The sequence below is a fragment of the Gobius niger genome (assembly GCF_951799975.1).
Source record: "Gobius niger genome assembly, chromosome: 19".
Classification (NCBI taxonomy): domain Eukaryota; kingdom Metazoa; phylum Chordata; class Actinopteri; order Gobiiformes; family Gobiidae; genus Gobius; species Gobius niger.
This window is the reverse complement of record NC_136870.1, coordinates 15276964-15494156: the sequence shown is the minus strand read 5'-3', so window position 1 is coordinate 15494156 and position 217193 is coordinate 15276964. Positions and strand designations below refer to the sequence as shown.

Genomic DNA, 217193 nt, shown 5'->3' with positions numbered 1-217193 from the left:
TGCCAAAGTAAGCCAATGCTTAAATAAGAGGTGAAAGGTATAAGCCGAAACAAAACAGGCATCAGGGTGCGCCTGGTTTGTGGTTACAAAACCCAGTTGAAACCATGGTTTGACCTGGTGAAAGTACTGCACCTTTTGACATTCATTCTAAATAGATTGTCTAGTTAAGTTCTCACTTCATAGGAATAATTTTGCCTCTCTGTTTTAATTATATTTATGCCTTGCAGTTTGCAACAACAACAAAAAACTTGCCACAAAAAAAAGGTCACATTGTTTTGTCGGGACTGTGTTAATGAACACACATGGGATTGTAGCCATGGACTAATTTGTATTTGTCCCTCACTCGTACTCACAATCACACTGTAGCTATTGCCTGCATTTAGAAGAAACCCATTTCCTCCGCAGACACGGGCCGAACATGCAAACTCCACACAGAAACGTCCGTCTCTGGCCATCGTTCGAACCCGGGACCTTCTAGCTGTGAAGCGCCACAGTTTACCATCTTTAGCTTTGATCACAGCACGCATTCACTGTGGCACTGGCATTGCATTTTGTACTGTCAAAAGATCTAATATTGCATACACTTTTCACCAAGATCTTGTATTGATGATGGGAAAGTGTGACCACTGTGCAAAGCCTCTTCAGCACATCCCAATGATTCTCAAAGGAGTTAAGATCTGGACTCTGTCTCAAGCTCTCTGAAACACTCATTTATAATGTGAGCCCCATGAATCCTGGCATCATCATCTTTGAACATGCCCGTGCCACCAGGGAAAAAGAAATCCATGGATGGAATAACCTGGTCATTCAGGATGTTCAGGTCGTCAGCTGATCTCATTGGGCATTGAGTGTTGCTGAACCTGGTTGTTGAAGTCAGGTGGTGACTTTTTTGTATAGGTATAGTGCATCGCTCTCGCTACATGAGCTACAGAGGTGACGGGCGGAAACATGGCTGCCGCTCTGCACCAACCTGCACACACCATAGCGCATTAGTCTCCACTAGCACCAACCATCCAATTTTATTATATCATAAAAAATTATATAATAGAGAGAATTAAAATAATAATAAATAGCAAATTACTGTATGCCACATAATGTTCCAACATCTCTCCACTGTAGAACAAATGAAAAACTTTTGACTCTAGATGCACTGAACTTGCCCTCGTGAATAACCTTGGTCTGACCTGCTGTAAACAAAACATTAGAAACCAGACCACAGCCCATTTCAGAGACTGGCACGGCCCTGAGAACAGAGAGGAGGCATGTTTCTGGTGGGAACTGTGTGCTGTTTGGCGACCGAAGCCCAGGTGTTGACAGACCTGGATCAGGCTGTGGTTTAAACCGAGCGAGCACCGTCTGTGCCCTCTGCCGAGATGTTTGTATTTGTGGTTAATGCACTTCAGAGTGAAACTGGCACTGCACTTTTAACCTGTCAACGAACCTCTGCAGGATGGGCCCAAACTCAGCCTAGGTTGACCTGTTGATTTAATCTGTCACTGGTTTGTGTAGCTCACAAGACAAGACTCATGATAAACTTAATGCTAATAAATCAATCAATGTTACAACACTTACACTCACTTTGCATGAGGAAAATGCAAAGTGAGTGTTTACTTACGTGTGTAAATCAACAGGATGCACAACCTATGGTGCAACAGTTGCAACAAGATTGATGACATGCAAATAAAATAAGAATAAAATATAGGATTTTAAATAAAAGGTAAAATAATATCATAAACAAAAGCTGCTCTCGTGCAAGAAGCATCTTCATTTATTAATGATATCATGAGAAGAGCCTGTTGATAGAAGAACTCATATTATTTTCATAATCTACCTGGATGAAGAATTTATCCATTAAAGGGATATTTCAGGATTTTTGACATAGGGCCTCATTATCCAGAGTGTTACTGATTTCTGGAGATATTTTTTTTGTAATTGATGCAGTTCTTGTATTTGAAGAGTTACGTGGTGCTAGGCTAGTGCTAGGCTAGCACATTTCTATGGTATCAGCTAGCCTGCATTAAAAACAGTCTGACCCGCTCCACAGTGCACCTGAGGCAAATCACTTATAACGCCAGACTAACCATATAAATGTCTGTCTCAATCGAATACTTTAAACCATTTTGCATTTAAAATACCTTATATTTAAGCAGCATCAGCTTCGTGGTTGTAAGCTACGGAGCGGCGGAGTGATCTGCGAGAAAATAGTCCCTCAAAATGCGATCATTCATGTGATGCAACGACAGTTACAGTATATTCCAAAAATGATTCTATCGACATTTATATGGTTAGTCTGGTGTTATAAGTGATTTGCCTCAGGTGCACTGTGGAGTGAGTCAGACTGTTTTTAATGCAGGCGAGTAATGTCTTTTATAATGTATTTTATGTCTTACAAAAAAATATCTCAAGAGATCAGCAACACTCTGGATAACGAGGAAATGAGGCCCTATGTCAAAAATCCTGAAATATACCTTTAAGACGAGACACGGCAGGTGAATTTAGGAAACTTTTTAAATTCAGAGATACTTAAACATCAGGAAATCAGTTTAGACAGGTTCCATGAGAATGTGATTGCTGCATGGTCACTGATCACTATAGGGTGGATTTGTATGTCTCTAATATTGGGTAAGATGGAATTGCTCATAAGAAAGTAATCTATGCGGGAGAAGGATTTATGTACTGGTGAGTAAAATGTGTATTGCCTAGCAGTGGGGTTATGAGTGCGCCAGCCATCGCCAAGACCATACTCGCTCATTAACTGGTTTATTGTTGCGGCTGATTGACTGGGGCGGTTGTTTTTTGGGATTATACTTTTATCTAGGGATAGATTTAGAACAGTATTAAAATCTCCTCCTATGATTATTGGAGAGTTATAACTTGGTGAAAAGGGTTCGAAAGAAGGCTGGGTCATCATTGTTGGGTCCATAGATATTGCATATTGTTATGGGGTTGTTATCTATGAATATATTGATAATAATAAATCGACCTTTATCAGGGTCCGAAATTGTGGAATTGTGGATAAAGGAAATGTTCTTATGTATCAATATTGAGGTGCCATCTGTCTGGTATTGTAGAAAGAAGAAAATGTGTGGTTATAATGTTTGAATTTAATGTTGTTTCCATTAGATTCAGAAAGGTGTGTTTCTTGAAGGAGGCATATATCTACATTATTTTTTTGAGATGAAGTCTAAAACCTTTGCTTGTTTTGCTAATGAGCCAAGGCCACGGATGTTCCAGGATAGAAATTTTAACTCAGTCATATGGTGGAGTTAGGACATTACAATAAGCATAAGTAATATGAGCAGAAGTTGGTGTGTAGGTGTGAGTGTGTGTCTGGACATGAGTGTACGTGAAGTGTGAGGTGTAAACAATAACGGGTTGCCACGCAGGCATGGCAGGAGCAGTAGCTGACGAACATACCAAGAACAAACACATAGACATTTTCATGTCAGTGTCTTCTTGATCAAGTGAGATGTGCATTTTATTTTTTATTTTTACAATACTGGAAATGTTGTGTGGGGAATCTTGAGTAGAGAGGGGGTTGCATTTATGGTGAATATTCAGAGAAATACCAAAATGGGAGGAAGTTATTACCTTTTAATACATTTCTATTTATTTATTTATTTTACATTTTTGTATTGGTGGAGAGGCTCTATGTTAGCACATAGACAGTTAATACAGCCATGGGGTCACATCTTTGTCTCTGTATAATCTTTCTATTTAAAATGTTCCATATTTTTGGGTAAAATATTTTTTTAAATTTGGATTGTTGGTTTTATTTAATTAACATATTCGTTACAAAGACTTTTTTAGAGGGGATTTTGGATATCTAGAAAAGGAGCTGTTCAATAATCTGATAAAAATTGATATTTCAAAACTCGATAAATCAGTCCTTGGATTTGTATATCAAAAAATCCATCAGAAAAAGAACAGCAACTCTTAAATATTGTACAGTCCCAGGCTGGACAGTTTGAAGTCTGTCGGTGCTTCTTATGTGGAAATAATGTCGAACCAATGTGAGAGAAATGTATGTTGGAAGAAGAAGAGGAAACATTGAATTATTGCAATAATTAAAGATGTTATTGTGAAGATCGAATATGTTGAGAGACCAATCTGTCTTCCATTAATTCATCTTTTATTTTCTTATTCTGATGGATGAAACAGTGAGCCAAGCGCTGTCGACCAGTGTAGAAGCCGAATGGATCGCAGACGTCTCATGAAAGCAACAATTGATTGTTTGATGATACTGAATCACACTCATCTGGGTCGTCGTCAGTCACGTTTTCAGCCACAGGTTTCAAGACCACTGTATATTCAAATCTACAACACTGCTCTGCACAAAATATGTTGAAACTTTAGCTTTGATCATTTGAACATCACAAGGAGACAACCAGTTCTTCACTTCAGAATCGATATTTGAAACGCAGAATCTTCACATATTCACATCACATTCTACTCCCTGTCCTGTGTGCTTGTGTATCATAGGAACGCGCTGACCACTCTCTCTGTACTTCCTGTCCCAAAAAAATGTCTTTCAGCAGCGATCGCCAAAGCAACGTTTCCTGTCTCCAATCACTCAGGTGCAGACTGAAAACATGAGCAAGGCATCCTGCTTTTCGAAAAACAAGACCGACCTCACACACTGCACACATCTATCAATCCCTATCTTTTATTTCATTCTATTTATTTATTTATCTTCAGGTCTCACTACTTTGCGATTCCAATCTTATCACCGCAGCCCTACGATGAATGAGGAAATCCCTAAAGAGCTCTCCCGACGGGGCAGGAAACGGGACAGCGCCGCAGTGACACAGACACACTTCCATCTACAAACACACATACACTCACACACACCCAATTAGCAGATATGAATCACTGCGGGTGGATGTCCTGGGCTGGAACAGGAATGCCAACGTAAGTGTTTTTTTCCCTCTCAATTATGTCTGTACTAGTCTTTTTCCTTTTTTTTTTTCCTTTTTGTTTTTTCGTCCTGTCAAATTAAAGGCACATTGCATTTCATTTTGGATTCCGCTACAAAACATGCGGCTACTGATCAGCCTTGCATTTATTTTTTATTTTTTGCAGTGATTAATCATAGAAGGGATTTGGACATAAACTTAACCTACTGAAATATCATATTTGGCTGCCTTTAGGCAACATCTCCATGGAGACAAGCTGGAGACGTCCGCGCTCCCTATAAAGTCAGGTCTTAAAGAAGAACTAAGAAACGTGTTTAAAATAATAAATCATTTTTGTAGTCCCTCTGGGCGTAATACAAGTGTTAATGGGATGATTGGGAGGTCTTTCATCGCCCCCTGGTGTCTCTGGCCAGAAAACAACAAATGCAACTTCGCTGCCTCTGGGTCGGAGCCACCAATACACACTAATGGAATCACAAAGACGGGCAAAGCTAATTGGGGGCTAGCACCACTTAAACAGTATTTACAGCCAAGTTTGAGTGGGAAAAAAATTATCTCCATTGTGTAATTGGGTGTACAATATCCCTCTTTGTCTTTTCTGTCAGCGTAGTATTTACTCTCACGGACAATTAATGAGTAAAAAAACGTAACATGCTACGACACCTGCAGTGGGGCATGAGTTACTTAGTTCTGCTTTAAGAAAAGTTTGTTTGGTCATTTTTTAGGTGTTTTTCAACCACAGAAATGTCATGAATGTAATGAAACAGATTTTATTCTATTTATTAGGTGAAAAGTTACACAGTGTGGCTTTAAATTAAGAACAGTCGATTCTCTAATGTTGCAACACATTTTTTTTTTAAGTTTTCTCAGGGACACACTTTGTTTTTTGTCTCCTCTATATGAAATTATAAAACATGACTGTAATGTTTCTGTATTTAACAAGTCAATGCTACACAAGGGAGCATCAAAGGTCTGTGCCAAATGTCTAAAACTAAACCAAAAACTTAAATCTAGTGCAATACGATGGCAATTTTAATCTGATCATTTTCAGCTTTCAAATGGCTAGTCCTATTGATTTTTTTTTATGTAAGACTGACCCATATGAGAAATAAAAGTAGAATTGTTCTTGCAGCTTTGCATCAGTGTGAATGACACTATAATATGAGCCATAAATCCGTGTTCTGACCGCTGCCGTCTGCCTGACCAGAGGAAATCAGTGGGACGGGCTTTTCCCCCAAACCCATGCAGTCCCTCGTGTGTGAGCGCTCAGTCCTCCAAGCGTCATGGCACCGTCCCGGGACAGCGGTGCACCTCCGTCCGCCCCGCGCCTCCTCTACCTGCTCGCCACGCTGCTCCTCACTGGTACGACCTTCATATTTCAGTCACATTTCATCACAGATTAGACTTGTGGAATTTCCTGTTGTTACAGACGCTGCGGGTCAGAAACCGTCTGGTGGTTTTCTTGGTTTGAGTCAATAAGAAAAGCAAAGACGCTCAGACGATTGTGGGAGTTTGTTTTGTCAAATTCGGAGGATGTGAGTTCAGATAGTTATTTGGTTTGCATTCGCAGGTGTCGCAAAGTCCCAGACGAACTTCACAGAGCATTTGTTCAACCTGACGGGCCTGGCTAATCACACTGTGGCCAATGGTAAGTTTGTATATATTTATTTGCAGTACATATTTTAGAGAAAAGTAAAATCAATGACACATACCCAGAGCTCATTCAGTCTATAACATTAAATAAACTGGAATGATTTATTTAAGTCAAAGTAATAGAGGGTCCTATTGCAGGTACTGCCATAAATGTGACTTTGTTGGCCGATGAACTAAGTAAAATCGAAGAGGACCACAATGCGACGGTTGTTACGGAGGACGAGGGTGAGTTTTCCTCCGGGACATGCCGCTCTTATCACTTGACTTCCTCTGTTTTCCGAGCGTGATGGTATGCTCAGAAAACACAATGGTATGGGACAGTCACCTCGGAGCGTGTTTTGCAGAGGAGTTCCAGGACTGGGAGAATGAGCTGCAGTCGGGGAAGTGCCACGAGCAGCTGCTGAGCGAACTGAGCCACGATTACTGCGGCCTCGAGTTTTACGTGGCGATGATGAATGTGAATCAAGAGAAGTGGTGCAGCATGGAGGAAGTCATCAGGTAACAGACCCGAGAGCATTTCAACCTCTGAACCCACACTTTAACCAAGTGCATTTTCTCCGGTTCAGCTAAAAACTAATCTAAACAGATTTTCTACGGAGCCCCTAAAGTTCCTTAAAGGGAGGGGAAAAAAATATTGTATGCGAAAAAAGAAAAAGAAAAAAGAGCCGACAACCATTTTTTTTTCATCCTTTTAGGGAACTTTAGGGCCTCCGTATTTTCCTCCCCCAATTGCAGCATTGTCCTCATGCTTGACTTTCTTTTACACTGCTGTTTTATTACGATTTTTCGTCGCTTTTTTGTCTCTTATTCATCGCCTTTGTATCAAGTCAAAATAGGGACCCCCTAAAGTTCAAAAGAGAAATAAAGTTATTGTTTTCTCTTTTTTGAGCATGCAACTTTTTTTTTTTTCTTCCGTTAGGGAGCTTTAGGGGCTCCGTATTTTCCTCCCCCATGTTGCAGCATTGTCGTCACTTTTTCTTTTAACTTTGTTTGACTTTCTTTTTACACTGTTGTTTAAATGCGATTTCCTGTCTTTTTTCTGTCACGTTTTTGTCAATTTCCTTCTTTCACTTTTTGTTGCGTTTTCATCATACGTTTTCATCGTTTTTTCTGCGCTTTTTCGTCACTTTTCTGTTACTCTTTTGCAGTGTTGGGGTAACGTATTACAAAAGTAAAGACTTACAAAAATGTATTACACTTTTTCAGTTACAAGGATTATAATGTTTATTACTAACACAAAATACTGGAATATATTAGTCATTATGTAATAATGTATGAAAGAAAAAATGTCAACTCCCCCCAAATAAAATGCAGCACCAAATCGGAGGTTGGTGTATAAGATTTAGAGGCTGTAGTTAAAGGGATATTTCAGGATTTTTGACATAGGGTCTCATTTCCTAGTTATCCAGAGTGTAGTTGATTTCTGGAGATCTTTTTTTTTGTAATTCATGCAGTTCTTATATTTGAAGAGTTTCGTGGCGCTAGGCTAGTGCAAGGCTAGTGCATGTCTATGGTATCAGCTAGCTTGCATTAAAAACAGTCTTACGCACTCCACAGTGCACCTGAGGCAAATCACTTATAACACCAGACTAATTATATAAATGTCTGTGTAGAATTTTGACCATTTTGCATGTAAAAGAAGTTATGTTTGAGCAGCATCAGCTTGGTGGTTGTATGATGATGCAAGGTCAGTTATATTCCAAAAATTATTCTATCGACACAGACATTTATATGGTTAGTATAAGTGATTTGCCTCAGGTGCACTGTGGAGCGGGTCAGTTTTTAATGCAGGCTAGCTGATACCATAGACATGCACTGGCCTAGCGCCACTTTACTCTTCAAATATAAGAATTGCATGAATTACAGAAAAAAATCCTGAAATATTTATGTATATTTATAATGTTTATATTTTGCGAAAAGTAACTCAAAAGTAGTGTAACTCAGATACACTTTTGAAACAGTCATATGGAACACAAACATATTACATTTTTAAAGCAGTAACTACTAATATAGAAGATATTAAAAATGTTAAGTAACTTGGGTAACGCCAAACTGGAAATAATATGCTCGGTTCAGGTGTTGGGTAAGATAATGGGGCCAATTCTATTAAAGATATAAGTTGCCAAATACATTGTCGTGTTTCTCCTGTTTCCAGACCGTACAATGAGATGACCCTGTGCCTGGAGAGGTCGTCGAACGCAGTCGGATGTTTCTATCCAAACCCCATCGTTCAGGACCTGTTCTTGCAGATCCACGCTCACTTCTTCCAGACCTGCTCCAGGGACGAGCCGGACTTCACGGACCCTCCTCTGGCCCTGGTCCTGACCCTGACCCTGCTCCCGGTCTCCCTCATCCCGGCGCTCGTCTACATGGCTCTGCGGAAGAACCAAACTTACAAGTGACACCAAACAACGTTACTCTGTGTATTTGTTTTAGAGTTGTCACTTTACGGAATGAGGTAAGGGCTTTACCTCCAGTTTGGCTTTACCCAAATCTAGCTTCTCAACTGGAGTTTACAGCCTATTGGCCAGTGTAACGGCTCAATTAAAAGCTCAGACCTACAAAACTGATCTGAACTGATCTTTTTTCTTGCATTGTGGACATTTTGTCACTTTTTTCACATTCTTTGCATCTAATTTTTGGTTTTTGTCACATTTTTGTTGCTTTTTTGTACTTTTGACTCAAGTGTTTGTAAAGCAGATTTCTTCATACGCATACTGTACACATTTGTAAATAAATATATTCTAACATCTAATAAATATGTCACGACTTCATATTATGCGCTGCTCTTGCGTCCTCATTTCAAAGGTGTGAACTTTCTCGGAGGCGGTGGGAGTCAGAGGTTTCAAAAGTGTTGCAAAAGCCACACTTTCACAATAGGCTTATCTGCAGACTGTGCCTGTGATAAGAGCAGCTCATTTGCACAGAATCCTCCTCGCTGCCCACTGTGGGTATGTCCGCATGCACTCACAGTGAGTGAGACAGTGACCATGTTATCGGTGTAGATTGGAGGTAAGAGGCAGGAGATTGCGGCTTTTATAGTTAATGTGACTATTTCCTCTTCACATATACTGAATTAGGGCCATTGTGTCAGAACAGGGCTTATTATTGTTTTAGGGAAGCTTTTGTTTTTTTCTCACCATTAGCTTGTTTTCTTTCTCTCACAGCCGCAAGTACTGGATTGAAGGATTTTGAATGTGTTTTATTAAATAAAGAATGCATGTCAAAATTATATTTAAAAAAAAAACTTGGCCTGTGGGAAATGAAGATTCTTGATGAGTCTTTACAAATAATTTCACAAAGCAATATGTCCGTACCACAGCAAAGCAAATGTTTATCACACGGTGTGGAGTTGATTTATGGAACGACCTGCATCAGGAAATAAAGAGCAGCACTTCATTAGAGCAATTGAAACTTAGGTTCAAGAAGCACATACTGCATCGATACGCTGAAAATGAGAGCTCATCGATATTCAAGATCAAAGAGAGAGAGAGAGAAAAAAAGGGGGAAAAGATTAAATTAAATTCTTGTTTTTGTTCTCTGAAGGGCTATGCACACTAATGATATAACTTATAAACTTATGGGTATGTATACAATGTGTGCTTATATACACTATATATTTAAAATACTGTCATCAAATACATTTGGATTTATGGACATGGACTGACAGGAGTAATGGTTTTGTGGAAGCACTTAGTTGACATGCTTTTGATTGGAAGGGAGTAGGCGTGTACAAACTCCTTTCTTCTGCCTACTCCTTTTGAGCATCAAACCTGTTATTTGTTTTATTCTGTCATGTTTTCTGCTGAATACTCAGCTGCTCAAATAGAAAAAGATGAATTGAATGAATTTCAGCAATTAAAATAGGAGCTAGATGTTGTAATGCAATAGTAAGGCAATGATTGTAGCTGTATTAGCTAGTGGTAATAGTATAAAATAGCAAAGAAGTAATTCAAACAATATTACAATATACAACATTACAATAAGCCGTAATTAAGGAAACTGCTGTAAAGTGATTTATATTTTGTATCATTCAAGATCAAAGTATCATGATAAAAGTTGAATATTTCACCTCATGAGTGTTTGTTGAGAAGCTCATAGGCTTTTATCATCAGTCACTATTGTTGCAGGAGATAAGTCCAGATCAACCAGGGCCTGTCATTAACATTTAGTGCAAAACAATGGAGCTGGGGAGGCTATAAAGGACCCGCAGAGCCACTACTCAAAACAGTCCTTCACTTCCTCGAGATTTAACTGGACAGTTTGATCTACGCTATTGATTCTTTTTGAGGTATCGCCTTCCAAGCACAAGGTGAGTTATGCACGAGATAAACTGATTGTACACAGAGACGTGCACGGTTCACACACAGTCTATATTCCTTTTTGACGAATGCTGGTACTTTCTCAGTCCGTCAAGCTGTGGTTTGCTTATGCATAACAGGAAACCTCAGGCACACTTCACCTAAAGATGTATCTGTCCTTGATGCTCTCGTGTGGCCTACTAAATGTCGGATTTGCATGCGAGTGGCTTTTTGTTGTCTCGATCTGAAACTGTGATATCAATCTATATATATATATATATATATATATAATCTGAATCTTTGGCCTTTCCGTGAAATCTGTTTAGAAGAAAATGTTTGGCAAGCGGTGGTTTCGGTGGAGCAGGGGTCCCAGAGCAGCAGCCATCCCAATGACTGACAAGCAAGAGCAAAGTGAGTATTTTTTATATCAAATTTTCAAGAGGAAAGGTCCGACATCAAAGCCTCCACTACTTTCCTCTCCTCATATTTCATTTTTTTTTTTATGTAGCCTCAGAGTGCCTGCCTGCCCCCAAACCCCTGCTCTGTCGACACGTGTGTCCCATGATGCTCCTCTCTGCCCTGTGCCTGCTGCTTCTTGTGACATGCATCGCTCTCTCAGTCATGAGTAAGTCCACGTTCACAGTTCCGTACACATCCATCTTTGCGCTCCAGTGCCCTTCATGAATATCCTATGTAACATTTAGCGTGACTTAAATGTGCACATGCTCACTGTTGCATACCGTTACATCAATCAGTTTCTTTAGGTCAGTGAAACTTAAATAAAACAATGTGGGATTTCCATGACTTCCTGTTTCGCAATGTTTATGGCCTGTTAAAACCGTGGTTCCCAAATGATGAGTCAGGGGCAAAAAGTGGGTCAAAGGTTATAGTTTCAAAACAATAGAAATCTGAAATCCACCTTATGTGTTTTTTATTACATGGCACAAAGTTCATAGTGTGTGGGTCTGTATTAAAGTATATCAAAATAAAGCCTGCTTCTATGCCTGTCTAGTCATATCCTTCAACCCATGTTCATAATAACTGTAAACATTTTTAGGTGCAGAAAGGTCCGGCAGCAGGTCAGAAAGGAACCACCTCCTCTTTGACCACCAGAACATCACCGAAAACTACATCACAGTGACGTCCATCAACACTGAGTTACAAAGAGAGAATCATATCCTAAAAGACCACAATGCTGCGCTGGAGAAGGAGGCCAAACTTCTCAACAGGACCCTCGACAAGTTTAAGTCCCGGGACCTTGCTATAACAGAGGAACACACTAAATTAATGGCGGAGATTGACAACATGACCAAAACGAATGCACAACTTACAGAAGAATACGGTAAAGTTACTCAGCGAAGTGTTGAACAGGAAGAAACCTTAGTGAATATGTCCCGGATCATAGCAGATCTGTCGGCTTTCAACAATGAGCTACAAGTGGGAAAACAAAAGGTGGAGGAGGCGAATAAGCTTTTACGGGATGACTGTAGTAAATATCAAGAGCAGTCAATGAAAGAGACAGTCGGTGTTCAAAAGGTGGTGAAAGAGCTGAGAGAGGAAACCCAAAATATGAGTTCTTTATTAGAAAAGGGAAAGACAGACTTAGAACAAAAGAAAGAGGAACTAAAGGAAATGGCGGTTCAATTACAGTCAGTGGAAGAGGCCTATCGCTCGCTGGATGACCACTGCCCCGTGGTTAACCAGAACACACAAGGTATGGATCTCAGTTGGTGAATAGAAATCATTTGCATATTAAGTATTGATTGTATTTTTTCTGTCATAGAGCGTGTGTGTAAGGAGTGTGCTGAAGGATGGACACTGTTCCAAGGGAAGTGCTACTCCTTCTCCTCCCTGACTCTCTCATGGAGCTCGAGCCGGTCCTGGTGTCAGACTCACAGGGCTGATCTGGTCATCATCAACACTAAAGAAGAACAGGTATCATTTGAGTTTCGGCTTGCTGTGTCTGCAAACGCACACCTTTTCTATGTAATGGCAGTGTATGTGGATTTCACGGTGTTAAATTGCAACCTGCGGACTCACCACCAGAGGGCGCCAAAGAGCAAACTTGCGTCCTGCTCGATCGCATGAACGCCGATCTACTCATACCGATGCAGTTCACTACTAAACCACTGTCCCTGCTGGCTTTAAGTTTTGTCTCAGGCCCCACAAGCCAGAGCTGCCCCTCGTTACGTCAATGCACGCAGGGCACTTCCAACAAATAACGATGCAAGTAAAATCAATACGTTCACTGCAAAAAAAAACATCTTATTGCACTTAAAATTAAATAATACATTTACTTGAAATAAGAGGGCTATTCATATTTTAAAAGTGCACGACGCAACTCTTCACGAAAAAGAAAAAAAAGTGACTGATATGATGCTTCAGGATCAATTTTATTTCAGGTTTGTTAGGATTTCTGGTAGGTTTCAGAATGGAATGTATATGGAACCATCATTTTATCCTGAAGCAATACCATACTTAAGTAAAGGCGCTACGCTAACCCCCCAAGCATCCACTGGGTCACTGAAAAATCAAATATGTATTAATATCAACTTTTTGTTTTACCTTTAAGTGCAAGAAAACATTTTACACTGGCAGATTTAGTGTTTAAGGTGAAATATCTGTAATTTAAGTAAGTTTAACTCATGAAGGTACTTTTTTTTTTTTCAGTGTTCTTTGAATTCTTTGTGTATTCCTATTGTTTTCCCCCAGAGTTTTATTCATGAGACCAGTCACACAGTTGACCGGACCAACACTCGCCTGTGGATTGGCATGTCTGATATCGAGCAGGAGGCAGTGTGGCGCTGGGTCGACGGACGGCAAGTAACTACAAGTTCACAGTAAGTCTGAAAATATGACCTATATAACATAATCAGCAGCATTATAGTTTCCCTTTCTAATGCAACATGTAACACCAGAATACGTTTGACTGAACTTCCATAGATATTGGCTGGACAGACCCGGGGTGGGGACTGAACCGGACAACTGGAGGTCAGAGGACCCTGAGGGGGAGGACTGTGGGCACATAGACACCAGTGAGGAGGCGCTGCACTCCTGGATGGACGGATCCTGCAAGATTTTGTACAGATGGATTTGTGAAAAGAATGTATAGATTATAGAAAACATTACCGAATGTATCATAGTATAATCTGTGCGCTGTGTGTGTATTATAACTGTTTTGTTTTAAATCAGATCTTCTTTTTGATGTTTGTGTAGGCTATTTATTTGGTAAATATTTATTTGATCATTTGATCATTTAGGGTCATAATAGCAACTAACCCCTGAGAATATACAGTCAGAAAACATACCTGTGTTTGTGTTATTATTTGTTTTAGAATTGTACCAAAACAAAAACTCACTTTTGTCATTGTTTATCTATTTGCTCCAGTGTGGCATTACCCAAATCTAAAAGCTTCTTGAAATAAGTGTCAAAGTATAGATGAAAACGCAAAAAAAAAATGTGACAAATGAGCCACAAAAACATGCCAGAAACGCAACAATGACAAAATAAAAAGTGAGATAAACATGATGAAAAAATCAAGAAAAAGTGAAAAAAAAAGCCACATAAAAGTGACAAAAACACCAAAAACATATATAAAAGGCAACATAATAGAAGAAAACACAACCCTTAGCTTTCAAATGAGGCGTAATGCCTCATTTGAAAGGCAAATGTTCTCCAGTCGAGAAGCTTTTAGATTTGGGTAATGCTGAACTACTTGGGTAAGGCGTGGGTTCAGAGGTTCATACCTGGCGCTGAATAAGTACACAGATAATATTCAAAATAAAATAAAATCTTTATTTATTTATCTGTCTTGCAGTGCAATACACAGTAAAGGATAAAGCATGCATAGTCTTTAAATGTAAAAACTACTCTTGCTTTGGTTTTCTCTTTCTAAATATTCCGCAGCATAGAAACTTTACAGTTTTCACAAAGACTGCAGTCAACAATAAAACCAGTCCCGTTAAAAAGCAAAAGACGTCTATAGGGTAATAAGAATACCACGGCATTTTGTAAGACTCCGTGCGTAGATGAGCGGCCCCCTTGTTCCGCATCACAAACTCTATCCAGAAGAGGGCAGTGTCGAGCGGATGCATGAGCTGATCCCGATGAAGGCCGGACAATCTTTTCATGTTGTTTCTGTAAACAGTTTCATTGACAACTTTCCTAACAGCGTCTAGAAAACTCTCTGTCGTGATGTGCGTCACGTCCAAAACTATAGCGGCGCCTCGGACTTCCAGTCTCAAAACGTTTTCCGGCTGGTCGAACAGCAGAGGGACACCTATTACCGGGACGCCGTGATAAATAGACTCATAGATTCCATTGGTCCCGCCGTGGGATACAAACGCTTTGATTTTTGGGTGCCCCAGGAGGTCGTTCTGCGGCAGCCATTTTAACAGGAGTGTATTGTTGCCTAAATTGTCGGGCGTTTCACCCGCGTGCCTCCAAATGACCTTTTGGGGAAGCTGAGAAAAAGCGGCAGCGATTTTGGAAGTGATCTCTTTGGGTAAACCTTTAACCAGGGTGCCTAAAGACATCAAGATGAATCCATGATCTCCAGAACTTTGAACAAAATCTTCAAGTTCAGACGGCAAAGGGGAAGACGGCTTGCATTGAAAGCCACCAATGTAGACGATATTGGGCATGGTCGGCCTTGGGAATTCAAACACAAAATCCACTCGCATTAACCAGATATCTGCTGCTTGCAACATGTGATAGAAATTGACACTAGACCCAAAGTACTTCTCAACCAATCGGTCGTATACAGGACACACTACAAACTTATCGATGAACGTGTTTAGGCCGTAGTGCAGTGTGTTTTGAATTCTTTGCAAAAATGTCATCTTGTCCGAAAGCGCCATTCCAGAAGTTGGCACGTATGATGTTGGAGATGGGGCCACGACGAAGTGCCCTTCTCCACTGGTGATCCAGCGCACGTTGAAAACAGTGGGAAGGCCAAGTTCATGAGCTACAAGCACCCCAACAGGAAGTCCAGGGTCTATCAGAACCACGTCATACTGCGTGTCCCGAAGTTTTTGCATCAGAGTCTTATCTTCGAGCATTTGCACCCCTACCATGGACGCCTGCTGGTGTATTTTGGACAAGGCACCCAGTATTTCCCAATAGAAAGACACAAACGCCATCGGTGAACCCCCTTCCTTCTTGATCGCCAACATCTTAACGAGAAAAGTCACAAAGAAGTCCTCTTGCTCTAAGCTGATTGCCTCTGGTAAAGTGATCGTGAGCGAGGTGTAATGTGGCGCACTCTCCTTGATGTACCAGGAGGTGGCAGTGCGCACCACGGTGACCTCGTGACCTCTGGCGTGGAGACCTTGGATTATGAGGTTCATGTTGACCCAGTGGCTGCCGTCTACCGGAAAAACCAAGACCTTCCCCGACTGGACCGTGGTCAGGAGGGAGACGGAGGCCAGCAGGAGGAGGCAGGAGACAGCTGGAGCCACTTCCATTGAGTCACTGTGGAAAACATAACAAATATTATGAGAAACTTTATCTTAAAATGATGTACTTTCCTCCACCTACAAGCTCCAGCAATGTCCTGATGTGTAGAATGAGCCCAGGCCTATTCACCACAACTACCTCTAAAATCCTGTCACTCAAAAAGTTGTCAATTCGGTCCAAAGTGCCGTCATGCATGAGCTTAATATAGAACCTGCAGTTACATGTAAGACCTGAGGTGGCAGTAGCGAGTATAAAATGACCACTGGACGCAAGGGGGGTTGAGTGTCTTGCCCAAGGACACAACAACAGTGTACACCTGCAGGAGCCGGGATTCGAACCCCCAATCGTCCGATCATGAGACGACCCGCTCTACAATCTGCACCTCTGTCTCGCATCCTTGATATAAATGCATATTAAAATATTATTCTGTTACCTATTAACCCCCCGCCTGAACCGAGCACATTTTCTCCAGTTTGGCTTCACCCAAATCTTAAAGCTTCTTGAAAAAAGCGTCAAAATAACGAGGATGAAAACGCAAAAACATAAATGTGACAAAAATGTCACGAAAACACGACAGAAGAGCAACGATAAAAGCCACAAAAGAGACAAAAAAGAGTGCCAATAACACAACAAAAAAATGAGAAAAGAGTGATAAGAGCAACAAAAACACGACAAAAGTGCTTCAAATATGTGGCAAAAAGTTAGGATCAGTTTTGTAGGCCTTGGCTTTCAAATGAGACATTACACTGTTGCTCCCCAGTTGTAAAGCGAAATTAGATTTGGGTAAAGCTGAACTGGGGTAAATGGGGGGAGAGGTTAATTAAGGTTCATCCCACAAGAACTACAGTTTTGAGGATTTAAAATGCATTCCTTTCAACTACTAACTCACTAGTTAGTGTAATGCATGTACGATAAACTCCATATTTCTATCCTTGACCTCTTATCTGTTTTGGACCACGTTTGTGGATGAAACCTCATTATTTCTCAACTCTTCTGTAAGAAGAGACAGAGTCATAAAGATTAATCAGTGTTAAGCTGATAGTAAGTGGTTTATCCTACTGTAGCCGGTTGTCATGTAACTTTGGTCGAAACTTGGAAAACAATACTGCTACACGACAATGAATGCTGCTACCACATTTAATTGTTTGCACATTTCCTGTCTATTCTGCACACCCTTAGTGTTCTGAGACCTGAATGTAACAAGTTAATTTCTCCATTGTGAGATCAATAAAGGCAAAATTATCTGATCTCACTAAAGACTACAATGCTAGAAATGTTCCTGCAGAAGGTCAAATCCAAACTCTGCTTTTCTGCCACAAATATTTATGTTTACGGTCTGCTCTCTGGTTACACAGCTTTTATGCAGACCCTTTGAGGAGACAATCCCACATCACTCACATTTACATATGAAAACCAGTTTATGTGATATGCATATGTGGGTTGCATTGCCTGTTTAGGTGTTGTAAGTGGTGTGCGTTGGATACTAACAGGATAAAGCCCAGGTAGCATGAGGAAAAACTAAAAGAAAAAAACAAAACAAAAAACCGCAATCCCATTGGAATGCATTACTGGAATGCCAGTCTGAAAAAAAGAACCAAAACATCCTATGCCCGGACAAGAAAACATTAGCATTCAAACAAAACGTGCATAAAACCTGCATGCATTCACTCACCTTTGTATCCCTTATATTGAGGCAGAATCCGCGCTTTCGTTCCTCGTGAAAATAAACCCCACCGCCTGGCCCGTAATAGGATCCAAACTCCACATATGCCAGCAGTTACATAAGAATGGAAAGGGAGAGGAAAAGAGGGGGCTATCCCAATGGATCTCAAGCCAACCATTCTTTGAAAGTCCGCCCTCTCTCCCAGTGTTGTAAACTTCTGGCACCTGGAACACAACACGAGTAAAAAAAAAACCTAGAAAGAAGTGTTTGAGGTTTGAGCACAGGAGTAACGGGGGTGGAGCGTATTAGATTCCATTCACCAAAACTTTAACTCTTTAACTCTCTGTAACTCGGGAGCCATCAGAGTACCTACATTAAAGAATAACTACATGAAAACTACATCTAGTCACAGGGATAGTTATTGAGGTGGAGGATATATTGTGTCAAAAAGTCAATATTGCGAAAAAAGAGAAAAGAAAATGAAACCTGCAAAACCACTGGGTGTAAAACGGGCATGAAGTGATCTATGTTTGTAACTCTGAGTAAGTCAATTTCCTGTGTGAAAAACACTTTAACCCGAGCCTCTGAATAAAACTATACCAGTAACAATGATACTAGTGCTGCTCTCTGGGGGTTTTCCCTGACAGTAACTATTATTTGCTTTCCTCAACTTCTCCTAAGCTGCCCATTATGATTCAGTTTACTCCTGCTTCCACTGAGAAAGGAAAGCGATTCTTAAAACGTCTTAGTCAAGCAGATAAGTGGCGCTTCGCACAATGTGTCACAGTAACAGGAAGTATTTATTCAGCTGACTGAGAGACTTGTTTCACTTCTACACAGCCCTGCAAACCAACACCATGGCTCACCTCTTATGCCTTTTCATCATCATTTTTGCCTCTGATTTGAGTTTTTGTGCGTGTGACGTTGGTGATTTCACCCCTTGCCTGCAGTTCTTCTACAGATCTTGGCCGTCCAAAGGTCTGAGCGGGACTCCGATCTGCCAGAGGTACAACAACCAGTATCGCTTTGCCTCGCTGTACAGCCGCCCGAGGAGGTCTCCCTGGTTCTCCGCCTATGTTTACGGTGTGCCATCAGGGAAGAGACCTGCGGCGTCCTGGAAGTATGAGCCACAGGCAAGTATTAGCACAATATAGAGAGTAATAATACAGCACACTATGGCTTTGTAAATGGTGCTATGGACTGTACAAGAAAGAGTCATCACATTCTGCTCTTTGAAGATACTTATAGCACATGAAGGATCATATTTTCATACACTAGAGTCGACATAAAGGAACAGCGTGGAGCATTCCAGGTCATGTCACAAGAGAAACTAAAGCTTGAACAGCTGTGAAACAAACAGGCCATACCTGACAAGCATGCTCCTAATGATCAGCTAGACACCAACAATGATGTGTTTGAAGCGGGTTGTCAAAATGAAGTGTTTAGAAGAGGACATGTGTTTAAATCTAATGTTCGGCAAAGTAAAGCGGCCACATATCCAAAGAAAAGAGGTGGTGATCTCCCGGCCATTCGCAGCATCATCAGAGATAACTTTACTCATCTCTCCACGAGGAAATGAATACTGTTATAACAAGTGTCAATGAGACGCCTGATGTCCAGCCCTCATGCCCTTCCAAAAATGTAATACAACCATATTCATCTTTTACAGTGGAAAGGGGGTGACACTTTATAAGGCTGCTCTTCAACTTGCTTGTTTTGGAACAAATGTTTTGTGTTTATTGTATACCACTGTGTGCATGTCTCTCTACATTGGTGCATGAATGAGAGTGTGAATGGGTGACTGGTTCAGTGAAGGTAGAAAAGCGCTGTATAAGTTGAGACCATTTACCATTCATTTTTATGTTCGAACAAAATACTAAATAGTCCCAAGCAGAAGTCCCTGTACTGGCTTCCTCAGAGAATAGAAAACAGTTCTCCTTGTGTGCAAGTTTCTACATCATGTGAACTTTAATGAGAACCTCAGGGAGTGGCCTCCTGCTGGCTCCTAGAGTAAGGACTAAGCACGGTGGCTTTTCAGTTTTATGCAGTGGGAACAGCAGAGTCATGGGAAGATATTTTAGTTAGGGGGTGATGAAGAACGCTTTTTTTTGTGCATATTTCCTATTCATTAATATTGCCTGCAGTTCGCAAACTATCCACCAGGGGGTGCTGCAGCGCCCTGAGCACTCCGGGTTCCCGAGGCCTTGGGGAACAGGCTTAAAAGCACATGTTCATCTTTTACTTTTTATTTTAGTTTTTAGTATTTATTTATGCATGCCCTTATAGTGTTATAGTTTTAAAGTTTTCATATTTTCTTATTTTTTTGTATCTAAATTCTGTGTTATATGTTTTATGTTGCACGTGCACCGAGAAAAAATCCTAGTTTGTGAACCTGTTCTCAAACAATGGCAATTAATTGTGATTCTGCTTTATGCATCGTTGCCCTGTCGTCTGCGTGGGATTAGAGAAGACGATGTATTACACACTCATGCAACATCACCCCAGTATTTTATATTCTTTTTTTTTGTTTTAATCACCACATATTCTTGCCTCTTCCCTGGACCCCCTCTGCCCACAGCTGGCTGACCCCGAAGCCAACGGCAACATGGCGCTGTTCCCTCCGGACCCCTTAGACCCAACCGTGGTGGAGAGCCAAGCTGTGGAGCCAGACTACATCAACTCCTCGTACACCCGGGGGCACCTCAACCCAAGTCTGCACCACCAGCTCCACGAAGACCGCATTTCCACTTTCACCCTCACCAACGTGGTGCCCCAAAAGTTCGGCTCCAACGACGGGCCCTGGGAAACCCTGGAACAAAGCGTGAATAAAACATTAGCCGCCTATTGCGTTGGAAAGGCCTACATCGTGACAGGGATCATACCATACAAGCAAGATGAGCACTGGATCAAAAACAAGCGCGTTGCAGTGCCAGAATACCTGTGGTCCGCCTACTGCTGTCCGCAATTCAACAGCAGTCTACCACAGCATCTGCGAGGCGCCTTTCCCACGTACGCTGCTATTGGTCGAAATGATGCCAACAGCACAGAGGAGATTGTGCCCATAAACAAGTCGGCGAAGAAGCAGTTTTTGGGATACGATGTGAGGCAGATGACGCTCGAGACCCTGGAGATGTATTTAAAGCAGAGATTCAACACGGTGGTCAGTGTCTTCTATGAGAAGTGCATGGACAGTAAATAGTTTGCTACAGTGACACAAATATATAATATTCAGCTTCACCAAAACACTGAGACTTAAAGGTGCATTATGCAACTTTTTATGTGGAAAAGAAAGTTGATTTTTGTTTGTAATTGAACTTGTAGTGACAGAGTCGGCGTGTGAGTGGTCAGCATGGCGCCTTTACAGTCCATCACTGTGGTCTCTACAAAGCTACAGGATCAACTGTTTGGTAGGTTTTCTGGTGAGAGGGTCTGCAGCAGCGAAAACCTTCCAAACAACTGATCCTGGAGTGTCCTACAGATCACTGTGATAGAAATTAAAGGCGTCATGCTGACCACTCATACAGCGGTTTTGTCATTAGAAGGTGAAATGCGCACAAACATCCACTTTTTTTTCACACATAAAAAGTTGCATAACGCATCTTTAATGTGAATACAGTACATAAGAGCTAAAATAGTGGCACAGCTACAGTTAATTACAAACATGATGTACCAATAATGTAATGCACTCTCTACTTGTTTTTTTTAAAACACTAAGTATGAGACTGATTTTTGTCGCAGATGAACATAATCTGTATTTTTTGATTCAATAATAATCTGGAGACACAAATGATGTCATGTTTATGAATTATGTTTATCTAAATAAGTGTCAATTTATGTCAAATCAGTGATTTGACATAAACGAAGCGACGCAAAAAGATATATACTAAGATATACATACTAAGTGTCAAATATAGGTGTTAGTGAAAATAATATATAGTATTTCTAGAAGGCTCTATAAATTGATTGATTCTTTATCGCAGGTTAACTATTTCTGTGTTTTTGATACAATAATAAACCCCCATGTGTTTCAACAGAAAAGCTAAAGCTGCACCTTAGGCATCACTCCACCAGAGGGCGCCACAGTCTGGACATTAATGACAGAAAAAAACATGTATATCGATATACTGAGGGCGTGGTATAATGTTTTTATTCACACAGGATAGTGTGCAATGTCACATTTATCACAAAGGAAAGCACCGGGTTATTGAAGATATGCTCATTTCCACCTGTGGTCCCTGGACTGTTGATGTTGCAGTCTTTATATTGGACAGATTTCAAGTGTAGATGGGCACATGACCATGTATTTGTACTTTATACGTTAAACAATGTTCATCATTCACATACATCTAACCAGTGTAACAAGTCGCTTGATTGAATTTGGCCTCAATAGAGAGCATAACAATAGTCTAATCAGCTGAATATAAAAGCCAGAATAATTTTCAATGTATAAATTCAATGTGGACCGAAATGCTGAATTTGTTCAAATAAACTATTTTTGCAAGTGAGGCAAATTGTCATAATATTTATGAGACGGAGACATACAATTATGTGTTTCTACATTTTGGAATGCTGAGTTCTACTCAGAAGTAAGTGACTCAAGTTATTTTAAACAACACATTATGTATTACTGCTAATACTTCACATTCCATTGGACACTATTGCACTGCTATCATTAGGTTTATCTGAATAAAATATTGGCAACATTGTGTTAAAAATAAATAAATAAATAAATAAAAGACATGATTAAGCCATACCTTGCTCTACAAGTCAGACCGGACGACATGCCTTGACTCAACAGTAAGTAACTACACCTTGGGAGTTTCTTTAAAACATTTATTTCATTTGTACAATTTATCGACGTTACTATACCAGATGTGCATTGGACACAAACCATGCGTGATTAAAACCATGCTTACAAACAAACAGCCTTTAGCGCCATTGCTGGCCTGTTGGTGGAGAGAACAGTTTATCCCAAATCTCCACCTTCATTATGGCCCTGCCCAGAGGACACATAGTGGCTTTAACATCCACGTTGTTCCCCTCATATGTGATGCCACTGCCGTGGGCCTCTTCCCTCACAAAACCTGTTTGCTCCTTTGAATAGTACATATCTTTGAACAAAGCCTCATCACACTCCTTATTTTTCATTTGGACCCCCACACCAACCCAGTTCTTGTACAAGTTGTAGTCGTACGGGACAGAGAACATGATGGTTACTTTCTCGATGAAGTCGTTATGGCCCCTCTCGAAAAGATCATAGGTCAGGACGCCCACTGCTCCGGAGGATCTGCCGCTGTCTTTGGTGAAGTTACACACCGCAACTTGGCCAGGGCGCACGGTTGGTTGGGGTGGTATATGAGTCCCTCCATGGTCCAAGAAAACCCTACAAATACATTCAGCTTTCAATACTACAAAATGCATTCAACCCTTTCTATGTAGGGTACTTACTTAGGGTTGATCAGGCAGTATGAAGATGTGAGGTTGCTGATCTCAATGGTTACATTTCTTCGGCTTGTTTGGTTAGCTGCCACAGCCTCAGCCATTATGTTACCTGAAAGCCCCAAAGAAAACAATGACAGAAACAAACAGGAAAAATGATAATTACATGAATGTATGCGTGCACCTTACCTGTCCTGATAGGTGACTACTCGACTGGAGTGAAGACTGAGTTGCACTGCAGTTGAAGTTTGCATGTCTCGTTGGGGAATGCATGATACCCACAAGTCCCACCCAAAAACATGTCTCCACCTCCAACGCTCGATTACTCACCGTCTAAAAACGTTTTGTTCCATCCCTCAGTAACTAATGTCAACAAAGCTTGGAGATATCCATCAATACACCGTGTCTGACAGGTTTCCCAGCTCTTCGTGTCTCATGTCTCATTCCTTAGTGTCGCCACACCTTTCATTTGGGTGCATGTCAAGTCTTAACTTCACTCCAGTCACACAGCACAAAATGTGCTTTTGTCAAATACATTGTCCTCTTTTGCAAGCCACAGTAATCTTAAAGCTGGGGTACCTGATCTTTCCTGCACAACTTCTGACATTTTTCCTTAACTCGTTTCTAGCGCTCACAATTCCTGCTGCATGTCTCTTATTGTTCAAGGAGATTGTTTATACGCACGTTTCAAGCCGGTGTACAGCTTTGACCGCCCCCCCAAAAATAAATTTCACTAATTTAGCTTCTACTTTTATCTTCTATCGCTCAATAAAAATTAGGTGAAGACCAGGCAACAAGATCTGGTTTATGCTGTGTTTACAACTTACTCTGTGGTGGTAAAAACATATTTACTTACTACAACAACAGAAAATGAGGACCCCACCTTTAACTGACTGCTTTAATTATATAGGCTAAAATAAAAAACATGCCAGACACAAAATGATTCTTTTGTTTTTTGTTTTATTGATTTATTTGTAGAGCACCCACACACATAAAGGAAACAAATACACTGTGTGCAAGCTGAATGCATGATTTGACAATCAGGTGCAGCACCCAACCCTCAACGGCCCATCTTATCGTAGATCTCGAGTTTAACGATGGCCCTGCCCTCGCTGGACATGCACCCCCGAACATCCAGATTAAGGGGATTGGAGGTAAACATCACGCCAGACCCGTCTGACTCATGACGGTGAAAGCAGCTGAAATCCTTACTGTTGTACATTTCTTTGTATAACTTCTCATCGCAGGCCTTGCTTGGCTCGAAGATGCCAACACCCAACCAGTTTTTGTAGAAGTTATAGTCAAAAGGCACGGAGAACATAACGGCCATGATGCCAATAGACTTGCGTTGTGCCATGTGGAAGAGCTCGTAGGTGAACACACCGACTGAGCCTGATGCCGTGTTGTCATCTTTGGTGAAGGAGCACACCTCTGTGTGCATGGAGCGCACCGTGGGCTGCGGAGGGCTGTGGCTGAATCCACTTTCCACGAAGACTCTAAGAAGAAAAAAAAACAAATCATGTCAGAAATGTTATACATTTTCCACAAAGCAGCACCGTGGTCTTATAGCTTCAAATAGTGACTTACTTGGGATTTACAAGGCAGTAGTTGGCGCTCATATTGCCGATCTCCACTGTGCAGTTGCGGTTGGTGGTGAGATGGGCAGAGTGGGATTCTGCAGACTCAGGCATGGTGGCGGATCAAACTATTGAACAGTAATTGAACAGTAATAAGCAATATAGCACAAAAAGAAATGAGATCGTTGCCATTCATTGTAATTGCATCTATTTTAAAGTACATGCAGACTATAATTCCATACAGAAACCAACAAACATAACAAACGGTAAATGGAAAATGCCGAATACCGGGTAATAAAAAAGAGGAGCACTTACCTTGGTTCAGGTGAGGCACAAGGAGGCAGAGAGTCTACTGAAAACAAATCTGACTTTGGTAAAGAGACTTGCTCAAAGACACGCCTTTCAGCTGCGCAGCCGGACACACCTCTATGTGGGAGTGCAAGGACAGATGAATGGTTCGTATGTGCAACAGTAACAGACAACTATCGACATTTAAAGCAGCATTGCCAAAGAAATCATATTTGCACCAGGTAACACAATTAACACAAGGATCATTGACCTATTAAGTACCCCGAGGCTACAAGACTAACATCAAATCTGGACTAATGATATCTAAACTGTAGGTAAACCATGCCTAAAACCGAAAAACACCTAACTTAGTTTCATTACTAAACCATAAATGACATTAAATCAAAACTTTACTAAGCAGAAAGTTAATGGATTGGACTGAACATGTGCCCTTTGCTGGTGAGTAGTTTTGCGGGTTCCTGTGATGTACTTGGAGCTTACAGCCGCACCCTTTAAAAAACGGCAGGAGTGAGTCAGAGGTGCCCAGACTTCCCAAACCGGGTCAACCAAAAAAACAAGTGTAAACAATTTAATCATAGTTTACACAGTTTTTTATGGAATGCATTAATAGCTGTTTTGCAATTGTCTGCAGCATTAAAACTGACACTGAGTTTGCTGAGTGTAGGCAGGGTTATGTGGGCTACTATATCCTATACATTTTATAACATTGACTGCTTAAAACAAACTTGCTCTGCATTTAGGTTGACAGTGTAAAAATAAGCGCTTCATGTCAGAAAGGAATCCCTGCTGTGCAAAGATATATAGTTGTTCTAAAAAGCACCACTAGAGGGCATTGTGGCTTTCTTAAATTAGGCCTGGCCCGACAACTTGTTACTCCTATTTAAACGAACTTGTGGTATTGATTTGGATAATAAGCCATGATGCGTTTACTGACCTTGAAATCCACTGGTTGCAGTTTATCATTGGATCGTGGTCTCCAGTTCCGGTCAAAGAAGAGGTTGCATTTGTGAAATTCTTGTTCATTTTTTCGTTTACGTCTCAGAGAATGTAACAATTCTGTTTAACTGTTTGCTGCTTGGGAAAAAGTAAATCCTCTGTCAAGTAAGTCCTCTCGACGCTCAGGTGATGCTGCGTGACAGTGACCGTCAGCCACGGCCCACGTGGGTGTTGTAACAATTTTGGCCTCGAGGCAAGTAGAGCTAATTTTGTTCCCACCATGTTTCAGTCGAGATGTGTCCATTGGTTATGTATTATGAATTTTAAAAAAAATTATGATGAAATAGCCTACTCGTAATCTATAGATCTGTGGCCCACATACATCCATGGATTATAATATATTGCTATATATATTTTTTAAAATACATCCATGGTTGGTATTGACGATCCTAATTCACTACTAATTAAAGAGGGGGTATTATGCTTTTTTCAATCACATAGCACCAGTCTATAGCACACTACAATGATGACGAAACTTTCTGTTTGTCTGTAAATGCAGGAAATTAAAAAAAAATTAAAAATAACTGCCTTGCATAAAATTGCTCTCTCAAAATGGTTGTAGTGAATGTCTTGAAATAGGCCTCTGTCTCTTTAAGAACCTCTGACCCTTTCTGACACGCCCCCTCCACACGCTGTCTGTGGCATCAGTGGGGAGGGGGTTCTGCTGAGGGGCAGTGGTTGGTTACTCGGCTGGTGACGAAAGCTCGGAGGCGTCTCCAGGAGGTGGGGGCGTTCCTAGGAGGACTCAGGCAAACCTATCCCTAAAATGGCCGCCATCAGAGTTTTTACAGATTACTCAAAAATACGTGAATGTGCCAAGGCAACACTTCAGGCATGTTTTTAATGAGGGAATGACATAATAACATGATGTAAAGCTTGAAAAAGTCGATTTTGCATAACACCCCCCCTTTAAGATACCAGGAATATCAGTCATTTGAATTTTTTTCCCTTATTATCTCAGATTTACAATGTTTTCATTGCTGCATATTGAGATCATCATCATTAAAGTGCAATGCAACTGTTGTCATGGTAGGAGGTGGTGTGAAGAAAAAAACCCAAACTGCAGGACTGCAACAAAACTGGTGATGTTTAATGGACGAAAACCAAAACGGAGTGAGTACCAGGGGAGCAACTGGAGGGACACAAGGCGGACCAGGAGAAACCGGGAGGGCCAGGAGGGTGTGACGTTATGGTGGAAGTCCAGGAGGGTTCACGAACAGCAGAGACAAGTCAGGCGGGTCTGGGGGGCGAGTAGCGGCTGAGAAGTGCTCAGGTATGGGGCAGGGCTCGGCGGTGGGTGAGATGACCCCAGTGTAAGGCAGGAACGTGAGGCAGCTGAGAGAACCCTGTGTGATGAGAGATAACAGGAAGGGCCCACCCAGGACGGAGAATGATGTCCCGCAGTGGCCTTGGGACATGAACCAGAGGAGCCCACCCCGGACGGAGGTTTGGTCTGATGGTGTTCCCAGAACAGAAGGAGCCCACCCTGGACGGAGAAAGGGTCCAGCGGTGGCTCCGGAACAGAAGGGGCCCACCTCGGACGGAAGTCGGGGTCTGGCAGTGGCTCAGGTCGGGAAGGAGGGGACAGCGACCCCGGACGGAGGTAAATGTCCAGCGGTGGTTCCGGGACAGAGCAGGAACAGGGGTCAGGGTCCTCAGCTGATAGGCAGTCCGCTGGGTCTTTGCAGTGGTCGCGTCATTCTGTCATGGTAGGAGGTGGTGTGAAGAAAATAAAAACCCAAAATGCAGGACTGCAACAAAACTGGTGATGTTTAATGGACGAAAACCATAATAACAAAATCCAGAGATAACCAAAAACCAGGGCTGACGAAGACAATGACGCGACAAAGGACGAGGGAAACACAGGGGTATAAATACAAGAGGAAACGGGGCACGGGTGAAACACATCAGGGCGGGGCAGGCAGGCAACGAGGGAAGTAAAGCAAAATCACAAGGACAGAACACATGTCAAAATAAAACACACTAGACCAAAGACAAAAGATACAAAAACAGGGGAACAAGACAAATCATGACAACTGTAACAGGGTACAAACATTTTAAGTTGCAATGCGCCTTTTACACCCCTCCGGGCCTGCCCAGTGAAGCAGCAGAACTTCATGAATTGTGCTGGAGGTCATTGTCAGTTGCTGTAGAGCTCACACAAGAAGATTTTTACTTAAAAAGTATTTTGATAAAAGTCCTGGTCCAAAAGGATTTTGTAGCAGTGATTATTTATCATAAGTGTCAAAAGGCCCAAACTGTGGTGCCTCATAAAAGACACGACCTCTCTCACAAGTCCTGGGATCAATCTTCAATACTTTACGCTTATGTATTGGTTTATTTGGTCGGGACAGTAGATATTAATGAACATACATGGATACATGCATGTAAACACGCCACGCTGGATTGTAGGCTTTAGGATAATTTCCATTGTTTGTCCCACTGTCAAGCGCAGTCTCATTCATCCTGGGCTATTGTACATGTTTTTAGTGGTAGGGGAAACCGGAGCACCCGGAGGAAACCTGACAGACACGGGGAGAACATGCAAACAGAAATGTCCCGAGGTCTAGGTACAAAACATGGGAAAGGGAACAAAAACTAGGGCTGGGGTTGAAGGCTCCGTGTGGCGGATTGTCCCCGATCTGGTTTTGGCCTTGGGGCTGGGGTGGATGTTGGGGGGCGGCCCGGGTCCTCCAGGTGACAGGGGGTGGGGGAGGAGGATGGATGGACGGACGGACGGACGGGTGGAGGGGTGGGGGTTGAGGCTCGGAGTGTTAATGTAATGAAGACATATGATCACACATGATCATACCCCTTTCATTTAGTTCTGTTTTATTTATCCATCCAATCACGTAACCCTCCCTCCCCATATGTATCCTATTTGTCTCTTCTACTGTATTCTGTGTCCTTCTCACTTGTGTAAATATGCACTTTCACCTGTGTATTACCTATTACTTAATAAAAAATATATAAATAAAAAAAATAAACCTGGAACCTGGGAGATTAACAGCAATGTACAAAAAGCTACAATTCCACCCATTCCTCTTATATGTTAAATAATAAAATAATAAAAAAAATAATATAGAACAACTTGTCATATTTTATGTCAATATTTATTGTAGAAGTTGCGAATGAAGCATATTTCTGTTTTTAAGGCTTGCCAATATTTGGAACTGAAGGTTACGGCTGGATTGACCAACTGACAGGCGCCTGGACGGTTTCCAGTTTCTGCCCAGGTACAACATAAGCAAAAAATCTACACTCCCTGACCTTGATTTCTTGCAATGAATGCATTTTCTATTATTATAAAATTATTCACACTGGGGCTGACATCACTATCAAATCAAAATGTTAATGGTCACAACTAGCAAACTGTATAAGGATTTGTTATGTCTAAAACCTGCTAACTCTATACATCATGGTTTGAAATGCATGGGAATTTTGTATTTCTGAAGCAGTTCAATTTCTCTATATCTTCTGTCAAATGCTGATCATTCCTAAGTAATTGAAAATCCATGCTGTGAAATGAATCTATATTTTAAAACATAAATAACAAATATAATTGCAATGTGCCTGCATTTGAAATTGCTTTTTCGATACTTGCACAAATGAATCATCCACTGAAGTTTTTATCGTAAGTTGGTGAGGCTGCATTTGTTGCATCTGCCCACACTGTGTACATTTCACATCTGATTTCTTCTTTCTGTTTCCTCTGGCTGCTCACATGTGTCAGTGGAAATGCCCTCCTTAGCCCTGACTCACTGGGTGCATCTCTCTCCTCTCGCTCCTTCCCTTTTTTCAACACTCCAGCTGTCTTACTCTCACCCTCCTCTCTCAAACTGCTTCTCTCTCTTCGCGATCACTTGGTCCCTCACTCTGGTCCCTCTGTGATTCTTCTCCCCAGTCGCTCACTCACTCCCACCAGCTCCACGGGTGAACATCCTCCTCCTTTGCTCAGCGCGCCCTGTGGTGCTTTTGCCCCGGTGGTCGAGTGCCGCTCTCCCCGCAGTCACCATTTCTGCCCCGGAGAGCTCCAGGCTGGCAGCGCAGCCCCTTCCCCGGCTGAGCATCGGGCGGAAGACCCTGGTGGCAGCTGCTGTGGGGGTCATGCTGGTCCTGGTTTTGGTGGTGCTCATCCCGGTGCTGGTCAGCTCGGTGGGCGCGGGCGGGTCGGACGACAGCGCCAGCCGCTACGAGATGCTCGGGACCTGCCGAATGGTGTGTGACCCGTACCCCACCGGCACCACGGGGATGGGGGTCCAGTCGGGCACGGAGTCGGTAACCTCAGGCCTCCAGGTGGATCACAATGAAGATTTGGGCGACCACAGCATTGGCCCGCCGTTGCCGACCTACAGCGCTCACGGCTCGCTGGGGAGACCGGGGAAACCGGGCAAGCCTGGACCCCCGGGACCCCCTGGAGAGCCTGGTCCCCCTGGACCCCGAGGACCCCCTGGTGACAACATGGACATGGTGAGAACGGGGATACTCGGACTGGGAGGGAAAGGGGTGAGCACCACTACGTACAACACAACTCCTCGCGTGGCTTTTTACGCTGGACTAAGAAACCCCCAAGAAGGCTACGACATCCTGCGCTTCGATGATGTGGTGACTAACATCGGGGGCAACTTCGAAGGGGCGACCGGCAAGTTCACCTGTAAGATCCCGGGCACCTACTTTTTCATCTACAACGTCCTGATGAGAGGAGGCGATGGCACTAGTATGTGGGCTGACCTGATAAAGAACGGCCTGGTGCGTATGCTAAACTCTTCAAAACTCTACCGAATTGACAAAAAGAAATCAAACACAAGCAGGGGGTCAAAAGCTGCTGATTACAAACGCACTCGACTGGCAACATTACGCTCTAAGTTAAGCTGAACCCATGGGGGCAACAGAAGGCTGAGCAGATATTGAGTAGTGAAGCATTCATGCGTGTAGCGATGTTAGGACTGTCTCGGGCTGGTTGTTGCAAGACCGCACACGACAATGCACAGTGGCAGGCTGGCAGATTGCGTATCTGCGCGGAGTACACGTCCGCTGATGTCCACGTCGAAAGTGAGTGGAAGGAGTGCAGCGCTATCTCCGCTCTGCACACTTCAAAACAGCGCCCCCAGGTAGAGGCTAGTTCAAAGCTGGCGCCCTTTGAAAATACAACAAACTTCTGCATTATCGCACCGCCTGTCAGCTTCAGACACTTCGATATGGAATTATGATATTGGCTATTTCCATGGATAATTTCGGTAATGTCTTTAAGCCCCCGGGCGATGCCACTGATCAAACACACCATGTAAAAGTTGACCGACTAGGTATTTATCAGCAAGCACCTGCAAACACGCCGCACAGGGATGGCCCACAATATTGGTGTATGCTAATTTTGTGAAACACATTATTCATCCCTTTTGACATGCCATATAACACAGAAATATGTTCAGATAGTGTCCAAAATCGTGACTAAAATCAAATCTCCATCAAATCTCCATTATGTTCATTATTTTTGAATAAGAATAATTAAGAAGAAATTAAGAATAACTAGTTAATTAAAAAAAACATTTATACAGCATGTTTTAACAACTGTTCCAAAAGTCGTGCTCATTTAACTTCACTTGCCTCTATTAAAACTTAATTGCATTAAAACAGTACCATGAAATAGCAATAAACGTATAAATAGATAGATAGAATGAAAACCTATTTAAAAAAAAAGAAAAGACAACAGAGGAATAAAACAGAAATCCCCAGGTCAACTTAGGACCCTTTGTAAATAATAGGTAATATGAAGAAAAAAAGAATCCCCCATTCAGTCACAAAATATATACTATTCTTGTGCGTTGATGATTTACTTATTACACTGTCTTCGTGAAAAAATCCAGCGCGTGGATCTCTACTTTAGCTGACCACTCACAATCCAATTAATTGTTGCAGCCCGAGTAGGTAACACTAGCTGGCAGACGGGACCAACTCTATTTTGACATTATACACAATTATTAGAATTGCTGGTCTGTGTGCGCTGATTAAACGGCTCACTGCTGCTGAGAAAGAAAAATGCTGGATGATATTCCTCGGCGCAAGTTTTCGGCTGCAGTGCGTTTCTGTCCATCATCGCGCTGTCATTCACGCCTAACCTTTCCCCACTTAGACCCCGCAGCTCTTGGCACACGCTTGAGTCCTGATTACACGTCACTCCCGCTATTCCCAACATCCTCCCAGGTCAAAAACATTGGCTTCCACACACAGGCTTGTGCGATTCGCCGTGGAAAATATGAAATAAATAGGGGAGGGAGAAAAAAAAAAAAAAGAAGGTGTTTCTCAGAGGAAGAGATGTTGTGCGCGCTTGCCAGTTCTCCTCAGAGGCTATACCTTCATGTGGGCTGACCCTGCAGGTTGAGTCATAGGGGTTTGTAGGCTGCGGAGGAAAAACAAGAGATTCTCAAGGCGAGGAACAGTTTGGCCACTGTCATATTGCCGTAATAACAGTGTCTTTAATGGTTTTCGTTGAGGGCCTGGAAATGGCAGTGCAACATGATAAAGCACAATGGAAAAAAAGATATTGGTTGATTAAATGGATTATACTTGACTTGACTAAATTACATAATATTTCTCAAACTAAAATAATCACCTGACTAAATGTGGACCAAAAGTAAATAGTGTTTTAGTCAAAAGACGAACACCGAATAAAGAATTGCAGTCAGAATGAACGTCATGCATACATTGCTGAATCTGTGTTTACATACTGCATATGTGTGCGTGTGCGTGTCACTTTCCAGGTCAGAGCCAGCGCCATCGCCCAAGACCAGGACCAGAGTTATGATTACGCCAGCAACAGTGTCATCCTTCATCTGGACGCGGGCGATGAGGTCTTCATCAAACTGGACGGGGGTAAAGCTCACGGGGGCAACAGCAACAAATACAGCACCTTCTCAGGGTTCATCCTTTATGCTGACTGAGCTGTGGGGGGCGGAGTCCCAAAAGGCGGACTACGTTTTCTGACTGTGTTGCTTAAAAGGTCCTATATTATGCTTCTTAAATTATGTATATGTGAAAATGATTTAGCCCTGAGTTCTGAAGGTACAAAAGGCTCCTCCTCTGCTGGAACAGAGGGGAGTGAAGTCCAGTAAAGCGGTGTAGACTTTGAAAACATGCACGAGCACCACCTCATGACATCAGGTGGGGGCAAGCGTTTATAGAGTTTTGGAGGAGACAAAAAAAGGTTAAAAGTTGAAAGAAAGCATAATATGAGCCCTGTAAAAAACACTCATCTTTAAGCTGAAGAATCTGTGGTTGTAGGTAACACACACCTCATTCTTTTTTGTAATGCGGGGTGCCTCTGTGCCGTTAATTTGATGGACATAAGCCAAGTTGCAAGTGACAGTGACTGCTATGCGTCATGCTGGGGGTGTCGTCGCAAATCTGACCGTGTCAAAGCTTTGCCGCCATTTCAAACCGAAGTCTGCGAAAATCACCACCAATTGTGGCCACCGCGTCTGTCTGTACATGTGCTGTATAGTCGAGATTATGCTATTTGTATATATGAATGGTATACATTGTTGGCCTTGAAGTGTGAATATTTTTTACCATGAAGTTACAATGACTTTGTTTTTAAATCCCCTAAAGGCCGCGTTTTAGTGGGTGTGGTCAGCCATGTCACCGGCGACGTCACGCCATCAAATCGCAACAGTATCGTAAGTCGTAGACTTGCCGTATACTAAATGATGCAGACTTTATCTTACCAATTCAGAACTCTAAGAGATAGAGACTTTCCAATTTTAGTTTTGGAATCTACATATGTTTCTTCTTCCAACAAGCAAACTATCATCTACCCAGGGCACCACGGGCCGATAACAACTTCAGGTCCAACCCCTCCAAGTCTACCAAATCCCCAGCAACATCGCGGCATAAAATCTAAACCAAAAGTGATAGAGACTGGACAGCGCTCGGTCCACAATAATCCACCAACAGTGTGGGGCCACCCCATGTAAAGTTTGTACCCCAAAGACCCAGTGTATCACATGCGAACAGAAACTTTGAAACCGTGAGTGATTGAGACTTACTGTATTTTGTAGAAATTAGGACAGGGAGCTTCTGGAATCCAGCAAAAAATGGTGCTCATGGAAGTCAATGGGATGTGGAGAGAAAGATCAGGTCCAGGCACTCATATTTGCAAAAGCAAAAGTTACCGTATTTTGTGTTGGAATCTAGTCATTTCAAGCTTTCAAATAATCCTAACCTGATATTCCCAGGTCTTACGAAAGGCAGGTGATTTTTGTTTATAGTTATAGTTAGAACCTTGATTATCCATCTCCGTATCACTAAAAGGATGTATGAGAGTGTCTTTGAGGGTGTGCATGGGGGACGACGGATGAAAATTAGCCTAAGGCTACAATCCGGTGTGGCTTGTTCATTAACTTGCACTGTCCCTACCAAATAAACCATAAAAAAAAAAAAAACATGTTTCTAATGTCTAATATATATATATTCTAATATAAAATATCAACTGTCCTGAAAACAAAGATGTACAGCACTTGATGGAGCATTATGAGGGGATGCTTTATAAGCACTAAAAATATTACATAGATAGTCAGATAGATACGTATGTAACATAAACAACAACAAATAGCCACTAAATTATGAGCAATCTAAAAGTTTTTTTTAATTAGATGCACACAGGAACTCACTGGCCATATGTCCATTCTGCAAGTGCACAGAAGGGCCCCTGGCTTGAGGGCCACCAGTCTGGTCTCTCAATTTTCTCCTTAGACACACATAAGGCCAGTGGGCGCTGCCGCAGGGCCCTGCAGTTGTATAGCAAAGCAGCAGAAAGAAAGTAGCTCTGACTACTCTGAAGTCATCTGTTGATCCAATGGGGGTGTGGAGACAGTGTGGAAAGCAGGCGGTCAGAACAGAGAGATGGGAGACTCTGCGAAAGGCAGATGGTCAGAGGTGCTGTGAGGGTCTTGGGGCCCTTGAACAAGTGGCAAAGCAGGCAGTTAGCGGCACCATTGGGCACGTTGAACACGTTGGCGACCTCAAGCAACAGGCAATGTGGAGCAGAGGTGCTGGTGCAGGCAGGTGTGAGAGCAAGAGAAACACCCAACGAGACGACGGCACGGCTTATTTATGTAACATTTATCCATTAATGGATGACAAGGGAAAGAAGAAAAGAGGGCAGGAAAAAAGAGAGAAAAAAGGCTGAAAACCTGATGAGTGAGGCCATGAAGTGTAAAAAGTTAACCACCACTGACACCACAGCTAGGGCACAAGAAGATGGAGTTGTTAGTCCAGGTTCAGCTTCTGACTCTGCACAGGGACCGTCTGAAGAATTTGTGTAGAGAGCAAGCTGTGAATAACAGTGTAGGGAGCACATACAGCAGCTTGATAAAAATAAATGAAAGGGATGTTGGTTTAAAAACAATTTAATCATTTCTCTGCTTATTTAACAGCTCTGTTGTTGTTGTTTTTGTTAATAGGTCACACAGCAATTTTGTAATAAAAGCTATGGTAAATTAATGTTAAAATCGGTTACGCAAATTTGGGCCGGGCTGGTCAGAGTGCAGGGATGTTTTTAGTCCTAGTCCGCTCCTGGATGCACAGTGCACAGAGGTAATAATTCACACTTTGCGGTAAACTGAAGATGAAATCAAATTTTATTTCACAACTAGAAAATAAATCAGGTATTAGGGCCAAAAGCATTACACCAATGATCAGTATTCTATAGATGATAAAAAAACACTGCCCTCACTAGTGTACAATCATGCTGTGTGTGAACTGTCTGCTTAAACCTACTAAAGAGTCCAAATTCATGGGAAAATTCTCACAGTTTCATGGTCAACAGTGTATTGTGTCCAATAATACTTTTGTTTAAACATAAAAGGTATTGTCCAGTGTGAGAGTTGGTGTATAAATTGTACATTACTCATATTGCCTGTCTAAATAAGAACATGTAATGTGCTAACTCACTTTAATTTTTAGCCATGCATGCCACTTCTGGTCAAATGTACTGTCTGTCTGGAGCCCAAATGAAAAATACAACTTGTAAAACAACTTGGTAATTTGATTGTTCTGCGTGTTAATTATAGACGTTTTTTCTTTTCTATGCTCAAGGGAAGTTGTTACGCACCAAAAGAAGCAGGCCCACACCGCTGTGAGAGGCAATCAGCTCTCGCTGAGGTAGAGGCAAATACCAGCTGTGTTAAATGCCAAATGAAGCGTGATAATTGCGTAGCACAATCAAAGAGAGGACATGCTTTCCCCTTTAATAGCCACGCAGGGAAGAAAAGTGAAAAGGTGGCTGTTAGGATGTTTCACAGTCAACCTTAAGATCAATGTTGGAATATAATCTGGAGCAAATTATCCTCCGCTGCGTGTCTCAGACCAGTGTCACGGACCAGAAGTAGCTTGGGGCCATGAAGCGTAAGAAGTAATACATTTTTCTTAAGAGCTTGATATTTGAAAATTCTTTGGACAGACTTGCCATTTGACATTTCCCACCAAGTCCCTTTAGCTGTCTGCTCCGGAAAAGCAAAGTTAGACTCTCAAATGTTGGGGACTTTTGTGATGAAACTGCGGGATCAGTTGATTTACATTGAAAGCGACAAGAGTCGGGGTGTTCATCAAAATGTGGCTTTCAGCGTTTGGTGAGTATTCTGCCCTGCAGTGGCCATACAGATGTAATGGAGATGCAGTACTGAAGACATAACACACTGCATTTAGACGAAAACTGAACAAAAAGAAGGGACAAAATGATGTATCTGAAATCTAATGTGAGCAAATGAGTCCAAATCCATCAACACTGGGGTTCCCACGGTTTTTATGCCACAGCCCCCGATGCTACCATTACCAATACACCTCTGGAAAAATGACATATTATAGAGATAAGATTAAGCAAAAAAAAAAAAAAAGTAATATGGATTTGCATTGTTTACTTTGTTATTTGAGCTAAATTCACAAATCCATGCCGTTTTCATCTAATAAGTATATCAAAATCACTATCAGTGTTTTGAGTTTTTTTAAATCATCTTGGGACCCCCAGCTCAGTGCTGGGGGTCATCGCGACCCCCCCGGGGCCCGCGATGTTACGTCACAAAAGCAAACAAACTGTCTGTGTGTAACTCTCCATGACCCACTTTTGTCTATTTCCCCCAACACTTGTGAACCACGGCTCTTGTACTTTAATCCGCCCATCACAAGTAACGCCATGGCACAAAATGAGTCTCTTCCTTTGCAGTTAACTGAATGTCACCACCTTTTAAACTCTTCTGAAATCTACTCCGAGCCCAATTAACATTTACCTTCAAATATCAGCTGATTACTAAAGCGAAGTCCCACATTTCTCTCAGCGACTCGCGTGCTAAACATGTTGATGTGCTTCCCCCCCAGAACCCCCTGTGGCCCATAAACTTAAGCTTGTCTTTAAGATGGCCCACTTCCTCCGGATACAATTAAGTCCAGTGCTTCGTGGCTGGGCAGAGGTCAGCAGAGCCAGAGGGGCAGCCGGGCACCATGTAACGCAGCCTGCCTGGATGAATGTTAAGAGAGTTCTCATGTCACCACGTCAAAAAAAACAAGATTTATATGGAAATGGCCATAACTGAACATCTGTGGGCACAACTGCAGGTATTTCAGCAACCCCAATGCACAAAAAGTATACAGAGCGCAATCACTTACAAACCATATTCATCTATAAATCATTACTAGAACTGAGCTGAACAACATATTGCATTGTGTGATTCTATTTTTGTATACATTTCATGCCGTGTGGCCCCAACTTATTCAGAATTAGTGACGACTGAATTTGTAATAGATGAGAATAAAAACAAGCCTGCATTGTCTCTTGGCAGCGTGCGTCTTTTCTCAGAAATGGTGATCTCTCTTTGCTGTTGTTGCGTAAGCCGCGCTCCAACCTCCCCTCAAGACGTTTGTTTGGGTCTGATGGTGACCTCGCTGCACAACCTTCCCCAACGGGACGCTGCGCAGACGGATTATTTAACGTGCCACCGAGCACCACGGACAGCACCAGCTCAAAAATGTGCAGACAGATAGATCTGATGAGCCGGAAAGTAATTCTGTTTTGTAAAAGCAAGAGGAACATTTTTACCATTCATAATGCATTGGATATAAGACTGTTTTTAGATGATGATACTTGATAATATGATGCCAATGGCCTGTCTGACTACAAATCACTCATTCAAAGATATCCATACTTAGGCAAGGTGGGTGAAAAGTGAGAACAAAAGCAGAACACACTGGTCAGAGAGATGGAATTGATCTGCCAACCTTCACTCTACCGCCTGAGCCAGATATATAACTTCACCTCTATTGTATTAAAGTTAGCAAATTCAATAAAATGTTAACTATGCTTTTTAATTGAACATGCTTAAAGTAAAAAAAAAAAAACCTTCATCACTGCTTTCTATAAATGCATTTTCATTTATTTTATATATATTGAATTAAAGAAAAAAAGAAAGAAAAAATCTATTATATTTTTTGAATTTGCAGCGGGCCAATTAAAGGGAATATATGAAGTTTAAAAATGTCCTATAATGTGTAGAATGAGCCCAGACCTGTTCACCCCAACTGCCTCTAAAATCCTGCACTGTCACACAAAAAGGTGTTACTTCAGGTCTAATGTGCTTAATACAAGCTTAATACAGAGACTGCAGTTACGCGTAAGACCTGAGGTGGCAGTAGTGAGTAGAAAATGACCAACCTGCATCTAGTCTCTTTACAGTAAAAAAAAAAAAAAAAAAAAAAACCTTCATCCGAGCTTTCTATAAACGGATTTTCAGTTATTTTATATATATTCTAAAAAATAAATACAAAAAAAATAAAAATAAAAGCAAATATATTTTTTGAATTCGCATGGGGCAATTAAAAGTGGGCTACCGGCCGCAGTTGGCCCGCGGGCCGTAGTTTGGACACCCCTGGTTTAGACACAGTTTCCCCCCTCCTCTCACCCCATTTTACACTTCTTTTTAAATTCTTCTGTTTTAGGTTTATAGTTCCGAGATAAGCATTCCCATGTAAGCAGCTTTTGCATAATAATCCGCATCACTTGCTCTACTTTGGGGATCTTTCCACATTCTTGTTTTTGCGTATCCCTTTGCATGAGACGCGGGGATTTGCAAAGAATAAGTTGTTTTAATTTGTGTAATCTCCACTCCAGTCATACGTAACTCAGGGAAATATTCTTGATTCACCCGCTCCCGCACGCCCACTCACTATCAGCACAAGGGGATGCTTTGGCCTGACATTTGCAGGGGCCAATTGTTGAGGCGTGAGAGCTTATCAGTCGTCTGCAGAGCGCGTCTATGTGTCTTTTTGCATACGTCTGGGTCAGGCGTGCACGTGAGGTCCTCCTTTTTGAGTCTTTGAGCGGGAGGGACAAGCTTCTCACGTCTCAACCTCCTGAGGTGACGTTAATGAGCGGGTGGTGTTGTTTCTCACCGGGGGGGGGGTCCAAATTAGAGATAGATGCTTTCACTGTCAAGCTAAATTGCCCCTTCACGCTCCCGTACACTTCCGCCCACTAAAACCGCCACCTGCCTACACTTAAATGCACAAATGTTCGCATCATTGTAATCTACTCCTGCTTCAACAATAGGCAGCACAGATTTGATGATGCTTAAAACGAACATCTCAAGGCGCCACATCTGTGTTAAAATAAACTGGTTTTATGTACTGTACAGCAGCCCGGCCTATTCTGGAGTTGAAGAAAAAGTTGTGACAACAAAACCTCCATCTGACAACATTTTGTCAAGGAAGCCTATAGTAAATAATAAAACTAGTTAACACTTGTATTGCTCAGAGCGCTGCAGTGTAGCTATTGTCACTTCAAACTCTGGTAAGCTGCTCCTGTAGCCACAGCTGCCCTGGTGATAGATTCACAGAAACAAAGCTGCCAATCAACCTTGGCTCCTCCGACCACCACCAATGACCCACTGAACACCACACTCAGACACAGGCGGTGGGTGAAGTGTCTTGCCCAAGGACACAACAGTGTGCACCAGCAGAAGCCGGGATTAAAACCACCAGCCTTCCGATGTGTCTTACATCAACTGGGTCTGAACTAAAGATATGCCTCTAATTCTGCGCCACCGGCAGTAACCATTAATCCACAGATTACAGTTAGACAGCAAGGTTTAGGTACACTTTGTTGATCCCCGTATAGGGAAATTCTGTAGGAGCAGTGGGCAGCTTCACTAGGCCGGCGCCTGGGGACCCATCTCCAAGTTAATGGTCAGAATCACCTGGCTGAAGGAGTCACTTATTGTACATGTTTTAGTGGTAGGGGAAACTGAAGTACCCAGAGGAAAGCCATGCAGACACAGGGAGAACATGCAAATTCCACACAGAAAGGGACCCGTCCGGCCCATGGATCAAAGCCGGGACCAGCTGTGAAGCACGAGAGCTAACTGCTGTGCCATCGAGCTGCCCACTAGTTTTCTATTGTTGAAAAGATCTTTAATTTTGTCATTAAAAGTTTTGGACTGAACAATTTGCATCTCATCTTTCTTTTGTTCAACTGTAATGATATATAATAATAAATCATATTTCTTGATTATAATGAATCTAACAGGAATAACATGATTTTTCCCTTTACAAAGTCTTGATTGCAGATGAACAGGTTTAGAGTTTCCTTCTGTAGCACAGAGAATGACCAAAAACAAAATAATTCCTGGATTCATAAAGTTTTCACGAAACAAGACAGTTAAGTCTGGAGCATTAATGGCCTTATTAAACATGTACAGCCTGATGGAATCTGCACTGCAAAAAAGCCCTTTCTTAAAATAAGAAAATTGATCTTGTTTTGGGGTAAAAAAGTCTTATTTTAAGTGAAATTATCTGCCAGTGCAGTAAGACATTTGCACTTATTAAGATTTTCTTAAAACAAGAAAAAAAATCAAAATCTTGAAAATCTTGTTTTAAGCCTTATACACTAGTTTCAAGTATTTATTTTAAAGACATTTTATCTTATTTTGAGCAAATCTATTCTTGATTTAAGTAAATATTGCTTGGTAGGATTTAGGCAGAGACCAAAATATGCTCATTTCTAGTGCACCACAGATCTCAAAATAATCTCATAATTCTAACATAGCTAGAGATTCTAGATTTATGCAAGCCTTGCTTTGAGGATCAACAATACATTTTACAAAAGGAGATTGCTGTGAAATAGCTTATTTTATTAATTATAAAACATTAACAATGTTTCTTAATACGGTTTTCTAACCAACAAAGTTTAAGATGAGTTTGAATGATTAGCAAATAATTGGAAAATGCATAGCTCTCTTTAACAATATTCCTTATAACAAAAGAGTGAAAGAATGCTCTTGCCAAAACAAAAAATTGCAATAACCAAATACATTCCAGAACGTCCTTGTAAAGGTGAGTGTCCTACCCAACAAAAGCTGCAAACTCTGCCATGGACTCTTTCATTAACTCAACCCCTGATAAACAGTTGGGTCTAACTTAGCTCCAGCTCAGACTCACAATAGTGATAACAAACACTTGATTGCACTTACGATAGCCAGGACATTGACCTTTGTGAGGCGCTATCTTCACTGATTGTCTAACGGAAAATGCTCTGATTGGTCTCCAGCTTTATTGACTGTTCTGACAGAACCATCACCAGACAAGTGCTTCTGATTCTGCTGTATTTGGCTACACCAGCGTCACCTGTTTTATCCCAGCTCCCAGAGTTGTGTCCTTGTGCGAGACATTTCACCCTCCTTGCCTGTGTAAAAGTATAATGTGAGTGGAAAGGTTATTTGCACAGACTGGCAGCCAAATCAGTCAGTCAGCCCCATGGCAGCTATGGCTACACAGGAACTTGCCACTCCTCCTTTGCAACACAAACACAGGACTCATTCATGTACAGTGAATGGAAATTGCAATGTGAGGTTTGGGTGTCTTGAAAGGAGCAAGTGCAAGTTAATAATGTATTATTAGTAATAATTTACTTTACTGCCTTCACACATTATATTATCAATACATTTGGAAGGAGACAATTCAAGACTTACTGAATGTACTTATTTTTTGCTTTGTAGTTTATTTGACTGATTTACATTTTTAATTGAAAAAACTCATTATTTATGGATCTAATGCAATAACCAGGTGGGCTGTTTATTTTATGGATATGTGGCCTTTACACCACCTTTGCTCTGCCTGATCCTGTCAGACCTCTGAAGCTAAGCAGGGAAGGGTCTGGGTGAATTCCAGGGTGAATGTAGTGTGTGAGTGAGCGGTTGGTGGTGATCGGAGGGGCCGATGGCGCAGACTGTTAGCCTTGCTTCCGTCAGTCTACCCCAGGGCAGCTGTGGCTACAATAGCAGCTAGCCATATGGAGTGAATGAGTAATGCACGAAATTGTAAAGCAACTTTGACCGTCTGGAAAAGCGCTATATAAGACTAATGCATTATTATAATTATATGTCAACCAGATTATGCATAAATAAACCTACATAGCTACTTGCCTACAATAAAAGTCTTTTTATCCACATTTCTATGTGCTCATGAAATTATACAGCTATGGGCTAAAAAGTCATTCTAAAGTCATTGAAACGTCATAACTTCTCTATACGGGAAGGCTGACAGGCAGAAAATGCACATGATGCATGGCCTGTCGCATTGTAAATGTGGTGACTGTGCGGTTCAGGCTTAACATGGGCAAAAACATCCACATTTTCCTTGCAGCTTTACAGCGTGCCATATATGCCCTGTAGGTTTACTCTGAATATGATGATATCATCATATCATAGTGAAGGGCAGGGGGCAAAACAGCTTTATGGGAGATTCACAGTTAAACAACACAAAGCAGAAATAAATCACCAACATCCCACCCAGCTTTTTGTTTTATTTTTAATAACTTTTGAAAACTTTCATAAGAAAATTATTTGACCTAAGTTTATGTGTGCCGACGATATTAAACTTTGTACCAGTTTTTGTTTCATCTGCATGAGCTCAGGAACGAGACAATAGCCAGGACACCTCCACTTTGAACTATCGGCTCTTTAGAACGTTGTGATGTCACGTGATCACGATCTATTGAGGGGGCGCTGATCTGGGGTCTGTCCAGCGTGACTCAGTGGCCGTGGCCCGTTTCCCTCTTGCCCTCTGAGTGAGCGGGGGCTAACGCGCTGGGACAGGTTGAGTCACGAGGCCCGGGACGCTGCAGTGGCGTGTTGCCTTGTCTGTTCACCTCAGCGATGGGACGGCCGTGGATGAGCGCTGACACGAGCCGCAGAGGAAGAGCAGCAGCGCGTCGGCCTCTTCTGCGGCAGCATTGATGGTGAGGGGGTGACAAAGTTCAAAAGCACGACACGCATTTAGGCATGGGACGCCGGTGTCTGCTGGTGTTTGTCAGAGCCTTTGGAGGATGGGCCTACGCACTTTCTGCCTTGTCGACATCAACAGGTGCTTCCCAGTCCACATCCACAGTATATTCTCAATCTTATCTAAACTGACTTACTGATTTACTCTAAGTGTGCCTTATTATAGAAGCGTTACAGGAGACTAAAACACATAGACAGCCAAAAAACAAAACTCTTCTCTGTAAACTAAACCTGAGTGCAGAAACAGAATGGGCATTCATAAGGAACATGAAAAAAGTTAGTCTCTGTTTTCCACCCTCTTAGTTTATAACTGAGCTGGTGACAGACATGGCACTTCTAATCATTCTCGCATGTACATAGCTGAGGTGATGCGGGTCTAAATGCAGCTGCAAATCCAGACAGCACATTGTTCTTTTAAAGGATAAGTGTGATTGTGGTGGATAAGGCGGCTGTCGAGAACTGGCACTTCGTAGGGTGTTGCTCCCAGCTCCGAAACGTCCAATCCAATAAGGTCTCCGGGTCAGAGTTCATAAGAAAAGAATAAGTGTGATTGCGCCTGTGCGTCACTGGCTTAATTATTCCCAATTCGATTGACTTGGATACATTTTTTCCACATGAATTGTTAGCTTGTGTTGAAGTGCTCCTGATGACAAATCTATAAACAATCATGATCATTGTGTAAGACTGAGACACACACAAGTCTCTGGAATCTCTCTGCCCTGATACAGCCTAGCTGTCTTTACAATCTCATATACAGACCACTTGTAATTTACGAAGACCTTTATAGTACTAAACCACCGCGTGTGATTTGCATAATTGGTAATTTACTGAAAAGCAACAGCTGAAAAGTTTTACACAATCCTTATTGAATACAAAGCGGCTCTACAACCCCCTGAGGAGGTATGCTCAGTGTTGCAAGAAAATATTTGCCCTGAAAGAACCATTTTAACTCCAAATGGTTTGAAAAAAATGGTCAGACTTTTAATAACTGCGAGGGAGAAATGGAAGAAACACAAAGCGCTGGTAAGATGGGAGGTGTGCGGTTATTTTTTAAAAACCTTTGCTGCAATGGAATACGCCCGGATGACTGAGAGCATATGCAACTTACCGATATAATGTTATTTATGTTGTGTCATGTCGTTCTGAGCTGTTTTATGTTCCCTGGTGACGGCAGGCGGCAGGAAGATGATGAAAACCCACTCAGACAGGAGATTCCAAAATGTCCACACATACTGCTGTGCCCCGGGACATCTCTCTGAACGTGATGGCGAGATTATGGACGTCCTCGCCCCCCCGCCTCCCTAAAATTATTTGCCTGGCTCCTGTTGAGAGGACGCGCACAACACAACAACAAGGTTACACTCTTATGAAAGTGCAACAAGACCAGCTCAAGACGTTAACCTTTTACACTTGACACTTTGAGAATTAAGCCCAATTTATATTCACCACCGAGACTTCGCCACCCCTCTGCGCCCGGGGGGGTTCACACTTGCCGGTACAGATATAGTCCTGCCTTCCACGGTCTGCATCTGGCCTCTGTCTGTCTGAGAAAAGAAACTGAGAAAAGGCGCGCTTGGAAATCGCAGCAGAACAGCTGGCTGCTCAGGAAAGCATGCTACCCCCTGGATCACAGCGAAGCCAGCTTTAAAAGAGGCTAACTAAGAATAGACCTGCCATATCTGAATCACCGTCTATGGGGGTGTGAGAATCAAATCTGCAATATTACATGTTTTATTTCATTTCAACTGATCGGACTCTGTGGAAAGTTGTCTGAAGTTTCATCTGAATCTGAACAAACCTCGTGTTTTACCATCACCATGTAGTCAATGTCAAGTAGCAACATCTCCATGACGATGAGCTTGCAATGTCCTGCTCCCTGTAAAGGTACACCGGTATGAAGGAAGGCGAGCCTGCTCACAATAAAGACGCATTTAGCGAAGCAGTAATTCAACCTGGATGGACTCAAACAGACAAAAGCAACGAGGAGGAAGATTCATTTATGATCATTATTATGTTTTGGGCGATCAGACCCCAGCAGTCGACATCGATATATGAATTAAAGTCAGTATGGATGAGCAGGCTGGAGTTAAGGATGTCTTCCCCCAGAGCCTGGACACTGGTGGTGGCATGGAGACCCGTGAAGGATGCAGCAGGAAGAAGAGGGTGGATAGAAGAGGGGGTGAAGGAGTGGAGGTGGGTCACAGCACAGTTGGGAAGTGAACAAACCATGATTGCTGGAGGCTTAAAAGCAGGACCGAGGGCGATGATTGGTTGCATCGGAGGCGCGGCTGAGGTGGAGGTGTGGCCCTCACAGAAGCGATCATTGGCTGGAGGTCGGTGATGCTGAAAATAGTCTCCTAGGTTGAATTAACGCCTAGGCTTCATAACACCTGTAAATAAATAACTCTTTGTATTGTTAGGACAGGACAAAACAAGTATTTCCATCATTTGAGGACGATGTAGAACACAAGTCCTAAACCTTATTGCAAGATTGGACTGGTGCTTTGGCAGGGGTCTATCGGCCATTTGTTTCACAACTTCTTCCTTTGCTCCCAGAAATTGTCTCGGCAAAACTGTTGTATGAGCAGCCTTCTGATTTACAAACAAAAGCTTGGACCAATGATATCCAGTTACTCTTGTTATCCCCTATGTACTGGGGACGTATAGGAGCAACTCATTGTCTCACTGATGGTCATGTATGATGCATGTGTCAGATTGACGGGGCACTGGTTGGCCGACTCCTGCCCACTGCCATCCAGTCACTCTGCATTAATTCCGCAGTGATTTGATGCACAGCTCGGACCAGGGGAACGTGTAGGAGCCAGGAGAGTCACACCAAGGGCCAGAGGGGGCTCGGTGTCAGGGTGATGTCACCACAAGATCCATCTGACCTCAGGTGGACAGGAGCAAGGAAAGAGCAACTAAACAGAAACAGTGAATATTGTGATCAGATGTTCTTCCTGTGTAGAACTAGTTTAAGTTTTTGATTATTTTCTTGTAGTGGGATAAAGTTTGTTCATCTTTTAAAGAACTGGGATGTGAGAAATGGGTTTGGACCACAACTCACAACAAACAATTCATTGCCTTTAAAATTGCGGCTGTATAAATGACATTATTTTTAGGCACCATTTTTTTGTTTGGGTTAGGGTGATGAAAGGGGCGCATATTTTGTCCTCAGGTGTGGTCAAACTTTTTCCTAACTTTCTAAACGCATTCTACCACACCAGCTCTTATACCCATACAAATCTGTAAAGAACACCTATATATATAATATATATATGCAATCTTAGTCACATTTAAAGAAAGAGCCAATAAAAATAGAGTTAGAGTTCCATTTATCTTTTTAGAATCTGCAGCTAGACTTAAAAGTTACAGGTGTTTGTGCAGAGAAATTTACAACTTTGATTTTCAAAGTTAGATAATATAGTGAGAACATTGCTTTGTTGAAAATCACTTCATAAAACTTCCAGCAAAATCCATATTTTAACCGTTAAAAAACAGATTGTCAAAAACATTCATCTTCATTATACAGTCATCAACACAATCTTGACATTTCTGCCAAACTATTCCTTTTTTTGCTGCAATTAAGATTCCTCTCACTACGAACAGCTATTTCGCTCAATTTAACGTGTTGTGAGTGGGACCGCTCTGGCATTTGGTGATTCGGAGGTTATCTTATTAATTAAAATTGGAACAGAAGCTTACAGGTGCAAAAGAGACTTCTAGACTACTAAAACTGAAAAAAGGTACAGCATTTTCTAATAATTAGAGCATATATATCAAAATTATACAAGTTCATTCATAATGTTTCAATATGACCAGAGTGAATGGTCGGATTGACCAAATGTTACTGGCGCATGTAAAAAAAGGCATTTTTTTTAAACTCTTGACAAAAAGTAACTAGAAACAAAGGTGATGCCTGTACAGAATATGAAAAAGCTAGATACTACTTCTGTTTGTGAAAAATTGCACGTAAACCCCTTCACGCTAAACCATATGTACTTGTCAGTGCAAGTAAATGAAAACATACTGTATGTAAGTCCGTGTTAACGCCGCTGAGCTGTAGCGGTGCGTCGGCACTAATCTCACAGTAAATTGTAGCCAGTGCCTCAAAACCTTCGTCTCTTCCAAGCCCATAGGTTATGTTCATGACATTGAGTTCAATGTCATAACTTCAGATGGAGGCAAAAGCCTACTGTATGTAGCTCTATGGGAGACTTGATGAAAATGTGTTCAAATGTATTGGAACATACTGTGTTGAAAATGTTTTGTTAAAATTAAAATAACATCATTATTGTGATATCAAGATAATTACCACAAATAAAAACAATTATTATCATGTTTAACAGCCCTATACCTTAACATTGTGATTGAGTCTACAAAACTTAAGAAAGAGAGGGAACGCAAACCAAAAGTTACATCAGAGGTGAAGATGTGGAGAAAAATCTTTAAAATTATACATTTTCTTTTCTTAAAAATGATCTAAAGAAGGCTCTGCTAAAACAGTATCATTAATCGATATAACTTTGGTGTACTGATATAACTAATGTACTCTTAACTGATGTCAATCATGCCTGTGTGCCTGAATAATGCCACCACTTCTTAAAACTAAACTGAAAACAGAGACATTCTTGCTTGGCAGGGAGGGAGTTGAACTTTTTGCTAGTTTTTGTTTCGTGTGGATAGGCCCAGTAATTACAGAGATATTAACTGTAAATCAGGTCAAAACATAAACATTTTGATAATTAAAAGGCAAATTCTCCTATGGAATTGTAGCATGTCCTCCACTTGATTTGTTTTAGAATGTTCTGATGTGATGTTAACACAACCCCTTACACTTATTTCATGTTTGAACATAGAAAAACATAGCCCTATTGAGTGTTAGGACAACAGTATCTTGGTCGCATACAGCAGTATCCCCCCGAGGCTGGCAGTGGCGGCAATGGCAATGACCCTCACTAAAAGAAAGTCCATGGAGTCTTCCAGTTTGGTGTGCAGCTTAAGGACCTGCCTGTGGGTGTCCTCGCGGCTGCCAGAGTTCTCGATAACGTGGTTGGCCAGGCCGCGCTTCTCGTTGAGCGGCATCTGTGCAGCCACGCGCTGCTCCGCCTGCTCCTGGGTCAGGCCGTCCCGCTGCATGAGGCGCTGCAGCTGAGTGGCAGGGTCACTGAAAAGGAACCAACATTGGGGGGTTATTTATGGTGCCGCCAGAGAGGCTTGTTAAAAAATCCACAGGCACAGAGCCGGGCTAACAAGGGAAAGAGAGGGAAAGCTGGAGAAATGTATCCAATAACTGAAAAGTGATAGCTTAATGGGCAGTTTCTGTCAAATAACAACAAAAAACTTTGGTATTTATCATTTTAAATTCAGACACCTGTAAACAAACAGTGCTGAAATGATGGCAGGATGGTGGGAAAATGAGGCTCTCACCCACCAATAAACTACTACAGTGTGGTTGAGGAACTGCGTCAGGCGTCTGGTCTCAAAAAGAAGGGGCACATCCAGCACAACGTAGCGGTACCCTTAGGAGGGGAAGCACAGCGAAACAGAGTTAATTAGAGGCAATGCTTTTGTAGACAAAAATGTAACACAAATAACTATTTACTTTGCAGGAACAAGCAATTTGTATAGTCACTAAAATACAAAGTGACTTCTATGTGGCGGATATCAGAACTGTTGCTGTGTAATGAGCAAGTTACAGTTGTTTCCACACCATATCTGATATTTCAGTTATCTTTTGATTTGGCTTGACAGCATTTCAAATCCTTTGGGACAAATTGCCTCACACTTACTGCACCCACAGCGTGCTTTAATGAAGTGCGCACAGACGACTCCTCACTCACCTCGAAGGAAATAGAAGACTATCTGTTTAAGCATGGCTTTATGGATCTCTGGATGTGTGATGGAGTTGAGCAGCTTCCTCTTTTCCTCACTGCTGAAAATGAGTTGGCCCAGCTTCTGCCTGTCAATCTCTCCATTCTCTAGCAGCACTTCTGACCCAAAATGGTACACTATACGGTGGTAGGCTGGGGTACTTGGTTCCACAACTGTGAAAAAGGGATCTTTGATCATAATATTCAAATATTTAAATCTTGACATTCATATATCTACGCACAACAATAAAGGATATCAGAGTAATCATGTAAACGTTGTGTACAAACAAAAACAACATATCTTTCTACATAATTATTCACCTAGTTTCATGACCTTTTCATCTTGACATTAGAAAAACATTGCCCGCCAGTCAACAGAGAAAGCTGTGATTCATGTCCTCTCTCTCCGAGGGTCTGTCTTAACAAACCTCCTAAAGGCTCAACCTCTTTATGTCCATTACAAATGCTCCAGTAACAAGGCATTAGTCTATGAGCTACTCTCTCATAATAGTTGAGTAATGACAGAAAATAGGGAATTTTAGGTCAAGTATTTGACTGTTGTCAGACATTTTAGAAAACAAATTCTTTATTGGGACTGCACTAATATTACAAAGACTACATTGAACATAATACTTCATGTATGCACCTCACCTTTTCTAGCTACAACATCAGCATCTATAATAGGACAGCCGAGCTCACGTAGCATTGAAGACACAGTGCTCTTCCCGGAGGCAATGCCTCCTGTCAGCCCCACGAGGAACATCCTGAGGTAAATAAAACCAATTAGCATTCTAAACATTGTGATACTACATGCACTGTGTGCAGCCTATTAAGACCCCGGGTAAATACATTCAACAAACAGTGTAATTGATTTATTAATTAATAGTAAGTTGATGTCATTATATGAATTCTCAACTCAACAATAACTCTATATCTAGTATTATGGCAAAAGCTATGACAAGGTCTGTTACTGTTGGTGCACACTGCAATGTACACACCGTGAACTTGTGAGAATGATTGATGGTTATTTAATAAATAAAAACACACACAAAAACATCGTATACTTGTTGCTCGAGTAAACAAGGCGCCCCCTGCTGCATAAATCCTCAACTGCTTGTACGGCCAGAGCCAGAAGTGACAAACAACCGGTCGTGGACAAAAATAAAAGTAGTTGAGGCCATTTTTGGCCTCACACATGAAAGCAATTCTAAAAACTAAGATATAAACATAAACAAAACTTATATCCCCAATATTCAAAATATCACTTTAGATTAATTTCTAATGTTGGAGGGGTAATTTACATCAATTTTATTTAATGTTGCTTTTACCTTAGAAATGCAATGTGCTCTTCAAATACTTGACTTCAGGTTTCCCAGCTGACTTGAGCCGTCAGGGCTAAAACAGTAAACACAAGTGCTGCTAACAAGCTAAAGCTAACATAAGTGAAATTCAGGTCACAACAACATCAACAACTCGTCCAAACACTACTACTGCCATAACTGTTTAACTAGTTTAGCTGCAGAGTCACCAAACCTTCTGTTACACACGATATATTACATTTAACTCACTAACTTCAGCATTCATTCGACTGACAGCTAGCTACTTAGCTTCATAGCTTGACAGGTGTAACGCTGAATTCTGTCCGACTCATTAAATAGACCACAATAGTTCCAATGAAAAGTAACTATACACAATTGTTTATTTCATAAAATAAACAAATTGAGCAATTGTTTTATGAAATAAAAAACAACTTATACATATACTTATAATATATACAATTCCATTAATTACAGATTTATATCATAACAATTGATTGTCCTTATAACCTACACAACATAACAAAGCAACTTAACATTGAATGTGCACCCTCTGCTTATAATTTAGTTGCAGAGTCTGTTGAAGGACTGGAAGAATTGTGATGATGTTTTGAACGTTTCCCTTTAAAGACCATTTCATCCCCATTCTCCCCCTCTTCCCGTTCCAGTCTGCCCCTTTTCACAAAATGATTTATCCTTGACTCCAAGCTCTGACAACACGGCCGCTCCAATAAAGGCTTATAATTTTTCTGCCGTGAGCCTTCAAGCAGCAAGCAGTGGTTTGTTGGCTCAGCGCCTGGGGAACGATAAAACGACATGCACATTACTTGTAAACAAAACAAAAATAAAACAAAATAGTAGAAATAATACTGGTTAATGTCATGAAGCTCTCTACCTTTTGTTTCCAAATCCTGGAGCATCCCTGAGAGGACACTGGCTCTGACTGCACTCTGTGTCCAGTGTTGCTGTAGCACATTGAAGGTGTAGTTTACTTCCTCTTTCTCTTGTGTCCAACTCAAACCTTCAAAATGACAATCGAACAGGACAAGAGGGTAGTCCACTGCCATGCTGTAAAAGACAGTCAATCTTAACAAAAAAATATTTTTGACAATAAATAAATTTGCCTGTATAAGTGTGAAACTCTTACTTGTACTGGGGTTTTCGTGGGTTTTTTGTAACATCCATAAGTTGATCAATAATGTCAGGGTCTTCAAGTTTCTGCCCAATTAGAAGAAGCACTGCCATCATGCATCGCACCTGCCCAGAAAGAAATCATAAAGCCCAATACATTTTATCTATAGATTATGTAAACATTATAATTACAGACAATTCAACTTCAGTCGTGAATTTGACAAGGTTACTCAAATTGCAAAATCAATCTTGATTTACCTGGTGATAGAGAAAGGCAAGTCCTTTGATCTCAAATATAAAAAGCTTGTAGGGGTCTGTGCTGTTGGCTGACAGTGATTGTACAGGTCTCACTGATGCCGACAGGATGGTCCTCTCAAACTGGAGCACACCATTGCCAACATCCATTTTGCACAGGTTACGGAAGTCATGTGTCCCTTCATATCTGTAAGAAAAATCCAAAACAATCCATTGTATAACAGTATTGGACCCAATTTGAATGCCTTTTGAAATGATTCACACCTTTTTGCAGCTTCAGCCATGAGATCCACATCCAAACCTCCTCTGGGGAAATAGTAACGGTATGTTCTGGACTGACAGTCAAAGCGTGCACTGAAACCCTCTGCAGCAGGAGCCCAGTCCAAAACCCGAATATCGAGAGGCAGAACTCTGTTCAGCATTTTCACATATGGAAGCTCTTGGTCGTCAGCTTTATTCTTGACAGCTGCATCCACATTTTCAGGAAGTATGACTCCGAGTCCTCCACAAAATTGGTTTGAGCGCAAGTCGATGCTGATGACCTATGAGAAGAGTAATAACATACATTATCACAAATGATCGAAGGTTCTCTGAAAAGAAAAGACATACTAAAAGTAACCAAACAATATTCAAACTCTGGATGAACAGACCTGAGAAAAGGCACTGACTCCTTTATCAGTGCGCCCACAGCGGTGGTAGCTGGAACTCTGTCTGTCCTGGATCAGTCTTGTTTTGAGAAGAGATTCGAAAAGTCTGGCCTCCACCGTGTTGTCTGTATTGTCCTGAACCGCAAACCCCTGGTAGTCCCATCCTAGGTACGCCAGCCTCAGAGCTACATGGCGTTTGGGGTGGACTGAAAAGTCAAAGGGACGTTTCTTGCCTTCTTTCTTCTCCTGTTTATTACTAGACTTCTTCGCTTCATCTTTAGCATCACTCATGTTCTTTGGTAAACCTGTATAACCCGCCAGCAAACTCGTACAACTTACGACACCTAACAGTCCAACAAACACGGTGTGTTTAAAGGGTCCGAAATTAAAATATTACCCCAATTATAAGAGATTTGCAGATATTTCTCAAGTTGTCGTCTGCGGATCATACCAGTCACACACGCTGCGGTTTCACGTTGATGCGGGGTCGAAATAATCGACGGAACCGTTTCCGGTACGGAATTGTGGGAAATGTAGTTTTTAATAGTCATCCGATACAAAATCCAGCATTGACAAAGGTTAGCTAGTGAGGCTCCAAACGACTTTATTGTAATGGTGGACAAAATCAGCATGGTACTGCACCTCAGTGAGTATTTTTTTTTCTTTTTTCACATTTTTATTGAAGGTAGCAAACAGTATGACAGGCACTTTTTCTGAATAGGTACTATAGCCTACTCATCAGTTTGAAGCTGTGGTATTTTATCTTTTTTTATGTCAATGAAGAAGGAAAATCCTGTAATTATGCCAAGAACCTGCCACAAGAGGAGAAAAAGGTATACTTACTATCATAGTATGAAACAAAGTGAGGAGAAAACATAGCCAGGATGATCACCTGTGTAAGACCAAAAGCAATGCACACTGCAGCAACCCACAGCATATTTGTATAGAGATACTGCTTTATGGCAGACAGGCAGCCCTGGAGAGAGACAGATACATCAATATATCAATTAAATAATGAACATCTTCACCACACACCGGGAAGCACAGTATGTCATAGTTTCTCCATCACACACTGGGCCAGTGACTTTCCACAATTTATTGTTAATTCTGTTTTTTACTTTTTCCTGAATGATGTTTGTTGCAAAATCTTTCTTCTCACTGTCATTGTTCAGCTCTTTTGCTTTTGTGTTCATTGTGCTGTCAATCTGCAAGAGTAAAATTGCATTATGAATAAGTAGTATTTTTTACTTAGTTAATCACTGAGTGTCAGAAATGCCTCACCTTGTTGCTTAGTACATAAAAAGAAATGCCAGTAAAAATCTCCAATAGAATGACGATAATGAGGACAGAAATGAACTGGAATAGGAATAGAGTTAATTCAGTGATTCAATAGTGTTGAAGCAAACTACCAATTCTTTCAGCTTTATTGTGAAGTTGTTGCTTATATAAATGAAAAAAAAAAATGTGCAGAAAGTATATCTTCTTCGTCAGATTGGGAGCACACACTACAGTTGCAGAAACATCATTATCAGTGCTGCATAGTCACAGTATTATTGCTACTTACACAAGCCACCATTTTGAAGTCGTTGGTGCAAGCAGCCAAGAAGCCCAAGAATGAGAGCAAAACTACGATGACCCCCAATGACAACAGGACGATGGAGAGTGAATCCAATGCCCACGAAAAGGCCAGTGTGTGCGTGTACATCGCATACTGTGCTCCTAACATGATGAGTCCAGCACCAGACACCTGTGGAGATACAAAAAGAGAAAATATATCCCCATAGTTAATCTGACAGAACCATTTTCAATAAAACTCATTCAGAACTTACCAAAAACAGTCCATTGAAGAAAACGAAACAACACTTAGTGGTGCAAAAGTTGCACATGTTCAGAATAGTGTGTTCAAAATCCTGTGGTCAAACTGAGGGAGAGAGCTGTACGTACTTTGGAAAAACAGTTGAGCCAGCCTTTCTGATATGAAAATGAGAAACAAATCGGTCAGGAGCAAGTACTGTCATGAAAAGTGAAACATAGCCTGATAATATTGATATGATAGCCTTTACTTACATGTGGTACAGTCAGACAGTTACAGCAAGAAGAGCATTGAATTTATGTTTGGGCTAATACAAGCTTAACCAACATTAACCCTGGACTTATCAAGAATCCTAAGCCTTGACTTTGTAAATCATCTCCAAAAGGCTTCTGAACTCTCCTTTTATAGCAGTACATTTCTTTCTTTCTCCTCCACAGTGACTGGTAGCTCTTGCTCTGGGCTCCTGCTCCCATCCTTTCTGAGTGTCTAACATCTGGTTGGGGAACAGCTGTGCGGTCCAACCCCTACAGGCCACAGCATGGACCAGCGGGTTTGCCACAACTGACAGCCTTTGTATTGGGACTTCCACATTTTGAGGTTTGTCAGTGGCCGGGCCAGCGCGCTTCAGGCAGTCGGCTTGGTCTTTTGAGTTGCATGCTTTAGAAGAACAGAGCAGATTCCACAATAGAGTCAATTGGCTTTATTCAAAATTGTACATAGAAAAATCATAGAAATGTGCGTTTTTGATGAGCTTTACCAAACGCCCTCTGCTCACTCTACCCATTAACTAATACCCTTTCTGCAACCCGCCACAAGAGGGCCCCGTTCCTGTTGTATCACCACATCCTGCCTCTTCTTGGATGGGAACAGCACACAAAGCAGTTAATTTGTCCAACTTATTGGCTCCTTTTCAAAACAGGAAGTCACAGCATTTAGCATCATTGGCACTGTGGACTGAAAACATTGCCCTTCCTTTGCATTTTTGACCCTTTTCCTGTTTTGAATTCCTGGAGATTTGAAGATTTGAAGCATATGATAAGCATAATTGCCTGGAAAAGAGGCATGGTCTGTTGCGAGCGCAGTTCCCATGTCCCATTTGAAACACCCATATAAGGCCTAATTGAAAGCACAGATATTTCAAAGGTTAGCATGTTCTGCATTACTTCACCTAATATGGCCTTGTCTTAGGAATGTACCCAAAGCTAAACTCCCCATCATTCATTCCAGTTCGCACACAATATCACAATTTGATTAATTAAATTGACGTTGTAATTCTTAAGTAACTCCTCGTTGCTACAAACTTCACAAATGTTTGTAAATGCCTGTAGTGTTAGTTTCTAAGTCTGTCCAGTGTTAAGCTCTGACCAGAGACCAGAGACCAGACACGTCCTCACCCTCCATCAATCAACGCACTCTAAGCTCGGTGGGACATGTTTGTGTCAGACATATGGTACTACTTTGAACATACCAGGAGACTGTTCCCACTAAAAGAAATGTGTCCATTAGGAATCACATCAGAACAAAGCGGGCTGTTATGCAAACACTGTTACAGCGATACAGACTTGGACACTGCACAACAATATTAAGAAGGAGACAGTGGGCTTTACAAGTCTCATTTCGCTAATGTGTTCACTCAGTTGCTCCCTTTCACGTTGCTTGCATAATGCATACTGTAAAACAGACTTGGCAGAGACAAAATAGTTCAAACAATATTATGTGATGTAAGAAAAAAAGACAATTAAAGCCTTTTAGAGCTTTGGTTTTTCTTTGGCACCCACCTTCAATCTCATAAGCTGCGATCCAAATGAAAGTTATAATTTAATTCATGAGGAAAGTACTTGTTAAAGTAAAAATAATTAAAAAAAACATTTACTGGTGCCACACATCATTTCAAACATAAAAAAAACCACTGCTTTAGGTTATGATTTTATAACAGTGTTGCTTTTGCAATTAAGACTCCTAATAATATGGGGGCGACAGTGGCGCAGATGGTAGAGCGGGTCGTCTCATGATCGGAAGGTCAGGGGTTCGAATCCCACCTCCTGAAAGTGCACACTTTCGTTGTGTCCTTGGGCAAGACACTTCACCCACATTGCCCCCGGTGTCTGCGTACATTGGTGTATGAATGAGAGTATGAATGGGTGAGTGTATCCTTGCTGTAAAGCGCTTTGAGTGCCTAATGTAGGAGGAAAAGCGCTATATAAGTTGAGACCATTTACCATTTACCATTAAATATGGCCCTAACATGAATATTCGAATGAACCAAAGATAGTCACAGTTATTCAGACCAAGAGTGCTGCAAATGTGAACAGACAATTCTGGCATCTCTCTCTTTGAATATTCATAGGTCTCACATTTATTAGAAACAAGTTTACTCAAAACACAATTCCTGTCCCGGTTACACTTGCAACAGTTAGTAGCTGTGGTCACATGACCCGCTCCTCTCTGAAATCCCACCCCCAGAGGTCTACCTTGAATGATTTCCAACATGTTGTGGCTCACTGGCTGATAGGCGGAAAGCTGCTCTACAGGCTCGTCCTGATTCCTCCTCTGTCTGACAATAGCTGCGGGCTGCTTTGTGTTTACAGGGAGGGAATAACATGCTCACTTGAAGCACGGAGTTGGCAACAACCATTTTATCAAGGTAAATGCACTTTTTTATCCTTATTTGGACTATTTCCCCTTCAGACTAGTTTATTACAGTGGATTTCAGACTGTGGTGTGTGTACTACTGGGGGTACATGGCCTTCTTCAGATGGAAGTCGTCTGTAAAGTCTGTGCAGGTCAAGTCTTATATTTGACACAGTTTGGACTACGTTTAAAACTCATCTGAATTAGCCCTAATTTAGTCATGGGAGCTGGTTGTGTTTATGCTTGATTGTTTTGTCTGTTATTTCTTACTTATACTTTACAGTTTTACGTTACAGTTTCAGAATCAATGGTCTATTGCTGTGGTTCTCAAACTGTGGTACATGTACCACTGGTTGTACTTGGATGTCTCCTGATGCTATGCAGGGAAATTACTCATTTTTTATGAGTAATTACAATTTTATTATGGTGTTTTGCAGGCTCTATCAGGTTTACACACCAGGTTTTTGTGTGTCAAAAGCTGTTTTGGACATTTTTGTCAGAATTCAGTGTTAGCCTAGCCCTGGTGGTATTGGGAAGCCACATATGTTACAAGATGTAGCTGTGAAAGAGAATCACTGGCGTGTTGTATTCCCGCTCCTCAGTGATTTGCCTCTCCCACTCAATTCCTAAGATCTTTAACCTTTCATTTCTCCACTGCATTTCTCAATAGCGCTCTGTCATATGTTCTCTTGCGTTCTATTCATAGCTTTTGTCATAGCTGTTTCTGGTTATTTGAAAAGGGCCCGGTTCATACCAAAAGATGAGTTAACACTTTACATATTTCGTCTGTGAACTGATGTCTGTGGTTGCAATCTCATCACTAAAGGATGGACAAAGGAGCCAAGGAGATGTTTGTCTCCACTTTCCGGCTGGCGCTGAAACCCAAAGTGGGATTTTTCAGTTCCGATAAAGCCAAAGAGAACGGAGTGGAGACGGAAAAGAAGAACGGGAAGAATGGATCTGCAACAGGTAATAGTTTCTGAATCGAACTGCTATTACACTTTCAAGTAGAAGTACCCACAAAAGTACTTTTGTATATGCTATATATAAAAAATAATGAACTTGTCTCACTGGCAACTCTAATTCAGTCCCTAAGGATCACTATGTTGGAACAGTTGACAGTTTCTCCACTACCTGTGCTTACATAATATATCAAAAGAACGATGTGTATTCTAACTTCAACACATGCCTCACCCCACTTTCACCCTTGGGAACAATGTACAGCAAAGTCTACGGTCCACTGTGTACCAGCTTCATAGTGATTACTCCAGTGGGTGCAGGTTCTTTTTTCTTTTGAGTTTTTGTCACTTTTTTGCTTTGTCCTTTGAGGCTTATTATTTGTCCCTTTTTTTTTGTTTTTTTACATTTTTTGCCACTGTTCTTGTAGAGTTTTTGTCACTTTTCTGCTGCACTTTTATCATTCAAACAAACAACTTTTTTGTTGCTCTTTCATCCTTGTTGTCTTCTCGTTTTTGTTGCTATTTTGATGTTTTGTTCGAGAAGCGGGGAGGGAGGGCCTGGCACACCCATCCCCCCGAATATATGCAGATCTCTCAATCACACACTGAAAATTTTACCCCACCGTCTATGCACACGCACCCTCAAAAGTTTCTCTCTCTGGGCCTCCGGACCTTCGTTTTGTCCTGGTTAAGCTGGAGAAAGATTTGCTAAAATGCTAAAATGCAGTAAAAAAGTGCATCCATTGGCCTGGTGTCATCAGGAGACATGGAGATGTACAACTGTGTATCATCAGTGTAACTATGAAGGTTGACTCCATGTCTCTTGATGACATCACCAAGGGGGAGCATATACAGGTTAAAAAGCATTGGGCCTAAAATCGAACCCTGGTGCACACCACATGTAAATTTATGAACCCTAGAGGAGCAAGTATCCACATGAATGTCCTGTCTGTGAGGTAGGATGTAAACCACAAATGGTTTACATCCTAATCGAAACATTTTTACTATCAGAATAAAATAACATGGATGAGCACTTCTGAAACCACTGTATGCTAAAACCTGTGTTGTTTCAGCAGCATGTTTGATAGACCCTTAAAATTCCAATGAACCTGCCGTGACTGAAGCGACAGTGCCCTGAGGCTTTCCCACTCCACTCTCATGGTCACACAGAATTGCATTCCAGTGTCCACTGGTGACCATTTACTTCCCACTGTGTGTTTTAGATGAACATTCCAACACTGGGAAGCACATGGTGGGAAAACTCAACACAGAGTTCAATAGTCCCCATGGAAAGTCTGCATTTAGCTGCGCAACATCTGCAGTTTAGTGTAGCGTGGAAATAACAGGAGGTAATTGTGCGAAAAGACTTGAAAGACTGAGATCAGGTTATAAAAAAGATGAAAGCGAATTAACGCATATTGGATCATGTGTTTCAAAAACTGGAAATATTGATAATTGCCTTGTCAAGATGTAAGTCTCAATGTTTTTAGTCTGAACTAATGAATACAGTAGTGTGGGGAAGCAGAAACTGTCACTTTTAACCTCTTAAACCCCACCTGAACTGAGCACATTTTCTCCAGTTTGGCATTACCCAAATGTAAAAGCTTTTTGAATAAAGTGTCAAAATAGCAACAAAAACAAGGATGAAAACGCAAACATAAATATGACTAAAAAGTGACGACAAAGCAACAAAAGAGCATCAAAAACATGCCGGAGAAGCAACAATAACACATTAAAAAAGCGACGAAAACGTGACAAAAGAGAGAAAAAACGCAATGAAAAACAAAAAAAACAAAAACCAAAAAAACATAAAATTAAAGTGACAAAAACCCGACAACAAAAATACTTAAAAAATGCGACAACAATCAGTTTTGTAGGTCTTAGCTTTCAAATGTGGCATTACACTGGCATAGAGGCTGTAAGCTTTTAGATTCAGGTAATGCCGAACTGGTGAACATGTGCTTGTTAAGGCAGGGGGTAAGAGGTCAAAGTACTTTGTAACAATTTTGAGGGTACATACACCATTCATTTTCTTTAGTAAACAAATTGATTTATTAGTTATTAGTAGTGTGTCACACTCCTCTCTCAGGTTTCAACATGGCTTCATTCTTTGTGCAAATTGTTTTCAGGCCCAGAAGCAAAATAACTAATAACTCTGTGACATACTTGGCTTGTTCAAAATGTTCCAAGTTTCTATCATCCAAGATTTTGACGAAAACAAGATTAGTCTTATTCACCGACAAATATCTACTGAGAATGATTTACGAATAATGACCTATGTTTCATGTGATGTATCTCGTATGCTCGTAAATACTGGAAATAAAAAGGCTTATCTGTTGATATTAATCTGTTGTCCACATGCCAAACTGTCTGCAGCTCTCAAAGCGGAGGCCCCTGAGTTCAAAGAGCCGTTGGACGACTGTATCGTGTGTGAAGGGACTGATGCCACTTTTCAGGGGGTTATCTCGGGAAGTGCGCCGCTGACTGTTTCCTGGACACACAATGGTGAGTAATTCAGCAGTTTCAGTCAAAAGTACAGCATACAATAAACAGCAAGAGAAACGAGAGGTCAAGACTTATTTTGAACTGCAAACTCAAATTTCTAAACCGGGCTTTGCTCAGTTACCCAGTGCTTGAGTATTATTTTCACCCAAATCCTCTGACTTCAGCATTTGGACTTTTTACTTGTACTTAAAATAAATAAATTAAATGCAACGTTACTCCTACTTGAGTCAATATGTTGAGTACTTTACTCACCACTGTCCACCAGAGCCATCTAATTCAGCTATTTCTGCATCTCTTGGCAGCTTTTATACAACTCTTTCACTCCATTGCAGTGGCTCTATTGTTTTGTCCAAAGCTGTACTGTTGAAACAAGGAAAGCGTAGAACATATTTGCAAATGTTTTAAGTGGAAGATAACATCAAGTGTTTCCTTGTAGGTAAAAAGGTTATGCCACGCAAGACTTCCTTCCACAATGGGGTTGCCACTCTGTCTTTGGTCAACTGTTGTTTTGCGGATGCTGGTTCATACACGTGTACAGTAGAAAACACAGCCGGGACACAGACCAGCAGCGCAGCCCTTTACGTCACAGGTAAATCCTTAGACGTGATCGAGGTTATAATGTTCTGAGATTTGGTTATCTGGTGTGTGTGCTCTAACCATTGTTTGTAACAAAATAGCATTGAGGGAAGTCCAAGCAGGAAGGAACCAAGAGGTGAAGAGTCAGGTCATTTGTAAAATGGACGCTCCCAAAAATAGTCAAAAAACAACAGAAGAAAAACAACAGACACAGGAACGACCTAAAGGTAAGTTTTGTCATGTGAAATTACAAGGCAACTGTATTTGTACCGTGCATTTCACACAATGCGCCTGACAAAAGACACTGAGGAAGTAGATTCATTCAAAGTAAAAAAAAATGCAGGGCTGATTCTGTAATTTGTTTATTACATAAAAATGGGTGGGTGGTATAAGTATATATATATGTTTGCAGTATCTATAGCATAAAAATGAACAAATCAAACACAGGCCAAAATATTTACCATTGTTATGTAAAGCTTTAACCTGTTACCATCCGCCTAAACCTAAACCTAAACCTAAATGTGGCCATACCGCCTATGCTCTGCCCAATCCCATCAGACCTTGGAAGCTAAGCAGGGAAGGGCCTGGTCGGTACTTGGATGGGAGACCGTTTGGGAACACCAGGAAGCCTAGCGAATGTAATGTGTGAGTGAGTGAGTGAGTGGTGGTGGTCGGAGGGGCCGATGGCGCAGACTGGTTGCCTCTCTTCCGTCAGTCTACCCCAGGGCAGCTGTGGCTACAATAGTAGCTTACCACCACCGAGTATGGAGTGAACGAATAGTGCAATGTAAAGCGTCTTTGAGTGTCCAGAAAAGCGCTATATAAAGCTGATGCATTATTATTATTATTATTATTAAACCGAATGCGTTCTCTCCTCTTTGCCTATAGACAAGAGTAATGCCTTATTTGAAAGCTAAGACCTCACTTTGTTGCGTTTTTGCCACTTTTTTGTTTAGTTTTTGTCACTATTTTAATCGCTGTTTGTTGCTCTTTGGTTCCTTTTTTGTTGCGTTTACATCTTTGTTTTCTTCTCGTTTTTTGTCACTGTTTTGTCGCTTTTTCCGAGAAGCGCCAAACTGGAGAGAATATGATCTGTTCAGGCGGGTGTTAAGATGTTAAAGGTAAATAAATGGGTGTTCTGCTAAGAAACCTTAAAGGAATTTACAGTATTTTTCACATTCCTAAAGTTGCCTAAACAAACAAATAGTTGTTTAAAGCTAAATTGTTTGTTTTGGCTCTCAAGATGATTTTCCCATAAGAAAGCTGGCGTTGGGTTGTTATTAAAACCAGTTTGGAAATGAACATAAGGCGACACTCGCTGCATCAATCCCACCACCTGTCCCCAGTTAAGTCCTGATTAGTGCTAGGAGGGCCTCAAATACTTGAATGAGGACTGACATGTTCACATATAAAACTTCTGCTAGTTTCTTTATGCTCAGCCACCTAAATTCAGCCGTTTTCCAAACCACTATCTTCTGCAATTGTTCTGAATATATGTTATGCTTTCTCACAAAATGTACTACAATTTAATGAGATGCAGATTGTCTTTACCTTCGACCAAACATGGCTGCTTGATTGTGATTGGCCGGAAATCTCTTAAACCTACTCCTTGCAGTAGTTCATGTGTAAGCCCCGCCCACTTCTGCAGGTGCTCAAACAAAAGAGGTGATTTTTTAGGGAACAACTGATTCCTCTTTATTTGCGACTAGTATGTTTTTTTAATCCTATGTTGTAGGTCCTCCTGTTGAGTTTGTGAACCCGCCTGAGAAAGTGGAGGTGCGCATTGGTGGAAAAGCTCGGCTACACTGCACATTTCAGAGCGCCTCTGTCCCTGTGGCCTGCTGCTGGATCTACAACAGAGAGAAGGTAACACTGCAGCTCAGGGGAAGCATTATTAACTTGGTCATACATTAAGTGATCATGAAAGCCAAGGTAAAAGTTATATGTGGCATAGACATTTGTGACACTTTTTTATGTTTTCTCTTTGCAGGTGGTGTTGGGGGGTAAGAGGATCTCTTTCAGAAGCACTGATTCACAAAGCAGCGTGGAGATCGATCAGGTCTGTCCAGAAGACCAAGGCTGCTACACCATAGTTGTACGAAATCGACGGGGTTTTGCGCATCACACTGTAGCACTCAGTGTCATAGGTAAGAGCTTATGTCTAGTTGATACTAAAAGAGTGTTTCTCAAACTTGGAGCCATTTTGATTACATTTTAGGCTGTGACTACTGGTTTGTCCTGATTTGGTTTGGATCTCAACTGGAGGGTCACGGCACCATTTTCAGTGGGTTGCGGGCTTTTGCCAAACCCTATTGATCCTTTTTTTTTTTTTAAAGATAATTTTTAAGAGGGAAATTCATGATCAATGGTTAACCCCTTAACCCCACCTTCACCAAGTCTCTCTGATCTTCGTATCAGCTTTACCAAAATCTAAAAGGGAACAGCCTCATTTGAAAGCTAAGGCCTCCAAGACATTTTTTTCATTGCTTTTCTTTGTCACTTTTACATACATTTTTGTTGCGTTTTACTAACTTTTTCTGTTGCTCTTTCGTGCTGTTTTTGTCACATTTTGGTCATTTTTTTCATCACTTTTTTGTTCATCTTCATCCTCACTTTTCTCTCATTTTTGCCGCCATTTTGGCACTTTTTCCAAGTTGCTTTTAGATTTGGGTAAAGCCAAACTGGAGAAAATGCAGACTGCAAATGATTTACATTAACATTTATATATTTTGGTCATGATACGTAGAAGCAACATTAGTTGAGAAACACTGCTTTATATCATGGTAATGTTCTCAAGCTGTCATCTGTACTGGATTTATTTGTGCTTAGATTCAGTATAAATTTGATGCTTTGCTCTTAGATCGTCCGGACCCTCCTGCCTCCCATCCCGTTGTATCGAAATTAACCAGCGATTCTTTGGTGCTGTGCTGGACCGGCCCGAGCTACGACGGGGGCACGGCCGTGTTGGGTTACATAGTGGAAGTCCGAGAGGAGAAGTCTGAAAGCTGGACAAAGGTGACGAAAGACTGTAAAAACACGTGCTATAAAGTCCGATCAGGTTTGGAGCCGAAGGGACAGTATCGCTTCCGAGTCCGAGTATTTAACTGTATAGGGGTCAGCGAACCGAGCCAGCAGTCGCTCTGCATCACCATGGCAACTCAGAGTAAGTATCACATAAAGACATGAATCTGATTTCTGAAAATGCTAATTACTTTATTTTATGCAGAAAAGAAAGAAGACCCACCCAAATATGTTGATGTTGTCGTTGACACAAAAAACAAAGTGAAGGACCACTACGATGTGCACGAGAAGCTAGGAGTGTAAGCATATTTCAGTATTTGCAACTATACCTTTCAGGTGGCTAAATGCTTTATTTGATGGCCTGTTAGTAATCTTTATATAATAGTTGTTCTTGTTTATGTGCATGTTCAAATAACTGCACTACACCTTTCCTCACACATATCAGTGTTTTTCCCATGATAAACAGATCATTGCAGAATAGGAACGCACAAGAGCTGCAGCTTTGAGATGCTCTGACGTGATCGTTTGGTTAATGGTCTCAATTTATATATAGTGCTTCCACCTCCAATTGCCACTAAAAGCATTTAGAGGGATGTTTACTGGCTCATATCATTACTGCTACTCTCTATTGATTTTCTGACCTAACCATTTCGCCCCAAAGTCAGTGTTGAGTCACTGCAGTTCAAGCCCTTGTTGATTTTATTCACATTTAGTTCATTCCAACTATTCATGTTTAGAACTTAAGTCATGGGTTTGTCATATTGTAGACCCAGGTAAATATATTTCAGGATTTTGAAATGGGGCCTTATTTCTTAGTAATCCAGGAAGCTGATGCAGCTCAAATGGAAGTTATTTTAAATGCAAAATGGCTATATTATAAGTGATTTGCCTCAGGAGCACTGTGCTTAGGTCAGACATTTTTTTTAGCAGGCTACTAGTTACCATAGACATGCACTAGCCTAGCACTAGCAATCTCCAAAAATCAACAACACTCTGGATAACTAGGAAATGAGGCCCTATGTCAAAAATCCTGAAATATCCCTTTAAGTTTTAACCTTTAGTGAAGGTCTGGATTAGATACGGTCTTACTCTGGAAGCCATGTTTTTTTCTTCTCATGGGCCTAAGTCAAACTTCAAGTTTCTTTTTGCAGTGGCAAGTTCGGCCAAGTGTTCAGGATGACCCACAAAGAGACGGGTGACATTTGTGCTGGGAAGTTTTACCGTGCCAGATCTTCGAAAGACAAAGCGGCCGCCCTGAAGGAGATTGATCTAATGAACTGTCTCCACCACCCGAAACTCGCTCAGTGTCTTGGCGCTTATGACACCCACTCTGAGATTGTTATGGTCATGGAATAGTATGTCATTTTTTAATATATATATTTAAAGTCACACTGCGGAACATTCCTGGTTCCGGGTGAAATGTTACACAGTGTGGCTTTAATAAAGTCTCTACCTTTTTAAAATGTCTTTTTATTAATGAGCTTTGCCTCCAGTATTGCAGGTGGGGAACTGTTCGCTCGTATTGTTGATGACAACTTTGAGCACACGGAGCCGACCAGCGCTCGCTACATGCAGCAGATTTTAGAAGGAATGCAGTACGTCCATAAGCAAAATATTGTTCATTTGGATCTCAAGCCAGAAAACATTGTCTGTGTGGACACAACCGGCACAAGTATTAAGATAATTGACTTCGGGTTGGCCAGCAAACTAGGTATGTTATTTATGCTGATAAATTATTATATTATAACAATCACTTACAAGAGAAAAGCATAAATGTGTGGTGTAATTTAAGTGTAGTTTTATGAGCACCAAAATACTGTTTTATCTATTGTAGTCTATGCTATTCATTTTAAGCTGATGCAATTTCTTTCCAATTATCTTTATCTGTATGAGCTCTATAATTGAAATATTCTCTTACCAAATATACTGCAAATGCCTCCTTTTAAAGATACTATCCATCTTTTCTAAAATTAGCAACGGTTATGCAATGATGTTTAACTCCTGTAATGACATCAGCTCATTAGATGCAACAGAAAGCTTGAGGTCTGAAAACCTGCAGCACTGCTTTCTCCTAGCCTGGGTGGTCTATTTACAGTTGTAGTTTAGACAAATACAAACAGTAACAGCCCAATCTAAATATCCGACAGCATCTTGAGTTCTTGTTTTGTTTTGTAGATGATAAACCTCTTATGGTGATGCATGGGACGCCAGAGTTTGTGGCACCAGAAGTGATCGGCTTCGAGCCGGTCAGTTTGGAGACGGACATGTGGAGTATTGGAGTCATATGCTACATTCTGTAAGTCAACCCATCGATGACAGAAGCGAGAAAACGTCAGTTTTTCAGATTATGAGCCCTTTTTAAATGGAAAACATGTTTCTTCTACTCTTGGCGGCCCCTGCTGGTTGCTTCTTGGTAGTATCACAAAACCGATGCATGTCGATAAATTAGAAATCGGGGGAAAAATCGGTTTGAAGTCCCATTCTATGAAATGGTTATTGCAATTTTAAATTAGCTTATTTTCATTATATTTACAACAATGTTTTAAGCTTCTAAAGAATATGCTTTGCTACTTATTGTAAATGGGAAAACAAAGAATTTTCACTGTTATGAATGTAGGATCTATATATGAATTTAATGGAAATTGACTCTAACTTGTACTTTAACCTGTGTATAAATCAAAACAAGCTTATCTCCCATGTTGGTATTTTCTAATTAACCTCCAGCCTGTTTTAATTTGTTTGTTTTCATCATTTGTTAATTTTTAGGCTCAGTGGAGAGTCTCCCTTCCAGGGCAACAACGATGCTGAGACTTTAGCTTTTGTGACTGCGGCGAAATACGAGTTCGATGAGGAAAGTTTTGAGGACATCTCTGACGAAGCAAAGGATTTTATTTCTTCATTGCTTAAGAAAGACCAAAAGTGGGTATGAATGCTAATTAGAGCTACTGTCGCAGAAAATGTAAAACTGTGTGATATATCATGACTCTGCAGCTCCAGATTGTCGTGCACTGAGGCGTTGGCCCACCCCTGGATGGCTTCTTTCACCCCCCTTTTGCGAAGACCTACCAAATCTCTAAACAAGACCAAAATGCGGCGCTTCTTGGCCAAACGCAAATGGCGGGTTAGTCGATTTTTGCTTTTTAAAATTCATCACTGTTCCTTATGACATTTCAGGGGACCATTGTTGTATTGGGTCCCGAAGCCTTGTAGTTGGTGAGCGCGGTTCGTCATCCTCTTGAATGTGACCTTTTTAAACTTGCAGAAAGCTGGCAAGGCTGTCCTGGCCCTCAAGCGCATGGCTAACCTCTCCAACAGGCCGGACTCCCCTGGCAGCTCTTCAGAGGGTAAGACCGATAAGGCCGTTCACATACACAATGGCATCCTGTCCCTTGGGGCATGGGCTGCGTACGGCGGGTGACTCAGTTTCAGATTGTCACTTCAAGTTTAGCCCCTTTGTGATCAGGTCTTTGCTTCTTCTTCTCCTCCTCCACGTGCTTCTCATATAGAGCCAGGCTGGAGCCAAGAGGCAGAGGAGGCCATCCAGTCTTTGGATAAGCAGCTTCAGTGTGAACCGCGTTTCCACCAGGCGCTCAGAGACGCCACGCTGCCCAAGGGAGCCACTGCGCAAATGACATGCCTCGTCAATGGTAAAAAAATGGCTTCCCAACTTGATCACTTTTGAATAGGAAGCCCCAAAAAACTGTGTAAAAAAAAAGTGGAATTATTGGCAGTATAAATCTTAAAGTGATAGTCTGGAAGTCTAAATGTTTTATAAATGGTATAAAAAATGCAAGATCGACCACCTGGCCTTGCATTTTGATGTTTAGTAAATAATAATAATATATTACTTTTTGTAAAGTCCCTCCTTCCCGGATCTCAAAAACTAATCGGAGTCTAGTATCCTCCCACGTTGACCAATGAGACAAGCTTTTCCTGTGAACCAGCCTATCCGGTCCAATCAGGAGGGGAGGGGAGGGGTTTGATCAAAGAAAGGCTTTCTGGTTAAAGAGGGGTGGAATTTGATTGTTTACTTTTCAATTTCACTCTCTCTCTCCTCACTTTGCAAACTTGCAGACTATCACTTTAATTCACTCCCTTGGATGTGCTGTAATGGTGTGTACAAGTGGTGTGTGTGTTGTTAGGAGGCAGGAGTGTTTATATAAGGTTTGATTCAAAGTAGTAAGCTATCCATTTTAATAATTATATTCAATGCCTTACATTTGCCTTTTGGATCCATAACCAAATGAGACACTTTAGCCACAGTTTGTAAGATGTTTTTTGTTTTCTGTGTTGCAGGTTATCCAGGGCTGCAGGTTAAATGGCTTCAGAATGAAAAGGAAGTCCCAGAGTCGTCACGAGTGACAAAGGAAATAAATGAGGACGGCGTTTGCTCTTTGGTGCTCACAGACGTGAAACCCTCTGATTCTGGGGTGTATGTCTGCAGAGCCAGCAACAAGTTAGGAGAGGCGATGTGTTCAGCTAAACTGAACGTGACACACTAATGTAGACGACCAAAAAGTGTGAGTTCAAATGGAATTTGAAGGTTTTTTTGATATATTGATGTGTGGTGTCAAAATTAAAACTATGAATGTACAGTTAATGGACAATTGTTATGCGCTGATGGTCAGCAACATTTACAAGATTTGTATTATCAGATATTGCACTAAGATATTACAACAACATAAAGCACAGAAATAAAGTCATTTGTATAATTTTTTGATGTTGGATTGAGTGTAAAAGCACCACAGTTTATCCCAACTTTTATTATTAAACCTCTACTTTATAAAGGCATTTGATAGATACATCTGAAATTAACATTTTTATATCTCCACATAGAATTTTACATATTGGAAGAACGTAATATAACACAAACCTCAAAGTACCTAAACAGAATAGTAATTTCCACATCAACATTAGTATAAAAGGTTAATTCCATTTCATCAATTGAACAAAAACTTCAAACTAAATGTTAGGGTTGTCCCAACACTTTCATTACTTGCTCTCCCTAAAGACTTATTCCCAAGTAAAATTATTAAATATGTCCCTGCACCATTTCACTTTATTTTGGTTAATTTTTGATACATGTTAATCATCTACCTTGGACCTTGAAAATTTGCAGCATTTATGATTCAGTTTCAAAACCATAAAAGTGAATTCATAAGATAAAATCCTAACTATATTAAACGGTAGCCATGTGAGTTTGCTGTAGGACCAGGCAGATGACCAGATATTGCCTAGAAGAAGCATATTTTTTTTCCCCTGCAAATGGCACAGAGGCAGTTATAACTTGAAGGCAGCATTTCCTTGTGTTTTGAGTCTTTGGGATCGGCATGTCCTCCAGAGCGCAGAGTACCCTGACCCACACAGGCCTCTACTGTCCCGCTTCTCTTTGCTGGATTCTTTTCTGGAGTAAATTCCATGCTTTTAAAACCTTCAGGACAAGCAATGCATAGTTATTGAAAGATCATATTTTTTTCTTTTTACTTGGTGGTATAGATGTGTTTCAAACCTGTTTTTGGGTCACCTCCGGTTCCCACAGTGTAGTCAAAGCCACATTGGCGTACTGCACCTGCTTGTAGTTGGACCACTGGCTGTGCAACCTCCTCAGGGCGTCCTCTGTGCTCACCCCATCACGCTCAGTTATCCGTGACACTGCCTGGAAATAGAATACAACTGGCCTTCAGCGTATGCCTCCCTCTTGTGGTCGACTAACTACATTACACTTTTGACTGAGCTCATTGTGGGATGGGCACAATGCACAAATTATTCAACACCGTTCAAAAGCAATGGACATCTATCTATATATATATATCTATATATCTATATACCTCCTCTTCAGGGATCACCGTAACCCAGACTTCATGGACCATATCGTTCCAGCCAGCCTCCAACAGCACTGCAGCATCCAGCACACAGACTTGTTTACCTGCGACAAAAGTAGGATTAGAAAATGTTTCAATAAACATGAACGTTTCAGACACAATCAAGTGTACACAATTAACACAGTACCTTCTTCTCTAGCTTGTTGAATTCTGTTTTTAACTATCAAGGCAATCTCTGGCCACACGATATCGGTGAGGGCTTTTAACCGTACCTATGAAGAACAGAAAAAAAGATAATGTGCCTCAAGGTTTAATTTATTAAAAAGCATGTAAAATGAGATATAAATTTGATATAAAATACCTGGTTTCCAAATACTTTCTTTCCTAATTCACGTCTGTTGATTGTTTTATCCTCATTAAGTATATCTACAAAAGAAAAAAAACATGATTACTGTTAAATTCCATTTAAAGAACAAAAGAATTAACACTTATCTTTATTCATGATTTGATACATAAATACATACATACATAATACTAAAAATCCATTTATGACACATATACACACATATAAATATATATATATATATATATATATATATTTTTGAATCATTTTAAGGTAAACAAGGTAGGTGTTAATAATGGTCATATTTTTGACATGTTTGTGATGGGGCATTTTCCCAAGTGAAACTAAAATATTGTGTTTAAAAGGTGCAGTTCAAAAATGTCATCTGTCAAAACAGACGCAAGTCGCCTTTGATCAAAGAGTGAATGGAGCCACATGAGAAGGTATACAGCACATTTGAAGTGCCACATCACAGTGAGAAGATGGACTGCGTTCATCATATGTTATAAATCACTGTCTTTGCAGATATAACATGTCGCTCCTATGCTCGTTTGTCGTTGAGCCAATCAAAACTGTAAAAGCCATATGTCATTCCATCATCTTTCATCAGTCTTCAAAGCCATGACCTTTACTGCCATCAATATGCCAATCAATACAGTGTTTTAAATAGTAAAACTATACATAATACTTCTAAGGCTTGAATATCACGTCCAGACTGATAGCACAAGCTACCTTTTCCTTCTGTGAATGTGTTTCCTCACCTGACCCAAACTCCTCCAGCACTTTGTGGTAGGCCGCTGTTCCAGGCAGGTACACCTCGTGGCCCAGTTTGTCACAGTCGATCTTGACAGCACCCAGCTTCTCCAGCCGTTTGGCTATGGAGCTCTTTCCGCTGCCACTGCCGCCCGTGAGGCCAATCACATATGGGAGAAGGGGGAGATCAGGCGCATCCTAAAGCAAGGCCAAAAACAAAATTGTTTCTTTTTCTCGGAAGTCCCAACTTCTATATATATATATATATCCAAATTCATGACTAATAATATTAAATATAATAGGTATTTATATTGCAGTTAATAACAGGATGATGATAATGTTTCTGCATGAGCCTTCATCAGATCATCTTAGAAACACAGTGTGTGTGTGTGTGTGTGTGTGTGTGTGTGTGTGTGTTTGTGTGTGTTCTAAGTGTTCTAATTGAGTGTGAGATGCTGTTTTTTTGAGATTTTCCTCAACATCTGCACCTCTGAGAGTACTTCTGGTGTGCGTTGCTTCTATTTTTTCATCTATATTGCAGTTAACACCAAGGTCCTTCATCAGCAGTATAAGCAGTATCTGTTTGATATTATCTTTGTCGCTCATAAACATTTGTCACTCGAATTGTTATTACAATATCTAATAGTGATGCATTTTGCTTATTGCGATATGATAATGTTCAGGGTTACAGACTTGTTCTTCTATTTTGTCACCTTAAAAAACAAACAATCTGTTTTCGTGACATACTTTGGGTGGGGTGAGGAGAGTCCCAAGCAAACGTGTGCGCAGACTGGACGAGCTGATTTTCTCCTCTTCAATTTCTGAGTGGTGTGCATCTTTAAGCAGCTGGATCTCATGAAGAACAAGAGCCGGAAGACCCTAAGAAAACAACAACAAAAAAACATCATGTCACATTAGCCGACAAACTCATAGTGAATTGTTGACACTTTTGGTATAATAGTCATAACATACATATTAAATTCTGCACAGAGAAATATGCTGACTTACATTCTCGATGCGTTTCTTGTTGACAGCCTCGCCTCCTCTCCGGGTCTCCTCACTGACTACAATGCACTCCAGCAGAGGGTCTTCCACTGACACTCCAAGAGGGTCATTGAGAGGCACGATCTCCACCTCCAAAGAGGGTTTCACGTCGCGGAGAAACTCCTGCAGTTTTTCGACCCGCACAGAATAGGGCTCGATCAGCTCCTTCAGCACTTTTCCTGACAATAAAGGGACAGTGTTTGGAAAGGGCTAAAAATGATGAATAATAAAAGCAGATGTCCCTTCTGTAGTGGCTGTATTTTGGCATATTTGTCACTTGTTTTGAATATTTTTTAAATATAAGGCCAAGATAAACAGAATGAATACAAAATGTAGGTCTAGACAAAATTATTCAAATTAATGATGGATGATGCCTGGTGAAAAAACTGCCTTCCTTTTCTCCAAAATCCTATGGACATTTCATTGAAACTGTTTTGCACCTCAGAGGCTTGTCAATCTGACCTCCACATGCGTCTTGTACTCTCACAACCTCGTCCTAATTGTATCCTTTAACTATTATTATTTTTTGCCATATTCTAAATAATGGAGCTGGCTCCAAAATCCCAGTCGAATTGCTAGCATGAATGAGATGGAAGCCACGCGCCCTCAGTTCATTCTTAATTTTACAGTCTATGGTTGTAACTGTCAAGGATAGACTCCACCTAATTTGCATAGTAGGACAACTGTTATTGAAAGTAGCTCTCCCGCCATGTAAAAGTAGCTTAAAGGGATATTTCAGGATTTTTGACAAAGGGCCTCATTTCCTAGTTATCCAGAGTGTTGTTGATTTCTGGGGATATATTTTTTATTTATTCATGTCCTTATATTTGAATCGTTTAGTGGTGCTAGGCTAGAGCGTATCTGTGGTAGTAGCCGGCATTAAAAACTTCTTCTAAATCATGGGGTCGTCCTCCAAACGTTGCCATATCTGATTTGTTGAAAGCTAGGATTTGTGAATCCCACATGTAGTAATGCCGCCGCAGGTAAACAAACTAGTGTAGATCCAGTAACCGAGCAGATCACTCCGCCGCTGCGTAGCTTACAATCAGGAAGCTGATACTGCTCAAATATAAGTGGTTATATTTCAAAAAATATTCACTCAACACAGACATTTATATCGGTAGTCTGGTGTTATATGTGATTTGCCTCAGGTGCACTGCTTGGGTTAGACTGTTTTTAATGCAGGCTACTAGTTACCATAGACATGCACTAGCCCAGCACTAGCCTAGCACTAGCCTAGCACCACTAAACTCTTAAAAAGGACTGCCTGAATAAAAAAAAAAAAAAGAAGAAATCTCCAGAAATCAAAAACACTCTGGATACATAGAAAATGAGGCCCTATGTCAAAAATCCTGAAATATCCCTTTAAGACCCGTGTAAAGAAACTCAGACAAATATGCAAAAATATAAGTAATCCAACAGAGGCCAAAAACTTTTTCGAGAAACTACATTTTGGTTTTTGATACTCACTTTTTAGCATTGCCTGGTCACACACACCAATAATGAATCTCCGATTAGCCAAAAGGCATGATATGTTGAGCAGAGTCCTGTGGGCGCCATGAAGCCGGTCAAAGGTCCCGCCAACAACCACATCATTGTACGTTTTCATCGCCTCCACTGTCTCCTCAGGTTCCTCCCGATCGACCTTTTCTTGTTCCAGATTCACTAACTGCGGGTGAAGCAACACCGACGACAGAGAGGGGCTGCACACATAACAGCGACCAGTGTACTTTTGTAGACATTGAGTAACTTGATGTGTTTGGCTTGTATCCAACACCGGAAAGTCTGTCAGTACAACCTCTGGGGAGTGCGAGAGGGGCTGAGGCGTGGGGAAGGGACAATTTGGGAGAGCGGCCGACTGAGCGTGCACATTTGTGAGCAAAACACGTACGTCTAGGTGGCCGCATATGTCTGCCGCATTGTTATACAGGCGGGTAATGAGTTTAGACAGATCCACCACGGGGGGAATGTATACCGGGCGAGCCTGACACTCCTTGCCCAAATTGAGTCCTGGGTGAAGGTGGACGTAAAGGGTGCGTTCGACGAGCTGCGCGGCGGAGCTGAGGACGGGGGCGATACGCAGCGGGAGGGTGTGCAGGGGAGAGGTCAGCACCAGGATACCAGTGCTGAACATGGACATCTTCCAGGCTTTTTATTCCCACACACAAACAGCTGGAGGGCACTGTAGGATAAAAGCAGAGGGTGCATTAGACAAGTCACAACTAGGTCAGGACGTATGTGATGTTCAAAGAGGACAAGTAAACACTAGTTTGTAGAACAGAATCATTGACTGGAGTTAACACATGTTGTAATAACTCATTTATTACACTATGACAATGCAAGGCTATACCACATGGGCGTTTATATTGGGCTATAATACATTGCTGAAGGTATTTGAGAGGAAATAACTTTGTCTTTCTTGATTTACATTACTATTTTTACCTCACCTTCAGAGGTCTATGCCAGGCTGAGGCTACAGTAAACTATGATGAGGCAAAAAACAATGACAGCGGTTTTGAGGTGCGTGTTTTGTGCCTTGGAAAAGCAAAAAACCAAAACAAACAACTGTATTCGCCAATCACTATAAAACAGATGAGATCATTCAAACAAATAAGTGCAAATTGCAAAACGATCTTGGGTTTTTAACATTCCCTGCTATCTCTATACGGTGGTTATCGTTAAAAAGCAAAACCATCCAGTGAACCTCAGTTAAAAAGCAACGAAGGTAATGAATAACATGTTTTAGGTGGTGTCGGCCTTCACACCATAGTAATTCACCAGTAAATAACTCCATGTAGCAGTTTTGCTAGGTTGCCCCAGCTTACCTGTGCTGGTCGGCTGTTTTGCATGCCAAAACGACACAAGACAGTAGCTGTTGTTGTTCACATGGCTCCAAAGGGCATTGTCTCTCAAAACATGACACGCAAAGGAGAAACGAGCATTAAACAAGTCCCACAGAAATGCCAAAGATTCGCTAGAAGTCACTCATAGGGACAGCAGGGTGGCGAGTCACGTGGTATTTGACGTAGACTTTGATTGGTTGAGACAATCGCTTTGGTACATGGGAAATGTAGTTTTTTTGTTTAAGATCAGCGACATAAAAAATTATTTATAAAATATCCACACAGCAAACCAGCACCTCAATATGTTAATGTTATAAATCTACACATTAAAGCTATGAAGCCTCATTAATACCAGTAATAGCTTCTTTGTGTTCTTCATAGACTAAATGTGAGCCAAAAACAAAAACGAGTCATACTTTTTTTTATTTTGCTTTACATTTGAGGGCAACAACTTGCTTTTACAAAAATAATAAAAAGAAACACAATACTTTTCTTACTGTAGAAATTGTTGCATGAGGACACCCAAGAGTTTGCTGGGCAGAGGCATTGCATACGTTTTAGCAGAAAAAGATGACATGGAAGTTGAGTATAAATGTAAATTCAAGTACACATAATAATCACAATAAAGTTATATTTAAGCTTTGTGGCAATTCTTGGAAATTACGACTCTTGCTGGCATTGTACTTGTAGAAAGAAGAGTTAAAGTGATCGCACTGGACCAGTTTTATTCAAACTCTAGGGAAAAATAACATCATGTATTTAAGACATGATTGACAGTGTGATGCTAAGAACTCAAGTTGATGTGCAAATATTGCAGTATCAGGAATGGTAGCGTCATGATATATTTAAGGAAATGGAATGACTCTAATGGTCCTTGTGATCATTTTAACTCCATATTGTTTTGTTCATAAAGCCTTTTGAAACGCGTTAATTGACTTTCTTGTCGCTGGTGCTCTCACTGGCAGCTGTGTCGTAATGGCACTTCTCCACACATCGCCTTGGAAACCAGCCTCTTATCCGATCTCCAGCTAAACATTAAAGGGTTAAAAAGTTGAAACAATAATTTCATTTGAAGAGGAAACAAAACTAACGTATAACTAGGCCTCTACCTTTTATTTGCTCCTCACTCAAAACTTTGTCACCATACATCCACCACCTGTAAAAACAAATCAGATTTTTTAAACCTGTTAATCATTATGAATAAAATAACGTCTGTACTTTGTGCCACGGGTAGCCAAGATGGTGTCCCCTTTTCTGAGAGGGATCCTGGGCTCTTCAGTGCAGGGGGTTCTGAAAAAGGTTTGAAGACCTTTGCTGACAGGACAGCAAGCACCATTATAGTCCTCCACTGCTTGGTACTGAACCTGCTAATAGTGGCATAAAACATATCTGGTTACACAATATTCTAAATAAAAATAAAACACATTTTCTGTGGTGTGTTTAAGACGCTTACACTCCTCACTCTCTTGTCAGCTTTCTGCTTCAACTGTTCAATCTGTAAAAGCATGTTGTTATTGATGGTGGTGCAGCCAAGCAAAACTGAGCTCAATGCAAATAATAAGTAAACATAATAGACTTACCGTTAAGGTGTACTGGTGACATTTTGCATGCACTGGCCAGACGAGGCCGTCACCCTTGGGCATCCCTGTCCAAGTGAAAACTTGCTTGACATTGAGCCAACGGGTGCCAAGATCATAAGGGAAGATGAAGTCCTCCCCAGTTTGGTAGTGCTGTATTCTCTCTTTGGCCTTAAAAAAATAAATAAATAAATAAGTTATTATTGAAGTGTTGTTGATCATTTAGGGACAATATACAGACACTAGATTATAGCTAAGGGTGCGAATCGATGCATTTACAAACCTTTTCCTCAATCCAAGACTCTATTGAGGTCTTGTTTCGAATTATTACTTTCATCTGTTGAAAAAACAAGATACAATTGAAACATGCTAAATAAATAGAATTCCACTTAGTAGGATGAATGCATTTTTAAAATCCTTACTTGTATGACGAAAAGCATGCCCACAGCAATAGTTGTGCCCAGTGCCAAGCCTAAGGCAAATAGTGTTGCCGCAAAAAAAGGTATACTGAAAGGTATGAGGGGCTGGACTTGGTTCACAACACTCATATCAATCTTTACAGTGCTCCAGCCAAAAGAAATCTGTGGTTAGGAGATGTTAAATTCATATTACAATCTCATCAGACAAAGTCTAGAAAACTAAGACAACATCAAGGAATCTTACCCTTTCATAAAGTTGGGTGTACATGGTCATAATAAAGATGAAGGCAGCATGTGAACAACCCAGTGGAGCTAACAGTAGAAAGCTAGTGAAGTAGGCATGGTTTGAATGACCACAACAGTTATTGATCCAAGGACAGTGGTGATCCATCTTCATCACACACCTTGCCATTTCCCCAAATATTAGTAGAAAAGTTAATATACAAAAAAAACATTAAAATGACATATAGGCAAATGAAAAGTGCAAAACATTATTCTACCTGTTGCACTTGCGGCAATGATGGGATCTTGGTGCCTTGAAACCCTGGCACACACGGCAGTACTGCAAATATTGAGTTTCCTCTACATTCTCCTGTCATAAAAGATGCTCATTTTAGTTGATTAGTAAAGGTTTTGGTGCAGTGTTTTTTTGTTGTTGTTTTTTTTACCGGCTGCCAACCAAGCGGGATGTAGCCTGGGCCAACAAACATGGCATTGAAGTAGTTGTACAGGATAAGCACCGTCCAGTTGATGAGCATAATGAAGTTAATGCTACCTCCTGTAGTGTCCAGTGGCCAGTACCAGATAATGGAGTCAAGCATGGCCATGGTAGAACATATAGCAATGACAGATAGAGCTATAATTGGTCCCCAGTGACATAGCCTCCGAACCTCATGGAGGTTCTCAAATGTTATGATGGCTGACAGGAAGTTCATTTTGACAAACCAAAAGACAGGGCCTTTGTGTTCATGAAATGTATAGACTAGACTTGTTTCTTTCTTCTCTGCTATCTTGAAATGATTTCAGTGCAGGCAATGTACATGATTTTCCTGGTTTCCTGCTTATCCAGTAAGCAGACTGGTCTTGAGTAACTTGGCATTTCTCTCTCCCATTGTTGTTTAATCTGACAAACTGCAGCATTCTTTGCCTGTTTCAGGCACTTCCTTGTCGCATGTTGATATTCATCATCTAAAAGAAGAACAAAAGAAAAACAAACTGTCATAATTCAAAAAATCAATACAATATTCTCTGCTGTGGGTTGATATGCCTACACATTGTATACCAAGTGCTCTGAGACTACTGACCGCAGTAATTAGCTGCTGTTGACAAGAGATAATTGGCGTAAACAAAGCAGCAACAGTGTTCAAAACTGCAAAAAGGTTAATCCCGTAGAACACATATAGTTACGGGAATAACTGGTCAAAGACACTCTATATAATAATACATATGTCTGTTTTATTTATCGCTTTGATTAACGTGACAATCTCTCCTGAGCTAGCTGCTAGCCCCGCAAGGTTGACTATCGCTGTATCGTCTCTGATCTGATTGAATTTAAAGCGCCATGCAGGCCATTCAAAGCAGGGACATCGATACATGTTAAAATGCAAAGTATCGTTTTCATTTGTTTGCGAGCAATCTACATAACTGTCACTTTAAATCACAAACCTGACTGCTTCCTTGGTTTTTTCTTTCCTTGTACTACTTCTTCTTCAGTGGGGATAGGAACCTTTTTTCCCCACCATGTCACTGTGTCAAATGCCTGTTCATGAGTGTTTCTGCTACGATTAACGCTTAAATCATTACCATGATGAAGCAATTATAAAAATGAAAGCTGTATTGATATAATACTAAATCATATATATGTTCAAGTTTACTGTTTTGTTTTTTTAGAGTAAGGGGGGAAGTAATTTTACCTGTTCGTTGTTTCTCATCGACCCCATTTCACCGTGACTCAAGGAAGACAGCTGATCATTCGAGCCGTGTTGTTTTTATTCTGGGCTAACTCCTGTTTTAAACTTCTTTGTCAAAATGTCTTCAGACTTCGAAACCTACGAGCAGGACTTTGGAACTATCACAGCAGATTTAACAAACAAGATCGGCAGAATTCCCAAACTCAGCGGAGGTAAGACAAATCAAACGTGTTAGCAAGGATGGCTAGCACACAGTTAGCCGCTCAGCTGATGCTTACAGCTAACGGGAGCAGACCAGTGCACAGTGTGGGGAATTGAATTCATGGGTTATGGGCCTCTTTGTATTCCTACATAGTACATTTTTGAAAAAAAAAAAAAAGAACATACCCCACTACTAACATGTCACGCCCTATAAAATAGTACTTCCCTGGTTTTGTTTTGGAAAAGAAGTAGGCTGCTATTATATAATTCTCTTCCCAAGCCAATTAAGACACATGCAGGGGAAAAGTTGTCTTGTGTGAAAGTCTATGAGCGCGTTATGAATGTTTGCCCTCATCTCAGGGTTTGCATTCGTCTTTCAACACCATGTTTTCAGCTGTCATGGATGTCTCATGCTGCATTAGGACCTATTATCTAAATACTTAAAGTGACCTCGCTTGCATCACTATTATAGCCTCAAATCATGCTGAGATAGCCTGCTAAGGTCATATGCAGTAAATACATATTAAAGTCCACAACGAATGCATACTTTAACGGAAAGTAGCATGCAAAATAAGTCTGAATGTATTACAATAACATTATTCATTAATTTAGTGTAACATTTGAGAAAGGCAGGTAAATATCACATGATCATAACATCAGATTTAAAGATCTTTTACATGATGGGATAAAGACTGGCAAAATGAAGATACACATTTTCTCATTAATTTCTCATCCATAACAGACCTTGTCAATTTCCCTTAATATATAAGGGGTTTATTACATGTTTTTTATTCTATTCTATTAAATTATCTATTCATTAACTTTTTTGTGTAAATGGAATTCAGTGCTTGTGCAAAAAGTCACATTTTCCACAGAGTTTAACGAGGTGACAGCGAATGATTGTTTTCTGTAAGGTCAGAGTTTGATCACAGCTCCGGCCAGTGCATATTGATGTCAGATCAAATGTCTTCTCTGAGTCTTACATTTGTTTGTTTGTGCAATGGCTGCTGAATGTGCCATACGCCTCCTATTCATCTCATTGTAGCACCATATAAAGGGCTTTTGTCATAATAATAATGCATTGGATAATTTGGTTTTATATTGCGCTTGTCTGGACACTCAAAGACTCTTTATTCATTCACTCCATACTCCATACTAGCTCCATACTCAGTGGTGATAAGCTACTATTGTAGCCACAGCTGCCCACATCAGCCCCTCCGAACACCACCAACCACTCACTCACACACTGCATTCACTCACTACATTCACCCAGACTTTCTGGTGTTCACAAACGGTCTCCCATCGATGTACCAACCATGTCTATTGTGTTTACTTTCTTATGTTCCTGTCAGTCAGTCCTTGACTACGTTTCATTCATGTAGCATTCAAGCAGTTCCACATCTTGAGTTCAAGGAGTATTTGTAAAAAAAACAAAAAAAAAACATTCCATTCCTTTGTTCCAGCACTGTATACAATTCATTTAGATCAATCATAATAAAAGAAACTTTTAGTGCACTTTGTTGCACCACGTAAACTATGCTTTCAAAAGCAGTTCACAAATGTACTGCTGCTTTATTACGATTGTCTTAGTAGTAGTGTCTTAGTATGCTGTACAGAAAGGCCACACACTTGCAGAGTGTCATGTATACTTTGTCAAACCTCAACTGCAAGTGCAACAACGCATTGGTCCAGGCTTTTTTCATGCACTTAATTCCATCCATCCATCCATCCATCCATCCATCCATCCATCCATCCATCCATCCATCCATCCATCCATCCATCCATCCATCCATCCATCCATCCATCCATCCATCCATCCATCCATCCATCCATCCATCCATCCATCCATCCATCCATCCATCCATCCATCCATCCATTTTCTTCCACTTTTCCGTTTCCGGGTCGTGGGGGCAACTGTTGGAGATGCCCAAATCACATTGCACCAGCCCCTTATGGCTCCTCCTGCAGGTGGTGGGTCCACAGAGGGACGGCCTCATGGTTCTGACCGGGCCTGTTGGTCTTTCATAAGGAGCTTCTGAACCGCTCTTTGTCTGACCCGTCACCTAGGACCTGTTTGCCATGGGAGACCCTACCAGGGGCACGAAGCCCCCGACAACAGAACTCCCAGGATCATTCAGGTGCTCAAACCCCTCCACCACATTAAGGTGGCGGTTTCCGGAGGGGAGGCACTTAATTTCAGTGTAGTTTTATTAACAGATGATGGAAATCAGGTACAAATGCCATTTACTGTCACAAAAATGTAATTAGTAATGAGATTACAAGTATATTCATATATATATTCATCTCAGCATTTCAGTCCTTACAACACACCGGGTACATAAACATATTACATGTTCTCAGACGTGTGCTGCAAACTTTCTATTCACTACAGTTTTAAACAAAAGTGAGAGTGACACAACTTTAAAGCAAAGACACTGTAACTCACTGCTTTAAATAACAAGTCTGTTGTAATTCGGAGTCCAACTTTAACTTATTCCTGCTCCTCTTTTGAACTCCTGCTTGTCCTAATGAGTTTCAATGGGTAATGTTGAAGAGCAGCCACAGGGTTTTAAGGCGCACACCGGCGCGTTAGTCATTCTGCACGGGCCTCACACTCGCGGCAACTGAGCGGAGCTGACACCTCCCTCTCCCTTTGAGGCTGCGGCGAGGTGTCTCACCGCCCCTCAACGCCAACCAACAAAGGCCTCGTAGACGCCAATAACTACCAGACTTCAAATGTCGGCTTGTCGCACGTGCAGAATGTGTAAATATATCTTCAAATGTGTCCTCTCGTGTTGTTTTTTTGTTTTTTTCCCTTCCCAACACCCCCTTCCAACTCACTCCACTGTTGCGGGGGAGTCAGGTTGTTGTCACGAAGCGCTGTTCCCTCCATCGGCTGATCAATATGTCGTTGTGACTTTTCCCTTCTTTCTTTTTTTTTTTTCTTTCAGAGGAGAAGACGCAGCTGGTTCTAAATGTCGACAAACAGCTTGAAGAAGTCAGAGAGTTGGTGCGTCTTTGATCAGTAATTTTTTTTTCATTTCCTAAATAATGAATCTGTGGGAAAACTAAGGAGAAGGAGGGGACCTTTTTTCTCCCCCCCCCCCCCACCCAATGACGCCAGACAACAAGCACCTGTATTCTTCCGACATGACACGCGCTTCCAAGGCTCCCCTCCTCTCCTGATTACTACCCGCTAATTCGCTTTTAAGTGACACCCCTGTGACATATTTCAAGCCATTATCTCGAGGTGGGAGTCGAGAAGCGGTTTTACAAAATGAGCCAAGTCACCTGGCTGAGACAAATTGTTGTTGCAGTTGTCTTGTTCTGTCAGCGTGATTAGGTTTCCTACAAATCTTCTGCTGAGAGACCTGTCAAGCCACAGATCAAATGTACCAACGCTTCATCCAGTGTGGCATAGTTAGGGCCTATGCATGGAGCAATATATATAGGGATATGTTATTGGGGATGTGTTGGGTTCTGTTGCTCTGATTGACACGTACAAAAAGGGATTCCCACGAGTTTGTCAGCTCCTATCTTTAGCATGCCTCTTTGACAACAGTCTGATCATTAAAGTAGCGTTTCTTACATGCGGTTTTTGAGTTGTGTTTTTTTTTTTTTTGCGAATGACTGTGTTTGTAGCTGGAGCAGATGGACCTCGAAGTGCGGGAGATCCCGGTCCAGAGCAGAGCCATGTTCAACAGTCGGCTGAAGAGCTACAAGCAGGAGATGGACAAACTGGAGAAAGACTTCGTAAGTAGAATCAGCACCACGGACAGGGGAAGAACGGTGCACATGGACACGCGTCATTATGCGAGTGCAAAGTCTTCCAAATACAGAAGAGATGGTTCATGTCATGCAAATGTTAAAGCATACCTCATACCTAGTTTTGAGTGTTCAGTTTCACTTCGGTCGTCTCTTCTTCTACTGCCGAAGCGCTCAAATCTGTATGTTTTCGATTTGTTGCGCCATTAGACTTGCCCTTCTCAATTATTAACATCTTAACCCCTTAACACTGAGTGCATTTTCTCTCAGCTTTACCCACATCTACAGGCCAGAGTAACGCCTCATCTGAAAGCTAAGACCTACGATACTAAACAAAACAAATCTTTTTTCCTCACATTGTTGCAGCGTTGTCGTCCCTTTTTGCGTTTTTTTTGTGCTATTTTTCGTCACTTTTTCATCACATTTGCGTCGCTTTTTGGATTCTTTTTTGTTGCTCTTTTGTCACTTTTTTTGTCGGGTTTTTGGGACTTTTTCATCCTCGTTTTTGTCACGTTTTTTGTTGCTATTTTGACACTTTTTTCCAAGAAGCTTTTAGATTTGGGTAAAGCCAAAATGGGAGAAAATGTTCTCTGTTCAGGTGGGAGTTAAGAGGTTATAGTCCATAAACCATCACCAAACTCAAACTGCTTTCATTTTGGCACCCCTCGATATTTGCCATGTGCTAAACAATGGTGGCTATGGTTATTGTCCAATCCATGCACAAATATCAATTGAAATCATGTGAAATCTTAATACTGAGGTGTCCAAAAGCAGGTTTATAAGCCATAATTAAGCATGACATGCCTCTAATGGGGGTCTGTTTGGGCCTATACACGTTACAAGCTAACCTCACTCATCTTCAGCTAATCCAGGAGTCCATTGTTCTTCCACTGTTTATTATTGTATTGTATTGTATATTATTGTAGTAATTTACATGTTGCACAAATCATATTATTGATATTCAAAATTACAAGAGCTCCCATAATGCCCCCTCTAATGTTCTAAGTAGTCAACACTAATGTACTGTTTACCTGTATAAACTCCGTCCTAGACCAGAGCTGAGGTGATCCCACAGAGCTGCATCCTGGGTTGGGTCGATCTGTGTGTTGCTGTTTTGTTGTCGAGGAGTTTGGCCTTGTTTAGTAATTCATAAATCTGTCTTTTCCGCACTCGATCGAAGCTTAATGAGGATCCTGGTCTTTCGGGTCACATTCTTTGCCCTCAGTGCACTTAACTTTTCCTCTAAGTTATTTCAAGTAATAACTTGTTTCATCAACATTGTATAAGTTCTTTGTAGTTTTTCTTCCAATTTTAAGCTGAAAAACCCTATTTATTGCAGTTTTATGCAGTTTTTCTATAGTTTTAGGCTCCTATTGCTGTTTTCCTCCCAACGTCAACTCAAACCCAGTGTGTGTGTTGCCCTTGAGTCTCACAAAGAAAAATAAATCTATAACATAGCAACAATACTGAGACTGTGAGATATGATAGACAAACTGCAATTTTTGTTTTTCCAAAATATTTTTTCGAAAATTATACATGCTGTTCATGCACCTCCTTTCCCTGGAATATTCATGTAATGAGTGAAATTAACAGGCTTTTTAGCTATTGGTGCTGCTTAAGAAATGCTATAAAACATGATGATCTGCTGACTGAGATCACATGGGGCTCTTGGAGTCAAAACAGTTTGAGTTCTTCACCACTGGAACTTAATTAGTTCACAATAAGCCTTTCCCCCCTGCTTTTCTCTTCTTAAATTATTCATCCAGCAGAGTTTGTAATTGAGGTATTATTTAAATTGTCTGTCTGAAATTACTGAGTGGAAATACTGAGCCATTTTTTGGCCCTCTTTGTATCCATTTTGATCGCACTAGAGCCTTCTCTAAATGTTCTTACTTATAACAGTCTTCTCTATCAATATTGGCCGGTGTGAATGAATGCCTGTAGTTATCTGTAGACTTCATAAAGTGCAGTCCTATCTCTGCCTCTGCGGCCGTCAGTGAGACTGGAGCGTCTCCAGCCTGTGCTCGATGTGTGTGGCGTGGTCAGATCACAGGTGCATTTAAACCCTCAGCAGCCACTTGACACAGGAACACGGAGTTTAACCGCTCTCCCGTAAATCTGATGCAAGTGTTCAGAAGGCCAGCACTGCAGCCCCTCAGATGTGCCTCAGATGTGCCAAACGCTTTAGCCTCTCGCCTCCCGCTGGCCCAGGGAGGACATGACACTCTGGAAAGAAAAAAAAAAAACTCCTTTCTTTTTAATGTAAAAGGCCCGGGCTTTGTTGTGCTTTTGGCGGATATCAAGGCTCCGCTTCCACTCCCTCTATACCAACCCAGCCCCCCCGCTTCCTTACCCCCTACCGGCCTCCCACGGGTGTCTCCAGCCTTAACCTGCTTTCTTCACCCTCAGTTTGAAGTCTGCTACCACCGGTGTGCCAGCTCCAGACCTTATTCTTGTGCCTTTACAGGCTATGTCCAATATCCAGCCAGTTCTTCCTGACAGCACGCCTGCCTTTTGTTAAGACAGGGGTATTCACTGGATCTGAAACATAATATTTGTCATAATCAAGGCCATACATTTTTTGTAGCGGGTATACATTTACTGCTACACCCCTTTTGTTAACGTAAACTTTAATCTAGTTTTCTAATTCTGTAAGTGTGGATGTTGTGGGTAACAAGTATGAAAGACATAAAATGGCTTTAACTGGACCCTCCTCCATTCATTTAGCCTCAGAATTCAAAGGAACAATTATTATTCAATCGAAGCAAAGGATGTTAAGCGATTAAGGCCCGTCTGTCAAATTAGAAATCGTGCTTGATCAAACCATCAAACCAAATTTTCTGTTTTAATGATCGCAATTAGCAATTAGCAAATCGCAAAATAAAATGTTCTCAATAGGGTCTTATCGTGTATAAAACCTGCTCACACTGTACTTTACTTCAGCCCTCTTCAAACTACAATACTGATCAGAAAATCACAATTAGATATGCCTCCATAATTGTTCATTGGAAGTTTTATGTGCACGACGCCCAATAGGGAAAAAGATCTCTCCACATTTTCACTTTGCTGGAGTGACTCAAGTCTGGTTATTAACCCCATGATACGGTTGTTATGATTGGTCTGTAATATGAAAATCCTGTATTGGTGCCCTGCGTAACTTTGTTTTTGACAGCTGGACTACGGGGGGTCCAAAAGGTAAGCGGCCCGAGACAAGTGAGCCTGTAAAACGGGGACACCAGCGGGTATGTAAGAAGTGAAGGAAAAAAATTAAGAAGGACACTGAAAATCCGATTTGATGGTTCTGCCTTCAAGTCGGTGGCAGCAGAACGGCGCGGCTCTTAGCGCGGGCTTTGATCAGGAAAAAGAAGTTGTCTAACGCGGGCTTAATCTAATGAAATCTATCGGGTAAACAGAGGCAACCGTCTTCAAAGGGGCCCGGTTTGGTGCGTCCCAGTGGGGAAGGTGGGGGGCCACAGGCGTCTGTTGTGTCTTACAAAACACAATACGTTTGGCTGATGTGGCTCTGGAGCGGGAGCTGTCTGATGGCTCTCACATGGGGCCCCGGCTAAGTGTCAGCAAAAATCTGTCACAAAATATCATCGTCCTAGAAATTTAAATTTGATTTTGTTTTTTTTGTCAGAAACCTCCTCCGTTGTTGAGTGCATTTTGAATATCAAAGCCTTTCTAAATATGTCCCGTTTTAAAGTGTGTTCTTGTTTGGGCTGGAAATTATTTAGTTTGTAGAAAATATTTATTGGAAATGTAATGTGTTTTGAAACTTTAATTCATATCGGTGTAACGTTGTTGAAGTAAGTATCGAATGCAATTGCTGTGTCACGGTGCCTCCAGCAGATGGCGGTGTTGGTCTAATAATTTGCCTCTTGTTCACAGGACGATCTCTTCTGTGTTGGTCGATTAAAACCTTTACCTTAAAAATAACTATTGTTGAAAACTTTTTAATTTAATCTTCATTATGCCCTGTTTGTTTGCCTCCATTTAATCTAAGATCCTGAAAACGGGCTTTCCTTCTATATCTACAGGACGGTTTGCTGTTCTTTGTGAAAGTGCACTTGTGATCTCTCATTGCTTTGGGTCCAAGGATGTGATACTTAAACACACTGGTCAGACTTTATAAATGCTTTGGACCATCATGTTGCAGATGTAATTAATCCGAGATCACTTCTTATTCCCCGTCGCTACAATGTGTCAATTTCAGTTATAAAAAAAATGTCATTGAAATGGAGCAAAAGACCAACCTTAGCTCAATGTCGTAAACACAATGTTGAATCTGCTGAAAAAGGGCCGAGCAATTACTCAGTTTGCACAACCTTTTTAGAAACTATACAATGTCCCACATAAACGATCTCATTTGAGTTCATTCTGTAACAGTCCCAGGCCTAATGTACTGATCCTCATTGTCCCGCGTTCGGTCATCTTCAAGTGTGTGCCTGGACGCCTCCTAAAGGGACATAATTAATGTGCTTTCCAAAGGCAACCTTGAAATATCGAGGAGCTTGTTTGGACCGTGCTCCTCAATGAAAGCGCCACGAAGAAGGTGCATCACAAGCTTTTGATGCCCTTCTGGATGAAATGGGGTTAGCGTGGAGATAGGAATTCACGCGAAAATGGTTGAATGAGATGCTCTTATTCTTATTAATATGTGGATGCGCCCCCGAGAGGTCAAGGTGGAGTTGCAGTTTTAATATACCCGCCGTAATGACTTTAAGAACCGACGGCGTAAGATTTGCAAAGGATCATTGTGATTCAAAAGATCATTTTCAAATTTCAAATGGCGACACGAGCGTAATTACGAGGCCCATTTACTGTGACAGACAAATCCAAGGTTGTTCCCGAGGACTCTCCCAACTTTCAACTCCCGAAAAGTCGCTAAAACTTTCATAACCGTTTAGCACAAAATTGCGCGTCCAAATGGCGCTCTTGTAATCCACATTCAAAGTTTGCGCGGCCCTTGTCCTTCTTACCGCGTCGGACATGACAGGCGCGGCGTAAGTCATGTGTTAGACACTTCCAATCGCCTTTTGTCGCCTTGGTCTGCGCTTGTTCGTGCTAAACCGCGGCGCTCTGAAGCCCCGTCGCCTCTTTTTACGGCCCGCCGCTTAACAAACCATCAATGACACTAAAGTCTAATCACTCATAACTAGTCATGAAAGGACGGCTCATTTGACAGGGATTTTCCCCCCTTACATTTCCTTCCTTCCGCTCAGATTGGAGATGTAAACAAGCAAACCCCGCGCCGGCGAAGCCTTCTTTCATTCGGAAGTCGTCGAGCGCGGTATAGTGGGCTTTTTGTGGATTCCAGGATTTGGCTTTGTTTGTTTTCTTTTCTCCTCAAAATGGGATTAATTGGTGGATTAAGATTTTGAGCAAACTTTTTTTTCTTCTTCTTTTTTTTGTAGTTAGCATAAAGACAATGTCATAAGAACGTGAGGCAGTGCGACTAATCGGAATGTAATCGAAATCGCAAACCTCGACTTTGAGATCTCAATCGTCGTCATGAGGCTCGAGGAGGACAATGGACCTTTCTTTTGCGTGTGAAATGTTAAATGTTGTTTTTTTACATTCGGGTTTGGTGCTCTATTAGAAGGTTTCTCTTGTCTATGTTTAGGAATCATGATAATAAAAGATGCGTTCATTTTGTTTTAAGAGTTTTTGCCTGTAAGCTTTATGGGATATGGGACAACTTGTCAGAGCTGAGATTTGGACCTCCATCTCTGTAGCAGCCTTAAAGGAGCTATACCTGATTTTTTTTTTCTAGTAATGGAATGAAATTTGTTTTGTCTTCCTTAGCATATTAAACTCGTAAACTCAGACATTTGTGGGGAAAACACTGTAGATCTAGGTGTAAAGCATTTGTATTAATTTCATGAGCTTGCAGGATAGCTTTTGAGCATTTTTGTATAAGTGACCCTGAAAAGTGACCCTGCAAGTTGTGAAATGTGCCGATAAACATGTCCCTGTGAAGAACTGGGATGCTACAAATATGTTAGGAAGATTGGGGATGAGTTTTTACCTCAGCCAACATTTTAGTGACTTCCTCTTTCATTGTTTGAAAAAAACAGGTATAGGGCCTTTAACATAATAATTTGTTTTTAATATAGAGTAGGATAGAACAGAAGATGTACAGAAGAAAGAAGATGTACTATGTACTATCCGAGATCTAACAGAATTAAGGGCAAATAAACGTAAATTAAGCAACAGTTTCCGAAACCAAGCAAGTCTATAATTTGTATTGAGTTCATCTTTTTTGATCATGTTTCGTTATTATTTCTAGAAACAAGCTTTAGTTTATGTGACATGGATTGTACAATGTGATACAGCCAGTGGTTAAGAGAGAATTTATCTGTTCAGTAAGGCGACCGATTAATCGATTAAAGAAATGGAAGAGAAAGTGCATCCCGACTCGATATTGATCAATATGTTGTTGTTTTTTTTGCGATGTCACCCAGCCCTATGAGAACAGGGGAATAAAAGTTCCAGCCACACAACCTCACAATGGCCTTGTATCATTAGAAGCAGTTTCTGGACAAAAAAAAAAAACCTCCACCTTCTAACATCTTTGCTAAGTTTGTGTTTGACGCCGGAGTGGCACAAGTCCACAGGCTGTAATTTGTACGCGGATCACTCTCGTCTTTATGTGAACACTTGTCTGTGCGGACGGGCCCCATCTGCATTACGCCCGGAGCGCTGGTTTTGTTTTTGGCAGTGTGCAAATTCCGTCCGCGTTATCCTTCCTCGTGGCTTCCTGCGCCGCTTATCCCCAACGCCCCCGTCCCGAACACCCCTGCGCAGCGTGGCCCGCCGCGCGCGCCCACTGACAGTGATCAGGATAGCTTTCAGACGGGCCCTCCCAGGTCCCTCTGTCCTCGGGGCTTGTGTGATTGAGTGACTGGAGCGAGCGCGGGCCAAACATAATAAGGAGGAAAATCTAAAAGACACAGAGCAATGATATGATAACACTCCCCTCACCCCCCCCCCCCGCCCACCCTCCACCCTCCCCTCACGTCTTGTGTTCCCCGTCCTGTCCTACCTCCAGTTTGCAGCCTGTCCCGCGCACTGGGGTAAACCACAAGTGACATGTGACACCCACTCCCCAGTGATGTGCTGACAAGCCGCTACTAGAATAGGTGACAATGTTGTTCTTTTTTGCCAGTCTGGCTTAAGTATGGCGCAGGGATTCATGAAGTATTTATGAAATATATTATGAATCATTGGCTCTGTGTTTTCCCCTGGTTTTAATAAGAAAAAGAAGCCGCAGCAGTGAGGGAGAAGTCTTTCTCGTGGCATCCTTAACCAGTGGTTTCCTCTCTCCTTGTGTTTGCTCATGTTTTAACCCTGATGCTCGCACCCTTCACACAATTAAACAGACTTCCTCGCTCTCGTCCTAAGTGTTCGTAATGAGCCAGCAAGCACCAAAAGGCAAAGTGTGTTTTGCTCTCAGCGACTGACAATTTTGCCTTTTCTCTGGTGTTTTTGAAGCCTGCAGAGTATTCTGCTGCGGCCTTGATCAGAATTACATTGTGGAAGATGAATTAGTTTTTTTCAATTATCCCAGAGGTTGGCCACCATTAGAGCATCAGCCTACTCCTGCAGTGAGACTAAAGTCTTTAGTTTTGTTCCTCTCATCGCCGTAGAGCTCCTGTTTGTTCTGCCTTGGCAACAACAATCCCAGCTTTGTGCTTTTTGTTTGGAAGTCAGTTTCACACAACATTTACTGCTTTAAGTGCTGTTGTGAACCAGACAAAACACACAATTTAAAACACTCGTTTTATTGCTTTTTCTATTTTATCTTCATAAGAAATGTTAACAAGTCTTCATGACCCTCAGTTGGGCATTTCTCATCTTTCTAGACTAATGTTATGAATTCCAGTACAAACCGAAGGAGCCCAGGAAACTGCCAAGTGCAGTGGGAAGTTCAGGAGGGCACATGTTGGAAGGGCTTTTGGATGGGGCCTTTCTGGCCTCATCAGCATGTGAATATGTTCAGGCCAGTGAAATAACAAAGTATACATAAATATATAGAGATAATGATCTGGCTAAGTCCCTATGTGTGCGGCTGTATTCTTATGCTAATTCAGCACCATTCAGCTGCAACAATGGTCACATTAGAAGAAAAGGCGACGCACTGAGGATGGTGTGCTCTGAGCGTGTCCACTGACGGACATGCTCACACGCTCAGCAGGCCCGATTCCTCTGCCTTTGTGTCTAGGATTTTTTATTACACTTTTCAATTTTAGATAACACTCCAAGAATAGACATCAAACACACGTGAATCATAAATGCAGGTCAGGAGTGGAGCTCTTTCCGAGGCACAGAAAGGGTTTCAAGTGAAGCTATTTCTTTCTTTAAACAGTGATGCTAGACAGATAGCACAGGAGCTCTTCTCAGCAGAGGGTTCACTGAACCATATGTAGGTAGCCACAGGCTAATAGGCCGCTTGGTCCCTGGCTTACCAGGTATCCCGCACCGCACTACTGCTCACCCTCCCTCAGCCTTCCCACCTCCACTCGGGAAAAATCCTCCTCCACTTCCCTCTAATCTCACCTTTTTCTGTGGTGCTGACCCGAGGAGGCCCACTTTATTCCCCACTGCACGCCAGGAGCCAGCGTTGTGATCGGGCCCAGGCTGCTGCCTCCCTGTCGGCTCGGATCTATTGATTTACTGTGGAACCGGCGCTGTCTGCACCGCGGCCCCTCAAATACAACCTCCTTTCCCCACTTTCCTTTGCTGTCATCCCCTGTCCCCTCCTACTCACCAGGGCCTGGAGCTGCTCTCTCCAGCAGCAGAGGAGATGGAGGGGCAGGTTGTGGGAGGGAGACACGGCCTTTGATTTTTCATTACAAGAGCCTTCATATTTTAATATGGGGTTTAATGGTTCCGCGTGCCTTAAAGAAACAACCACAGAGATGTGAACGTGCAGCTTCTAAAAGTCTCTCTTCAATCAGGGCCTTGTTCCAGCGGCTGCTGTTTGGTTTCGCCTCTCCTCTCTTCTCAGTCTCGAGGCCCCTCACCATTTCGTTAGGTTTATTGACGGATCTGTTTGGTACTTCGCAGTATAAATGACTTTGACAGGTAAATAGTCCGCCCAAACTTAAAAGCCCTCCTCTATCTTGATACAAAAAACCTGGTATTTTCCCCAGATCAAAAACAGTCGAAGTTATCGCGCTCCTCCGTCAGCCCCTCTCCGTCCGTTCTCAGCGATCGTTTTGAAGCCTGCTCTTGTACACCGTGTGGCAGCCTCATTTATTACCCTGCCCCAGTGATCACTTGCCTTTATGTTTTTTCCACAACCGCTTCGATCCCCCCGGTTCTATTTCCTGACACTACAACAAAACACAATACAATGGCGTGCGTGTGTGCGAAAGCCACCAAAGCACTAACCTGTGAGCTAATGAGAGGCCCCATGCTGTTATCTGAGGCTGAGGCTCCTTTAGCGCCGCTGCTCTTCTATTAGGCAGACAGAACACACACCGGGTTATGGCGCTCGCTCGTGTCCTCTGAAGGAATGCTCCCTCCGACGTTGTAGATACAGTAAGTCGCGCTCTCCCATTGTATGACGCCAAAAACACTCGAGTGACACCCTTCTGTGACACGCTCCAGCTTTGTCTTTTCTGATGATATCTAACGCGTTAAAAGTAAGGAGTAATTGAACACCTCTGACGATTTGTTGAAACAATACTGTGTTTTTCTTTTTTTTCTCCCCTGGCTGTGCGTCTGTGTGTGTGTGTGGAAACCCCCCGCCGAGCCCCGAGATGCATTATTGAGGGCGCTGTTGTGATACTTGCGCCGGCCTAAAGGTCTCGGCTTCCTTTCAACGCTGTGCCGCCCCTGGTCCACCTCTGCCCCGCGCACGAGAGAGGGGGGGCCCGGGGTCCACGCCACACCTGGGAAAAAATCACAGCAGGTGGAGGAAGCCAAGGAAGAGCTAACCTTTGAGTTAAACGACAGTTGTTGAAGACGTGCTGGAAGATTTGATTGCAGTTTGTTCAAGCTGTAGAGTCTACAGGTTTCTCAGAAGTTTCTCAGATCTCGGTTTATTCTTTGTAGGCCATTCATTTGCAACATATATTCAGCACTTTTATTATTTGTGCTCATTATACCTGTACTATAATGGGAAAAGTATAATTGCAATTGCACTGACAAGGATTGCTATTTCAATTAGATTAGCACGTTTTATTTACTATCCAGATCATGCATTTTAAACACATCCGTCAGCCGCCCATGATTACAAAATTTGATGATTGATATAACTAGGCTGGAAAATATGGGGATAAACCACATTACTGACGTGACACTTAATGAATCACAATTTGCTCCGATGAAATTGTATTACAATTAGGGCTGAACAATATGGACAAAATTTCATATCTCGATATTCATGCCAGATATCTCGATATCGATATGAGAAGATATAACTATGGGTTAGGTGAAAACTAAGCATTTTTCAGAAAAATATAATCATGATACAAAAGAGTGCAGTTTTATTGATGAAAATCTATATTGTTAATATCTTTGATCTAATATCTTTTTCGATTTTAATATTTTGAATGTTCATATCTCGATATCAATACGATGACGATATATCTTTCAGTCCTAATTACAGTATTACAAAAATAGTATTAAAAACAAGGAAAAATGTAAATAGATGTACTGAAGATATAGTAATTTTCGTGGCAGGCCTATCCAGAATATTGATGGGACGATAATGAAATTTGAAATAATTGCGATTAACGATATTATCACGATATATGGTTTAAAAGATCTCTGAAACTGCAGAAACGATGGGGATTGGGCCATTATTAAATATTCCTCTTCATTGCCTGCTGTCATGTTGAGTGAGACATAAAGTAAGTATTTAAAGGCACACTGTGTAACATTTTGGACTATACTGTTGTCATCAATACAAAACATGTGACTCCACAAAGAAAATGCTGTTTCTGCAGCGGGTTATCAAAGAAAGGATTTGGATGAGGAACTAACCTACTGAAATCTTAAATACTGCTGACTTTAGTCACATCTCCATGGAGACATACCCACTCCCTGTAAAGTTACTGGCACGGGTTGTCTGATGGATTTAGCGATTATCTTCTAGCACGATAATCACGATAATCAAAAAATGTGGCGATCGATTAATTGCCGCATTTTTTATTGCGATTATTATGGTTTATCGTCCCATCTCTAATCCAGAAGCATTAACGTTCGCGAAAAGTGAAATATGAACTTCTAAACTACTACAAACAATCCCATCCTTTTTGGAAGAGTTAGAAGAGGTCTTTAGTTCTTACAGAAGACCGACCCGGTGGAGAGGGCATTATAATTGCTGCTTTTGTGACTGTAAATCGCAAGTTTTCCGATTTTTCAATTGCAGTTAAAACAAACTGCCAACCTGTAATGATTAGTCAGTGATTGTAATAGTGTTTTTGTTTCTGCGAAAAGGCACAAATTGTTTCTGTAGCTAATAATCCTATGCCCTGCCTAGAATAACACAATCCAACACCATTGACTTCCTCAATAGTGCATTATGACTTGTGTAGCAGTGGGTGTAAGGAGGTTCCAGCACCGTTTTGGCCCAAGTATAAATAGTTTAAGCTGTTTACATACGACACTTGGGCACTTATTGCGGATCCGTATATGAGAACAATGTTTGGACATGAGTGTTATTAGGTCTATATTTGGAGACGTCGTCGGTGGTTGTTGCTGGCAGTGGAAAGGCAGTATTGTAAAGGCACATTGGTAATTACTGCTGGTGCCGCTGCCTCCAGTGGTGTGCTCAGGAGGAACAAGGCAGCGCTTCGGAAAGAGGAGACTTCAGGGCCCTCATTACACTCTGCCCCTGGGTATTTTTACGCCTTTTATTCCCCCGTCTAATGAACTGTTTACATTTTTCAGCTTTCCAGGCGCCACAATTATTCGTCCTCCGTGTCACTCGTCGCACCGGGCAAAAAGCGAGGAGGGGAGTTTAAATGGCACTGAAATGTGGACGCAATTGTAATGATTAGAAATGGATTTTTTTCTTTTTTTTTTTTTTTTATAGCTGTTTGTAAATCGTCAACAGCTTCTAAACCAATATTTGATTTGTCAGCGGGGAGTTTATTTGGACATTATTCCCAGAAGCCCCTGCACTTGAAAGACTTGCACCAAAAAGATTCCTATATTTCTTATAATTAAATAAATATCATTTCCTTCTCAGAGGATTATGCTGAGCTCATTAGCATATCTGATATGAATTGTTATGCATGCATACGTAATTACATTTTGACGGCTCTTCTTGTGTGTGTCTGCGCGCCATGTCAGCGGAGGCAAAAAAAAAAAAAAAGCGTGTGTTTGTGACAGGACGCCCGCACCTCTATTGACGCATTTGACGGGACACGCCGACTTTTAAAAGGAGGGCCACTTTGCATAAAGTTAAGATGTACCTTTGTACTTTTTCTTGTGTGCTTCCGGGAATAGAAGCCAATTCTCACCCAAGATTAAAACAGTGACAAAAGACAGACCTCAAAAGGATTAAAAAAAGACTTTTCTCTCTGTGTGAGCAATAAGGTATCTTTGGAAGTGCTCCTTCGTTTTTAGATTAGGAGCTGATTAGTGGAGTCAGTTTTAAGATGCAGTGCTCTTGTATGGTTTCTTTACAGATCTTCTAATTATGTGTAGGATTACAGTATAGAACAGAAGTGCCTGGCTGCACTCCTGACCTCAACACTAATCCATGTGTCGCTGACAGTATTCCACCAAACTTTATTATCAAAAACCTGTCACTTTGTCACCAGTCAATACAGCTGCTGTGGCACATCAAGTGGGAAGGTACTAATGATTACCAAAGCTGTTGTTTTCCAGTGGGAACTACAGTAAGTACAGCAGCACTTCATTTCAATCACTCCCTTACTCCCCCCCCTCCATTTCCCCTTAAAACAGGAAGTGCATCTGCGACAAACAGCTATTTAGAACAAACCACGAGCTGCACGAAACAGTTTAAAGTCACGCTCCCATCACCGTCTCCGCTCCTTGCCTCAATTACTGCCACCGACGTTCCCCCAAGTCGCACCTCAGTCTTTAGGATGAAACCCACTTAAATGGGATCTGTGGGTGTTCTCCAGCAACAGGGATGCGCCTGGTGTACAAGTTTACTGCCGTCGCCTCATTTGACTGTACATGTGTCTGGGAGAAAAGACGAGAACATAATCATGTCATAATGCTCTCAACACATTGAGAATAACTTATGCCTTTTTTTTATTTTTTACATCAAGTAATGCCATTTTATTGAATGTTTGCTATTATTGTTTAGCTGTCGCAATGCAATACATTAAATTGACATTATGAAAACAATTTATCATGAAAATTGTAGATAACACAAGTTTTCCCATTGAAATGTAATGATACCAGAACATATTAAATAGCAAAAACTTAAGGCAAAACCACAAAACATGCAATGGACAACTTGATATTGTAGTTGACTTGTTTTAATCCCAACAAACGTAGCAAAAAAAAAATATTTTGTCTCACTTTCTTGTTGTAGCATATGGAAGTTCTACTTGAAACCTTGGTTACCATGCAAAATGTAAATTGTAAAAATGTAAATTTTACAATTTCTCTGCTGGTCTTAAACTTTTGATCGAGACTGTATCATTACTGGGGTAACAAAAATATTGTTCTGTTTCAAAGTCCATGTGCATGCAAAAACATGCAAAGGACAACTTAATATTGTAGTTTTAGAAATGTAAAATGTAAAATCATAAGATAATGTAGCCTTTATTGATCTCACAATGGAGAAATTTACATTCAGCTCTTAGTAACACTCAGGGTGTGCAAAAGGGCAGAAAATGTGAGAAAAATAAACAAAAAACAATGAAATAGTAAAATAGTGGTATCTTATATACAACGACTACCAAGGACTTTGTGGGGACAAAAGTATACATAGTAAATAATGAAGTAAACAGACTATAACAAAAAATGTTAGTCAGTATTAGCAGTGCAGGTCATCATGTAAAGATCAGAAAACTATAAAGACTCGTTTTAATCCCAACAAACGTCTTCATGAGGTCATGAGGTCACACATTTTTTAAACAGTTTTTTTAATTGTTTTTTTTAATTCATTTTGAGTTAAGTTAGTTGAATAAATAAATGAGTGGTAAAATCCCAAAATGGGGTAAACGGTGAAGAATTTCGAAACATTCCAGAAACTATCAACAGTGAAGAAAGCTCGTATTGTCTAAGAAAGTGTGTTTTACAACAGTGATGTTTTTTTTCCCCCAGCTCTTCTGTGTGGCTTCATAGCGAGCGCCCCGCGGACCGCTCCAGTCCCCGCGGTCGAGTATTGTTGTGCCCAGTCTTTATCTAACGCGGTTGGTGTGGCCCCGGTCAATCAGCCTCTCTCAGTCTCGTCTGTAATTACTCCAGAGATCCTCTTCGTTCTCCACAATAACGCCCCAAATCACATCAGCCATCTCGTCCCACCGGCATGCCTCACACATTTACCTGCACGTACAACAAAAAAAAAAAAAAAAACCCGCCTCGCGATTGGCTCCTGCGTTTATTCCAGTCAAGATTTCACAGACTCTTTTCGGTCTGCGAGCATCAAGCCCCTGACTTCAAACTTGCTGATAATAGAAAGATTGTACTTGAGGGAAGCACCAGCAGGTAATTGGTGTTTGCTTTCACTTTATTATTTGGAGTGGAGGACTACACAAATATAGAAATTTTCCCCCGATTGTGAGAAATGATATTTTCATTGCGCTTGCCGGTAGGTGGGTGTAGGTCTTTGATTTGAGCCCACCTTCGAAAGCCCCCTGTCAAGGCAAGGGAGGAGAAAGTGTAGCGCGGCTTAGTAAACAGTTTTTTTTCCCTTTTTTTTTTGTGCGCTAGCGGTGATGTGTGCTTTAGTTTAGAGGGCTTGCCAAGAGCCTGTTTTTCTGTGGGGCTGGGGCATCTGTAAACAAGGCGTACGATTCAGTTCAACCCTCCCAACAATCGGAGGTGGCAAAGTCTTGGAAGTCTTTTTGGACATGGCACTCCCTGTTATTTGAGCGCATGTGTGTATATGTGTGTGTGTGTGTGTCGCAAGCAAGGCAACCCGAATCCGATGGGCCGCCACTGGTTGATGAATAATTCCTTGTCTCGGGTCCCTAGCATCGGCGCTATCACACAACGGGCTGCCACTGCTCCGGGATGACAGCTAGCGACAGGCCCCCTAGAAAAAATTTAGCCCTGACAAGTGATACTTCCTCATAATACATCTCCTCTCCTATACCCGGGCGCCCCTTTTCTCTTCCTCGCCCCTGTCCCACACACTGCCGCTTCCACCACCACCACCACCACCACCGCCGCCTAGGATCAACCGTTTTATCCCTCCACTTGTATTTGTTTAAGTGGGCCAGGAGGGTTGCCACTTCTCCTCCTCTTTCCCCTCGGCACGAGTGCGCACTAGGTGTAGTGTCTGCGGGATCACCTCTCCCTGGATAGCAAAGGCATGGCACCCGAAAACCGAGAAGAAGAAGAAGAAGAAGAAGTCGTAGTGCTTATATTGTCTGACTTGTGTATAACCAGACTAGCTGCTGGAGCGCATGACTTCCAAGTTTGTCACCGAGTTCCATTAGGGGGCTCCCGTGCTTAAGAAATGTCGACTGTGTCTTTTTTTTTTGGTGTCAGCTCTATAGTATAAACCATATTCCCCCACTTGCTTTTTCCTCTCCTTTTTGCTCATTTTTGTGTCTCTTTCTCTCTCTTTTTTTCTTCTCTCCCCATTGCAGAAAAGGTCACGCATCGCCTATAGTGACGAAGTGCGCAACGAGCTCCTCGGGGAAGACGCAGGCTCCTCTGAGAATCAGGTAAGACTGCTAATCAAGGGGAAAGCCAATGTGGGTGGCTGACCAGACCCGAACGCCCCCACCCCACCCTCCTCCTCCTCCCACGCCCCTGACTGAAACCCACAGTCTCACCGTCCCCAAAATAAAATAAAAAAAAGGCCCGAAAACCTGCCGCATTGTCACCAAGTCATGCAGAAGCAACACTGTTTAATGCAAAGCTCACTTCAGCACCGGCTTCTCCGTCCAAACCCCCCCCCCCCCCCCCCTAAAAAAAAAGAAAGAGAAAACACATTGTGAGATTTTTTTGAGCCGCACGCACACAAGGCGACACAATGGCACAGTCGGGCCGGGCGCGGGGCTACCCCCTGACACCGCGCTCCCGCCGCCCGCTCTGATCCCACCCGTCCCGGGCCGAGCAACACAGGCGCGGAGCTAAATCTGGTTCGCCTGGTTTTTTCTTTTACACTCCGAGGGTGGCACACGGCACAATGCAGGCCACTCAAAACGAATAAGCCGCGCGTTAACGATGAATGACAACGACGGCACCCGGAATATTGTTCGGGGTAATTAGATCACTCCACTAAAATACTTTTTAATTTCATAAAGCTTATTGGGAAAATGCTCCGAGTGATGCGCACAAAAGAGTCACTCAAGTCAGACCTCATAAAACATACATGTTGAGGGAATATATTTTGACGTTTTAATTGTTTAAAGTGTGCTACGTGTAGTTTGGATGATAAGAATATGAAACAACAAAACAAATGTGTGGCTACAACCGGTGCTGCTCCTGCCGTCTCTACCTTTCAACTAATTATATATTGTCTTTAAAACGGCCCGTCAGCCTGTGGAGGTTGTAGGGGAAGAGCGTCTCAAAGCCTCCACAAATAAAATAAATACTTAGCATTTGTAAAGAAAGAAAAAAACTAAGCGTATTCCGAGACTTATCTTAGCACATTTGGACCCAACGCGTTTTGTTGATGTTGATGATTTGAAGCCGAGCTAAATAAAGTTGTCAGGTTTTCTCCCTTTTAAAAAAAAAAAAAAAGAAAAAAACCCAAACATTACCATTTCAATGCTGACCCTTGCGCCGCGCATTCTTGGAAACATATGTATCGCGGGCCAAAGATGCGCGGCGGATTTGCATATTCCCCACAAATTAACGAGACACAAAAGTGACGGTGACGTTTTATTTTTTTTATTTTTTTTTCCTTTTCACAACAGCGAGAGGAAGACGGTCTGTCAGAAATGTCACGGCCGCGACGCTGACGGCTTCCATCAAACGTCTCCAGAAAAGAGCCCTCGCTCCCAGTTTAAAATGTACTGCACTTTCATTAAATATTAATGCAGTGTTTTTAAAGGAACACGCGACACAGCTTCATCTTCGAAGTTAATTGTTCAAAGGGAAAGTTATCAAACAGAACTGTGTTTTCCTATATTCTATATATATATAAATAAAAATGTTAGGTTGCCATTTTACATATAGAAATGGCTGCAATTTTGTCAGTGTAGGCCCAGACTTTGAAAAACAATTATAAGCTGCTTAATATTTGGAATAATTATTTACAATCAATTATTCACAAACATTACATTTTACACCACGATTATTTATTTCTAAACCAATGTTAAGATAATTGATAATTGTCTAAAATGTAAATAAATATTTAAATAAATAAATTAAGTGCAAAATACAGCACATTATAATTAACAATAACTTTAACAATTAGTTCATAAAATAAATGGAGCAATAAAATATCAAGCGTGATAAACTGAGTTCGAATTTTTGTGAATGAAATCCCTTTTACAGCACAGTCTATTTAATTGTACGCCTATAACAATCAATAGGTGATTATTGATTTGATCTGTAATATTTGTATCATTATGTATTTTTTAAAGTGCTGTGCCTTTCCCTCAGGTGCTTCATATTCGTGTTAATTTCCCCTCCGGTGCTCACAAACCCTCGCGGCCGTCTTGCTGTGAGTGGAGTACCTGCAACTTCACTTTTTTATTTTTTTTTATTTTATTGTTATCTAACGAGACGGCGGAGGCGATAGGAGCGGCGCCGGTAGGGGGGGGGGTTAAGGCGGTCAATTTAATTCCTGACGATCTGAAAGGGGTCAGGATCATTTCATATAGGCCCGGCCGCGCCGATCATTACCAGTCACAAATCGGCTGGTTACATGGCAAGGATTTCCAGTTAAGTAAATAGGGGAGCGTCATAAGTTCTGAAAATGCGGTGTTGGCCCCGCGATAATGGCTAAAGGACGATTTAATGGAGTCGGGCATTTATTCGTTATCTGTATGCGGACAGAGACTGAATTGGCTCTATCACTATTTTTTTTTTTTTTTTTTTTATAATGTGCTGGTCTACCGTTGCACATTCCCCCCCCTCCCCTCCTTTCTGTTTCCTCGACATGCAACACACGCACAAGATGCCACACACAAAGCGGCAAAAATGCACTATTTCTTTATTTCTTTCTTTTTTTTTTTTATAATTTATTTTTGAGCACACCAACACTTTTACGGAATAGTTTCGATTTCAGTCACAGCGGCAGAAGGCTTGGCCACGAGAGATTGCGCCGGTTTGAGCCAGCACCGACCAGATTTCGCAGCCTACAAAGGAAGCAGATTACCACTTGTATCGAATTCCGTATTGGATAAAAAAAAAAAAAAAAAAAAATCTTTTGTTTGGGGGGGGGGGGGGGGAAAGAAAAAAAAAAGCTGATTATCATAACAGGAGGAAAAAAAAAATGCTGCAGTGCAATTCTGAATACTGGCATGAGAAAAACACAAGGAGCCCATACCCGAGTAATTATAACGTTTAGTTCGGTCCCCATTCGTGTCTCTCTTGAGGTAAGGGAGCCTAAAGTGGACAAACTAAAGACCAGATGCTCAGGAAAAATGAAGCCGGGACAGCCCGTCATATAGTTTTAACAAATCCACTCTGGATCAGTGGGGCAGCACAAATGAGGACCAACATGTTTTGTTTGGTGACCATTGACTGATGCAGCGTTGGGGTCCCAGTGTCCTCGGCTCGAGCCCCCCAGTAAATCACATCCACCGCAGCGTCGCTTTAAACTTTGGCCTCTTCATTAAAGGCGCCTTAGTGGGGCAGTTGTTGCTTAAGTTGGTAAAGTTTCCACTGCTAAGTGCATCTTGTTAGTGCCAACATTTTCAAGGGTAAAGGCTCTTTAAAAGAAATGTGCAACTGTATTTGTTTGTGCTACACATATTGGAAGTGTTTTGCTCCAGAGAAATAATGTTCTATTGTTAGAGAAGAGCTGGTGTTACAGCTGAGAATCGTTCAGTGGGACATACATTCTTTTGAGTTTTTGAGGGTTTTTTTAATAACATAAAGCCAATACATTCTCCTTTGTCAATTACACTTCCTTTGTGACTTCCTTATGCAATCCTCTTCACTTTAAACACATATCTGTATCTCTAATATAGGCTCTAATTGTAAAGAAATCCATTATTTATACACTATTTCATTATTATTCTGAATATGAAGCTGGGACAATGTGTCTGGCATTACTGCTTAAAGAGCTGAGGTAAATATTGTTTTACAAAGGTCCACCCTTTCCCTGTCAAACGTATTGCATTGCATTGTCCTCCCTCGTCCCCCAGCCCGCACTTAAGAGGAGACCGCTGAAATAACCTTTCTAATTGTTGTAGTCATAATTAATGGCGAATGGGATTACGGGCCTCTTAAACTCGCCGCTTCATTATCGCAGATGCGCGCTTTTTCCAGGGCCAGGGAATAGAAATGGCATTCTTTATTTACCTCCACTGAACATATGAATTCCCTTTCATCAAACATGTATAGCCGATGCTAAGATTCATTTTTCATGCTCTGTGGCTGTCCCAGTAATAAGCCATGCTATATAGTATGTATAGCAGCGGCCTGACGTAACTCCTCATAATGTACCTTTATGGGGAGAGCCTAAGTATTGACTGTATCTGACTTTTGTAAACAGCAGAAGCAGCTCCGCGTTGATCGCAGCTCCTAAGGGCATGTGTTCTCGCCTGCTTTCCCGCCATATCTACAAAAACGGCTTGGAACATAGTGTAATAACGTGCCATGTTTTGTCTTTGCTATATCAGCCGTGTGATGTGACGTCCTTGATAATGTTAGTTGATAGCGCGAGCCGAGCGATCCATTCCCGCTCGGCGTTTAATGTGACAGCGCCAGGACTTGATCTTTGTTTGTTCAAAAACAAACCAAACCTGAGCCGCCTCTTTAGCGTTGTTTAATGTGTTTGCCTTGTGATTTTCCAAACGCTAAACATTGCGAGCGCGCAAATCGTCAAGGTTAATTCTTTACCCAGCCACACATGCTGCCATCTCCCGCTTTTTATCTCTCCTTTCACTCTCTCTGTCTTTCTCCCGTTTGCCTTCTTGCTCTCCCGATGCAGTTGATAAAGTTGCGTGAGGAGGTAAGTGCTTCTCTGCTCTGACTATTTAAATCACGCTTCCCACTGAAATTTCCATTTGCCCTCTTGCTTCCCGCAGAAAATTAAAATCAGCTCATTTGGACATGTTCTTTTTTTTTTTTTTGCATGTGCGATTGAACAGCTAAAAAGGCCAAGCCAAAGATAATGAATTCAGTGAAGCACTTTTTACACTCTCTTTATGCTTTTGAATGGGGCCAAATGAGTTGTTTTACTTTTCCTCATCAGGTCTTCATTTTCTTTTGCATTCATCATAATTGCATTGTCTGTACCAGTTACGTTCCATAACCCATCTTCACTTATTTCGCTTCTTCTCGCCTTTTTTTTAACTTTATAATTAACAAATTCAAGTATGGTACGTTGGGTATAAACTTGCTTCTCCTCAGCCTTGTTTACTTGGTTTGAAGGGGACATTTTTAAGTGATATCATGGCCTTAAATAATTACCAATCAAATGATATACGGAACCCAACACATGAATAACAACGCAACAAAAAATCTATGAACAAGTGACAAATATGCAACACAAAATGTCACAAAAGTGCAACAAAAACAATGAAAAAAATATCATAAAAGTGAGGACAATGCAGCAACAACGCAAGCAAAATTATCCGTTCAGATGAGTTTTGGAGGGCTCAGCTTTAAAATGAGGCATATAGGCTTTAAGCTTTTAGATTTGGGTAAAAATGAACTGGAGAAAACGCACTTGATTAAAGGCCAGACAGGTATGTATCAACTCGTCTAAGCTCAGGTAAGAACATATCTCGGTATGTAAAAATGGTGGCCTGTTCCTTTCAAACACTACAAGGTACAAACAGCAAGTCGCTCTTCACTGCTTTTTATTAGCTAATGATTATTTAGTGCATTAATCATGAATTAATCGCATCATGAGCCAATGCACACCCATATCACACATTACCTGAAAGACAAAGCACTTGTATTAACCACATATTGTACATGATGCGATACTTTTATGTAACAAAAACGACAGAGAGCTACTAATGCATCAAAGAGGCTTGTCTAATTATGCTATATCAATGAAAATTACTTTACGTTTGTCCTTATACTCTACTTAATATACCTAAAAGTTTGCAGATTCTGTTAAATGTTCTGCACCAAAAGAAAATGTATTTAAAATGTGACTTATGAACCACGTGTTGAAATGTTGAAACCTTGAGTGATCGAGAGCTGCTGGTTGGAGAGCCCCGTTATAATCTGTTGGGCTTTTCCCATTATGAATTATGAAGCTGTGAATACTTGGTTAAAGAAATGTGAGTAAATGCTTTAACGTTTTATGTTGGCCAAGTATTGATAATGAGCATAAATATTTGAGAAAAATTAACCACAATTAATCGTGATTAATCTGATTTAACAAATTAATCGATTGACAGGACTACTTTCTAAGTAACCCAAGGACTAAAGATCAAGATCAAATTGGGACTTACTTGGGTCTGAAACTTGTATAAGATCGTCCTAAATTAAACCAGAAAACTCATAAAACAAATCAGTGAAATCTGCTGTAATTAAAATGAATGAAGTCCAAAGGTGCAGAGTAGATGACCCTGAGCACCATCTGAAGAAATCAATTTTTTTCTTAGTTTTTACGTTTGATCATGTTATCTTGTAGCTATGTCAATCCTGCAAGTTGACCAGTTTGTCTATACTAATCTTTCTCGCTGCAAGTTTCTTCTAAAGTTCAATAATCCAATCTCCACCAAAGCTCCTCCATTGGAGCCTCTTCATAATGCAGAGGCTGCCCGAGCCCAGCCGCGGTTGTTGCCACGTTTTTCTTTTATTTAACGCTACTTTTGTCTCCCCTTGTTCCTCTCCTCATCACAAGTATTTCCTCCTAGCCTGAGGGTCAGCAGACTTTTGGCGTTTCCTCACCTGTCAGCCCGTTCCGGATTGGCCCGCTGCGCATAATCGGGCTCGATCTGGCGCCCTTTTCGCCAACGCTCTTCCTCCACCACTGTCTTGCTCACCCCGTCTCCGAATCAAAGGCAGGCACAGCTTATACACACTTAAGCATCGCCTTTTAAAAAAACTATACTTCTTTTTCTTCGGCTGCAAAACATGTTTAAATATTTAGCACCCATATTCACAGCTGTTTGACACTTGTAATTCCTAGTCTTACAAGTCCCAAACAAACGGCACAGAAGATCACACAGTCAGTCGGAATCACAGCTGTCATCATTATTCAGTTTGACTCTCCCCCACCCTTATTGAAATAATAAGGAAATCATCTGAACTTTGGAAAATGGTGATCGTAACCGCCCGTGTTTGATATTGAAAAAAGGCAGGAGAGCGGAGAAGAAACAAAAAAAAGAGTAAGAGGGGAGAGATTTCTTTTGAGCTACAGCTGCATTGTTCTGGGGCTCCCTGTTAATAACTTACAACTGAAGACTGTTTCTTGACGCGAAAAAGCACAACAAAAAAACACCATTTTCCTGTTTCTTAAGAAGGTCTTTGTTCAAAATGTAGGTGTCAGATGAAAAGGCAGACATTCATCGGCAGAAGTAGTGGTGGGTGCTCCAGTGCACTCAGGCGCAGCGTATTTAACATACACTATACTAAATGTTTTGCTAGAAGGCGCCAAGTGACAATTATATATGATTTTGACGATATTCTCATCCTCCCACCTGCTCTTTTAAGTACAAGTCTGTGCTTAAACAGGTTGCAGTTCAGTTCCTCTTAAGGATTTGACAATGGTGAGAGCAAACCCACTCGGGTCAAGCCTTGATGTGCAGTTTAGAGCCACAGTGGGAGTTGGCACACACTTGATATTTGCCTGAAAACTGCTGACAAAGACGGTTTGGTCTTAGTGGATCACATGATCACATGGTGTTGACTGGTGGCTCCCTGTAGATGAAGTCTGTAGAAATCTGCACATGGAATATGACTACTGTTTCTGCAGCCAAGATGTTTAGATAGGATCTCTGTGTTTCTTTTCATTATTTTTGATGCATCATGGCAGCATGGCTTCCTTATCAGGGCCATCTCTGAGCTATTACTGCATTCTTATGGGCTGAACTGCAACCCTTTGCTTCTGCTTTTGTCATCGTCAAACTGAAGATTATTCTAATGATTGTACACACACCATCATCACTATCCCCCCCCAGCCCCAACTCACAAAGCCACCCGCAGCCTCCCTCCCCCTTAGCCCCAAAGAAGACAGTGAGAGAGAAAGAGAAATTCAGGAGCAGAAAGTGTTTGAAGTGGCTTTCCATTGCGAGCGAGTCTGCCGGCCGTCTCCCCGAGACGTGTCACCTTTGCCAAGAGGGAATAGGAAAATCACGTTTCGAATGGTAATGATAACATACTAATCACTGGGGTTCTTTGAAGAAGCCACGGAGTACGTACTCTGTCAGTATCCCTGGCTGCCTTTTGCCTCGTGCTCTCAGGCGCACAGGAACTGCCGCCATGGTCGAGGTGCGTTCGCTAAAGCATGGCATCAATGTGTCCCCTACTGCTCCTCTATAGGGCCTCATTATAGACCAGCCATTTTCTCCACAACACACTATTGTCACTGCCACTGTAAACCAAAACTCCACAATAAGGCTCACCAAAGACTTTCTAATGCTTTGTCTTCTTCCTCTTCTCTATCCACCAAAAATCAGGCTGTGAGCGAACTGATGTCATTGTCATGCTTCCCTTGAACAGACTTCTTAGTTTCTGAACTCTTAGCCAGTACTTTGCATGTTGTAAAATTAGCCTTTTCATATGGGTGTAAATTCTCACCACTATTCAATTTATAGAATCGGACAGACACAGTATGCCCAACATTAAAAAGAACCCTTCAACAGCCACATTTACTGTTCCTCCAGTTCTTGAAGCGTCTCGCAATCAGCCATGTCTCAGCAAAACTCCCTCAACACTTAGGGTCCGCTCACCCCCACCCCATCTCTCTCCTTCGACCAAAGGCCCATTTTACTAGCCATGTGTCCCAGCGCTCTCCCCTATCCCTCCATCCTCCGCCTGCCCTCCCTTTAACTATTAAAAAGTATCTCTGCAATTTTAAATGACATCTGTCAGCGGGCGCCGACAAGAAGCAGCGCCAAGGAAAGAGTTCAGAGGCAGAGTATCTCCACCCCGCTCTTTTCCCATCCCTCTCATTGTCAAACTTTGAAAAGTGTGTCATTGACTTTTTTTTTTTTCCTCCTCATTCTCCCCACCATGTTTTTCATTTCCTCAGAGTGATTAGCTGCTGCGTATTTTGACAGCCGAACCAAATCTTTTTCCCCCTGTCCCCTCCGTTCACGCGATGAGTCTAAACTGGTGTCAGAGAGGCAGCCTGTCATTCACTGGCTTGTTTTTGAGTGTCAAATCCGTGTTACATCAGACCGGCTTCTTAATATTAGAGAGGCCATCAAAACCAACAGCATTCAAGTAAACATCACCGTCATCATGTCTATATCTGTTTATGTGGCTCTTTTCTGAAGGCTGCGTCGTTTTGATCAAGGAAGTTTTGCAGTTTGGATGAACTTGGTCTCAGCAGCAGACCACGATAATGTGGACACTCAGGGCTGGGAACTGGCTGTAGACGTCTTAAGATTTCATCTTTCTGGGGACTTTTTATTTAGTTTTAACCTCTTAACCCCCACTTTAACAAGCACATTTTCTCCAGTTCAGTTCTACCCAAATCTAAAAGCTTCTCGACTGGAGTTTACAGCCTACATGTTAGCATTATGCTTCATTTGAAAGTATTTTTCGTATATTCTTTTTTTTGTCTGGGTTTGACACTTTTTTTCTGGTGGTTTTATTTGTATATGTGTGTTTGTTGTTTTTTTCCAAAATTTTATTTGCATTTTTTCGTCGCTTATTTGTTTTCATTGCTTTTTTTCTCCCTATTTTGAAATAAATAAGATAAAATAAAAAAAATGAATAAAAAAAAAATAAAAAGTGCAAAAGTGAGGAGAGCATGAGAATGAAATTTGAAACTAGACAATCATGTCCCCCCCCTGCTCCTGATTGGACCAGAAAGCCACTCCTACTTTACAAAAGCAGCTGAGCGAGAACAAACTTTCAAAAATAAACCCTTCTCTCCTGATTGGACCTGACAGGTGGCTTCACAGGAGAGCTCGTCTCATTGGTCAAAGTGACAGCCCTGGGATTCTGCAAAGGGAGGGACTTAAAAAAAAAAAGTTTTTCCTTTAGTTACATCAAATTTCAGACCCAGGCGGTCAATCCATTACATTGGTAAAACATTGAAACTTGCAGACTATCACTTTAAAGTTACGTAAAATTTTAATGATGGCTGTGTTAGCAAAATAATGTGTTAGTCAGATGGAGACCTTAGTGATTTAGCGATATTTTGGCCTCTACAAATTCGATATCGTGTCACCTAATATTGCGATGACAATAATTTGCCGATATATTGCAGCCCAAACTACTGGGGAAAATAAGCACGGCCTCTGCACATGCTCTCAGGTAGGAAGAGATAACAGCGTAATTCTGTCTGAAGAAAAATAAATGAATGATAACGTTGGGTCTCACCATCGGAGCAGTTGAGTGCAGCTCTGGATCAGGTATTAACTATAAAATGGGGAGTCAGAAAATAAAAACAAACTGACAAACAAAAAAACTCTCATTAAATTGCGAGCGAGGGGACGCGGCGCTTGAACAACACAAAACAAACCATAATTTATGATGTTTGAGAGCCCCATGGTGAAAGTCAAGGCCATCAGTCAGCACATCAGACCTTCTCGCACCTCAGATGTCCACCATGAATACTTAAGCAATAGAGAAACCTCTGCTCTTCAGGTATCACAGGAACCCCTCGCTGCTGAAGTTCGTACACCTGATATTAAAGCCCGACTTTACACCTTGATAGTCACAAACATCTACTTTGAAAAAATGATCAAATTGCCTTCTTAATTATTAATGAAACACATCTTTTTCTTGATGTGCTGTCTGAATCGGCGGCTTTCACGGGGCAGCCTTGTCAATTGTTGATAGCTGTGAGAGAGGCAAGAGGGACTGCAGTACTCATGCATCATGGATTACTGTTTGGTCCACTGATGCGGATCAAGTACACATACAATAGAAATATTATCGGCTATTCTCTGCACAGTCAACAACACATCTTCCAGTTCACGAAGGGCAAACCTCTTTACAGCAACCAATTAAAACCAATTGAATACATCTTATACATCTAGCTTTTTTCTTTAAAGATGCATATAGTGTTTGTAATGTTAGAGTTAGAATGTAGAGATGCCATTTCTTTAATTATGAACTTTCCAAAATGATTAAATTGTGTTATTGGTGGCTGGAATAGACCAATTTAGTGCTTTATTACCAAATAGTACATCTATTTTTTGTTAGGTTCAGTGGATTTTTTTCACCGCAGAGAGTCCATAATGGTCCTGAAAAAAGCGGCTTGTGATAAGTAAACAAACAGCTAGCTTATGAGCTAAAGACATTTGAGACCAACACATTTCTTCTTCTGAAACACTGAAGAGGCACCAAGACACCCCACACCTGCAGCACAGTGGAGAAGTCAAAAGAGGAGCCACAGGAAACAGAAGAAAGGGACAAACGTGGAGAAGATGATAAAAGACTGTTGTGGAGTGGAGGGAGCTACGCAGGAGGAAGCGGAAGGAGGAGCTGACCAGTGCAGGACACCACCTCTGTTTCAGAGGATCAGAGGAGACTTAATGCAGCCAGCCTGGATTCCTCTGGGTGCAACGGTTTCCCCTACCACCAAAAACATGCTGGTCAGGTTGACCCACAGTGGTGGCGCGGCTCAGTCGCAGCGGCTCAGGACTATCACCTGAACACTATTTTGTTGAACGGTTGAACAATGACAAATAAAGCAGCGTCCTTGCTGTAATCTTTGGTCTGACATTTTATTTGTTTTTTTTTGTCATCTTGCCCACAACCTGTGTTTTGAGAAATGAAAAGCACTCCCTGCTTTTCACTTTGTCGTTTACTAAACTTAAGTATTGTCATTTCATTTTCATGTAACCATAATCATTTATCTGTGCCCCGCAACAATCCCTTACCATAAATGCATCTAACTCCATCTCTTTTAGCTTGCTGTTGACTCACTGGCTTGCGAGTTGCTTTTGCTGATGCTAATTTAGTTGCTTCCAATTGGACACCATCGCATCGCCAGGTATTTTTGACTGAACCCAACCAAATAACATTTTTTTTTCCCACTTTTCATCCACAACTTTTTTTTTTTTTTTTTTTTTTTCGCCCCGTTCGTGCGGCTAAATGTTGTGTTGTAAACAAAACAACTCGGCGGCAGACCTCAAAGACTTATGCGTATGTTTCATGTCCAAGATGAGGAGACGGCACCTTTTTCCATTGTCGTCCCACAACATGCAGCCGCTTGATATTCCATCAGCATATAACACATTGTCATCCATGAAGGTTATTGCCAACCTGGCTGTATTATGTTGTGGATGTGCTCTGTCTGTTTAGGTGACAGTGTTGATGTGTCTCTTTGAAACGGCTCCCAGTCCCTTCTCAATCAATTATTTTTGTGCTTGTTTCTTTGGCTTCATGGCTTTCCTCTTTTTCTTTTTTTTTCTCCCCCCATTTGTTGCAGAGAGCGCATCTGTTGGACAACACAGAGAGGCTGGAAAGGTCATCGCGAAGACTGGAGGCCGGCTACCAGATAGCAGTGGAAACGGGTACGTATTTAGGCTTGGGATTGAGTTGCGGGGATGGGGGGGTGGGAGGTGGAAGGAGACGAGGTGGGCTCGCTCGTAAGATAGTGGCAAGGATGAGTGAGCGACAGCAAATTGTCTCGCTCGTATGCGTTGGTGGGTGGATATGTTTGCGGGGTGTTGCAAGAAGGGCGGGTCGAAAAAGCGGGGAAAAAAAAAAAAATCTTTTCCTTGACGGTTGATGACATTTTCGGGAGCACATCAAAGGTAAACCAGTATAGGGTAGAGAGAAGTGTACCGGCGACAGATCGGGTGAAAAAAAAAATAAATAAATAAAAAAAATCATGCATTAGGACAGGTGTGTGTGTGTGTTGGATAAAATTTCTTCCCTTTTTTTTTTTTTTTTTACACCAGTCAGGGGGGGCTGTGAAAATAAACAACGTCAGCGTTCTTCTAGAAGTTCTTAATTCAGCCGTGCAGGAGAAGAAAATAAAAACACTTTCTAAATAAAGCTAAAAATGCAGAAGCGTCTTTTCATCCTCATCAAGGTTGTTTTTTTTTCTTTTCTTTTCCTTTTTTTTCATCTTAAAATAGCAAAAGAGAAAACTCATTGGGATCTTAAATAGATGTAACCAGTTAGCACATTTCTGCTTCCTGTCTTCCTTCCTGACACTCCCCACATTATTGAGGCGCGGAGTATTCCTCAGAGATGTATCAAAGCTCATTCTTCAAGTATCAACCGCCTTTTTCTGTGGCTTTCCGCTGTAGTTTTGAAAAAAGTTAGTCAATTTACACTATAATCGCCGGGTGGCTGGCACACGCGACATCAACGGATTTAATAATTCAAGTCAAGGAAGGTTCGCGATGCGGACCACGCGCTTTTGATGTTTTTCTTCCCTGTGACTCGCAAATTCATAAATACAATCTGCATTCTCTGCTCAAAAATGTTGATTCGAGGATGGGGCTGAGATTCCGCGACAGCCGTGGATTATTAAACAGCTCTGTCTGTTTTTCTGGGTAGAATAGGTTGCGTTCACGTGGCATTGTAGCAAATCTAATTGTTACATATTCAGATGGAGGACAGGTCTGAATTGTTTGGTTGAATATGGAGAGGTATTGACATTGTTTACGATTGTTATCTGGCCTATCCACAGGAAACAAAGCCATAAAGTCCAAAGATTAAGGCCAATGGGTAGATATGATTACAGTATATAGGCCCCTTTCCTCCATCTGAAATTGTGATATCACATTCTCGAGCGCCATGGCGGATAGAAGCAGAGCCATAACTTATAAGACTATACCGTCTGGGTCTGTCAGCCTTACTCCACTGCGTCACCTTTGACCTCGTGTCACCGCTGGCCGTCTCCTTGGCCCCGCGGCTCAGAACAATGCTCGTCTATCTGCGGCCTCGGTGCCACACACCCGGCTCGGGGCGACACCAGCTGTGGGTCGCGGTGGCGGGACGGACGGAGGGATGGCGGGGGGGGAAGACTTGGCCTGACGTGTTTAATCCTTGACCTCGTCTTTTGGCCCGCTGTCCACTCCAGCCCTCCGCTCAGATGCACAGACTGAAACGCCACGGCGCGAGGGTCACGGGGAATATCACAGCGCAGCGAAACACAGGGAAGGGCGGGGAAGAAATGACCACCAGAAGGATGAGTATCGGAGCTAACGGCCGTGAAAGTCGCCACGCTGAACCAGCCCTGACCTTGACAAAACCAGGTCCAGTTGAGTCCAGTTGTTTTGCTTTACTTTTTAGTTTGAATCAACTGACCTTGGTTGGATATGCATCTTTTATTTAGATTTTCGTACCTGCAGTAGTTTATTTTAGTACATTCTTAATGAAATTGCTCAAGGGTAGCAATATTCTGCTGGCATTTTGAATGTCTTAATGGTTTTTCATAGTCATTTTTTTTTTGGTGAGTCATTCTCTTTTATTACATGCTATTTTTCAGAATTTAGTTTTTATTAAGAATGTTTGAGCCACTTTGGATTTGGCCCTGCATTTCCAAACTTCTTGATCTCTTAAAAACAGGGTTTGTTTGTTATCTTGAGTTAATCAAAGAAACAATTTTCCCTTGAACTAATGGCATAACGGTGAGAAGGATGCATCACGTTTATTAAAATGGCCTCGGCTACACAAAGCTTTCCTCACACAGAGGTTGCATGTGCAGACGGTGAACACCAATAATTGGAGTGTTAAGCGTTTCACCAATCACACGCTGCCTGGTCAAAAACCATGAACACTTTTCTCACCACAATTCTCGCCAGAACTTCTAAGCTGTACTTTTTTGTATTTCTTCTCACAGAGAACAGTTTATTTTTGTGCTAATTCAAAGTTGCATTCTCGATCCAAAATGACACTGTAGCCCTGAAGAACTGTAATTGACCAATGGAGGAAGTAGAACAAAAAGACATTTTATTTCAAAGAGTCCGATTCAGAACAAAGAAATGGCGTTGAGACTGTGCTCTGCCCAGTGACAATATCTCCCTTAATGACCAGGAACAGAAAAAGCCAGATGCTTCTAGGTCACGTTGAAGGAAAGAAAGAGGGCTGCCAGTTCTTAGAAAAGAGGAATCTTCACACAGTAGCATTTATCAGATTGAGCATTTTCTTCTACCATTCTCAGTGTCTCATGTGTATTTAGCATAAAACAAAGGCTTGCCAAAAGCAGTGAGGGCTCTCAGAGGGATGGAGAGGAGACTCTTAGGACACGCTGAGCTATTTACCACATGCACCCCTCGAGAAGCACACAGCTCTGTTTGTCTCATAAATAAAGTATAGAAGTTCATTAGTGAGGAGCAGGGACTTAAAAGCCTCGGCAGAGCAACAAGCAGCGGCTCGGGCTTGCCCCGTTAGAGAGGGAGGGACACACTTAGGCAATTTAAAGAAACTACAGTCGGGCCATTTACATGGGCCAGAGTGCAGTGGGACTGATGTCAAATCAAAGAGCAGAGATATTTTAGTGCTCCTCTCTGCCGCTGAAAAAGTTCAATTATTTACCACGAGTTGTTTTTATTTTATACCAATATTTTTATGTTATTCACTCATATTTGCATGTTTTAACTTGGTACTAAGCACAAACACATTTTAACATCTATTATCTTTTGCAATTGATGACGATGTCATAAGTAAATAATAGTAAAGATTATAAATGCTAAATGATATTTTATAATCGCTGTATAATCGCTGCAGAGACGAGACCACTCTGCTGTGGCTTTAAAAGCGACAGGCTGAGACAACTCAGCTCCTGTTTACAAAACTGCTATCAATCTGGAGAATGAACACAGCTCATTAGGGATTTATTTCAGTCCTGTTTAGATAAGCAGAGAGGGTCTGGACCTGGCCCCCAGGGGCCAATGCTCAGCCCCAAGTTTACAACACGCAGGTAGAGAAGTGCGCCGCGGGCTACAAACTTTATTAAGATGGAGATAAGCAGAGCGAGTCAGTTAGACGTGCCACTTACTGATGTCATGATCCGGAGGACTTTCAGATCCTTCTTTATTTAGTGAGATACCATTGAAGCCCCAACAAACAGCCCTTTGTGGCTCAGTGCAGTGCCCTGCAGTTATAGGCAGTGGAGGCGACCTGTGCAAATGGAACTATTGTGTTTTCGTCACTTTGTTTTACATTGGTTTGTGTAAATCAGGAACCAGGCAGAGGAGTTTTAACAGACTGTGGCTTCTGTGAAACATCTTTTTTTTTATGTGTGCATTGAAATGACAATAAATTAAATCTTGATCTTGAGTGCTGAGGCTTCAGCAGATTTAGGTCTCGAGGACGCTAAGAATACAAAGCTAAATGCTCAGATAAATATGTATTTGTAAACACAAGGATGTTCATGGCCTTTTGAAGCGAGCAGTGTGTTTGAGGCGTGCTGTGAGTCCATGGGTGCTGGAGTGGCCCAGTAAGACTGCGCCTGTTTGTCCCGAGCCTCTCTCTGTCCCCCTCCAGCTCCCTGTGTCCATTCACTGCCACACACAGTCACAGTGGCACTGGGCTCCAAAATCTATGAGCAAATACTGAGCACAAGTCTAGAGCCTGTTCAGCTTGTGCCAGCGGTGCTTTGATTAATAAAATAGTCTAGTGCAAATTTGTAGTTTTTGACACGTTCTCACCTTTTCAGTTTGTGACCTTTAAACCAAATTGTGCAGATCTACTTTTGAACAAATTTAGTTGTATTTGTATATTCTGGTACAGTACTCTAATGTGATTCTTTTAAGTTATGCAGTGGAGCGTCTCATTCTAGTTTATGCTCTCTGTTCTACATGTAGCTTGAATATTTCAAGGATGTCTTTTTCATTTCTTTATTTAAAAGGACAGTTTGCTAAAGTCGAATCTCCCGAGGTATGGCATAATAAATGACTTTTTTGTAGGCTGATACAATCAGTAATGTTTTATTGTCTTCAAAAAGAATATGGACTTATTTGATAATTGTTTGATTAATGGAGCAGCGAGCTTGGACTTAAATATTTCACAGCTTGAGTTTCTACTCCAAAGATACAGTTCTTTTTACATACATTTTAAGTTGAGTATGTTTTTCCAGTTTTGTCTAAAAAGAAATCCATTATTAAAAGCAACCGAAATTTAGCTTGAAACTACATTTTCCAAATATATATGCTTCAGCTTAGCGGCTAGCTCTCAGAAAATGTAGCCGTGGGTGAGCTGTTTATCAGTAAACCCCTGGTGGATGAAAGGCGTAGCAATAATGATTTTTTCTCTGCTAATCGGACCTTGTCAGCAAGGCGTCTTATCGTGGAGAGGAAAATGACACCGATCCTATCGAAGAGCCTGGAGTCCGAGTCGGCGCCGCGGTTCCCCCCAATCACGGCCGGCCGTGGCCTAGCCGTATCTAGCGCCGCCACAAACGGCGCCAACGCTTTTTTCATGTGGACTTCAAAAACAGCGACAGTCATTAAAATTGCACCCGCGTTCGGCAGCAGGGATCAGCGCTCAGGAGCGAAAATGGGATGTGGGAAGAGGAGACTCGCTAAATGTGTTAATTCCATCCTCACATGTTTACGGCTTAATTTTAATCTGTTTGAGGAGGGGGAAGGGGGGGGGGGGGGGGGGGCGATTGGAACGGGGGGCAGAGGGGCAATGAGAAAAGCTCGCGCCGCAATAAATCGCCATTATCTTTGACTCCCTAGGACTCAGCTGGTCCGGGGATTTAGGGGTCCACTGGCAACAGTCTATATTCGAGTCTATGAAAACACTGTTTACGCTTGAACTGCGGTCGCTAAGGTGCAATCGGCGTTTGGGCTCGCCAGACAAAAGCCTTACGTACACAATGAGGCGCTAGCGCACGGCCTCGCGAACAGCGCTAACCAACACTCCACTGCGCGTCTGTGTTTACCGACAGGTGTTTCAGACAAGCGTCCAAACTAAACGTGAAGTGGCCTTTAATTCTGCTGGAGTGAGCTTCATCAAGCTCCTGATTGAATAATGACGCTGCAGCCAGATCCGCTAACTGCAGCTAGCCACCTTGGATCCAACCATTAGTTCTTCAAAAGTAGCATCTAACACTAATAAAATAATGAAAATCTAATAATTAAACCTCTAGTCACTTATTAGCTTCAACAAGGCTGTCAGCCTAATGAGACTCTTGGAAGCAACGATCGAGCCAGTGATCAGCAGCTCAACTGCTAAAATTAGGAAGCATGATAGTTTTAATTATGAAACTATCTTAACGTTTTCTTTAAGTTTATCCAGAATTTTATATTTCAGCCAGCTGCATTTACACAAGACTGATGCGCCTTGACAATTCTGCAGGGATCCTGTCCTTTTACGTGTTGTCAGTAGTGAAGAAATATTTTTTTTAGGCTGATAAATAATTATAAAAACCAACTCCAAATGCAGCAATCATTAATTTTTACTTTGTCTGCATGCTCATGATCAGAACAGTTTAATAGAAATTACTGCTGCTTTTAACTTTGCACAGTGCGGCGCGGAAAGAACCTTGAAAATGAAGTCATTTGTCTGAGTTGGGATATTGATCTATATTCTCAATCAAGCCTTATTCAATTATTGATATGATCTAATCCTTATCTATTGAAGAAACGGCTCCACGCTGATAGCACGGCGCCACTGCTATATCTTTAAAGACGCCAACCTTTTTTTAAATCACATTCTATTTTTAGGCTACAATAAGTAAAAAAGACAGCCCCTGCCTTTCAGAAAAAAAAAGTGTAGCGCTGACCTCTGGCTGACACAGAGCGAGCGAAGGAGGAGGGACGAGGGAGAAGCTGAGACAACAGCAGTGAAGAGAGGTGCAGGGTTAAAGCAAAAACCCAAGGAAACGGGAGACAAAAGCGAGGACTCGGAGCCCCCACGGCCGCTTTCAACACATCCCCGTCTGAAATATTATTAACGGAAACGGCACATTCCCGTCTGAAATATTATAAACGGAAATGACACAGGAAAAAAAAAAAAAAAAAAAAACGACGGGACTGTCATTAAGTGTGCCACCCTGTCACCCGAGGATCTATAACTGGAATATTAGCATTGATGAGAATAACACGGCACATGACAAAGTGACGGATGTGTGGCAGAAACAAAGTAAGAAATTCTCAAAGTCGCAGAAATCCGATGTAGAATCCGTGGACTTCAATGCTATATTTTTTTATTTAATTCAATTGACAACAAAATGAATGAACATTATAAACTGCACGATATTGGTATCAAATATATATATTTCGGCCTTATGTCATAATTAACTGACTTTGAATGGGTTTAAAAATAGCATATTAAACATGATTGAAAAAATATATAAAGTACAAAATGATTTCACACGCTTAACGTTATTTCATTTAATAAATTTGAAATAATACCTGTAATAATTCTGTGTAAATTAAAATTTTACAACGGCGACGAACACCACATTTTTTATTATTGTTATTGAAATGTTACGTGATAAGATGAGTCAGAAATGTTATATTACAAAATAATATTCCGAAACGGGCCCTTCACGTGCTGTTGGGTAGGACATCATTTATAAAGAGCTTAATGTTTACTTTTGCAATAATTCCTGTAAAAAAAAAAAAAAAAGTATTTATTTCGTTTTAACTCGTTTTTGTAGGAGACGACCCACAACAACAATGACTTGTGTTGAGCAGAAGATACAAGCGCTGGCTCTTTGTTGTGAGGCGTTCAGTGCCGCGCGGTGTCACTTCCCGCGCCGTCACACAGATGTTTCTAGACCTCGCGACGGCACAGCGGCGCCGAACAATAAATATCAAACTTTTACATTTCGTTCGGGATCGGTCTGAAGTGGGTAAAAAAAAAAAAAAAAAAGTAGAAAAGTACATTTGTCTTTTGTTCCCCCACCCTCGTCACTTCTGGCTGAAATCCTTGAGTAAACTATATGATGCGGCGGGTAAACGCGGTCATCGGCGCTTTATTAACGCGCCCTTCTTCATGTGCGCGCCCCCCCCCCCTCTACCCTCCTTCGCCACCCTGAGACTCACAATTATCCTTAAACAAACACCGAGCGCACATTAGCCATCTCCGTCTGTCCCCCTTTTTTCCACGATGTCCGACCCAGAGGAGCAACCCAGCCCCCTTTTTCCCTGTCAAAGGAGCTGGCTCTCTGGTCCGTCCCGTGCCCGTCAGACACCCACCCGCCGAACATGAAACGGGCCCGGGCCGCGATGTCAGCTGGTCGCCCCATCTGCCAGTCAGTGGGACGGTAAAGGCTTTTGTCCTGGGGGGTAACCTTAGGAGCGCACTGTGTGTCCCTGCTCCAGCCTGCACATGTGCGACGCTTTAGGAGAGGACACTAACAACATGCTGACTTTGTATTTTTTATTTTTTTTCTATTTAAATCACCGGAGAGTAAACAAAACTGCCGCACATTTTACTTTTAGATTTCCTGTTTACGGATGTGAGGATAATATGATGTAATTTTGAAATGGCATCAAATCTCCTTTAAATACGAACTGAATTGTAAAGTTTAACACACGATAGGTTAGGCCTTCAATTCCAACCTAAATAAACGGACAAAACCTGTGTCATTACGGCGTTGTTAATTCTCAAACCTCACTTTGTTCCGATACTTTTAAGTCCATGTAAATGTGTTAAGATCCAGACTTTGTGCTTCCTTGTCATTTGAAGCTGAAAGCCACTCATGCATTCTCCCACTTGGTAGATAGGCTGCGCCCTTGAGCTGCTGAAGAAGGGGGAAGCGGCCGCCGCTCCATCTCAGATAGGTGCTGAAAGAGGCCCTCTGTGCACGCATGGATGCCTGGATATAATGCTTTGGACGGGTCTGCGTGAACCCAAGGGTGCCGAAAAAAGAGAAGCGCGGAGAGTCGGCGTGAACTTTTATTTATTTAGCTTTTGTGGTTGTCTCCCTCAAAAGATATCAACAGAAGTTAACGCGCGAATCATCTATTAATGTTAACACGTTGCCTCACACCTCAGCTGTCGCGATAAACCCCCCCCCCCTTGATTTTTAAAAGCCACAAAGTAATCCCTGTAATCATTTTTAGTTGACTGTTCGATGTAAAAAGCCTCGCCTTAAGTGCTCGACACAGTCCCGGCGCTAACTTCACTGGCTCTCCCTGCATGATGTATGTAAGTGCGGTCCTAAAGGGCTGATGTATGCACTGCTCCGCGCAAGCCCAAGTCTTCCCCAAGCACATCTATGATCTCGGGTTACTCAATCATCAATCAGGGCCAACTGCAGCGTTACTGTAGCGCGGCCCGTCTTTTAAAGCACAGTTGAGAAGGACTGGCTAAGATGGCCTAAGGGACGCTCTCCTTGGTCTGGACCGGCGCAGGTTTGATGTGAATATGTGCGTAGTTAAGGCTACACACAGACCACTCATTGATGTGGGCTTTTTTAATGTTTGGAGAAGGCCACCTGATAGCAGAAGGATGTGCTTGTTGGGATATTTTTTTATATTTTATCTTAGGAAATGGATTTAGTGATGTATGGGGTTTCCTGCTTGATGACACAAAATAAACATGCTGCAAAATAGAAGTTTCACAAATCAACATTAAAGAAATTACACGTTTTTTTGAACATCCACACTGGACAACTTGGGTATTTTGCCCTTCATAGAAATGTGCAGTCTTTTAATATTTTCAAGCATTTTATTAATATTTGCATTATGCAAAGAAGTCACGATAATCAAGCAAAAATGTAAACAACTGAGTGAACTTAAAGCCTATGGTAATGGTAAAGTTTACACTTTGCCTGTCTCCACATTTGATCTGCATGTATCAAAATGTAAATCCAGTGTCAGTGAATAAAACACATTTATTTGGTCATTAATATTAATTGGTCATTATATTTAGTCACTGACCAAATACTAGATCTGAGCAGTCTTAAGAAAGAAGCACGACTTTCTGCCGCACCCTCGAGTCACTCTAAACCCGTTTTCGTCTAAGAATGGACATTCAGAGGCACACAATATGGCAGTGATAGAGTTTCATGCCAATTTGCGTGTGTGCTTGAAGTGAGGTATTGTGCTGTTTTAATGAGCTGTTTAGACTGGTGGCCGGTTGCTCGATGAATAATTGCCAGTGCCTCTTAAAGGCCAGATGTATGGAATTCATGCAAATTTAGAGCAAAGGGAAACTGTGTGTGTCTTAGAGTGCCTAGGAATAATTGTATTCCAGATGTCCTGCTTTCATGTGTGCGCTCACAAAATGCAGCGCCTGAAAGGACGGAACAGATGATGGTGCGATGATTAAGATCTTAAGCATATGGAGATACGGTGTTGTCTGCCTGTTTGTGTGTGGCGTTTTTGAACGTTTTTTTGCTCCCTCAGTCTTCGGTGACAGGTTCACCCATGTCTCCTGGGGAGGCCTTCACTCCCAATTTAGAACCAGGCGTCGTCAAGTGACAGCAGTGGCTCCGGCACCCTACCTTGGCAATATGACTACAGTTAACTTAACAAGGCTCGAAATGTGAGCCTCATCTTTGATGTCATTGATTTGAATGGTTTGAGCATCTTCCTTGCCGAGAAGTTGAATATTTTGGTCTATCTGTCAAAATGATGTTCAAAGACATGCAGGTCATTTCCCTCTGTTTTTGAATAATATAGTAATTACCTGCTCGTATTTATCAGTTTGCATCATTTGTGCTTTTACAGTCACAAATTTCAGCAACAAAGTAATAGGATTGTCTTAAGTGGCCACGGCACTCGGATCTTTCAATACAAGAAAAGGCTAAAGCCTCATTCCTCCGTCTGCCCAGGCCAGCTTGTTGTGCACTGATCAGAAATGTCATTACAACGCGAATCAAAGATGTGTGTGATGCTGCGCTGCTGGGTAGGTGGTCACTTTACAAGTGAAATCTCCATTTCTCTGAGTCTAATGTCTGCAGTAGACCTGTCGTGGGCTGGACTTTGAATGAGGACATTTATGTTTGGATTTGTGCTGATCACATTCAAGTACACTGTATCTATTGTTTGTGCGTGGCTTTGATGTTCCTGCTGCCTCTACAGCACCTCAAGCTTGGATGTTGCATCTGTTTTATAAAAAAGTGAACAGCTTCTTCTGTGCAGCAGAATAAGCACATCAGTGCAATATCCAGAAACTAAAGATGGATTGTGATGTAATGCTTGGATATAAACTCCTGTAATGCTACTTTTAAATAGCCAGAAACAATCACTGCTTATAAAGTCAGACTAAGCACTTTTGCACAATATTGCCAAATAAACGTAAAAAGTACAACAGCCGCAAAAGCTAAGTAGACCAAGTACCCGTCCAGGATGTTTTCTGAATTTTGCAGCCTGATTGTATTAGCCTCAATCGTTGAAAATTATGAATGATCCATATTGTTTTTGGCTGCTGTCAACCCATCAGCTGTAATACTTGAGTGATGTTAAAGCCTTGTTAAAAATCATTGATGAGCGCATAGACCTTTTGTTTGATTTACCTGATCTGGAAACTCCAAAACAAGCTTAAAAAAATAGCTTAATTAACTAATGAAACAAGAAAGTTTATTTAACATCTTTTAACATCATGTATATATACAGTATATACACTGCCGCTCCACAGTTTGGGGTCACTAAAAATGTCCTTATTTTTGAAAGAAAAGCATTGAGGGTAACATTAAATTAATCAGAAATACAGTCCAGATGTTGTTAATGTTGTGAATCCCTTTTTAATGGAATCCCTACAGAGGTGTGCAGAGGCGCATTTCTAGCAACCATCGCTCCAGTGTCTAATGGTACATTGCGTTAGATCGTGTTAGATCGTGTTAGATCGTGTTAGAGGGGAATTGAGGATTCAAAAACCCTTGTGCAATTATGCTAGCACTGCTGAAACCCCAGACTTTTGAGAGGTAGTTTTTATTTAGTCTTTGTTCTTCGCCTATAGAATTAAAGGCCACACATGAACATCTAGGCTAAATATGTACCAGACTGAGGATTAGTGACTTATTACTTTAAAGTAATCAAGTGGTGGCTGCATAAAAGGCTTGTTTTGTTATGGTTCCATGGCCTCACCTTCGTAAACACACAACAGTGATGAATGAATTACTATAACACAACAATAATCTCTATCAGGAGGACTTTAGAAAAGATCGTTCACTGCTGCTCCGTGCTACTGCTCACTGCGCATGTGCCGAAAATCACGAACAATAACATTGATTGCTCGCACTGTATTAACTTTTATTTACGTCGATATTTGTGGGGTGATGAGGGCGCGTGTCTTGAGCCACCTGGATTTATTTGGGCCAAACAAGAGATTCCCAGGTCTGTGGTGGCCTGTGTCGTGTCCGCACTGGGGCCTCAGAGCCCCGAACAGAAGGTGCCTCTTCAGAACTCACACCTGAGCTTCTCCCAGACGGGATACAGTGACCTCCATCTCTCCATCCACTGCCTGCTCCTGCTCCTGCTCTATCTGTCTCACACTCGTCTCCCAGGCCATGGCCTGCCCTACTTTTACCTCTCCCACTTCGGACTGTTTGATGTCGACTGTGTTTGGGCCCTATCTACAGATCATGTGTTTAGAGATGACTGCTTTGCTTCAACTCTAACTCTGTTTATGAATATACATTTCACAAACAGGATATAGTCAATAGTGTCTAAATAGAGAGGATCTCTTTTATGTATTAGCCAGGCTTATCACACTAAATATATCGTGCAGAGAGAAAGCCACACTTCCATTCACTTCTGCTACGACTTTGTTCCTTTTTCAATGTTTTTATCTTCCGAATCTCCTCAAAACATTTCCTAAAATGCCTTTATTCAACTCGGAAATGTGTGTTTACTTGTCTCTTGGCATCTTTTTTTATTTTGTCTTGAAGTGACAGGGTGTGAAGGAGGGTAGGCATGTGCATTTCTCAAGTCAAACGCGCAAAGAGTCTTCAGTATTCAGGGTGGATTCTTTTATAGGAGAAATCCACTTGGAAAAAGAATGAGGTTGTTTCTGTGTAGTTGTAATATTGTTGCCAAGGTTAAATAAATTAGTGTGTCGTAAATTATGTCAGAGGATGTGATAAGCAATAGTTTAAAGATTTGATACTTTTGAAGATTCTAATCCACACCATAGGGGTTATTAAACAAATCAGTCACTTTCATTGTGAAGGCGCTAATTCCTCGCTCCAGTCCCTGTCTGTGGAAACTCTAATGGCCCCTTTGAAAGATAGAAGCAGTGTCTTTGGTTTTGAAAATGAACTTCTCATGTTCAATCTTAATTTCTGAGAGTGCCATAAAATTACACAAATGTTAATAACCTACAAAGGGACAGGTAACATTGAGTTTGCACGAAATTGGTTCCAAATTATGAACCACTATGGTAACTTGCAAAGAATCTACACAAGGTGGATTTTAGATCATCCCCTGATCCAAAACATGTATGTGACTTGTTCGCATGTTGAGAGTCGGCAGTCATCGTCCAGACTAATGCTGGTTTCTTGAAGATGGTAGCGTAATTAGTGGATTGCTTTGAGCCGGGCCGTCCCAGGGCAGTGGGAGGAAGAGGACTTGCGCTAGGGAGCCTGAGAAGAAAAGGGCCGCCCAATCTCCACTCCTGATGGAGGTTATATTTTCTGTGACAACTGGACCAGAGTAATCAAAATGTGTTAATAATCCCTTCAAAGGGCTTGGCGGCACATCAGTGAGAAGCCTGAGTGAACGCCAATCCCTCCGCTGTAGACCCTGGTTCGGGCCAGCCCACCCTCGCCGACCCTCCATCACGTCTCTGCCTCTTATCTGCCAACCCACGTTTTGCTCTGTGTGCAACTTTAGCATATCAAATCCTGCACGCCAAGGTAGTCGGCAGTTTTCTATCTTGCAATGAGGTGCGCCGCCCAGAGGGGGGCATTGCTCTAAGTTGGGATGGATCCCCGCTGTTTCTCTATAACCTCCCGGGATAGTCTCAGGTCAGACGGCATGGGTTCCAATAAGTTCTGGCTTTTGTTTGAGGATTACCCCAAAGGTCAAAGTTCGTAGAGGCGGCCAGATGGGGGACTCTAACACCATATCTATACTTTCCGTTCCTAAAAGGGGCTTGAGCACCCGGATCAATGGACTCGATCAATGCGTATAGTGCTGGCAAAAAGTTTGATTGCATGCATATTGATTAGATAAGAAGCTGTAAGGCTATTGATCCCATGTTGGATGTTTGGATGTTTTCTGCTTTAGTTCAGCTTATTTGTGTACATGTTTCGGGGCAGAACGTCAGCAGCACAAGCAGAATATGTCACTAATTAAGGCATTTAGAAACCCCTGGCGATGTGATGCTTTGTCCGAGCCTAGTTTAGGATTTTACCGTTGGCACAGAGCTTACAGAATCAAGTAGCAAGTATTTTTTTAATGCGTTCTTCCTATTATTTTAGGTATCTGTCAGATGATTTTGTCCTTTAAGGGGTCAATACGTCTCTGTGCTCGTTTCTGTCTTCTGTACGGGCTGTATAGAGGTCAAAGGTTGTGCTCTAAACGAACTTCGGTATAGAGGAGAAACTTCGAAGAGACTGAATTTTTTATATACCCAGCAAGCATGCGATCAGTGGCCCAACTTTCACCGACGCTTTTGAACGCAGGCAGTGATTTGAAATATGTCTGCTCAATTTTTCAAACACTTCTTTACATATCTAAATGAAGCCTTTGCCAATTAGAGAAAGCATGTCTCATTGTGCAGTCAAGTCCGAGCCCGCGTGTCAGGATCCATTTGAAGCTTTTAAAAATGCATGGACGGAGGTGAGGGACCCGAGCCCGGCGTGACCTTGGAGAGGTGCGTGAGGCGTCTCAGGAGAGGCGGTGTCCAGCGTGGGGCAGCCGCCGCCACCAGGCTTAATAAAAGGACTCTCGACATCAAAGGAGCTCCGTCACGTCACTCACGAAACATTGGCGTGTAAACTTTGTTCGGTTTCTTCCTCATTGTTCGGATGCTGCACATTTACAGTAAGTATTCGTATACATCTTTCAGCGTCGATGCATGTGCACAGCAAGGCCTACACGGAGCGTCTCCCTGGGAAGGCTAACGTAGCTGGGAGCGCTAGAGGACTCATTGACTTTCTAATGATAAGTGGTCAGGACCCCAGCCCGTGTTGGTACCGCGGGTCGGTCCGAGCCGCTGCTGCTCGCCTCTGGCCGCCGCCGCGTTCCTCCATCGACTAACCCCCAGCCGCCTCTCTCTTTGGCCTGCCGGCGGTGTGTCAAAACCCATTAGCACCGAGTTCCGCTATAGACGAGGATCACTTTCGGTTTACGCGCCTCTATGTGCGCGAGCCTCCCTTCTCTCTCTTCCCCCCCTGTTGCCGGTCCTCCTCATCCTCCTCCGCTGTGCGAAAATGAAGAGAGAATCACACAGAAGTAATAGTAACCTTTGACTTGAGTCGTTTCTGTTGTGGTATGTATGGCGCTGTATTGATCTACATTGGCTTTAGGAACTATAGAGAGGGAGAGTCAGTGCAGAGTTGCCGCTGCTTTTAAGTCCCACACATTTTTCTGGGTAAAGACAAAGAAGTTTTAGAAGCGTGTTGACCTCTCGGGGTGCCATAAGCTATGGAGATGTGTTGACTCGGTGTAGTGTGTTTAGTATGCATATATGATGGACTAACTTCAGTGTTCTTCATATTACTACAGTATCCACTGGTGTAGTTGTCTGATGCTTTGGAGTGTTGGTCTTTTCTTTGCTTTAAGGAAAACAAAGTCGTGAATTTAAATCAAGTCATTTTGTTTTAGATGCTTCAGTCAATATGAGCCTCCTGGTTGTAGCAGATCATTTCGTACAGTTCCATCCTTTTAGGAATATCACAATCTCAAAGGTGTTCTTCAATGAAATCCGTTATGTTTGATCTGTGAAGCAGATTTTTCTGATTTCTTTCTACATTTTAGTCCGCAGATTACACAAAAGTAGAAGTTGTGCTAATCTTTTAATACATTCGAGCTAGCTGTCAAATGCTACCCAATTAGTGAAAAATGACCAAATGCTTGATTAGTATTTAGTTTGAGACTTGCACTCAAACTTCTTCATCCTGCGAATATGAGCCACGATTTGAATTATAATAGATGTTTACTCACAAACACAGCGCTCCGTGAGACAACATCCCTCTAACCCAGCACTTCCACTTCTGATAAGCTCAATCTCCCAAGAGAGACGCGCCTGTCAAAGACTTTGTCCAAACAATGAAAAATATGCGGAAAAAATGTGATAAAATAACTCAAATACCTCTCCATCACCGCTCATCAATCCAGCCAGTCAGGTTCATTATTTATTTATGAAACTTGGAGTGTGATATTTGAATAATACGACTGGGGAGGGGAGTGTTCTGCACCCCCCCCCCCCCCACTTCCACTAAAAAAACAAAAAACAAAATGACAACCACACCAAAAGCACCGGAGGGCAAGTTTCGGCACATCCCATCAGTGTCATCCTGCTCTGCCCCCGTGGCTCTCTCTCCGCAGGTAGCCAGGCTCGGGTTAGCACTTAGCACATACCGTTGTGATCCATACATGCACATAGTGGAATCTTGCCTCCTCTAAAGCGGCGACAGTAGTTTCGCTCATTGACAAATATAGACTATAGTAGGAGGGTCTGTGCGCCACGCCCTCGGGCCCTGGAGACGCTGTGATGGATGGATTTTGTCTACTATGATCTCCACTTGTCAGACACTTGTCACACACAAAACAATACCGGCATTAACAGCACTCGGGGAGGGGTGGGCCACATGCCAGAGGGACATGGGTGGGATTGAGACTGCGGCGCATCAGGTACGTACAGTTTAAGCAAGCACCTGTATGACATTTACATAATACTCGGGTGAACTGTGTTGCATTTCAATCAATCAATATACTTATATACTTCTTAACAAATGTGTTAAAGGGGCTAGATGCAAGTTAGTCATTTTATGCTCACTACTGCCACCTCAGGTCCTGTGCGTAACTGCAGCTTCTATATTAAGCTCGTGCATGATGGCACTTCGGACCCGAATCAACAACTTTTTGAGTGACAGTGCAAGATTTTAGAGGCAGTTGTGGTGAACATTGTTGGAACAAGTAGGGGGAGGAAGATACTCTATACTCTGTATAATCCCTTTAAGATCATCTTTAATGTATTTTTCTTACATCTGTCACTTAAAGGTGCATTATGCAACTTTTTATGTGGAAAAAAAAGTTTATATTTGTGTGTATTTGACCCTCTAGTGACCTCGCGGCTGCATGAGTGGTCAGCATGGCTTTTTTTTTTCAATTGTTTAATTGGAAGGTTTTCGCTGCTGACGGGACTCTCTCACCAGAAAACCAGAACAAGTGATCCTGGAGCACCCTAGAGAGCACTGTGATGGAAAGTAAAAGTGCCATACAGCTGCTGGGTCACTACAAGGTCAAATATGGCACAATTATCATTATTTTTTTGTTCTTGCATAAAAAGTTGCATAATGCACCTTTAATTCGAATAATCCTTCAGAATATGCATTGATAAAACTTGTGTTCTTAAACTTTTCTTAAACTAAATCTTGAAATAAATGGAAGTGCTACATAGCAAATCAGTCCCATTAAGTTTTACTAGACCAAACTGAGAAGAGAGTAGGTCATGGCTTTTGAATGTTTTATTGTAATTTCGCTAACTTTTTTTTAAAAACATTTAAATCACTACTGTCCCTCTGCTTCCCGAAAAACCGTCAGAGAATGGAGGCTGACCCGGTTTTGAAGCGTCAGCGTTGTTAATATCCACTTGATCTCCCCCTCATATCCCATGACCGCCATCTCTCATACTACAACAACTGTGTTCAAACGCGGCACCACTCCCCAGTCACCGTCTTCCGCAACTTCCAAGCAACTCTCGGCGCTTGAATGTCACCGCCACAAAGCACAAAGGGCCGCCTGCTTGTCCTACAACCGTCTCACCTCACTCCCCCCCCCCCACTCTCCCCTTCAGCCCAAACCAGACCACAGCAACAAAAAGGGAAAAAAAAAAAAGAATCTCTGGGAGAACCCGTCTTTTGTTTACTATCCTCAGAGGCGCGCGTGTGACGGGCCGGCTCCGGTAAGGGATTGTGACAGAGGTGATGTCTAAATTAATCATTCATGCTCTTTTCACATGGGCTACAGTAACAGGACTGAAATATTAATGGCAGTGGCAGAATAAATTTGATTCCCCCTTTTCTCTGTGATTATAATCCACCGGCGCGCTCCCGTACACACGCATGTATATTTATGCCCCCGAGATAAGGTTCGGGGTCACTTGCAGGAGTTTGTCTGCGCTCATAGACACACACACACTCTCTCCTCCCTCTTGCCACTTGCTCTTGTGTACCGCCTCATTGTTTTGGAATATGTACATATTTTTTCACGTGCGCCGGGCGAGAGGCTATACATTATACATTATTAGATAGCACCGTCCAGGTATGATATGAATAGCGTGCAGATGCTAGCCAGGATTTTTTTTGTTTTGTTTGTTATTTTAATTAGCTGAGCTTTTTTTTTCCTTCTTCTTCTTCTTTTCTATGGAGACCGTGACCTCAGAAGACAGTGGAAGGATGTGTTCTGGTTGAAATTCAGAAACTGGAAGGGATCTGACTTGCAAACGGAGACTGGGGGACAGTGTCGGGGTCGTAGCATCTTTTTGAATTTGGTATTTGGGGGATTTGTGTAAACAATGTCTCGCACAAAACAAATTGATTGTACATCATTATCTCGTATCTGAGGCTTGGTCATTCTTGTTGAATTGCTGGGGAAGCTCTGCTCATAAGAATAAGCCTCTATATCAGTTGTTCATGGGGGAAATCTGGTGTGGAGTCTCACTGTTTTTCTTTTTCTCCCAGGTGTTGCCACGTTACATCGGTAGTAAGAACAGTTTTTCACCCAGGTTTTGTTGTCTGTATTTTGTTTAAAGGAACAGGCCATCGTTTTTGCATACTGAGACATGTTTTTACCTGAGCTTAGATGAGTTGATGCGTACCTGTCTGGTCTAACAATATCTTTGGTCGTTTGCGTGACTGAGGGCACGCAAAACGACCAAAGATATTTTTAGCATTTGGCCTCTCCCAATGTATTCCTATGGCTCCAACCGGGGGTGAAGTTGGAAGCTACCACGCTCTTCCACAGGCACCCACAAAGACCAGACAGGTTCGTATCAACTCGTCTAAGCTCAGGTAAGAACATATCTCAGTATGGAAGAACTGTGTGTCCTCAGCCACGCAAAAAGACCAAAGATGTTGTTTGCATTTGGCCTCTCCCAATGTATTCCTATGGCTCCAACCGGGGGTGAAGTTAGAAGCGGCCAAGCTCTTCCACATGCACGCAAAAAGACCACACAGGTCCACTCGTCTAAGCTCAGATAAGAACATATCTCAGTATGGAAAAACGGTGGCCTGTTCCTTTAACTGTACAAGTGTATACTATAAAGACAGCCTTTGGTGGCCACCCTCGGGTCCAGGACCACATTTTGGAAACATCATCGCTATTTAACCTGTGCAGAACATTTTGCAAAACTGAACTTTTGTCACTAAAGACCCAGTTTTGCCTGCAAATGGTGCTGCTAAGTTCTCACAGACTTAGAAACAAAATGAAATGCATAATTTATAGTTTATCAAAAAAAAAGTTTCTTCTAACTTTAAAGCGGGCCGATCCCGAGCGCTCCAACGCTTTCTCCTCAGCCCCATCGAATGGCCTACTTTTTGTTGTGGCCGCTCGTCAGAACGGTGAAGGTTGTCTGTCAGAAAATGCCTTGTGACTTTGTTTTGCCGCTGCAGACATCATTGCCGTAAGCCTCACTTAGAGCAACAGAACCCGGTGTTGGTGCGCCGATAACTATCATTGTTTATGTCTCGGCGTGTCACTGGGGATCTGTGTCTTCCTCTGTCACCTTCCTGGATGGCACCGCGCCTCTGTTCACCCCTTCTGTTTCCTCTACTGTAATGAGGAATACGCAATGAGCCAACGAGATCCGAACCTAAGTTGTTTTGCGAAAATGGGGGAAGAAAAAGGAAGACGACTCCCATTCCAAGTTTTGCACCCTGACTTTAAAATGTAAACATTACAATATCTCCGTGTGAAAAGATGCTTGTTAAGTCAAAGTTTAGAAGGGCAGCAGTTGTGGCAAGAGTTTTCCCCTGCCGACTAGCTTTCATCATCGCTTGTTTTTCGATGGGTATTCTTTGTGCAATTAAATAATGATGAGGTAACAGTGCATTCTGTTGTCACCTGTAAACTAGTCTGTCAGCGGAGCAAATTCGCCTCATTTACAGTCATCACTTGAGCCAGTGGCAATGAGTGAGTAAGTTTGACACCAATCCTGCAGTTTGTCCCGGTATTTCAAATGCACGAGTTGTCTTAATTCAAATCGTTCATAGCTTTTTGTTTGTGAGTAACCCATTTTGAGTTTTTGCTTCGTATTCATGTGTAGGCGTTCATCTGCGGCACCATATGGGCCATGGGTGGAGAACTTTTAAGAAACAGACCACTTCAATTCCAACTTCAGGGTTTATAAGGTTTTTATAAGAACTTTTGAATCTAGAACTTAATGTAATGATTTACTTATTGGAAGTTGATGCACACTGCTCACTGAAACATTGTTTTGTTTACTTTTCGTGCTGCGGTTGCATCAGCGATGGTGCATCATCACCAATTGGTGCTTATTACTGATATAGAAACACACCAGTATAAACTGCATACCTTGTTTTTGCTCAAATTTAGAGATTTTTTTAATTGCCTGGTGGTTTGTTAGTAAGGCAGATTTTAAGACATTGTTTAACCTCTTAACCCCCACCTGAACTGAGCACGTTTTCTCCAGTTTGGCTTTAAAGCGTCAAAATAGCGATGAAAACAGGGATGAAAATGTAACAAAAAGGAGACGCAAAAGAGCGACAAAAACGTGACAAAAACATGATAAAACCACTACAAAAACACAATGAAAACACTACAAAAACACACAAAAAATGATTAAAACGCGACCAAAACACTACAAAAAAAATGCAAAAAACACTACATAAAATGACATAAAACAACGAAAACACTACTAAAAAATGACCTAAAAACTACTAAAACACAACAAAAACACTACAAAAAACATTAAAAAACGCTTTGAAAAGTGACAAAAACACAGCGACAGCATAAAAAAATAAAAAACATGTCCCAAAAAAAGCACAAAAACAAGTAAAAACAACAAAAAAACGACAACAAAATGACATTAAAGGCCAAAACTACAAACATATGACAAAACCACAGCAAAAACGTTTTGTAGCTTTCAAATAATGTATTACACTGTTGCTCTGCAGTGAAGAAGCTTTTAGATTTGGATAAAGCTGAACTGGAGAAAATGTGCTCGGTTAAGGCTAGAGGTTAACGTTTATGCTGTAAATGTCAGTCACCAGTAAGACCGGCTCTTGCCAAAAGCAAAGATGCTAAATTGAACCACCGGGAGACGTTAAGAAACAAAGACATCATCTTTGCTGAATAGCTTTAACCTCAGTGGATAAAGCTGTTACTCATTTTGTCTATTGTGCTTTTCATGCAGCTGGTCCAAGTTTTTGCATGATATTAAGATTGAGATGATACTGACAGCTTAGATTTGTATCTCACACGCCAAATAATTCCATCCTAATTCATACATTAGCAGTGTTTAACCTTACTCTCTGCTCTGTGCCTTACTTATTGGTTATCTCCCAGCCCTAAACTGCGCTATGTGATATCTCCTGTCCCTGTCTGTTCTGCCTGTGTTTAGCCCTGTCTCCTCTGCCACACTGCGTTTGCCACAGTGACATGACAGCGGCCACAGCTTCATGCTCCGTTTGAGGAACAAAATATCAGTCAAGAGATGTTTTTCCCCTTTTCTTTTCGGGTGCAAGTAGGCATGCCCACATTTCGCAGGCGTCTGATTGAGCGCCTGGAACATGAATATTTGTACGCCGATGTGACGCGCTGTGTTTGTATATATATATACTATATGTGTGTGCGTGTAGTGTGAGATCCTAACGACGCTTTCTCCTCCTCCTCTATTGCCTTGTCAGCGACTGTCACACTCCGAATCTTGCTGAGATAGGTCATTTTTCAGTGTCGGGACGGGCGATTCAGGTTGGCACCGGATAGATCCGGGACACGTCGAAGTCATTATTCTCGGTTTGCATATGTCACCTGCTTCGTACAGAAATACAAGGCGACATGTACAGGAGGCTCGGGCTGAATACCTCGCCTTCCCTCAGAGCTTTGTTGCCATTAGCCTAATTAAACTGCATCTCGGCAAAGTACACAAGCGGAAGAACTGTCCGGCGCTTATCAAATGATGCCTGGGTTTAATTTTGTTCTCAACACAAAGATGGTACAAAATATGTCAAAAAATAAAGGGCCTTCACACACCAGGGGGCTTTCAGTTTTCACCAGGAAATTTGCATACAAGGTCTCATCGTGCCAGTTTTGAAATGCATTACACCAGTAGACCTGAGCTGACTGTCTCTCCCTTGTAATTATCTGATGAGACGAACTTACACAGACACATCCATAAACTTGTATTGTCCCATAGCACATTTATTCGCTGTACCTTTGGTGGCGCTAGGTAGAGATTATATGCAGATTATATGAACTATCTGTGGATTAAAATGTTGGTGGTGGCTGCTAACAATCTATTGTGGTAAGTAAGATGAATGTCAAAATGCAGATGTTTCTCTGTAACTGGGCCTATCCACGTGAAACAGAAACTGGCACAAAATTGGACATCTTCTCTGTCAGCACATATAGACTAAGGTCGATTTCTTCTCACATAAGTGTGTCCAAAACTGGTGGCTATATTCCAACATTTGCTTTCAGATTCAGATTAAATATGGCAGGTTTGTCGTCCAGTCACAACCAAATGATAACCAGGTTCAACGTTGGTGTAATTTCTGTTAACCTCTTAACCCCCACCTGAACTGAGCACATTTTCTCCAGTTTGGCTTCACCATTAAAAGCGTCCGTTAAAGTTGCAACAAAAACACGATAAGAAAGGCGACAAAAAAGTGATGAAAAAGCTACAAAGAAGCAGCAAATGAGCAGCAAAAACGTGCCAGAAAGGCAACAATGATGCAACATAAAAGTGACCAAAGAGCGACAAAAAGGTGAGGAAAACGCATCAAAAAAGCGACGAAAGAAAGCGATGAAAAAGCAACAAAAACACAACAAAAACAGCAACAACAAAAAACGAATGAAAAAGCAACAAAAACACAACAAAAAAGCAACAAAAAAAGTGATTAAAATGCAACAAAAACACAAAAAAGTGATGAAAATGCAACAAAATGAAGTGATGAAAACACCTCTCAAAAGCAACGAAGGAAAGCGATGAAAAAAATATCAAAATGAGACCAAAAAGCGACAAAAACGCTTAAAAATGTGACACACAGCGACAACATGACAAAGAAGTTACCATCAGTTTTGTAGGCCTTCGCTTTCAAATGAGGCATTACACCAGTCCAGAAGCTTTTAGATTTGGGTAAAGCCAAACGGGAGAAAAGAGGTAAAAGAAAGAAGACGGTTCTGCCGAAACGCTCTTTTGAATTTCATAATAATGGCCCCTTCCATCTATCTGAGATCTATCAATTCCACAAGGAACACAAAGGTCCGATTTGCTTCAAGAGACTAAGCATTTTACAAAGAGAGTGATTGAGCAAGAGCTTTAGTTCTCTTTTTACACATAGTACCACCGCATTAATATTTGACCTGCCCAGAACCACCACGTTTAAATCAAAATAAAATCTAAACCAGGTCTAAATTGATGACCCCGAGTACCTTCATATGTTCAGGACGTGACCGTAGCGTAGTCGGTTGGAAAGCGTATTGGGAAATACTGTGCCACCTGCCTCTGCTTGTTCCTACTTGTTGTTTTCCTGATCTAACCCTGATGCCCTGAAGTACCCCCGGAGACAGTGCCCCCGTCCCTGTGCCTGTGCCAGTCTGTGCCGCAGCAGGAGCTGGGGCAGGACCGGGTCACGGCTTGTGTCCCGCCCGCGTGGTATTTTAATCTGGGCAATTTGTCCAGACAGGCCTCCTATGAGCGCAGCGGAGTGGCAGCTCGAGAGCCCCTGACAGCTCCTAATCGCTGTCAGGAGAAGTATGTGGAATGTGCCGGGCCCCACTCTCCGGGTCCTCTTCCTGTCCTCGCAACCTTTCTGTCTTTCTCCGTCATTTCTCATTGTTCATTTTTACTTTAGTTTTCTCAAGGTGAATGAAAGATCTTTATCACTTCAGAGTTTTCTGCTTTTCCCCTCAGTTTGTTTTGGCCCCGCTCCAAACAGCCACTCCAGTCTCTAACAGCCTAACCGTCCACCCCCACCCCTCCTCATCTACCGAAAACTAGCGCTGCCGTTTGGAGATTTGTGGTGGAAATGTGTGTTCTTTATGGCCGGGACAAGTCGGATCTTTCACAAAGATGTCAGTGGATATTCTCTCATCTCGCACAAGGTCATAAAAAAGCGTTACCCCCATTTCTAGGTAACGTAGGGTCACCGCAGCAGTCTTGATATACGAAGCATCATCTTAAAACATAACTGGAACCTTATTTTAAAGAATCCATAAGCTATATTTTCTCACTCATCCCATTTGTGAGCTTCTCTTCAAATATAATGCAAACCAACAAACTACCAAACAAACAATTACCACAACACAGCTACAGGCAACAAGATACATCAAACTTAATGTTGTGGAATCAATGCAATATCTGACTTTCTTTACAACGACACTTGGGCTTTGACTTGGCAAACAATAAAAACACATTTACTTTCAGATTCTAAAATTGATTATCTTGGCAGAAAGTATAAGCGCTCTTTCTTAAACATATCCAGCTTTAGTTTTGGGGCAAACTCGCAGTGTAGCCTTAGACAGTGGGCTGTGAATGCAAAAACATCATTCTTTCATTGATATTTAAGATATAATGAGCTATGAATTGCAATATTGATCTGAGGTTGTAAAGCACAGCATAACCTGACTTTTCTCTAGTTTCCCATTCTGAAGACACTGGTCGATATTTCCCCAACATAATAGCAAACATTTCAAATACTTGAGCAGGCCCCACTTTCATTGCTGCAACATCAGCAACAAACTAGTCCATTAAAAGTACCTCAAAGAAGACCTGGATGTCCGATAGAAATGTTCCAGGTTGAACACAAACTCCTCTCCCTCTCCTTTTGGCACAGGAAGCACCGCGCTCGGGACTTGCCCGTGCAGGTGCCGTCTGTGCCATTGGCAGAAAAACTGGCACACTTTGGGCCATGGCTGTGGCCCCTTCTTCCTCAAAGGCTTGCCCCGACTCCCTGCTCTCCCCCTCGCGGTCCCTGCTGCTCCGTAGCCCAGGGAGCTCATTAGGCCAGACTTCCTCTACATTTAATCCATTTTTCATAGCCTAAAAAACAGTCCCTGATCTTAAAAATCCTGGCTAATTTAAGCCTGGATGTTGGGGAACGAGCGAAAATATGAAAAAAAGTAAAACCGGCTCTTGCTTTTTCATTTCCTCGTGTCTGAATTAAATGTTTTTTTCGAAGTATCTACGTGGCTGGTATAGGATCCTGCCGCGCTGATATCAACAGTGTTATCGCTGCATCCTTTTGCATTAACTTTCTCGCGCTGTTGTCTGCAGGTCTAGAGGGAGCCTGATGTGTTAACTTGGCCTAATGAAAACATTGGTAATAACACGCTCCCTCTCTGTGTAGCTTTAATTATGTATCTGCCTGATACCACAGGCCCCAGTAGGCCGGCAGCTCCACTTGTTGTGGAAGTGAAGTTTCATTTGTATCTCTGATCCAGCAGCGAGGAAGAGTTCACAGAAACCAACGCGTTTCACGCTCGTGTTCTCCCTATCATGTCTCCCCCTCCATCACAGCAACTTATTGATCCTGACTAGCTTTATATATACAGCTACTTTTCAATATACGGTAGACTATTACTGATTTCTTGGTTGCGATCTTACTTAGATGGATATTGTGGACATAGTTCTCAAACATAGTTCACTGATTTGAGAAACATAGTAGAACTAGTCAAAGTTTTGATGAAGCTGCTAACTTTGCAGTTAGAGGATAGGTCACAATATATTTCTAAAATATATATTTTATTTTCCAACAAAATTATTACACACATTTGCCTGTCAATCCTCAGGTTCAGGAATTAAGACCATTTAAAATCCAAAAGCTAATTCTTGCACACCGAGTGTGCTGCTTTTACCCTGTTGTTGCCTCAGTCAGATGGATATCCTTGTCAAAGTTAACAAGCTCAAAAGTTGTCTAAGTCTTTGTCCTTTATCTCTCCGGAGGAGGACAAAGCCTCCCCTCCTCTTGGAGAAGTCATCACAGTATTAATATACCTCCCAGGTATAAAGTGTTGATGAGCGCCTGTCTCCTCGGGCTGACACTCATTCTGCAGAGGTCTCTAGGCGGAGAGGCGTGTGCAGTGCGCAGTGGATGTGGTGGAATAGTTAAGCAGTCTGGGCTGCCCTCTCGTTAGCCTCTCAGACGCCCGGTGACAGAGGTGAGTGGGAGCGAGTGGGGCTGGGTTGAGAGGAGGCAGGTCGCTGCCCTGAAGGCTGCCGTGCCATGGCCGTGCCAGTCCAGGCCCCTGTGCCACTGTCCTAGTGTAGTCTCTGTCAGGAACCCTCTGCCCTGGGCCAGTGCAGACGGGGCACTCAGGGGGCTGTCACGCGTCGCCCTCAATTACAATCAGGGAGTGAGCGTGCCGAAGCTGCCCGGCGACACCGCTCACATTGCAGTAGTAAAAGCAGCGTGTATCAGGTTTTATCTCCCGTGTAGATGAAGCCGTTACAGTCGGAGCAATCTGTGCCACATTCAAGCTGCCATTTATCACTGTGGCAGAAACTATGAAGCAATGGAAAAGTTTAGAACAATATTTAAAAGGTCAAAGGTCAGACTAAGAAATCATACCGTCTTATAGCAAAGTTTGTGTCTGTGGTGCCAGTTGATTTAAGGTTTACCACTGGTGGTGGTGAACCACTTACAGTGTGACCAGTTCCTCGGTGACGTTGATTGATGCTGAGACTCTGTTGTGGCTGTAAGGAGAGAATTAGAGCTGCTAGTTATTTCTCCTGTGGGCTCTGGCTGTGTGGGCCTCATGCTGGTGTCCACAGTGCTATATGAGGATTCAGCACATTAGTCCTGCTTCCTCTCTATGGGCTGTTGTAGCAGTGGCTGCCTGTTCGTGTCAGTCATGACAGGGTCACATACCAGAGTCCCACCCTGACGAGAAGATGACGCCTTGGCTAAAAGAACTGCTGTGTGTAAAGATATGTTGTCCCACCTCCTGTTGACCAACCTGTCCAAGCCCCTCCATGGTTAAGATTAGCTCTGCCAGATGGGATGCATTATTCATAACAAAAGTGTATCTTAAGCTTGTGTTAATACAGACTTGATGACTCTATCTCTGTTAAATTCTTTTTTTCTCTTTACTGAAGCTGGCCCCATCTGCATACTATGAAACCACCAGGGAACTGAGCGCCAGCGTCCCCCTACCCTATTGTCACCTTGCATCGGCAAACTTCAAACGCACAAAACGCAAATTATTTTGTTCGGCAGCCACTGTGACAACGTCTGTTGCTCAGTTATAGATTAAAACCGAAGGATTTGCTTGAAACGGAAGGACTGTGAGACAAAAGCGAGCGGCAGGCAGGGGGAGGTTAGAGAAAAGGCCGGCTACTGAGTTGACAATTGAGTTCTAATATTGTGTCCTTTATGAATAATTAATTTGATGGTGCTGAGGCCCTTTAGAAGGTTGATTAAATTAGTTCTGCCATGTCTTAAAACTTAGATATGCTTCATTAGTGGAGGGAGGTGGCAGACATCTTGGAATTCACTTAGGCCTGTTTTGGTTAATGATGAAGAACAGAGACCAGCCTGAGCTTCATCGCTGCATCATATTTTGTCACTATTGAAAATGTAGCCTCTGCTTTTGTTTTCAGTGCATATGTTTAAATCTATATCTTTTTTAAACTATACGTGTGACGTGTTTGCATCTCCTTTAACATCACATATGAAGTCTGTCTCCAGAACAATAGCACCAGCCGTGAACAATGCTCCGTGCACGGGGCTTTGACGTGCCCTCACATGTCGTGCCATGTCGTGTGGATTCACAGTGGCAGCTGACAATAATCTGTGTTCAACTCTGTCGTCCCGCTCATTGTTAAATGAGCCGCATGATGTGACTCTTTTGTAAAGCCCTTGTGAGCCTCATAGTCTCTCTATAATAGCTGTATTATTTGCCTTTACCAGCGCGGGGAAGTGCTGTGGTGTTACCCAAAGTAAAACACAACACTGTGTGGCAGGGAAACCACAATGACGCAGTGTTCTCATAACAGACTCCTGTGTCTCTGCGCTCGAGAAATGTTAGAGCACCTATGTTAAACTGAAGAGACAGACAGACAGACAGACAGACAGACAGACAGACAGACAGACAGACAGACAGACACCATCTACGCATTTAGTTCTACCTTTGCACAATAGTTAAACGCTCTTTAAACATTTATAAAGTGAAATTTAGGGCAAGAAGTCAAACTCCTGACCGTTTCTGACCTTTCTGTTGCCAATATAGGTGGTTTTATATTGATTAATGAATAATGCTATGTAAAGAAAGCATTTATTTCCCTTCAAAATTAAATATTGGAACTTTTTATCAGCTCACTCTGTACTCCAGCACACTTCAGTGCCAGCATTACTAGTACTATACACAGTTCGTCGCCAAAATAGTGTTGAATTTGAGTGGTGAACTTGTTCCCACTTTCTGAGCAGAATCTTGTTATGCCCCAAAATAGCCGAGCTGATCTGTTCTAGCCTGACTGTGCTAGTTTCCTGTCCTCCATCTTGTTTCTGATTGGTGTAACACTTGCTCCGCTGCTCCGTTCTCTCGCGCAGCCCTCTCCTCTCTCCGCTCTTTTCGGGGGTCCTCATCCTCGCCTCATGACTATTAATGAATTCAAAGTTTTGAGAGAAAATAATCTTTAAGTGTCTCCAACTGTCAGATCCTGTCAGCGCCGGCGCATCTAATGGCCTGCGTCTACCATTCGGGCGCATGTTTGAAGTCTCGCTTTTATGCCCCGCTTTCTCCCCCCCCCCTCCCCTCGCCTCTCCCTCCGTCTCTAAATCGCTGCTGACAATCCTCCGTCCCCTCAGACTATTTGTTTGTTTTTGCTTGTTTTTACATACCATCGACGTAACAAGGATTCATTTATGAGCTGTTAATAGGGGGGAGCGCGAGGGGGAGGAGCTTTCTTATATTCAAATAGGAACGCGATCACGAGTCAAGTTGCAATCTGTCCAATCGTCCGCATGCATCAGCGCTGCCAAATTGTTTCTAAAAGTATTTTTTTTCTTCTTCACGTCCAAAGCCGCTCGACGAGGAACAGCTGGGGCGGGAAAGAGAGTCGCAGTCTCGTCAGCTTGAGCGGGAAGAGGTGATCCCGGCATTGATCAAGATTGTCTAGACAGCCTGTGTATGTTTACCAAGCAGATTTTGACTACAACAAAGCGCACTTCATTCGGTTCGTCGCTATTATCAGTAGGTGTTGAAACGTGCTAAATACTCCAGAAGGGGAAGAAGAAGAAAAAAAAAGCGCGCGGAGGCTCCCAACAGGCCCTGTCAAAACATGCAAATGAGCTTGATGCCACCCTCGATATTTTTTGACAAACGTAATGAAGGTGTTCCTATTTGGGACGTGTTAATAACCGCCTCCTCCAGGTTTTTTTTTTTTTCTTCCGCTCGTCATAAACTCCTAATGCGTTGAGATGAGGCCCCCCCCTCTTCCTTTCTCTGCCTATAACGCGGTATTTATTGGATAATGAACTGATGGCGCGTGTTAGATCTACTTTCGCAGTCTTTCCGGCGAGTTGGAGGAGATAGGCAGGGAAGAGGCGCCCGGAGGTGTGCTGTTGTAAAGATAATTAAAAGGCAAGAAATTTTGTGTCTGGCTCTTTGATCTGCCTGTCAACTTTCTGATGAGAGGCGTGAAAGGGGCTTTAATCAACAGTAATGCAATGATTAGCGCTCCTAAACTGTTGAAGACCCAACTCGATGAACGTCAAGTTTCGCCTTTCTTCTCTGGCTCCTCTGTCCATACGTCTCTCCACGAGTCCATCTCCCGCAAACTGGCAAACTTTTTCCCCTCGGCGGCGGCGGCGGGAGGGGCTGGTGGATTTGATGTCGCTCTCGATTAGGGCCTAATGATGGCGCAGTGGACTGAGCGAGTTTTAGAAAGGTGTGACGCTTTTCTTATTATGTAGGTGGGTTCGATAATGTTAGTCAGGGATGCACTATATATCAGTAAATTATCATGTGAAAAGTTCAGTTTTACTCTTTTCTTTCATCCTGAGTCTTGTTTTCACACAATTGGATGATCGAACAAATTGGCCTTTTTTTATTTAACTGAAAATACTCTCTTATATATTATAGCTATATTCAAAACGCTGCTGTTTTCTCTTACCGTGTTGCCTAATGCCCAAGGTATAAGTATTAATCAGTTTCAAAACAAAGCTTTGTGAGAAATGTGAAATATGTGAGTGAATTTGTAGCTTTTCATACTTTGTCACATCAGATAAGGAAATCAAATATTACACTGCACAAAAATGTCAAAAGCAAAAAAAAACAAAAAACAAATCCGAGAATGTCTCAATTGCATTAATTTATTTTTATCATGAAGTTTAGGGTCACAAATGGACCAAGAAAAAAAGAAACATTTTGGCGATATGTGCCGAAGATACGTTTTGTACTTACTTTTTTCAGTAACTAAGGAATATAATCTATTACTTCCAGAAAATGCGGGAATATATTAAGCATTACACTTCAAGTAACTCGAGTTACAAGTGCATTTAAATGGTTTGTTTAATGTGTGTATAAGATTCTTCAGTCTGTAGGTAATGTCGTCAAAACAAAACATGAGAATGGGGGAAAGAGAAGGAAAATGAAATCTTTGACTGCACTTTTATTATTATTATTGTTTTCAAAAAAAGTAACTCCGAAGTAACTCAAAGTAGTGTAACTCAGCTACATTTTTGAAACGGTAATATTTAAAACAAACATTTTTAAAACTGTAACCACAAATATATAGAATACACTTAAATTTTAAAGTAACTTGCTCAACACTGTTAACCTCAGAATACTTATAAAGTAGAAGTTTTCTGTTCTTACTCCTGTTGACATGTTTCCTCTTTAGTCCAAGCTTTTTACATAAGTGTTGTGCCATTTCTAAAAACTCATTTAAATGAGCTCCATCCGTTTGACGTGTCCTGAATGGATAATTAAATTATTTAAGTTTTTTTGGCTAAAGTACATTAAACTCCAGCCTGATTTGACCAGTGTTTTTCTGTTTGTATAGTGTTATTTTTACGTTGTACAATGGGGCCTTTTCGTCAATAGTGAGTCACAAATGTCAGCGCGATGAATAATGCATTCACAAATTAGCTCATTCGGATATGAGTTTTAATTCTGGACTTCATACATTTTTTACGATTTGACAAAGTTTAATCAACGCATAAAAAAAAAAAATCACTTTCCAAGGAGTGGAAATGGAATTAATAAGTCGGCCGTGTTTGAGCATCACAATTGACCAATGGGCTACACTGAGAATAGGTGTATAGGCTGACCACTCGTCTGTAGAAATTCCCCATGTTTTTTTTTTTTTTTTTTTTTTACTAATTGAAGACCTCAGAAAGAGCCGTCGCTGGCAATGTTGTGCACGGGGGCCAATCAGAGCGAGCACCCGAGTCCATTAGTTTTCATTTGGATGCTTCAGTAAGACTGGCTGATTAAGTCCAAGCAATTTGCCAGTGCAACCCTCATTCTCCACTTCCCCCCCCCCTCCTGCTCCGCGGCCCTCTTCCCTCCGCGCGGGTTGCCGTTCAGGTTAATTTAATCTGGTTTGTTAGAAATATTAAACACAATAGCTTTATAAATGTCGACCGTGTGTCCTTTTTTGCGCAGAATTAGAAGTTTCCGGGTTCTTGTGGTGCTCGTGAAGTTTGAAAAGCTCGCCGTAGGCTAACTAGCGCCGTGCTGCTATAGACCCACGCTATCTTCAGCTTAAGAAACTGCAGAAAAGTGCGGATATAAAGGCGCTAAGCTGGAATAATGGAAAACACACATCATTTATTCTGATTTTCACACTTGGTTGTATTCAAGTTAGCAATTAGCATAGTGTTAAGTGGTTACAGTACACGGCTAGCAAATTGACAGGGCAATTACGAAGGGCAGGATCTTTCACATGTTTTTTTAATGTAATTGTTTGGCATCATGTTAACAAGCGCGCACACACGCTTCTATTGTTACATTTAGGAAAGAAAACAAACTCTTCCCGGCGTCATCAATTTTCATCCAGGGGCAAATGAGACTGAAAACTGTAGATGTGTCGACGCGGAGGATTTGACTTTGAGGTTAAGGTGAAGGGAAAAGAGGGAGGGGGAGCTCAAACCCCGCTTTTCAGTTCTCTCCACCCGCTTTGGTTTTAAACAAACAGTTCTATTACCATCTGCTCTCCAACACGCCCGGTCATTTATACCCATTACACTGGCGTCTTATCACCCATAAGACGCTCTCAGGTCTCTCCGTCCTCCCAATTGTCTGTAATCAGCTATTTAAAACAGTGGCGGAAATTTCTTTTGCGCTCCGCTCCGGTCTGACGGACAGGCAAACGAGGCGCGGGGAGGAGGAGGAGGCATATTTTGTGCGGGAATGATGAATAGGGCGAGTTTGAGTGGCTGAGTAACGGAGATCTGTCTTAATCAGAAGTGATTTGTCAGAACAGGAGACGCGCGGGGTCAGGGCGCAGGCCATGAATAAAACAGAGGCTGGCGCAGTGAAGAAAGGCCCCAGAAATGTGGCCTGACTGCCCAGCGCTGAACATACGCATGCAGGACTGGGACTTGTACTACATCGCATACCCCTATAGCACCAAGCGGTCTGGGCTGGTGTTTCTAAACATCCAGCTACACTGTGAGTTAAGTTGAGTAACAGTAGGCCAAAGTTTAGAGCTAACCTTAAAGAGGGCATACGCAAAATGTACTTTGTCGATGCGCTTTGTTCCGTTCTGTACTTCCTGGACTTTGTTGCATAATAGAGTCTATCTTACTTTGATTTTTAAAAGCACATTAATCATCACTGTTCTGCGGTCGAAACGGGTTCATTGTGGTGCCATTGATCAGTTAACCTGCCGTCCACCACCTGTAAGTTGTGTTTTACTCATGCCGATCTTACACATATGTTCCAGAAACTACAAGGTCTTAGCTTTCAAATAAGGTATTGTACGGGACTATACAACCAAAATAGTGACAACAAAAAGCAATGAAAACGTGGCACAATAACGACGATAAAGCGTCAGAAAGGTCAAAAAAGGGATGAAAACATGAACACACCGGAAAAGTAACTTAAAAGTGACACAAATGCGCTGACAACAAACAAAACAGTTTAGATCAGGTCTGTAGGTCTTAGCTTTCAAGTGAAGTGTTACACTTTTAGATTTGGGAACTGGAGAAAATGTGCTTGTTTAAGGTTGGGGTTAAGAGGTTGAAATGTTTGCATCCCGTTAGCTGAATATAAAAACTGAACATGTCCTTCCCACTGCAGCCTGCAGAGGGCACTGCCGGCAAGTTCCAAGTCCTGACCAGCCCAGATCAACTCTCCCTAGTGTCTTGTTCATAAATGGACATTAGTTCAATTCCTGTTGTTTACTTAAACTCAGGGGGAAAAAAATTCTTCTGTATCACTTTATTTTTCTGTATAATTTTCCAGGTCTTGACTACACTCTTCTCCTTTTGCAGCCATTGACTCCATTACTAGTTGGATGTGGAGTTCACTTTATAATTGTATTCAGAAATCATACACGTGCTCCAATGTCAAAATGATTGACATCGTCGGCTCCTTTGTAATTAGTTTATAATATAAAAATTGAGGGATAAGCTTGAAATCGATCACATAATCACAATTATCCCCACATGGCCTATTGTTACACCGGTAATAATGGAATACGAGGTACTTTTTATGCTAATTGCGATCACTCGGTACAGTACTACGATCTTTTAATATTTATCACACATTGCAAGAAATGTCACTTTTCGGAATAATGCAACTCTTTTTGCCAAAACGTCAGTCTTTCCTCCCGTTCTGTCAGACTAACCCCGCTGATTAACATTCGACACAGTGGGCTGTTATCATAAGGAGGCTGTCATAACACTTGGCGGGCCCCTGGATGCCACGCTCGGCCCCCTTGTGACCTAGCAGTTGGCACCTCTTTATTTCTGATGGAGAAGGAGCTAGCCTCATGGCCTGTGGGCTCAGCATTACAAATATGTCCCAGCGCGGGTACAACTTTGATGGAGGTGATGAAAGTGTGTCACTAGGCACTTGTAGACTCCTCCAGAAGTGTACAAAGCCTGGCAACTTTATTCACCTGAGAGTCACTGGCATATGCTGCGTAGTGCGGATAGAGAAAGCTAATGTACAGAGTTACAGCTAAACTTCCCCATAGTTTTCCCCGGAGTTGCCGCTAGCCGTTTGTTCAAGATACAAGTGTGTGGTAACCTTCAAAAAGTGCTTAATGAAAAGGACGGAGGCTCAGAGCACACCGCTGTCAGGTCTTGTACCCTTTCAGCTCCAGGGATGGACACAGTGAGGCCAAAAGAATAGCACCATAAAGCAGACATAGGAGAAGAAGGGAAAAGGTCTCGGACGGTTTGTACCTGCCCTGACACAGCTCTTGTAAAATGCATGATGTGTCCAATTAAATGTAGAGAAAGTTGAAGGTTGCGGAGGTTTTGGCCTGAAAAAAGGAATTGTTTACTTCCTGGGCAGAGTTGTCCCTGGCCACAGTGGGCAGTATATGAAGTCTAAAGTTTCACTTAATTATGAATGACGACTTACTGTATGTGTATTGATCAGGCCGAGGGCGGACAATAACCATTGTTTCGACCACAGTGAATCAGATCATAGGTCAATAATATGATGGTTATAATAATTGCTGCATTTGTTGTTATATCCTGACACTTTTTTCACCTCACGTTATACAAGTCCCTGTTCATTATTCTTCATACTGGGATGGGGTTACTGTATGATTAATCATTTTACATTGAATAAATAAATTAAAAGTGTCCAGTTTCTTTGTATTTACCTTAAGTACCACGTTATTACACGCCATTTCCAGACAATCACCTATTAATATGCTATAGAATAAAGTATGAATGGGTCAGCTGTTGTGGAGTTGTAAGATAAGTAGTTGCTATAAAAAACATACAGATTCCCTTCCCTTCCTATATCCGTTTAACTAGTTCTTTTCTCATGTGAATCCAGGTCCAGGAGCTGGATGGACTTCTGTATTTTCAACATAAGAGCACTGTTACTTTGGTGATGTTCTTAGGCTTTAATTATAATTGCATTAATTATAATCAAGGCGTCTAATGTCTATTTCTTGACATGTTTTTACATTGGACGGCAGAGTTTAGCCGAGACTGTGGCGCTGCTGTGAGCCTAATGTAATGGAATAATGGGCTTGTTAAAAGGACCTTTGGGGATGGGGATCTTTAACCAGTGAGTCAGAGCGAGGCCTCGGGGCCAGCCTTATTTTAATTGTTAATAGGCGTTTAAACTGGAGGGGAATATTTTACACCCTAACGAGCAACAAGTCAGGGCTTTAACAGTTAATTATTCCTGCCCCCGCGTCATCTTTATCAATGAGACTTTGCCTTTTTAAGATGTGGCTAATGTTGTAACCTTTTGCTAATTACAGGGTTGTAATCAGAAAATCAGCTTAATGCACTTGTTTGTGGTTTCAGGATGGCCGTCTCTTTTAACTTGACACGATGCACAATTAATAGCGATCAAATCGAAATTGCAATTTGAAAGGTTGCAAATAGCAAATCTCAAAGACTACGCTCATTTAGACACCGTTGTTTACATTACAAACACCAAAAATATCCTGTCTCAAATGGGGTCTTCTTATGTGTAAAGCAATGCTCGTAAAGGAAGAAAAAAGAAAAAAGAAAAAAAACACAATTGGATAAAATGGTGCAGCCCTATTAGGCCTCAACAAGTTTTCTTTCCCAGGAGCTAATAAACTTTTCCACACCCCAGTGAACAGCGCAGCTAACCAAGATGAATGGAAATGTAGATATGTGCCAAACGCTGAGTAATGTCGGGGAGGATGCATAATAAAGACAATAAACGGCGCACGAGTCCCGGGGGAGTTGCGGCGCTGACGGTTCGGAGCGGGACGTGGGACGGGGGGGGTCAACACGAGACTTTGTTGAACACACATGGACCCTAATGACCGCACGACCAGGCAAAATGTTTATTCTTAACAAGCCGTGACCAAAGTTTGGCTCCAAGAAAAGTATTTGTTCCCTCCACTTTTTGGGCGCCATTATAAAAACCTGTTTGTTAAATGTTACTGCAGCGGTTTAGTTTCCTGCTTTAATTGGTGATGGCTGCATTTTGGGGTTGTTTTTTGTGTATAGTGCAAATGACTCGCGCGCACAAATCCATCAGACTGTTAAGGTTTACTGTTTTAGCACTATTTCATCTTTCTGTATACTTTTTTATGTGTCAAGTCAACAGTCGATCCAGCTTGTGGTTCACGCGGCTGTTTGCGCAGATTGGCAAAACAGGGATAGAAATGTATCACCTGATTAAGTTATTATTAGGAATCTATAAAAGTTGTAAGTGGTCAGACTAAATAATTATTGATATAACTTTTTCTTAAATATGCGGTTAAGTGAAAACTGCTACTAATTTAAGAGCAGCATCACATCTATTGTATCTACTGTATTTTCTGGACTATAAGTCGCCCCGGAGTTTCAGTCGCACCAGCCAAAAAATGCAGAATGAAGAAGAGAAAAAAATATATAAGTCGCTCCTTGGCAACTACCTGGGCCTGGAGGCGTTACTGCACCGTTGACAAGCCTCTTCCGGCAGCACGTAGTTCAAGCTTTCATTTGCCAACTCGTTCCTCTAGCTGTGGCCATCTAGCTTTTAGCTCCACACTAAATAATTATTGATCTAACTTTTTGTTCAATAGACTGTTAAGTGAAAAATACTACTAATTTAGCATCACATCTACTGTATCTACCATATTTTCTGGACTATAAGTCGCTCCGGAGTATAAGTCGCACCAGCCAAAAAAAATGCATAATGAAGAAGAAAAAAACATTAAGTTGCTTCAGAGTAAAAGCCTCTTCCGGCAGCACGTGGTTCAAGCTCTCATTTGCGAACTCATTCCTCTATAGCCATCTAACTTTTAGCCTGCGATTAGCTTTTTCTGTTTTATTGCAGTAAGAGTGACCTCCGCTTTTCACCAGTCCCCCCCCCCCCCCCCTTCAGTGGTACAGGAGTAGCCGATATTTTTATTTATATGTCGCACCTGAGTATAAGTCGCACCCTCAGCCAAACTATGAAAACAGATCTTATAGTCCGGAAAATATGGTACTCTATCTATTGGCTGCTGGCTTTAATTTGTCATGTTGAGTTGAGCACAGTTTTTGTCAATATTAGGATAACTTCAGTTCAATTAGTGATGGTTTCAGTGTTAAAAAATGACTCTTTCCGTGCGTACACTGCTCTCCAATCCATCAGCGTTGGGTCGAGGATATCACTATTTTCTCGGCCCCTCATCCATCTTTGCACCTATTACAAACCCTTCCAATAATGCACTTGCCATCAAAAACAGTGTGCTGCTCCAGCGCTTGTCACAGTCATTTATTTCAAAGAAAGGCCCGCTCTGACAGAGACGGATAGACGCGTTTATTTGTCTGTTTAACACCAAGATGCCGCCGTTCTCCTTCCCCCTGTTGTGGTGCCGCGGGGGGCTCCGGGGGGTGGTCCGACGTCTCTGTTCTTACGGTTATTAATACCTGCACTCAGTCTTTTAATCTGCCCTATTTGTCACATGTGACTGTCTGACTGCACTGTTTAATCTGGGTATCTTTCAATCTGTCCCAGGCACCGATAAGAAACTAATGACAGGAGGACGAGGGACACTGATTTTACACTGACTTTATTCATGACTTTTTTTTTTTTAAACGATTACTTGCTGTAAAGTGCATGAAGATGTGGATATATTTGTATACTGGAAATCACTGCTCAGACTTTTTTTTTATCTACCACTCAAAGTAAAGTTGTATCCTATTTAACCGTTTAACCCCCGCCTTCACCGAGCGTATACGTTCCGGAAAAGCAACAATAACGCAATAAAAAAGTGACAAAAATGACAGGGCAGGAAGGCAGGAAGCTTTTAGGCGGGGGGTTCAGAGGTTAATACTGGAAATGCCTTCAAACCGCTTTGTTTTCTGAGATTCTGAACCACGTGCACTTGTATTTACATTTCATATGGCCTAATATCCATCCCTACGCTAGTTCATTTGACACTGCCTGTCTCTTTTGTACTTGTTCCTGATCCATTCCTGTCCCATCTCTCTCCTCTCTTGTTTAGCTGCCAGCTGTACCTCCCTTGCACCCCCCCCCCCTCTCTCCCTCCCCCCGCCGCCCGAACAGCGGCTCAGCACGAGGGCCCTTTGGTGTGCGGCACCTGTGTAGTGTAATACAGTAGTCAGCCGGCGCGTTGTTTATTTCGGATTTGTTTGGTGCGCTTGAAAGCCCGTCTTTGATCCAGGCAAAGATTCTTCACTTTTTTTTTTCCCTCTTCTTTTTTTTTTTTTGTATTCACCAATTCGTCCTGCGCATCCCTCCTTTTTAAAAGCTACACTGATGACTGTATTATTTTTGATTTAGCATCAGTTCTGTTTTTGGTTTCTAACCCAAGGGACGGGCAATTTTTGACAGTGACCAGTGACGAGCCTGTCAGGTCCCCCGAATGTTTCCTAATGTGTTTACGGCTCCGACTGACGAGTGCGTTTAAAAAAGAGTGACTTAATGAATATTGCATCGGGCTGAAGGGACGCCACGGGAAGCCGGGGCCAGAGGTGCGCCTGTTCTCCGGCTATTTATTTCACGGCTTTTAAGAGGCTTGAAGAAGCGCTTAACTCCAGTGTAGTGTAGTAGCGACTGTCACTTAGGCGTGTGTCAGCTGTGCAGTTTGTGAACAAAGCGGTGCCAAATGACTTCCTCAGAACACTTGAAGCTATAGGTAACTGAAAATGACATGAGAGAACAGGGAAAACTTAACCACACTGTGTTCGTGACATATGAGAGAAAGGGAGTAACCAGTGAAATGCAGCTTATCAACCCAAATCCTGAGCTTAGCCTGTGCTTCTCACAATATCCCAGTTCTGTTCTTATTTGTGGGGTCTTCTTTATCATGCATATTCTCATCATGTCTGTCTTGTGTCTTCCAGAGCAAGTGGGTCAGGAGATCCTTTCCAACCTGCACAGTGATCGTGAGAAGATCCAGAGAGCCAGAGAAAGGGTGAGTTCAGGCCTCACGAGCCACCTGTTCTTCCCCAAGTCCATTTATTCAGCTCGCACGTGTCCGAGAGACCAGCGAGGTGCTAAAATGTGGTGGAAGCTTTGGCACTACACTCAGTCTAGACGCAGCCAATGGGCGTCCTCACACCGGAGCACAAACAGATATGAGTCAGCAGATTGTTATTTATGCAGGTGTGTTATTATTTATAGTGAGTGATTCAGGAGGGGAATCATCCTACGCCTTTCACCACCACCTTCAAAATGTCTTTACCTGGAATCAACTTTACTGTTCTTCCTACGGCCCTTCCCTTCCTCTCCCGTTTCCATTTTATCGTCAGGAGGCGCTCCCCTTCGCCTTCCCCTCCCCAGATCCTGACCGCCGCCCCTCCTCACGTCCAGGACAGACAGACAGGTAGACAGAGACAGGCGAGCGGGCTCAGGCAGGGGCCAGAGCCCTGACGGACGCCTCCACGCAGAATGCTTAAAGATCACAACATGGCAGTGGGCCTCGCACGGGCGATTTCAAAGCAAATCAAACGTCTCCTTTCAAAACGGTCCGCTGTGTGTCTGCCCAGACAAGCAGCTTTCTCTGTTGCTTCTCCTCCTCTTCCCTGGAGCCTTTTTGACTGGGCACACACATAAGCTTAGAGGGCATGGACGGCAATTTAATGGGCAAAAGGCACATAAAACAAAAGCCTACTGTACATTAAAAAGGTTAGCGGCACACAGGTGAAGTCTGAAACACTGGTATCTTACTGTAGTTTACTCGTATACAAGCGTACGTCAGCAGAGACACGAGTGTGGAGCTCAGCGGGAGGCTGGCCTGTTGTGATGCTTTTATGACACAGTTCGACAGAGTTTTACAGGGTCAAAGCACTTTGCTCTTAACTTCTCTGTGAGCTGTACTATACACTATGAACCAAAGGATCTTCTGTAGTGCATCTCCAAACACATCATAGCCACCAACGTCCTGTGCTCGTGACCCCAATCTTAAAGACAAACAAAGTTATGGCTTTTAGAGGGGTCAGGCTGCACTCACTAATGCAGTCCCAGTGTGAGTGTGTGAAGGCACATGAAACGGGAATCTGCACTGAGCTGCTCCTCATGAGAGTAATTAACAATATTTAACTTAATTGCAGTTTCCCGTGTGTAAACATTACACAAAGCATGATATTTAAGACATTTCCAAATCCTCTGCATTTGGATAACTGACGTATACATTCATATGATTTGTTTCTTTGCATATTTTCGTGCAACATTAGGTTCATGGAACATACCTTCAAACCACACTGGATACCTCATATGGCATAGAAATATTTCTGCACGTTGTACGCAACTGAATCAGGTTCTAATCACTCAAAATGCCTCCCATTCCAGTCACATCCTTTTTAGGTTAAGGAGGCAGTTGGAGCGTGGAGGCAGTGGAGTGAAAATGAAAAGAAGGAATGATTCAGAGGGATGTATTTTGGGCGAAGTGTCTGGGGGACAGATCTGTGGGTAGAAGCAGACATCAGGCTTCCTCTGCAGGACTTGTTGTCTTTGCCAGAGGGCCCAAACCCCGGGACCCCCACCTCCTCGCCCCGGACCACATGGATCTTTGGCTCTCGCAACCTGCGGTACACCAGCTCCCACCGCCAGAGGGGAGGAAGCGCGGAGAGGTGCTACTGACTAGAAGAAAGTAGTGGAAGTGTACTATATAGTGGAGTCCGAATATACTGTGTGAGACATGCTTCCACAGCTCTCGTAAAGATAACCAGACTTAAATTCTTTCACAAACAATATTCTGCTTTATAAACTCACCAACCATAACCCAAAAAAAAGCCATTATTCAGTTTTAATATTGCCTCAAAACCAGTGACTGTAAGTAACTCCTTGCTGACTCCAGAGGGAAACTTTCTTCACCCAAACTCAAATCATTCCCCTAAAATGCGACTACAGGTAGACGTCAATTACACCTTACTCCATGCACCGTCAGCGTTTTCCTCCTCAGTCACAAAGGCGCAAGGCGTGCAGCGAGAGAGAGAGAGAGAGAGAATATTGGAAAAGAAAATACCCCAAGATCCAACATTTGCTTTGAATAGGTGCGATCTTTATTTCAAGTGCTCCTTCAAGGATTCTCTGAGCCTGTGGTGGACGCCAGAGGGAAGGACCTTGGCACTAATGTTTCCGAGGTTTGGCTTTGTGTAAAAAATGTGCGCATGATCAGGATGAATGAAGCGGCATTGGTTACTGACTACACCAAGAAAAGACTATTAAAAAGAGTGACGAGGAGAGGGTGTTAAATGTTTGTGCACTTGATCATTTTTCACAGCCTTGGAGGTAATGAGTTTAATTGTGTTGGGTTGAAAAATAACCTTTGCTCCCTGCTCTTCTTGATTTCCTTGAAATGAATATTAAATGCTCTCCTTTCTTCCCCCGCCGCAGCTGAGAGAAACAGACGCTAACCTGGGGAAGAGCTCTCGTATCCTGACCGGCATGCTCAGAAGGTAAGAGCCAGGTAGGGAGCCTCTTTCTGGACTTCTGTGTGTGGATCACTCCCTGCTCTGCATGTGTGCATGTGTAAACTACAGCCTTTTCACCATTGTGGCTCACAGTTTACTTTTAGTTGCACATGAAGGAACCATGGTCAGAAACTGCAAGAATCATCCTAGGTCAAGTTCATGGAGCATGTAGTGGTGCATTATGCAACTTTCTATGTGAAAAATAAAGTTGATATTTGTGCGTGTTTGACCTTGTAGTGACCTAGCCTGCTGTATGAGTGGTCAGCATGGTGCCTTTACTTCCCACCACAGTTCTCTCTACAATGCTCCAGGATCAATTGTTCGGAAGGTTTTCACTGCTGACGGAGCCTCTCACCAGAAAACCTACAAAACAATTGATCCTGGAGTGTTGTAGAGACCACTGTGGTGGGAAGAAAAGGCGCCATGCTGACCACTCATACAGCCGCTGGGTCACAAGGTCAAAGACGCACTAATATCAACTTTATTTATTTTTTTAAATATTGAGATATGTTCTTACCTTAGCTTAGACGAGTTGATGCGTAGCTGTCTGGTCTTTACGTGTGCCCTCAGTCACATAAACCGAGCACAGACCATGTTAGCATATAGCCTCTCCTCTTCTCATCTATGGATCCAAACGGGAGTGAAGTTAGAAGCGACCAAGCTCTTCCACGTTTTCCCTATTTAAATACTATTACATGAGCCTTCACACGATCCAAGTATAATCACATGTGTATTTTCTAAGCAGATAAAAAGGGGAACTATATTGCAAGGCGTAGTAAAACTAGTAGAAGTGACCTCCCTCTCTCCTGGTGCAGCTGAATTGTTTGCTTTTTTCAGTGAATTGTTTGCCTTTTTCAGCGAACCACGTTGTTTTTCTGGATACTTTTGTACGTCTTTACCGTGTTTTTGTGGAGGTTTGGTGGATTTGTTTACTTTGAGAGTCCAAAATGGTCCTGAAGAAAGCAGCTTTTTGAAGGTAAACAAACTGCTAGCTTATCAGCAAAACCCATTTGAGATCTACAAACATCTTCTTCTGAGACACTGAACAGTGAAGAGGCACCAAGAGCCCCCACACCTGCAGCACGGAGGAGGCGTCACAAGAGGAGCTACAGGAAACAACAAAAGGGACCAACGAGGAGATGGTGATAGACTGTGGAGGGAGCTGTGCAGGAGGAAGAGGAAGGACGAGGTGGAGCTGACCAGTGCAGGACACCACGCTCTGAGACGGGGACAAGCCCAGGAGGCGGTGCACCGTTTCAGATGATCAGAGGAGACAGAGGGCAGCTACAGTTTCTCCATCCTCCAAGGTCATGCGGGTGGAGTGGCTGAAGGACAACGAGATCATCGACCCGGCCGAGGACAGGAACTTCTACATCACCGTGGACCACAACCTGATCATCAAGCAGGCACGTCTGTCCGACACGGCCAACTACACCTGCGTGGCCAAGAACATCGTGGCCAAGCGCAAGAGCTCCACCGCCGTGGTCATCGTCTACGGATTTCCCATCAACCAGTGCTACTCCTGTGACCAAAACAGTGAAGATGGCGGCCGCGACACAACGATCTTTCACCAAAGAAAAAAAAAAGAGTGGTGCGCACTGAATGGGTGCTGCTGCCGGATGCTCTCTCATCGAATGCAATTTCTCCATCTGTGAGATCAATAAAGTACCATCTTATCTTATCTTAATATTACTAATATTATTTTGCACATTGTAAATTTCATCCCCACGTATGAGATGAAGCTGAGGACATTTATCCAGTCAGATGACAGAATAAACTCCATTCTTATTGTTGCCAGTTTCCAAAAACGAAAAACCAGTTTGGAAATAAGCATAAAAGGACTCTCTCTCACTCCCTGAATCTCAGCTTCTGTCCCAGATAAGATTAATCGTACAAATGATCTGCAGGTTAATCAAGAACCCAAATAATCATCAGTTGCAGCCCTACTCTCCACAAACCTGACTTGTAACTTCTCTGGGAGTAGGACATTACCAGCTCATCATTCTCTGCCGACCCATACCCTTCCAAATACTTGAACTAGATAACTCACTACGATAGGAGCACGTTTCTGATCTTGGACTTGTTTTGAGACAGTAGCAGCACATAACCTGGAATGTTCCACAGTGTTGCTTTAAATTAAACATTAGTCTTGTAGCGTTATCCCTGCCTCTCATGCCTAAACAAGTAATCAATGCCTATTTATTATGTATTGTTTTGCTCGAATCTGGCCCAGAATCTGTCTTTTCTTTTCGCCTGGCTCCTGATATAACAAAGTGGAAGAAAACAAACTTTATCGTTGTCGTTTGCCTACAGGATTGTGAATGAAAACGTCTTGTTGTATAGATTTTACGCTACATTGTGCAGCACTCCACCATAACAACCCTGTGAGTTGACTCAAACCAGTGAAATTTGGACAGATCGAAGCCGGAAAGGCACATTATTTGTCTCCATCTTCTCGCTCTCTGTGCCTTTGTTTTGGAAGTTCACACAGAAGAAAGTGAGCCCAGCGTTTCAGTAGCAGCAGCAGCATTATGTTATCCAGCTGTCCTCTAACACACACCGCACTCTGTAATATCTTGTCACATCTCCATTTCATAAAGTCCCTGTGAGCCCGTCCCTGAACCGTGACGCCACGCTTTCGTCTCCTCCTCTTCTTCTCCTTCTTCTTCTTTCTCGTCTTTTATTATTATATTTTCTCCTCCCTTGTCGCCCACTGCGGATTTTGATTAAGAGTAATATGTAAATGACACGGAGTAAATGTAAAAATTTGCGGGGGCCAGGAAGGAAGTGCCAATTGAAATGGATGCTTGAGCGCGCGGAGACAATTTGCGGGTCGGACGGCGGTTACATGAGAAGGGGCACCGAGGAGGTGCTGTGACGCCGACTGTAACCAATATTTCTGCATATGTCTCCATTTTGTCAAGTCTGATTACGGGCCTGGCATGTCGTCCCGAGCTGTCCGGGACCCATTCATCACTGTCCCGCCGCCCCGTTCCACCCCCCCCCCCCCTCCCCTCGCCAGTAAATAACACACTCTTATTTCAATATTATCATATTAATGTTAAAGTTCAGCTGTCACCTAATGGGAAGACTTAATCAGACGTAGCATTTTAAAGAGGCGTGCCCTGCCACTCCCCTCCGCACGCTCTCCGCACGCCGCACGCCGCACCTCTCTGGCTCAAATCAGGATTTATGAGGGGTTTCCGAAAGTGGGGAGGAAGGGGGGGGTCTGGGCTTTCTGCTTGACAGGAGAAGCATAGTATAGCCTCACACTCACAAGCCCAAGACCTCATTTTTTATACTTGGTGCCGTTTGAATAAAAGAAAGTGTGTTTTTGTTGTAAGGTCGTGGGCTGGAAATGTCAAATCGGAAGTCATTTAGCCGCAGAATAGAGAGGGGACTCCGTCGAGGTTCGCTGATATCTCACTCCGACCCCCCTTTTAGGCCATTTTTCATCATTTTGGTCATTCGTTTCATTACATGCCCCCTCAAGTTTTTCCCGCCTATTGATTAATTGTGTGTGTTTTGAGTAATCGCGGTGCTGTTACTCGGTTCTATTGTGGAAATTTGTGGGCGGAGGCTTTGTCATCTTCAATTTGTCTTTACATATTTATAGATCTTTGCGTGAGAAGCCGCCGCTGTAGGGATACAAATGATAGATTTACCATCAAAACTGAGCCAATTTGCCAATGTCCCGCCACTGTCACAAGCCATACGTTTCCTCGACGCTTCATTCGTTTGTACTTGTGTCTGACGTGTAAACAAGCAGCAACCTCCCTCTCTCTTGGTACAGCTGCGTTTTCTGCGAACTGCATTTGTGGTTTCTCTGCTCCACATTGTTTTACCGAATACTTTTGGGATAAATTGTTGTCTTTACGGTTTCCTATTTGCAAAAATTCGAATTGCGACTTCATTTTGATTGCGGTACGTGATCCCTTGGTGAAGACGGCCGGCGTAATGAATAGCTGAGCGCTGTTACCGCCGGGTCGTTTCGCCGAGACCTTTCATTTGAGTTGGATGTAGCATTAACTTGCTGACATTTGGTATTCCTGGTCGAGTTTAGCTTTAACTCGCACCTCTTGGCTGGGTGTCATTCTGGTCTGGCGGACACGAGCCCAGCTGAGAAACAATTAGACACTCATTAGCTCGCTGTCATGGTTCAAGAAAAAGCCAATTAAAGCGGGCTGACTGTGCGAACGGCCCTCGCTGCTGCAGAAACGCACACCTGAAATAACTGCCGCTTTGTTTGAAAATGAGGCTTTACGACTGTGTGACTGTGAAGCTCATCAATGCCATCCAGGGCAATTAGTAAAAGAAAACTGTTTGGTTGCTGTGAACAGAAAATGGAGAGTGTTGCTGTCAAGTACAGCTGCAGTATTCGTATCAGTCGGATGTGTCTAGTGTGGGACAGTGAGGTTGTCCAATGCTGCTTAATTTTTAATTCAATAGTCTGAAGATCCTCTGGGTTTTAATTATACGATGACAGCCACAGCAAACCCTCTGAGACACCAGGCCTGTCTTATGTGGTATTCATATGTATGATCTCATTTGAACCACTGTCATTTAGTTAAATTCCTATGATCAACACTGGTCTACTGTATGTAATGCAGCGCCACTTTCCTCTACTCTGCATTTTACTCATAGACTGTGAAGAATCGTGACTTAACATGCACCAATAAGGCTCAAAATTATAACCTGACAAGAGTTAAGAGAGTATCTCGTCTTCCTTGCCCCTGTTTACCTGTGGCTTAGTAAGCTAAAAGGATTTGTGCAAGCTTTTGCAATGGTCTGTATCTATTATTCCCAACTTTAATAAGTAGGGGATGAAATCATCTATATATCTTGATATGAATATCAACCTTATCAATCTTATTATCTTAATCAAGCAGGTCACAGTCAAAGTAAGGCACCTCAACACTGTCAAGTCTAAACACAGACTGGCCCTTGCTGCAGCGCTCTCCTCGCCTCTGCCTGCTGAACATCTCAAGCATCTCGGCCTTTGCGGTCCAGCGGCTGGGAATAGGATGCAGCTCCAGACCCAGTTAGGACCACTGGGGCTCCGGGCAGCGCGTGGAGGGAGGGGGCAGAGTGAAGGGCAATGAAGCGCAGGACGAAGGGGGAGGATGTATATTTTGAAGCTGAGGGGTTGTCTGCGCGCTGGCAGCTGATCCCACATGCAGGTGGTCGACTCAGTCGCCAGGCAGATCAAAAAGTCAAGGCCCCGGGTGGACCTCTCTTTGAAATGGGAATGGGGCCTAGATATCAGACAGAAAACATAAGCAAGCTCCCAGCCACAGAACAGCTCCATATTCATGGCACTGGAGTGACGGGCAGCGGCAGAACGGCCCGTCTTCACAAGAGCAGGAGCACTCTGGACACTGATTAAGAGATCAGTGAGGAGCGACCAGAGACATGCAACACACTCATCAATACCAGCAATTTCCACATGAGGACTGACATTTGTATGATTTTATTTAACATTTAGTGTGAAAGGGCTTCAGTACATGTTTTTGCTTTAGTGTTGTATTTAGGTTTTTTTTTTTAAAAAGCATTTATAGCACACTGTACCCTGTCTATGTCTTCCTCCTTGAAAATCATAGTATTTGAGAAGACAAAATGTAAAGCTGTGGTATTTGAGAAGACAAAATTGCCCTCTTTTACATGCCGTTTAATTTAGTTTTACAGCTGAACTCATCGCAGCCGCCCGAGCTCTGCTTATGTTCTTTGTCTCGAGAGGGGCAGATCACTCCCCGTGGGTCCAGCGCTCTCTGATCTCCATGTTGCTGCCTCTGTAACTCCATCCGCTACATTTAAACATATTCCCTTTGCTTTGCAATTTGTCCAGGCATCAACACCCCTGTCTCTCTCTCTCTGCTCTCCTCACCCCTCACATCACCACCTCCCTCTGGGTCTGTCCTGTCTCTGGCCTGGGTCATCTTCTCCAGGGAAGTTATGTTTTTGTTTGCATGAACTTTGTTCTCCAGCAAAAGAGTAAAGCAGGCATCACTCGTGCTTCACTGCTCTTCTGTGGCTGAACTTTGCAGATTCAAGCTGTTACATTTGTTTTATCAACACCTATTGACATTGTAATATTATTGTAGAGCTGGATACAGGATCAAGTGTGATAGCGGCTATGATTCCATCTAGCGGACAAAGTCAGGTCCCCAAATTTTGTATCATATACTATGATTGTTGTATTTGTTTATTATAGTTACCTTCATATTTTTACTTTCTAAAAACACACCGCCATGCTCTCAGATAAACTTCTCCTTTAATCCTTTAGTCATTGGTTTCTGATTAGTGAATCCTTCATTAATCGTAAACTTTGATTTCAGCATCTTTTTTGTTTCAGATGTCACTTTTTTTTTACTATGCACTTTCCCCTGTTGGGTTTTTTTTCATGTTTTTTGTTCCCTTTTTATTGTGTGTGTGTGTGTGTGCGCGGCTACAGGCTGCTGCTGCCTCTGCTGGGACAATGACAGGGTGCGCCTCAGCCTCATTACTCACTGCTCCAGAGCCAAACAACCACCTCACTCTCCCTCCTGCTTCATCTCCGTGTGCCGCTCTCTTCCACCACCTCGCCCATTAGAGACTGCTGATCGGACCGTTTTTTTTTTCTAAAAGAAAAAGACCGTCACACACACACACAAGGCCCGGCTGCAGAGGATGGGGTTGTTGACAAGGGCAAAGACGTGTTGTTGTTTTATATAAGGGATGCATTTGTCTGTTGAGGATTGACTCGCTTAACTGGCTGCCAAAGCTCCCTTCTTCTACCCCTACATATCTGCCTGCCTCTGTTATCCGGCGCACAGGAAGCTTTTGTTTTGGATAGGTCAGGACATTGTTGAATCATAATTATTTCTGCTGTGGCGGTGCTGAAAAACCTCAGATTTCTCTTAACCTGCGTAAAATTGACACAGGATAGGTGCGTTGAAAATCTCATATGAATGGAAACTTTTTAGGTATTGTAAAAAAAAAAAAAAAAAAGTCATTCTCGATAGTCCAGGGTCAACTTCTGACATTGAGGTGACCTTATGTTCAGCCTGCTTCATATCGTCTTAGGTGATGGTGCAGCGTTTCTCCCTCTTCCTTTAACTCTGACAGACTGGCGTTCTGACGAGATGACTGGAGATCAGTGGTGCTCTCGTTCCTTGAAGTGGCTGCAGGTGTCACTGAAGGGTACCCGCCATGTTTGATCTGCCGTCTCACGGCTGTCGGGGCCACGACACCCTCTGATTCTGCCGTCACCGATGGAGTGGTGCGCTCCTGTCCAAAACTTCTGCTGCTACTTTTGATGGATGAGGGCATCATCATCAACAACATGAAGATGGCCCCTAAATGTGGATTGTTAGGTTGCAAAATTCCATTCATCCGACATACAATGATGTCGCAAACAGGCCCATCAGAGGATCATATAGAGGTCATCTTCTTTTTGATAGGATCAGCTTCAGCCTAAACAATAGCAAAAGGAACAAAATAAACATCAGATGAAATCGTTTTCAATGATCCTGCTGAGAGCCTTGTCTCGAGAACAAAAGCCTTCATAGACATCTGAAGATGCTGTCCTAAGGAGGTCCCTGTCTTTATTGAGGAGTTGCACAAACAAAAGCGACAGATGAAACACAATGGAGGAATGAGGCTACAGTATATATGTCTTAAACAAACTCACACTGGCCTGCTTCCTTCCGTCCCTTTCATTTTACTACATCCGCTCAGTTTTTTCTCCCACCTGCTGTGAGCTTCTGTAGAAATTACAGGTGAGCTCTCAGTCTGTGGCAGGCCCTGCCTTTCGTCTAGTGGGAGCAGGAACGCTGCTGCTTCTGCCGGAGCTGGTGGAGGAGGCGATGGGGAGAAGGGAAAGAGATTCATGCGTTTGCATGGCTGCTGTTGTTTGTGGAGCACTCTCTTCTCTTTGTGTGTCTGGCGATAACTTATTCAGCACAGGGCCATTCATCCAGGGGTTGAGCGCGGGCGTCCGTCAAGACGGAAAATAATGAGGCGACAGCAGCGCAGAGGATCGCTTCTTCCTCTGCCTGGGTCGCCCCCTCCTCCTCCCCACAGCCCCCTCCTCTTCTCCTCCTGCCGCACATTATCAGCCCATTTAAATAGATAATAGGGGGCCTTCTTCGGGACATTTTGAAGCAATTAGAACCTATCACATTGTCTCTTCCCTGACTGTTGTTCCCTCCCAGCAAGCCATTGTGCATACTTCTAGGGCACACTACGCAACAGCTGAGTGGAAGAATGCACTGTTGAATGCCTCTACATTAGTGCATGGCAGCATTTGTCAAGCAGAAAAACAGGGCTATTTTGTTTCCCGTATCCGTAACTGTAATAGACGGTCTGCCTACTTGTGCGCGCCAGGCAGTCTTCCATCACTCTCCAAACACGGACACGGGATCCCTGCACCGCGATAAGTTGCTCTTGGGCTCTTCACTGTGCCAGGATAAAATGGCTACTGTTCAGACTCTTTGCACTCTACATACCTACTTGCACTTCCAGTCAGCTCTAATTTAAGTCTCCTCCTCACCATCTTCTCAGTGGGTTTCATACACTGCAGTTAAAAATGATCCACACATTTACGGTGTTTGTCAAAACTGATCAAATGTAAAGTAAATAGTCATAAGAAGAAAGAAATAAAGAAAGTAGCATCATATTGTTAGCATTGTTCAGTTTCTGTTGCTGCCCCTTAGATCTCTTTGACAAGGAGCAAAGGCTTGAAATATTAACGAACACTGAATTTTGACTCTTTATTTTCTTCTATGCCAACCATTCTGGACGAGGACTGTCTCTATCTCGCTCTAGCCGACCCCAAGATGGTGCAATGAAAACAAAGGCCGTGCACTGATACCCTGTTGATGGCATAAAAGGTCCCCTTCATCACAATAACTCCAGCCTAAACGCCTGTAAGCTGAGGCATTTTGAGGCACGAGCTTCAAGAGTCTCTGTCAAAGTTATCGCAGCGGAATATTTGTCACAGCGTTTGGTGTTGTTTTTTTCAAAAGAAGAAATATTTCATACACTTTTCTTCACTGTTGTGGACAGGACTCATCACTGAAGCCTGACTTTTCTTTTCTGAAGTGCACTCCATGTTGTTTTTTGGCCTAGTTTGGACTAGAAAACACAGGCACAAACATACAATACATCTAAAAAAATGTTTTTAAAATTGAATTATTTTTTTCCTTTTTATTCTTAGCACACTACTCCATGTTCGTGTATTAGCCATAGAATATTATCAACTTTAGACTTAAGTGTTTTTTATTCATATTTACTGATCATTCTCCAATTGCCATGAACCGCATCACATTCCAGTCAAATCGCTTGTGTGATGTTAAAACCTCCAGCCCAGTGTGTTGTAGCCAAAGTGACCATGTTGCACCGCAGAATCTGGAGCCGTTTGATCTGTGGAGAAACCCTCGCAAAGTCCAATGTCCATGGAGTTCATTTTTAGTGTAAATACTATACTGAGCTCCCTGGATGTTGTGTAATTAGATGGTATATAGTTAATCTTAAGACTCTTTTTGGCAACGCAACATCCACTTTCCTGCATCTGGTCTGTATTGTTTTAGACTCTAAGAGTTTGTGTTGTGGTGGTGTTGTTGGTTGTTAAAAGCCTTAAATGTTAATATTACACATGTGTAAAACCATGTGTAAAGTTGAATATATTTATGGTGTCTCATAAAGTGGGCTTTTCCAATAAAATAGTTTGGCTGAAAAATCTTGAGTCAAGTGCAGTCCACATTTGTGCCTTGGCGTGGTTTGAGGAGTGAACCAGCCATGCACTGCTGCTAATGACAGGTTCCATGTTGCCTTGTGGGCTCCTGGCCCAAAAGCCTGTTTGTTTGGAGAGTGGTGCTCGGCCGTGAAGTGCTGGCCCAGCTGGCAGCCTCTCTGTTGCCCCTTTGGCCCGGTGACTGGGGCTTGTTTGGCCTGTACCAGCCAGGCAGACTGGCATCCAGTGGTCTGTGGAGGACGGGGCCGTGGAGGGCTTTCTGACAGAGGAACCAAACTGTTGGCTGAGCACCCTGGTGCTAGACCAGGCCTGCTGCCAGCTGGAAGCAAGGTCCCTCCCTCTGCTAACAGCAGCATCTCCTCCATGTCTGTGTGGAGACAGCCATGTGAGCCTACAGCCATGTGAAGCTGCACCCCTGGGTCAACATCAGCCCGTCACAACGTCTCAGCTTAAACACATTCACACAGTGAGACCATTACTATGTTTTACTTTATTAAGTTTGAATTGAATATTGGTTAGCAGATGTATGCCACATATTGAGGAGTACAATGACTCATTTCTGTTTCTGTAATGTTAGATTTGAGATATAAACAACAGTGTGATTATGTGAATATTTTGCTGCTCAGTTTAAAGCAACAGTCCTCTGCAATAGAGCAGAGATGAGATCCACACAAACTGTTTAGAAGTATCTCTTGAAATCTCTCCAAATATGGGGCACCTTTTGTTTATTTTCTGACTGTTTGCTGGGTCACTTGGTAACATCCTGTCCGCCATTGTGTAAACTTTAACCCCCGTCCCATACTCAGATGGCGCCAGGGCGAACACGGCTTTAGTGTTTAAGGGAAGTTGTGAGGACATTGAAGTCTTGGCCTAGCATCCTGGTGTCACTTTCCCAGCCTGTTTGTGTAGCCCGCCAATCCCCTCATTTTCCTCATCTGACCTGAACGCATCACGGACTCGCACACATGTGAGAAGCCTAATCTATCCAACGGCAAATGTTTCCTTTCACTGCTGTTTAATCAGATCCATCGCATTTGACCTCTCTGACCCCTGGCCACTGTCCGCTCACAAGTTTGGCTCAAATGCGGACATTCTCATCGACAAGGTTTCCCTGTGGTACAGCATTTCGGGACATTTTTGACATAAACCATTTCTAAACACTGGTTTCCTTTCACCAATCTTTAATTACACTGTTGGTAAAGGCTGAGGGACTGTGGAAGGAAAGCGCCATCTGAGCAGAGCGTATAATAACGAGGGACACCACAGGCACAGAACACTGGACCAGCGGAGGAAACGATCATGCAAAAAATATACAAAATGAATGCTTGTGTTTTGACTTGTCATGGCATGTCCAAACTCTTCTTAAAGAACTGGAGTTTTATTCAACAATTATTATGTGCTTTCTGTAAACGTACACCAAAATGATATTAAGGCTCTAGGCCTGGGGTCCCCAACTAAATCAGCTCAAGGTCCGCAAACTATTCTTTTGTAACTCTCGACACATGTCCAGGGTCCGGACATACACTGTGTTCCAAATTATTATGCAAATGACATTTTTCTAAGATTTTCTAAATTGTCAACTCAAATGAGAGTCAGCATAATTTTCAAGTCTTTAACTGGTAGAGGATCATTTAAATGTGGTGGAAAAAAATTCCTAGTGAAAACAGTATTTTTTTCAAAAATAAATATAGTAAAAACCTCAAAATCCACTGTTCCAAGTTATTATGCAACTCATCGTTTCAATACATTTTAAAGCTTGTAATAAACTGAAAATGGTCATTTGTTGAATTTGTAGCATTAGGAGGTCATATTTACTGAAATCAAGAGCTATTTCAATCAAAAAAATATTAACAGGTCAAGTTATATTTTACCAAAGGAGCCCTTGTGTGATAGCAGCTTCAAAATTCTTAAATCCATTAAACTTGTGAGTTTTTGGACAGTTTCTGCTTGGATTTCTTTGCAGGATGTTAGAATAGCCTCCCAGAGCTGCCGTTTGGATGAAAACTGCCTCCCACCCTCATAGAAGTTATTTTTTGTTGAGGCTCCAAATGTTCTCAACAGGGTTGAGGTCAGGAAAGGAGGGGGTCCACATCATGAGTTTCTCTCCTTTTTTGCCCATAGCAGCCAGTGATGCAGAGGTATTCTTTACAGCAGGACATGGTGCGTTGTCATGCATGAAGAGGATTTTGTTCGGGAAAGCACAGCTCTTCATTTTGTAGCATAGAAGACAGTGGTCAGTCAGAAACTCCACATATTTTTCAAAGGTCATTCTCACACCTTCAGGGAGTCTAAAAGGGCCTAAAGGGGCCGACCAGCTCTCTCACCATGACTCTGGCCCAAAACATGACTCCGCCACCTCCTTACTGACGTCACAGCCTTGTTGGGACATTGTGGCCATTCACCAACTATCCACTACTCCATCCATCTGACCATCCAGGGCTACACGGCCTCATCAGTGAACAAGACTGTTTGAAAATGAGTCTTCATGTATTTCTGAGCCACTGCAGCTGTTTCTGTTCATCAGCATTCAATTAACCGTTTAGGGGAGGCCCGGATAGAAGGTTTTTGCACAACTGCAGCCTCTGGAGGGTCCTACACCTTGATGTTCGGGGGACTCCAGAGGCACCAGCAGCTTCAAATACCTGTCTGCTGCTTTGTGGCATCTGTTCTCCTAGTCTGATGTGTTTGTCTGGCAGAAACCGTCCATATTGTGCCTTTATCGGCACAAAACGGAGTGTGCTCTGAATCATCCACAAATCTCTTATCAGTATGATGATTAAGCTTAATCTTTCATGAAATATCGAAGGTTTTCATACCTAGACCAAGGCATTCAACTATTTCACACTTTTCATCAGCAGAAAGTCCCTTTTTCTTTCCCATATTGCTTGAAAATGATGATCTGCATAATAAAGTGGAACACCCTTTTCAGCAGTTTTTCCCTTAACTGGGCTTAACCTGAAAACTAATCATCCCAGGTCTCTGAGATTAATGTCAGTGATTCATAGAGCCCCGAGACACGATACCATCCATGAGTTTCATTATTATTGTTTTTTTTTTTACCTTTTTGACACAAAAATCCAATTTGCATAATAATTTGGAACGCAGTGTATGCAGTCATTGCATTCTTAAAAATGTTAAAACATGAGCACAGGTTGTCTGTTTACAAAGCAGAACTGATTCATGAATAAAAAATGTGTTTGTTATTCAAATTGTTTAGATCATTTTAAATTCAGCCTTAGAAATGAAGTATATTGAGAGGATGAAAAGGCTTTGGGGTCCAGACTAAAGCCTCTGGAGGTCCGGAGCTGGACACAGGTCCGCCAGTTGGGGACCCCTGCTCTAGGCCATCATACATGCATGTGGTCTATTGTGCCTGTGGCTGAGCAAGGGGATAGACATATTTCCATCATTTGGTGTATATTTTAATCAAAATACAATTGCCTTGGTCAGTATATTCAAATATTTGTATAAAGTTGACAGACAGTGGCAAGCCACAGTGTAAGCAGCGCTGCAGTATCATGACCTCTGGATGCCCCTCATTAAATGGCACAGCATCCTCTGTTCACATGTAGTTATGTCATTGTTAATGATAGCTGATTGCTGATAAGCGGCTGTTTAAGCTTAACGTTACACTACAATGTCCCCCTAAGTCGCCAAGTCACGGTTACTCCATTAATTATAGGTAGACAAACAACTGCGATTGCATTCCTGTTGCGCAGCGTCTCAGTGTATTATGGTGTCATGAAGAGTGGCATTGTGAGGCCAAGCAATGGACAATCCTTTTCCCGCATCGGGCTCACAAAGACGGGCTGTGAGGTCGCAGCCAAGGCCGGGACTCTCTGAGCTATCAATCCCGGACACAGAGACACCACATAACAAGCTCTGTCAAATAATGGTGTCAACGGTGCAATTGTTGGGCTTCATTTGTGCAAGGAATGTCCCCGGTCTTACGGTGACGTGTCGCTGGCTATTGACTTGCCGTCGGGTCGAATTTTGCCCCAGCCGCCGTCTCTGTCTGGCTGGTAAAGTAGGGTATTGTTTGCAAGCTGTGTACAGTGTTTTAAAAATGTTTTCTTGTCCACAAACTTTGAGGTGTCGCAGAGGTCAACTGTCAGGGATAGTTGGCCTAAAGACACACATGTGGGAGGAGCTGTGTAGCTCATGTTTCACTGCAGCCCTTTCACTTGGCTCGCCCCAGGACCAGCAGACACGGGGCTTATCGGGATGAATAACAAATGTTCTCCTTATTAAGTGTTCATGGTTGTCTATTCTGATTGTTTGGGTATTTATTATGTTGATGTTGTGCTTGAAGAGATGCGTTAAAGTGCTTGTAAGTTTGGATGAATCTGCACCTGCTGCCTCTCCAACAACACGCACTGGCCATAATCTCCTCTGCATCAGTGCTACATTACACAGACAGTAGCACTTCAAAATAATCATGATCCAAAAGCGATCAGCACCTCCTGAGTCAAGTCAGAAGCTGCTGCTTTTAGTTTTGGATGTGTTTAATATTGTACAGTAAAGCTGGGTTTTGTTGTCGAAAAAGAAAGGTCTTTGTAAAAGCGAGATGGTGCGTAAACAGTCGGGACGTCCATTATTATTGAGCCCTCTGAGTCTTCAGCACATCCTTTACCTGACCGGCTTGATAAAATGATTTATTTTCTCCCTTCTTCTTGCTCTCCAAGTCAGAATATCGCTTCCCCCCACTGCCATACCTCATCCCAGGCCCCTTCGTCTTCTAACGGTAAATGTTAAGATCCAGGAGCGGATCAATGGCCGTTCTCCTTTGATGTTTCAGGACGCATTACGAGCGCGGGCTTCTAATTGGAGCATGGAGTCCGGGATCAATGTTGGCTGTAATTGCCTGACACAGAGAAGGGTGTGAGACTTTATTATCATTAATATTTAGACATGATGTGGGAGGATCCGGGCCAGGCTAAATGTACAACAGGCGGCGCGGGCCTTTGATCTCCGGAGATAAGCAGATCGATTGTGGGTTCAGTGGGGGGGGCGGCCGGAGAGAGGGGAAGGGAAGAAGGAAAAAGGGAGAGGTCGTGAAAGTGTGGCGCGCGCTAGACACCAAGAATTAACCGGGCCCGCACCTTGGATGGTATTGGATTTCTCAAGAAAGTTTCTCGTTCAGCCCTTCAAAAAGGTCAAGCGAAGCACAACAGCCAAAATATCGCTCTGCCGCGTGAGGGAGCAGCAGGGCGAGGCGGAGTTTTAGTTTGGACACTAATGGGAGGCAACCGTCACCTTTGCATAGTCGACCAGTCGATCATTACGCATTTATCGGTTCAACTGTTGCAGAGGCAGCGTAAAGTAACTTCAGTGTCAAGCACCTTTGTGTCTTTGTAATTGTCAGAGCAGGAGACGTGTTCTCAGGAGTAATGTGCATTTTTGGAAACTTTCGAACACGATATACTGTATTGCCAATGAATGTGCAGTGGCTTCAGGAAGTACCTTCATTTGTTAGTTTTCATTGTGTAGCTGCAAGATAACTAATGTAACTGCAAAGCTAAAAGAGCATTATTATCTAAGACCACTGGATGTCCTTGTTGAAAGTGAATTGCCGTACAATATGATGCAGTCATGTGTACACGGCTCACTTTTTGTTCACCATTTCGGGAATGGGCTGAGAGATGCAGGTGTGAGAATAAGGAGGGATGTGGAGTGATTTAGCATTTGTCTTACCTGACAGTGCCTATTGTTGGGGAGACGTAACAGAATATGATGGAGGAGGAGGCCTTCGGGAGCTCACGGCAGCGTCCTTAGTGTCAGCAAACACAACACGCTGTTACCTAATCTCATCGCAGGAGGCGGGGCCAGCTGCCCTGATGGATCACTCCCTGTCTCCTGGCGGGACTCCGGGGGGCCGGGACAGTCCCCCGCGTCCACTGAGCCAGAGGCCACGCTGGAACTATAAGGCTGACTCCTCGCTCCCGTTGTGTCGCCCGCTTCCCCAAGGACTGATACCTTAATCATTGTACTTAGCGGGACAAAGATGTGTAGCGGGTCGCACAATAACAGGTGTGTAAGTTTTCATATCGTTAACCTGCTGCCTGATACGGCACCTCCGTGAATCGAGGTCAGCCAACCATGATCCGGAGAGGAGATTAGGGGGGCAGAGTGACACAGACCTGACTTTGACTCACTGAACATGATCACATTGTGAGGCTCCCTCCCAGACAACTTTTTGAAATGGGAGAGATCTGTTGTTTATGATCGTCTTTAATATTTGCAGATTCATGCTAGTGGACTTTCCACTACTTGTGCATTGTGATGACTCTTAGTCTCAGCTGTCTTTTGTTTTCCAGTGTTTTCACTATCATGTCGTCCAAACAGTGGCTTGTGCCATTGTGGGAATCCTCACAAGCTTCCTGTAACAAGTGGTCCATTCAGAACGTAACGTTTTGTTTTGTTTTTGCTTTTGGGACTTTTAAAGTTGTTTTATATTCCATATTTACCCACTCCACACTCCAGGGCGTAATATGCACACAACAGAAGTGAAGCTTCTGTTGTGTGCATATTACGAAAATATATATGAATGTAATACTCCCACTAATATTAAAAGCATTTTTGTTTGCATTTTGTGATGGTCCTTTGAGTAGTTAGAGAGTGTATGTGTTGTGTGGCTGTGTGTTGATGAAGGAGTAGGATAAGAAGAGATGAAGACCTGCTCAGAAGAGCTCACAGATTCAGAGGCGTCCCCATCTGTTCCACTGAGCCTAATTGTTCCTTGGTGCGATGACACTGAGGAAAAATATCCACAAACGCAACTGTACTTGTCCCACGTCCGAGAGATATTTCTGTAACATTAAAAGAGCCAGCAGAATGCTGCAGATTGTTGCCATGTAAATAATGGCTCTTGGCTCGATTCCCTGCTAATGAATGTCATTTACTTTTCCAAACGAGGATTAATTATCGACCGAGGACCCCTCTCTCCTCCCACAGGGAGCACGATGCAATTAGCTGCTAAAAGACGTCGGCTAATATTTGTTTTTAAAATTCATTTATATGTATATATGTGTGGGCATATGTTCCTGTGGCACAGTGAATAACCTCCCAATTAAGGGTCTGTTCAAATTTGTGGTGAACCGCAGAAAAGTAAAGAGTAGGAGAGCAGTGGAGGCTGCCGTGACACTGCCGTGTCCCTGTTCCTGTGAAGACAGTACACTGGAGTTTTGGTTGTGGGACATTGTTTTTGTGAAGTGAGTGGAAAAGAGACTTGTGCCGCTGTGGAGCCAGCTCCCGGTTACAAAATAAGGCCAAGAAAACAAACAGAGGCCTCAAATTAGATTTCCCAAAACATAGCATTCCCTCTCATTTTACACACCACTGTGGCCTGGAGACCAGAATAGAAGAACCGTGAAATGCTCTGCAGCTTGAGCGCCGAACACAGTGGAAGATTTGATGGACAAATGTCTTCTGGTCTGGACCAAGAAGAACTAGAAAGTGTGGCACTTAAGTCAGGACAGCGCTCCTTCGTGTGGAGCTCCTCTGTACGTGGGCCGCCCCAACACACGCACTTAACCCAAATGAAGGAGCAGACGGAGAGAAGGGTTATTCCTGACGGCAGTGGCAGCGTTTGAGGTGTGGACCCCCTCCTGAGAGCTACACCCTTTGATAACACTGTGGAGCTGAAAGGGTTACAGTGAAATAGAAATATGGAGAGCTTTTCCCAGATTAAACCAGTACTGTGTCTGTTTACGTCATTGTGTGTATCATTTAGTTTGCTAACAGGCCAATGCTTGTGTTTATTCAAGATGTGTATACATTCAGAAGAAGCAATTTCCTCATTGCATTAGAGTTCCTGTCATGAAGCCTATCTTACTATTTTGCAAGTGAATAAATTGTCCAAATATTAAAAGCAAACCATCTGTTCCACATGATGATGTTGTGCCACAAAGTCGCTGTGAATTACTGAGGGGGAGGAGACAAACTTTTGAATCTGTCGGGATCTGCAAAGTTCACCATTCTTGGTTGTTTCGAGTTCACAAACCGACACTGTATTCTTAAACAGAGGCTTACTGTAAATACAGAAATCAATCAGCAGTGCTTATGCTGAATTACGGAGGCATTTGCTCGTGTGTTTGCACCTGCTTCATTTACAGCCCCTGGACTAAGACCTCCCGTCTAACGTGGGCTTGTGTGTCAGACGTGCCCAGCAGAGCCAGGGCTTTTTGATAATGGATAACTGTGAGAACACTGATGTGGGAGGGGTGTGAAGGAGCGGTGGACACTATACCATGGGCTATAGTCATTCCCCCTGTGCAACCTCCGCAAACCCCTCCCACCCCTCGCTCTACTCCCTCCGTGTTTTATGGCTAGATTCTGTTACTGCTCCCTGGCTCACCTCTGGGTGTGAAATAAGTCTCGCCTATCCTCGTCAGCTCGCTCCGTCCTGCTCACAGACACACGACGCGCAGACAACGCCAAATCTGTCTGGGCTCTAAACATGGAAGACCATTTGAGTGCTTATGTACACAGTATATATCAATGCGTGGAGTGTAGACTTTACAGTGAGCTGAAGTAAACAACAAAAGCCAAGGCATTAAATATTCCAGCATTTCTGTATTAGCCTGGAGTCCTCTTCCTCCCTCTTCCTGTACTTTCTTTGGCCTGTTCTTCTTGTGTGCCTCTCTAGGGGAGGGTGAGGGGCGCGCTCCAGGCTGCAGCAGGTTAAGCAGGTTCTGAGAAGTGCGAGAATAATTTTGGATGTGCACTGTTTCATCATGTGCTGCTGTCAGAAGTTAGTTTCAGAGGCAGCAGCCTAAACATTTGCTTCCTCGGCTGATGTGTCACAAGTGGCACTTTGTTGAGCAGATGTATTTGTCTCTGCAGGTTTTGTGTACTGCATCCAACAGCGAGGCGTGCAGTACTGTGGGTGTGATCTTGGTTTAGCGTAAACTAGTCATAACTTGTACTCTTGTGTTTGTGTTCATTTGTGTTTGATTTCTCCTCACTCTTGGGTATTGTTACTACTGAGTACTCTTATAACCCTACTCTGAAAATACAGCTAACATTCTCTCAATTTTCATGGAGGCTTTAATTAATTTATTTTTTGGATTAAAGAAAAATGCTTGCAGTTCATTTCCAGTATTTTCAGGGAAGTTTGCTTCTATAGACAGTAAAAATAGACACGTGTTAGGCCTGCGTTTCTTCAGATGGGCTTCCATGGCACACAGTGAACCGAGCTGGTTCAAAGACAAGTGCTGTCAGAACCTGTGGCAGTGGATTTGAAAGAGGAGTAAAGTTTTTGAAGGCATCCCTGTGCATGAGGTGTAAGTGAATAAACAGATAAATAAGTGTGGCCCTGGTAGGAGCGTCCCTCTGGCCAGGGGCCAAACAGGTAATTCCTCAGGCATAGTTTTGGAAGGACCTGAGTGAGCCAAGCTGCCTCAGCAGTCAGACTGTCTGCACATTTGTGCCACTGATGGCATACCAGGGGCGCCATTTTCCTCTGTGAGAGACAAGCCGGAGGATCTGATTGGCCATCCGCCAAAGCGTGCTCACAAAGAATCCTTTGACTGCAGGTCAGTCGGTTAACCAAGCAGTGGGCAGGGCGAGAGAGGGATAAGCCGGGAAAGTAGACTTTTCACCTTTTGCCTTCATTATTAAAGGATCATCTATACTATTTTGATTTTTGCAGCAGGCACGTATATAACAACACATGTGAAAGTGCTGTACAGGTGCTCGTCATATAATTAGAATATCATGAAAAAGTGCATTTACTTCTGTTATTCAGCTTAAATTGTGAAACTAGTATATGATACAGACTCATTATATGCAAAGTGAAACATGTCAAGCCTTTGTTTCTTAAAATTTTGATGATTATGGCTTACAGTCCAGTTTCAAAATATTCTTATTTTATGAGATTTATAATTTGGGGTTTTTACAAGCTGAGCCATAATAATCAAATTTATAACAAATATAGGCTACATATGTAACTTTGCATGTAATGAGTCTATATCATATACTAGTTTCACAGTTTAAGTTGAATAAGAGAAGTGAATGCACTTTTTCATGATATTCTACAACATGACGAGTACCTGTATATGATCAAAACAGATTTGTATGTAATGCATGTCGGCCTGTGGCCACTGTAAAGATCCTATAGCATTCCTTTGGTATGCAAATCGTTAATTAGTGCTCTGAATATGTTGTATTCTTTAGCCGTCTCTCTTTTGCAATTAGCTGCAGATATAAAAGATTGTAATTTTATATTTTGTGTATATATATGTTTTTTATCCATTGTTTCAGACATTAGAGAGGACCAGGGCCAGGTGGCCTCATTTCTTATTCACTACAGATACTGTAACAATGGTACATCAGGATCGTTGGCTGTAGATTGTTAGTGTTTCCAGTTTAAGTGAAGTAACACGGTCCACGCTGCATTTGGTGCTGTTGCTGTAGGCCCAGATCTCTTCATCCTGAAGCGTGTGCAGGAGCTGTTCTGGGCTCATTATCTCTCCGGTCCAGGCTCTACTCCTGAGCCTCCTCCTGCCGCCCGCTCCTCCCCTGTGTACCGGCCGCTTTGCATACGACTGATGTTTAAATGCTGCATTGTTAACTGACGTGGGGTAGCCCTTTGCTGACCCGGGAGGTATTTGCTCGTTTGATCACGGGGCAGCACTTTTAATGTATCGAAGCAGGGCCCGCTCGCTAAAGCCCCTGGTAGGAGCACAGGCAGCAGGACGGATGGATCCATACAGTTTGCTGGTCCCGACAGCAAAGAAGCAGCAAGGTGATTATGAGAATATCTGTTGGTCAGCAAGGCCAGGGGCGACGCTGCTGACCCGGCACTTCACTTGTGCTGTGATGAAGGAGGTTGGCATTTCGGGGGGTGCCAAAGACGGGAGAACACACTTGCCCCATTGACAAGCTGTTTAAGTTTGTCCATTTGAAAAACTATAAAAGAATGTTCGGGCAAATGTTTCCAGCCTTGTTCTGCACTATTCTTCTGCTTACTTTTGCACATTACTTTTTCTTCTGCCATTCGCCTCAAGGGTTTTTGCTTCACTAGAGGAAAGCATTCATTTTTATCTCATAAAATTAACATTTCTGTGCACGTCGATCAGTATGCTCTTTTTTTTTTTTTTTACTTAACAATAAAAACTCAAAGCATTGGTTGCAGCCACAAGCTTTCACACGTGTCACTGGACGCCTCATCCCACTTTGCCGACTGACGACGCAACAGAAAGGAGCTTTGAGAAAGTGTAGGAAAACAATGACACAAACATGGTACAAGTTTGTGTTTACTCTCTGGGAACTGTATCAAGACCGTGGCTCTGCTGAATCTGACCAAGCTCAGGCCACTCAAAGGACGATATCGAACACCTATACAGCCCCCCTCGCCTTCTCCGTCTCCTCTGGCCTCTCTGTGTGTCTACCTGCTCCCTTTGGTTCCCTTTGGAAGTCTCCTCCAGCAGCGGTGGCCACGGACGTCAGGGGGAAAGAAAGCGCCATAGTAAGAAAAAAAACTGGATCGTTAATATTTGATGCACAGTTCCCTCATGATTTTCCCACCGGCTTCCACACTGGTCTAGTGATGTGAGGAATATATGGCGACCGATTGGGATTATTCGACTGCATTGATTTCTAAGACAATATTATCAGGTGGATTGACCACAACAAACTGCTTACACCTTTTACACCAGCGACTTGTCCCAAAAAGGAGCATTCTCACTTTCAAATCATTACCCTCATGTTTTTTAAATGCTAACCATAGACTCCCCCCTGGATAATTATGTTAGCATGCCTTAGATTAGTGCTTTCCTTCGGTACACATGTCAAGATCTGGGATGCCCCCTGAGGTCTCACAATTGCATTTTGCAAATATGGATTGGCTCTTGCATTTCAGAAAGTCCCAGAGCAGAGCGAATGCCCCTTGACTTTTGAACTGCAGTTCACCGCGAAAGTAGAGGTGAAGCAACAATCTGCATGTCTCCTGGCGCCTGCCGCCCACACCGCTGCTCAGAAAAGGAGAGAATACAGCATGAGTTTACCTCCAGCAGCAAAAGAAACACATGCATCATATGAATGAGAACTCTTGGTCAATTAGCTCAGGCCGTCATCACCAGCCCCCTAAAGTTTGCCTCTGTAGGTGTCTCTTTTACCCTTCTTTATGTTCCCACATAAGGCTGGCCCTGTGGCTGCAGGCCCTGATTAGCAGAGCTTCAGAGCGCTCTATTCTATTGATCAAACTCACGGCCGCTAAGCAAATGTAGCAGCAGCAACAAGTCAATAACACAGTCAGCGCTATAATGCCTGTCGCCCTGATGGTTATTTTCTACCCGTCCATATTTAACTAGATCCGTACTTTAGGTGTGCCTCATTTGTCGAACCATAAATTCTGTGCACTCTGTTCTTGTCTCTCAGCTCTTATAGGACTGGGGAATCTGGTCTGCAATTTTAATGTAAAAGCATGGATTATTCAGACTGACTAAAGCCTCCCTTGTAATGTCAAACTGCGGGTTGGTGGATGACATTCTACCCCTGCTCACCTTTCCCAGTCGCACCCCTCACCAGCTGAACCCTCCTCAGCCGCCGTGCACTTGATTGTCCACATAATCCCTATTACGTCCATAACTTCACACGCGATCACCAGACGCGCTCCCGTCACTTTCACACTTTTCCACGGACGTATGCTTCAGACTGGCACATGCCTGTTAAACCAAACATCTCTCGTGCAGTTGGAGCCTGACACTTTGAACTCTGGCTGACTTCCTCTTTCAGGGGCTGCAGGACAGAGCCTAAAGGTCGCAGGTCAGGTTCAAGGAAAGGTCTGTTGTCGTAAGGAACTTGACCTCGGCCGGTCTCACTTTAAACGCGACCTTCTGACCCTGCAAATGATGTGTAGCAAGTTGGAAAAGTGATGTCCAGCAAGTTCGTTTATAATGAAAACAGGACTTTTGTATGTCCAACTGTAGAACTATAGAAACCTGGAAGAAGTTGAGTACTTTTCTTATGCTCTGGTACTCCTACAGGTCATAGGGTCACCTCTTTAACTTGCACACACATTCATTTGACTTTCATTTCAGCACAGCAGGTCTGTACAAAAACATAAGCAAAAGATCAGAACTGAAAAACTAGAATTCTGATACAAGATGCACCACTTTTAGTTCCACTGCAGTTTTAGCAAATATTGTAAAATTGTCTTTTCTCGCACACCCACTTTGTATACGAAAAGTGTGAAGGCGTGTGTGTACTTCCGCCGTGCGTACGTGTGTTGGAGTTCTCGCTGGTGGGCAACACTGCAACGTGGTGTGTTCGTCTGGAGACTCACAGGATGCAAAGCTGAACCCACGCGGGATTTCAGCGCAAATATTTGGAGAGTCAGTTCGAATCTGCAAACAAACATCTCCCTTTACCAGTTAATAAAACCACTCAGACATAAACACTAATATCCTCCCCGCCCCGCCACACTGGCCCAAACACATCCTCTTTTTTTTTCTTTCTCCCTCTTCTGTAAAGTTTGGATCTAGTTCGAATTTGTGAAACATATATTCAATATGTCTTGACAATTTTAAACAGGGCATCATTTGTGTCCCCGCATTAGTGAGTAGTGTTTCAGCCTCGTCCCACCGGGGCTCGTAATCAGATCTGCAGCGAGCCCCCAGGCCTTAGACAGAAAATACAAGGGGATTTTATGGTTCCACAAACACGCAGAGGTGTTGTGTTTTTGTTTTCGCGACGGAGTGAAAGTTCACTGGGCAAAGGCGTTGTCTGCGGTGGTCTCGCCTTGTGTTTGTTTCATTACTTAGTTTTAAGATTTATTTTTTTGGAGGGATGAAGACCGTGTTATTCATCATTCATCATTCATCATATAAGTCGATGGTATTTATCATCCTACATGTATTCCATCCTAAAGAATTGATTTCTAATGTATGGCCTGAACACGCTATCGGCCTGTGATGATACTTCAAGTCCAATGGCCGGTACTTCCACAGCAAGTGCATAGTGTCTAAATTGTAAACAGACGGATTGTTTTTGGCACATTTAACATTGGCATTACTTCATATGACACAGACTCGGGCATCCCATCCTCTCCAGTTGTTAAGTATTTATGTAGCCATGCTGATATTCGACAGCTTGTCATTACAGTTTATTTTTGCCTGCTTACAGCCGAGATAGATTAGCGTTAAGCCTAACGACAGGCAAGACACTTCGCTTGGTCTTGTTCCGTCATTAGAGCAGAGGAAACGGCCGGGACCACGGCGGCACAGCCCTGGAGCGAGATAGTAAGGCCAGTGCGGCTGTACCATACCTGATATAAGCGTTGGGGACAAGAGGGAGGATGAGGAGATGGAGGTGACGACGGCGGAGGGCGAGGGTTTGTGTGAGGGAACGATCCATGTAGAGCTCTGAAAGCCACCTGTACATCACACTGGGACAACGGGCACCGAGCTACAGCCGCTACCTCAAAACGCTAGCGGCAGAAAAAGTTCTTCAAAATTTCAGACACACTGTATGCAATGTATTCACTTCACATCTCTCTCTCTCCATACTTCCTTTTCTCCGTAGTTTCATCTCTCTCCTCCTACGCTCGGTCCTCTCTTTCTTTCGCCATCTTGCTCTCACTGCTTCACTTTTCCTGCTGGTCCCAGTCTAGGCTGCTGCTTCTGGCCGGGGTTGTTAGCCGCCAAATAAAAAATGGATGAACCAGAGCCCGGTGCTGTTCTCCTGCTCTGAGATGATACAGTAAAGAGGGAGACAGAAGGAATCTGGCTGACATGAAATACACGGTGTCTTCTACATAGAAATCTGTCCCGTGCTTTCAATCGAGGAAGCTTAAATGGCTCAATATCTGAAGAACAAAGAAAGTGTATATTGTTTTTGTGGTGATTCCTTTTATCTGAATAGAGAGATATGGCAAATACACAGAAAGCAAAGCAATCCCCTTTTTCTATAGTTTTATTTTTTTCTTGTAAAAAAATAAGGCAGGTCTTTCTTGAACCTATGACAAAGAAATATAATGCAAAATCGTTTGTGAGTCTGAATCTTTTGTGAGTTTTGAACCAAAACTATCGTACTCCATCATTGGATCCGCTCTGAGCAGTTCTGTTATCCGTGTGTTCATCACAGCGCCATAACTTTCCTTCCAGAAAAGTCATTGCAGAAGCTGATTTGTTTTTTTGAGTGCCATTCCAATTGTTGCCTGCAGAGGGAGCACCAGGCAAAATCCTGAGCGGCCCTGGCCCCATAATCCCAGGCATTACTGTCTCATCCTTTATATTAACGTTACAAATTGTAAAACGATGTCCACCTGAAGGGGCATGCAGCTGCAAGCTTCAAATAAATAACATTAAAACTCATCATTTGTTTCTATACCGACCCCTTGTGGTTTTACGTGGCCTTGCTATGGTATAGAATACATAATTGGAGGTATCTCCCTTTTGACTATGGAGTATGCTGTTAGACATTAACTACCTCGTAAATATATTTTATTACAAGGATTTGTCCACATATCGTCCACTGGGGAACAACCCTAATGTTGGACACACTTCTCTGAATGATTTCAGTAAACAGCTTGTGATTAAAGGCGTACTCCAGCTCGCCCTTTGTGTGTATAAAAAATCATTTATGTTGAAGACCCCCTTGGGGCCAATAGGCAGAACATACAGAGGATCAGATCTCTGTAACAAGCAGGTCAAGTCATTATCTGTGCGCAGCAACTTGAGCCCAGCGCGTTTGTTCAGGATTTCTTCTCGTTTTCTTTCACTTGATTGTGTCGTCGCACGTTTCTCACCTTTCTTTTGGAGGATTGATCACAGACTCCACCTTTTGTCCCTCTATCTGTGCGTACGTGCTCTATCTCCATGAAACATTTATTTGTATTAGTTTGCCATAACAAGTCGATGCATTAGTTATGTACCCCCACCAGCGTTTCACCTCCATGTCCATCACTCAAACCATTTGTGAACACATTGATCCTCTGCTCGCCCCTCCCCTCCTCCGCCGGACTCCCCCGCGCCGGATATTCCCAGGGTTTGGAGGGAGGAGAGCCAGAATTGCTCAGACAGCCATTGATTTTTATTTTATTGGTCTGGTAGTGGAAAAAGGAGGGATCGGGGAAGGGCCAGAGAGATGCAACTCGGCTACTAAGTTTGTCGGGTTTGTGCGGTCCTTGTGGGATGGGTGTTTGTGTTTTGGGAGGGGTGTAGGGATGCGCCTGACCGGTCGCCTGTGAGAGCCATGAGACAGCGCTGCTTTATGTCGTTTGCGTGTGGGACCCCGGCACTGGAGACCAGGGCCTGACTTTTCGCTGAGGTGTGTGCCTGCGCTCATTAGAGCTGGTAATAAGGCTGTGCTGCTGCAGCAACAGAACAGGGAGAGACCAGGGAGGGAAAGCAAAAAAGAAAAAAAAAACTGGGAGATTTTAAATTTTAATAACACTGGTACGATTTTGTAAATCTTTCCTGACAGAAAAGTCCTCATTATTTTCATGTGTCTCTGCGGAGTGTGTGCCTCCCCGGGACGGCTCTCCCTCCATCCTGCTCCTCAAACACACTCTTCCCCTTCTCTCCTCTGCAGCTCTGCCTCAGCACTTAATCCCTCTATCGCTCACGGTTTTATTGTCCATTTCCATCATTCAGCTCGTTGTGTTTACCTTACCGGTGCTCCCTCTCTCTCTCTCTCTTTATGTGATTTCCACATATGCCAGTAGGGGGAGTAGTGGACACAAAGTACCTCAGGGACATTAGTAGAAGAAGTGTTTGTTAGCATTATTACATTGTCCAAAAGTTTATTATTTAGCCATGACATCCTATATACAGTGTGTTAAACGCACGCAACAAGCAAGATAGACTTGAAAATGCTGAGGTTCCCGTTACTCACAACTCCATCTAGTGGTGCAAGTGAGGAACATCATCAATATTTTATAGCATTTTTGCATTTATTTATTTAAGGATCCCCCTGTGCTGAGCATTTTTTTCTTGGGGCCTAAAGCTTTTTGATTAGTACTGTCTTGGGTTTCTTCTTTTACATCGTCCTCTGTTAGATTACCAGCTGGTGCTCCTGTAACTCTTGATCTTATTGGCTGCCAACAACGGACAAATTCCTGTAGCCAATGGCCTGTCCCCTGGTTGACGTTCACCTGTGGGAGAGCAGGGTCCAGACAGACAGTGGGAATGGGGGATCACAGGGGAACAGGCTCAGTGCAGTGTCTATGTGGGTCAATCTCTCTCCTCTCTCCTCTCTCTGGATGTCAAATGTCAGAGCCCGCGGATGGATCCGGTTTGATAAGTTCTGTTCTGTCTGGCCACGTGTCAGGACTGGATCAACCATTCGGCGGAGGAAAACCGTGTTCTCCCCCTTTACCACTGCCCAATTTTTGGATGGCTTCCTTTTTTTCGGCCTGATGTTTTTGGATAGTCTTTCTTGCGATAGTTCTTTTGGGTTATTCTGGTGCTGAAATGAAATGTATGAAATGCTTTTACCAACATTTAGAGGCCCTTATTAACAGGTTAAATTTTTTAGGGAAGTTTTCAAGCTTTCTTTATTTCAACAAGCCCTGTGTGAGTTATAGAAAAACCCATCTCTGCCTCCCTTCTTTCTGCGCCTAAGTTTAACGAACCCTCTGTTCCTACACTTCCCACAATCCCCTGGTCTGACATGAAATATGGCGGCATTAGTCCTGGAGATTACAAACTCGGGTTACACTTTGACACAACGTCGCTCACAGCGGGTCACGTTACACAGATGAGAGTTGTGGCTCCACAAGAAATGGCTCTAATTCATTTGGTGGGAAAAGTCTTAACTGTTGTGATATCTGGTGGAGTTGCAAAGCTGTTATATTTTGTCTTTGGTTGGTGTAATGATGATAGAGTTTGTTCATTTTTTTGGGTGACAGTGGCTCAGGTGGTAGAGTGATCGTCTTTAAACTGGAAGGTCAGTAATTCGAGCCTTCTCCCTCATGTGTGAATGTGGCGAGTGAGACTTAATTCAAAACATAGCTCACAGCCAAAGTTGCGGATTCATAGCTCCGGTCATAAATGTTTAAAGTGATCTATTTGCTCCTCAAACTTCTTGTTCCTCTCCACCCCAAAAGCGTCGAGTGTCTCACCACCGCCGCCGCCACCATCCGAGCTCCAAATCAGAGAGATTCCCAACACAAACTGAAGACCTCCTCCCAGTGCTGCTGCCCCCACTCTCTATGTACACACAGCATCACAGCCGCCGCATCTCCTCGGAGTGTTTAACTGGGATAAATAATCACGCTAAATAATGAATGGCAATTAATAGTAGGAGACGTGGCCGCGCTAAATAACGTTTGATGAAGAGGTTTCTGTGGGATCCGCGCTACACTCGCATTCAGCCAATCAGCTTAGCCACAAATGAAACGCTCCTTTTCCCCTCGGACCTCGCGCTGGATCATTTTGTTATGATCTTGTCTTGTTATGCGTCAGCCCTAACAACTGATGGCACAAATGTGTGAAACAGTGAGTAGAAAATGTAAGAAGTTTGAGTGTAATGGATTTGTTTGTTATGAAGATAATTCAAAGATACGTAATGGTCATAATTTTTACTCTAAAAGAAAAAAGTCAGTTATGCTGGACTATATGAACAGGGTTTTTTGTAATTACGGCTTTAAAATATTCTTTTGGAGCTTGAAGATTGATTTACAGTGGTCCCTCGCTAAAACGTGTTCACCTTTCGCTGCCCCTCTGTTTCGCGTGTTTATGCTTTTTTTACAGTGCATGAACGCCATACGCACATTGTGTTTTGCGTCCTGTTTGGCTAGTCATAGAGTGAGCCATCCTCTAGTGTCCCGTCAACACATTAGTGCACATCGCAGAGTCACGGCAACAGGGTCCAACTCTGCGTTTTACAGGACTTTCTCTAAATAAACATTGCTGGCATGTGGCGCTCGCCTGAGCTAAACACTCGCCTTCTGATGCCTGAAACTGATACGGTAAAACATTGGTCGTAGCTACGATTGTCTCTTAGTTTGAACAATCGCACAGCGGAGACAAGAGCAGCTCACGATTTTTCCATCCCCACGTCTGAAATGTGAATCTAAAAATCTCACAGTGACACCAGGCATAAGGGAGAACCCCTGTGATCTAGTGAGAAAAGTGTATAAAGTGTGTGGTGAGGGGTTTTATAGCTGACTGCTTTGCGGATTTCTCCTATTGCGGGTTATTTTTTAGAACATGACCCCTGTGATAAACGAGGGACCACTGTATAACACTGTTAATCTGTTTTTGTTAAGAAATCCCAGTATGGAGTGAGAGACGCTGGTCAGGATTTCGAATTGGCCTTGGAGAGAATCACATATTATAGAATAGTGAAAACAAACTTTTCCTTTTAGCTGCGTGCGTTCATTGATGGCGACACGGCACAGAACAGGACCAGAGAGTGATTGAAATGGAGATGTTGGTCTCTATAAATATAATACTGGTCAAAAGTTTGGAGACGCTTTTTATGTATCGGCTTTTCTTTATTTCCAGCAGTATTTTCTTTGAGTGATTCTCATTGAAGACATTTAAGTATGAATAAACACATGGGATTATGTAAGAAACAAAAAAGGGTGAAATAACTCCACCCTTTAATTCTTGCATTTTCTCATATAATAAGGTCGTCAAGGTCGAAATAGTTTAAGTCTATAAAGTGAAAACCATTTCTGGTGACGACATCGTGAAGCTCATTGAGAAAAGGCCAGAAGTGCAAAGCAGTAATCAAAGAAAAAGGCAGTTTTTTCAAGAATCTATTTCAACTTTCTTTTCATTTAAAGCATAATTCCATCTGTGTTCATTCATAAATCAATGCCTTTAGTGAGAATCTACAGTGTAAATGGTGTTGAAATAAAAGAAAAAATGGTGGATGGTTTTAACACATAAAATCATTATCTTTATAAAAACTATTGAAAGCAATAGTTGTTCATGAGGCTTTAACTGTGGAAACACTTAACTGCAGCTGTTTCAAAGTTGTGAGTCCGTTTAAGATTAATGTCGCATGTTGTGTCTGCTTTTCTTCAGAACATAAAACACAAGTGTTTAATTTCATCTCATATATTTTAAGCGTAACTGCCTTGAATGTCTCTGGGCCCCCCTACTGTTTAGCCCCCCCCTCACAACCGCCCTGTCAGCATTGCCTTTTATTTACGGCCCTGGCTCCGGACCAACAGGCCAGTTGTAACCTGCTGAGCCGAAGCTGCTGTTCGTCTGTTGGCTGGACGTCCCGTGAGCGTGACCGGGCTTTAGAGGGTACAGCCACTACCCTCCTCCTCCTCCTCCTCCTCCTCTGCTCCGGTGATAAATGGCCACAACATAGGCTATTCATCTCCTGCTTAGAGGAGTGGACAGTGCGCGCCCCACACCCCTGCTGCTCGGGACACCCCCCTCTTCCCCCTCCCCATGTCAGCAAATGTGATAATTCTCCCATTTGTCAGGGGGCAGTGGAGGGCTCGCCGATCCGTGCGAGCGTGTTCTTGTGTGTTTTGGAAAGATGACACACTTCACCACCTTCACTTTTTCTCTTTTTTTACCCCCCTCTTTTGAGTAAAGTGGAGTTTACTCCGGTCACCGCGGGGAGAAAAAAGATTTAAACGCGTTAAGTTGTTTTACGGTAAATTCCATCTGTAATTCAACGATTTTATTAGCTCCAGGAAAGTAGTGAGCCACTTTTTCCACTTTATTGTGCAAATAAAGTTTTAGGGGCCGTCTGCCGTTTGTGTGGGGCTGATGTGTCATGGCTGCCGTGTGTTTGTACGTGCGAAGTCTGGCGGGTTTTAGGTGGAAGTTTGTAGCTTTGGTCGATCAATAGGATGGCTGTAGGTCGTATTAAGACATATGAAGGTTGTATGGGACCCGATGAATCACTGTCATCTTGGAATATGCCCGTGCCATCAGGGAAGAAGAAATCCATTGATAGAATAACCTGGTCATTCAGGATGTTCATGTCGTCATCTGATCTCTGTCTTTGGGCACATGGTGTTGATGAACCTCGACCCGACTAAGCCGCAGATCACAACAGTTACTGACAGCCTCTTAACTCCCACCTGAACCAAGCGCATTTTCTCCGGTTCGGCTTTACCCAAATCTAACTAGCTTCTCGACTGGAGAGCAACAGTGTAATACCTAATTTGAAAGCTAAGACCTACAAAAGTGATCGTAACTTTGTTGCCACGTTGTCGCCGCCTTTTTTGTCACATTTGTGAAGCGTTTTGGTTGTGTTTTTGTCTCTTTTTATCGTTTTTTGTTACTTTTCATTGCTTTTTTTGTTGTGTTTTTGTTGCGTTTTTGTTGCTGCTTTGTCATGTTTTCGCCACTTTTTTCACCTTTTGAGGCTTTTCTTCATCACTTTGGTTCATAGTTTTTTTTGTCGTGTTTTTGCTTCATTTTTGTCACTTTTTTGTCACTTTTTGAGGCTTTTTCATCACTTTGTTTTGTTTTTTTGGCTATGTTTTCACTTAATTTTTGTCACTTTTTTGGCATTCTTTTGACTTTTTTGTACATTTTTGTCACTTTTTGTTGCTTTTTCATCGCTCTGTTTCATCGTTTTTGTTTTGCCGTGTTGTCGTCTCTTTTTTTTTTTTTTTACTTTTTTGATGCATTTTTGCTGCTTTTTTGCTGCCTTTTCATCCCCGTTTTCGTCGCTATTTTTTTGCTTTTTTTATTTTCAGCTTTTAAGAGGTTACTCAGGCAGTGTATACATTCTGTAAATATAAACTAAACATGGGGTTTGGGTTTCCATTCCACAACAAAACGCCGCCAAATCTAAGAACCGCACCTTTACTAGACAAATAAAGTTCTAAAACTCTTTCCTAATGGTTCTGTTTCTCTCTGTGTCTCCCCTTCAGGATCATCCAGAACCGGGTCTTGGTCTTCATCCTGGGCGCCATCATCCTCCTCGTCATCATCCTGGCAATTTATTTCAACCTGAGAGGCCACTGATCTGATCTCTCTCCCTCCTTCACACACACACTCCGCTCCCTCCCCCCGTTTACACAAACACAACACATAAAATGATTAATAGCGACAAACGCGTTGTTCTGCTGTAATTAGGACAAATGTTCCCCATGAATCACTGTTTCCAAACGCTGACAGGGAGCCCCTTTTTTTTCTTCTTCTTCTTCTTTTTCCAATCCACGCTTTGCTCTTCCTTTTATTCTTTCTTCCAATTTTCTCTCAACTTTTTTTTCCCACTTTTTTTCTTGTTCTCTGTCAGACTCTCCGGGGACACGAGGCGTTTTTCTGATACTAAATATTTCTCATGGTGTTGTCTTTAGCGTGCTTTGGTGTCCCTCGGCGCACTCGCAGCCGGGGAGAGATTTTGTAACGAGCGTTTCAAACGTATGGATTTTTTTTTTTTGTCTTTTCAGTTGGGTTAGGACAGACAGGGAGGGTTTTGCACATGTATGAAGGCAGCGCAGCAGAGGGACAGAATAAAACTGGGTTCAGGAAGTATTCACAATTATTTCAGTTGTGTAGTTGTCTATTTTTGTGAATATAATGAGATTTTTGTGATATCATGAGACATGTTCTGAAATAACTGAGAAGCTGAATTGCATATTGACTTTTTTTTAGACTCTATAGAGGGTATGCAGGTGACGTCACAGCATGGCATCGTCCTTCATCGTCCCTCTGCTCTCACCTTAGCTTTCAAATGAGGCCCAGGCCTTCCCAAAGTCCGGGACATCGTGGCCCCCTTATTGATCAGAAAAGCTCTCGGGGCATCCCAGATCATAATCATTTACTCCATTCAAAGGAACTTCTTATTATTTCACAGCTAAAATGACATGACATTTTCAGTCTTTACTGAAAAAAATAAATCAGGGACCAGTGAAAATGTGCTTGGTTAAGGTGAGGGTTGAGGGGTTGAAGAACATTTGCAATTATTATTTTGACTCTCCTTTCAGTTTAGAATGGAAAACACTGCTCTCAATCGTAGTTGTGCTGTTTTAAAACGTTCATAAAAGTTTAGTTTTTGTGGTCGATTCCATTCTTAGACACACAAATGATCTGGCTGTAGATTTTTTTAAAGGATAGAAATATATATAGTTTGAGCGTTTTCAACATAATAACGTAAAAAGCGGGATAGATACAGACGGCATCGCGTCATAGAAGGGGGCGTGGCTTCGCTGAGGAGGAAAACAGAATATTATTTATCATATACAAATAAAGTCGAGTCTAAATCGGGTCCATATGGATATTTTTCCACTGCAGATTGTTCAGGAGAAACAAAAAACAGCAGTCATAGCTAGCTAGCATTGGCACGATGCATGCATGTAGCATCATTTTAGCATTCTCTGTTATTTGTGTAATTATGGGCTGTTGAACCACTTTGCTCCTCTCCATGTCTTTGTATCTTTATTGTGTAGAAAACTATATCAGTAATTCAGCATTTGTTAAAGTAGTTTTTGAATAATTTGAGAAATTGCCCAAATTGTTTTCCTCCTTAAAGCGGCTAGTTGCAAGTTAGCCATTTTATGCACACTACTGCCACCTCAGGTCATACGTGTAACTGCAGGTTCTATATTAAGCTCGTGCATAACGGCAATTCGGACCCCAATTAACACCTTTTTGAGTGACAGTGCAGGATTTTAGAGGCAGTTGTGGTGAACAGGACTGGGCTGATTCTACACATTAGGACATTGTTGAAACATGTAGGGAGAGGAAAATACTTAATTTTAACATTTTTAAACTCTGTATAGTCCCTTTATAGTACTTTTTGAATGATTAGAGAAATTGCCCAAATTGTTTTCCCCCTTAACTGTTTTCAAACATGACCATGTATGGGCGATTCCAGAGATGCTGTCTGTATCTATATGAATACTTACTGAACCTACTGTACTTCTTTGTAGTAAACTCAGCTGATCATTAGGGAGTTCCCAACACAGATCAGACGACAGTGCCTTTAGGTGAGTCAGAGAGTTTTGATCAGACACTGGACATCTGAAAACACAGTGAGGTAGTGAGATTAGTAAATGAAGTTTCCAATGAAATATACTGTATTTGTCAAATGTTTAGTTTTAAGCCTCAAATAAGACAAGCTTAGGAGACGGAAAGAGACTGAAGGCGCTCGGTACACTGTACAAAACAGACTTTGTGCTTGAAACAGTAACTTTATTCTTAAAAGGCGCTGAAGTGTGAATGATTCTTCGATGGGTTGCTCGTGCATGCAACATACACAACACGATTTACACAACACGGTAACATGGACTTTGTAAGATTTCTCTGACTGTACAGAAATTGTAGCTTAACTGTATGTACTACATCATGTATAGTGTCTCATAGCAGTGATTCTGTTACTATTTATTTATGAATGCGTCAATTTTTCTCTGTAATTAGAACTGTATTTAACGCTATCAAACCTTTTACAGCCGCACTTTACTTTACACTTCGCACCGCAGCGATAGCATGGGAGGAGACAGGAAACGAGGATAAAGCATTTTGCTGCGCTGTTTCCATCATATCAAGAAACTACCGGCCCACATTTCCTGGTATTTTCAGTCTTTATACTGGGTCATGGTTAGTCATTTGACCATGAAATAAATCAGGTACCAGTGAAAAGGTCTCTCGTGTGGGATTGTTGAGCCATGTTTCCGTGCTAATGTGATGCTATATGCGGAGTGTAAAGTAAAATGCAGCCTCTTTAACTCATGTTTTTGAAGATGACAGCACACAGGACCAAATGCAAGTTTTGTTTTGTTTTCTCTCTTCATCTTTACGTTCTCAAATCGAGCTTTTAAACTTGTACTTTTTGAGTTGTTGTATGTACTTTTGCTGACTCTGTGTTGAAGTTGCAGATGTTGAAAAGATAAACGACCAAAAAAAAAGTAATGTTTTTGTGTTTGTAAAGTGAAAACGATTGACTCTGTGCATAACTTCATAACGACATCGCCCAAAAAGTGACTTCCTGTTTCAATCCAGCACGCCAAAATAAAAGCACACAGCTCGTCTCATTGATTAGTTCAGCAGGTACTTGCAACATTACATGAATATAATTAAATACACACATTTTAAGTGATTTGTGTGTTAATAGTTAGGCAGAATGAAAGTTGAACTAATGAACTGCTGATAAGATGGTGCTTTTATTTTGGTGTGCTGGATCGAAACAGGAAGTCACCTCTTGGGCGGTGGTATGATTTGAAGTTATGCACACGAGTCAGTTCCGCAGATTTTCGAGAACATTCTGAACTAATTTTAGCTTTCAAATACTGACTGATTACTCACTGTCAACCCGAATCGTCGCTCGATCGTAGAAGAAGTGTTGCCCCCACTGCTCTTCTTCTGCTTCCCACAGAGGCCATTTGTAATTCTGTTTCAGGGACCAAAGATACGGGTTTTTTTTTTTTAGGCCACGCAGAGACGTCCCCCCTCCCCATTTCACAGGACCTCACCAGCCACACTCAGTCGCATTAATAGCCAACAAAACACTGTGCCCCACGCCATGACCGAGACACCGGTGATTAAAATGGAGAGGTAGGGAGGGGGAAAGAAGGCAACACGAGGCAAAAAACAATCCAAAATTACTTTTTTTCATTAAACACAATTCAGTAGGTCATGTTTTAGACCTACGCTTATTGTATAGAAGCCGGAAAGTCGATTTGTTTTGTTCATAATACACATAAAGAGGGATTGTGTCCACTTTAAACTGTTAATTGTGTTTCAAACTCATTAGTAACTCATAGTAACTGCTGGTCTTAGAACGCGAAACAGTTTGTATGTATGATATATAGAAACAATAAATGAAAATGTAACCAAATTTGAATAAGGAAGTGTGCGGCGGCAGGGGGTGAGGTCCTTACCACTTCCAAATCACTTTTCCACCCTCTGCGTGTGTGTGTACCTACCTCTTCCCTCTTCCTCGCGCCACCACCATTCCCTCCCTCCTCTCCCCCCCTCACTCCCTACCCCCCCTCCCTCCTCACAGCCTGTCAGATGCGCGGAGCGGTGGAAGGCAGCGTGGCGGCGGCTTCCTATTTGAAGTTGTAATGGTGTCAAAAAGTCAGGGCTGACTGACAGACGTCATTCCCACAGGGCCTCATTAAAAACACAGCCACTTGACAAGGAAATAATTGTGCGCCGGCGACAACTCGCAGAGCACCCTCCGCGTTTTTACATGTTTTTATTTTCCCTTTCATTATTAGCGCCGGGCTATTATGTTCATTAAGAGACGGCATTAAGACAAGTTTTTTTTTCTTTTCTTAAGCGCGGGACGGGGCGAGGGAGGTGCGTATAACGATTTGTTTTGTCACATGATGCGTCAATTGTCATCCTTTTTTTTTTTTTTTTTTTAAACCCCCCTCTCTCCATTTTGTTGGGAATATGAACTGGATTATTCATCATTGAGCCCCCCCCTCAACCCAATCCACGCCACCCCTCGTTGGCTGATTTGGTTTCCGACAAGCGTCTCGGGGCTCGGGATGAAAACTTGTCAAAAATAGGTTATATCTTATTCCGAAAGGCCAACAATAGCAGCAGGTACAGACACCTTTTAATATTTAATTTAGAGGGGTGTTAACCCTCCTTAAGTGAGCGCGGCTCCGTCTCCCATACAGACACGGGGTAGATGAAGAAAAAAAAAAAAACCAAAGCGGGTGAACAATTAACGATTTGAAGTCTGAGGGGCGCTCTTGAAGACGCCTTGTTCCGTCTTTGGGTGTCCCGCTTCATTTGCACCTACCACAGCGTTTGCGCTCGGAATGAAACGCTTACGGCTCAAAGCGAATCGAAAGCATCTTATTTCATTCAATCTTGCAATATAGAAAATTCTCCTAGATGTTTTTTTTTTTTCCTGAAGTGCAAAGGAAAGGTTTCCAAGACATGATACTACAAAGCTGTGAATTTACCTCCCATTTAACAGTAGAGATTGCGACAAACCCACACACGTCTCCGAGGCGTGTGGAGAAGTGGGCGGTGCTTATGGCAGGAACACGGCAGGAGGCTGGACTCTCATCTCATCCGGGACCGTCCCATGTATGTTCTTCTACCCCCTCTCCCCCCCCCCCCCAGCGGTGCGGTACCAAAGGGAGGCCAGTGCCACAATGGTCCTGTGTGTGGACGACAATAGCTCTTGTGCTGCGGGTGAACGTATGGGGCAGTAAAAACGTGCGCAGGAAAAAGGAGCCATGTTCTCTGTTTGTACACAACCAGCAGCTCGGGGGAGAATAGGCGTCTTTCTCTGCTCGCTCCTTTATCTGTGGCCTCTCGCCCCCATCAGCGCTGCGTTTATTAGCATTTGTCCACACACCAGCGACAATAAGGCCGTTATTACATTGTGGACATGAGTTTAGTCCATGCAGCGTCTAGTTTGAACCAAAAGATTATGTTACTGTGATTTTCTCATAGCTTCACATTTAGGCTGATACTTTTCGAATGGATGCTGAGGTAGCATGAAGAAGACTGCTGCCTCAGCTGGTCTTGCTTCTGGACCCACTTTCACAATCGAGACAAGTAATAACTTTTGAGTTTGACCTTGCGATCGTGAATGATGTCAATCTCAATTTAAGCATTGATCATAAGACTGACTATCAAAACATGTCATTTCTGGCAAAGGCCCACTGAAAATGTCCCTGTGACCCATTTTTGGATACTACTCCACCAGTTATGAATAGGGCTGGGTACTGTAAAACGATACCCGTATGGTATCAGCGAAAAAAGGCAGGTATGGGGGGAAAAAAGTCTTTTATCTTTAGATCCAAGTTTTGGAGTTGTTGGTCCAAATTGTTTTCCCCATATTTGCCCATATTTTATTTATTTATTTTTGCCCATTTTCATTTTTGGTTTATTTGTTTTTCTAATGTTTACCCCATTTTTTTTACCCCAGTTTTTAAAATAATATTTTCCCATTTTCACCCATTTTATTGTGCAATTTATTCATATTCCCCCCCCCCCCCCCCCATTTTTTCCCCATTTTCTACACAATTTTTCCTTACTTTTGCCACACTTTCTCCCAATTTTTTCCCAAACGATTCCCCATTTTTCACACATTTGAGATTAACCCAATGTTGTAAATGGACCCTGAGGAAGAGTAGTCTTTGCTTTAGTAATGACTAATGGGGATCCGTAGATAAAGAAATAAATGTGCATTATTGTTCTGTTTTCTGGTTATGACAAATATTTTAGTATAGGTATCGGAAAAAGTAGTGTTCAGGTATCGGTATCGAAACCCAAGTATCGTTAAAGTACTGGTATTGAAAAAAAATGTAGCGGTACCCATAGTTGAGAACCCCTGTTGCGGTTCTTATAGTTCTGCGAGTGTTGAAAAGCATTTTTAAGTGCAGCTTCTTGGTACTTTTCATCGGAGTAGATATTTTCAAAGTTGTCAACTGGACTGGGTTTGACTTGGACTTCTTCTTACCCATCTGTTCTGGCTTGGTAGCATCGTTGGTGTAACCAGGTATGAGTACATTTGTATCAAAGAGCCTTATTGGTTTGGAGCATTTTGAATAAGCAGGAGTCTCAAATCGACTGTTATCGCCTAAACACTTATAAAAGACAAGCAGTTATGCATCATCTTTCTTTATATCAACGAAAATATCTAGTTTATCTTTTTCAGGCAATGCATAGGTTTTATTTATTTATTTATTGGTTTATTTGGTCGGGATAGTGCATGTTAATGAACATACATGGGTCTCATGCATGTAAACAAGCCACACCAGATTGTAGCCTTGGGCTAATTTCCATCCGTCGTCCCCCATACACAATCATTTGGGGTTTGGTCATGTTTCAGGGCCAGATATAAGGACCGAACGGGCTCCATTTTGTCCCCGGACCATAGTTTGCCCACTCCTGGTCTAACCTGGGGAGGAGTCAGGTCTAGGGCTGAACATACCGTTAATTTTTTTTTCAATACCAGTTCTTTAGTGATCCTCGGTTTTCCATTATGATACCTGAACAATACTTTTTTCGATACCTATACTAAATTATTTGTCATAACACAGATTAAAAATGTCAATTTATTCCTTTTCCTTCCAATTAATTTCTTTTGCATTTGTATCATTTGTTTGAGATGAAACAACCAAGAAACTTAAATGACAAAACAGTTTTTCTTATATTTTCCCCCCATTTATTAACCATTTTTTTTCCAAATTTTCCCCAAATTTTCCATTTTATTCCCATAATTATTTTTCACTTTTTTTTTTCAAATTGTTTTATGCAAATTTCCCCCAGATATTCCCAGTTTTTCACCAGTTTTCCCAAATTTAGCCCAATTTTTCCACTTGTTTTTCCCAATTTTATCCCTTTAAATTTGTTTTTCAACTTGTCTTTTCCTTTTTTTTTTCTTTTCTAAATTTTGATGACCAACAGAGTCAAAACTTGAATATAAAGATTTTATTTTTATTCTCAGCGCCTGATTTCGATACTTTAGTAGTACTCCAGTTTCTATACGACTGCTATGGCTCCACCTTACTTTTGCTTCCACTATACCAGTTTCACTCATTAAACTAATCATTGCCCTGAGTTCCCAGTTTTACTCTAAATCTTATTTTCTGTGGACACATAAAGACGGATCTCGATCAGAACAGAGCTGATCCCGGGCTAAAGCGCTCACACAGACCCCCCCCCTCTCCCCCCTCTCCCCATCTCCATCTTCCTCCATCTCTGTCCCTGTAGAATACTGCCACAGCCTTTGAACTCAAATTAACACTTTACCACTACAAAGACATACAGTTGTTAGCAGCAATATCATTAGCATCATAATGAACGGCGGGTGCATTTTTGAATTTAGTTTTTAATGTGCCTGCCCTTTTTAGTACACACAATTTTAACCTCATTTAAATGCGCTTCTCTAAGAACATCGGAGGTTATGCATGTGGTGTATGGAGACATATTACACTTGTTACTAGAGAGATTTCTGAATAATTAGCTTGTTCATATTCAAGCAAAGACCTTAGTCCAGTGGCCCTCGTCACATCGTTTTTATTAAAGGCAAATGGAGATGAGATGGCTGGTCCGGTACCTCCGTGGCACCAAGTGTCCGAGATGTTCATCGAAAGAGTTTTTAGGTCTCAGCCCTGTACCGTCATTTACTTATGCGTATGGGCGCCTTAGCAGACACGATTCTAAATTTCCAACTGGGAGGCATCAGTGGAGAAATCAGTGTCTTCAAACGGCGGCCTGCCAGTCACGCTCCTCCCGTAGTGGAAAGATCTGAGCCAACGGTGATCACCCGCGACATCTTTGTGAAAAAACCACGAGCCGATCAGCTTTGATGGAGCACATCCGCCATGACAGGCTACTGAAGAGCCCGCTAATGAACTGGGGAGGGGCGTGGAGGGGGGCATCGCTTAGCGTGGCAGCCCTGAGGAAGTGGGCTTACACTGAAAGGCTTGACGGACAGACGCGCGGTGAAGGTAAAGCATCGCCGACTCAAAGTGTGAGCGGGGAGGGGGGGGGAAGCCGGAGTCCAGGAGTTGTCAAATTATAATGTTTTCAAATTAGCCGCGCCACAAACAGAATCCTTTTCGCCCCTCTGGTGGTTCGCCCCATTCTCATCTCCTGATTGTTGGAGGCAATTAAAGATTCAGGACGCATGCAGTCCCAGCGCCAGCCTCGCTATCGACTCCTCTTGGGTCAGGAAGTGTTGAGCTGTTCGAAAAGCTACTTACAGATCAGTGTTTGTGTATCTATATGACTTCTGACACAGATGACCCGGCACTCCACTGTCTGCATAAGGGTACATTTCTGGTAGAGGATACCCCACTGTTAGGTCTTTAAGATAACCAAAACTTAAAGGAACAGGCCACCGTTTTTCCACACAGAGATATGTCTCACCTGAGCTTAGACGAGTTGATGCACACCTATCTGGTCTTTGTGCGTGCCCGTGGAAGACCGTGGTAGCCTCCAACCTCACCCCCGTTTGGAGCCATAGGAATACATTGGGAGAGTTTGGCCTCTCCCAATGTATTCCTATGGCTAGCAACATCTTTGGTCGTTTTGCGTGACTGAGGGCACGCACAAAGACCAGACATGTACATATCAACTCGTCTAAGCTCAGGTAAGAACATATCTCAGTATGGAAAAACGGTGGCCTGTTCCTTTAATACCGGTCCCCAACCTTCTTGTCTTCTTGTCAGCCACAATGAACCTCCATATCTGTATTGAACTGTCTGAAAGCTGAGGCAAGGTTGTGAGCGTTTTGTTGCCCTTCCCAGCGCTGCACTCTCTCACACACATTGCCTCGCTGCGGAACACACTAAACCACACACTTATCTATCGAGACGTATGTGGACGCGGCAACAAAATGCACAACTTTTTGTTCATCTCAAGGACTTGCGAGGCCCCAGTGAACTGAGAGAGGCCTTATTGATTTCCCCTCGTTTCATGCTGCGACTCTGGGATTACCCATTTTCTCATTCATTTTTAAACACAACTTGTGAGATTCTTCCTTCCCTTTTTTCCCCCTTTCTGTTTTTTTTTTTTTTCTTCCTTTTCCTCTCCCCCACCGCCCCATACTACCACCACCAGAGCCGCAGTTGTAGACTATAGTAACCCAGTCCCTCCTTGACCCTGAAAATTGTAATTCTGCCATAGATCACAGCTGTTGAATATTAGGGCTTACAAAAGCAGTTAAATAAAATATGTTGAAATGGTGGTGATCCCGGAGGCCGCAGTAGAAATTCTAATCAGGTGAGAGAAAAGGGGAAGGAGTCAAGGGGATTAGTGTTGGAAGAGAATGGCCTGGATCCAGAGAGTGTAAGAGCTGACGTCCAGGTACCACTGATTCAGTTGTATGTGGTACAGAGACTATAGTGTTGGCACGGGCTCTTTCCTTTTCTCAAGTAGCATTAATTAAAAGGGTTTAGGGTTTGAAAGTGCTTTGTTTTGCAAGGTGCTATCATGTGCTACTTACTGTATAGAGCTTGTAAAAAGGGGGAGCTTAAAGTTACTGGTTAGAGACACTGCCGCATTTAAGATTTTGGGGGACAAGCAGGTGTTGGAGGAGGGGTCAAATGCCTATAACTGACCTGCCGCAATGCTGTACCAATAGGCCATGAGTCTCCATAGTTGTTAGAGCTCCATAGGTTCTCATAGTTTAGATTCTGAATGTTTATGTTCTAAACCTTAGTGTTAGAGAATTAACAATGGTGATCGAGAGGAGATGAAAATAAAAATTGCAACTTTTTTCCAAAATGGCCATTTCAAAGGTAGCCTGGGAACACCCGCTCGAATCATTTCAATCTGGGGACCATGGCCGAAATCTGGATTTGGGGACCAATCACAGAAAGAGGAGGGACGGCAAGATGATGATGGACTATTTGACATACGGAAGCTTGTAGTTTGTTTACGGATACACATTTTTTTTTAAGTTTATTTACGGATCCAACATGACAGCAGCAGACGCTATATTTCGATCAAGCTTTAGACCTAAATACTTTAGCTTGAAAGTTTACAGCAGGTACGTCATACGTCATCGGATACAATTGATACGATCGCCTATGGCTACATGCAGATACATATGATAGACATTTGTAGCGCCCAATAAACGGCTATGGACAATCGTTAACCACACCGCTCCTACGAGAAACTTCCCTTTCCATCACCGTGGTCTCGAGGACGCTCCAGGATCAATTGTTTGGAAGGTTTTCACTGCTAACAGACCCTCTCACCAGAAAACCTTTAAAACAAGTGATCCTGGAGCGTTGTAGAGACCATTGTGGTGCCATGCTGACCACTCATACAGCCGTTGGGTCAACAAGGTCAAGGTCAAATAGGCACAAATATCAACTTTTTTCTGCATAAAAAGTTGGATAATGCACCTTTAACTGGTGTAAAACTGAATAATTACCACATCCATTATTTCATCAAAAGAAGAAATAAATAGAAAAACATTAACGCGTGATCACGCTCATGGTCACACACCATATTAATTGGGCACCCCCATAACCAGATTTTGTCTCGATCCCAGCTCCAGCTCGTACATTGTTGTGCCATTGGGCAAAACACAACCCTCACCTCGCCCGTGTGTCGGGTGTTATGTGTGAAAGAGTGGTTGGAGATGCTTTTGGCACGGATTGGCAGCCATGTTTGTTTGTCTCTCTCAATCTGAGAGAAGGAATGAATGGTAGAGGAGTCATATGTGCAGCCTCTCTGTTCTCCAAACAGAGGAGGTGGAAGTGTCTGGGAAGAGAGAAGTCTTTCTGGACCAAAGTTCAAGAGTGGCAAATGTGCACAAAGGCGACGCAGCACCGACCTTCTGCTCATATTGGTTAGTGCAGTAACATTTGTATACTTTACATTTTCAAAATCAATTGTGAGATTTCTTGCCTCTAGACAAAAATGATTTGCAAGTAAATCCATCTTTATTGTGTTAAAATTGGTGCAGGCACATACTGTGTCTATTTGAATAAAGAGCTATTTAACCTTATTTTATCCACAGCTATGTAACAGAACCTTAAAATTGTACACCCAACACCACATCCATTTAGTTTGATATCCTCACATCAATAATAAGGTTATGAATCAAGCATATAATTTACAGTAACCCAAGACCTTCTGTTATCCAGTGCCTCTGGCTAAAGGTCTTCAAAGTAGGCAACCTACATGTGTCGACAAAACTATTTGCAAAACAATTGACTCTCCTGGTATTAATAGGGATGATTTTATGCTAAATATTCCAAGAAAACGTTTAGCCTATAGGCCCTCTATTGACCAGCGTGGGAGGGGGTCAAAACATATTAATTATTCTGTTGGCATGCTGGTTAAAGAGAGGTTTTCCCAAATGTGGATCGGGACAGGACTGCTTTTTGCTTGAGATGTACTACAGGGCTAAGAGTAAGTGCTTTAAAATGGGCTGTCAAAGTTGATAAAAGCTAAAATATATATGAAAGACTCGGTTATTGTGGAGGTAGACCTGAACCCAAAATAAATATTTCTTTAAATGCAGTTGTTGCTTGGTGTAGGGGCGGAGCGGGTCCAGGCGCAGTCACATGTAAAATGGCTGGACGGTCCAGAGAGGTGATTGATCACGCTTCTATCCCTCAGCTCGCACGGGACGCTTGAATACTTCTCGAGATCACACTGTGGAATTAACCCAAGACCTTTGGCACAACAAAAACAAGTCAAGTTTGAGTGCTCAATTTAAAACCACACAGCAGTATAAATATAGAAATACATGCATCTATCCCCATATAAATGAAAAGGGAAGACAAGCACTATACTAAATTATGGCAGGGTATGTCTGTTTCATGGCATTTATGTCATTTCTGTGGTTTCTTTATCATTAACATCTTATAAGATAAAGTGTAGTGGCCATTGGATGTGTGTCCGACCCTACAAAAGCAGATCGTGACTGAATATGATTGAGCACTTTGCTACTTTTTTAGATACAAGGCAGTTTGTATCTAAAGTAAAATCTCAAAGGGTCTGTAAATCCATAAATGATTTCTAATGAGGCTTTGACCTCTGCTAACTGTGGTCAATGAGTGGACAGCAACATCTGGATTGTTCATAATTTAAGGCGTTTGTCGGCTAATGCTAACGGCTATAGAAAAATACATTGAAGAGGCGAACAGTCTTTGTAAAGTTTCCCAAAGTAGCCGACTTCCAAACTGTCCACATACGTTAGGATCGAACACCGCTTCTCCTTTTTTATTTCTATTGCAGGTAGAGAGACCACATTTTCCACATTAAAACAGGGACACAATGGGACATTTGTAAGGAATGCCAAATCGTGACTTTCCCTGCATTGAATGGTCAAACTGTTTGTTTTGGGAAAGCCTAATGCCAGTTACATGGACCAATCAGCATTCAGATGATAAACCTTTAAGCTTGATGCACACATGGCCAAAAATCCGTAAGTTTCAATTAAAAGAAAGTTCCTTTGGGCATGGCACTGGTGAAAAACTGGGACAAATCAATGGTTTTGCTGAAATCTACAGGGACAGAGGGCTCAAACATGGGACTATCCCGGGTAAACTGGGATAGCTGGTCGCCCTAATGGCAGGACATCACCAGCTTGTCTCCACAGAGATGTTCCAGAAAATAGGTTTAACACATTAGGTCCTATTTCAAATTCTTTATTTTGATAACACACTGTATTCCTCCTCCTCAAAGGAAGTATTACTTAAACTGAAAATACCACAAGAGTTAAAAGGCTATTATGTGGGTTATCCAAAATGAAGTACAGGTAGTTTATATTGCTTGTGTATTAAACGGTTATGCTCATTTTGATGAATAATCTCAAAGGGAACAGCCCAAACAAAGCCCATGGACCAATCTTTTTACTCTCAATGATCTTCATGTGTTCCCCATGTCATTTCATGAAAATCTTAGACACAAAGTGAATGCCTTTGACAAGTAGCAGGAGTCCTTTTTCATTCATTTCTGATGAGATTAATAGAATGGAAGACTATATGAAGTACTGGATGCTATTACTACTCCTGCTGCTGCTTAAAGGAGGAGAGGGGCCAGAATCCAGTGTATGTAACTGTAATTGTGCTGTGGCCTTGGGATCTTATTGTTAGATAGTAAAAAGCCTCAACAATAACCGCCTTTATGTGGTGCGCACAGTCAGGTTGTCCCCTCATTTACACATGGGCGTTTGTTATCTGCCGAGACTCACAAGAAAAGTCTGTGACAAGATCTGTGTCACTTTTGGTTTGAAAAAACGTCTACGCTCAAAGAAGTCATTTCATGTGTTTGCCATAAAAAATGCAATGTTTTCTACTGAAATAATAGCTTGAAATACATCAAGTCTATACAAGAGTATATTTTTCAATGACCCGTTGCTTTGTTTTCCATACTAGGTTTTTGTAAGGTGCCCCTGAACCAGAACATTGCATAACATAGGACTTTTAAGAAGCAAAATACAAAGAGTGATGGATTTCCAGTTGTGTTCGTCCACAAAGTCACCAGAGCCCAGGATTACTTCAGCTGTCAGACAGTCTGCTTTGGTTCTGTCAAGAGTTTTGGCTTGACGTGTTGAACTCTCTAAAACTGAGAGATGGCTATCCACCTGAGAAGTCTGCAGTCCACACCGCTCCAGACAGAGCCAAGACCAGCTGAACAAGGAAGCCATGGTCCAGAGGCTTCATACTGAACAGAACAGAACAGACACCAGACAGTTTAAGCAATAAATGCCAAAATCATTTCTACAGATTTTGGAATCAATTTATGTACAGGTTTGAGATGCAAAAATGTTTGCTCTCAAGCAGATGTGTTAAACTTCAAAGGTCCACAGATTGACCCTTGGGGGACTCCACTGTAAATTAGGTTCTTAAAGCTCTCGTGCCATGGAGTCATTACATTGGGTTCAATCAAACAGGTAGAAAATCTCAGGTATCACTCCTCCACAAAGTCAGCTTTATTACCTGCGGAAAACCAAAGTGAATCATTCGCTCATGGCCAGAGATAAAATAGTTGTTTTACATGTAACACAGCCAGACAGGTTGGTTGGTAACACCACGTCTCCTTAAATAAAACACACACACACACACACACACAAAACCAAAAAAGAAAAAAGATCCCTCGGCGCATCTCCGCTGCTGCTATAGGGAGCGGGGGTCACCGGATCACGCGCGCTGATGGATGGCACTCAGGAGCGAACGCGCGCCCAATCCACCGCTGTAGCCCTAACCGCCGAGAAAGGGCCCCTTCGCTGGCGAGAAATAAATAAATAAACAGGAACATCAAAGGCATGTTCAAAAGAAAAACAAAGCTGGCTCACGTTCGTTTGCTAGCACACACATAAGCGCGCACACACCGGCGCACACTGGCGAGAGAGAGAGAGAGAAATACAAAGGACTCCGGCATACACATACTTTACTCTCCAATGACACGCGGTTTGAAGAAAATCTAGACAAAACAAGGCAGATTGGTGAAAATTGGAGCGTTTGATGGTTTGGTTTTTGCACCGAACTGACTTGGAAGAAAACAAAGACCCCGGCCAAATCCATAGACACTCCGAGGTTTTCATACAACACCCAAACGATCTTTAGAGTGAGTTTAGCTGTGATTTGTTTGAAGAAAGAGCGTGCACATTCATCCACTCTGCACACAACAGTGGTTAATGAAGTTTTCTTTGTCTGAAGCACGCTGCTTGTCCGGTCAACTTACTTTGATGAATTTCTCCCTGCAGGAAAGTAACTCAGGGTCTGCTTGTGTCCATTTTCGTGTCAACATTCACAGAAAAAGCAAGGAATTTTAAGAGGATTTTACTTACCAACTAGTTATACAATGGTCATTCTCTACTGTATTTGCATCACCTGCTGCGACACTGACCATAATCGACGTGGAGACTAAAAGAAGTACCGTTTTTTTGAGAGCCTCGGTATTAGCATGCTACTATAGTATCTACAGCTTCCCCGGGGTAGACTGACAGAAGTGAGGCTGCCAATCTGTGCCATCAGTCTCCCTGGCTATCACTAAAGTTATCACTCACTCAGACACTACAGCCCGTTACGAAACCGCTTCTTCCTTCTTTTTCCTACTCCAGCTTCCATTCATTCACCTGTGAAGGCCCCTTCAGAAGGTCCTTCAGTAGAGCACTTGGAGCCGTGACAGCCCCGCCCACTACTACTTTTAACTGAAAATGTATTGGCATATTTACATTATATATTTTATTTTAACTGAAGTTGTTTGGTGCATGTTGCACGTGGGGCTGCTCTCCGACCGGTGCGACACTCACCTGTAAACCCTGCACATTGAAGTAAATATAAGAGCCTGCATCAATTCAATAGGCTATATGCCAGCGAGTGTCACGTGACTTCCGAGTGGTTCCTAAAAGAGACAGAGCGTTTTCACAACGTATAGGTTTATTTATTTATTTGGTTTTATAATTATTATTATTTATTATTTTATTTTTGCTATGCGGTAAACCACAGTTCACACAACTAGAATGTAACCTAAAGTAACTAGCATTCCGAAACACAAGGTTCAGTAGGTGGCGGTATGAACCTAAGCTGTTGGTTGCCGCCCACCAATAAACGAAAGAAGAAGAAGAAGATTTCCTAGTGGATCCTCAGCTGTTGGTTGCTCATCCTGTCTCCGTTATTTCCCCACGAGATAAATAACTCAGGGTTACATGGCAGGCAGTGAGTTACTTGTGGACAGTCACTAGCATCATGTTTACAACATCCCGTCAGGAGCAAACAATTCACCGGAGGAAACTTCTATGCTCTTCATGGCAAGTGTTTTTGTCTTGAAGCTAACGGCTAAAATAGCACCAATATTTTGAACCAGCCTGCTCTAAAAATATTCGGCCTGTCTTTAGTATAAATACTTGTTGGTTGTTTCATTTGTGGGGTGTTGTTTTTTTATACTTCAAAAAACAAAGACGTTTCCTGCAGTCAAGAATTTACATCCAACGTAATGTTTTTAACACGTAGCGAGTGACTTCGGATCACTGTCAGTGATGTTTTCTTGAACTATTCGGTGATTTGTGCAAGACATCGCTAATACTTAAAGGGATATTTCAGGATTTTTGACATAGGGCCTAATTTCCTAGTTATCCAGAGTGTTGCTGATTTCTGGAGATATTCAAGCATATTTGAAGAGTCGAGTGGTGCTAGGCTAGTGCAAGGCTAGCGCATTTCTACGATATCTGCTAGCCTGCACTAAAAACAGTTTGACCCGCTCCACAGTGCACCTGAGGCAAATCACTTATAACGCCGCGTAGCTTGTATAAGCTACGCGGCGGCGGAGTGATCTGCTAGAAAATAGTCCCTCAAAATGCGATCATTCATGTGATGCAAGGTCAGTTATATTCCAAAACTTATTCTATCGACACAAACATTTATATGTTTGTCTGGTGTTATAAGTGATTTGCCTCAGGTGCACTGTGGAGCGGGTCAGACTGTTTTTAATGCAGGCTAGCTGACACCATAGAAATGCGCTAGCCTAGCACAAGCCTAGCGCCACATAACTCTTCAAATATAAGTGCATATAACTGCATGAATAACAAAAAAAAATATCTCCAGAAATCACACTCAGGGTCTCATTTCCTAGTTATCCAATGTCAAAAATCCTGAAATATCCCTTTAATAGCGAGAGAGGAAGGACCGCGGCCGCCGGGACTGCACTCAAAAGTCACATGTCATTTTCGTGCATAGAGCCGATACTGACTCGCTGTGAAGGAGCTGATCAGCCACTTGTCCTCGCATTGTGGTTTTTGGACAGATCTTTCCTTCGCGGGGACAAACATATCGAGTGTTACTGCTTAGGAAGAGGAAGAGGAAGGAGGACAGAAAGGGCCTACAACACATCGGTAAGGTGGGTGAAGTGTGTGTTCATATCATCCTCTAAATAAAATTAAAACATTTGCATGGGGGAACAGAAACAGTAAAAGAGATGGAACTGCTGCTGAGATTAAAACTTTTGTCTGTTTGAGGATAAAGCGGGCACAGAGAGGAGGGTGAAAACCAGACAGCGATGCTAGATTTCAATGGGCAGTATATTGCAATCCACTTTTCAGGTTTTTAGGAGCACACTGGGGGCTGTGGAGTTTGTTTTGGTTTGGGGGGAGCTGACACAACATCCACGGCTCTCTCCGTCAGGCAATCCCCATCACTAACCCCCCCCCCCCACCACCACCACCACCAACCCCCAATACACACACACAGCAGCAGCCGATAGATACAGGCCCGCCCCAACCCTTCCAGCCTCCTCAATATTTCATGGGACGGGCCCACGCTGACTAACTCAAGGCCATGCAAGCCAGGCTCCCTCACCGACCAAAGCACTCGCGAGTCTGCCGAGGTTCGCTCCTGCCAATATTGTCGATCGAGGAAACAATAACATTTAGCCGCTTTTCCCGGGGAATCGGATAAATGAAACAAAGACAGCGAATTGGACGCCGCGAGATGTAAATGACCACAGTTGCCTTCAGATGCCGTCTCGGAAGTTGGGAAGGCGCAAAGATGTTACTCGGACAATTTAGATGGTGCAATAAAGGGGGGAAACTTGTGATTTTTTTTTTGGAGGGTGCAACAATTACTAGCATCTTCCTGTGGGTCCAAAGAGTTGTAAGTTCTTCAGCTCAAACTTCGGCGTGTGCATGATTGCGTAGTGTTACCTCATACAATGTTGTCCAACTTTTCACTAGTTTTCTGTTTTGTTGCTGTTTTGTCTATCCGTGTTGGTCCCATTGAGGTGAACAGGAAAAACATCTAACCTTGATAGGCTCCTTTTTATTTATTAATTCATTTCCAAATGTATGTTACAGTAGGTTTTGTCAGGCTCGCAAATGCACTGAGTACCTATTCAGTACTAGTAGTGTAATAATGTATAGAGTTGCAATGCCCAAAGTTCTGAAAGTTGACATATTATGCATAATTTAGAAGAACATTCTTGTGGGTACCTTATTATATGAAATCATGTTTATGGCAAGAAAAGACCGTAAGAAGTGAGATACTGGGCTGGTCAGAATTTTCCTGATAGGCCTGGAGCTCCTTCTGCAAGGAAAGAAACTTTAATTTTGATCAAACGGCTTGCTAGCAAATCCACAGTGCCATGAAGAACACCCTTTTGAGTGCAGGACTGCTCAGAACGGTCCATTGATGGATTGTGGGCTTTTAAAATGTGGAGGGTTGTTATGTACTTACTCAAAACTGCAAGAATGAAGCTAAATACTTGTGGTTCTGATGAGGGAACAAAGTTATAGCATAGTTAAAAGCTCAAGAAAAGTTGATTTAACAGGATGTGTCTCCCTTAAGATTAAGATTGACTTCTTGTCCCTGCAAAGGAATTTGTTCTCTGGGTTTTAGCCGTCCTTAAATTCCGCTGAGGCTAACTATAGATTTTGAGCAAGATTCATGGTCAGGACATAGTTGTGTTTTGGGTCAAAGTACTCAGAAGAAACTCATCTAGACGCAGAGAGAACATGCAAAACTCTGGAATCCTTCTTGACCTCTTAACCCCCACCTTAACCGAGTGCATTTTCTCCAGTTCTGCCAGCCTTACCCAAAGTCTTAACGTTTCTTGACTGGAGCTAAAGGCCAATGTAACGTCTTATTTGAAGGGACCAACAAAACTGATCTAAACTGATCTTTTTCCTTGCATTGTTGCGTTACTGTTTTGACTGTTCTTCTCATCGCATTTTTGCCACTTTTTCCATCGCTTTTTTGTCACCTTTTTATGTTTTTGTTGTTGCGCTTTCATCCTCGTTTCGACTCGTTTTTTGTTGCTATTTAGAAGCTTTTAGATTTGGGTAAAGCCAAACTGGAGAAAATGAGCTTCAGATAAAAGGGCTAACCTCAACCACTGTGTAACTGCCACCAAATCAAAAACAAATCGTATAGGGCCTCAGTTAACATGACATGACGTAAAGACAGTGATAGGCATGCCGTCTTATTTAATGCCTTTTCTCTTAATGCACAGTAAGTAGTAAAAGTATCAATCTACTTTCCTCCAGCCTATACTCTCCACTGTCTCCTGCCAGTCTTTGTTTTTCAGTCCGCCCTGTGTGTGCGCTGGTGTACAGTTGAAAGAACACATCACTTCGGTCCGTCTCTCTCTCAGGGCTGATAATACGGCCCTTCTCACCTGTTATAGAAACTAGTGAGCCGCTCCGCCTCCCTTTAAATGGACTTCAGAGGGGCGCGTCGGATTGACAGGAACACAGAGAGGCCTGCCCCGTCTGACTGGCCGTCCTGACAAGGCGTACCCCAGGGCGCTCCCCTCGGCCCGCACCTCCTTTCCACTAGGCTGGCTCTAAATGCTGCCGTAATGACCAAAACACGTCCGCGGCTATTGTGCGCTGCAAAGAAAAGAGTTTTTAAAAGGTTCGTTTAACATCAGTGCAGAGACGCTCTAATAAGGTGAGACAGGTACAGGTATGAAGGCTGTTTTTATTCACTGGAAAACAATGGCATTTTATATCAATTTTCTGGGCATCAACCGTAAAGAATATAATGCATTCATTTTATACAATACATATTACAAAACACAAACATTCATTTAATTAATCTAATGTTTTACTGTGGGTCTTTTTTGGGGGTGAAAAATACCTCAAAAAACTTGTCTTTATTAAAGCAGAACTAAGTAACTCATGCCCCTAGAGGCCATAAGCACCAGTGCCGGTGTCGTAGCATGCGTTTTTTTTACTCATTAATTGTCCGTGAGAGTAAACACTACACTGACAGAAAAGACAAAGGGAGAAAGGGATATTGTACATCCAATTACACAATAGAGATGTTTTTTTCATTCAAATTTGGCTGTAAATACTGTTTAAGTGGCACTAGCCTGCAGCTAGCTTTGCCCGTTAGCCTGTTAGCTTCTTCTTCGTGATTCCATTAGTGTGTATTGCACCTCCGACCCGGTGCGGGCAAAGTTGGTATTGTGGTTTTGTGGCCAGAGACACCAGGGGGAGATGAAAACCCCCCCAATCATCCCATTAACACTTGTATTACCCCCAGACGGACTACGAAAAGGATTTATTAAGGTAAACTCAGTTCTTCTTTAATTCACTGCTATACTTTCCCCCATGGGTATGTTGTCCTCCGCATTTGACCCATGCATCTTTTCTACCTGTTGTAATTTCGGAAAACCTCACCCGTGTACCTAATGTTTATAATAATGCATTTTTATTATTAAGCACTGCAACTGTATTCCAGCCTACTCAGTGCCCTGCCTTCATCCGAGTTTCAAACAATGCAAAAGCAAACACTAAGGCAGAGCTTGGTAAGTGTTTGAGAGACCATTAGGGGTCTGTCTGTGTTCCCCTGACAGACTGTGCATAGTAATAAAGGCTATGGGGAAGCCTCTGTTTCAGCACCTTAATAGCCCGTATGATGAGACTTTATCTATAGTTTGTGCATATAATCACCAAACCAGAGGGGCCGACCCCAGGGGCAGAGGTGCACCCGCTGACACTTGACATCTCTATAATTAACTGGGAAGGTCTAATCTGTGGCTTCAATATGACGCGCGGCCACACACCATTTAATATGCTTATAAGCACTATGTATTATTCAAATATGCAGATGAGGCCTGCAGAGAAAACAGACTTTTTGACACAGGTTTTCCTCCAGCACCGTGGCAGGGTAAAAGGGGGCGCCTTCAGACGTGCAGGAATTTTTATTGTCAAAGTTTCCCTCTTCAGGCGTCTTTGATAAGTAAAGAGCTTCAGATATCAATTCCTTCATAATTGAAATGAAGATGATCAAGTTACAAAGTGGCTCATGCTTCAGCACACTGTGTATTCAAACGGAAAGATGTTGTATCTTTCCGTTAATCAAGCACCTCTCAAGACATCATTATAAATCCATTTGTCTCCTCAACCCCACCTCAGCAGCAGAACCTTTGACCACCTCGACCTTGCGTCTTCATCACAATCAAATGTCGCCAACAGCTGGCAGCAGATGTTTTTATTTTATTCCTCGCAGCTTCACTTTTGGAAGAGTGCAGACATGTTCTTTTCTTACCCATCGTCTACATAATTCCGAGTGATAAAACATGAAAATACCAAGGCGAAAGTGATCAAATGCTGCATAATACAACATCGGGCCTTTATTACAAGTGGTAGATGTTTGGAGAATAGTGGGCCATCTTTGGGGGCTTTTTATGGATGCGGCGCCGGAAGAAAGCCTCTCTTATGTTCACTTTTGGCTTGAGTTGCTTTGGAGAGGTGGGCAGTAGCCGGGTCAGAGGATGCACTGAGCCGGTAACACTACATGAAGCCCCCAGTCCTCAGAGGGCCTCGGCAGACCAACCTCGACCGCTTTCATTTTCGGAAAAGAATTCGAGGAGTCTGAAGTGTAGCGCGCATTGTTCTTCCGCTTGGCCCTTTGAAATCCATATTCATGATTTAGAGATTTGGCGGGGAATTAAAAAATCGATGCCTCACAGCAGTTGAATCTACACCGGGGTCACGCGGCGGGTCGCTTCGTTTGGCAAGTATCCATGCAACCTCGTAATCACCTTCCATTTAGTGAATTTATTTCATGCCAAATAAGAAATCTATGTTAAACTGTTTGTAATAATTGCCTCCTGAGTTCTTACAGATAAAACGAATCGCGTCATTGTCTTATCTCGACTGGTTCGATTTACAATTCCTGGTCATTTCTGTGACCCACGTTTCGCAAGCTAAAGTCATGACACACTATGCTACGTTTGGTTGTTGCTTTTTACATTTATAATAGCTAAATATTGACTCATCTGTTTGACTAATTTGTCAGATAACAATCCCGACGGGGACATCTCACAGGGGAAAAGGACAGCAAATATTATTTCATTGTGGCTTGACTCATGGTGTCAGTTAAATATTAAAGCTACATTCACCACCTGCTCTCTGAAAACACCTGCTTGATTCATCCATCCCTTTTTTCATCGAGGTGCTGATAACAATTTTCAATAATAGTTTGGTTCACTGTTGAGCACAAGCCCGACCTCCGGCATGTTCAACAATTTACTCACGTTTACTGATAAGTAACTAAACATTACTGACTAATCTGAATCTACTGGAGTGAAGGGCTCACACACTGACCAGTAACACTCTCATTAAAGCATTCATATCATTTGTGTATCAAGATAATTAATAGTTTGTACATTCCCGTCTCTTGTCTCAGTTGTATAAATATGAACCCAAACCTTAGTCTGCTGTTTTCGCCCCCAGTTTCAGACGTATTCCCCCTTCACCGCGTGTCTGTTATTGAACCATCACATGAGCGTTTTGTTCCTTAAAGCTGCTAAACATTTGTAAATGAGAGTTTGCATGTATTAGCTTCTCTCCCTGGTGTGCGCTGGAGTATTGAGTGTCTGCCTGCAGCTGCCCCCTGCCCCAAACCACCCCACCGTATTACCCTATCCCCGAAAAACTCTACATCCGAAAGCTCAGCCTGTCGATGTCCGTTTAGAGTGAAGGTCCGTGTTGCTAAAGCCCGGTTCTCTCTTCGAGCACCTCAGGACGTAAGCTTTGTTTGGATGTATTTATTGGAGTATAGTTGGCATTTACTCCTTTGTTGTTGCTGTAACTCGCAGATCCATTCTTCACCCAACAAGCCTCACCATTCAGACTGAAAAGTCAAATTTAATTACAGGGAACTTTCCGTAACAAGTAGTTAGTGAAGAGTGATATAACATCCCGTAACACACGACTTGTAGCTCGTCTTAAAGTTTTAGCGCGGGGCTAAATGGGGCCGTTCCAGCAGACTCATTAGACGTCCAAAACAGCATGAGGCTGACATTTATGGTTTTTCATTCACTACAACCTTTCTGTTGTACTCTCAGATATCACAGTACTGTGCAGAAGAAAGCTACTTTACTCTACTTTTTATTTACTAACTGATTTACATATATGTTTTAGGAGTTATACTTTTATACTGGCCCATTGGCTTAAGTGAATAGGACAGCACAAGATGAAAGGGGGAAAGACATTCAGCAAATTGTCAGAGCCCGATTGAGATGTTTTCCTCTCATAAACACTAAAATGCAGCAAGGCAAACTCATTCACGTCAGATTTGCAGCACATATTATATAATATGCACGGTTTCTAATGATAAATCAGGTGCAACACGCTATGAAATGACATGCTAAAGCTCATTTTAATGTAGCCCCAAGTGCACAATTGTAGTACTTGGTAAAAGTGAAAGATTTCAACACAAATGTGAAATAAGTACCTTTGTGATGCAATTCTGAGTATATTGTAAATGCATCTCGCAATAAAGAAAGGCTTAAAAACATCACATGTAAAAGCTTTTTTGGCAGCCATTTTGCTTTCAGATTAACTCTAAAACCCACCTGTTGTTTCCACAGTAGAACCATGACGTAGGATCTTGTGGAGGAAGTGTATTGTTTTTGCTAGTGCTTTATTTTTGACTACTATTTTTCCCTAATGGTGCCCCCTCCCCCCCCACACACACAAGCACCGGCCTACGCACTCGCTTTTCTCCTTGTCCCTCCATCCCTCCGGCCGATCGCCACCAAGTAAAGTGGGACCGAGCAGAAGTGGTATTTTTACCGATTGAAGATCAAAGTGGCAAAGTCTCCTCCTGGAAGCCCGCCCCTTCTATTAGCCGCCCTTAAGAACAGAGGAAAACATCAATTTCTCCCACATCAATGGCGGCTTCATAATCAATTGCAAAAGACACTTGTATGGGGATGCAAATCTTATCTTTGTCTTATTAGGCCTTTTAGAAGATGCATGTCGGGATTTAATGTTATGATATGAAAGGGGGGCGCTTGTTTTAATCTAAAGATGCAGAGGCGTTAGTAATGGTCCGAATCAAAGCGCCGAGACTGCGGTAATTACTGGGGGAGTTTGCCTATCCTTATTAATATTGATCAAATATGACTGTGATCCCATCCGCGGGCCTCTGATGAATTTGGGAGGTGGCTAACGAGCACAAAGGACCGGCAACGGCTCTTGTTTCTGAGCTGAAATTATAACTTAGTTAGTAGGATGTCAGGTGTTTTGGGTTGTGCCCGAATCTAGCAAAACAAAACAAGTTCAAGGTTGAGTTTTCGTTGTGTAGTGAAGTCATATTTGATATCAGGAGCATTTTGGAACACGACCCCTGTCTTAGGTGTCACCATTGTAAAAGGTTTTAGTTTTCTTTTACCCATCACTTTGACATTATGCTGCTCATGTGCTGCTGCATCCCGTGCCATGTGAGTACAGTATTTTCCGAAATATATAATTTCACATGTTTAGGGCACTCTAGGCTTGTGCACTAGTATCTGCTCAGACTGAACACAAATGCCCCCCCCTCCCAAATAAAATAAAATAATCTCTTCTGCAGATTACAAGCTGCAAGTAGTGAAATTTGCAGCCGAAAACGGTAATCGAGCAGCAGAAAGAAAGTTTGGAATGAGTGAGAAACTGTGAGGGACTGGCCAAAAGCAGAGGTCACTCTTAGTGCAATGAAGAAAAAAAAAAAAAAAGCTAAGCACAGTCTAAAAGCTAAAAGAGGAACAAGTTCGCAAATGGGTGCTTGAACAACGTGCTGCCGGGAGAGGCGTGTCAACGGTGCACTAGGGTGGCTGGTGCGACTTATACTCCGGAGCGATTCATAGTCCCGAAAAAAAGGTAATGATAATCTGAGCACCTATTCTGTAACGAGTCTGAAACACTTAGATTGGAGAATACTACTTGTGGCCAAACCGCCTTTGCTCTGCCCGATCCCGTCAGATCTGGGACGCTAAGCAGGGAAGGGCCTGGCAGGACTTAGATGGGAGACCGTTTGGGAACACCAGGAAGCCTAGCCTGTAGTGAGTGAGAGGGTTGGTGACGGTCGGAGGGGCCGATGGCGCAGACTGGTTGCCTCACTTCCATCAGTCTACCCCAGGGCAGCTGTGGCTACAATAGTAGCTCATCACCACCAAGTATGGAGAGAATGAATAATGCAATGTAAAGCGTCTTTGAGTGTCCAGAAAAGCATTATTATTATTATTAATATTATCATTACATTATTTTCCCTATACCTGCTCTTACCAGTCCTGACAGTGGGTCTTATAAAGAGGTTGTCAATTTGCTGGACGCACACAACACTGACAAAGCGTTAGTGATCACAGGCCGTTAAAACAAGTGTATTTTGAAGTGTAAATAAGGCCGTGGCACCAAAGAGATGCCGCACTGAGCACTATTCCTACACATTGTGTCCCGACACTTAGAGCGCCGTCCAATGTTAAGTGATACTTAAGTGGCGACCAAAGACATGCCTCAGAAAATACATCAAACATCACAAGACGCTGCAAAAAAAAGGTGCAAAATGTATTAGTTTCATTGTGATTCAAAAAGCCGAATCCTGCAGCTATATAACAGCGGAGCGAGCCACCCAGGTGGAAAGCATTGATCGCTGCTCAGTGGAAGCCTCCAGATAGAGCGGCGGACACAAAACTTCAGGCCAATTGATTTTTCTGCATTAATTTCTCAATTAGGAGAGTGGAGGATGACCACGAGGGCCGCGGCCAAAGAAAAAAGGAGAAAAATCAGTCAGTCTCGGGGCCTTTACTGCGAGATGTAGCTACGCCGTGTCTGTGTCCTAAACCTCCCAAATGCAGAACTAGTGTTTTATGATTATAAATGATTTTAGGATCAATTTTTTGGAAAAGGAATACCTGAGAGGTAATCAATACACGAGCCAACTGTGGCCTCCATCAGACTCTAACATTAAACAAAAATCTGCAGAACTGTTACTGTAGCTGAGAGCACATATCGACAACAAAGGCACTTTTAAACAAAGAGAAAACGCATTCAGTTCACTTTCTAACTGAAGAAGATTTACAGAACATTTACTTTTCTAATTTTGTTGACAAATAAGATCATTTTATGAACTATTGAAGCCATGTAAGCATTCACGCAGAGCTACTGTCGACTGGTCGCTAACCGCTGGTGTCAAGGTCAGAGTTAAGTTGTTCAAGGAATAGTTCACCGTTTTTCCATACTGAGATATGTTCTTACCTGAGCTTAGACGAGTTGATACGTACCTGTCTGGTCTTTGTGTGTGCCCGTGGAAGAGCTTGGTCGCTTCTAACTTTCCCCCCGTTTGGAGTCATAGGAATACATTGGGAGAGGCCAGAGGCTAACAACATCTTTGGTCTTTTTGCGTGACTGAGCGCACGTACAAAGACCAGACAGGTACGCATCAACTCATCTCAGGTAAGAACATATCTGAACCTTTGTCTATAAGATGGAAAACTCCTGTATCCCGAAAAGCTTACATTATCTGTCTGTGGTAATGTATGTCGCAGATCCGCACTGGAGAAGGAAACGTTTTACCATTTTACCTTGTCAAGCCGCGAAAAAAAGTGACATATCAAGATCCATGCAGCAGTCACTATGATAAGGTCAAACAAATATGACTCATCTCCATATTATTTTTGAATAATCCATCAAGGTAAACTTCGACTTCTTTTCGTGTCCCGCTAAGGCTGCGTATAATACTCCTAGTCAAAGTAAAGTATGCCATTCTGTGCCGCCATCGTCTCACTGATTAATAGACTTCTGTTTGCTATTCTCTGATGGGCTTTGTTAGCGCGCAACGGTGACAATATGTGACAGCCTTTGCATCAACTATAACCTGCTCTCAACTTAACCTTGGACTCCGCTTTTCTCTGTGACTTCGCGTCGCACAAAGCCCATAGAGTGATGTCTCATTACCGGAGCTCGTTTGCCCATTCTTCTTAATGAAAAACATCGTCAAATGAACACTACATTATTTTATTTTTTCTTCTCCCCTTTTTTCTTCTTCCTGATAAATTGTGCCACTGAAAGGCAACTCATTTGGCTCAAGGTCGCGTCTCGCCGGCGTTTGCTTGTTAATAAGTGCGATTGTTTCTCGGGCGCCGCTTCCAAGAACTTACGGTAATCAAAGGAAAAACAGTTGTGGCTTTATCGCAAATGAGCAACGGTGTCAAGTTTTGAAATTTGAAGTCTACATAATAATATCTATTAATTTCCTGCAAGGTTGATGCTGTAATTCATGTAATAGCATAAAAAAAACGCTACACAAAAACAGCAATAACAAGGGTCAGCTCGTTTTCCACGTCCTTTTTATTTTTTTTTACCCATTTACCGTCAAACAAACTTGCAATCTTCTGCCCCGGCTATTCAAAGGACATTACAACAGTGAGCGCAACTTTGCAGGAACTCACAGAGGCGCACAAAGGACACCTTCAACCTGCCCTTCGATTTTAATTACCGCGTCATTGTCCGAAAAAGCCTGAAGAAGACACTGGCCCTCATCCTCCTACGGCTTCCTGTTTGGGACAAAAATGCCTCCTGCGAGATGCCACACAATTAGAAATAATGGCCGACGTGAAGCTCCATTCAAAGCGCTGGAGGGTCCGGCGCGAGCGCAGGAATGTGACAAAGCAGGGGTCAACAGGAAGGCCTTTCTGTGAGTCCATCTGCCCGGCTCGAAAACACTATTATCTGTCATGAGCGTTCGGACTGAGGTGCTTAGGAATTATGACTGGGTTTAAATGAATGTAATTTAATTAAAGTTTGGGCAATCATCGAAACAATGCATTTAAATGTATTCAATATGTTCAATACTGTGTAGTTCAGTGTTTCACAAATGTACATGAGCTCCTTTAGGTGGAACTGAGGCCCCTGAGCAGTTGTAGTTTTTGCCTTAACCTCTTAACCTCTTTGACATTTCTCTTCATTGCTTTTTTTGTTACTCCTTTTAAGGGTTTTGTTGCATATTCGTCGCTTTTTTTGGTTTAGGTGGGTTTGGTTTAAGAGGCTAAAGACTATTTTATTATATTTATTGTATATTATTTATTATATATTATATTATATTATTGCTTGCACTTTACTCACGGTTTAGTCCTGGACCTCAGACCTGGTTTATCCGGACTTTAGACCAGTGTTTCCCAACCAGGGGTACGGGGATCACTGGGGGTACTCAAGGACCTAGCAGAGGGTACTTGGAACTATTTCAGATTGAAAAAAAAGGGGAAACTGAACATTATTTTTTGATAGAAAAAACTATATTTTGCTGTAAAATCTGTTGTTTTGAGAGAATTTGAGATGTATTATGAACACATAGGCCTGTCACGATAACAAATTTAAAGTTCGATATAGGAAAGTATCGCGATAAACGATATTATTGACTCTAACGATACTCAGGCATAAAAATGACAGTAAAGCTTTGTTCTAAAAGTTTATCGTTTATCTGTTATTTATTGAAGGATAAGTCGATATAGTAATCATCACGACTGCCCTTTGAACACATCATTGTCTTTTTACTAATTAATAGAGCTTTTAAGTGATTTCTAAATAAACTGCAACACTCTTGAGGTCGGGGATACAGTGCACGGACAACCACTGAATGGTCCAAGGGGTCCGCAAGACCAGAAATGTTGGCCTTAGACCATAGTATTGGCCTTTTTAAAACAAATAGCTCAGAGATCCAAGTGTGTGGTACTTATTTTGAACGACACAGCTGGATAAATTGACTCTGGAGAATAAAAACTTAGTAGTGGTGATTAATTAGTGTGAAATCTATGCCTTAAAGTAAGCCACCGGTAATACAAAGATACACAAACCTTTCATTGTAAGAATTTTTAATCACCCTTTTCTGTTAAAGACGTTGATTTAATTGGTAAATAGCAAAAAAAATAAAAAAAAATAAAAAAATAAAAACGGGCAGAATAGACAATACTGCCGACTTTTGCTTACATAGAAAAACAGCACATATTGTAATAAGGAGCACATAAATTAAAATACATAATCATGACAAAATTCCTATAATGCTAAGTAGTCCGGATATTGAGATAATTGATTGCATCAGTCTAATACATAATAATGAAGAGCATAAGCATTTAGCATGTTACCCTGTATCCCGCTGGTGGAGGCAAGTTTACGGGCTAATATTTTGAGCAGTCAGCTTCATTGAGTCAGTTTGGTTACTGTACATTATTTTTTACCTGAGTGTGGAATTTAATGAGCAGTCCACTCCAAAACTCCCTTTAGGCCAAAGCAGCCATGAATGAAAGCCGCAGCTATACAGTCTGCATCCGGCTGACCTTTAGGTAACATTTAGAGGAGAGATGATGCAGGCTGAGCTCGTCTCTCGGGTGGACTCTGTGTTTAGCGTTACGTCTGTCCCTAAAAACGGCTCCTCTGGTTGTTTTTGAAGGACTTCGACAGCTCCTGTTTGTGTGGATGAGTGTGTGCAGTGCAGGACATGATGCATTATGAACAACTGTTTATTTAAAAAAAACAACTAATGATTTGTACATGGAAGAAATGCTATTTATAAATGATTGAAATGTAAATTAATTTGGTATCTATTGATTTTTCTGCATTCAATTGACACATTTATTTTGACTGCACTCTTCTCTCTTATAAAGTAACATCTCTTGAACATAGTGTGCTTTTCTCTTTCTCAGATTTATTGACAAACCATTGTTTCCACAGTTTGTTCTATTAAAGGTCTGAATTAAAGGTATTAAAGGCTTCTGTTTCATCATCAAACTAAGTCGAAACAAGACACACAATATTAGCTAAATCAGAACCAACGCAAAGCCAAAATGGAAGTAATTGGAAAATCACAGCAAAATCTAAAACCTTTACATATTTCTAAGTGTTGTTTCAGAAACCTTGTTGTATTATTTAGGGCTGTCACGATATTTACTATATCGACTATATCGTTCAATAAATAACAGATAAACGATAAGTTTTTGGGCTTGATATTAATCGTCTGTATGTGTATTAGCATCCCCCCCCTCTCCTAATTTTTCTTTATAAAACTTTGATTTGTAACTGAAGCAAATTAAGTTATATTATATTTCATGTTTATTGCAGCTTGTGTGGTATTTTAGGATATGATGATGCACTTTTAGAACAAATGTTTACTGTCATTTTTATGCCTGAGAGTCGACAGTATCTAGTATCGTTAGAGTCAATAATATCGTTTATCGCGATACTTTCTTGCCTCAATATATCGAACTTTGTTACAGTATATTACTATGTGGCTAAATAGTGATGTAATCTAACTGTGGTTCTCAAATGATGGGTCAGGAATCAGGATAGCAGCTTCTATTAGCGTTAACTTTCAGCTGTTTTCAAGTATATGATGAATACTGTACAATTCATGAGTAATGCATATAATGAATCCATACAAAAAAGTCTTTCTTTTGCGTCAAATGACCGATCAAAGGTTCAGGGATTGTATCTAACCTGTATGAGTCACTTGATGCCAGTACATTGCTTTAATCTCCCTTTCCCTCACTGTATTGTTCTGCTTCCATTGTAGACAATAAGTGATGTTTATGTGAGCTGACTGACTGCCTGTAGTCATGTACAAGTTCTTTGGTCAGCGCTCAGACTCTCCTCTTTATAAACATTTCTAAAGCACTCATAAACGCAACTCCAGCTTTGCATCTGCTCCATTGTGTCAAATGATTACAGCGCCGGGCCAAACAAACGACTTTTCTATAAGAGCAAGAAGAGAAAAATCTCTCATTGCTCTTATAGAAAAGAGTCAGGGAGAAAAGTAAAATGTAATTTCCTCTTCTCTCTGGCTCTTTTCTCCTCATTTGCGCTGTTGTTTTGATGTATAGAAATCCCAGGCCTGCGCTGACGGAGCCGGAGATTTGCACAGAGTAATTAGAATAATTGCAAAAGCTGAATATTGGGCCATAGAAAAGTGCGTGTACACGTAGATTTAACAAGCACCAGAAAGAGCAGCGCCATTAACACACTATCCTCATATGTGTGTCCTCTTTGCCTTTTTTTTTAAAATATTGCTTTGCCAAAATGAGGCCATTATGTTACATGTAATTACGCCTAACCACTGTATTAGACTTGTGACAGCAAATGGCATCCACAACAAAAGAGCGAGTTTGACAAAATGCGGCTAAAGCTAAATGTTAAGTTTCTCTTATTATGACGGGGACAAATCAAAACACCATTCACCATGAAACAGGCATAATTTTGCATGAAAATGTCCAGTCGCAGGGGTATGATAATCAGGAAGCTTTTTAGCGGGAGAGATGCATGATGGGAATTTGCTAAATAATGTCACTGGATACTCAAAGATGGGGAGTAATGAGTCGTACTGGTACATGTTATTCGGTGACTTCCGAGTAGGGCTGCAAAACGAAGCACAATCAAACTGAAATTGCAATTTTTAATGGTCGCAATTAGCAAATAACAAAGGTTGTTTAATTTAGGCTTGGAAACAAATATATATTCTGTCACAATGTCACAATCTTATTGTGTTCAAAACGCCAGGCTCTGTTGTAGAACTCCACATATATATGTTTTGAAATACATATATACAATCTTCTCTCAAGTGTAGATCCTCTTGTGTAAAATGCACACTTGGAACTGAAATGTTACTTCTGAACTTATATTGCAAATGTAGTAGTTAACAGTAACGGTTATTGTTCAAAAATATATGTAGCCTATAATTATTTTCCCAAAAACGTGCAGCTTTACTTTTGAGAACCATAATGACCTGTTACTCATTTTTTACAAAGTTAGCAGCACATTAGATAAAGACAATTGTAGGGATTAAGTCATTTTAAATTTAAATTTTAAATTAACCCCCACCTAGGGCTGCAACTAATGATTATATTAGTAATCGATCAATCTACCAATTATTTTTATGATTAATCGGTTGGCTGTGAGTGGTGTATGGTGTATTTATCACATAAAGCTAAAGTGGCGTCGCTTGAGGACGTGTTGATGGAGTAAACTTAAAGTGAGTGTTTTTGGAGGCTCCCCGTGCCAATTCTGATTTCTGATTGGACGAGACACGAATTTAAATTTTCAATGTACCAAACACTACATACCCTCCCTTGAAAAACAAAGTAGGTTTCCCTCAAAAATAAAAAACATTTCTTCTTGGAATTTTTGCTCTATTTAAGAAAACGATTAATAGATTACGAAACTAACTATTTCAATAATCGATTAGTTGTTTCAGCCCTCCCACCACCTGAACAAAAAAAATCAATAAAAGGGAAACAAAATAGCGTCAAATACGTGACAAAACGACGAGGATGAAAACATAACAAAATAGCGACAAAAAAAGTGACAAATACGCTATGAAAATTTGGCAAATATGCACTGAAAAAACCCAACATGAAGAGTAAAAAAAACAACATGGCAGCAACCCGAAGAAAGGATCAGTTTTGTCGGTCTTAGCTTTCAAATGAGGCCTGGCCTATAGGCTGTAAACTCCGTTCGAGAAGCTTATTGATTTGGGTAAAGCTGAACTAGAGAAAAGGTCGGTTATGGCCACTGATTGAATAATAATCATTGTAAAGTCGCCACAAACTACTGTTAAGCGAAGGAACGTTCAGCATTGAAGAGCTCCACCGACTCCATAATGCCCACTCCAAATAAATAAATCATATTTTTTTTGTATTTCCCCTTTTTGACCTATAAATTAACATTATGAACACTGGGATTCAAAGACCCTTCAGAGACGCCCCTAACAAACGCCCTTCATCCAACGCCTTATTTACTTTGCCTACTCAAACAGCGGGTAATGACCGAGGCTCCACTATTAAATTATTCAAACGATCCATGTCCCTTGAATCTCCTAATAGAAAACAATGGCTGCAGCTAAAATGTCTTGTGTGCGAAGAGACCATGTTTCGTATGCAGGAAAATGGTCTTGTGCATCAGGCGTCATACATGTGTGATACATACGTTTCAAGGTGAGGCTATTCTTTCACGTATAGTTTATTTGTCATGTCTACGTAGCTCATTGTGCCGTTTGCTCAAGGTCGAAGAGATACAAAATCACATGTTATGAAGGCGCTTTTGTGCATACAGATATATACAAATACATACATACTGTACATAGGAAACTGTTGTTAGTTTATGACTGTTTGCCCAAAGGCACAAAAGAGTGAACTGCAAACACGTAAAATTCAAGAAAAGCTGGAACGCTGTGCAAAATGTAAATAAGAAGCTGTTATTTACAAATCAAAACCC

The 217193-nt window shown here is 42.2% G+C and overlaps 11 protein-coding genes across 16 annotated transcripts; 4 read left to right on the top strand and 7 right to left on the bottom strand.

Annotated features, from left to right (window-relative positions):
• Positions 1-6199: 6199 nt before the first annotated feature.
• On the top strand, positions 6200-8974 carry LOC306978350 (uncharacterized protein; the record flags this gene model as incomplete). Its single annotated transcript, XM_079576873.1, has 5 exons — positions 6200-6278; positions 6487-6564; positions 6708-6794; positions 6914-7067; positions 8725-8974. 5 exons carry the CDS (start codon positions 6200-6202, stop codon positions 8969-8971), a joined length of 645 nt encoding a protein of 214 aa, XP_079432999.1. The 3' UTR covers positions 8972-8974.
• A 5763-nt stretch (positions 8975-14737) lies between these two features.
• On the bottom strand, positions 14738-18106 carry LOC306978744 (UDP-glucuronosyltransferase 2A1-like; the record flags this gene model as incomplete). Its single annotated transcript, XM_079577412.1, has 2 exons — positions 18001-18106; positions 14738-16343 (listed from the first exon to the last, which is right to left on the bottom strand). The coding sequence occupies exon 2, from the start codon at positions 16334-16336 to the stop codon at positions 14738-14740; it is 1599 nt and encodes a 532-aa protein (XP_079433538.1). The 5' UTR covers positions 16337-16343; positions 18001-18106.
• A 4693-nt stretch (positions 18107-22799) lies between these two features.
• Positions 22800-23661, bottom strand: apnl (actinoporin-like protein). Its single transcript, XM_079577816.1, has 3 exons — positions 23620-23661; positions 23440-23542; positions 22800-23374 (listed from the first exon to the last, which is right to left on the bottom strand). The coding sequence occupies exons 2-3, from the start codon at positions 23532-23534 to the stop codon at positions 22921-22923; spliced, it is 549 nt and encodes a 182-aa protein (XP_079433942.1). The 5' UTR covers positions 23535-23542; positions 23620-23661; the 3' UTR covers positions 22800-22920.
• Positions 23662-24401: 740 nt separating this feature from the next.
• Positions 24402-25382, bottom strand: LOC306978438 (DELTA-thalatoxin-Avl1a-like). Its single transcript, XM_079576972.1, has 3 exons — positions 25323-25382; positions 25018-25135; positions 24402-24926 (listed from the first exon to the last, which is right to left on the bottom strand). The coding sequence occupies exons 2-3, from the start codon at positions 25119-25121 to the stop codon at positions 24491-24493; spliced, it is 540 nt and encodes a 179-aa protein (XP_079433098.1). The 5' UTR covers positions 25122-25135; positions 25323-25382; the 3' UTR covers positions 24402-24490.
• Positions 25383-30155: 4773 nt separating this feature from the next.
• Positions 30156-110996, top strand: c1ql1l (complement component 1, q subcomponent-like 1-like). The gene is made up of 3 exons (XM_079577880.1): positions 30156-31061; positions 33071-33491; positions 110985-110996. The coding sequence occupies exons 1-2, from the start codon at positions 30420-30422 to the stop codon at positions 33248-33250; spliced, it is 822 nt and encodes a 273-aa protein (XP_079434006.1). The 5' UTR covers positions 30156-30419; the 3' UTR covers positions 33251-33491; positions 110985-110996.
• Positions 48425-51114, bottom strand: dcakd (dephospho-CoA kinase domain containing). Its single transcript, XM_079577411.1, has 5 exons — positions 50832-51114; positions 50155-50267; positions 49474-49677; positions 49065-49152; positions 48425-48797 (listed from the first exon to the last, which is right to left on the bottom strand). The coding sequence occupies exons 2-5, from the start codon at positions 50264-50266 to the stop codon at positions 48512-48514; spliced, it is 690 nt and encodes a 229-aa protein (XP_079433537.1). The 5' UTR covers position 50267; positions 50832-51114; the 3' UTR covers positions 48425-48511.
• On the bottom strand, positions 51289-53312 carry pus3 (pseudouridylate synthase 3). The gene is made up of 6 exons (XM_079576989.1): positions 52856-53312; positions 52470-52747; positions 52209-52392; positions 51967-52076; positions 51715-51887; positions 51289-51615 (listed from the first exon to the last, which is right to left on the bottom strand). The coding sequence occupies exons 1-6, from the start codon at positions 53141-53143 to the stop codon at positions 51377-51379; spliced, it is 1272 nt and encodes a 423-aa protein (XP_079433115.1). The 5' UTR covers positions 53144-53312; the 3' UTR covers positions 51289-51376.
• LOC306978203 (myosin light chain kinase, smooth muscle-like) lies at positions 58110-68874 on the top strand. Its single transcript, XM_079576718.1, has 16 exons — positions 58110-58265; positions 60632-60760; positions 61197-61349; positions 61438-61563; positions 63072-63202; positions 63327-63483; positions 64197-64499; positions 64563-64656; positions 65509-65712; positions 65851-66068; positions 66533-66653; positions 67124-67276; positions 67349-67478; positions 67620-67701; positions 67864-68004; positions 68654-68874. The coding sequence occupies exons 1-16, from the start codon at positions 58124-58126 to the stop codon at positions 68857-68859; spliced, it is 2490 nt and encodes an 829-aa protein (XP_079432844.1). The 5' UTR covers positions 58110-58123; the 3' UTR covers positions 68860-68874.
• On the bottom strand, positions 69142-75324 carry coasy (CoA synthase). 2 transcript variants are annotated; one of them, XM_079576970.1, is made up of 11 exons: positions 75145-75324; positions 74767-74854; positions 73790-74501; positions 72284-72498; positions 72023-72154; positions 71284-71473; positions 70541-70605; positions 70367-70451; positions 70186-70283; positions 69867-70013; positions 69142-69788 (listed from the first exon to the last, which is right to left on the bottom strand). In XM_079576970.1, exons 3-11 carry the CDS (start codon positions 74457-74459, stop codon positions 69729-69731), a joined length of 1662 nt encoding a protein of 553 aa, XP_079433096.1. In that variant the 5' UTR covers positions 74460-74501; positions 74767-74854; positions 75145-75324; the 3' UTR covers positions 69142-69728. The 2 variants fall into 2 exon arrangements, with proteins under 2 accessions (XP_079433096.1, XP_079433095.1); XM_079576969.1 differs by lacking the exon at positions 74767-74854.
• Positions 75587-78967, bottom strand: zdhhc6 (zDHHC palmitoyltransferase 6). Of its 2 annotated transcripts, none has more exons than XM_079577920.1 (11): positions 78824-78967; positions 77827-78346; positions 77659-77750; positions 77403-77562; positions 77162-77320; positions 77023-77076; positions 76743-76910; positions 76616-76657; positions 76381-76529; positions 76272-76318; positions 75587-76190 (listed from the first exon to the last, which is right to left on the bottom strand). In XM_079577920.1, the coding sequence occupies exons 2-11, from the start codon at positions 78091-78093 to the stop codon at positions 76090-76092; spliced, it is 1239 nt and encodes a 412-aa protein (XP_079434046.1). In that variant the 5' UTR covers positions 78094-78346; positions 78824-78967; the 3' UTR covers positions 75587-76089. The 2 variants fall into 2 exon arrangements, with proteins under 2 accessions (XP_079434046.1, XP_079434047.1); XM_079577921.1 differs by having other exon boundaries at positions 76381-76526.
• Positions 79111-184292, top strand: vti1a (vesicle transport through interaction with t-SNAREs 1A). 4 transcript variants are annotated; one of them, XM_079577881.1, is made up of 9 exons: positions 79111-79280; positions 82221-82279; positions 82912-83022; positions 98796-98873; positions 103265-103285; positions 110852-110936; positions 149600-149670; positions 152094-152155; positions 183709-184292. In XM_079577881.1, the coding sequence occupies exons 1-9, from the start codon at positions 79187-79189 to the stop codon at positions 183800-183802; spliced, it is 675 nt and encodes a 224-aa protein (XP_079434007.1). In that variant the 5' UTR covers positions 79111-79186; the 3' UTR covers positions 183803-184292. The 4 variants fall into 4 exon arrangements, with proteins under 4 accessions (XP_079434007.1, XP_079434009.1, XP_079434008.1 ...); XM_079577883.1 differs by having other exon boundaries at positions 152094-152166; XM_079577882.1 differs by lacking the exon at positions 103265-103285.
• Positions 184293-217193: the final 32901 nt, after the last annotated feature.

Excerpts from the sequence above, each read along its gene's own strand:
- dcakd (XM_079577411.1), bottom strand. The coding sequence starts at position 50,266 with ATGTTCCTCGTGGGGCTGACAGGAGGCATTGCCTCCGGGAAGAGCACT. Across the intron at positions 49,678-50,154 it reads TGATGTTGTAGCTAGAAAAG|TTGTGGAACCAAGTACCCCA; the intron begins GTGAGGTGCATA and ends CCTTTTTCACAG. Across the intron at positions 49,153-49,473 it reads AGTCTTCTATTTCCTTCGAG|GGTACCGCTACGTTGTGCTG; the intron begins GTGAGTGAGGAG and ends TCCCCTCCTAAG.
- zdhhc6 (XM_079577920.1), bottom strand. The coding sequence starts at position 78,093 with ATGAACTTCCTGTCAGCCATCATAACATTTGAGAACCTCCATGAGGTT. Across the intron at positions 76,530-76,615 it reads CTGACAAGAGAGTGAGGAGT|CAGGTTCAGTACCAAGCAGT; the intron begins GTAAGCGTCTTA and ends TGCCACTATTAG. Across the intron at positions 76,319-76,380 it reads TTGGCTACCCGTGGCACAAA|GTGGTGGATGTATGGTGACA; the intron begins GTACAGACGTTA and ends TTGTTTTTACAG.
- coasy (XM_079576970.1), bottom strand. The coding sequence starts at position 74,459 with ATGTCCATGTTCAGCACTGGTATCCTGGTGCTGACCTCTCCCCTGCAC. Across the intron at positions 71,474-72,022 it reads CTCTCCTCACCCCACCCAAA|GATGCGCCTGATCTCCCCCT; the intron begins GTATGTCACGAA and ends GCCTTGCTTTAG. Across the intron at positions 70,014-70,185 it reads CGGTGATCCCTGAAGAGGAG|GCAGTGTCACGGATAACTGA; the intron begins GTATATAGATAT and ends TTCTATTTCCAG.
- pus3 (XM_079576989.1), bottom strand. The coding sequence starts at position 53,143 with ATGAGTGATGCTAAAGATGAAGCGAAGAAGTCTAGTAATAAACAGGAG. Across the intron at positions 52,393-52,469 it reads ATGGCTGAAGCTGCAAAAAG|ATATGAAGGGACACATGACT; the intron begins GTGTGAATCATT and ends TTTTTCTTACAG. Across the intron at positions 51,616-51,714 it reads CCAGGATTTGGAAACAAAAG|GCGCTGAGCCAACAAACCAC; the intron begins GTAGAGAGCTTC and ends ATCGTTCCCCAG.
- apnl (XM_079577816.1), bottom strand. The coding sequence starts at position 23,534 with ATGGCTGAGGCTGTGGCAGCTAACCAAACAAGCCGAAGAAATGTAACC. Across the intron at positions 23,375-23,439 it reads TACTGCCTGATCAACCCTAA|GGTTTTCTTGGACCATGGAG; the intron begins GTAAGTACCCTA and ends ATGTATTTGTAG.
- c1ql1l (XM_079577880.1), top strand. The coding sequence starts at position 30,420 with ATGCTGGTCCTGGTTTTGGTGGTGCTCATCCCGGTGCTGGTCAGCTCG. Across the intron at positions 31,062-33,070 it reads ACCTGATAAAGAACGGCCTG|GTCAGAGCCAGCGCCATCGC; the intron begins GTGCGTATGCTA and ends GTCACTTTCCAG.
- LOC306978203 (XM_079576718.1), top strand. The coding sequence starts at position 58,124 with ATGGACAAAGGAGCCAAGGAGATGTTTGTCTCCACTTTCCGGCTGGCG. Across the intron at positions 58,266-60,631 it reads GAAGAATGGATCTGCAACAG|CTCTCAAAGCGGAGGCCCCT; the intron begins GTAATAGTTTCT and ends AACTGTCTGCAG. Across the intron at positions 60,761-61,196 it reads TGTTTCCTGGACACACAATG|GTAAAAAGGTTATGCCACGC; the intron begins GTGAGTAATTCA and ends GTTTCCTTGTAG.
- LOC306978438 (XM_079576972.1), bottom strand. The coding sequence starts at position 25,121 with ATGCCTGAGTCTGCAGAATCCCACTCTGCCCATCTCACCACCAACCGC. Across the intron at positions 24,927-25,017 it reads TACTGCCTTGTAAATCCCAA|AGTCTTCGTGGAAAGTGGAT; the intron begins GTAAGTCACTAT and ends TTTTCTTCTTAG.
- vti1a (XM_079577881.1), top strand. The coding sequence starts at position 79,187 with ATGTCTTCAGACTTCGAAACCTACGAGCAGGACTTTGGAACTATCACA. Across the intron at positions 110,937-149,599 it reads CCAGATAGCAGTGGAAACGG|AGCAAGTGGGTCAGGAGATC; the intron begins GTACGTATTTAG and ends TGTGTCTTCCAG. Across the intron at positions 152,156-183,708 it reads CTGACCGGCATGCTCAGAAG|GATCATCCAGAACCGGGTCT; the intron begins GTAAGAGCCAGG and ends TCTCCCCTTCAG.